At 40.7% G+C, this 288,358-nt stretch overlaps 2 long non-coding RNA genes and 1 pseudogene across 3 annotated transcripts; 1 reads left to right on the top strand and 2 right to left on the bottom strand.

The window, feature by feature from the left end:
• The first annotated feature begins 42,670 nt into the window (after nt 1-42,670).
• LOC141420662 (uncharacterized) lies at nt 42,671-52,863 on the top strand. Its single transcript, XR_012445180.1, has 4 exons — nt 42,671-42,758; nt 50,554-50,629; nt 50,990-51,075; nt 52,557-52,863. It is a non-coding gene; the product is annotated as an uncharacterized lncRNA (long non-coding RNA).
• A 52,199-nt stretch (nt 52,864-105,062) lies between these two features.
• Nucleotides 105,063-246,023, bottom strand: LOC141420661 (uncharacterized). Of its 2 annotated transcripts, none has more exons than XR_012445176.1 (5): nt 245,969-246,023; nt 245,720-245,863; nt 230,101-230,254; nt 199,217-199,290; nt 105,063-105,397 (listed from the first exon to the last, which is right to left on the bottom strand). It is a non-coding gene; the product is annotated as an uncharacterized lncRNA (long non-coding RNA). The 2 variants fall into 2 exon arrangements; XR_012445177.1 differs by lacking the exon at nt 105,063-105,397 and adding an exon at nt 115,709-115,800.
• On the bottom strand, nt 138,304-138,389 carry LOC141416747 (small Cajal body-specific RNA 3; annotated as a pseudogene).
• Nucleotides 246,024-288,358: the final 42,335 nt, after the last annotated feature.

The following is a 288,358-nucleotide window of genomic DNA, read 5'->3' as shown; positions in this document are numbered from 1 at the left end:
TGATTAAAATGTCAGCTCTCCCAACAATTAGCTGCAGATTCATCACAATGCAGGCAGGCTCTCCTTCATTTTAAAGACCTGAATGAACACTCGAAGAACCTAGAAGAGTAACAATATTTAAAAAAAAAGTGGAGAACTTGTGATTCCTGCTCTTACTCAGTAATTAAAATTCTATACTATTGGCATGAGGATAATCAAATAGAGTAGAGAATCAAGAACTAGGAGTACATTTAGATAATCAACTTTTAAATCAAGAGACCTAAGCAAGTCAGTGAGGGAAAAAAGTCATTTCAACAGATAGTGCTGCGACAATTATCACCCATATAGTAAAAAAGTTCATCGTCACCCCTTACCTTACATACCCAAAAACATATCCAAAATGGACTACAGACCTACATAAAAAAGTTAAAAATTTAAAGGTGCTGGAAAAAAAAATGCAAGAAAATATCTTACAACCTGAGTGTAGGCAAAGATCATGTAGACAGGACACACAAAAGCAATGATCATAAAGGCAAACAATTATACACTGGGTTTCATCAAATTAAAAACTTTTGATCATCAAAATATATCATTAAGAAAATAAAGCCAGGAGCCAGTAGCTCACACCTATAACCCTAGCTACTCAGGAAGCAGAGGTCAGTAGGATTGTGGTTCGAAGCCAGCCCGGGCAAATAGTTTATAAGACCCTATCTCAAAAAAGACTCTTCACAAAAAAGCGCTGGTGGAGTGGTTTGCAGTGTAGGACTTGAGTTCAAGCCTCAGTACTGCAAAAAAAAAAAAAAAAAAGGAAGAAAGAAAAGAAAATGAATAGGCAAGAATGATACAAAATATTTACATGATAAAAGGTCTGTATATACAAAATATGAAGAACTAAATAATAAAAAGAAAAAATTCAAAAATGAGCAAAAATTTAGACACATTACAAAGTGTTCAGGGGCATTAGTTATCAGAAAAATGCTAACTAAATCTCCTGCATCCCCACTGGGCTAGTGAGCATTAAGACCACTGGCAATCACACACCAGCAGGGATGGAGACATGGAACTTCTGCAGTGGTACAACTCACTGGCAGATCATGTGGCCGATTCTTGTTAAGTTAAACTTCTCCTCCCAATACCCTAGCAATTGCACCCCTACTCACTTACCCACACAAAATGAAAATATGCAGTCACAAAAAGACTGGAGAAGTCTGTTTACAGCCGTAAACAGGAAAACGGATCCACATGTGTGTTGTTCACACCATGGGATGTGCTCATAATAACAGGTACCTGACCTTGACAGACGTTACACTGAATGAAAGAAGACGGACCCAAATACTCCATACTTCACATTCCCACTGATTTAAAGGTCTGAAGAGGAAACATGACATAACACTAAAAAGAATCAGAATAGTTGTCTTGGGGAGACGTATGGACAGGAAGGGGTGAAGAGGAATGTTCTGGGTGATTGTCAGAACCCAGTAGGGGCAGCTCCAGGAGTCCTGTGGGCATGACCTCAGCCAGAAACAGAACAGGGGCCATCACAACTCAGAGGTTCTTTTTCAAAGTAAAGACTGATAAACTGGACCACAAAGGTAAAGGTTCTGCTTGTAAGAAGCAATCACTATGAATAAAATCGAGGAGAAATGACAAGCAGGGAAAGGAATGAATGAAACACACCCTAGACAATGGGGTGAGACCCAAAGACCTTCTAGAACTGATAAGAACCAAAATAAAGATCCCAACAGAAACAGAACACAATTTGCAAACAAAGAAACTCAAATAGATAAAAAGAAAGCTTTTAAATCTAGGAAAACATATTCTTACTCACAAAAAAGAAGAATGCAAAAAGAAGATACATGTGGTATATCCAAAATATGGTTGTAATGCAAGTAAGAAATCTAAGGGCAGGTATGGAAAGCTGTCTAGGCTGGGTTCGATGAGGGAAAAGTGGCAAAACACCACTGCAGGCTGACTCAGTTTTAGCAGCATATTTAATCCCAACAATACATATTAATACACTATAAATTTTATATAATTATTCATATAAATATGTCTTATATTCTAGTGTAGCATTTATACTGTTATAACATATTGATATTACCTCCATTTTAATATATTCTTATGTTTGTATACTTATGTAAGTGGAAAAGTATATTTCATTATATATTAAATAATATTCATATGATATAATAAATATTAGTTATTACTCATTTTTAGGATATATCTAGATATAATTTACATAAAGGTAATCAGAAAAATGCTACAATGGTTAGTTACCAGGGTAGCTGTGGTAGTTTGTGGAGGATGTTCACTTTCTAATTTATGTCTATATGTTGACACTGTGAGGGGCATTACCTAGAGAAACCAGGGTCAAAGTAATAAAGAGACACGGTGCTGCTAGCTCTTCTCAGCCTTTTCAGGCAATCCTGGCTGTGGGACGCAGACCTGTCAGAAGCCCCTCTGAGGTACAGCAGGGAGCAAAGGGCATTGAGGACAAGGCGAGTTCTCTGCACTGGTGATGGGGGTGAGGGTCCAATGGCAAAGGAGTTGGAAAGGAATCCAAAATGAGAAGAAGTAGGGAAGGCAAGAGGCAGAATTTCCACCGGAGTCAGAGGTGAAGGCTTCAGTTCTTTCACTTCCACTTCTCGATGCTCTTCCCAGACAGGAAAGCAGGGTGGCAGTGTGACTCCCACAGCACATGGTGGGGACAAGGGTGACAGGGTCAGCTCTAACTGCCTTAGTGTTTGGATTTTGTGTAATCCACCTTACTGGGTACTCAGGAATTTTAAGTTGACATTTCCTAAAGATTAACATGTATTTTGTCTAATCGCAATTTGCTCATCCTTTATTTCCAAAAATAGACAATAAATCTAGAAGTAAAGAGAAAAAATAATCTAAATGCACAATATAACTTACTTATTATCACTGCTTTGAAAGACAACCACAGATAAAATATACAATTCCTGGGCCAAAGTAAATAAAAGGAAGACATATTTCTTAATAGTTTCCCAAACGGATTCATGTTATATTTCATGGTATATATTATGTATGTTGTATATAATATAAATATATATTAAATGCAAATATATAATATAAATACATAAATATTTTTATATGTTATATATATTTACTTGGTTAAAATTTAAATAACCAATTAAAAATTTTTATCCTAGCCTTCACTACTCAATCAGCAATGTCCCAGGCCAGGTTGTGTGTGACAAAGCACGGTCCTTGCCTTCTGTTGGCCTGAGACTCTGCAGGGAAGTATCACAGTGCCCATGAATCCCACCAGTCATTGACTGTCCCTCCCATGCAGACTCTGCTGTGGCCACTGCGTGTCCTCGTTGCTACCTTGCCGTTTCTTTCCCACAGAGCAAAGGTTCATCCAATCTGTACCACTGCAAATGTGATGCGGATTTGGCCTTTAATTCTCTGAAGCCTAGCTTGATGAAGGTAAGAGATAAAGGCTCAGTAGGAGAATGAAATAGAGGTGAAAATGCTTTAACTAGTTCCTTTAATTTTATGGCTTCTAACGTCTTTTGGCTGTGCCCTTTGTGGACTCCCGTATGACCTTGTCTCTCTTCAGCCCCCTAAGATATGACAGGTTCCCTCTCCCCTGTCTCAAATGCTTGTGACCAGATGTGTTTTGGATTTGGGATTTTTTCAGCTTTGGGAGTATTTGCACATACATAATGAGCTATCTTGGGGAGGGAGCCCAAGTCTAGGCTCAAAACTCCCTCATGTTTCGTGTACACCCTATACACACAGCCTGAGGGACATTTTACCTAATCTTTTGAGCATGCCTGAGTTCTCACTCGGACCTGTCATGGGAGGCCAGGTGTGGAATTTTCCTCTTTGGCCTCATGTCAGCAGTGAAAAAGTTCCAACTTTTAGAGCATTTCAGATTGTGGATTTCTGGTTAAGGATACTCAGCCTGTACCACAGCCCAGTGAAGAGTTTACCTCCAACAAACAGGAAGATCCTCACTCCAGACCCAACTGCCCTTTCTTGTGCTCAGCCAAGAGAAATATTCCTTTATTTATTTTGGTGCTGAGGTTTTGAACTCAGAGCCTCACAGTTGCCACCCAGGCACTATATCACTTGAACCACACCTCCAACCCTTTGTGCTTTGTTTTTCAGCTAGGGTCTCACTGTTTGCCTGGGGCTGGCCTTGGACCTTGCTCCTCCTTCACTCCACATATCTGAGATTATAGGCATACTCCACCATGCCCAGCTTATTCTTTGAGATAAGATGTAGCTAACTTTTTGCCTGGGCCAGCCTCAAACTGCAATCCTCCTATCTTCACCTCCCACATAGCTGGGATTATAAGTGTGAGCTACCATGCCCATCCCCAAAGGGAAATAGTCTTACAAATATCTTTTACAGATATATTTTTCCCCAAATGAGACAAGTTTTATGATACATGCATATAACTTTATATATCAACCTATTGCATCTTCATTGTGATTATGGGGGTGTATTCAAGAACTCAGAGCTCCTTACCTGTCTTAGCCTAGAAGAGTGATCTAGGGAGAGCCTGTAGGACACAGACTCCAGCTGCCTCCAGGAAGGCAGACACTTAGTAAGTCTCACCAAACAGAAATTCTTTTCATGGCCCAGATATCATCCTAGCCACAGGAAAACATTTTGACAGTTTTATAGTAGTCATTTGTCATATGTAAAGAGATGAAAATACGGGCTCATTTTTGTTTGAAATCTCTTTGATGGCATTCAGTGATTTGTTCTTAATTTATCCTGCTCACCTCACCCTTGACTCTGTTATCCTTCTCATGTCTGCCCACACTTCCTGGACCTGTCCCCTGTGTACTTGATTCAGCTTCTTGCTACACGCAGCGTCGGACCATAAAACCAGAAAGCTAGAGCTACTAACTAAAGAGAGGGAGAATAGCAGGAGAGGGAGGGGCTGGTTCCACTCATCTGCTAGGGGAGGATGTGTGGACTGCTGTGTTTGCTGTGCTGGGTCATTGCAGGTGTTACCACTGACCAGACACAAATGGCAGAGCAAATGACCAGAGTCATTTGAACCCTGCAAGCAGACTCAGCTCAGAATGCTGGGCCAACTTGAGTCACACAGCTCTGCACTTGGCTTTGTGACAAGCTTTAGTATCTGGTTCCTGCAGCTTTCTCCAGAACCAAGCCCCACGACTTCTAAAATTCTAGAGAAAGTGTCCCTGAAAATTTTTATTTTCTTACATTCATTAATTATATTATATGAATATCATAATATTATATGAATACTGACTTATTTGTATGCTATTATGAATATATGAATATTAATAAATCCTGCAAGGTATATTAGTACAAACATACCAAGAACTCCACTGAGCACTAGGATTTTCACAGTGAACCACATCGACACCATCCAACACCATCCTAGAGTGAACAGAAACTTGAAACAAATGAATTTCAGAAGCAGAAGGTGCTATAAGCGCCCACAAGTATCCCACCTTAGTCTCTCACCTGGTGTTCCTGCTCCTTACTTCTCTGGGGCTGTAGTACCACATGGCTTCTCCAAAGCCTATTCTTGACCTCAAGACTGTACCCACCACCCACACTGCTCCTACCAGCCCCCCTACTGTACTACCCTCTATTAACAGGTGCCATGTTAGCACCTGCTAGAACATTCTCCTATCCAGACCCATCCTGAACCAGGGACACCTGAACACTGTTGCTTATTTCTAATCATTTTCTTCTACCTGAGTCTGTCCAAATCCAATAAAGGCCTAACTTGGAGAGAGAAAGTGACCAGATGGCAGGGGTCTATACATAAGGTTAGCAGAAGCTAAAAATCACTCAGAAAGGAACTGCTCCCAGCTTTCTAATGAATGATTTTGTTATTTTCCTCATCCTCACTACTCTGTTATTAAATTCACCCAAATAAACACATGGTCACATAACTTGTGAAGAAAGTTGATTACACTTTAACAAAACAATTTGTTTTTCTATCCCAAGAGCTGTCAAACAGAGAATTTTGTGTTGCATATGTCTGTGTATTGAGTCAAGTGTCTTAGGCAGACATCACCACACCAATTTCCAAAACATTTTCATTACTCCAAACAAAAACCCTGTCCCTAGTAAGTATTAAGTCTCCATTTCCTCAGCTTTGCCCTGAATCCCTGGTCACCAGTAATCCACTTTTTCACATCTATGAATTTGTCTAGTCTAGGTATTTTCATATAGTGGAATCATACAATATTCAATTATTCATGTCTATCTTACTTCACTTAGCATAATGTAAGGTTCATCCATGTTGGAGTGTGTGCTGGAATTTCTTCCCCTTTTAAGGCCCAATAATAGTCCACATTCTGTATAAGCCACATTTTTGTACCCATTATCTGTACATGGATGCTTGGGTTGTTTCCACCTTTGGGCCATCATGAATAATGCAATGATTATTTGTGCACAAGTGTGTTTTTGAGATGCTGTTTTCAATTCCTTGTAAACACCTAGAAAAGGAATTGCTTGATCCATGTCTAACATCAACTTAATTACTATGCATTTGCATCTTGTTCTTTCTGACTCCTCAAAATTCAGAAATGAATACTTTTATTGTTTGTTAGTGACAATATAGTGTTTGTGTTCATCTAATCAACAATTTCTATATTTCCCATCAGAATATAATTGAACAACTTAAATGCATAATCAAGGCCTATACATGGAGTGTCATATCTTAGGATAAATCTCACTTAGTGAGCTCTGAGAAGCCCACCACTAAGGATTAAAGCTTATGCTTCATAGGTGGAACCAAGGCTTGTGAAGTTCTCCCAGGAAACTGCTCTCAGGACTGTCTTATATATGGCTTGCAGGGTCCCAGCCTACGTGTAATAAGGCAGGTCATTTCCCGGCAGGCCAGAAGTCTTAGGAGATTTCAGGGCATTGCAGGAAGATGAAGTCATACAAATCTGTAGGTATTGCATGTAAAAGCTGATGGAGATAAATTCCCTGGGTTTGGTGACTTAGCCTCAGAATAGAACAAAGATAAGTAATGTTTTATTTAATCTCTGGAGAACACAGATTATTTAAAACCCAATCTTATATTTCTAACAGAGTCTTCAGTGATCTTTTTTTATTCTGGCCTGGATAACTGCTGAATGTTCTACGACTCTAGATGACCCTACTGTGGCTTACATATGTCAATTAATACTGAATGTTGTACCTATAAGGGTAGCCAAAACCCAGTGAGAACAACTTTTTTTGAACCAAGGATCATCTTTGGAGATAATTTATGAACACAGGAGAGGTTATGAAGAAAACAATCCTGAACTTGGAAATAGATGAAATGATGACTCATCTTTCTAAGACTTTGCTAGAACATCAACTAATAGGAGTGGGGGAAGATTATTCAATTCTCTAGGAGTCTGTAGCTTTAACTACTCACTAACAATAGGGGATTTTAGAGAGTTCTGAAGATAGACTCCAATCTGTACAAAGTATATCTGTGCAAATGACTTTTGTCCTCGGGCAATAACAATGAATTTTGGCCTGTGGGTAGACAAATGGTGTCTGTCGGTAGAGAAGATTTCATTTCAGAGGTGAGGGAGCTGTGTTGCCTGAAACCGTGACATTAACCAGCCCTGCGTAATAACAAGTTTTACTCATAATATAGCATTCTTTCCCACAGTGAGTATAAATACTTCTGCTGCTCCTATAATTGTTAGAGCCCCTCCCTCACATCCTGTTGGTTTCCTCATTCATGAGTTACATAAATCTTTGACATACTCACTTGGAATAAAAGAGAAAAGAAAAGTCATAAAAGAAAGGCAAGTTAGATTGTCTGCATCCTTTCATGAGCAAGAAAGTCCAAATTATACTGAAATATTTTTAAAGTGCTCCCAGATAATAACTACAAAACCTAAAAGTTTTATTTAGTTCATATATTATTCTCAGTCTAAGCAAAATAAAAACATTCTCAGATATACAAAGGTAAGAAGAAGTAATGGCCTCTTTAAAAGAATTATTAAAGGAAGAATTTTAATGAAAAGGAAAGTACACTAAGTAGAAAAGGATGCAAGTCTTTCTAATTTTCAAAAAAATGGTTAAGTTACAGTGATATAGACAGTAATAACATGGAAGTTGGTAAACTATAAGAGAAGTTAGTGCATAGGAAAGCCTTTTTTTTTTTCAGAGAATGAAAACATAATGAATAAGTATGGGCTTGTTTGTAAAGTTTGTAGTTACCTATGCATATTTAAAATTTAAAGTACTACAGATATAATTTATAACTTCCACAGCAGCATAAGGAAAAATAGATACAAAACAATCCAATAGAAGGGAGTAAGGAATACAGAAAGCTAGCATGCTAAGTTAGACGATAGAAATGAATACAGGGACATCAGTAATCTTAAACACTGTAAATAAATTAAACTCATCTATTAAGAAATAGGGATTATTGGGTGGATTTTAATTCACCTATATTGTAGTTTCAAATGATACTAAACTAAAACCTCACAGAGAGATTTAAAATAAAGTTAGAAAAAAATAAACTCCAGGCAAATATGAAAAGCAATAAAAAGACAATATGGCAAATTATTACTAGACAAAATAGAATTTAAGGCAAAATAATAGAAATAAAGAACTACACTGCATAATAACAAAGGGAAATTATCCAGAAATAAAGTATGAAAATCCTAAAATTGCATGCATGTACACACGTAGCTTCAAAATACATAAAGGCAAAAATTGACAAGATTACAATGCAAAACTGATACATTTCTATCACACAGAAGGACCTAGTCAGGAAAATATTGAGACTAAATATTTGAATGACAAAAATGAACAAGCTTAACCTAAGAACAAGTGTAAAACATTGCAGAAAACATTCTAACTACTAGACCACAAAGGATATTATGACAAATAACAAAGAACCGTTACTCTCAAGACTACATTCTCTCGCAACAATCAATTCAATTGAAATCAACAATGAAGAGAAAGCTAAGTACATACGACTGAATTAGTCTCTCTACCTCATAAGTTAAGAGCAATAGTCAGAATAAAGATAGCATATTTAGAACAAAACATCATTAAAACTACTAAAATGCCAAAGATGAAGCAGAGCTAAAATGTGACTCAGTGAGAAAATCCATGACCTGAGTATCAAACACAAGACAGGCACTCTATCACTTGAGCCTCACCTCAATCCCTCTTGCTCTAATTTGTTTCTCAGACAGTCTCACATCTTTGACCCATGGTTGGATCTGGACTGTGGTCCTCCCACCTCTACCTCCTGAGTAGCTGGCTTTGTAGGCAGGTGCCACCACACCCGTTCCCTGTATATATTTTTAAATGATTAATTTTTTGGCTATACTAGGGTTTGAACTCAGGGCTTCACTCTTGCTAGGCAGGAACCCGATTGCCTGAACCACACCTCCTGCCTTTTGTGCACTGCATATTTTGGAGATATACGCTCCTCCTACTTATGCTTCCAGAAATAGCCGTGATAACAGGCATGCACAACCACACCCAAGTTTTTTTTGTGTTGAGATGGGGGTCTCGCACATTTTTGCAGGCTGGTGTTGAACCTCAATCTTCCTAATATCAGCCTTCTAAGTAAATAGCTAGGATTACAGGCATGAGTCACTGGTATCTGAACATTTAAAATGAAATATTGAAAATAAACATACTAAGGATTCATTTATTAAACCTAGGGGAAAAGCAGTGAATTCAAAAATCAGACGGAAGGAAAAGTAGAGGTAAGAGCTAAAATTAAAAAAATATAAGGCAAGTATTTGTAAGAAAAGAATTTTCAATAAACTAATTACTTAGCACCAAAAGTTGGGCAACACTGGTGTGCCTCGAATGTGCCCTCCAAGTTCACGTGTTGGAAACTTGATCCCCACTGAGGTGGTTGGGGGAGACCTTTAAGAGTTATGTAAGCAATGTGGGCTCCACCCTCATGAAGGATGAATGTCACTATTACAGGAGAAGACTCCTTATAAAAGGTGGTCTGGCTCCCCCTTCTCTCTCTCCTGCCCTCTCTTTGCCTTTCTGCCCCAGGATAACAGCTGACATATTATGATGCAGCAAGAATGCCCCCACCAGATGCCAGCCCCTCAGTCTTGGACTTTTCAACCTCCAGAATGTAAGGAAATAAATTTCTGTTCTTCATAAATGATCGAGTCTCAGGTGTCTTGTTTCAGCAGACCAAATTAACTAAGAATGATGAAGGAGAAAAAGAATATAGAAATAACAAATTTAGGAAAAAAGAAAGGGATTTGCTATAAATGTATTTGAGATTTTTAAAGTCTAATAGAATATTGTCAACAAAGCTAATAAGTTTGAAAAGTCAAAATATGCAATTTTCTAGGAAAGTGCAAATCATGAAGTTATTCTATAACCAGAATTATAGCATAACTTCTCACTATTTTGACTAAATTTAAGTAGTATAAACCATTATATGAACTTATTTTTAGTCTCTTCTCCCAAGCACAGATATAAAACTCAGATCAATGAGCAAATAATTTTATATAATATATAAAACAATTTCAAACAATAGAAAAAGGTTGACATTTTTCAGATATCAAAACATGACAGAACAGTTCAAGAAAGGAAAATTATAGCTTAATATCATAAAAGTAGATGAAAATCATAAGTAAAACATCAGCAACCATAATCTATTAATGTAGGAAAAATGTTTTCAATCAATAAATCATTTTAAAAAGCAAACCAACATGACTAAGTGGAATTTATCTAAAAAATGCAATGATAATTTGCTATTGGAAAACATTTGCATAGTGATACGTTAAAGAAGAAAAACCACACAACCATCTCAATACATGAAAACTCAAATTTAATCAAGTTCAGTGGCTCATTGGTAATAAGCTCTCTTAGTATACTAAAAATAAAAGGTAACTTTTTAAAGTCTTAGTAAGGATTTCTATCAAAACTCTATAGCAAACCTTGTAGCGATTTATGACACCTTGAAGATGCTATTACCCCTTTTACTGTATGAGGCACTGTAAGCTTGTTATCACCAAAAACCACAACAAACACAAAAATAAATCAAATATATATGAACTAGAGAGGACAAACATAATTTTAATTCCTTCCTGATAACAAAATTATCTACATCAAAAAAATCCAAGAAAATTTGCAGAAACGTTAGAACCCAAGAAGAATTTCATCAAAATTGTTGGATTCAGGACCATCATACAAAAGTAGTAGGTTTTCTCTGCCATAGAATAAAATACTGTCTTCATGCAGTAATTAAAAATAAAACATTAAAATCTCCTTCGTCGCTAACTTGTTCTTTCTGCCAGGAGCCTATGGGCTTTTATTCTTTATCTTCTGTGTTGGTGAATTCTGCTAAGAAGTACTTGCATGTCTGTTTCCTCCTCCTCTATCTTCCTTGGAACTGTAAGCTTTTTTAATCTCAAGATTGCCTCTCCTTAGCTTATGGATATTTTCCTTTTGTATTTATTTAATTATATGGAATACTTAATATTTGCACATTAAATCTCCTGAATCTATTCCCTGTCTCTTTTCCCCTCATGATTTCTTTCTCTGTAGCTTCTTTTGAAGTTAGAATAATTAGGACAGGGTAATATTGAATGCAGTGATAGAATTATAAGTAATTGTAATAATAGGGAAGGGCAAAAAATAAACTGAAGTCGATTAGGGACTTCAGATATGACAGTGGGATCAATGCACCAATGGTTCATATTAAACATCCTGACATTTCTCTGTCAACTTTAGCTGAAAAAGGGAGAAATTAATCTTAACTAACGCAAACTGACATTGGCATCTTTATGTCTTTCTGTCAGCAAACAGGGCACCAACAGTGGGATATCACAACACAGATGACCTCCTCCACTGCCATGAAGAGTTCCTCAGTAAGTCTAAATTAAGTTTACAGGGCTAGCACTACACTACCGTACAGTCCCCAGTCATTTGAGGGAAGATCATTCCAGCAAGGACGATAAAGACACAATGCAGAGTGCTTTGATTGTCATCACTGTGATTCGCACTATTAAAATGAGACTTTTAAAATACAACGGAGTACTTACACAAAATTAAATAATAAATTGCAGAAAGGCAAACATCTGTTGTTCTACAGAGATTTATTGTCTAGCCGAGGTGAGTTACTTCAGCTAATTATCAAATTTGGGATGAGATACACCTTTGCTTTTCAGATGTAGATGAAAATCTGTTCTACGCAGCTTTGCTACTAAAAAAAATCCCAGAAGAAAAATTTGGAAATAGTTTATATTTACTCTGTCTCTTAAGAAGCAACTGAAAAACAAATCAACAAGTATAACACACAAAGCAGGAGATTTTAATTTTAATAAGGTCACAATCATCAATTCTCCTTTCATAAAAAAGTGAAGCAAGACAACTTTTTTAACAGTGGTTGAAAAAAGACACTGACTTTCAAAACTCAGTCTATGATTAAACACTTTGACAATAGATATTTGGGGATGTTTCTATCACTACGTAAATTTATTGTAATAACAAGACAAATTATATTTTCTAAAAAATTTACCTCACATATATATTTAAAACTGTAGAAGTGTAATTTTCTGCCCTGCTAACAATCAAACCCATGAAACAGTTCCATGGGTTTGATTGTGGAGGTCAGGCACCACAGAGCAGGTGAAGACGCACAGATGGACCACCACCTCAAGGTTTAGCAAGTGCTAAGTCAATAGGAAAGCTTGAAAGGAAGTGAAAGCTTCCTGGAAGGAGTCACGTCATAGCTGAAATCTGAAAGGCACATATAAAAAGCCACACTAAAGGGGGCCATGGAGGAAGTGCAATGGGGAACGTTCAAGTCCCCCAGATGAACTAAGGCATGGCAGGCCACCTGGTGTTAGAAGGAATATAGCTTTTCCTGTTTTGGCATCAAAGAACCTTACCCTGCATCTCATGTTGGGCTTTCAACTAGTAATGTCACTAAGGGTGACATGAGGAAAGAGAGTAGCTGCCATCAAACCCAGATGCAGCAGCATTCTGTCTAAGCTGTCCACTTCCCAACACCTCCAATCACCCTTCAACCATGAATCTCTCCCGGCTCCTTTGACCGGTTCTGCCAGTATCCAGACCTACCCAAGGCCAGCTGTAACACTATTTTTTCTGTCTCCTTACATGGGACTTACATCAAAAGTCATATCTAAGATTGGGATTTGGATATAGGAAGAAATATGGTGGCTTGTGTCTCTGTCCCCATGCTCAGATCCAGCTTACTAGAGAGCTCTCTTCATTGACGTTTTTGCCCTAACTCCTGCTGACAATGCAATGTGACTTTGAATTCCTTTGCCATTCCTTATGTATCTGTCTCCCCTAGGAATCTCTCTGGAATTACAAGTTCTCACCCTGGGAAGAATTACAGAGTCCTTAGCCCAGTAGTTCTCAAACTTTAGTGCACACACATGCCAACATGGGGGAGTCTTGTTAAATAAACATTCTGACTTTGTAGATCTCGAGTGAGACCACGATAGCACACTTCTAACAAACTTCAAGTTAGCAAGGCCTTCAGGTTATCTCATTGCCTTACGACTTCCTGAAATAACAAAGTATACAATCCCTTTAGCTTCAATCATGTATTTGATCCCAGAAGATATTTATACCACATGTTATGGGCTGAATTGTGTCTCTGCAGAATTCATATGTTGAGAGATAAAACCCCTACCTCAGACTGTGACTATATTTAGAGATAGGGCCTTTCCAGATGTGATTAAATTGAAATAAGACTGTTAGAGTGGGTCCTGATACAATATGAATGGTGTCCTTGCATGAAAAGAAGACGTGAACACTTGAAGAGACATAAGGTGTGTGTGCACGGAGGAAAAACCACATAAGGGCACAGCAAGAATGCAGCCATCTGCACACTAAGCAGCAAGACCTTAGAAGAAACCACATCTGCTGACACCATGACCATGGACTTCCAGCCTCCAGACTGTGGGAAATAAACTGCTGTTGCTTAAGTCACCCAGTCTCTGACATTTTGTTATGGCAGCTCAAGCAAAATCAATACTCCATGGTAGTGAAAGGATTGCACGTGTGATTCATTGAATGCCTATAATCTTTGAGAAGTAGTGAAAATAGTATAGACATCTGCAAGGTGAAAGTAGACATTGTCAATATAGTCCATCTGACTTTCAAAGATGGGAACATCATGAATTCCAAAAAATTATAGAGGGATACAGTTGAAATGAATTCCCCTGAAAAAATTTTGGTTAGAATTGTTAAACAGGTGGTTGGTGAGCTCTTGGGAGACACAGCTTCTCATGGAAAAGCGAGGTTCATCCAAGACTAAGTGGAGCTGACTAACTTCAAGGCCCCAGTGACACCATATCTAGACATCAATAGGATATTAAAGAAAAGGCTGTGTGATGTGATCCTCCAAGGAAAGAGGGAAATGTGGACTGAATGTGCTGTGGCATTAAGTGGATTTGTGGCTCAGTGAAATCCATGACCCTAGGGTGTTAATCAAGGATCACTATAAACATGAAGATTAAGACCCATGCTACAGTGAGTTAAAACTGTCACTAATGACACACATGCAGACACAGAAATCACACATGGCAAAAAATCACACATTGTCACTAACTGTTGTCACCTTCTTTCAGAAAGTATTTTGCTGAACAGACAATGTACAATTAAAAAAATCAAAAACCTTACCTTTCTCAGCCTTCTTTGAAGTCAGTATAACCACGTGACTAAGTTCTGTCTAACAGGATGAGGGTGGATGTGGTACATGCTGGGGATCAGGTCTTTAAAGTTAAGGGGTGGGCTGGGGTGTAGCTCAGTGGTAGGGCATATGCTTAGCATGAGTAGGGTCCTGGGGTTGATCCCTAGAATAAAAATTAAATCAGTTAAATTGAAAGGTGCCCCTTTCATCATTTGCTTCTTATTGAGGAGGATGTGAAGACGTTGGTGAAATAACTCAGCCTTAGGGATGGTGGAGAAATAAGTTAAAGGCACCTGGATTTCAGATCGGGTGGGGCCTCCCTGCTGTCCTAGACAGCTATGCCCAGATGGTTAAAAGAAATAAACTTCCACCTCCTTTAAGCCATGGCTATGCAGAGTCTCTGTCTGAGCACCTAAGCTTATGTCCTAAGTAACGGAGCATGTGCATCTGGTGGCAGAGAACCTTAAACTGGGAGGATCACCAACACAACCAGCACTAATGGGGGCCAAAGAGGTCTTAATAGGCCAGAAGAAAGAGTCTGAACTCCCACGACATGCTTTAACAGCCTTGCATTATGTCAAAATAATCAATGACATAATAAAGTATAGGATGTCACCGACATCAAAGCTCAATATGAGCAAGTCTTACACTGCAGTAAGGAAATATGGAATCCCACTGGTGACAGTAAGAGCCACACCCCCCCCCCGGCTCTGTTCTGATCAGACCACACAGGAAACCAGGCAAGGGGCAATGCAGTGGGAGATGACCACATGTGACCCTTTTATGGACTGGGCTGATCCCACAGGCACACAAAAGAAATGGGCTTATTTTCTATCACCTGGCCTTCCAACATACAACACTGGATCTCTCCCTTTGTCACCTGTGGCATCTCACACAAACTTCCTAACAATCATCTCATTTGAATTATTCAAAGCCATTCTCAGAATCAAATATTTCAGTCTTGATGAAGGACACTTGTGAGGAGACATTTCGTCACATGCATTTGGTTTTTGAGCCACATAAACGTATCATCTGATAACAAAACTGAGCATTTTATTTCCAGTATAAGTAAACATTTAATTTCCAGTATAAATCAGACATTTAATACAACAAATTCAGAGCTTCCCTTCCCCATTCAGCCCAGGTCCATGGCTCAAGCCAACAGAGGAGGACATCATATGTTCTAGCATTTTCTCTCCTGGCTCTTCCCATCCTGTCTTCTCACACCCTCTGCTTCTCCAGTCAGAGTGGGTCGGAAGAAAGGTGGAGAGAAACAGACACAAAAGTCCTTCCATTTATCTGGAACTGTGGGCGTTCGCTCTCTCAGCTCATGCCAGCTGGCCATCCCATCCTTCATGGCAGGAGTCCCAAGACTGGCCCACACACACAACTGATTTTGAAATTCGTCGGTGACCTCCCAGGAATCTCTAAGCTTCACATCTCTGTAACTTGGTCACACACACTCCTAAATTTTGATTAGCCTACATCACCCCACAGCTCCTGTGATACAGACAAAAGACCGTGGCTGCCACCTGGGCAGTCCTCACAGTGGCTTGTTCCAGTTCCCTTCTGTGGCCAGGCCCAGGACACAGCCTCACTGATTCAGACACTAGGAGCACAGGTTGCTTTCACTGTTATCTCTCCTCTGCTGTTTCCTTGGGAAGACTCCACCCACTCTGGACTTCCACCTCTTCCAAGTGGAAAACAAATGCCAGTTTCCATGTCCAGGCATCCTGGCAGACTCCAGGGTATCAAGGTCAAGCTCCCTCACTGCCATCTTCACTCCTCTCACTTGACTATGCCAGGCTCACCTTGCAGATAACCCAGTCTCTGTGAGCAACTGTCTTGGGGGACCTCTTCATTCTCCATGGGAAAGGAAAGAGAAAAGTCAGATATCTCATCACAAGTCTGAAGATCCCGGTGCTGATCCAATCAGTTATTGCTTAGGACTCTTTTCTGCCTCTACGGTCAGATTGCATGCTGGAGGGGAAGACTGCAGGATTTTTCACCTCTTGTTAAATCACTAGTGTATATCTTGCAGTTCTTCCATAAGCTGTGAAGGAAGAAGAGCCGACAATATGTTTTTCCCTTCTTTCACAAAGACTTAGCACATTGCTAGAAGCACAACTGTCCAACCAGTAACTTTATTTGCTACAATTCTCTGTGACTAAAGTTCTGGATTCAAATTTAGGTTTAACAATTAGATTCCTCTGCATGAGACTGGAAGCCAGAGCTAGGTACAGGTATTTGTCTGGCTGTTGCTGTTGGCAACAACAGCAGGCAAGATCATGGCATCATCTCTAGAGCATGTTTGCTCACCAGTTCCCTAGATGGTTCTTTGGTGTCATTACTTAGTTTCAGCATCATTTCCCACCTGGAGAGGTGGGAGATTTCTAAAACCATCAAGTACTTCCACCTTTCTGATTGTCTTTTCAATTCATTCTCTGCCTTCTCTCACCTTTTAGTATAAACAATAAGAAGAAGCCAGATGGCTCCAGTGTCTATTTCAAATCTCCTTCACTGTAGACCACCTGGCTCACAAGGCTCACTTTTTACTTTTGTGTTACTACAGACAACCTTGCCAAACTTCTCCCCACCACATAACAAGTGAAGTTTCTAGTCAGGTCTTCCTTACTGTCTTTGAAGTCCTCCCCATGGCTTCCTCAGAGGCCTTAACTTCTTCAAGTCTCTTCAAATTTTCAATAACTCTATCCTCAGTATTCTTTCAGCCTCTGCCCTCCTCTCCAGGCCCAAAGCCATGTCCACATTTTAGGTGCCGGTTATAGGAGCACTAGTTAGCCATTGCTGTGTAACAAATTCACCCCCAAAATGTAGTAGCTTAAAACACTGATTATCTCACAGTATCTTTGGGTCAGGAAATCAGGAACACGTCAATGGATAGTTTTGGCTCAGTCTCTCATGAGTATAGAGTCAGGATGTCAGCAGGGATGGAATCTGAAGCTTTCACCTGAAAGTTTGACAAATTCACCAACATGGCTATTGGCAGCAAGTCCCAGCTTCTCATACATGTACCTCTCTGGATTTTTAAGAATAAGACAAGGAAAGTCAAGACAATCTTGGAACATCTATTCGTTCCAGAAAGCAGGGAAATGCTCAAAAAATGTTTTGTTTTGTTCTGTTCTGTTTTGTTTCAAGATGAAGACATGTCAAAAGGACCCAAAAAACAATCTGAAAAGCTCCCAGTGGCCCAAACTAACATAATTTGAACAACATAATTGTCTTGTTGTACTCTGTGCTGCTATAACAGAATTCCACAGGCTGGGTAATTTACAAACAAAAGAGATTTATTTGGTTCTGGATGCTGAGAGCTCTAAGAGCACAGAGTCGATATCTAGCAAGAGCCTTCCCGCTCCACTGTAACATGGCAGAAAGGCAGAGGGGAAGTCAGGTCAAACCTACTTTTATAACAATTCGGGGTGGTGATAACTAACCCAGCCCTACAATAAAAGGATTAGTCCATTCATGAGGGCTTGATCACCTCTTTAAGGCCCCACTTCTTAATGCTATTGCAATGGCAATTAAATTTCAACTCGAGTGTTGAGGGGGACGTTCAAGCCATAAGAATACTAAATCACAATGTTATTGAATTACTATCCAATAGAAAAAAATCAATATCCATAAGCCCATACAGATTTAATTAAATAATTGAGTAAATAAACAAAAGAGAAAGGACCAATCTTTCTTACAGAAGAAGTCTAATTAGTAAATAAATGTGGAAGGAATAAGGAACAAGGAAATTACCATTAGAATAAAGTAACCATTTCTGCAAGCCAGACCCACTGATAATTGCTAAAATCAGAGAGTGAACTTTAAGAAGAAACAGTATACAGAAGCTCCTCAACTTACAATGTGATTATGTCCTGATAAACCCATTGAAATGGGTTCAGTGTACCTCTCCACTGAGCTTCATAGCTCAGCAGCACAGTCCACTGTAGAGTATCACTTATCTTCCTCATGTTCACATGACTCACTGGGAGCTTCAGTTGACTGCCACTGTCTACCATCAAAAGAGAGGTTTGGGCTGCATGTCTATCACTAGCCAGGAATGATCAAAATCCAAAATCTGAAGTATGGTTTCTAGTGTATATTGCATGTCTGCAGGGTTGAATAAATCATAAATCAAGTCATCATAAGTCAGGAACATCTGTAATTGTATTATATTTGTATCCTTCTCCAAATTTCCTAATTCCTGTTGTGTTTTTAAAACATGGCCACAAAACCATTCTCCCCTATGGACTGCATTTAGTGACCTGTTTCTGATGAATAGACTACAGATGGGAAAAATTCTGACTTTCTAGTGAGAAACCTAACAGATATCACTTTAACTAGATGACCAAGGTTCATGTCACCTGATACCATGTGATCATGATACTACGTGATCATACTAATATGATATCATGAGAAGAGTATATCACCTCTGTGACATTGTTCCCCAAAAACTACAGCCTCAGAGTACATTACAGTTTAGATATTAAATGTCCCCCCAATGGCCCATGTGTTGAAGGCTTTGTCACCAACTGGTGGTACTGTTAGGAGGTGGAGGAACCTTTAGTAGGTGGGGCCTAGTGGGAGGAAGTTAGGTAATTGGGGCATGACCTTGACATGGATCTTGGAACACTGGCCCCCCCCCTTTCTCTTTGTTTCCCAGCCACCATGAAGTAAGGCAGCTTTGCTTCCCCCATAGACTCCCACCACAATGTTCTGCCTCACCACAGACCCAAAGGCAACAGGGCCAAGTAACCTGAAACTTCTTAAACTTTGAATCAAAATAAGCTTGTCCTTCTTTAAGCTGATTTTGTCAGGCATTGTTGTCACAAAAATGAAAAAGTTAGCATAGCATATTTAGGAAAAATCACCAGATAAACCCAAATTGAAAGATGTTCTACCACTGTTTTTTAAAACATTTAAGGTCATGAAATACAAGGAAAGATAGATAAACTGTCACAGATTGGGGAAACTAAGGCAACATGAAGACCAAATGCATCATGGGATCTTAAATGGGATTCTGAAATAGAAAAAGTACATTAATATACAAGCTTAATATATCAAGTTCAGTTAGCAGGATTCTACCAACATTAGCCTCTTAATCTTAATAATCGTACTATATAAGGTGTTACTATCAGGGAAAGCTATATAGGAAGACTCTGAACTTAGTAACTATTTAGGAAACCTCAAATTATTTCAAATGAAAAAGTTAAAAAAAACAGGTAGAATCAGAAGGAATTTAGCGAGAGGTAAAGATGGAAAAGTCAAGTAATTTACTGAGAAAAATGAGAGTAGGGAAAGAGGCTACTGCAGGCCCTTAGTACTTCTTGTCAGAAAGACTACTCCGTATTTTAACAAACTATGCAAAGACTGAGCACAGGAGGAATGACTGTGCAATGTCTCTGTCTAACTGCTGCTCCCACGTTCTTTAGGTGTGCTACAGTAAGGTAAGGGGCCAGCATCCACCTCTCCAGAGAAAGGAGGTCTTTCCTGATTGGTGGTCGGAAGCAAGAATTACCTGCTTTCCTCTGGCCAACCCTAGATTCCAATGCTCTGCTTTGTGTGATACCAGCAGCCCATCTCTGGTCTCTGGAGCCCAGGAGCTTATGTTTACCCATGTGAGGTGTCTGTCATGCGAGCTGCAAGTCACTGATAGAGTTTAAAAGAAAATACACTGTTCACCCAAATTGCACTTCGTAATATTGTACGTGTGTACATTTCATACCCTCCCTAACATTTATTTGAAGCCCCCCCCAAGGTAAAGAACATTTAGCAGTAGCTTCCTGATGTATCTAGAACGGTGCCTTTGTTTTTCTTAAATGCTCATTTGTTACACCACCCAGATAGAAAATAGAACACAGACTGCAGGATATACACACACTAACCACAAAAACAACCATATTGTAACACCAAAATATATTTATAAAACTGGTCAAGGAAATTGAATTTAACATATGCTGTTATCATACAAGTATTTTTAATGAAATAACACTTTGTATTCATATAGCACCTTTCTTCTAAGGAGCAAAAATATGGCTCAGATATTCTTGCTCATTCTCACATCATCCATGACAGGTGGATAAGTAGCAACATTTATACCACGCTTTAATCGCTAGGAAGCCAAGACAAACATAACAGAAAAAAACAAACCATACACAGTAAGCCAGAAGCTTGGAACTTACCAAGTTAATGCCCACTGTGTTCTACCTACTCTTTTCTCTGAAATCTCAAAGACTAGTTTAAATACTGGTGAAAAGAATATAGAGGAACAGCAGAGAGATAAAGAAAAAAAAAAAAGGGTTTACATCATCCCACTCAGGAAGCTGATGGTAGAACTTAGACTAAAACCAACTCAAAGTTAAAAACAATGTCCAAGTCTTGGTCATCTACTTTACTAATCCACACATTAGTCCAGTACAAGTTAAAATACCTCTAAAATGTACCCAGTGTGGCTGTTAAGGTTTCCTGTAGTTATATCAGTTGAAGTAAAGACCCATTTCCCCATCAATCACCATATAATGTGATTGATTCACATTTCACAATCACAGAAAATCTATTAGTAACACAGGATAAATAAAATTCGAGTAGCGCAGGAATTCTCACATAGGTATAACTTCAATGGCATAGGAAATTTGGAATGATGCATTCATGAGACACTCTTTAAAAATTATGCAAAGGATGAATGTGGTGGATGTATTTTATATTCATAGATGAAAACAGAAGAATGAAATCTGTTGAAATTGTTCTAAGAAGGGGAGAGAGGGAGAATGATGAAGGAGGGAAATCTAACACAGATAATAAGCACCTACGTAAATATCACAATAGATCCCCCTATACAATTATTACATGCTAATAAAATTTTAAAAAATAAAAATTATGCAAAGGAATAAGAAAGCCTCTTTAAAGATAAATGCAAATTATAGACATAGTTGGAGCCTAAAAGTATGTCTTGAATAAGAAAATTACCAAAGGATGAATTTCATATGTGTATGGATGGTTTTTAAAGGTTTTAACATATTTCATCTGTAGTGAATTCAAAGATATCCAAAGTGTAGCCTCCACTTTTTTTGTCAGATAATATGCAGTGTTTGAGAACTTTTTACCAGGTCCATCCATGAACTCAACCAATACCAGCAACCGTAGACTGCAAAACTGTCCATAAGGATGACAGTGTTTAAGGATCAACACTTACTAAGCACACCTAGGATGGATTCCATGCCAGGCATGTTGCATAATTACCTCCTTCACCATCACAAACGCCTCTGAGATGTTCCCATTTCATAGACTTAAGGTTAAGACACTTGTCGGAGGTGGGACTTGGGTACAAGCAACTGTCTGAATCCACACCCCTTCACTGATGCTGCCTGGCTTTTCCCCTGGCTCTTTGCTTCCAGTTAGTGCAGAGAACAGAGTCTTACCTCCCATTTCTTCCCTTTCACTGAAGAAAAATCCAAAGTCCATCATTTTTTAATACTGAGAACTCAGAATAAAAAAATCCATTCAAATCTTATCTACAGAAACACTTCTCAAAGACACATAGCAAGAAATTCAGACAAAAGTTTCCACTTCTTTGAATTTCATGGGCTTGAACTATACAATTCCTATTTTGTTCATCTTTCCCTATTTGACTGTTTTTTTTAATATGTTGAACCAGAAACTGCAAACACTATCAAAGAATCAAAAAATCAACTTTCAAGCATCTAATTTATAGGGAATACAGTAAATCATAATGATATTTCTTTAATTAATTAATATAATTAGTTAGTTAATTAATTACTGCCCCTCAGGTAAAGTTTTTTAACCAGAGAGCTTCTTAGCCCACAAAGGAAAGGAAAAAGTAATGATCCTCCAGTAATCTCTGAACTTCAGGACAGTTGGAGGGAGACCTACCTTCTGAAGATCATGTCCTCTGTGAGGTCACAAAGCAAATTAGGCCTTGAAGAATGCTCAATGCAACCTGAATCCTGGCTGGCAATAAATTAATTAGGAGACAGATCCATTGTTACAAATAACCCAATCAGACTGTTCATCTCTGGCTTGCCTTTCTATTCTTACCCTAACACTGAACTGATCTATTTGTCATCTCACTAGTTTTTGAGGCCTGGGACCTTCCCTTCCCAAGACCCAAAGCAAGAAAATGAGGTAGAAAGAGGCCCATCTCCAAAGACCTCACCCTTGGAATAAGGGTCTTTTCCCTTCACCCCTTGACATTCCACTACTACTGGCTGTTTTAATTTTATTAACACACATGCCATCAGCTTGAAAGCCCTCAACAAGTTTTCTGCCACCTATGGAAACCTCAAGACAAAAGTTCACTAAGTGACAAAAACAATACCTCCCAAGCTGAATTAAATCAGGCTTTGTCTCCTGTTGGTTGGTTCATGCACTTGTGTTGAACACAAGGGCCTGGCTCGTGGTTCTCCACTCCACCATGTTGGATCCATGATGGAAGTTTTCTTTCTACCTGAACTACCCTTAAGCGGGCCTCTTCTTCCTTTAATCTTGAAGATTTTAATTCCTTTCTGCCAGAGTTACCTAAGTCTTTGCCTTACATTGAAGCCACCAATGAAGCTCTTCTGGGCACCATGAACGCACCGCTTCCCAGATTCTCTTTCTCCTAGCACATGGTCCAAAGTATTTTCCTTCCCTTTCTCTGACCTTCTTTTTAAGTTTGGACATTCTGACAATTGTTTACTTGTTCACACTTCCAACAAGTATTTAGTTAACTAATACCCACTATGGTATAGGCATTGAATTAAGTGCCAGGATACAAAGATAAATAGGACTCATCCCTTGCCAAAAAGGCTTGTGCTCTTAGGAGGGGACCAACCATCATATCATAGTGGAAAGGCAGGGTTAGAATTTAACCAAGGGCACACAAGGCTGCCACAATACAGCCATCTCACCTAACTGGAGACTTCTCTTGCTCCTAACTCTTCATATTCCATGTGTTTTCAGAATTTAGTTTCATAAACATGTTTCAAAAGTTCCTTTTTCTGTTTTTCTGTCAACCTCCTCCACAGAGCCATGAGGTAGACCTTTTCATCTCCCAACCGGAGTCACTGTTCACCTTCCTATCCACTCATCTACTTCCCCAGACCATTTGCATCAGAACACTTAACACCCTTAGAACCAAACCCACTTGAGTCCATATTTCAGTTTTCTTAATTCACCTTGGGTTTGGGGAAGGTGAATTTTCCATGTAGTATGTTTAAAATTACCTTGGCAATCAACCAGCATTCACTTGATCCTTTTGCCTCAATTTCTGATCTTCATAAAGATGGGAGAAATAAAAACCCCAATTTATTTTCATTCTCTTAGTCTCTAATATGGTATTCTGTATGTATCCTCAATGAACTGCCCTTTATTTTATTTATTCTGGTTTTGAATTACATTGGCTAGCTTCAGAAAAATCATCTTTGGCAAACTGGCCCTGAAAGTAATTGAGGCAGAGATGCCTGCAGTCCCTAGCAATTGTTTTAACTGTGCTGTCAGATTTGAAATAAACAGCCTAATAAGGGGTCAGATGCATGGGTTTTAAAAGCCTATTTATCATATATTCAAACCCTTTAATCATTTTATAAGCCTCCTACTAAAAGTCAGTTGTCATTCCTTCTCTTACCACGGTTCTTTAACTAACCAAAATACCATTGCATGATCCCTTTCCTAGAAACGAAAACAAATAAATAAACAAACTTGAACATGAAAGAAAGAATGCTAGAGAAAGACAGCCAGAAGCAGTGAGTATGGAACTAGAGAACCGGTTTCAGATCCTGCTCTACCACTCACTTGTGCTTTGATTTGCTCAAATTATTTAACTTTTCTGAGCTTCCCATTCTCTTCTCTGTGCCAGAGAGGTAATTACCATTCCTGCCTTGCTCCTATCTTTGCAAGGATGGGTGAGGGTGAGACAGTCCTCATCTGAGGCTAGCGGGCAGCACCTCAGCTGCCCAGACCCTCTGGCTGAAACTGCCTCTCCAAGCCTGTGCTGCCCTACAGACCTGAGGTTTTCTGCTGCCCTGGTCTCTTCCAACCCTCTGCTCCACATATGCTGGTCCTCTGATGTTTTAGTTCCAGAATCTTCTATTTCCATTTCATAGTCTCTCTCAAAAACATCTCACCCATGCTGACAGCTTCAGTTCTCAGATGCCTCCAATCTCTCATTTGAATTTCAGACCCAACAAGCAAGTTTAAATGAGACTTCTGTTTGAAGGTCTCTCAAACTCAACAGGTCTAAATGGAAATCAAATCCTCTCCTCAATCATGCAGTCCTCCCCAGGTTATCCATCTCAGCCAGTGGTGCCACCACTCACCCAGCTATGTAAGCCAGAAATCATGGAATTATCCTTGATCTCTCCCCCAATCCCCAACTCCAACCATCACCAGCCTTGTCTGTCTCCTAAACGACCATAAATAGGCCCTAGACCTATGGCTCCATTCTGCCACCCTGGTCTGAGCTAAAATTATGTCTCCTGACCCTTTCCAGCCTGCTTGCTCTAGGCTATAGACGTCCCTTCCCATATGCAGATGCCCTGGTGTCACTCTCCTACATATGCCTTTCACAGCTCTGCATGGCTCTTGGGATCAGAAACAACCCTGCATAGCCTGGTCCTGATTTCTCAACAGTCTTGCCTCCTATCCTTGCCCTGCTCTATCCCACCTTGCCTCCTTATTCCCCCAATCATCCTTTGAACTTCAGTTCAAGTTCACTTCTTCAGGATGGTATTCCATGATCCACAAAGCTACCTTAGACCCTTCTATTAGACATGACTGCCTCGTGGAAGGATTTTCTTTCATACACCCATCACATTTGCACTTGTATGATAATATGTTTGTCTTCCTCAATAGCAGTCTCTGTGTTAGAATGATCCAGGAAGACAGGAAATAATACCTGAGTATGTCTTGCTTATTCTTGAATTCCTAAGGGTAAGACCCAGTAGAACTTCAGTACACAGCTACTGGATTATTATGGAATTATTTATTAAATTGTGTCTTTGATTAAGATTGAGGTAGACTAGCAGAGAGGTTAAGAGCCCCTCCCCAGTAAACTCCTAGGATCCATTTCTGGCTCTATCGCTGACAAAGGTGTGTGACATTGGAGATGACCTGACACCATGTCCTGTCCCTAATACCCCCTCACCAAAATTGGGGAGCTTAAATAAGAAACTCAGGAAGCTAGCTTCATAGCAACTAGCTAAACAAAGCCCAATTTGTAGCCAAAACCAAGACAGGTATCTTAGTGAACATAAATTTACCAGAGGGTATTATTTGAAACGAAGAAAAGTCAAGTCATAGCCTATTGTGTTTTGCTAAGAAATAATCCTGTGTCATGAAGACACAGCCAGCTCCACCCACTTTCAGCACAGGTATCTCAAGGGACACTTGGTTTCTGCCTGTCCCTTTCCTCTGGTGCCCAAGCTTCCCCGCAGCTGATCAACCTACCCAGGCTGGCATCCGATGCGTCTCCTCTGGGGGAGACCCAGCCAGGGTCTGTGCATGCCCCGGGTGCATGTAGTGAGCAAGGCAGGCCGGCCTCTCCTGCAAGCAATCAGCACAGGCCCTCAAGCATGAGATGTAATTGCTTGTTCATTATTTTAGCTCACAGGGGCTACAAAGAGGCATGGCATTTCTGAGCCATCCAATGGAACCCTGGGAGTTGTCAGATTAAAAAATAAAACAGAAACAAGAAAGGAGGCTGTCTTCAGCCTAACAGCTCAGGGGCCTGGGACTGAATGGAAGGATCCCCCATCAAAACGCATGGCAGACCGGCACTGTTTGCTCTGCCCTTCTTAATTCTGTCTGAGCAGGGAGGGGAGTGCCACAAAGAGATGAGAATTTGAACTCGCAGCCCCTGAGTGCACCCATGTCCCTTTTCTGCCTGATTGTACACTTAAAGTGCCCATAAAGTCAATAACTTCCCAGGGCTTCACAGCAAAGCCAAAAGATTAAAAAAGAGACATTGTCCTTTTGAAGATGTGGAAAGTAATAAGTGACCAGGCTGAATCCTCGTTGGGTTTAAAAGCTGTGCAGTTCCGCTTTTCAGGTGTCAAAATTGCCTTAAATCTTTAGCTTTGTTATAACCTGCTGCTACACAGATATAATAGAAGCAGGCTGACTCTCTCCAACAATTTGGAGATCATTTTTTCTCTCTAAAAACTTGTTGAAATATATATATATATATATATTAACACAGATTTTTTTCTTAACATTTTCTATTAAAAATCATATTTTTTCAGATGTGTCTGAAGAGATCTGGTAGCCAAGCAGTAGGTCTCTTTAAAAAATAAAAAGTTTCACCATTTCTCCAGTTTTGAGCACAAAGGTTATAGCTCGCTCTCCTTCCCCATTTTATCCCCACCATCTGAGCAGTTTTGACCTCGTCTCTCTAAAGGCAGAAAACTTCAACAAAGGCAGGAGGACTATTTAAAGTGATGAAAAAGATTCTGAATGAAGGATTATGCCTTTGATGAAGCCTGAAAGGAATGCAGTGCTTAGGAAGTGGATAAAAGTCAATAGCACAATTCTTTGCTTTGGATGAAACCTTGAAGGTGCACTTTCACCCAATGATCTTAAAAATAAGAAATAAAAACAAACAAGCAGAGACCCATGGCTTTTGTGGTTCTGGTTCTTCTGTGTCTTCACAGGATGGAAACTTACTGATTTCCAAGGGCCCCTGGCAAAGCCCAGATTCTGTGAAAGGCACAATGCCCCATGGCTGTACCAAGAGAAAATGAGAGTAGCCAGGCACCAATGGGGAGGTGGAAAGCCACCCTCCTCATTCCAAAAGAGGAGAAAAAAACCTAGACAGACACAAGCAGCCTTGAAAATGTACTCTAAGGCATTCTGGTGCTTATGCATGGGGACTGAGTGTTCTCAGTAGTGACAGTCCCCTCGTTCTTCAGTAAGGTGAAAGGTCACATCGTACAGATCAGTTTTCTGACTCTCGCATTGCAGGGGCTGAGGCGTACACCAGGAAACGTGTAACCTGACATCTGTCCAGCTCCCAACAGGCTACAGGTGTTCTTAATAGTCTGTGCCTATGGTTGGTTTATTCTGGACTTCTGTTCAGTTGGTCCAACCTGGCTACACTAATTTTATGAGCAGAGTCAATCTCTCTGTCGGTGTCCACATTGTCTGTATTGCTTCAAAAGTCAGGCTCACCAGAGAGAGCAATTTCATAATGGAAAGAATGTGTTATCAGTTTAGGCCACAAGCCTGAATCTTTGAAACAGCATGACTCAGATAGCTCAGCACTCAGAGAATTAAGGTTTGGAGTCAACCGGTTCTGTGTGAGGTTTTCTTATTCTCTGGAGGATGAGCGAATTCAATTACTGGAGTCATCTCATTTGTCTTTTGCACAGTATTTGCCAGCACCTACTATGTGCAAGAGGTAGGGGGAAGTATAAAGATCCAATTAAAAAAAACCTTCTGCCTTCAAGAGAATTTATAGTTTATACATTTTAGAATCATAAGTTAGAAAAAATTTTGAAAACTTCTAATGATTTCTTTCACAGATGAGAAAATCAGGTCCTGAACTATTCCAGACTGCCTCCAATAAATGACAGCAGGAATTCTCAAAGTCAGGTCTTTTGACTGAAATAAGGTCTACTGCTTCCATTCCTTTGCAGTTAGGCTCCAGCGTCACCTGAACCCACAGGCCTTGTGACCTGAACAGCCAGTATTGGGTTGTCAGTCAAAAGCATTCAGCACCATAACATGCATCACCATGGCCAGTCCATACCTGGCAGTGCACACACACACTCACAAGACACTCTTTACAAGTGTTTGGAGTAAGAATTTGTATTTTCAGGATCTAAGTTTGGAAAGCTGGGTGCAGAGTAGTTTAGTGACCTGTCCAAGGTCAAATGGTCTAAATGGTAAATCCAGGCCTCAAACTCTCACTCCTTTCTCTGCCCATACTCATCTGCCTCACTTCCTACTTTCTCTAATTGTTCATTATTATGGACCGAGAATGTTTATGTCTCCCGAAAATACACATGTGGAAGTCCTAACCCCCAGGTGATGGAGTATGGTTGGGAAATAATTAGGCCACAAGGGTGGAGCCCTCATAGTACAATTAATGCCCTTATAAGATGAGACATAAGACAGATAAGTTTTTTTTCTCTGGACCTTGTGGGGCTACCTTGAAAAGACTACCATCCATAAACCATGAAGGGAGCCCTCACCAGACACCAGCTCTACTGGTGCCTTGACCTTAGACTTTCCAGTCTCTAGAACTATGAGAAATGAATGTTTGCTGTATAAACCACCCTGTCTATTACATCCTTTTACAGCAGCCCAAAGTGACCCATACATTACATTTGTTTCATCTCCATATATTTCTGGCACCATTATTTGTGTCAAATAATAATAATAAAATTTGGGAGACAGAAATGTTTTTAGACACCATCTAGTCCTGAACTCTTATTCCACAGGTGAGTAAACTGGTCCAGCAACTTGCCTGCGGTGACATGGCTTGAGCTGTGCAAGCTCAGGAGGGCACTCAGGAACAAGAGAGAAAGAAAGCAAGATCCTTCCACATGAAAATGGTAGCCTGTTTCTGATGTAAGACAATATGGGTGCCATCCTGGTTTATCCAAGCCTCAGTAACAAGGGTGTTCATAAGGTTACACTGTCAATAAAAACAAGTAAGAATAGATAGATAAGTAAATAAACAAATGGAGTGTAACACACACATCCATATTTGTCTGGTGGAGAATCTCTCAACCCTCTTGAAGTCTTCACCTACTTCTCCCAGAGTATCACTGGCTGTCTACTACCCCTTGTTTATGTCTACTACCCCAAATGTCACTCGACACTGTCAGCACTCTCTGACAGCATTGCTGCCCATGGGAAGACTCTCCCTTCTGACTCTACTTGTGTGAATCAGAGACTCAGGTCTTGAAGGGGCCATGGCTACATTGTGATGCATTTTTGGAATCTCTTATCCTTCAACCTCCAGGTACCACTTGTCTTTGGGCATCAGTCTTATTTGTACATTTGTGTATGGGACTCTCTGAAAACAGCTCCTTAACTCCAGCCTGGAAAATAAATTCACTGGGCTACAATAAGTTCCAATTGTAGAGACGAACATGTTCCTCCTTCTTCCTGACCCCAGTATTCCCAGCCAAGCAGCAGTGGGAATTCCCAACTGCAGAAAGTGGACTTCTAGTGGCAGCCCACCACTTGAGCCCATGTTAGGCTCAATCTGGAACTCCTACTTACAGATCACTCAGTCTAAAGCAAACTTGACATGAGTGTTCATAAATTACGCAACAGGATTAAAAGTGTAATTCAACAAAGCTTAAAAGAATGTCCTTGGCATTTTCTCTGTCCTGGAAGTTGTGGGTGAAAGACCATGTCACAGAGCAAGCAAAACTCAGACTAGTTTTCTTCAAGGGAAAAAAGTCCTTTAATTGCACAATAAGGAGCATATTGTGATCTGAAAATAACTCACTGTTTATTGCATGTGTCAATTTATGGGAGAAAGGTCAATGTACCAAAAACCTATGTTAAATGTAATTATTCAAGTTGAGAGTAAAATTGAGCTCTGGGTTTATTAGAAATCCCCAAAAAGTAAAACATGTGAGTTATACAGGCCTCCATCTAACAGAACAACACAGTGTCTCATCTAACATCCAAATGCTTACCATCAGATGAGGAATGGCTTAATTTCATGAATCTCTACATACAGGAAATCACCAAGAGACCAACATCTCCCTGGGCAGTGTCTGGGTAGACCCAAAGCATTTCCTACCGCAATTTTATGTCATAGGTAAACACCAATTTCCTCTGACTTCTTGTGCAAAGCACAAGAAAAAGCAACATTACCTTATGCATTGATCACTTTGAGGATGTACTTTGACAGAGATCCACTGCTCTAAGCACCACTGTTCATGCCTCTGATGGGCATGGGTTGACCATACAAATGGCACCAAGTATCACACAATCCATCAAGGGCTGAGCTACAGAGGATTCTTAGTTATTCATTCACCTCTTCATTTTCACCTAGGCCAGCAATCCTGCATCTCTAGACATAGAAGGAATCTTCTTAACCTTTGTCCCTCTCTAGCCCCCCAACTTCCCACCCTGCTCTCCCACAGCCAAAGAACCAAAAGCTGCTTGGAGCCTGGTCTGTACTAAAAAAAACAAAAAACAAAATTTGAGCACTTCTTGAGTCCAGGTCATTGTAGAGACACTATGGCCCACATAGGTCAACCCAAGACACCCAGGGTCAAGAGCAGGCTTCTATCACAAGATGTGTGAATGGGCCATCGAGGCAGAAGAGGATGGCTCCTGGACCTTGAGGAGCCTGCTGGGGGAGGAGAGACATGAAGAAACAACCAGAAAGAAGGAGATCCTGGAAGCTGAAGAGTAGAAGGTCCACGAAAGCAAGCCCTGGAGCTCCACCTGGATGTGAACCCCCACCCTCCTATTCCTTACCTGCTGGGTGACATAATGCAAGCTTGCTGACTTCTCTGTGCCTTAGTTTCTTCAACTGAAAAACAGCACATTTTAGTGGTTGCAAGAGTCTGCTGAGATACGGTTTGTAAAGAAGGTAGCTGAGGGCCAGAGAGGAGGTCAGCTTTTGGCAAATTTCAGCTGCTTCCTTATTGTTTTGTTGCCACCATTCCATGACTAAAGTAGGAGGAGACTTCACAGAAAGAGAGATCAGTGGATGCTGGAAATAGGGAAAACTCACAACTTCACAAGTTCTAGAGTCAGTGAGGCTAAATCTGAGTCTCTATTTGATTATCTAAATGAAGTTACACAAGAAACTCACTCCCAGGGAACATCAGCTTCTTCACCTGTAAAGTGGAAACAGTAATACTCCCCATGCATGCTATTATATTTTTCTAAAGAAAAGAAGCCATTTAATTGCACAATAAGAAGCATACTTTATTCTGTGGGCAGAAAACAACTGCTTATCTATCAATACATTGATTTTTTTCATGCACCTATCAAAAATAGAAGCACCAAAAATATATATACAACATATAGGTCAGCCTTATTGTAGTCTTTGCCTTGATTGGACACTGAGCAAAAAGAGCTAGTGCAAATTAAATGAAGCAACTAGATCCAAGCACAATCTCAAAGAACAAGCAGAACTAGGTTGGCAAATGAAGCAAAGTATATTTCAGGAGGAGGAGACAGCAGGAGAATCAACAAAGAATGAGGATTAAGCACATCAGATATGAGCGGAGTTCACTGCGAACAGGGAAAGGTAAGACTGAACAAAAAAATAACAGACTCAAACACCAATATGGCGACTGAGGCCTGAATAGAGGGCAGCCATTGTGAGCTCCACAACCAAGGAACTCGGTGAAATAAGTTATAAAGACCAGCCTCACTGTGATATGTAGAGCAGATGGTGCAAGGAGAAATATGAGGGGTGTGACCTGCAATACCTGGGGATAGGACATTAGTAAAATTCCTAACACTTCCGGTATGCACAGTTCAATTCTCCATTTCCAAACTAATTGGATTTCACGTGGAATTCCACTTTCCCCATTCTGCCCACCACTATTCTGCACAGGAAAGATTTCTTTTCCAAGACTCAAGGGATTTGTACATACGGATTCCATAAGGATTCCAGTCACTCACCTTCTACTGATTCTTAGCTTAAAACACAGTAGAAAATTATTGACATTATTTCCGTGAAAACCCTTCCCTGACTGTGCATGTCTGTGTCAATAATTGTCATGTTGGTGATTGGAAATGGGCCTTTGGCAGCTCGCCTAGGAATGTCAAATAGTCTCCATTAGGTTTGAAAGCTCTGAGTTTCAGTAATGGGTTGATACTCTACCTGATATGATTGTACAAAATTACATAATTGATTTCTGGGACACTGTGCCACACAAATTTTATAGGTTTCTTTTATTTTGTGCCTCAAAAGGCAAGTGTGCTTTCGTTCATTTTCCTCAGTAAGAGTATTTCAAGTCTTGCTTCTGGCTGGTCCCGATTAAACTCAGGTATTTCATAAGGTTTTTTTTCCCCCATCCTTTTTCTTAGTTATTACACACATCAAAGCCTGTGCTTTACCAAAGACTTCTAGGAGTTGGTAATTAAAAACGGGGCCTGAGAAAGTTCAGCCTCATTAACTATATGATACATAAAGGATATCGTTCCGAGAATAACATAAGAAATAAACACTTCCTAATTATTTCATGGTTTTTGATTGATTTTTGTTTTTGTTTACTAAGAAATAATTACTAGTGACAGGCATGGTTCTGTAGAATTCAAGCACTATGTAAGCCAGGTTGGCCTTAAATTTCTACCCCTATAACTGACTTGTGTTTCAATATTTTTGTGGGGTAGTTATTTTCAAGCTTATGATGATTGCAGTATAGCATTTATTACATATCTTTAGAGTAATTTGGTTAATCCAGGCATTCTCTTCTTTAAATAACCAGTTGTTTATAACCCCAACAAAGGCAATGGTCAAGGAACAATGACAAAGTAAGAAAGAGCTGATTTCTGTGCAATCTATCCTCTGTGTGATTAGATGTAAGGACATTCATTCAGGCATGACTGTACTGTCTGGGCCAAAGCAGAAAGGAAAAGTGAACCCAGTTACATTCAGTGACACTGGGCAATTGTCCCTGATACTTGAAGAGTGGCCATAAAAAAGTCCAACATTTATTAAAAGAAGTAATTAGGCAGAATAGGTGCTGAGGGAAACTGAGCAACAACTCATATGAAAGAGAGGGAGGAATATTATGAAATGAAAAAGGCATATAATAAGAATAGTATTCTTAAAAGATATTGAAAAGCAAGATGAATTGAAATCAAAAAGAAAACCTAAATGAAGTTTATTTAATTTGTTTAATTTGGACCCCAACCTGAATGTTAAATTAATCCTTTTTCAAGTATCCTGACTTTCAGACATGAGTTTCAAACAAAGCCATACAGAAAACTCTTTGCTTCTCCTTGAAAAATAACTTCTTTTAGATGCAGCTTTTAAAATAATTAATAGAATAGGTTTCCACCAATAGACAATCCCAAAAGTATCTGCAAGAAAAATGACAACCTGGTAGACAGGACCTAATAATATATCTTTACATAACATGCCCAGAGGCACACAGTCACCTGATTGATGACGTTCTCACCAAAGGTGTAATACAATCTTTATTCTGGCATCCAAGAGAACTCTGAGGGTATGGTCATTTCAACAACTCATAACAGGTATGCTTTTACTATTTTACACAGTGACATTACCAAAATTGTCACGTTATCTCTTAAATGAAAAATCTTGTGAAATTAATTTCCCCAACTTCCTTAGAAACCCTTGGGAGATCTACTGAAGTGTTGTGAAACCAATGCTTATTCATTTTTCATGTTCCTTCATTGTGCCATGCTTATTCCGGTCCATATGAATAGACTGACTATTCTGTACTTGGCAATATTGGGTAGGCAGCAAGACACAAAAATTACAAATTCAGAATAGGCCCCCCTTGACCTGTGTGGAGCAGAGAAACAATCAAATATCCTAAAACAAAACACCCACCCATTTGTTCTCTAAGTCAGGAAAGACCACTCCAAACATTTCCACAAATCTGTGCATATTTTTAGAGAAATTTTAGATAAAAGAAAACTCTAAAATAAAAAATTTAGAAGACTTCAGTTATTAGACAAGAACAAGCTATCAATGATTTCCATTTTCCTATTTTTATGAACTTTAGAATTTTTCAGAGGCTGACATCTGAGCCATTGCTCAGTGGAGCTTTCCAGCAGATTTTCTGCTGACATGTTTACCTGTGACAGTCGTGGTTCTGCGGAACTCATGCATCTTTTGACATTTGCGTCATGGCTGTAGCCCTTCCTAGTCCTCATCTGTATCCAGTTCTCTCATTCTGAGCACACAAGGACCTCACTTCCTTCCCCTGTGGGGAGTGGAGGAAGTGGCTATATGACTGGCTCAGGCCAAGGTGTGGTGACACCATCTTCTCTACGTTGGAGCCTTTGATTGCCCACATCAGGCCTGGGCAGCATTCTTTTTTCCAAAGCATGCCATTTTCCCATCAGTGACTGATCTTTCAGCCTGGCTCTTGGAGAGAGAACAGCCGAGAGCAGAGCAAGAACAAAAGAAAAAAGATTATGCTTGGCTGTAAAAAAATCCTTGAGATTATTTGTTACTGAAGCACAGCTGATTTGATCCTGATTTATGCTTTCATTTGTTTTCACTGCTGAAATGCTCTCGAGGTTTTCTATCTTTCTCTTTCTTTCCTTCCTTCTTTTTTAATTTTTAGGAATCATTAATAGTATAGGGAATTTCATTGTGACAATTTCATAGACGCCTACAGTATATGTTGAACAAAGTTCACGCCCTCTTTTATGTTCCCTTCACCTCTCTCCCTCCTCCTCCTTTCAAACAGTACTTAGAGGGCTTCATTTGCTAGCTTCATATAGATATGTAATATACTTCAAACCTCTTCACCCCGGTATCTTCTACTTTCCCCCTCCCACTGATTCCCCCACACAGCTCCCCTTTCGTTCTCATGATCCATTACTATCATCATTATTATAGACCGAGATTCCACCTATGAGTGGAAACATGTCATGTTTGGCTTTTTAAGTTTGGCTTATTTTGCTCAACATAATGATCTCTACTTCCATTCTTCTTCCGCAAATGACATAATTTCATTCTTTTCATGGCTGACTAATACTCCATTGCATATATTTCATATTTTCTTTATCTACTTGTTGATTCCACAGCTTGGCTATTGTGACAAGTACCGCAGTAAACATGCATTTTCAGGTGTCTCTTCTATGTTGATTGACACTCCTTCAGATATATGCCCAAGGGTGGTATAGCAGGGGAACTGAGAAAAAGAAAAATAAAATAAGAGTCCTTGACATGTCACCATTGGGCTTAAGGGGTTTTGAGAGGTATCTTCCCATAACCAGAGCATATGGAGCTATTACCATGGTTTTCCAGGTAAGAGAAAGACTTTTGTTTCTCATCTTTAGAGTGGTACAGTCTCTTCAACCCTCTATGTCCTTTCTAGGCAGATGGCTTCAGAGTGTTGAGGTTGGGTCAGGAGATATGGCTGGAAAGAGGACTAAACAGAAGCACTTATGGGGATCTGAGAATCCAATGCCTGGAGTCAGCTCCTGATAACTAACTTACAATAGCCATTGTTTTTCCTAACATTTTTGCATGGTTTGTAGTGCTGGACACAGGACCCCTTTTGGGGTAGGCAGTTCTCTGGTTTCCTTCCATCCTTCGCCCTCTGACTCACTGGAGACTTACACTGCACAGGGTCTCCTCAAACACCCCATTCTTCAAGCCCATGAACTCTCCTTTGCCATGTTGGGCAAAGATAGGTCTTTCCCTCCTCCACGACCACTTCCAAAACACCCCAGCAGTGCTCTGGGTGTGTAAGCAGGTTGAAAATCACTGCTTTACATATCTCTTTCCTCTAAGATCTCTGCAGAACGAAACAATTTTTAATTATAATAATTGTTAACATACATAAGCAATTTCTGAACATTAACTCATATAATTCTTGTGCCAATCCTGTAAACTTAATACCTACATTTTTTAATTTTATAAACCTATCCAACATCACATAGGAGTAAGTGAGAGGACAAGAACCAGCACTCAAGTCCACTAAGCCTGAAAGGGCTTCTTTAACAAAGCATAGTCTAAATCCCTTCTTTTAAGATAAATGTCTTTGCTCCCTGTTCAAACACAGCCATACCCAGCAGAGGTATCACACTATGGAAAATTGCCCAAGTCTCCTCAGTGGAGACTAGCTCAGCTCTACCAGTCTTGCATGTGTTCACAGTGCTGAATGAGTTCACAGGCTATCTTTGGGGAAGGCTAGGCCTCCACGACTTGATTCCACCAATGGAATATGGGTCTTTTCCAGAAAAGATCTGATCTCCCAGGCTGTCTATGCCAGCTGTGTTCCAGTACCAGAGCAAAGCTCTCAACTGTTATAAGAATGAAGAACAGCCCTTGATTTGCAAAGCCAGTAAATTCAGGGGTCAATCTCATATCAGCTGGTCTTCCTTATTCTGAAGAATACTCTCCTGTCATAATAAAATCCTTAGGAAGGACCTATAGTTCAACTGCTCAAATTCAAGACAAATATTCCAAATCTCATCATTGCCAAGAAGTTTTAAGTTCAGCCAGGTGCTGTGGCTCACACCTCAGCTACTCAGGAGGCAGAGATCCAGGAAGATTGTAATTCAAAGCCAGCCCAGGCAAAAAAATAGTTACCAAAACCCCTATCTTGAAAATACCCAACACAAAAAGGGCTGGCGAGTGGCTCAAGGTGAAGGCCCTAAGTTCAAGCCCCAATACCTTAAAAAAAAAAAAAGGAACTTTAAGTTCACAACCACTGAACCAAGACTCTTAGTTAACTAACCATAATCCATCTACAACTTCATCTGCAGCACCTCTGAGGATTCTCTCCCACCCACCCACTCCTAATAAACAACTTCTTCTGGAGCACTTCTAAGACAACCAGTTTATTCATGCCAACCTGTTGTACCCGACCATTGAGGGGTTTATCTTAGAAAATCATTTCAGAAATTTCCCCTTTTAAAAGTCTCTGGAAGCCAGGGCATGTGTGAGTGGGAAAAGCACACCAACTGTTGGGATTGCTCACAGGATATAGAGGTTGAAGATGTGGTTACAGTTAACCAATTACAACCCATAGGGAGCTGTTTTAATCAATGCTTCAAGATGCACCTGGAAGCAATTAACTCTTGTAGGTAACAATAGCAAGAGTATAGACAATGCTCCTAAATAGTTGCAAATAGCACCTTCACTTTGCATCATCTGAGCTGCTCAGGTGTGGCACAAGAACAAGGAGCAGTTGCTCACTATGAAGGAAATGATTGTTTTGGTCTTTCTATGTGAGTTATCACTGTGCAAAGCTGATTAGCCCAGCATTGTGGTCAGTGGGATTGAAATTCATACTGGAGGATGGTTTAGGATATTACATCTGCACACGGTCTAAATTGGTTAAAGAGGTGTCCTTCCATATCACACATTTTTAAAGAAAGTTTGGCAAAATGCAAGGCTGGGATGTGACAGTTCTGTGACAAATCTCTTAAATTAAAAAAAGGTAACAATGGAGACTATATTATTCATGGAACAAAAATTAGCAAAGGGCTGATCAATATGAAGACTCAGGGCTTAATGTTCTCATATTTTTAAGTTGTTAAGAAAATATTGAGATTCATGGTTTTTGTCTCATAATAGGTTATCCAGAGACAGAGAGGGAAAACTCTGCCAGTAAGAGTATCTGAAAATAAAGAATGACATTCCAACATGTGTATTATTGTACATGCAGTGACATTCTGGAAAAATAGGACAAAACTCTGTACACAACACTCTGATCCAATAATGCAAGATCTCAGAAACTTTTCTAAATAGCAGAATGTTTGCTCATATGTACAGTTTTCCTTACATAAAAGATGCTCCTTTGATTAAAAGCAGTATCTCTCAAACAGGGGTCCGAGATACCCTAAGAGATGGACACCTGGGATGTTAAATTAAAATCAGATGCCCAGCCCATCCCCAGTCTTAGACTCAGAATGTCTAGGGGGCATGGCACACAGGATTTGAACAATCACCACAGGGCTTTGAGAACCACTAATAGGTACAGACAAGTTGTGAGAGACCAACTAGAAGAAACGTAAATTACCAAAGACAGAATTTTTCTGCAGAAAACCACAGAGAAATTAAGCACTAATAGAAGTGATACATTTTTCAAAATTAAGATTTTAAAGATCAGCATAAATAACAAGTAATAGAATGTGTATATCTAAATAAAAGAGATAAAATGAAAGGGTCATATGAGAAAATCACTCTGCTTCCAACAGAGGTAAATTTGAGGTTTAACTTTTTATTCTACTAAATAGAAAAAGATCTGTAAAAATATATGGATAATAACTGGATAGACAGAACATAGATACAGCAGTCCCTACTGTAATTAGCCAACAACTGAAGGGATCACCTTTAATTCTTTGTTATATTTCTCCAACCATTGGCTTCCTTCTGTTCTTAACAATAAAGACTGCATAGTAGTCAAAGGAGAAAGGTTCTGAAGTAGTTATTAGAGAGACAGTTTTCCCCCTAAAACAGTCTGCACATATGAGAACTGCTCAGTGGGAGGTTAAATTCTGAAAGCTGTTTGGTCAGATTTCATATTACACCTTTCCATTTATAGTTGGCCTCTCAATCTCTCACTCAAGCTCTCACCTATCCAGTCCCTCCACCATCGCTGGGAGCCTAGTGCCTGATGCCCTGGGAATCAGTGTAACCTGAACACTAAAATCCATATTTTCAAAGGGAAAAGATGATATACCCCATATTTTTTAGGCCATAAAGAAGTTCCAGTACATTTGAACAAGAATGTAGTTATGAGCACTACAGAAATCCCCAAATGAAAATAGTGTAAGGAACTTGATTACCTGTACATGAAAGGGATCTATTTCAGCTACTCAACACAATTCATGGTGACACCTGTTTCCATGGCATTCTAAGGGGTACTTCGAGAGAAACATATAAAAGTACTAGTGCAGAAATGAGAATATGGTACTCCTATAAAGAAAGAGACCTCACTATCCAACATTGAGCACACAAGGCAGGCACATGAAATCCCCCAGTGCCTCCACACTCCCTGACTTGCAGCTATGCATGAAGACATGTAAATATGTTTATGTTGGAAAGAGAAAATTTGGAGATTCACTCTATACAAAAATATTGTAAGAACTAAATTGGTGCTCTTATTTTCACAATTGTAAGACTGAAAATTCTCATAGTAGCTCAGTCATATAGACACTCAGGGACCCAAACAGAAGTCACCTCCATCTCAGCCTCCCAAGACTCCTACCATCCCCACCTCCCCTTAAATGAGAACATTCTGTCAATTAGCTTTTATGATGTGATGTATTAAAAACTGTAGGTCTGCTCTAAAACATATAAAAAAATGAATACATGAAAGTTGTCAGCCACTCAGGTTTTCCCATTAGAGATAGTTTTCATAAATTCTTCCTTAAAGAAAGTCTTACGCAGGTTCTACAGAATCTCCATCCACGCTGAGACAAAGGACGCGACGTCGTCAGAGTTCCAGGCACGTTCCTTCTATTTCCCCCACACAGAGGCCTGCTTTTAATTTTTTTTCTGTTTCATTCAAAAAGCAATTCCACTACCAACCTGAGGTTAGCTACGTTAATCTAATGTCAACTCCATTATTGTTAATTATTTTATGGTGGCTATATTTTAACAGAAAGGCACAAAGAGCCCTCATGTCATTTGATAGCCCACCAAGAATTATATTGAAATAACTACATTGATTTCCAGATCTCAGCAAGCAACTAGGACATAATTAAACTTTTATCTCTGCAAATTTTGCTGTCTTTTTTTAAAAAACCTGGTTACCTATTGTTCAGCAGACTAATCTTATTTTGCTTCTCAGGTGGGCCTAAAAATTCAATGCTTAAGAAATAAATTAAAGCGAAAGACATGTAATATCTGGACATTTCTCAAATAAGAATTTCCACTGGCATATTTTCTCTGCGTTCATCTTTTTTTTCCCTATTTCTTATTTGACTTTAATAAAGCTATACTCTATTGAAGTTAAATAAAAGTGTTCCTCTGAGCACTTGGAGTTAAATTAAAATAGTGATAAATCTGAAGAAGCAGTCATTTAAAGATTCTGCTTGACCTAACTTCTAAGAGAAGAGATAACCTGTAGCTACAGAGAACATCGGCTCTGCTGGGACCACTCTGTAAAACCTGCTCCAGAATCCTGGGCTTCCCCCCCTCCCCACACATCTGTCATCTCTCCTTGCTCCCTCCTCACCCATGCTAGCTATAGACCTCAAACTTGATGAGAGGGGAAACTTTCTCTGAACTCCTGCAAATGTTTTCTTCCATCTTGAAAAAAAAAAAAAAAGCAAGTAAGATACAGAATGTTAGAAAGAAAAAAAGAAAAATGCAGCAGGCTGAAAAAAACTTCAATTCCTATTTCTATTTATTATCTGTGTCACAACAAGCAAATCCTTTGTGCTCTGTGCCTCACTTTCCTCATTCAAAATTTTAAGGAGTTAGGTTATATTCAGAGCCATTGCACATTCTTATGTGAAACTTATACTGGTGCCAGGCTGAGCATGGTAGTACACACCTGTAATCTCAGTTAGGCAGGAGGTACAGATGGAAGGGTCAAGGTTCAAAGACAACCCATGTCAAAAAAAACAAATAAGTGAGATCTTATTTCAACAAACAAGCTTGGTGTGATGGTAAGCATCTGTGAACCTACTATGAGGGAGGCAGAGGTAGGAAGATCACTGTTCAAAGACAACCAGAACAAAGCATGAGACTCTATCTGAAAAATAAACCGAAGTAAAAAGAGCTAGGGGCGTGGCTCAAGTGGTAGAGCACCAATCGTGAGACCCAGAGCTTCCCCAACTACTGCAAAAATAAATAAAAATGAATTATGCAGTTGCCAGAAAGTCAAAATCAATGTCAAAAATGTTATTTTTAGAAAAATATTAAAATTTTAAGCAAAGACAGTCTTGGGATTGTCATTTGGTCTCCACATGACTTTGTCACCGGCCTGACTCAGATCCCTCTCCCTCCAGCACCCTGTGACCAGCAGTCTAGTTACAATTGGTGGCCTCAGACAGACATCCTCCACCCCCCCCCCCCGCCCCCCAAACCCTAGAGAGTGAGGCGCAGCCCAGCCCAGACCATCGGAATATTTTCATGGGGACCTACGAAAGGGACTGGTGGGCAGTTCCCCCAGGGAGACGGTGACTTCCAAATGCTTCTTACCTGGAACTCTGCACACAATCAAGATTGAAATCTCATCCTCGTTTCACTAAGAGCTTTGGGCAGGCACAGATTTCCAGCAGGCTGCCCCAGGCCACCCTGTGCTCTGGCTTGCATTGACTTAATTAAGCTGCAGCCACCAACTGCAGCCTGCTGCGTAGGGGACACTTTCAAAGACTTTCTGAGGTCTCCTTTGCCCATCCATCAGGTCAGTGGGACACGCTGTACCCACTAGCTCAGGGAAGGGTGACAGGCATAGAGGGGGGATAACAGCAAAGACAAGCATAGACTTGTGAAGGCAAGGTTCCCAGTCCCCCAAGGGTAGGCCACCGCTCCTCCATTCATTCCTGGGGTTAAATACCAGGGTAGGGTCAACTGTGAAGTGACTCAAGCAAGGAAGGCCACCTCGGAGACTTCCTCCAAGCCCAGAGTGGTAGCAGGAAGTAGTAAGATCTTTAGAATGTGCTTGAGCTGGCAAGAGAAGTAGTGGAATGACCTCCATGGTAGGGGCCTCAGAACAGATGCATTGAGTTATTTGAAATGACAAAGAAAACTACATCTCCGCCACAACCAAGTTGGGGCTCACACTGTGTCTTCTTCGGGTTTTCTAAAACCTGTCTACACAGCACAGCATGAAGCAGGAGCCCAGAAGCAGCCATTTTGCACGTGTGTGAAGAAGTCTGATGAGGGAAGGGGCTAGAACATTCCATGGAGGAGGCCAAGGTCCTCTGGTTCCCCCCTCACATCCCGGTCAGTGCCTTTGCTGTTCTTCTATGGAGGCAACATTCATAAGCGTGACGATGTGACCTTTTCTTCAGAAGTTGAAGTCACTTATACAGCCTGATCTGCCCCCTCTGTTGTTCCAGCTTAGCTGTGATTTATAAGGACTTCAAGATTCTTCTTTCATATTTAAAAACCCTTATGCAAATCACGAGGCAGCCCAGCAAAGGGAAGGTTTTGCATTAATGCTGCGTATTACTCACATACGAAAATTCCATTTAAACCTCATTAAGCTTGTGACATAAATCCAAACAAACTAGAAAATGCCCCGTTAAGGTGGAAAAGTGACATATGTCTTCCAATCCCCCGGCAGAATAACAAGGGATTATATTAAAAACAAATGATGCTAGTACTCCCATTCGGGGTGATGCAGCAAAGGACATATATGTTATTTTTCTGCTTTTCACTGTTCTTGGTCTCCCTGCTTTTATCTCAATAGCATTTAAATGAAGCATTTGTCAGCAACTATTTCTGGCAGTGTGACGTGTGTGGTTCAGTGATGCTGAGAGCAAGTTTCTGGAAACAGCAGTATCCTGGGAAGATCATAAAAGGTCTGTCTGCTAACAGCATTTTTTTGATTTCCCTCTAGGCATTTCTTGGGGTTCGAGATATAATTTATCTGTCATGTAGTATTAACAATATACTTTTCAGGGACTTAAAGATTAGCAAGGTCCCTGAGCCGCCAAACACTGAATGTCCTTCATGTTGTCACGCCTCTTCTCTGATCCACTTTTTCCTTTAAAACAATTATCATACATCAGAGGGTTACATGGACTTCACAACAGTGCCCTACACTCTTTATGGCCATTGCTAATTGCCAATTAGTGTACATTCTAATTCTCTAGTGTATTTAGGGTAAAGAGTTAGGAGCCAGGGAGGAGCAGTTTTGCCTTTGCAATTGTAAATATGGGTCTCATCTTCTTTCTTGATGGGAGCAAGCACGAACTCAGACCTGGTGCTGTGAGTGACGGCGTTACAATATAATCACTTGTGTATTTTCCTAAATGAAAAAAATGGATTTCATCCTTGCTTTGAGCCGCTGCAGAGCTCCCTCAGAAGGCTGACTAAGATGATCCTGAGAAGGAAAACCCTGACTTACGAGTGAGCCACAGTGCTCCAGCTCCCTGCACACTCCCATGGGGAAGTTGGAGAGGCTACCATGAAAGGAGACATTTGTGTCCACGCCTGGGGCTCAGCTCTGCTCTGTGGTTGTCTAGTTACTGGCCGTGCATGGCCCCCATCTCCATCCATTTTACAGAAAGACATGAAAGATGCAGAGGGAGAAAAGATTGTCTGGTCAAAGACACAAGCCCAATGTGACCCTTGCGTGGCAGGCGCTCGTCCTCTTTCCCCTAATCCATCTTCCACCTAATCCCGGGGCACCCTTCCTACCCCTCTCCCCCACATGAGGTGTGGCCCTCAGGGGACTGCAATCACACAGTGTTCAATGTCACTGCACTGAGTGCCTCAGGTTGCCATGATGAAGGCGGAACAGAGGGATGACAGGGAACAGGAGCTCTGCAGTCACCCATGTTGGCAGTGTCACTTACTGAGTGACCCTGGGCAAAACATGCACCCTTCTGTGTCCCAGTTTCCTCATCAGCGAAATGAGTTGTGCATGTCAGACTCATCAGAAATGCCTCAGTAGGAGCTACATGTTATTATTATTCTCTGTATACAACAGTCTCTCTCCCTGATCAGACGGAAGGACAGTGAAGTCAGGGGCTCGTTTTGTTCATTTAGAACACAGCATGGCATCTGCTGAATAATTATTGATGGGTGAATATATACCAGTGACCAGAAAGCATTCTTATAATCATGGAAAATGCATGACTTCACATATATCAATACGATGCTTTTTTTAATTGCTAAATGTTACTGAGACAAAATTGACATAAAAACTCCCTCTGAAATTAGTATGAGACTGTTTGACAAAAATGTACATCGACCAGTCCATCACCACATCAAGATAGTGAACCTTTACCATTCCTCCTTCCACCATTCCCCACCCCACACAACCACTGATTGGCTCTTTGTCACTGTGGATTTTCTTGCAGCATCTAGTGTTTTATATAAATGCATTTGTGCAGTGTGCATTCATTTTTGCCTGATGTCTTTCTCTCTTATACCTCTTTTGAGATTCATTCCTGTCATCTTGTGCGGCAATACTGTGCCGAGTATTGTTGTAGTACGTGGGTACCATAGTTGGTTCTTTTACCTGTTGATAGACAACTGGGTTGTTTCAAGGATTTAACCATCACAAAAACTCTGCTGAGACATTTGTGATGAAACTTTCCATTCTTCTTCTACATAGTGGAATGGCAGAGGGATGGTTGACTCATACAAAGATGCAGGTTTACCTTTTGAACAGACTGCGTTCCAGAGTGGACTAGCATCTTGTTTGCATTCACTTCGGCAACGTATGAGGACTCCAGCTCCTCCAAAGCCTTGGTCACTCTTGCTATGGTCAGTCTATTTCATTTTCCATTCCAACAAATGTGAAGTAGAACCTCATTGTGACTCTGACTTGCGTTTCTCTAATGACTAATGACACTGGACATGTCATGTGTTTATTTGCCATCCATTTATCTTCTTTTATAAGTTGCCTGTTCACATTGTTACCAAACCCAGGTCCAGAAGCTCATCCCATGGAAAAACCAATGCCTGAGGGACAAGTGTTAGAGAGAAAGAAAGGCTGTATTCATGGCCAAAGAAGGAAGAAGAAGCAGCTTTGCTCATAAATCAGCTTCTCAACTCCAGAATCACTGAGAGGTTACAGAGATAGGATAGGAATAATGAGAAGTGAGAGAGGAAAATAAAGGGGAGGAATATTCATGTTCTTTCTGGGAATAGGCAGAGATCTTTCAGAAACTCAGGCACCACCTCTTTTCATTTCTTTCATGGTCTCGTGTTTCAAATCATGGCAGTTGGCAGGTGTATTTTAGCCTCGAAGAAGAAGAGAAAAACAAGGCAAGTCTAGATCACATTGATCTTCTGCTATACCTCTGGACGAAACACTTCTCAAATGATCAATATACATGCAGTGTTGAGTAGAATCTGATCCAAAGATTAAGGCAGCAAAAGGGACAGACACAATATAAAGACAAAGATGCTAAGCCTTTTTTAGGGTGATGGGTGATGTCCAGTCACCCACTGGACATCTTTGGGCCAAAGTAGGAGAGTCAGTTTTTTCAGCAGAAGTAGCCTTCAAGTCCATGAAAAGTAACATAGGCAACTATTATCATAACCAATGCATCAGAGGTGTTATCTTACAGAAAGCTAGTGGGAGACTAAGGATGTATGGCCCAGCTGCACATTCTCTAGAATTAGTGATCTTGAACTCAACCAAAAGCAAGTGAAGCCAGAGAGTTTATTTAAGTTTTCCTTGATAACAGTATCTTAGGCCTGTGTTGATTTTTGGGAGTTCTTTATGTCATCTGTTTGTAGGTTCTTTATCAGATATGTGTTTTATAAACATTTCCTCCCCCTCTTTTCATAATCTTATTAAAGAGCCAAAATCTCTTATTTTGATAAAATTTGGTTTATAAATCAGTTTTTTAAAGATTCTGCTTTTAGTGCTATATTTAAGAAGTCTTTGACTAACCCAAGATCACAATGATTTTTTTTTAAGTTTTTAAATTTTGGGTTTCATATTTAGGTTTATATTCTATTTTGAAGAATTTCTATGGGTGTGTCTTCAAGTTTACTAATCTTGATTTCTCACTGTCTCTTCCACATCAAGCTATTATTACACATGGTGAAAGTAAAATAGTTAATTGTTTTAGGACTATAAGATGCTATGGTTTGGAAACAGTTTGAGTGTGTCCCCAAAATGTTCAAAGCTTGGTCCCAAGCTTGGTAAAAAGTAACGGGACCTTTAAGAGGTGGGGCTCAGCAGAGGGTCATTACTTGGCAACTCTCCTGAATCACTCTCTTGCTTCCTGTCTCATGGTTGATTGCCACTTTTCATTTGTGTTCCCTCCATTGTGATGCCATCCACCATGAGGTGACTGACAAAGCCAGTGCCACACTGTATGAACTTTCAGCCTCCAAAACTGTGTTACATAAATCCTTTTTGCTTTGTGAAGTATCCAGCCTCAGGGATTTCGTTATAGTAATGGAAAACAGACTAGTATGTAAAGAATCAAAAATTTTATTTCCTATGCATTTGTGCTTAAGAGGCTATCAGAAGACATGGAGTCTTGCAGAGCATGGCAATAGAGGGGAGAAGCAATAGAAAGTTCTAGATTAAGCTTTGTTCAAAAGATGTATCTGACAAACAGGGGTTAGAGGAAGAGAAAAGGAGGTGTCTTGGAGAGAAGAAAAACAAAAGGGGAGTGGGGGAGTGCTAATTATCAGACAGGCTCAATTATTTGACAGATACTACAGTTATGCATTTGGAAAGTTTTGAGCCCATGAAAGAAAAATTTAAAGAGATAGATTAAAACAAGCAAATAAAAATTATATAATGATTAACTCCAGGAAAAACAGAAAGTTGCACAAGAAAGGAAATCTAATAATACTATCTACATGGTCTGCAAATGTAAAACATTTACTTGCACATAATAATGGAAGAATTGTCATATAATTAGCTAAAAATATAACTCAACTGGGAGAAGGAGTCAGTGAGACAGAATACAAGCTAACTCTTCAACTACCATTAGGGAACAGTAGGAGAAACTATCTAAAATTCTATTTAAAATCAACAATATAAATAAAAGCCACAGAAATATGGAGGTCATACCTGAAGTTAACAACAGAGGAATGTGGAGTGATGACTCTGGGGTGCAGGAGGGCAAGAAGTGGGTATCCAGGAGAGGATTAAGCAAGGGACACTCACCAAGTAGAGAAATGAATTAAATGGACAGAGTTTTGGTTTTTTTTTAAAATTATGTATATATACTATTTTTTTTAATTTATTTTTTTTAAAAATGGTTAATTCAAGTGTTTGCTCTTCAGCTTTTTAATCAGTGAGTTTCAGAAAGAGAGTTTGCCTGAAGAACTTCAGGAGGAAGATATGGCCCACTGGGGAGAGGGCCTTGATCACTCTACGGTTCCCATTTGCAGTGGGAACATCTCCACATTCCACTGCTCTCTGAGTCTCTGTGATCCTCCCCACCCTGGAACAGTCCCTGAGAGGTCACCATCTTCCAGAGTTGGGATAGATCTTTGCTTTCACAGGACAAGTGAGGTATCTGGCAGGATCAAGTACCAGAGGCCATGATGTAGAAATCACCACTATACTCAAAATGCAGTGGTCACCTAACCTGAGTGTCCCCAGCAGTGAGCGTGGCTGCTGCAGACAAATGCAGTCCTCTGAGAAGCGCACAGTGATATAGTGACATCGCCATGGTCCTCTCTGGCCACTGTATTCAGGGGAGGGGTGGCGCTGATAAAGAGAGCCAAGCTCAGACAATGCAGCAGCTGCCTTGGCTAAGAATAGCGTCCGTGTTTGATTTGGATTAGCCATTTGAAACAAGAGCAAAACAGCTCTGGAAGCGGCACCATCTGTCTTCCTTTAAGGCTGGGTCCTAAATAACAAGATGAAAATACATTTCCTGCTCTGGATTGGTGACCTGAGCTGCCTTCCACTATGTTGTCACTGACCGCTCTGCCATAATCACACGTGACAAGAATGGGGCAGCTGTTGACTGCGAGGCAGGCAGGATTTATGGTTAGTTTGGTTAGGTTTTGAAATGTCTAGCATCATGTCATGAGGAGCTCCTTCGTGTCATCCTTCACTTGTGAAACAAGCAAATGTAATGAATCGTTCCCAGGATACTTTTAAAAAGCAACTCACACATCAAATAGCCAAACAATGCAAAAACTGACCTAGCAATTCTTTGGTGCAGGTATTGTTCAGGTTGGGATGAAAGTGAATGAGTAAGAAAGAGACAGGGAGTTCATCCAGCATCTATTACTCACAGGCATAGACCTGCTAATCCCAATAATCAAAGAATGGGAGGGAGGGAGGGAGGGAAGGAGGAAGGGAGGGAGAGAGAGAGAGAGAGAGAGAGAGAGAGAGAGAGAGAGAGAAACCCCACAAAAGCAGCAATTGTTGGAGATCACCAGTCTGCCCTGTATCCTTTCTATCTGAGCATTGTAACAATCGTAAACTGTGATTAACCAGCTCTTTCCTCAGTTATCTTCTTACCTCTCATTCACACTGAAAACATTTTGGTTTTGTTCCTTTGATAACTCAATGAGAAAGACCACAAAGCCTGGTGGGCCACCTCTTTATATGACCAGCTTAATCACCTGCCAGTACAGTTCAGATGACAGCCATGTGAACATGGAATGCACCCTGAAAAGCTGTGGTTTGAGCCTGGTCTGCTAGGAAAAGGAAGCTACACCCAGCAGGGAGTGCCTCCACATGGTAATGTGTTCTTTAGACAGTGGCTTGGAAGCAAAAGACAGACCCAGAGCAATGCAAATGTTACAAGGCATATTCGTCACTCAGTGAAGGTGTTGCCTTAGAGATCTGGTACAAATGCTGGATCCCTGGAATTACTCTGGACACTTGGCAATGATGGAGCCTGAGCACAGGAAGACCACACCATTATCACTAGAGACCACGCTGTCATCATATCATATTTCTTTACATGTTCCAACTGTGTAGGGAAGAGCCTGTTCATCTCGTGCTGGATTTTCCTGTTTGCAGTCTCAGTCCACCCACACCTGGGAACATGTCAAATTAATCTTCCTTAAAAAAAAAAAAAGCCACCTCCCTTCATATCCCCTTTTCTGCACAATAGTCCTCTCTCACCAATTTGGCCCCAGTCTACCCCACACAACTGACTAACAACAAACCACACTCATGCCTCTGCTACAGCCAAGCCTCTGCTCATTATGCCCACTGGTGCTCCATCTCTATCCACTGCCTGAGTCCAGCCCACCCATCCTTCAAGGCAGGGCCTCACTTGCCTTTTCCTAGGAGTGCTCCACTACCCCAGCCAGGGTCGCTCATGAGGTAGTGAAGCAAACTGTTGAACATTTCTAGCCAGTACTGCCTAAAGGTATTTGACTCCAGGTCCCTGTTTACTCCTGGCACATGTTGTTCAGAACCAACTCAAGAAACACTAATTCAAACCTCATCTCATTCAGACAACCACTTCTAAACACTCCACCCCTTGCTCTTGCCCATCCAAGCTGAACATGTCATTATTGTTCATACCTCTATTTCAGTAGTCACATGGTTGGCTATCTTCTTATGTATGAATGTCAAAATAACATACATAATAGATGCCACTCAAATTCCAGGAACTTTGCAAATATGATCTCAGTGTATTTAATTCAACAACATCCCTGATGGATAGGTGGTATTATTTCCACTTTACCAATAAGGAAAAAACCCTAAGACACATCAAGGTTTAGGCAACACAACTAGAAAGTCATGAACTTGCAGTTCAATGCTGAGCCTGACTAGAATTCATAGGACAAGCTCTTTTTTAGTCTTTGACACATCCCACTAAGCCTATCTCTCCTTGAGAATCACAGACTCAATAGCTAGCATGTGGGAAGGCTCAGCATACATTTATAGACTGAATGGCTGCTCAAACTACTCTAAGACCAGCAAAGCAACAACAAACTGTACAGATTCATGAGCCTTGTACCAGGACACACTATTAATTTCTAGGCTCTTTTTAAATTTCTTTATAATTTTTATTACAGAAAATTCTCTCTCCTATTCTGGGACAAAGTTTTCAAAACATTGCTCAAAGATGTTTGAACCCATCAATTTATTGGCATAATTAATAAAGGGCAGATATCTTGAGTAAAAACAGCTTGGGAATGTCCCCATAGCCTTATCTCTGAGATGATAATCCAGGGGCTGTTCACTGTGTTCAATGTAGACCAGGAAGGAAACTGATCACCAATAGCCTTCCCTTCCCCTAACCCAACAAGCAGTAGATATATTAGTTCAGAGCCCCAGTTATGGAGCAGGGGTGCCAGGCAGTATGATGTAGTGACTGAAGCCAAATTCCAGTACTGGACTGCCTGGGTTGAAATCCCAGCTCTCTGATCCACAAACTGTGCGAGCTTACACGTTACCAAGCCCACCTTACTCACCTTCCCCATATGTCAAATGAGGATAATAATTAAGAATGCTACTTACCCATAGGGCTGGTATGTTTAGTAAATGAGGTAAACCACGTCAAGTACCTCCAAAATTTGTCTGATGTGAAGTAAACATTCAACAGTTGTTGGATATTTTTATTCTGTTCACAGGGCAAGTGAGGCTCTTGGTTGATCATTCCCATGACTGTTTTTATATAATAAGAATGATAAAAAGCTGAATAGTGTTGCATTTACTGTTAAGGCTTGAATACGAAATGTCCTCCACAGGCTCACGTGTTGGATCCTTGGACCTCTGTTGGTGGCACTGCCGTGGAAGATGGAGGAAACCTTAAGCCATCTAAAGGTGATCATGGAGGCATGTCTTTGAAGTTACACATGGTCTTTGGTCCCTTCCTTCTCTCTCTACTTCGTGTGCAACGAGAGGTCAACAGCTTCCTCTGCCACACGTGATACAACGATGTTCTGCCTAACCACAGGCCCAGAATCAACAGAGCCAAGGACTAGGACTAGGGACTGAAACCTCTGAAATCATGACCTAAAATAAATCCCTCAAGTTATTTATGTCAGGTATTTTGTACCAGTAATGAAAAGTCTGACTAATACATTTAGTATGCTCTAGATGCATTCTAAGTACTTTCTAGATATCTTGTTACTCAACCCTCTTCATCATTAGGTACTTACTGTCTGTGTTCTCACTTTACAGATGGGGAAACTGAAGGCCAAGTAGCTCAATGATTTTTACAAGGCCATTTCAATAAGTGACAGCTAAAGCCTGTGCCCACATCACTGGTACGTCTCTGCTCATGCACAAGGTTACCAACTGTGACAATGCTGTCGTGATCACACCTTTGCTCTTGCCATTCCTCTACCTGTTCAGCCTACCTTACACTGTCCCCACCCACCCAGACTCCTCTGTGAACTTGGTAATAAGCCACTTCACCAGGGTGTCTTACAAGATACCTGCCTCTCACCTCTGAACTGTGCTTAACACTCACAGCCCAAACCCACTGTTCAGCTCTTCACTGGTTTTGCACCTCTTCATCTGCATATTTTGTTTTTCTGTCATGTCACACTATCCTTAACAGGACAAATACTCATGCATTCAATTAGTGTACCATACCAGCTAGTGTAACATATTACACTTCAGTTTCCTGTTGGATTAAAGAGGTCACAAAATTTAGAAGAAACATTCTTCCTCATCTGTGTTCAAGAAGCCAATATAATCATTGCAAGTTAATAAAAAAGATGGTTATTTTTACCACGTACCCATAACAATTTCTATGCTAAATTTGTTCTGCCTGTGTTGTTAGTATAGTAAGGACCATGTATCCTCCATTTTCACCTTTAGTCTGGTTTGTAAACCAGGTTTTCTATCATTGGTAAAAGAAAAAGAACAAAGTTACATGCAATGGTTACTTTTTAAGATAAAAGAAAAATGAGGGTTAAGGAAGGACTTCAAAGTTAATTTACCAAAATCCAACTACATCCTTGACCTGTGCAGACCTCAATAAGGCATTAATTACAAAAGGATTAACTCTCTTCTCCATTCTAACAATGGAGTCCTCCATCAATGAAAGGTGATAACAATATTTGCATTTATCCATTAGCACAGGATTCACAGATTATGAGAAAGGTCTTAACATTCTTCCTAAATGAAGTTAAGCATCCCCAATTAAGGGACAGAGCTTCCTTCATGAACTAAAAAGAACTAAATAATTTTGAAACCAGAAACTTCTTGCTCAGCATTCCACCCAGAGCTGCTAAGGGTGCTGTGAATGTGTTGACTAGCAGAATTTATTCTACTGGCAAGTTAGTGGCCACACTGCATCAGCAAATGATTCTAATAATACTGAACAAAATGATTTTCTTATTCTTCTGCACTCTATACTCAGCCTTCTCCCTTTCTGCTGCCCACTCAGATGACTGTCAAGTTTCAGAGTGGATACAGGGCTCAGCGAGAGCCATAAATAAACACTTTCTTCAAATGATTCAAAATGTTGCACCCATGTTGGACTTGAGAAATCCATTAGCATGGTAAATTTTAGTTATAAACATTTTAGGGTTAGTTTTTCTTAACTAAATTCTGACACCAACTCTACTGTCTAGGTCTTGAAATAAGATTGTGTACTTTTTGTGGAATGGCATAACTCTATAAAAACTGTAGTAAATATATGGGTACTTAGGCCAGGGAAAGAAAAGAGGATTTATGAATAGTATACACACCCTCAGTGGAATTTTTCTTATGCTTTCAAGTTTGTCCTCCTATCTAGGTCAAGACAGTAAGGCTGCCAAATTCTTCACGGGCATAAGGAACTCTTTTCACTTGCTGATAACCTTGAAAGATGAATGGAAGACTCCCTAAGAACTTTCCTTAAAAGGCTCATTTTTCCTCCATGAAAAGGATATTTGATTGAAAATAAAACAGAGTTGTCCAAAGAGCTGGATTCTACCACATCACTATCACTATTTGAACTCGTCACCTTACCCTCACACATGTCTCCCATTGCTCTTAGGCAACAGGGGGGACATAGCAGTATCATCTTGTAGGCTCAGAGTGACATGCAGAGTGCTAACTGACTCCCATGATCTTCTGCTTGTGTTACACATGGTTGTGTTACACTGCATGGCAAAAGAGATCTCAAAGATGTCATTAAGGTTACTAATCGGTTGACCCAGAATTCATCAAGAGTGATGATCTGGACCAGCCCCAGTAAATCACATGAAAGCTTTTCAAGCAGAAGGTTTTCACTGCTGGGGCAGAAGAGAATGACAGAGAGATGCAAAATGAGCAAGGTCCACTGTGGTTGACATGGAGGGTGCCATGTGACCAAGAGCTGGTCAGTGGGTCTACATGGAGCAGAGCATGTTCCTTAGCCAACAGTGAGCAAGAAAACAAGAACTTCCATCCCATTTACAACTGCGGGGACCTGAACTCTGCCAACAATCTGAATAAGATGAAGTGAATTCTTTCCAGACCCTCTATTTCACCCAGCTGACCCCTTTAACTTCGGTCCTGTGAGACCTGAGGCACAGAACCCAGTTGCACCTACCCAGATGCTTGATATGGGGAACTATGACATGATGAATGAGTTTTGTTTTTAGCTGTTAGTTTTGTGGTGATTGTTCTCCAAACTTACCCCACTAATCTTCTGCTCAATTCACTGGTTCCTAAACATACCCAGTCTTCATACATGCTACTTCTGCCCTTCTGAAAGCCCCTTTTCTGCTTCAACTTCATCACTGGAAAGAGTCCTAATACAGCCTGCAATTCTCTCTCCATCACCTACCCTAATCATATACCTCCCTGTAGCACCTTTTCCTATGAAGTCTAAATCCTTATCTTATTACTACTTATTTCTTCTTAATTAGACTCTTGAAAGCAAAGGCTCCCAAATTGTTAGGCTCTACTCTACCTCACACACACCTTGCCCATCATAGGCACCCAGTATATATCTGCTCATCTGTTTTGCTCTAAAGTATTGCTGTTCAGTGCTAATGAGATTAAATGACACCAAAGCCCAAAGAAAACCTCATTAATCACACAGGCGGAGTCTCAGCCGTGACCTGCCCCACAGTCCACTTGGCCTTTAACCATCATGAACCCTCGACACACTTAAACTGTCAAAATTAAAAATGTAATGGCAAAAAAAGATAGTCACAGAAAATAATTTTTACCAATTGATTTCTGTGACTTTCAATGACATTCCCAGAACTGCCAACTTACATAGAAAGGGAGGTGTTTCCGATGAGTACACTATGCTCCTGAATGCGCAGAGGAAAAGAACAACAGAAAATATAAAGAGTTTTGGACTGAATGGCATTACTAATTAAGAATAACCCACCAAACAGGTAAGAAGCAGCAAAGCCGGAAGTTACCTGGTGGTGCGGCAGGCCAGGTAGATCTGGTGTAACCCCTTGAAATACAAATAAGGCTTAAAATTCCAGCTAAGACATGCACTAAGCTAGATGAAACTGTTTTAAAGTTTTAAGGGAAGGCAGCAAGAATGCAATTTGGAAAAATAATGAAAGTCAGCATGGCCACAGTTCAGTGCCTGCCCTCTGATGTTGCCATCCAAGCCATAGCTGAAAATTAAACTTGAACTTCAAGAATATTGGTCTCTCTTTTTTGTTTCTCAAAGGAAAATGTAAAATAAAAGTCAATTTCACAAGTATTTTGCATGCTTTCAAATACATATAGTGTCGTAGCACCTGAGGGTGGGATGAGACTCTGATGGGCTATTTTGTTTATTCTTATACATTAGGCAGGCCTATACTTAATCCTTCCCTGATAGGAAAATCTCCATAGTTTTTAAAGACTTTCAGAGAAAGAGATTTCTTAGACTCACTTGAACTCACTAAGGTACTTAATTATTATCTAACCTAAATCCTTTGCAGGACACTTAAGACTCATTTCTACCTCCCTGACATTCACTAGAGGTAGGAGGAAATGTATCCCTGTCTTTCATGTAAGAAATGCTCACACACTGATAATAATTATGGAACCAGCTTTGCAACTCCTATTGAAATATACCAAGGCTAGTGTGGTTCTCTGCTAAATTTTTCCAATTTCTGCTCTCCTTATGAAGCTCAAAAATGGTTGCCAGCCTTGGCTACAGATTAAATTCCCTGATACTGAAATCATTGGTAGTTGTACGTTACACCTTGGGTGTCAGTTCAGGGCCATATCTTAGGAATATAAGATGAAATAAATCATATTAGGCTTTTCTCACTCTTACACATAATTTTATAAAGATAATTTTGTTGAAATGAGAATTGAGGGCAGCTATGAAATGTGGAAAGAAGTTAGAGAAAGGTAGCCTATCTAGAAAAAAGACTGAAAGTAAATATATCACAGTGCTACAGAAGTTGTTTTGAATGATGTTAGGATTGTGTGTGTGTGTGCATTACTTAGTAATAAACATTAGGACCCAGCCAGGCATGGTGACTGATGCTGTAAACCCAGCTACCGGAAGGCAGAGATAGGAGGACTGCAGTTTGAGGCCAGGGGGAGGAAGTGTCAGTGAGACCCTGTCTCAACAAATACATCAAATATAGTGGTGTGCACCTGTGATCACAAACATGTGGGAAGCATAGGTAGGAGGATATCAATATGAGGCCAACTCTGAACTCCTGTGTTTTTACACAAGCCCCTATGTGAAAAATAAACTAAAGAAAAAAGTGCAGGAGGCACGGCTCAAGTGTAGAGAACCTGTAAGTACAAGGCCCTGGGTTCAAATCCCCAGCACAACCAAAAAATTAAAATGTTAGGGGGAGAGAAAGGCATTTATAATCGGTAAGTTTAGAGGCAGCAAGGTAAGTGTCCAAACAGTGTTATGCTGTGCAGGACTTTTCAGAGGCTAAAACACACTCACTGATACTGAGTTTCTGCACGAGAGAAATGGGGGGTATAGCATCCTCCAGACGTCTGAGGTTGCAGAAATCCCTCTGCACGAACACCTGTTGGCAGATCAGAGCTCACCAACCTCTCAAAAAGGCTACATGGGCATCGCTGACCCCAAGAAATGCCAATCAGGCACCCAACAGAACCCCAAACTCCATTACTTACAACAAGAGAGCAAAGCAGCCAATTTACCTAGACAGTAACCAAATAGGTCAAATACGAAACAGAGAGGAGCAATAAACGTCAGGAGTTATGTCAGTGCACTTTCTCACCTGTCCCGAGACACACGTTTCTTTTGCTGTTTTTATAACTCTGAAAACCAAAATCAGGATGTGGCTGAGATTTTTGGTGCCTGACAATCTCTGTCTGCCCCATGGTTATCACCACAGATTATTGTCATTCAGGCATGATCAACATCAGCAACTTGGGGAAAACTCCCAGAAAACTAGATCTGTGTTCTTCTAAGAACTCAGAATCAGACAGGTGTGGGGAGCAGAAGCCAGGCAGTGGCTAAGAAGTTCTGTACGCAGTTCCAGGGTGGTAAGCTCACCGGCACTAATGGCTTTCAGTTACCTCATGGAGACTTTTAAGAATGGATGCATCTCCAAGATGTGCTCAAAATCATGGACACCAATGGTGATCAGTGAAGGCTGAGAGAGAGCTGGACTGTAGATATGGAGAGGGGCCTAAGTTCAAAGCGCTCTCCAAACAAGCAGAAAATAAGTCCTAAGTGATAAGAAAACACTGGGTCATCATTTAATGGAAGTGACTTTTCCTTCTTAGCAAGGCATTTTTAACTCAGTTGTGACTTGGTACTAATCAAATGGGTAACTGGCTTTTAATAAATACATATTAACCAATCCTCTCTCTCTTTAAAACATTTTGTATTTTATTCTTAAATGGCTAATTCCCTCAGAAATTTGGTTCACTATCCTTCCAGGGAAATCTTGAGAACTGCCCTAGGGTACCCTCTACTTTAAGGTTTCAAAATTGTCAGCCTTCTCATGCTGGAAGCTACCAGCAGCTTCCTGAGCGGTAGCTCTGTGACAGGCTTCTCCAACAAGCCTTCCTTAAAAACAAGGCTTTGCACTTGACCAATTCTCTCGAGACAGCCTAGCCTCTTCATGTTTCTGTTTCCTTCTGCAATTTCCTTTTTATAGTTGAAGCCAGTATTGTGGTCGATTGGCCTCAGTGGATTTCAATTACACCCCTCTGTCTAAAACTGGGGTAGGAGGTGACCCAACCATGTCACCCTCCATCATTTCCCCTCTATAAATTGAGGGAATTAGATATGACCTCCTCCAGGTCTCTATGGCATTAACATTCTACATTTTATATTGACTTCTCAAAAAGACCAAATGTATTCTAGATATTTCATTTGTAATATATACAAAACAAGCATATTATTATCAAAATTAGCCATTTTGCTTTGGTAAGCAGATATAGTTCTTTTCAACTCCCTCAGAATACTACCAAACATTGAAACATTACAGACCAACATTTTTCAGAAAGTCACACAACAAATTAAATTGCTTGCCTTCATTTTTTTCAAAGTTATATATTTTCTCATCCTGAAAATAACTAGAAGTGCTGGATCTTAACAAGATTCCTAAATTGAGATGGGCAGTTTTGATGAAGTTAGCTGTTAATATTATCTATAGCCATCAGACTGCAAGACTGTGAGGTCAAGTTCATCTTCTCCTTGCTTGCTGTGGTGTCCCTAGCAGTCTAGTGCACAGTACATAACATGTGCTGAATGCCTGCTTACTGAATAAATAAACTGATGACTTATTGGCATTGAGGAACAGAAAAACAAGGGTGAAATGAGTTTTTAAATGCTTGTTACATGTGTACATTTATACCACTTACAAGTAAGTACAGATGATTTACCTAGATTAATCTTTCTTCCTCCAGGACACTGTCCTGAAACATAATAACAAAACTTGCATTGTTGTTGGCCCTGGGGCCATGGGTGATCGATACAGAAATTTATAGGATTATGTGTAATATACATGCATATGCATCTCCTCAGTCCTAATTATAAACCAGGCAGTTTCAATTATAGCAAAAGAGAGTGCTAATCTACATATCTGAATTTGCTTTTTTTTCTCAATTTTTAAAGACTCAGCCTCTTGAGAGAAACTCTGGAGAAAATATTGGATAGTGTGATGGGCCCCAAACCCCAAGATTAACATTCCCTAAAAAAAGAGAATTCCACTGACTCTCCCAACTGATGAGGCATGTGCTTTACTTCTGAGAAGGAAAAAACTGAAGTTCCTGAGGGTCCTATGACAAAGGAGAGGTAAGCTTCAGGTGTGGTGCTAGGAAGTGTGCCACAGAGCTTTCCACCAGCCTTTGGGAGTTTCTAAGGAGCAGAGTCAAAGGTGACTCCCTGACAGCTACTCCTGTGTGAGTAAGGGGAAGGAGCACAGCAAAAACATCAGCTGCCTAGAGCAGAGAGGGAGTGACAGGCACAATAGGAAAGTGTCAGGACTGCCAAGGGACCCAGTGAGGAAGGAATAAGGCAAGATTTTGAATCCCTGTCACTTCCCTGGTTTGGGACACTGAGAAAACAAAACAAAACAAACAAACAAAAAACTGGTATTTTCATCCAGGGACTTGTTTATTTCTAAGTTTGGTATGTCTTGGAGTGGGAGCAATAACAAAAAAAAAAATTTAACATTTGAGATATGTATTCAAATCCTATCTTCCCTGACCAATTTGCTGAAATTCCAGAAGTCTTATAGATGTTATCTCTCACCAGAGTTCATGAAATTCACCCACAGAACTAGTTTGGAAATCAGTCAGAACAAACTCCTTCTCATATGGCAGCATCTCTGTTCAAAAAAAGTACTGATGTACAGAAAAACAAAGAAAGTGAGTTGAGGGGTGATGAGCAGAGGAGAATGTAATTCTGATATTTTTCAAAGCAGAAGAAACAGTTGAATCAGAGAATGATTTCCACCACAACAATAGCAATGCACACCTGACATCTATAATTCTACATATTAACCCAAATAGTAGCTATTGCTAAGCACCACACTATACATATTTTGTCAGATCGGGTATTACTTGGTCCTGTGTAACTTAGTACTCTAGAATTGAGTGATAAATTGCAACCTGATGCTATTACTCAAATCATATCCATACATCAGAGAGCTGCTTATTGAATCTATGTATGTGCAGGATGCTACAACCAGTGGCACACATTTTAAAGTTATGGGGTTCTTTGGTGGGGTGAAAGTGAGGTAGAAATAAAGATTCATCTCATCCAACAATTCTCACGCTTGCTTATTCTAAAGGAAAAAGTACAACTGCTATAACTGTCATTATTTTGCAGGGGTTCAGAGTGTGTACATCCACCACGCTGTCTTTGGAGGAAAGTTGGGAGGTGCGTAGGGGGAGTAGGCAAGGGATGTGAACATATCCTCCTCCCCATGTGCATCATTTCTCTACCCTCCCTTGCTCTCTCCTGGACATGTGACCTAGACAAGTTGCACTTAGCTCTTGTTGAGGCCTGCAGGGAGAAGGCTTAACTGATGGCCTCAAACCAGGGCTACAGTCCTTTGTAAATTTTTCTCTGTGTCTTCCCACATGGGCCTGCACAGAAATCAGGATCATGGAACATGGCTAGTGGAGACAAAGCCTGGATCAGACATGTGTTGAATAGAAAGTAGGGGTGCTTGTCTGTTTTGCTCATCTCCATCATAAAAGGTGGGGGAGCTTTCCGGATTCCCCTCTGAGGAAAATACGATGAACTTCCACTCTGAGCTACCATAAATCAAACATGAAAAATTTGCCAGGTCTGAAAATCTTAGACATCTCATCAAGAAAAAAAAAAGTAGAAGTTCCTGTTCCCATGAAGCTCTAGTAATAGATAAATGGGTAGTCAAAAGCCCAGTAGTTCTTTAACACATTGGAATATGAGAAGTCAGAGGAAAAGTTAAGGTTATCTAGGGATGAAGAACATTTCCATGCAAAGACATTTGTTTCTCCTCTTCTTGAAGATCCCAGGAATATAGATTCCATACGATAGTTTAACAGTGCATTTTTACTTATTAAAGATCTCCCAGCATGTAGGTAAATTGGATCTCCAAAATGGACCCATTTGAGTTTTCCTGCCATGAAAAAATCCCCACTCAGAGTGAGAGATAGTCCCTCAATGGCCATTCCTAAACAACATTTCTTGAGTTAGCAAGAACCATTTTTGTGAAGAATTAAAAAAGAAGAAAAAGAAAGAAAAAAGGGATATAAATAAAAGTCAAAACTAGTGATATTTTTTCATATATAAACATGTATGTATACACACGTGTATCCTCCTAGATGCATGTGCTCTGACAATGAAGGTCTCTTTCTTTAAATGCAGATGGGGCCCCAAAACAGCAGAGGAATCACCTGGCATATGAATTTCATCCTTTTACCCCTGGTCAGTGTTTCTATGCAATTATATACTTTCAATTATGATTTGAGATGTTGCAGTTTATTTCCTGTTAAATATTACTACTAAGTGTTTTCATAACTGAAGGATTTTACACTAAAAGTTGTATTTCATTTTTAAACTATCTGAACATAATATGCAAAATGTTGGAGTATGTCAATGAAAATGAGCTATAGTTCCCAGTTCTAAAAAAAAAAATTAGGAAGGGAACTGTACAAGATGAAACAATTAATTTTTAGAGCAGCCTAATTCAAAAGAACTCAACTACTATAAAATGCAGAGTGATGTTTCTCTTCCATTTATTAAAGAAAAAGTTCTGTGAGATGAGAGACCTTTGAGTTATGAATGAGAAAAAGAGCTTGGGAGGCAGGCAAAGATGAACTGTGTCTACACCTCCTATAATGATCCAACATGACTTCTGAAAGTAGGTGACTATGTGACCCTAAAAATGATAGGCGTACAGTGTCCTCCTTTTTTAATAGAGGTATCTTTATATGCCACATATTAGAGTAGAAAAAATAAAATGAAATTGTTTTACTATTTCTAAATATGTTTGGCACTTAATAAAATATAAATAATTAAATTTACCTAATTTTTGTTCTGTTTTGATTAATTAAATTTGATTATTTCCTGTAGCAATTAATTTATCCACGGTACCTTTTTCTGCTATTTTAAGCCAAGCTCAAATTATATCAAGGAACTATGGAAAATTATAATTTTAAATCTACAATATATATTCAAAATAAAATGAGCCCAGCCTTGTCTTAAACACATAGCCAGAATAGCTGTGCATGAAAGTGAGTAAGAAGTCCACAGGATTTCTGATGGACAGGACAGCATGTGAGGAGCTTGTGTCTCTGCTAGAGAGACATGAGGAGGAGAAAAGGCACCATTTTGAAATATGACAGAGCACTTGGGTCTTCTTAATAGGCCCTATCCTCAAAAGAACCTATGTTAAGAGCCTAAATTATTAGGTTTTATCAGCACTTAACTACTCTATGGGAAAGAAAATACCCAACTTCAGCATGCCCTAGCTTTCCATGTTGGAAAAGGGAACTACCCATATCCATGCCATCTGCTACCTTCACCAGAGGCTCAAACTAATTAGGGTCACTCAATCTCAGACTAGAACCTTCAGAACCTTGAGCTAATAAAACAAATAGACAAACAAACAAAAGGTACACAGAAACTGCTTTTGCTAAAAGCACTGACTCCTCACTTGGCAACTCTGCCTCCATTTTGTAATTGTCTTTGCTCTGAGCTGTTCTCTCTCCAGCATCTTGGGTTCCAGGAAGGCCAGGACTGATTAATAATGATCAGCAGAGTATCACAGAACAGACCATCCCCCAACTGGGGACAATTACCTATATTGATGAGGCTGCACCCTGAAGCAGTAGCAATCTTCTCATGGGAAACAGTTCCCACCTGATGATAGTCAATAATGACTTCTCTCGAACCCCTCACAGAACCAGAACTGAGATAATGAAGAATGGTATACTTCTCACCACCATACCAATTCTTTATTTAAACCTAAATCTCATGTCTGCACCCCACAGATGAGCTTTGCCTCTTCCTGTGGCATGCCTGTACATGGTAATAAATTCCTTTCTCTGCCCTGCACCAGACATACGGGAGAGTCGTCAGACCTGACATACAGAACCCCTGTAACTTGGGCCTCTGGCCTAAAACTCCAGTTACGTTTTCTTTTATAGGTTAATTGCCTTGGGTCTTTCAGCCTGTCCCACTGCAGGGGGTGGGGGGCAGGGGTGAACTGAGAAGTACTTGCAAAGTTCATAATAAAAAGGCAAGACTCACTAAAAGCCTGAGACCTAATAAGACTTTAGAATGCCTCCCCCTCCCCCTCCCCTGCGACACCACATCACTGAAAGCCTATTTACCTCAGTTGCTTTTACCCACTACATGTCTGACTATCAAAAAATTATAAAGCATGCTAAAAAACCAAAACAAACAGACCAAAAAAAAAAAAAGGTCTGAAGGTACAAAGAAGTCATCAGAACCTAACTCAGACATGGCAGGGAAGGTGGAATTATCAGACTAGAGAATTAAAAAAAAACAACTGTGATTAACATTCTGCTATTGTTTACATTTTATGTCTGTCCCAAAATTCATATGTTGGAAACTTACACAAAAGCACAGTGTTGAGAGGTGGTGTCTAATGGAAGGTTTTAAGGTCAGGAGGACTCTGCTCTCATGAGTGAATTAATATAATTATAAAAGTGGGCTGTGGAAGTGAGTTTGTTCTCCTTTGCCACCTGAGGACACAGGCTCTCACCAGACCCCAGATTCCAATGCCTCAATGTTAGACTTCCAAGCCTCCAAGACAGTGAGGGATTGAATGTCTGTTCTTTATAAATGGTTCAGTCTCAAGTATTCTGTTATAGCAGTACAAAAAGGACTACATTAAGTGCTTTAATAGATAAGATAGGCAGCATACAAGAACAGATGGGCAATGTAAGCAGAGAGGTGGGAATTCTAATAATCAATCAAAGAAATGTGACAGATCAAATACTGTGGCAGAAATAGAGAATATCCCTGATGGATTCATCAGTAGATTGGACACAACTGAAAACAACAGAACTTCTGACCTTGAAGCTGTATCAATAGAAACTTCCAAAGTAGAAAATAAAAGAGAAAAAGGACTGGGAACAGAAATGAAAGAGAATACTTAAGATGTCTGGGACAACTACAAAATGTTTATATATATTATGTTTCTGGAAGGAAAAGAAAGAGAGAAAGGAATAGACAAAGTATTTGAAACATAATGACTGATGCTTTCCTCAAAGTTTTGAATGAGTATCCTCCAAAGGTCCATGTGTTGAAAGTTTGATTCCCAAGGTGGTGCTCTCAGAAGGTGGTGGAACCTTTATTTAGGAGGCAAGACCTAGTGAGGGGAAGGTCCTCAGGACATTCAGGGTGTGCCCTCAAAGAGCACTGTGCGGCTTGTCTCTAAGTCTCTCTGCTTCCTAGTTTATAATGTGAGTGTTTTGCTCTGACACACATTCCTTGCCATTGTCATTTGTTGCTCTAACCAGAAGTGCAAACTAATTGGTCCACTCAATCTTGGATCAGAACCTTCAGAACCATGAACTTGAAAGAAAGAAGGGAAGGAAGGAAGGAAAGAAAGAAGGAAGGGAGGCCCTTTTCTCTTTAAGTGCACTCAGGTGTATCATTGAAATAACTTAAAGCTGACTAATACAAGGACAATTTAAAAAAAACTAAATATAGGCATATAATATTCAAATAGCAGAAAATCAAAGATAAAGAAAAAAATCCCCAAAATGTGCCAGAAAACAAAACTAATATACAGAGCAGCAAAGATAAAAATTACAAACCAGTTTATTCTCAGAAATCATAAAAGCAAGAAGACAGTGGAGTGAAATTTTTCAAGTGTTGAGAAAATAAACCACACCAACCTAAAATTCTGTATCCTGAAAAATCATCCTTCAAAAGTGAAGGAGTTTTGTTTCCTAGACAAACAAAACTGAAGAATTTGCTGCCAGGAGTGCTATCTTCCAAGAAATGTTCAAAGAAATTCTTCAAAGAGAAAGAAAATAATGTAGATAAGAAACTCAAACTCACATGAAGAAAGGAAGAGAATCTAAGAAGAAATAAGTGAAGGTAATATTTAAAACTGATTTTTCTCATTCTTAATTGAAAGGTTTAATTCAAAAGACAGCAAAATGTATTTGAACAACACACACACACACACACACACACACACACACACTTTGTATACTTGCATATAATGAAATGAATAAAATAAATGGTACAAGGAACAAGAAGAAGGAATTAGGATTATTTTGTTATTTTAAGGTACCTGAGCTATCCATGAAGTAATATAGTGTTAGCTGAAAGTGAACTTGGATTAGTTGTAAATATATATTGCAAACTCTAGAGTAGCCACAAAAAAGGTTTTAAGAAAAGAATCAACTGATATATAGAAAGAGAGGGAATGGAAAGAAATCAAATAACTAAAACCACAAAGGAGAGATAATAAGTGGAAGATAAAAATGGGAACAAAGAACAAAGACAACAAATGGAAAACAGTAACAAAATATGACAAATATTCATCCAACTACAGTGGTAATCACTTTAAATGTCAGTGGTCCAAACACACTCACATTAAAAAGAGACTCAACTACACGTTATCTGTACAAAATGCACTTCAAATATAAAAACACATATAGATTAGCGGTAAAGGGGCAGAGTACCATGCCAGCACTACTTGAAAGAAAGCAAGAGCAGCTACATTAATTTCAGACAGAACAGACTTCGGAGCAAGGCAAATTATCATGGATAAAGAGGAACATTACATAATGATTAGGAGGTCAGTACTCCAAGAAGAAACTACAATCCTTAATGTTCATGCATCTAAACAACAGAGTATCAAATAGATAAGGCAAAAATGGATATATCCGTCAGGCAACAACTGAGTCCTCCATTACAATAGGGACATCAAGACACCTCTATCAGAAGGAGGCAGATACGGTGAGCAGAAAATGAGTAAAAACATAACTGAGCTCAACACCATCAGTCAGTTCATACAACTGATGCTAATTTACTGCTTTAGCCAATAACAGCAAAAACCACATTATACTCAAGATCACGTGGACCATTCACCAGGATAGGCCTGTAAATGTACTTTAACAAATAGAAAAGAAAGTAAGTCATACAATGTCTGCTCTCAGACCACAATGGAATTAACTGGAAATAGTAATTCAAAGATGTCCAGAAATTCCAAAATACTTGGAAATTTAACAGCACACTTAAGGGGGAAAAACACATTGAGTCAAAAATAAATCTCAAAAATTATCAGACATTTTGAACAAAATGAAAACAAAAATACATCTAATCTTATCGAAACCTATGGGAGAAGCTAATGCAGTGCCTAAGGGGAAATGTATAGCACTGGTTGCATTTATTAGAGAAAAGAAAGATTTAAATCAATAATATAAGTTTCCAACTTAAGATATTATTTTTAAAGAGCAAATGCAGCCTAATTATTTATCTGACAAAGCATTAATACTCAGAATATATCAGGTACTCCAAAAGCTTAACAACAAAAAAACAAGTAATCCAATTTAATGATGGGCATATCTGGATACAGAAGAAATGTAAAGGACCAACAAATATATGAAAAAATGCTCAATCTCATTAGCCAGACGAGAAATGTAAATCAAAGCTACAATGAGATACCACCTCACCCCAGGTCTGATGGCTGCTATCTCAAACACAAACGCACACACACACACACACACACACAAAAATGCTGGTGAGGATGTAGAGAAAAGGGAACTTTATACACAGAAGGTTGGAATGTAAATTAGTACAGCCATTCTGGAGAACAGTATGGAGGTTTCTCAAAAAACTAAAACCTAGCATATGATGAGCTATTCCATATCTAGGTATATATCTAGAAGAAATGAAACCAGCATATCAAAATGATACCTGGTCACCCACCCACATTTACTGTGGCACCATTTGCAACAGCTAAGATATAGAATTAGCCTATCCATCAACAGATGAATGGATAAAGAAAATGTGAGGTGTTTACATATGGAATGAATGAAACTGAAACACATTTTATTAACTTAAACAAGCCAGATACAGCAAGATAAGCACCAATTATTCACTCTCATATGTGGAAACTTAAAAATGTTGACTCAAACATACAATACTGATTACTAAAGGTTAGGAAGTAATGGGGAGGATGGATCGAAGGAAGTGGGATTTGACCAGTGACACTGTACAAATTATGGGAATATCATACTGATATGCATTCTTATGCACAATTGATACACAATTAATCAAAATTTTAAAATAAGAGATATTAAAGCAAATTAAATCCAAAGTAAACAGAAAATAAATAATAAAAATTAGAGAAATAAATGAAATCAAAAATAAAAAATAACAGAAAATCAGCAAAATAAAACTTGTTCTTTGTAATGGTTAACAAAATTAATAAGTCTCTAGCCAGGTTGTCTAAGAGAAAAAGGAAAAAAGACACAAATCACTAATAACAAACATGATAAGGGTGCATTACTACAGATCTCATGGATGCAAAGAAAGGATCATAAAGAAATAATATGAACAACTCTATTCCTACGAATTTGGTAACCTAAAAGAAATGGACCAATCTCTTTTGAAAGACACAATCTTCCAAAACCTTTACAAGAAGAAAAATTAACTTGAATGGGCCTGCTTATATTAAAGAAATGAAATCAATACTAAAAACCTTTCAAAACAGAACCATCAAACCCCCGATAGGTTAGATGATGAATTCTACCAAACATTTAAGAAAAAATTCTAACTCTGCATTCTTTCCCAGAAGATACTGGGAATACTTCACAACTCACACATGAGGGCAACATTACCTAAACACCAAATCTAAATGAAGATACTTTACAAAAGGAAACCCATACACCAGTATCTGTCTGAACATAAATGCAAAAATCTTCAATAAAATATTATGAAATTCAATCAAAATGTATAAATAGAATTATACACCATAACCAAGTAGGATTTATTCCAAATTTTTAAGGTTAGTTCAACATTCAGTAATTAACAAGAGGAAAAAGAAAAATCATGCAATCATATTAATATATGCAGAAAAATATTTTACAAAATCTTACATCCATGTACGATAAAATTCTCAGCAAACTATGAATAGAGAGGATCTTCCTCAACTTGATAAAGAACATCTACAAAATAATCATACTTTTTGGTGAAAAAGGATACACTTTCTTGATAAGATCAGAAATAAAGGAAGGATTTCCTCTCTCACCACTCTTTTCCACATCATATAGGAAATACTATACCTAACAGAATAAGACCAAGAAAAGGCATACACTTTTGGAAGAAAGAAAGAAAACTGTCTTTGTTCCCAGATGACATGACAGAAAAACCTGAAAAAATCAAAAACCCACACTAGGAACTACTAAGCAATTACGGCAAGGTTGCAGGATACAAGGCTAATACACAAACGTCAATTGCTTTCTTGTATATTAGCACTGAACAAGTGGAATTTGAACAAATGAAAATTATAATGCATTGATAAAAATGACAAGCTAAGGTGTATTTCTAAAAAAGTATGTGCAGATATGAGGAAAACTATAAAATTCCGATGAAAGAAATCAGAGAACTAAATAAAAGGAGAGGTATTCTATGTATTCTATGTTCATGAGTAGGAAAATTCAGCATTATCAAGATGCCAGTTCTTCCCAGTTTGGCCTATAGTTTCAAGGCAATTCCCGTCAAATTCCAGAAAGTTATCTTATAGATATTAACAAATTGATTCTAAAATTCATATTGTCAAAAGACCCAGAGTAGCCAATTCAATGCCTAAGTAGAAGAACAAAGTCAACGAACATTACCCAACATGATTCTAAAACTACTGTACCAAGACAGTGTAGATCAGTAAAGGAACTGAGAAATAAACAATGGACACAGCTAGAAAGCCCAGAAATAGAACCAAATAAATATACTCCACTAATCTTTGGCAAAGGAGCAAGAGAGTCTTTTTAAAAAATGACACTAGAACTGGACACTTACATGCAAAAAGAAAATGAATAGGGACACAGACCAAACATGCTTTACAAGTAACCCATGGATGATAGACCTAAATGTAAGATGTGAAGTATAAAACTCCTAGAAGTAGCAAAGAAAACTCTAGACATGGCAGTAACTTCAGGTACAACATCAAAGGCAGGATCTATGAAATAAATGATAAGCTGGACTTCATTAAAATTTAAAGCCTCTTCTCTGCAAAATACATTGTAAAAAGAATAAGACAAGACAGAGACTGAGAAAACATTTGCAAAAAAATATCAACTATACAAAGAATTTCTAAAACTCAACAAATGGGAAAGCAAATAACCCAGTTAAAAAATGAAGCAAATACTTAAAGGAACACTTCATCAAAGGCAATAAACAGATGGAAAGTGCTCACATGCAAAGATGGCATGTCAGTGGGGAAGTGCAAATTAAAATGACCGTGGGACACCACTGTAGATTATCAGGATGGATAAAAATCCTAAACAACCACAGTACCAAATGCTGGCAAGGATGTGCAGCACAGGAACTCTCACACATTGCTGGTGGAAATGCAAAATGGTACAGCTACTCTGAAGGATGGCTTGGCACCTTTTTCTTTCCAGTAATGAGTTTTGAACTAATCGTTGTACTTAGGCTAGCACTCTATCAACTTGAGCCACACCACCAGCCTTTTTGATTTTAGTTGTTTTTAGATAGGGTATCCTACTTTTTCTCAGACCAGCCTGTTTCCCAAACTGGGAAGATCTGGCATCTTGATAATACTGAATTTTCCTACTCATGAACATAGAATAAATACATAGAATTCCTCTCCTTTTATTTAGTTCTCTGCAATCTTCCTATCTTCTTATTTCTACTTCCTGAGTAGCTGTGATTACAAGTGTGTAACACTCTTCCCAGCTCCTGGGTCTTTTTTTCTTTTCTTTTCTCTCTTTTTTTTTTTTTTTGATAGAAACAACTTCTTTTTTTCTTTTTATGTTTTTATTATCATATTATTGTACTGGGCATACAGAAGGTACTACAATATATCATAGTTGAATTCACTCCCTCCATCATTCTCTTTTATCCCTCCCTGCTTCCATTTCAACAGGTCTCATTTTTCCATTTTCATGCATGAGTACGGACAGACTATTTCCACCACATTCACCCTCCTATACCCTTTCCTTATACCATCCCCTCTCCCAGACATGACCTGTTTGACCTATCTATTCTCTGTTTTTGAAAAAAGACATTTTTGTTTGTTTAAGATAGCTATTTATTACAGCAGTTCCATGTACACATGGATCAGCTCTCTATTTTTCTCCTTTCTACTTTTGCTATGTAGCCCAGACTGGCCCTGACCACTCATGATCCTCCTGCCTCAGCTCCACCAGTGCTGGGAAGTTGACAGATTTTTACAAAACTGAACTCACTCTTACTAAATGAACCATCAGTCACGATCCTTGTTATTTACCCAAATTGATTGGAAATCCATGGCCCCACAAAAACCTGCATACCAATGTCTATAGCAGTTCTGTTTTTCATTGCTGAAATATAAAAGCAAACAAAGTGTCCTTCAGCAGGAAAATAGATAATATATCCAGACAGTGGGATATTTTCCAGGGCTTAAAAGGAAAAGCTATGAAATGACATGGAGGAAACACTGTGACACTAAGTGAAAGAAGCCAGTCTGAAATCGTACAATTCCAACTCTGTGACATTCCAGAAAAGACAAAGCTATAGAGACAAAAGTTATCAGTGGTTTCCTGGGACAGGAAAGTGGGATGGAGAGGTGCAGCACAGAGAATTTTTAGGGCAATGAAAATGGTCTGAAACTCTAATGGTGAATACATACCATTGTATATTTATAAAAAAACTCTAGAGTGCACACTAATGTTAGCTGTAGGCTTTGGGTGACAATGATGTGTCAATGTGTGACTGCTGTAGTCAGGGTGTTGATAGTGAGGGTATTATGTCCATGTGTAAGCAGAAATCTCTGAAGATGCCACTCCATCTTACTATGAACCTAAAGCTGCTGCAAAAAGTAAAGTGCATTTTACAGAATTTTTTGCTTTAATAAATGTTTTTCTCTTTATTAAAACAAAAAGTCCACCGTGAGCGACTTCTCTTTCATCCCCAATTCAATAGACATGCATTAAGCACGTGGCTTTGTTTCATAGAGCTGCTGTAACAAGGTACCACAAACCACATGGCTTCACCCACAGAAGGGCACTTTCTCCCAACTCTGGAGGTGGGAATTCAAGATGAAGGTGGTATTGGGCTTGTTTTTTTCTGAGGACTGGGAGAATTTGCTCCGTGCCTCTCCCTAGTTTCTGACAGTTTAATGGTACTGGTCGACATTCCCACTGTCTTCTTTCATGGCTTCCCGGAGCATGTGTCACTGTCTCCCAATGTCTATGTTTTAGAAGGACACTACTCCCACTCATTAGGGGCCCACACTACTTAATTACAGTATGTCTACAACAATCTTATTTCCAAACTTCACAGACACATCCTAAGGTACTCAGTGTTAGCACCTCAGCATATGGATTTGGGGGAGGCAGGTCACAATACAACCCACAACACTTGTCTGTGTACATGACACTGTTGGGAATCTAAAATATTACACGGTACTCTGCTCTTGAGAACATAGCAAAATTGCACATAACCCTGGCGGTTGCACAGTTGTTATGATGGAAGAGTACAAGTATAAGCGCAAAATGAGAAGTTCAGATTCTGTGTTGTGACAGACCACTTACAGGTAGAGACAGACCACTTACAAGTCTATCTCACAGAAGCTGTAAGTATAGTGCAGAGATGGACATGAGGTCAGGGTGTGACACGAGGTGAGAAAAGTCCCACTGCCACACTGTACGTGAGCTTCCATTCTAGGACTTGTGTGTGTGAGCTGCCAGAGCCACAGAACAGAGACTTTCTAGGGGACCAGAGAACAGGTGACAAGCAGGAAAAATCAGAGACAAGACCAAATTACAATGAACCCCAAATAATATCTATGAGCTGTGGATGAGTGAAGCCTAGGAATTTTGGAACCAGCCAGTGACATCACAAAACATGTGAGAAAAGGTATCTTTCAAGGACATGTAGACATCACCAGAGAGGAAGTTCATTCATTCATTCATTTCTGCAACAACCATTTTCTCCAGCCCCAATCTCTCTGCTTGAGAGGAGCGAGCACACAACAGCGGTTCTTGCTAAATTAACAAACCACATGCAATTAAGTTACCCATTTACAGAAAGAGATAAGGTCGGAGCCATCTGAAATGCAACTAATCTCAGGAAAGTGACTACAGGCCTGCTTTCATCCATTTGAGTGCCACTTGCTAGGGCCTCCTTCACTACCCTTGAAACTTCAGTTCAAATTCCCTGCCCAGCAAACTGTACCTTCTCATGCTCAGTGGATCTCAAATGCAATGAAACAGATCCTAAATTTTCCTCCAAAGAAAGAGGGACAGAGTGCGGGGAGAAGAAACTGCCACTCTGTAAGCCTCAGAAGCATGCCTCACACCCAACGGAGGTGCAGGCTCTTGCCTGGGAAAACAAACTCAATTAAGAAAAACTGAATTGCTCAAATTTCCAGTTTTATAAATCAATTGTATTCTCCTTGATACTGTACTGTATACTGTATACCACATAAATTTATAGATTTTAGGATTGATTGAGCCAACTACCATCCGCGTTACATCAGCAGGTTCTATATCTCTTGGTGTCAGCAAAAAAAAAAAAAAAAAAAACAGTTACTTTTACATTCAAGATGAAATCACATTGTATTTTCAAAGCACAAGTCATCCCAAAAAATTATGCTTAGGCAGGACTTTTCATATAAATAATTTTCTACTGGGCAATCTATCAGAGGCTGTTTCTCTTTCTCCCTCTTCTTTTTATTTTTTTTAAGTTGACTTGATATCTCTCTTTTTTTAAATAAAAGAATAAACCTTAAATGTTCATATCTAAAAGATGGTGTGGTAAGAAAGAACACAAGCCTTTTCTGGAAAATAATAATCTTTAAAGATTAAAGTTCATCATCTAGGCTCTTGAATAAATAGATAGAAAATTTTAACCCTTGTCTTTCATTAACACATACTACCTATGGCATATTATATTTTAATGATACTGCAAAGAATCTGTTAGTTAATTGATTCTTGCATTTCCTCCTGATATTTTTACTTTTTTTATTTTTATAAAACCAGAGGATTTTAGCTTTGGATTTTTAAAGAGTTTCTTGATCAACTACCATTGGTCCAGACCTTAACTAATTAAAAAATAAAACTCATTACTTTTCTACTGCTTAGTGTAATTATCAAAAGCAAGATAAGAACTTTATAGAGAAGTTACAAAATAGAGAATATCCTATTGTTTTCTACCTTCAAATACAGCTAATACCATGAGTTTTAGAGTATATCTTCTTAGCATTTTCTCACTTGTAAATATTTTATCATAATTGTAGTAACTATAAAATTTGGCATTCCACTTTTTTAAGTTATAGGAAGCTTCTAGTTGCAATAATCTTTCTTCATATCGTGGACCTATTCCTGCTCAAAGACAACTCTAGAGCCCCAACACCTTTGCCTGTAAGTAGTAAACATGGGGGCTTTACTGAGTTTAGCATTAGCACCTATTTTGAGCAAAATATGCCTGCCCAGACCCAGAGAGCACAATGGGGAGTCCACAAAAATAACCCCAGAGAAGATGCCAGACCAGACTTGAGGTGGAAGGGTAGAAGGAGAAGTGGAGGAGTCCAGATTTATGAACCACATGAAGCCATCATTCCTGGCCTGGAATGTGGCCTTTGGAAAGGTGTGGCTTCAACTGAACAGGACTGGAGGGGACACAGAGAATGATACCAGTAGGAAGTGGTGATTTTTTGGTTTCTGGCTATAGGTATGGAAGTGGTGACAAGGGTGGAGAGCAGAATATGAGAAGCCTATGAGAACTTGACATAAGCACAGCTATGTCAAAGAATCTGCAGGCTGAGTTGGCACAGCCCCAGGCACAGAAGGGGGTGAGGGCAAAATGCAGCAGAGCTGCTTTTCCTAAGGTGTTTACATTCAGAGAGTAGCAATCGCAGGTTCCTCCTGTTCCCAATAACTACAATGTCATGTAGTTCTCACCCCCACCCCGAGAACTGTTGCTCCACCTCCTTGTTTGCCACTGTATATAATAACCTCACTGAAGGTGGACGAGGCTGTTGTGTGTCTCCTTCTGAGTGCCCAGCCCACCTGACCCCAGCTTTCTGCATGTTTGTCTTCTGTTTTCTGGCCTTTCTTAATCTCCCGTTGCTCCCAGTTAGGTTTCTAGGATGAGCTCATGCAGGTCACAAGAGAGGAGAGTATGACTTTGAGATGTGAAGATGTGGAATGATACAACTGCCTATGCGGAAGACTTCATTTAGTAGCTGAAGAACAAAATGATCCTAACATCAAGTTCTCTCTCTCCAACCCAAGAGGCCTCCTTCTAATACCCTCACCTCTGATCCCCTCTCCCCCAGAAAGGAGACTCCCCCTCCTTTCTACTCCACTTCTCTTTCAGATATTATCTGTGTCCAAATCCCTGCCTTGGGAATCCCAAAGGGCAGATAAGGGAGGACAGGAAAGGAATCAACAGGATTATTCTCCAGTAGTAATTCCCTCATAGCACCCAATACAAACATTAACACCTACCTGGTCTCCTTCCAGCCTCTCCATGCTGGCTCTGAGGCTCAATCTGACACCAGAGTGTCTAATTTAACCTTCAGAATGTTCCTCATTGCCCACCCATCCTTAAAGATAGAGTCAACATTGAAAATTAATAGTTCTCCCACCAAAATTTTGGATTTCCACCTCTTTTTAAAAGATTATGTCATCTGGCAACACACAGGTGGCAATATTTGGCTGGAATAAAACAGGGCTGTCCCTGGGACTGCCTTCTCTCAAAGGTCCCCTACTCTGGCATCTCCTGCTACCAAGACCAAGGACAGTTGACCCTTTCTCATGCTCCTAATGGTAGTTCTTACATGGTATCTGAGAGGTGGATATATATTTTCTACCTGTGTCTCTAGAAAAGGCAGAAACTTAAAAGATAGATTAAGGGAACCTGTATTTTAAGAAAATAAATGTATTCCTACATATTTAATATGAAAACTATCCCTTTCCCTGATTTATCTTTCTTCCTAATTGATAGGCAAGTAAGAAAAGTGATACCAAGTTTTAAAATGGTAAGATGGGGACTAGTGGAGTGGCTGAAGTGGTAAAAACACCTGCCTAGCAAGCATGAGGCCCTGAGTTCAAACCCCAGTGCCACCAATAAATAAATAAATAAAATGGTAAGATGGAAAAGTGACTTTGTGATTGAAATTAAAATAGTCTATTCATGTCTGTACAATATAACAACTCCAAAAAGTTTTGTCTACCTTATTGAGCCTCACTAATTCATTCAAGGCTTGCTACCCAAGTTGGTGTGTATATATATCATCTAAACATGGGAGGCAGGTTTCATTCCTCCCACTTTACACAGAGGCTGACTGAGAGCAAATCACTGCCACGTAGCCAATGGTGAAACAAACAGGGCCCACACTAGAATTTGAACACAGTCTACTTGGGCCCAAGCCCAACCTCTTCCCAGGCTTACACTGCTTCAGGCTTTAATGTACAAATCAGAACCTTGGGGGGGAAAGTATTGTAACTGCTATTTATGTTAAACAGATCAAAATCTCAGGTGTATTTTTGTTGTACAAAAAAATCAAGATGTGAGCCAAAACTTGCACAGTGTATACAACTAGGCTGATACGATTAGTTACCATGCTAGTTTTGTACACTAACCACCTGGCAAGTTTTTGACAGGAAGTCACCAATGCCCATGTTCAGTGGCTAGCCCAGGCATCTTCAAACTCTGTTCCTTGAAACTCTTAGAGTTCTGTGAGAGAGCTTTGCTTTACCCCCTTCCCTTCAGCCAGAACAGCTCACCATCATGGGCTCTATTTACTTATGCTTCCCAGTGAGTGTAAGAGAAGCGGTGACAGCAACAACAAGTTTGAAAACTACCCAGCCCATCCAGTCTTCTTACTTTGTAAGAGAAAAAGACCATGAAATTCTAGCAATCTGGATTGACTTCCACCAACTCCTACCCAGCTGCAGTGGCGGAGTTGTTACCCTGACACTCCATGAGGTGGTTGCTACGCTCAGGAAGATGCTGGGGACAGTGGACATGTGAAGTGCCATTGGTCCTGCCATTCTGCGTCGTGCCATGGCGTGCAGTTCCGCTGATTCAATGCTTTTTCCTCTAGTGTTAGGCTAGGTCAGCTGTGCAGAGGCTTGGGAAACTCAAAGACATCACTCGTTTTCTCCTATGAATGCCAAGGTTTCTTTAATGCTCTCAGTTGTTTATATGTTGACTTATCTCTGAATTCTAAATAATGCTTATTCCTTTCTAAATAAAAATTGATGAAAACTATGGGGACAGAGCCCTCTGCTAAAAATAGCATTCCACAAAAAATCAGGTAGTAAAAAGTGATATGGAATTTAAGCAGCTGCTAACCTATACATACAAGAATGAAAGACTGTTTTGGGATGGGAACCATGGGTGTGTATGAAAGGAGAGAGTGAATGGGGGGTGGATATGGTGAAAATACTTCATATGCACATATGAAAATAGAACAGTGAAACCTATTAAAATTGTTTTCAAAAGAGGAAGGGTGAGAAAGAGTAATAGACAGGGTGAATTTCATCAAAGTACATTATATGCATGTATGGAAATATCAGAATGAAACACCTTTGTCCAATTAATATATTCTGATAAAATAAATTATAAAAAAGAAAAGAAAATGAGGAGCTGATGTTCCCTGTTTCCTATGTCAATAAATTGTAAGGTTAAAAACAGTTGCAATCTATTCAGATTTTAACTAGAGAAGGTTATAAAATTCAAAATTGATCCTTGTGTAATCCCAGCACAAGGGAAGCTGAGGCAGGAAGATCCTGAGTTTAAAGCTAGCTAAGGGTTGCATAGTAAGATCCTGTCTCAAAAACAAAACATATTAAAATTATTAAGAACTCTTTCTGGATTATGGATGTTTCGCCATGCTTACTAGTTTTGTATATGTTTTGATAAATCAAGTGATGCTGGTATTACGCTGAATCATACAGAGTTGACACTATTCAGTTGCATTTAAAATAATTAATTAAAAGAAAGAGAAATTTAAAGAAACATTTGAAAAAGTATCAAATGTGACAGCTATTGTATTAAGACACCTCAAGTGTGTCAAGTTGCTCAAGTGTATTATTTACCATCATGATAACTGCTGTACAAAATGCAATGGTAATTTTGATCAAACTCAAACATATAATTTAGTAACGCTAAAAATGCATAGAGTTGTCTCTTTGTGTTGGCACAAAAATTTTTCCACAACTTTGAAATTGGCCCTAAACCATAGTATCATAAGGATTAATAACTTCTACTCTGATGACCCAGAGCCCCAAACACTCCTGACCCTACTAGAGACTGCTCTGGCAGTATAGTTTCCAGCATATTTAATTAGATTAAGTTTCTTATGTTACTGAAGCATTTTATTAAAATATTTTCCACTTTTTATGCTGTGGCCTATCAGATAAACAGATCATCCAACAAAACCCAATTTTATTACAAAAAGCCCACGACTCAGAATGTGCCCACTCCAAGCTACTAGTTGTCAGCCATTTTGCTAATAACACCATAATTCCTATCTCAACTACCAGCCAGTTTAGTTAAACCCCTAACTCCCTGGCCTGATGAAACAGTTGTTGAACTAGACTGATCAAATCATGATTCTAGCTTTAGTGGCTAAAATGTAACTCAAAAGCTGAAATTAAAATTCTACCCTTAAAGAACCTGTATCATTCCAATCACCTCTCTAAATCCCTTTGGTCCTTCTGGCACTTTCTCAATATCACCATTCAGCCCCAGAATATCCAAAGGGGCCTTCACCATTCCATCGTCTTCTAGACTTTTCCCTCCTCTCAACCCCTCTCACCAATTCTTGGTCCCATCAAACTCTTCTGACAGCAAGGAATAACTTAAAAGTTATCACTGTCTACTTTCTACTGTACATTTTGTTATCAACATGCTTTAGCATACCTGAGACTATAAGTCCTTGGGGAGAAATTCTTATTCCCGCATACCTCACACATGTTAATATTTGTTGAATGAATGAAGGAGTAAATTCTTTCATTTCCTGCACTCAAGCAAGAATGAAAATAACAACAGCTGAGAATCAAGCACTGTACATACACAATCATCCAATACTCTTTAATAACCCGGAAACATAAATGGTTACTATATCTCCCAGATGAAGAAATTCAGACTCACTGAGGCTTGAAGACTTGGCACACTTACTCTGTCTAGATGGCTTTCATGACATGTCTTCTCTAGGATGGATCCTTCTCATTATTCTATCTCAACACAAAGGTTGCCTTCTCTGCCGTATCTTTTTGGACCAAACAATCTGAAAGAGCCCTCTAGAACATAGCTCCACACCCTAGTTTATTTCTCATTTTTCATCTCACCATTTATCTTATCTGAAATTACTTTGCTCACTCATTTGTCTCCACAAGCTAGGTCCCATCAAGCAGGGACCTGTGGATCTTGGTCATTGCTGTATTCCCAGTGACAAGATCTGTTTTTAAGTAAATGAATTAGTGAGGAAGTAAGTAAGTGACAACAGGAAGGGACTCAAGCAGAAAGACCCAGGACAAAACTGAAAACAAGATCTGGATGATTCAAACCCTAGGCTTTTCCCATCTGGGCAGTGATTCTCCTCCCTACTAACCATAAGAAACTCTTGGGATATTTGCTTAGACATAGACTCCCAGGTACCTCCCTCAGAGGTTCTGATTCTATAGGACCTAAGTGCTGCATTTTATTAATATGAGTGCTTCTTGCTTTCAGACAAGTTTAGACAACTATATTATGTAATGCTGGGTTGTTTTTTGTTGTTGAATCAGGATAGCAAGGAGATTTGGGAGCAAGACATCATTCCTCAAAGTATGCCTTGTGTGTAAGACCACTAGCCCTGAGACATTCAATCCTCTTCCCCACTCATCGGTCATTTGTCGAAAATTTATTGAACTCCTATGATGAGCCAGGTATTAGGTGAAGAGCTAGAAACACATCAGTATGTAGAGGGGATAAGGACCCTGTCAATGATCAAGAGATTAGTGTTAGGTGGAGCTTTAGGTATCTGATGAGAAAGACCAGGGACAGTGCTTAGGATCAAGTGGGCACAGAAGATATCACCAAAGGAGCATTTGACCTGAAGACCAAAGGATGGAAATAAGCCATGCAGGGAAAGTCAGAGGGAGTGTAATACAGGCAAAGAGAACAGCATGTACAATATCCCCACGTGACAAAGAAGTTGGCATGCTTAAGGCAAAGAAGGTGGCATGTGGCAGAGACATAGTGAATGAGATAAAATGAAAAGAAATGAGCTCACCAAAAGATCATCAGTGACCAGATCCCAGTGGGCCTCATTAGCCAGGGTAAGCTAGAGAGATTGCACTTCACTTGGTGCAATGAGGGGCACTGAAGGTTGTTACCTAATGATGTCACATCACCAAGTCTAAGATCTTCCTGACTACAATAAGGAGAAACCACAGGACCATTCCAGTCACCTCTTGAAGTCTCTCTGGGCCTTCTGGAAACTTCTTTTCCTAAGGGGCCTTGGACATTGCCTTTCCAACCTCCCAGCACTGTCTCTTGGTCCCCTCAAACTCCTCTGACAACAGGAAGGTGGGAGACAGTGAGGAGGTTATTATAGTAAAAGAGCAGGGTGTATAGTTTCTGTTGCTTAACAAACCAGCTCCCAAAACTTAGAGACTTAACCCACAACCGTATATTTAATGTGTACTTCCATGGGCCAGAAGTTTTGGCCAGGTTCAGTCTAATAGCTCTTCTGCTGGTCTTGGCTGGGTTCACAGATGTATCTATCTATAGTCAACTGCCAGGCACCAAACTAAGGAAGCAAGGAAGACTAAGTCATGTCTCTCTCATTATCCAAGCCTGTTCATATCATAGTGGTCACAGTCAGAAAGAACAATCCCAAATCTGGTGATTATCAAGTCTCTCTCAAATCCTGTTGCTATTGTCCCATTGGTCAAAGCCCAGAGTCACATAGGAGGAAACTACTCAAGGGCAGGGTACAGGGAGGCATGAATGGGAGGCTATCACTGCAACTTTCCTCGTGTGACCTGGTCCATGGCAGTGGAAGTAGAGAAGGGATGGTGAGAAGAGGATGAATCTGTATGTTTTCTAGGAATGAAGCCAACAGGACTGGGCAATATGGAGTCGAGAGTGAGGGAAGGGGAAGAACAATGAGCAGGACTTGAGCAGCTAGACAGAAGTGGATGACACTTGCACACAGGTAGAGGCCAGGAAAAGCAATAATCCCTGTCCTTTCCAACCTGCCTCACAGCGGTGTAGAGCAATACTTCTCAAAAGTTTTGTTTTCCCATTTCAAACTCTTTAAAATTACTGAGAACCCCGAAGAGCTTTTGTTCACATGTATTAAAATTTAACATATTGGAAGTTTAAACTAATAAACGTTTAAATCTTTATTATCTCATTTTTCAAATTGCCATAAACCTATTAAATGCTGTCATAAATAATATAATTTGATTAAGAATAGCTATTTTCTTGCTGTCTCACATCCCAGTTAATGGGGAGCAGAGGGAAATTGGGGGGATCACATTCTGAGGCCAAACTGGGCAAAAAGTTAGCAAGACCCTTATCTCAACAAAAAAGCTGGGTGTGGTGGTACATGCCTGTCACCCCAACTATAAAGGGGCATAGATAAGAGGATCAGGGTCCATACTGGCCTGGGAATAAATATGAGACACTATCCGAAAGAAATAACTACAGTTAAAAAAAGGCTGGGGTGTGGCTTAAGTGGTAGAGTGCCTGCTTGGCAAGCATGAGGCCTTGAGTTCCAACCCCAGGACTGCCAAAAGAAAAAAAGAACAGTTATTCTCTACAGAAGAAAATAGTGACAAGAATGGCATTATCCAGCTTAATTGAACTAAGCTGAGTTCTTGTTATCTGTTTCTACATTTAATCTATTGAGATATTTACTATGGTTGATGCAGTCTGACACAGATGCGTAGTTGGAAAAGGGCCATCTCAGATAATTGTGAGTATTCTTCAACACTATACCAAAATTCTGCAAGTGCTAGCTAGCTTCTTATAGTTTAGGTTTTTAGTGGCATCTGAAACCATAGTCTTGAACATCCTCCTGTTGGATTATATTAAAATCCATTCACCTATCCTGTACTTTAAATGGATGTTTTGTTCTTGTATTGATTACTTGGAAAATATTGATTCATTGATTTATGCATATCTTCCAATTGATGACACACATTGCATAACAGCAAAAACATTACTCACGTGCATAAATATTATCACTGACTTCACCAAAGACATCTTGAAGCACTGGGAGGCTGTCACGCTCCTAGTGGTGGATACAAATTTTTTAAGTCTTATTTCTGCTTGAAGGCTCAAATTTTTAGCACTGGCAGGAAATGCTGTCAGTTGTTTTCTTAGGACTGACAGGCTCCCTTCATTCATTTTAAAAAAGCAAATGTCTGCCAAACATCTGAGTCTGAATAACCAGTTTGTCTGTCAGACATTTCCAAGTAAAAACTAGTGCTTCATGAAAAAAAAAGCAGCTAGCTCAGATGACAACTCAGTCACACAACTGCTTGTCCTCTGACAATGCCTGAAATGCACAATGGGGCAGAGTGACCATGTGCAGTTTCCACTCTTCCCCGTGTAAGATTAAAAGGAAGTGTACTTACTATCTAAGTTTTAATAATCCTAATTATTTTTCACTGCTGTGTCAGGAGCACTCTTCAGTGAATGGGCACTGAACTTCGTTTGTTTCTTTTTCAGACTTTGAGTGCCTAGCACTGAGGAATACCTCACATACTAGCATTTGAGGCCACTGCCTTGATTCCTGTTCAGGTTCCAGCAGCCATCAGTAGAAATAGCAGGTCAGTGACATAAAATGTTATTCTGAAAATACTTTTAACCTCACAATTTCTTCCCCATTTAAATGGTCTTAGCCTCCCCTCTCCCCCTACCCCAGGGTCTGTGGATTCCATTTTGAAAACTAATTCCTCAAGTGCAATTTTTTACAGATGAAATGTATCTATTTAGATATGAGAATTTATATCAACAGGTTTTGCTTTCCCTCCCCTTCCCACTCTCTGTACAGGAGGAAGTGTCAGTCTTGAGAACATGCCAGAAAGATAAGTCATTTATTTGACAAGTGTTGGACACATATCGATCTGAGCAATTTCTGTGGGTAAAAACCATCAAAAGCACAGTACAAGTGAAAAACTAAGTCAAGCCAGAAGAAAATCCCAGAGGTCAGTTATGAAGCAACATGAGACTGGGTGCAGGAGAAACCCCAGTGCTGTGCTGGACAGCAAAAGGACATGGAATGGGAGAATGATCAGAAGGGGTGTGTTAGATGAGGAAGCCAAACTCTAGAGGGAAAGGGGGACAAAGACTGAACAAAGAAAAGAAAACACCTTTTCTATGGTAATTTCTGTGTAAGCAAAGGCAGAGCCTGTCAGAGCAGGGAAAATGGGAAATGGCTGAAACATAGCTCTGGCACACCACTGACTTAAGCTTGAATTCTGAATTCTGGTTCTGCCACTTTTTGTTGGGTAGTCAGTCTTAGAATCTTTGGACTTTGAGTAATATTCTCTCTACATCTCAGTTTTCCAAGCTAGCCACAAAATGGGAATAACAGTAGTACATATTTCATAGAATGTTCTCAAGGATTAATGTGACAATGGCTATAAAATACTTTGAGAATATCTAACCCCATGGCATGTGCTTAAGAGATGTTCACTGGAAGCAGCAGGAGCAGAGACTGGAGGAAGAGGAAGGAAATTAAAGCAGGATTTGATAAGACATGGAGGATAGCAAAGGAAAGCAGCTGAGTAGGGATGAGAAGGGCTACAGTGTTGAGAGAGGATGCCGGGAAGGCAGACATGGAGGAGCCATTCAGGGAAACCTGGAAGGCCTGGCAGAGAGGTTGAAAAAAAAATATTTTAAGCAGGAAGGAGTCACTGAGAGACTCTGGTCAGGAGAGTGAAGTGGTTTTTCAAAAAATAATATTTGAGGAAAACTTACACTGACACAGGATATAATGGAGAGAAGTAATCAGGCCCAGACTCAGAAGCTCTTTGAGGAAGGCATATCAAAGACAGTAGGAGCTTTTAGGTGGAAACGGTTTTTAAAGAGTCAAACAAAAGAAATTTCACAAATGAGACTAATAGGAGAGATGAAATGGCCTTGGTGGCATGGTGTGGCATTGTCTATCTATGGGTACCTCCAGCTGCCCACTTCTGCTAATCATTTCCATCTAAATGGATAAAAACCTTCTACATAAAATCATGAAACATGACTAAAACTATTTCCTCATTTGCAGTTGAAGTTTAAGATGCATGTGCACACACACACACACACACACACACACATGCACATGCATGTACACACCACACACACAGGTCCAAGGTCTTCTACTGTGGTTAAAATAAACTCAGTCCTCAACAACTGTCCTGGCCCTGCCACTCTCCAGCCTCACAGCTGGAGAACCACGCCCGGCTTACAATGTACCCCTTTTTCAGGAGCCTGGAAACCAATTCCAACTAGCTCAAGAGAATAAGTTTTGGATGGGGTGTAGAAAGGAGAGAAGATGGAAGTGAACAAACTGGTGTGTGAATTAATAACCCAAAGCCTTCCCCTCTAACATGTCAAGTGAATTGTAGTTTCCAAACACAAACTTGGGGCTCTCTTTTACCTCTGGTAAGGCCAGAAGGTACACACACGTCCATCTGTCCCCTAAATCTCTTTCCTGCTCATCCTTCACGTTTTAGTTCTTAGCAGTTTGAAGAAATCATCTCTCAGTCTAGCCCTCACATGCTAAAGCACCTCCCTTTCCCTTCTCCAACAGATCCATGACCATCCTTCCTGGGACCTTGTTCTCAAAAAGTGGTCCCCAACATCACTATGAGCATATAAGGGATATGGAAGTTTGGGCCTTACTCTAGACCTATCCCAAATCTGCATTTTGATGAGACTTCAAGGCAATTCTTAAGCATGTTACAATTTGAGAAACGCTCCATGAAGAGTTTACAGAACTTTCATGTCACAATTACCTATTTACCTGTCAGTGTCCTGGAAGGCAGGCATTTCTTGTTTCTGGCTGTATTCCTGCCAGATGACCTGCTACAAAAGATAGGTGTTCACTAAGTGCTTGCTGGCTATATGAAAGAGTAATGAGTGAACATGTCGAATGTGATTTATGCTTACATAGCCAGGAATGATTTCCACAAGGATTCTAATAGTTACCCACTCAGAATGTGGGAGAAACATTTAAACACACAGATAATAAATTAATTTTAAGGTGTTTATTCTTAAATGCCTACTTATTTATACCAGCAACACCTGTCCCTTTCTTGAGACTGTCTCTTTAGTGTTACAAAGAAATTAAAGTATTCCAAGAGTTAGAAAATGTATATTCTTTAGGAATGAAACCATCAAAATTTATGTATCTGTTTTTAATTTGTCCTTAAATGTTGACCAATGAATCTTTATGACAATTATTGACTTTATAAAGTTCCCACTAGATTAATATGCAGTGAAATCTGGGCATTTAAATATTTTTTAATCAATGTTTTCATTTGACCCCCCCCCCACACTTTTTTTTTTATCTTTTGACAAACGGGCAGTGGTAAGAGTAGTTTGTCATTTTTAAGGCTCAAGGATTAGATTCTGACTAATTGGAAGATTTGCTCATTATTTAAATGAAACTTGTTTGCAGTTTCATCATCCGTGTGGATCTAGGCAAGCCATGGACTAGCCCATCAATTTGGTTAGGAAGGAATAAATGAATAAGAAGAATGGCAGCGCTCTCGTGGGAGGCTCTCTGTTGCTATATTAATACTCCTGTATTAATTATCCACATAAATCCACTCCCAAGGCTGGGCGATTACCTGCTCTGCTCTAAGCTCCCACATCAGATGGCCTCTGGCCTTGCTGTGCCTACATTTGATTCCTGATGTCAGCAAGGACTGTTTGCTGATGTGCTCTCTAACAAGTGCACACCAGGAAGTGGAGGCTCCAGGCAGTTAGGAGTTATTTGGGTTTCAGGCTGTCTCTAGGAAGGAGGTTAGCTCTCAGCCACTCTGTAGGAGGGACTCAACCCTGGCACCCCTTTCCCAATAGGATTTGAAAAATGCAGTCACCTTGCTGGGTGTGGCCACAAGAGGCACTGGGCAGGTTGGTGTCATTGGTAGGTCACTCAGGAACTTAGACAACCAAGGCCACAGGACGGAGGGAAAAGGAGAGAGGCAGCAGGAGAGCACTCCCATCTCCTTCTGTAAAAGGGTTCAAACTCAGCAGTAGAGTCCACTTCCCCTTCCATGTACCATTTTCATGTGAAGGAAGTGCAGAGTCAGATGACAATGACACTGGGGCTAGCTTTGACCTAGAGAAGAAACAGCTGCAAAGGCACAGAGACAAGCTGCAGAAGGAAGGTCACCAGAGACCTAGAAACATTCAGCTGAGGTACACAGCTGGAGGGTTTCCGTACTATGGATGTCCAAGCCTTTCAGTATGTCCATTCAGAGGCGTTACAGCTTAGGCCCTGTGTTGCCTCCCTGGTTCACTTTTTACCATTAGACAATGTTCTAAAACAGCTTGTTTGGGTTTAGCCCTAGACAAAAGGCATTCTCTGGGGTACTTTACATAGAACCCCTCTGGACAGATTGAGCATGGAGCACCATCCTGGGGGTACATCCCTGTCCACACCAGCAGCCAGCACACCCACAGCCTTGTCTCTTGGCTGGGTTCTACTCAGTTTTGAGACTCGGTCTATGGTATCCCAGGAGCTGACCTGCACCCCCAGGCTTCCACATCATGCTGGGACGTTTTCCACTCAAGCAGTTACCACCCCATCCTGTGAGGGCTGTCTGCGAGGTGGCTTGTTACTCTTGCACCACTGCAATGCAATACAAAGCACAGTGTCTGGCCCAACAGCCATTAAATAGTTTTATTTAACGAAGTAACCATGGTGACTTCCTGAAACTCAGCTATAATAATACCTAATACATGGATAAAAAGGTCAGATGACCAGATTTTCTGTTTAGTGTATTTATTGGGAGGGACAATAGAGTGGGACAAATAGAAAGCCCCAGTTCCAATCAGGTCCCCTTCTTTACCCTTTCCCTTTCCCCCCATGGGGAGAGGAATGTCCTTTCTTTGAAAGTGGACCCTCACTTACCTGGTGTCCTGCCCTGACCAGAAGAGGCTGTCTCATTTTCTCCTGCCTTCCTCAGGTGGTTTTGGTCTGCGAGGGACTCCAGCCACGAGAGGATGAGCTTCTGGAACCGCAGAGAGTGCTTCCGGAGGCCTGCTGTGCTTCCGGTGTCTACCGGGGGCCACAGCCAAACACTACCTCTACCTCTGTTCACATTTCAGCTTCTGTTTTTGCCACCTCTTCCTTTTTCATCTCTACATGAGTATGTTTTCTTGCCCAGTCTTTAATTTTCAGGATGTTCACCCAAAAAATGAAGCAGTATTTCTGGTACAGTTAGTTTGTTGGTATCTTGCTCATGATTTTTGGTGCCTGACTTGGATATGTTTCAGTCTTTTTCAATGTAACTACACCACATGGCACTACCAATGCAGCACTGTGCATTTTTAAATGAGTAAGACAGAAAGCTTTGTGGTATGTTTTAGAACATAATAAATTTTTAATTAAAATATTTTCAAAATTTTTTAAAGATTCTGCTTTTGGTTAGAACAATATTAGGTTCATACAAAATTAAGCAGAAGGTACAGAGATTTTTTACGTATCCTGTTCCACAAAGACACAGCTTTCTCCATGATCAACATTTCCTGTCACATTTGTTAGAACTGATGAACCTACATAAATACATCACTATCACTCGAAGTTCACACTGTGTATTAGGGTTTATTCTTGGTGTTGTACATTCTGTGGGTTTTATAAAACATGGATTCACCATCACAGTATCACACAGAGTAGCTGCCGTGCTCTGAACATTACTCAGCCTATCCACCCCTTGTTTCCTTCAACCCATGATAACCACTGAATTTTTTGCCATCTCCATAGTTTAGACATATACTTGGAATCCTACAGTATATGACCTTTTCATATTGACTTAGCAGTATACATTTAAATTTCCTCCAGGCTTTTCTTGACTTGATGCTGCATTTCCTTATAGCAATGAATAATACTCCATTGTCTGAATGCCCCTTGTCCACCTAGTGAAGTCTGTCTTAATTGTTTCCAAGTTGTGGTAAATATGAATAGAACTGTTATAGACATCTGTGTGACAGTTTTTGTGTGGACAGACATTTTTACTCCTTTGGGTAAATGCCAATTTGTACAATTGCTGGGTCACGTACTCAGCAATTCATGTATGTTTAGTTCCATGAGAAACTGCCAAACTGTCTTCCAAAATGGCTGTTTCATTTTGTAGTCTCACCAGCAATGGATGAGAATTCCTGGGGCTCAACATCTTCACCATCACTTAGTGCTGTCAGTGTTCTGGATTTTGGCCACTCTAATAAGTGTGTAGTGGTGTCTCATTGTCGCTATAATTTGCACTTCTCTAATGACATACGAGCTGGAGCATCTTTTCATGTGCTTTTTGCCATCTGTATATCTTCCTTGGTGAAGTGTCTATTTAGTTCCCATTTTTTTAATGGGATTTTTGTTTCCTTATGGTTCATTTTTAAGGGTTCTTTGCATATTTTAGATAATGGTCCCTTATCAAATATTTTCTCCCTGTCTCTAGTTTATCTTTTCTTTCTGTTGATCATGTATTTTTCAGAGCAGAAAATTTTCATTTCAATGAAGTTCAGCTTATCAACTCTTTCTTTCATGCATCATGCCTTTGATGTCTATTCTAAAGAGTCATTACCAAATCTAAACTCATCTAGATTTTTCTCCTACATCATTTTATTGGTATTTTATAGCTTTGCATTTACATTTAGGTCTATGGCCCATTTTGAGTTAATTTCTGTGAAGAGTGTAAAATCTGTGTTGTAAACTCATCTCTTATTTGTTCTAGCACCATTTTATGAAAAGATTTTCTTTGTGCCATTGTATTGCTGTTGCTTCTTTGTTAAAAATCTGTTGACTATATTTGTGCAAGTCTATTTCTGACCACTATATTCTATTCCAATGATCTATTTTGATCTATTTGTCAATTCTTTCACCAATATCACACTATCTTAATTATTGTAGCTTATGGTAAGTGTTGGTGCCACATAGTGTCACTTTTTGTTCTTCTACTTCAACATTGAACTACCTATTCTGGGATCTTTTGCCTCTTCATATAAACTTTAGACTAAGTTTGTCAATATCCATAAAGTAACTTTTCTGGGAGTATAATTAGGATTGCCTTGAATCTATAGATCAAATTGGGATGAACTTATATCTTGGTAATAATAAATTTTCCTATCTATGAACATGAAATATCTCCCCATTTATTTAGTTCTTTAATTTCATTCATCATGGATTGGTCATTTTCCTAATATGGATTTTGTACATATTTTGTTATGTTTATAACTAAATATTTCACTTTTTGGTGCTAACATTTGTGTTTTTAACTTCAAATTCCATTTGTTCCATGTTGATATAAGGAAAGTGAATGACTTTGTATATTAATCTTGTATCCTGCAAACTTGCTAAAATTACTTCTTAGTTCCAGTAGTTTTTTGCAGATTCTTTAATGTTTTTCATGTAGACAATCATGTCATCTGTGAAGACTGATTTATTTTTCCCAATTGTTATAATTATTTCCTTTTACTACAGTATTGCATAAGGTAGGAATTACAGTTGAAAATGAGTAGTGAGATCCTGTCTGGAGGTTGGTACAAGTGTTGGGGGGAAGATATATAGGGAAGGGGTAAAGGCGGGTGAATATGGGGAAATATGTACTAGTGTACAAAAATAAAGCCTACTGAAACTATTCTAAGAAGGGGGGAGGGGGATAAGGGAAAATGATGGAAGGGGTGAATTTAAGATATATTGTAAGCACTTTTGAAAATGTCAAAATGTACCCCCATACAATAATACAATAAAAGTTTTAAAATAATAATAATATAATAAAAGTTTTAAAAAAGAAAACAAGCAGTGAGAAAGGACAGTCTTGCCTTATTTTTGATCTTAGTGAAAATGTTTTGAGCTCTCTGTGTCCTCATCTCATATTTCTCTTTCTCTCTCTCTCTCTCTCACACACACACACAAAGTTGAGGTTTAAAAGAAAATTTTGTGGCCATAAATCTCATGGTTACCTTCCTAGTAACAGAGAGCAATTACTTTCGATGGACAACTTTTGAATTATCTCTACGTGTTGTGGGTTTAATTGTGCCCTCCCCCCAAAAAATGTGTTCTCAAGTTCTAATTCCTGCAACCTCAGAATGTGATATTATTTAGAAATAGGATCACTGTGGATATAGTTAGTAAAGAGGTCACAGTAGAGTGGGATGGGCTATTGGTCCAATATGACTGGTGTCCTTACAAGAAGAAATGTGACACAAAGATAGTCTCAGGGAAGAAAGTCAGGTGAAGATAGAAGCAGTGATTGGAATGATGCAACTATAAATCAAGAATTACCAAAAATTGCCACAAGTCAATAGAAGCTAGGAAGAGGCAAGAAAGGGTGTTACCCTGGAGCCTTTAACCAGACTGTGTCCCTGCTGACACCTTTGTTTCAGACTCCTAGATTCCAGAACTGTGAGGGAATAAATTTTTCTACTTTGTGGTATATATTATAGGAGCCTCAGGAAATGTATTTGACATGAATATAAATCCCCAGAATCTTTGAGAATTCTCTTCTGTGTTGTACAAAACCTAGCTTCTCTACTGCAAAATCATTTTTCTATAAGCACAAATGCAGTAGCTTTGTAGTGGAGTTTCTTCCTGTCTACCAAAGGGTCTAGCCTGCTGCCTAGGCTTCAATACATCACCTATATTCTCTCTTTTAATCAACACAGGCCTAGATCCTTTGGCTTTTCCATATCACCAAGTTCACTGAATCCCTGAATCATTTTCATTGCTTATGCTTTACTTTTTCCATTGCTACAATATCCTTTTATCCCAAAGTGATAAGAATTGAAAATGATATCCTAAATAAGACTCTGCTAGTCCTTTTATATAATGGTAGAATAATTCTCTTTGACTCAAATTCAATACCCTCTATTCACACCTCTCAAAGCTGTTGGTACATTTTCGTATTGCTTTATCACCGTGGTTTCAAGTACTAGCTATTGTCACACAGGAGCCACAGGCAGCTGAGAGGGTTAGTGGTTATAACCCATTTGCTTTCTGCCATTCATTTCATCATGTCACTACTGTTTGAAATTGAACACTAATAACATGTATTTAATATGCACTTTATTCAGCATTATAAACTGTCTGTAGTAATTAGGTCAGGTATATAAAATGGAAGCCCCTTTCACTCAAAGGTTAGCAAAGGAACCAAAACTGACACTTACTGAACACCAACTATGTCAGACACTTAGTACTTTGTACACATGATCTTCAAAACCCTATGAAGTAGGTATTGTTATATTTTTAATTTCCATACCATAGATTCAGACTCAGAAAAGGAAAATACTGTGACCCAAAGCCACAGTGAAGTACCAAACCATGGTCTGGAATCAGCATGACACCAAGGCCATACTCTCTGCTAGCCAGGAGAGGAAAAGGGACAGTCTTCTCTTCTGCCTGAGAAAAACTCAGACCCAAAAGAACATTAATAAGCCAAAGAAGTGGTATATTATGCAGAAAGAGCATTGTACTAGAGATAAGGAGCCCTGAGCTCCAGAATCTCTGTTCTCCGGAGATTCTATAGGCCAGGAGCTCATAAACTGAGTTTCATTTGCCCAGGGTTGAGCCCCTCCCTGTGTACCTTCACTTCATACATACTTTTGGTGCACCATGTTTATTCTACCTAGCTCAGAATACTTTTGAGTTCATATTCTTTTCTTTTCCTTTCTTCTTCTTAGATTTCTTGGTTTTTCCCAGAGCAAAGGACATACAGCAAAAGCAGGAGCAAGAAAGCTCACTTCTGCCTCGCAAATTCTCATGTGGATAGGGCCAGACTGCACTCACACCACGGTGTCAGCGACAGCAGGACCCTGGGGAAGAGCTGTTGGTCCAATTCCTGCAGCTCCGCTAGTCACCCTTGACCAAGCACGATCAAGCATGGCAGTTACCATGGCAACCATTGCACTGTGCTCCACAGGTCATCTCTGCAGATGCCACCAGCAACAGACACTGGCTCTACTCCCCTCCCCACATGCTCTGACTCAGCAGCCCCATTGATGCTCAGGCAACAGGTCACCAAAAGCAGTGAGTCAGGAGATCCAAGGAGGAACATCTGTCCCTACATCTGCATTATGCCCATAACAGGTATTTATGCACAGTAGAGACCTCCTTCTGAAGAGGGCAGAGAACCCATGGATACGCCTCAACATTCTATGCTATGTGCATCTTCCCAAAGAGAATGTTTTTAAATCCCTGTTTCCTAATGGAGCTATGAATTAAGAATCATCCTCCCTGCAAGTTGAAGATGTGGGCTCAGCTGTGCAGACCCTGCCAGTGCCTCAGTGTGTATACAAGTTCCTGGACATCTTCATAATGCAGCTTCTGGTTCTGAGAATGGGGTGGAGACTGGGAATCTGAACTCCTTCCAACTCCTAGGTGCCCCACCGTGGAGGCCTTGAGCAGCAAAATCTGAGGTCACACTAGCTCCTACTGTATGTAAAGCTGACCCTGCCCCATCCCTCCCATTTTTCATCTCAATATAATAAGGACCAGAATAAATATTAACTGGTTCAAAGCACACATTTCTACAGGGCAGAAACTACATCTGCCTGGGATAAAGATAATGGCTACAATTTATTGAGGGCTTGCTCATTGCCAGTGCATAGCACGCACACACATACACACACGTAAGACATAACACCTTGTACTTCATCAAAGTTTAAAGATGAGGGAACTATGGTTTAGGTTGTTATGTGACTTACCCAAAGTCACATTCTCAGTACATAGGTAAGCAGGATTGAAACCTGTCCAAGCCCACATGACATAGCCTTCCCATACTTCTCTGAGGTCTTAGTGCACACTGCTTCCCAAGAGCAATGATCTTCTCATGAGCTTCTGTGCCCCGCAACCCGCAACGGCCACTGCTTCAGGGGAGGACAACACAGAAAAACCCAAAGAGGAAAATACCTATATGCACGACTAGTCATCCCTATGGCTATTATTTCAGTGTTCCAGGTTTTTGTTCATTGAACAAGGATTTAGTGTTTCCCATGTACAAATCACATACAGATTGAAGAAGCAAAAAAAAATAGGCTCTGCTTCCTGTCTGATTTTTAATATCTACATATCTGAGCCTCAAGCGGGAACTTAGTGTCTGTCTTGTCTAGGCCAGTCTCTGCCATGGTAGACTTCTGTCACTTCTTGTCACAGGCTGGAGTTGAACTTCAAAGGTGTCACCAGTAGAGACAAATATTCTGGGGCTGGAGTGGTGGGATAATGAAGGTCTGTGGCAGACTAATCCTAGCTGGAAGAAGAAGTCTAGTCTCTAGCGTCAGACATCTGTCTCAAACTTTAGCACTTACTAGAAATGTGGCCATAGGAAAATTGCTTACCCTCTCCCAGCATCAGGGTTATTTTTCTGTTTTGCCTTAACATTGGTACTATTCACACCTTCTTCAAAGGTTTTATTCATAAGTATGCCAGGTGCATAATCCCAGGCCCATGATGGGCCCAGGGGAGGACACTCTTCCTTCCTTCTGCTGGTACCAGTGCATGGGTTGAAAATGAGAAATTAAAGGTGAATCAAGGAGAAGAAAAGGAAGTAGCAGCAAGACAGAGCTGATGCAGAAATTCCATTCCATGCCTCTTATAAGAGCAAGCAGACTAGACTGGGAACGGTCAGAGGAAGGGATATTGCAGGCACATGACAAAAGCACCCTTGGCAATCAAAGCAAAATAAGGCAACAAAGATGAAGCCAGTCTGATTCAACACAGGGATTCTTCCTGGAAGCAAATTGTGCTAGCAAGATTGTTGAAGCAGTCTTTCCCCATCCCTTTCTCCCTTCCTTGCTTCATTCCTTTTACCATTTACATCCATGATCTCCTTTAGAAGTTCCAATCTGGTATGGTTCCCTTGATTTTAGAAGGGTATACTGGGGAGTGGGCATATAGAATTGTTACTGGGTCTACAACTTCTCCCATTGGTCCTCAGATAAACTTCCTCACGTTCAGTCTTTACCCATCAATTGTAGGACATTGTAAAGCGTGCATTCCTCATACTTATACAGAGTACATGAGTAAAAATACATTTTTGTCTCAGAAAAATGAGTTTCACCTGAATGAACAGAAATGGGTGTGAGGGACTTTTTGTCATTTCCCAGATAAGTAATTCTGTACTGATTCCTCTTCTTATTCAATGACAGATTCTTCTAGATGGCCACCAAATATATTTCTTCTCAACTGTATTTCCCAGACACTCTTACAATTGGGTAGGGCCATGTCACCAAATTCCACATAAAGGGACATGGGTAGAAGTGATGCATGATAATTTATACCTGGCTTATCAAAGCTTCCCACACAATCCTCTATTCAGTTCTGAAAGAGGCCAGGGCAACCTGAAGCCATAAGATAACAGCCACACAAAGAAAGCACTGTAGGTCTCTGATTTGATACTTGGTATAGCCACCTAATCCACATTGAGGCTATGACATGAACAAGAAATATACTGACATTAGGTTATGCCTTAGGATGTAAAGGTGTTTGTTATAGCAACTAATATGACTTACTCTTACTTAAGAAAAGAAAATGTTCTTGACTAATCTTCACCATAGACTAGTCTGTTCCTGCTATCCCCAGCCCTACTTAGCTCCAAGCACTATGGATCATATATCTTCATGAAAGTTCATCCCAGAAGCCCCAGGTTAGCTATTTCAAACTAATAGAAACCTTTTCTACCTGGGTTTATTGCTCAGACACTGAGAAGTGACTCACAGCAAGGGTGACTCCCTTTTTCTCTATCCAACGAGTCCCAAGTTTCTCTGCTTAACAGAGTTCTATATCACAACAACCGACTTGGGTATTCCAGAAAGTATCTGCCTACTAATAGGACTATGGAAAATGGGAAGTAGAGAAAGGAAGGAGGAATCACACTGTATGGAATGACCTGTCTTTCTAGTGCCAAGTTTCATATTCATTATTTGAGTTTTTGGGACAATCTAGTATCTAAGACAAATTGCCACTCCCCCCTCTATCACATCCTTGTGATCATATTTGCCAATGTTTTTCAATATTATTCAAAAGCAGGAATTCTCAGACTTTAATGTGTATACAAATGTCATGGGAATATTTTTAATAAGAACATTTGGATTCAGTAGACCTAGTATAAGCCCAAGATTCTGCATTTCTAACAAGCTTTCTGGCAACATTCATGAAGTTGATCTAAAGTCTGCACAATAAGCAGCAAGGATGTGGGGGGGAAACTATGGATAAATTAGATATATTATACTCCTGAATTCTATCTCTTACATCTCTGCCTATGCCCTCAAATAAAGGGAATACCAGCAGATTGGGAATTATTGTCTTGCTCTGAGTCCTTTCTCCCCTTGACATGTCTATTTCTGTAGACATGTTACCCAAGCACATCACTTCACCCAAGCAGAAGTATACAAGAAGTTTCCTCTCCCACTGTTGATGCTGGTCATAAGAAGTTATAGGTGAGAAGAGAAGGGATGCCTTCCAGAATCCTGAAGAGGGCCTCTGTATTCTCTATTGGGAGCCTCCAAACCAATTCTCAGCTCAAGAATCCTTGAATTATGGTGGTGGGAAATGGGAGACCACCTTAGGAATTATCAGTACTGTAGTTTCCAAATGGTGTTTTGGGTACAGAATCCTTTCTCCCAATACAAGCATGCATTAAACTCAAAATGAAAGGAAATAAAAAGTAGCAAGTCTCACAGTAAAGGAAAATGAGGCTTTTATACTCAGAGTCCTTGTAACAGTGGTTGAAGGATTTACCCATGTCTTGCATCTTGTTAGTGGCAGTCGCAAGATGAGGATACAGATGCCTCTACCTTAGTTTCCACCATGCCAATATGTTTAGGGAGGTTTCCAGAGAAGTGGAGTAGTGTAGGGGAAGAGAGAGTACAGGCTTTATGGTTAAGTAGAAACAGATTTAAATCATGATTCTACCATGTATGGCCATGTGACCTTAGCTACTTTTCCCCTTTGCGTTTCCATTTGCTCATGAGCAAATTAGAGATACTTCCTACATGCTGGCTGTTGAAAAGATGAAACATGAACTTAAAATTACTATGCTACAATGTGAACAGAAGCCACCACCAAATTGGTGGGTTCAGTATGTTGTATGAGTATACGCAACTGTAAAAATTATCATCACCATTTTGGAGAAGTTTCACTCAACTACCTCAGATCCCATTCATGCTAAGGCAAACCCAACCACACCTCCACATAGAATATGCGGTGTGGACACTGTCTCACCACTTCCTGACTTTGCTCATTCCCCTGGGCCCATGGACTAGGATGATAAAGAAAGCAGCATTCTGTCTCCATGAGACACATATGGCATCTATAGAGGACACTTTAAGCTTGGTCTGAAGGGGCTAAGAGCAGGTACCAAAGATGGTGCCAGGCCACAATCTAAATTCTTTGGAGAGGGGATTGGACTTTGATCACATGGTAAAGCGAGATCACACAAGGGAGGTGTGAGGATAGGTAAGACACCCAAAAAACTAGATAGCATTTGTTGCCCTCAATGCAGAGAGACTAAAGCAGATACTTTAAAGCAACTGAGGCCAATAGGAGAAGGGAACCAGGAACTAGAGAAAAGGTTAGATCAAGAAGAACTAACGTAGAAGGTAACACCCACGCACAGGAAATCAATGTGAGTCAATGCCCTGTATAGCTATCCTTATCTCAACCAGCAAAAACCCTTGGTCCTTCCTATTATTGCTTATACTCTCTCTACAACAAAATTAGAGATAAGGGCAGAATAGTTTCTGCTGGATAGCGAGGGGGAAGAGGGGGAAGAGGGGAGCGGGGGGGGGGGGGTAGTAAGGGAGGGGGCGGAGGGAGGGGGGGAGAAATGACCCAAACATTGTATGCACATATGAATAAAATAAAAAATTTTTAAAAAATTCCTTGGAGGCCTACATATAAGAGGCCAATGAGTGAAAAATGGGGCCAGGGTAGGAACGTCCACCCAGGACAGGGAAGGGTTGTCTACAAATCATTTGCTGACTCTAGCCAGGAAACCCATATGGAAGAGAAATCTACATTGTGTCTGTGCTCTTTGTGCCTTATAAGAATGTTATTGAGATCTTTGCACAGTTTTTCCAAGCACATTTTAGGGGAGAGGCTCTAATGAGGAATTGTGGGTCTGGAGGCTAGTCCAATAATATACATGTCAAACATAGATGACTGCATGACAGCTGCAAAGGTCATAGATATGAACAAAAAATATGGATGTGAACCCTGATTCCTGTGCAAACAGCTGAATACTAAAGCTTTAATGGGAAGGAGATACAAGGGAAGAACAACAGGTCTTCACTTGGACAATCGACCACTTTTTCCAAAGGCCAGGACCCACAAGAAGTACAACCATTTTTCTGTGTGTGTGAGGTCTGGGAACTGAGACCATGGGGACTACTAGGAATGCCTACTAGAAGCTGCACACTTGCCTGCTACTCAGATCTACTGAGTCACCCATCTTGAGATGGGTGTCTAGGACCCTGTAGGTCATGTAAAGTCACCAGGAACTCATATACAATGCACACAGGTTTGAGAACTCCTGTGTAGAAGAGTCATATGCAGGGTAGTTTACAACCTCACCATTGCTCTGATTTAGGTACTTGTGTGTTTGGGAAGAGTCATAGCAAGGATCACCTGGGATGTTTAGGTAACCAGCGCTGTCCTGGCAAGGGGGGAAAAGTTAGGGCAGAAAAGAGGCAAATGATCACCACGAGAAATCTCCAGACCAGAGCCTCCAATGGCATCTCTCCCTCCACTGATGTGATCACTCCAGGGAAATCCCAACTGCCTGGGCTCCCTCTCCTGATACCCACTCTCACAGTCCCCATCTCTCATTCTCCCTGTGAATGTCAAGTGCCCTCTTAACTTTGTAAAAATCCCAACTCCACAACATGCAGACTAGGGAAGTCAATTCCATTCTTTGCCATTGGTTGGATGATGGGGATTTTTGTCACTCTAGGATAGTGCCAGTCTTCTTGGAGTCTTCACTGTCAGCACATGGTCAGCATATCTCCTTGTGGTATCACCAAATCTGGACGGTTCTCCTGCATAGACCCTCCTCATTCTATACCAGTGGTTCTTAGCCTTGACTGCAAACTCATCTATAGAGTTTTTTTTTAAATAATGATTCTTGGCTCCAAAATCCAGAGGTTCTGAATTAATTGGACAGAGGTATGCACTGGACACTGGAAATTTTCAAAGCTCAGCAAGTGATTCTAACATCATTCATCATGACCCAAGAACTGCTATGTTGCAAGGAAATTCATAGGCCCAACACTGACTTCAGACTGCCACTACCCACGACACTTTAAAAGTTACCAAACCCTGGGCTCCACCCTGGGCCAAATAAATCAGAATAGCTGGCTGTGACAATTCAGCTGTCAGTACTTTTATAAAGCTCCCAGGTGACTCTAACATACAGCCAGGATTAGAAACCACTAGCAGAGACCAAAGTCATGGCCAGGAATGATCGCTGGAAAAAGAGCAACTGAATGTTGCTCTGTGTGGAAAGCAAAGGAATAAGGGAAATATCGCCCACTTACAAGGCCACAACAATGAGGGTCTTTTGTTCAGACTTTGATTTGACTTCATCTATTTGCCTACCTTTTCCAACTGTTAGCTGGTTACCTGCCTGCACGGGCTCTGGGAGTTTACCTTCAATAAAATATCCCACCTGCAGACTTAAACAGGGCTATTATCTGGCCTGACGTTGGCGTGATTGCTTCTGTATTGCAAAATGATTTTATCTGCTGGGTTTTTGCTCTCCCAGTCTAAGGGAGAGAAGAGAGCCCAGAAAACTCAGGGCCAGATAACAAGCCTGCCTGCAGACATTTATTTTGGCTTTCTGAACATGCATTGCCCACTGTGATCTTTGCCTAACATTTGAGATCAGTACTGACAACATTTTTAAATATATGTGGGGTTTGTTTAACAGTGGATATTTAGGAATCCAGTTTTGAAATGTCTTAAACTACTTTATTATCTGTTTATTACATGAACTAAAGGGAAAAGCTAGTGAAACATTCTGTTTTCAAAAGGGAAGCATCCAACAGTAGAAACCAGAGTACATAAATTAAGAACTAAAGAATAGGGAGTGATAGGATTAGCCTAACTAAGGCAAAGCCAGAGTAATTAAAATGGACTACTGTGTTTTAATTCCTGGGTTCATCAGTTTCCAGTGTTCTCATATTAATTCTTGCTCATATTTCCTGACTAAAATACAAGCCATCTCATTCTTCATGTACTAAGACAATAGGATTTTGTTTACGCTCTCCCTGAGTCTCTCTTTATCTGTACTCTTCTTCTGGCCTCTGTCCACTTTACTGCCTAAACAGCTTCTTTTCCACAGGTCAGATGACAGGGAAGGAAAAGAAATTTCAGGAACTGTCAGTCCATTTCCCTCCCATGGTGTCACTATTCTAATGAGATCTTCATGTTGGGAGGAGTAGAAAGTACTAATTATATTAGTCTGGAGAACTATATTTAGAATTTGAAGATAATTAGTTCAAATTGTGGTAGTCTTACAGATGTTTCTGAGTGTCTCCTCAAATCAACTCCCCTTCCTGGCATCCTCTTCCAGCTTTGTTCAGTCATATGCAGAACTGCTGAGTTGGAACAAAGAATGGTACAAACCAGCCATTTTTGTAGGAAGCCATCTGTCACTGAGCTATGGGGAAGAAGTCAGACTAAACAGATTTGCAATTACCAATTCTGCTGAGAAATAAGCAGTAAAATAACTTTCTTTTACATACTATCCTATTGAATAAGAATTTCTAACATCTATAATTCTGGTCAGTCTGCTACAGAAACCTCTAGCAATAGGTGTGAGCAATAACAAAAAAGGATCATCATAGAAACTATACAAAAAATATTGCAACAGCAAATAAGAAAAGCAGGAAAAACTATGACAGAAAAATATCAGAAGAAAAAAATTGCCAAGAACAAAGATTTTATTTATTTTTACTTTAAAAAGATATTTTTAAAGTTTTGATCTAACTTTTTAAGTTTAAAATCTAAACAAACACTTTTTAATGTTCCAAAACCCACCAGCAGTAAATGAAAGGGATTTTCTTTCTTTCTTTTTTTTTTTTGGTGGTACTGGGGTTTGAACTCAGAACCTCTCACTCTATCACTTGATCCACAACTCTAGCACTTTTTGCTTTAGTTTTTCCTTTTGCTCAGATAGGGTCACAAACATTTTCCCTGGCCAGCCTCACACTGTGATCCTCCTACCTCAAACTCCTAAGTAGCTGGGGTAACAGGAGTAAGCCACCATGGCTGGATCATAAATGGAAAGTTTTAAGGCAACTATTCTAAGAAACTCTTCTGCTCACTGTCATATTCTGATATATTCCTACAAGGCACTAAGCTCTACTTGGTTCAAACTCAGATGAAGAAGAAAGCCATCAAATTACATTTCAGAATACCACCAGTGGAAATATCTTTTATAAAAAAAAAAGCATCTCTCTTCCTGCAGAGGGATTGGAAATTTATGCTTGCCATTAATCAGGAATTTTTATATTTATACAGTATCTTTTCCATTCTCTGAAAAGGGGGAGTTATGAGAGAATTAAAAGCCTATCGAGAATGGCATCTTCTAATGAGCCACCTATGACAGAGTTCAGCACTTAATTCCTTAAACTACTTGTGTCCACCTGACCTGCAATGCTAGAGCTGTGGTCAGACCTCAAATGCAACTGACTCCAAAGTAAGAAGGCGATTGGGAAGAGCCATGCTAAGAGTTTCTGATAGCCCACTCCTAAATTAAGTTGTGACTAATAACATTTACAAATCAAGGAGAAAGTGAATTGATCCTCAAGCTTGTTCCTTATAACCCTGCTCTCAATGTATCATTTTTAAACCTGATCCTTAAAAATATAACCACCTTCATTGAATTTTACTTCGACAAATAAGGTCTGGAAAATTCATGGGCAGGAGAGTGGTGAGGTTGAATAGATGCCTGAGACAGGAATCTTCACATCTCTAATTACAGGTTCTATTATTTAACCAGTGAATAAACCAATTCAACTCATTTCAACAAACATTTATCAAGATTATGCAACATGAAGAGATCTATGATTTTACAAAGCTAAACACACAAATGATGGTGAATATTGTTTTCTGTTAAGCTAGTTAAAAACAAGAGATTCTAATGAGCTCAAAAAACAGATTTTTCTTTTATTATTCATACGTGCATACAAGGCTTGGGTCATTTCTCCCCCTGCAGATTTTTCGAAGGAGAGAGAAGTATTGGGAATGATTGTAACAGTCAGTTTTGCTACAGCACAACATACAGGCTCCTCGCTGTACTATGCAAAGCGCACAGTTAAAAACCAGGGGACTTGCAGAGAAATTGGGCTTAGAGGGTACAGCACTCAAAAACTTTCTCTGTCACATGTTAAAAAAAATTTTTTAAATAGGAACCTTAGAAAAACAGCAGGACATATGTTAAATAGTTGAAAAGTTATACAGGCTGAAGTATGGCATTTTATCTGGAAAAGGCTGGAAGTTTGCTTGTGGACATGGGTGTGCTAATATTGCTGTTTTTTTTAATTAATTAATTTATTGTTTTATTATTCATATGTGCATACAATGCTTGGGTCATTTCTCCCCCCTGCCCCCACCCCCTCCCTACCACCCACTCCGCCCCCTCCCTCTCCCCCTACCCGCTCGCTACTCGGCAGAAACTATTTTGCCCTTATCTCTAATTTTGTTGTAGAGAGAGTATAAGCAATAATAGGAAGGAACAAGGGGTTTTGCTGGTTGAGATAAGGATAGCTATACAGGGCATTGACTCACATTGATTTCCTGTGCGTGGGTGTTACCTTCTAGGTTAATTCTTTTTGATCTAACCTTTTCTCTAGTTCCTGGTCCCCTTCTCCTATTGGCCTCAGTTGCTTTAAGGTATCTGCTTTAGTTTCTCTGCGTTGAGGGCTACTGCTGCTCTTGACTTCCTGTGACGTGGTGGAGGGAGGTTGTCTAAGGGTAATGGCGGTTGTTGCAGCATTCCCAGGTGCATGGATGCCCACGGCTGTACATCGTCTCACACCTGGTAAGCTGAGGCAGCTGGCAGCTACTTGAGGAGTATGTGTCTTGTGTTCCTACGAGACTGGTGCAGTTTTCTGGATTCACCTAGTATTTCTCACTGACGAAACTGCATGTTAGCCAACACAGAATTCACATTGTGTTCAAACTGTTTCCTGATGTATGGATCACCCTGGAAGCAATTTGCAGTTTCAAAATGAGCATTTTAGCAGAACTAACTTGAGATAGATATATAGATATATATATATATACACATATATATATATTTGAATTATAGATAGACATGATATATAGATAGGCATGGATATTTATATATGGAGATATATTTATATACCCATATTCTAGTCTTTTGCAAAACAATGTTCTTCCTCATTTGTCACAAAGCTTATCTGATTAGTACTTTTGTCTTAGCAGTTAAACAATTTCAAAGGAAAACCATTTATGATTTTAAAATAAGAACAGCGGTAACACTCATTGCTGCAAGCAGGTAATAATCCCACCCCAGCAATGGTCTTGCATGTACCTTCAAGCTATAAAGCCATATGGCTTAAAGCTGCCTGGGGACCCAGAAACCAGGCTCTGAACCCCTACCTCGGCAAGGTTTCCTTTTGCCTCTGACAATGCACGCTGCTCACTCCTGACTCCCTTGGGAGCTCTTCAACTTAAACAGCAGAGCTACCAGAGAAGGGGTATTGAACATAGATAACACCTGAGACTTATCTTCTGTTCCTCTTCTTGTCCCTTTTCTTCACACAGCCTTAGGCACACGTCATCATTGCCTACAAGCATCAGTTTGACACTGGCTTTCTCATACCCAATATGGTGGGCTTACTGGTACAGCAAATAGTCAAAGAAGACCCTTTAATATTTATGTAAGAAACCTAAGTTTCCCAATACTCCCTCAATTATTTACCCTGAGTAAGTACACATGAAGCCATGGGCTAATGAGTGGCATATGTCAAATGGACTCAAATCCCAATAAAGCATCACACCTGTCCGGTAATGGTGACTCCTTAGTGCACTATGAATGGGTCCATTCTCTCTAGTCAAGTTTTCCAAGGTTGTATGAGAAAGAACAATAGAAAGGGGTGCCCAAAGCTCCATGGCTACAAAATATTCCACATACATTTCTCTGGTAAGAACCACAGGGCACCCAAAACACCATTTTTACACTGAACCCAATGGCATTTGTCTTGAGATAATTCCACTACCTTCTCTTTATGTTTTGGCTTAGTTTGCTTGCCTACGCATAATTTATCCTATGGGGTTTAATTCCTACATGAGAATATAATCCAACCTTCTGCTATAAACACAGCTACTATTTCATCCCTGTGACAAGCAGCAGGGAGAGAAATCAAACAGTCGGCCCCTAGTGAATTAATCTATATGCCCAGTTTCCTAAGAGAAGTGTGCCTCAGACAATAGACTGGGGCTTAACTCTTCCTTGTCAAGACTTCATCAGCAGTAGTCAGATTGCATTCTTCTCCTCACTTCTCACCCCATTACTCATGAAGAATCTCTTTTCCCATGAAACCTGAGCTAACATACCCAGCAACCAATGCTGAAATAAGCAGTAAAAAGTGAAGTCTCACCATCAGAAGCACATTAGCATGCAAATATTTCTACAGGAAGAAGAAAAATTCCTGGGCTGCAGTTTTGTATACCCCACTGTCTTAAATGTTGCTATCCTCCATTGGAAAGCTCACCCACCTCTACTGAGAGACAACAGTGTTCAGATCATGGTTACTAAGTTTGGACAGCGACTGTTGGCCCTGGGTAGAAAGGGCACGCCAAAACTACACCTCCATTCCATTGCACAGGTATGGTGGGGGGAGGTCTTTTAGACAGAAGTCAAGATAAATAGAGAGAAACAGGTACTCACTATACATTTTATAAGAACTGCTAGTTTCATTAAACCTCACTTAGTGAAAAATAAAACCCCAAACTGACCCGTGCTGTGATGTTAGAAAGAAATCTGGGTAAAGGAACCCAACTTAGAGGGAATGGAGTGATTTCACACCATGGTGGATTTATCCTTCCCACCCAGCGGTCAGTTAGGCAGGCAAATGAACAGTTAAAAAGACTCCACTGAACCATAATCCTCAATCGTTACACTTAAATGGCTCCTCTCAATATAAAGGAGGCTCTTCAATAACCATAGATCTAATTTCTGTTAATTTTATGTAACTCTAACAGAGTCATTAACATTCGTAAAGCCCACCGCACAGGCAGCCTCTCCCCTCCCCACACTCCTCATTTCTCCTGCCAGCGTATCTCTTGAAAATTTAATTATTACCAGTGGAATTCCTGCACTAACTAAAGGCTTTTGCAATCAAATCAATAGTTGATGAAAGAGAGGTCCTAAAAAAGCCACGTTAAATGTGTTATCCTCTTCCATTTCTACACCATCCGGGTAGCTCCTTTCATGATGTTACAATTGGAGACCCTCAAAATAACATCCCTTTCAGGCAGTTAAAATGTCTAAGTGTTATTCAGAGATGGCTATTATATATTTATAAGGACTCCCTATATGCCTCTTCTGGATGTATTAAGTGCTCTGAAGAACTGTTTGGTTTATACCAACTCCTACACACTGATCTGAGGAATCCAGAAGGAAACACTCAAGGGCATAGCTGCGCACATAGGGAGGTGTCTGCAGGGACCGTGACTGCTACAAGCAGAGAGGTCCATTTTGTGTGTTACTTAGAAATTGAAGTAAGTCATCTCCCACTTCTTTCCTTCCTCTTCTACCCCCCAGCGTTCAGCTCTGATGGAAGAGCCCAGATGCTGGGCTGTGCCTTTGTGCTCTTGCATCTAGGAAGTCTCTAGCACAAAATAACACGTCTTTGGGAGAAAGAGATGCTTCTGCGGTCTGGTGTCCTTTGCAGCTATCAGTGGGATGGGCTTTGGTCCTGTAATTAGACAAAGAAGGTTCCATAAAGATAGCCTTTGATCCAGGCCCAGTGTGTTGCTGTAGTTGTACTCGTGGCACTCCGCCCACTCCCTACGTGACCGTGTTGTGAACATATGGCAGGGACATTTGTAAATGGCTACCTGGTTCTCCAACAGAGGGATCAAAGAGAACTGAAGCATCACTGTCACCATGCTGACCACACTGTGGATATTCCCCAGTGACCAGAGGCCAGGCTTTGGATAAACTCTCTGCATAAACACGAGTCCTCTCCTAGCTGGCTGACAGGCTGCATGGGTGAGTGAGAATCCTAGACCATGGGACCAGGTGTGTGACACAATTCCAATAGTCTAATCTTAGATGTGGGAAGCAGGCACACACTGCCTGGAAAATCCAGCCTGCTACTATTTTCCTGCTAAATTGTCCAGATAATTACTGTGCCCTTCCATGTCTCTTTGACTTAGAAACCCAGTCACCCAGGACGATGCTTGTCCACCAACAAGCAATTCCCAAGTGCCTTCACTGCCCTCAGGAAGTTTTATTCTAGTGAAAGTCAAAACGATGACTGGAGAAAGACCAGTGGACATGGACAACAACTCATGAAGAGTGGGACACAGTAGGAGAGGATGTCACATATGAGAACTGCAAACCACAGTCCTGCAAGTCTTCATGGAGAGAGGCTTGCTGTGGATCTTAGCAGGCACTGGACCATTTTAGTCTCACACATAGAGAGCAATGTGTGTGCACACATCGTGTGGCAAACGGAGGAGGCTTCGCACAGCTGGGCGTGGCCAGAGCCACCAGCCTGCACACATTAGACCTGGTCACCCCAAGAGCAGAGGATGCTGCTCCAGAAGCCCTGGTAGTCCTTCTGACACCCTCCACGTGGGGACTGTGTCCAAGTAGATATGGGCTAGAATTGAATGAAGCAGACAGAAAGATATGAGAACAGAGAACCATGAGTTGTTTCTTATGCATAATTTTTTGAAGAACAGTTGTAGCTCTGCAAAGAAAAATGTAACCAAGAAGCAAAGGAGAAAGCAATGTTGCTCAGTGGTTAGGTGCTCTGGCTTTAAAATCAGAAAGCTCTGTGTGTTAGATGGTGCCCACCACTAAAGAGCTGTGTGTCCTCAGGCAAATTATTGAACTTGTCCAGACTTCCTTGTTCTAGTCAGGAAATTGGGAATATTGTATTCCCTATCTATTAATGTCATCATTCCTATTAACATATGTTGGGAAGAATAAATGAGATTATATAAGCAAAGCACTTTGCACAGAGCCTAGTACACAGAATGTTCAATAAATGCCTCTATGACATTATCATATAATTGATGTTAATGTTGTAAAGCGATGTTTAAAGCTAAAAACTAGCAGCTTAGGAGGTAGACATAACGGATGAAAGTGTGACTTTTAGAAACTAGGTTGGGAGGCAGAAACTGCAAGGGACAGTAGTTCAAGGCCAGCCCAGGGAAAAAGTTAGTGAGGCCTCATCTTGACAAAACAAGCCAGCATGGTGTCTCATTCTGTAATCACAGTTACTTGGGAAGCAAAGACAGAAGGATAACAGTGCAAAGCCATTCCAGGCAAACAAGTTAGCAAGACCCTATGTCAAGAACAAACTGAACATGGTGGCACACACCTGTAATTTCAGCTATGCAGGAGGTGTAAATAAGAGGATTGCAGTTCAGGGTATCCTGGGCAAAAAGCACTAAACCCTATGTAAGCCAGGCACTGGTGGTTTACGCCTGTAATCCTAGCTACTCAGGAGGTGGAGATCACAAGGATCGCAGTTCGAAGCCAGCCCAGGGAAACAGTATGTGAGACCCTATCTCAAAACACCCTATCATAAAAAAATTGGGTTGGCAGAGTGGCTCAAGGAGAAGGCCCTGAGTTCAAACCCCAGTACCACCAAAAAAAAAAAAAAAAAAAAAACCCTATCTGAAAAATAACTAAACCGAAAAGGACTGAGGTGCTGTTCATTGTTGAAGTGGTGGAACACTTGCCCAGCAAGTGTGAGGCCCTGCGTTCAAAACTCCAGTACCAACAACAATTAAGAAAAGGCATATGCAGCTTGTTTATTTGCTAGTGAAGAAAAAAAATAAGAGAAAAAAGAATCATTTCAGAGGCTCTGGGCAAATCCAAGGAATAAGGAACGTTCTTGACATCTGTCACGGGCCAAGGAGGACTTGGGTTTCAGATGGCATCAACTCAAATGCACATCTGCACAGTAGCTTCCTTTCTATTCTCTCACCACAGAAGAGGGTCCGTTCACTTTTGCAGGTGCGTGGACAAGCAGATAAAAAGTTTAATGCCATTGCCAAAGGGACTTCTCGTCACTGTCACTCCAGCAGCCCGTGTGCGCGCGGGAATCTTCCAAGTGCCATCCTATTAGCGTGGAGAGGAGAGCGACAGATCATAAATATTTGAGCACTACCCTGCAAAAGTACAAGGAATTATCTATGATCCTCTGTGCAGGAAAACCTAATCAAAAGTCAGTTGTGGAATTTGAGATAAAGTTGAATTTCCCTGAAACAAGAGCACATAATTTGTAGCCTCGTCAGTTGTGATACAGAAATACACATAATCTCCAAAAGGAGAAAATAATTATAATTATCAACACCTCCCAGGGCACCAGGTACTAAGCAATCGATTGAATTGACACAGGAAAAACACTCTCTATTTGCAATATATGTTCATCAAAAATGCCTTACGAGAAAAAGCTTTGCAATTGCAAGCTTTTGGATGTTTTGTCTTTTTATTTAGAAACAGACATTTGAATGCCTAAAGAGAAATGTCCCCATAGAACACATTTATAATGCACTCATTTACAAGTTACTGGATGTCTAGTTGTCACTCTGAACCTCTCCATCACCCAAGGAAAACTGTGGGAACATTTTTAGTTCTATTTAACAAAGGAAGCAGCTGAATCTAAAAAACAAAATGGTGTTTGATTATAGATCATGTAATATGAAAAGCAGAGCACAAACACTTGAACCCAGGTCTTCCAACCCCTGCCTACCCCTCAGCCTCTGTCCACCTCACCACTTGTTTTCTGGTGTGGAAGCTGAATGTAAAGCTGGCAGCTAGGGATGTCTGTCCAAACCAAGAAAACACGGTAAAGCTGCAGGATCAAAAAGCCCAAGTGCAAAATGACAGTGTGGAGTGCACTGGACTGGCTCTGTCGGTGAGTGTGGAAGGTGAGTGTGGAAGTGCAGCACTGAGGAGCCTGGGACTTACCCCAGAGGCAACCAAAAGCCATCAGTGCTTTTTTAATGGGATGATGGAATCCAATATGTGCAAAGTTTGGTCAGGGCTGGAACCTAGACTTCAGAAAGTAGGAGAAATTGTTGCTCAGGCAGAAAGGCAAAGGCTTCTTGGGATGGCCGTCTACTACAGCAGTCAGCTTTGGTTTGTGTGGTTCTACGATGTAGACAACGCACACTCCTCCACTGGGTTCGGAATTCTTTGCAGAACTCGTGTTTTATTCATCCTTATGTTACCATGAATTACAAATTGCTAACACTGCCTGTAGGACTTCCTCACTCAGGTAGAACAACCCTCCTGGACCTCAGCAGGGTCCAAGCTGAGTGAACTGCTCTGCACCCAAGAACTACTCCTTTTCTTGATTTCTCTCTCCTGATAAACATGGCACTGTCCTCCCAAATCTGGCATGCACCCATAGACCTTTCCTCTCCCTCACCCCCCTTCACTCAACTCACCCCTGTGTAATGAATGCCCCGCCCCTTTAATCTCCCTCCTGTCTGTCTCCCCTTCACCTACTGTGGTTTGGTCAGAAGCTCCTGACCAAGTCCTCAACTGTAAACCTACCTTTTATGAATCTTTCCTCAACACACCTACCAGAGATATCATTGTAACATAAAGATATGTTATGACACCACCCTCATTTCATTCACCATTGCCTAGATTACACCCTTCCCCCTCCCTGAGCCCAACCTTTGCATCATCACACGCCTGTGAGGCCCTGGATGATGTAGCTCCACATCTCCAGCCAGTCCTCTCCTACCCAGGCTCCAATCAAAAGACTGCACATGGCTACAGACTTCCCACCACTCTGCACCAGACTCCCACCCAGGCCATTAGCAGCCTGAGATCTCTGATTCACCCCTAGTCTACTATCTCTTCTGAGAATGCTTCAATGTCACTCACCTGCCCCCAAAGCAGAGGTCATCACCCCCTCTTTTGTGACACCACTCTACACATCCTTTATCTCTGCAAGGGCTTTTGTCACTTCCTGTTGAAGGCAGTCATGCTAATTCAATTCTGTCATCAGCAACCAGTCCCTAGTACATAACAGTTACTCTTTAAACATTCAGATCATTACTGTATAGATATTTTAGAGATGAAAAGATTAAATTAAAAATAGGTGAGTGATGGGCAGATTTTCCCTTCTCTATCCTTAACTGCATGAATTCATGCAGTTCCTTCCCTATAGAATCTCACAGCAGACATTGGAGAGATCTATCCATAGACACATACCAACACATAGGTAGGTGTGTCCTCATGATTAATTAGTGACTAATAAGTCTATCACAATGACTTATAAAGTCTTTACTTTCCCACCAACCCACTTAAAGCTTCAAATTGGAAATTTTTGTGAGCTGCCTTGAGAGATTTCTAAATAAAATACAAATGTACAATCTTGACTGACACACAGAAGGCACATTTGATAAATATTTGTTACTGTCAAATAACCCCTCTATGCTTGATGATAGACTCCCTGAGAGCAGAAGTCTCACTAACAGTGCTGTCCATAGAATCAACAACTCTGCTCAATCTTGGTTGAGTACATGTGTGCTCATGGGCATTTGAAATTGAGCAAGACAAACAGTATTTGTGTTGGTTCCATTTCTTTAAAAATCAAGATCATTGGTCTCTGTAGGTACCAGTCATTATTAAATGGAACACTCTATTTGACTATGACAGACACAAATCAAGTACACACACACACGAATGCTAGCTTCCATCTGGCACCAGAGACTTAAATATGAAAGGCAAGGTATTGCCTAAGAAGTCAGCCCTAGAATCAAGAGACAGAGACCGTAATCCATAACTGTTGTTTCTCCATCTGCAACAGTGATAAGTCACAAATAAGTAAAGTGAAGAGTGGTTATCACTGTTAACTGTTTCAGATCACCATCTGTGCAAAGAACACAACAGAATGGAAATTGCTTTTATAAAGTATTCAATACAAGTTAAATATCTCATGATATGCAATGGTATTCTCCAAGATGTGCCAGATGCTATTAAATACAGCATGCTCTATGGGAAAATCATGCAAAACACTTTCACCAATTGAATTAGATTGCAGGGCATAAAGGGCCAAATGCATAATGAGCCCCCATTCCAATGGCCTGTGGGTAGCTTTCCTTATAACTGCCAGATATAGACCATGCAAAATAAGAATGAATGTGATGCCTTTAGTTTTGAATCAGCAATATGTTTCAAAGCATCCACAGGTACGGTACAAAATATATCACAGTGGGTACCCATTGCTCTTAAGAAGAATGAGATTTGCTCTTCACATTTATGATGTTTTTGCTTAACACTTTACCCTTGGGAATTGTTTACTGAGGGAACCACAATGGAAAAGATGCTTAATAGCTAAAAAGTAATTATAGACTCCCATGCATTCACTACTTTCAAATCAATAAATAATGATTGGATTCAGGAAATTGTTTTCATCTGAATGTAGCAATTAATATTTGTAAAAGTTTTATATCTCACATAGAATTTTCACTTTCTCATATTATCCCTTAAGAAAAGCTCTTACCTATGAGATTGTTAAGGCAAGTATTATTCAGTAGACAAATTGTAAACATGAGGAAACTAAGGTTCCCAAGGATTACATTTTGTACCCAAGGACACCAATAAGACCCTACAATGAAGAGCTCCAGCTTCCAGATGTACTCCTTCCCACATACCCCCAAGTACCTCTTCAGAAGCTGCCTGGTGTTGGGGGTGGTATGGAGAGACACTAGTCAGGATCCTCTAGGTCCCCAAGCTCTGAGGATTTCTTGGTTATAGATCATTCAGTTGAAAATAAGCTCATTTTTTTTAAAAGGGTAGTTTTAAGCTGAAAAACTTATGCACTAAAGCAAGTATAGTGTTAAGAACACAGAATGGAAATTCATGGGCTGAAATGGTAAAATAAGGCTGGGAGGTTAAATCAAAGTATCCTGAGCTGAACCAGGTATGAGAATAGGAGCATGAAGCATCTTAGCAAAATGAGGGTGCACAGCACTGTCCATCCAGAGGACCTACCCTGTGGTTCCACCAGTGGGCTCTACCTCGGCAAAGATCTAGTGTCCCAGCCTGGCACACGCTGGACCATCAACCCCACCTCATGTGAAAACGCTTCACCCTGCCTTCAGTGTGATGTATCAGAGGAACACACAGGACACTTGGTGATCATCTTATTGTGACCAGCAACCCCTAGCGTCATCAAAGCAGGAGGTAGAGTCAAAGGTTGCCAAGTGAGGCAAGGTTGATAGTCCACAGCACAGGGCTGGGTGCGGACACCTGGCCAGTTTGGTTAGGAGAATTGAGAAGCCAAGAGAAATCACAGGGCCCTGAAAAGCGAGGACAGCACCAGGCTGAAGATTGCATTAAGAACAAAAATTACAAAAACAGCATGTACATAGTGACTGATAAGGCTAGGAAGAACAGCTAGAAAAGGACCCCAGCACTTCAAACTGCAGAAGTACAGAAATTCCCTCTCAGATGCTGCCTTGACTTGGGATGAGCCTGGGAGGCGTTGCAGGGAGAGAAGTGCCTAGATGTCCTTGGCTAGCCTGGCATCCTCCCTCCTGTTTGTAGTTCTCAGAATAACTCTAGAGTGCTCCAGAATGCAACACCCAGGATAAGGAAGAACTGTCCCAAAGAGCACAGGCTCTGCTCCCATCCTCACTCTGAGGACAGGATGGCCTGAAATGCTGTTGTTCAGCAATCTAAGTGGCCCCAGGGTGGGAGGTTTTTGGGTCCTTTGGCTGCAGTGCAATTTGGAGCACGCACAGATGAGATTCTACCTGCCATGTGCGGCTTTCCTGAACCTTGGGGGACCAACTCAACATAAATCCCAGACTGTTGCCTATCTATGAGCAATGAAGTTTGTTTGCTTAAGTTGCTGTGACTGTTCTGTTCACCAGACTGATGCAGGTATTAAAAATGGCAGATTGGAGACAGATACCTGTGGCTCACACCTATAATCCTAGCTATTCAGGAGGCAGAGATCAGGAGGACAGTGCTTTGAAGCCAGCCTGGGCTGGTGGAATGGCTCAAGTAGTAGAGCATAAAGCCCTGAGTTCAAACACCAGTACCACAGGGAAAAAAAAATTGTACACTTGTACCTTGTATATAGTAGCCTACTTTACAGCAGCAGAAGCCAAGGAGCAGGTAAGGCCGTCCTGGTTCATTCAAGAGGAAAACCCTCTAACCTTTTCCCTGTTTAAGATTTCTCCCCTGCCCCCTTTAGTTCAGAAACCAAAAATTTAAAGTAAAGGCTAAGATCTTAGAAAACAATCTCTATGCTTTGTGCCTTCAGTGCTACTATTGTTGGGAACCCTCTGGTCATTCTGAAGGCATCCTTTGGGGAAAAGAGAGGCAGAGCCTGTCAAAGTGGAGCCACACCTTTTGGTTTTCAGAGTACAACTCATTAGTGGTGGCCAGGTTACTCCCACCAACAAAAATAGCTTTTGTCCAAGTCTTTCTAAAATAACAGAAGTCAAAACCTTATCTTCTGAGCTTGCCAAACTTCTGTGCTTTCATGACTTTGAAAATCCATGTTACTTTAGCCTGGAATTCTCTGCTACTCTTGTCTACTTATCCCTAAAGACTCACTAAAGAAGTAGTTTTGTAACCCTTCTGCAGAGTCCTCCAAATAGCAAATACCCCAGGGACAGTATTAAGGTTTTTAATGATGTTTGATATGGGCCCCTTACAAGTAAGCCTTGTTTCCTCCCTGCAACCATTCACCATCAACATCAGTCAATAAAGTTTAGCTCCCCTACCAATAAGGAAGCTATGACCAAAGACATGTCCTTTCCAGCAAGAAGAGGAAGTGGAAATCTGGACTTTTCCAGTCTGGAAGAGAAAAAAAGACCAGCTGAAGGCATGTGGGTAGCAGTCGGTGACATGGATATGTCATAGCTTCCCTTACAAGGTGGGTGGCAGACTTAGGTTGAAAAGAAAGCCAAAGATAAGGGTTTTGTGTTTCCCTATTTCTGTCTGGAATTCCAATGATTGCTGGGTTCAGAAGTAGCAGGCTATCCTGAGGGAGGCAGAGCATCAGTGTGCATCCTCTAGTATCCTCAATCTCTTATGGTGGAAGCACCCTCTCCCTCTCCCCTGACCCAAAGAGAAGAGGAAGAAGCAAATGGTGCATTCCAGTGAAAGGAGTAGACAAGGGATGGTAATGTAGAATGGAGACTGGAAAGTCACCACAGAGCCAATAGTCACCAGGCTCTGTGACTAGGAGCCCTGGTCTCCTAGCCTCATGGGGCACCTTCAGTGCCAAGGAGCTCTCAGGAGGAGCCCAGGCAGCTCCTAGAAGAGGACCATAGGCCCCAAGGGCAAAGGCCACATGTCCATCAGCATCTCAGTGAGCAGGGGAAACAGGACATTGTGTGCAGAGTCTGAGGGACATGAAAAGTAACGAAGGACCAGCAAGCATGCCTCCTCTCCACCTCCACAAGACCTTGAACAAGTCAGCCCGTTGCCACAATGTTCACATGGCACCTTGGAATGGGTCACAATGAGGGAGAAGAAAGCTAAAAGATAAAACACATCTGAAAGGAATCCAACTACCTGCAAGAAATAATTTATGCCAGAAGAGACTGAAATTAAATAACTAGCTAGTACAACTTATCTAGTGATAGATTCACTAGTCAGATTGGGATACCTAGCTAGTTAAAGTCTTGCATACACAGATACCCAGATGTACAGCACAGAGCAAGTTGGATAGGGACTGCAGAGAGACCATTACAGAACACAGAAGGCTAAATTTCTGCCCTTTCAATGTTTGTAAGTTTATGATCCCGCCATGCAAGGTCCTTAGTATATTGTAATTGTTTCTTGACATATCTATTTCCCATATTTTAGACAGAGCTATTGAGAGTCAAGACCCTATATTTTCATTTTTCAGTTCTAGCCTAATCTCTGACATGCAATAAGCCCCTGATAAATATTTGCAGAATCAGGGAATCAAAGACTCAGGCTTGGTAAAACAGCACAAGACCACAGCACATTCTTGCCATGCACAACAGCAGAACAGACCTGAGAACACACCCAAGGAAACCCACCACTGGCCCAGCTTTGGATGAGCTTTGCTTCTTATTTTCCTTAATGCCTGGTCTCCTTTATTTCTTTTTCTTTTGGTACCACCAAAGCATTAAGAAGAATGGAAAAGAGGAGAGTTGGCACGATGAGCTCTTTGAAATACTTCTGAGTAGCCCTTCCTGCTCTGGATATGTTTTAATGTTGCCACACAGGTGAGGAATGCTGAAAACAAGCAGATGAGCAGTACAGAAGAAGCCGAAGGAAAAACACAGGTGGCCACCCACATGCTCACACCAGGAGAGACTGAGGTACAACGAACAAACAAGCTCTCTCTGTTCATAGCAAAAGGTTAATATACATATACAGGCACATGCACCTATGCTGAAAAAGTATATAAGGCAGGTACAAGCAGGTCTACCTGCAACCAGTAAGTTATCTCACAAGACACTCTATCCAGCCTCACTCCAGAACAGGAAGCCATAAGAAACACTGCTAAGTGGCCTTTAAAGTTATTGTCTGCAGCAACTTACAGGACTGCCAGGGGGAATTCCAACCAGATTTTCTAAAAAGAACTATTGTAAAATAGGATCAGGAGGGTGAGAAGGGAGGGAGAGGAGAGGGAGGGAGAGAGGGAAGGGGTATTGAGAGGAGGAGGAAAGGAGGAAGGGGTAGGGAGGGACGGAGGAGCAGGGAAGGGAGGAAGACCTTAGCAGTACACATCACTCTAAGGTGGAACAGCAAGCACGTTTTAGGAAATGATACTGTGGAGTCACTTTTCTGTCCAACTCTGTGTCTTCTGTTCTAGAACTCAAGTTGGGCTCTGACAGCTAGAATAGCTTCTGTCTGTAGAAGAATGTTGTTAACAAGGAATGGGTGAAATCAAGTTTAGAAGTTGTTTATCTTTTTATATGTCATTGTGGTCATTTTGATGTGACACTGACATGGTTCCTGCTATGTTGTTTCCTTTTTATAACATAATTTGCATAATTTAGGGATAACTCTAAGATTTGAACTGAAGGCAATGTCAGAAAATGTCATCTCAAGGGTCTGATGACTTGCAATTGCCATCAACTCGTGTCATTTTGTTATGTCTTGTAAAGGCATGAGATGGAAAGTATAATCCACCCTCTGCAAAGCTATGTTCAGACACAGAGCAATAGGCTGACTGGCTGTTCCTTTATTGATGTCAACAAGGGTTGGCTGCCCCAAAGTTCAGCCATGCTCCCGATACAGAATCAAAAACTGCCTGGCCTTTTCTAGCTCCACCCTATTTAAATTAGCCATTTAAAGATCTAAAAGCTTTTAGTGCATTGTTTTTTTAATAAAATTATAGAAATTTTCATCTTCTGAAGCTCAGTACCCTTACAAAATGAAGTGGAAATAGTTTTAGATCAAGTAAGGTAACTAAATATAATTTCAAACAGCAAACAAATAATAAGAGCAGGGTTTGAGGAACAGTTGCCTACAAATTTGCATCAGTTCTCTACAACTATGAAACAGGTCCATCCTAACAACATGTTCCATAGACTAATAAGATCACTATTTATGACATTTCCAGCATCCTATGAGTAAGTTAAGAAACAGGTATAGAAAATTATATTAAATAAATAGAAATGTCAACAATAGTCCAGTCTCAGAGTTATAATAAGACTAGAATGCTCTTCTGTTAAAATAAAAGGTCAATAATTTATCTAAATATCAATAAAACATAGGAATTTTTCAGAATTAAAAGAGCACTGTTTAATTGTTCCTTGAGTGCAACAGCAACTCTTGCTATTAATAAATAACAAATCCCTACATTCCTTCCAAGATACTCACACAGGGAGGGTGTTTCTGCCACAGACAGACTCAGATGAGATGAGGCTGCCAGGGGCCAAGCACATAGAGCACTTCTCCCTTTATTCCTTACCATCATGAATTTCCCTGTGAGTCAAGAGCCTTGTGAAATAATATTCACCTTATTGTTATATATTAAAGTGGCCTGAATATGACAAAAAGAGTTGGTTGGATGCCACAAGGAGCAGCCAGATCTGAAGATAAATAAGCCAAGGGGCATGGAGGATCTAGCCTTAGTGGGTCAGAAGACTTTGGAATCTGAGGGTTCCTCTTTAAGACTACAAAATTGTAAATATAGACTTGTTGAAGTATATTTTATACATAATTGAAAAAAGAAATCTGAACAAAATACACAATTTATGCCAATGAATTTAACACAGAGCATAAAAATCTAACCAGACCACATTTTTATTAACTGAACTCTATATATAACTCTATACTACTTTCCTCCTCCTCTTCCTCCGCCTCCTCCATCTTCTCTACTTCCTCCTCCTCCTTTTGACTGAGTGTTCTTTGATCACCTCTTGAGACAAAACTATTTTAATATATTCTATACACAGAACAGAAAGGTATTCAGTCTCTTCTCTAGCACAACTGATAGATACCATCTTAACAAATGTATTCCTAACCAGGCATAGAGGTACATGCCTGTAATTCCAGTATTTGAGAAGCTGAGGCAAGATAGGAGGCTACTTGGAGGCCAGCCTGAGCTACAGAATGAGATCCTGTCTTAAAATAACAATAAAGAAATAAATAAAACAAATGAATAACTTGAAAAAAAAAAACAAATATATTCCTGACAAGAGAATTTGACTAGGTCTTGATAAAAACCAAATCTTCTCTTACAATGTCATACAGCTGATGAAATTTCCAGAAACTGACCTCTGGCTCTGTCTTAGTCTGGTTTCTGTTTCTAAAGCAGAATATCACGGACAACATAATTTAAAAGGAAAATAAGTTTATTTAACTCATGGCTCCTGATGCTTATAAGTTCAAGAGCATAGTAGTGATGCCTGCCAAGGCCTTTGTGCCTGTGTCTTAACATGGCAGGACAGCAAAAAGGCAAGTGAGTGCATGGGAAAGAGACAAAGCACAAAGGTCACACTTTGTTACAGACCTACCCTCTGTAACTAACCCACTCCTGGGATAAGGCCATTTATCTTAATGAGGGCGTCCCCACCACCACCACCATGACCCAAATTCATCCCATTAGGCCCCACCTTCCACCACTGCAGCATTGGGAATCCAGCTTCCAATATGTGAATTCTGGGGACAAGCACTCAAACTCTAGTAAACCCATACATTTTAAACCATGCTTCACCATCAGTACTTTTCTGAAAACACTGACTTAGAAAACCCTTGCAATGCACCTGTCACAGATTATACTTTAGGAAACGTGGTGAACAATCATAAATTCTAACTCTCAGACTTCAAATTAGAATGACTTCATTCTGTTAACAATGCCCAGAGCTCAGCTACAAGGATTTTGTAATTAGGACCATGGAGTATCATGGGAAAAGCACTACACTAAAAAGAGAACTTACCTAGTCCTCATGCTTTGGGGTCCTTGGCTTTATTATCCAGTGGGGTAGATTGGCTGATTTTTGTAGTATGTAGATCCAGAACAAATGGAAAGAAGTTCAGAGCAGTAGCAGATGCTAAGGACAGGTAAGGGAGGACTCAGTCAACACTGGTACCTTTAAAAATCAGTCATTTCCAGAGTCATAGAATTAAAAACACAAAAAGTCTTCCCTCTCTGATGCTTGTCCTCGGACATAGGGACAACCAGTAGGCAGACATCTTTGCAAAGGAATTCATCTATTTTAAAAAGATGGCTGAGACTTGGGCAAGAATAAAAGTAAATCAGAGAAGGAAGAGTAGATACTGGCAAGAAGGACAGTGGAGGACGGCCCAGGATGTCAAGCTCATTCCTGACAAATAAAGCAGACAAGAAATAAAACAGTTCTGGAAATCTGTTCCTATCTATGGGAAGCCCTTGAAAAATGAACGAAAATATCTCACCACTTCATTCATTCACTTACTCAGACCATAGACAGCAAAGGATCTATGTTAGTATGTTATTAAAAAGTCATTAACTTTAAAACTTCCTATCTCTTTTTTTGCCTGTCATTTATTTATCATTTCTACCCAGCTCACATCCTCAAGGAGGTGAGCTGTCTTACATTATTAAATCATATAGAAAAATCCAAGGTAAAAGACAGATCAAAACTAATTAAGAGGCAGGCATCTGGGTTTAATTAGTCACTGCCACCGAGCACTCCAGCAGGCTTGCTATTAGCTCACACTGGCTTCCTACGAAAAGGAAGCAATCAAGTTCATTGAAAAGAGGTTAATTTATTTTACAGGTATTCTATTCCAAGAAGACTATATTTCCAGCATATTTGTGTAAAAAGTAAAGGATAAGGAAAATTGTCACCTCGAGTCCTGGTCCCAGCCCACACCTTTCATCATCCTCTTAGCCCAGACTCTACAATGAGGCTTCTCATGGAGGTAGCCATGTCCAAGTTTTCACCTGTCCCATTTTGCAGAATTTCCAGAAAAAGAGTTACATATTACAGAAACTGACACCCTCCTTTGCCATCAATCTGGGGCATGAAACTGGGGGTTTTGACATCTCTTCTTTAGGAGGAGCTATGTGTGTTCATCAGCTTGGTGTTACCATAACAAAATACTGAGACAATCAACTTAATAAGGGAAAAGGTTTATTTAGGGCTCATGGTTTCACAAATATAGGTCCGTGGTTGTTGGCTCTGTTGCTTTTGAGCTTGTGGCAAGGCAGAACATCATGGTGGGAGCATGTGCAAACCGTTCACCTCACAGCAGGTGAGAAAAAACAAAAAAAGGAAGAAAGGCTTTCCTTCAAGGTTACATCCCCAGTAACCCACTAGGTCCCACTTCCTAAAGGTTCCACCACTTCCCAAAAGCACCACAGACTGTCAACAAAGTCTTTGACACATGGGCCTTTGGGGCCTTCTTTTCTAAGCCAAGATATGGGACAGGATTCTGAGCAAGGTGAGCACCTGGGGATGGGGAGGGAAAGAGCTGAAGCTTCCAGCTGGCACTATTGTAGGTTATGAAGGCAAGCGGGGCCTCTGGGCCACCCAGGGAGATTCTGGAAGAAAGGCCAGCAGTCTGGATTTAGGCCTGGTTTCTTCCTTGCGTCATCGTTGTTCTCAGGAACTTCCTGCCATTAGGATGCAGGATGTATACAGTTTTACAAAGGTCACAGAAATACTCTTAATATGAATGCTCCCTAGAAAACACCACAAATAAAGCTACAGGAAAATCCTTAAATTATCATCACCAAACATCAATGGTACTCTACTGTTTTCTTTCATTAACTCAGCCCTCCTCAGGAGCTTATCATCACATCGCCTCAATTTGGAAATATTTGGAAAACCAAGATATCAAAATACATACAATGCCGAGTAGTTACAGGTTTTTCTCTCAACATCTACACAGTACTGTGGAAGATTGTAGAGACACTGAAGAGAATGAAAGGGTGAAATTTCCCTTGGACTGCCCCTTCAAATCAAAAATTCAGATAACCTTTCGGCAAATTCATACTTGATCTTAGAGTTGACATCCCTGACCAGAGCCTCAGTAGCAAAAAGTCAGGGTCAATTAAAGAGGAAGTCTGAGTCTCCGATGGCAGATACAGAACTGAAGTTCTTCTGGTTCTTATCTTTATGGAATGCCAGCCCAGAATCACAACCCAGATGGTCCCAGAATGACCTGAAGGAGGATATCACCTTCAGCATCATTGACGTTTCAGGTCAGTTCATTCTGTGTGGGCTGGGGAAGAGGACACTTGTCTTGTGCCTAGGATATAGGATGCTTAGTACCCACTAGATGACCACTATGTGTCAGCAATACCTCTGCCCTATTGTGAAAAGCAAAAATGTCAAATGTCCCCTTGAGAGGAGGGAGAAGAGCAAGGTCAGTTGAGAATCACTTGTCTAGATTTGGGCCAAAGCATTTCCTAAGAACTGCTCAAGTGTATAGTCAGATTTTGGATTGTAGCCCCCAGATTTCTGGACCAAAGAAGGAAAGACAATATTTTGTTATGAAAGATGTTAAGATTAGGTCTTACTGGTTGACTGCCTTGTAATTTTAAAATCCTTATATGGCCCCTGGAGAATTTCAGATTTTAGATAGCTCTAAGTTCTGATGAGCCCACCAGGATGTTAGCCATCTTAGGTATCCCCAAAGAACCACAAAAATACTTTTGAAAATGACTAGAGCTTCACATTTTACCGAGGCTTTTACATTAAAATCTCATTTAAGTCTGAATGAATTGTTCATTTAGGACTGCAGTTAGAACAAAGCATAGCTCATCTCTGGGAAATCATGGCCAGCTCCAATCATTTTAGTTTTCTTATAGTTGATACTGTTTCTTTCTGATGATGGTGGGCCATGAGCTCATCAGAGACTTAAGGCCATTCCATGAGGAAATATAATGATTATGTCATTCACATGGAAGTGGGTGTGAGTCCCCTCATTTCTTTCACAATGACTTCTTGACAATGGTATTACAAGTTAGACTTTGAGAGACGTGACTACCTTAAGATATGTGATGAAGTTTGATAGGTTAGTCCCCCTCCCCCGCAAAAAAAGTAATTCCTGTCTACATACTAACCAATGAAATAGCAATGAGCCCAGAGAAACATTTTGTGTTGTTCATAATGATTTTTATCAGCGGCCTGAAAGAGTACAGCAGTGATTCAAACTAAACTAATTTTGCATAAAATTTAAACCATTTTAGGATTAGGTTAAGTGCATGGCTACAATTTACATAAATGTCCCACAGAGTGCTGACTCTGTAATTTGTGAGCAATTGAGATCCCCCATCCCAGCCAGAAAGAATAATACCTGAAGAGTTAATTTCGCAATGATTGAGGGCCATTCCTCAGGGGAGCCTCTGAACTCTGTGGGACAGAAAGAGCGAAGCTCCTGAGACACAGTTAAGGTGAAAAGAGAGCCTGAGCATGCAGTTGACTGGCCACATCACAGATAATAAGAGCCAGGGACACATAACACACAGCAGGACCGTGGAGAAGCCCAGTGTCATTAGTCATCTGAATGTCCACAAAGATTTGCATCTCTGTCACTACAAAATCCCTTGTGTGAGTGGCAATGTCCCCAGATCTACATTTGCTATTGTTTCTGACAAGCAGTCAATGACCCTCCTCCAAAATCTATTAAAACCTGATTTTTGGAAAGAATAGGTTGTTCATGAAACCATTTGAACTTAACACGCTTATACACGACTCATCCAAGTTCTGTTTGCAGCACTATCTCAATAACATGCCAGCCTGCATGCTTCCTGGCAAACCTGAGCCAACAAGGAGGTAGCCAGGCCCAGCCATTGCCCAGAAGTGGAAGTTTCTTGGTGAGCGGTTCTGAAAGTCAAACTCAGCACCTACAAGAAATGCACACTACATGACCTCCTAATGAGAATCCTTAGGAGAGAAAGGCCTAGAATGAAATTGTAACAAGCCTCCAATGGTGACTCCTGAGCACGCTACACTTGGACTCTAAAAGATGCTTTCTGAATTTGAGGAAAACTGGACCCGTCTTAACTTCCTCACATCCACAGCCTCAGCTTTTTGGTTGCATGTTTGGTCTGTCATGGTGACTACATATGGTACCAGATTTCTTGAAGACGGGTGGCTAAACCACAGATGTCCACAGCTCCATCCTATTTCCCTCTATCAGAAACACTCTCAGGTGAGGCTCTATTTTACATCAAGCCGGCGGGCACATGCACACACATGCTTTGACAATAAAAATGCCCATCTGGGATGGACCTGGACTGACCTACATGGAGAGGTTAGTCTGAACCTTTAAGTGCTGCATTTACTGCAGGAAAAACAGCTCTGCTTCTCTTTTGAATCCAACTGTGATAATTACTTCATCTTTAAAAGGAGCTCTCCTTTCTCCATGAAAAGATACCAAAAAAAAAAAAATACTCTGTGTTCTTGACATTAGCACTGCTCTTATGAATCACCTTATGCATTCTGATACATAAATACTACCTTCTCACTTCTTTATTGGCCACCTTACAAACTACAGTTATTATTACTAAGTTGTGAGATCCATAACAAAAAATAGAAACCTTTGTGAAAAGAAAATATGTGCATGAAATGGAAACAGCCTAACGCCTCCTTATTACTAAAGCTTTACATCATATCAACATAATATAGTGTCATTTGATCAAAGGAGGAAAACATTCCTTAAGGAAGAGAATCAGACTTTAGAAATGTCTATTTAAAGCCATCATTTTAAACTAGATCTTTTTAGAGAGAGAATATAATGAATGCATGTCTAAATCTTCCTCCAAATTTCAGCCAGTTAGCAAATTATTGTGTCTACTTGCCTTCGTAGAAATTAAATACTATGCTGATTGCCAAACTCAGATTGGGTTGTAGAATATGAGTTTCCCATCAGCTTTACAAGGTTAAAAACTAGGAGTCCATTATGTCAGTGAGCCTTCTGTCACTGTGACAAAATACCTAAGATAAACAACTTAAAAGGAGGAAAGGTTTAGCATGGCTCATAGTTTCAGAGGTTTTACTCCATGGCACGTTGGCCCAGTTGCCTCTTGTCTGAACTGAGGCAAAACGTCATGCCAGGAATGTGTGGTAGAGCAAAGTTACTCACCTCATGGTGGCCAGGAAGCAAAAGAGAGAGAGGAGGGGCTAGGATTTCAACAACCCCTTCAAGGGTGCTCTCCCCGTGACCAATCTCCTCCACTGAGCCCCACCAGCTCCCAACAGCACCTTCAGCTGGGAACCAAGCCTTCACCACAGGAGCCCTTGAGGGGCATCCATTGTTTCCCACAGCTCATCCGTACATGAGCACGGCTGTGAGTTGGAGCACAGCAGAGCTTTCTAGGAACCTGTGGATGTGGGCAGCACAGAGCCCACAGTGCAAATAAGTCCGTCTCTGGGGCTTCTGCCACACCCAGCACAACTGACAACTGCCAAGGAGTGCACGCTAGCCTCATGTTTTTATCCTCTTTGTAGGGGGGGTTTGTGCCATCAAATTCAATGGGAAAGCCCTAACAACTAGAGAGTCACAAAGCATATTGGAAAATTAAGGCTCTGGAAAACCAGAGAATTGCTGGAGACGTGACTGACATGCTAGAGCACCTGCCCAGCAAGTGCTATGCCCTGAGCTCAAACCCCAGTCCCACCCACTCCCCCAACCAAAAAAAAAAAAAAACTGAGAGTAAAGACAACTCTAATTTTGCTTAAAGCATCATTCCCTCAACTTATTTTACCACAGATTGTTTTCCTTAGCACATCATTCACACCCCCATAGACCCACAGATCTGCAGTGCACACTGCTAGGTGATTCACCCAGTTGTGTGCAAGGTCCCAGGATGCCTGCACAGAGTCCTCCCGAAGCTGACTCCAAGAAATCCATGGCTGCCTTAGTCAACAGGTGCTCTGAGTGCATATCCACACCACAGGGAGCCTGTGTTGGGTGGTATAGGGAGACCCAGAAATACAAGGCAGGCTTCCAACATCCTCCAGATCCAACAGGGTAGTAAAAGTAGGACAGGAAGTAAGGCAGGCATAAGTTGCAGTATAAAACAGAATATTGCATGAAATATAAAAACTCTGTGGACATACTGCTGATACAAATACAGGCAGATAAATTTGCAGTGAAACCAGTGTTCACAGAAAGCCACACAGAGTGGCTGGGGCCAGTCCTGAGCTGGACCAATGACATCAATGACAAAGTGCATTCTGGGATCAATCTATTAACTGGAATGCTTGTTAGGCTATAGGAAAAGGGAAGAGCAAGCTATATGCTGAGCTTTCAGACCCAGAAAGTAGGAGAAGAGTGGTCATCCCAACAAAATTGGCAAAACCAAAAGATGCAGGCAGAGCCTTAGTTGTGTTTTGATAGATCTGAGGAAAAGCAATGCATTTGTAATGAATATCTGCTGTTTTCCATCAGCATCCATTCACATAGCTTTTCATAAAGCAGTGCCCAGATTTTAAAGCCACAGTGGAACTGACTCATCTCAAAAGCCATCAGCAGAGGCTCTAACTTTCCCCTGAGTAGTATAGCGGGAAAAGAAGTAAGTTGCTAGCTGTCAGCCCATTTCCAAGGAAGGCAAACCAAACTGATGAGAAAACCTAGAACCTTGGTGAGATCATGGGAGCCCCTGCGTCAAACCATACCTGAAACTATGTATTCCAGATTCTTTAATTAATGAACTCCTTCATCATTTAAGACATTTAATCTGCATTTTTTAATCATTGCAACAAACACACACATAGATCTTAACTGACAAAATGTCCAGATGTTTTGTACTGATAAGCTGGGCTGACAATATGAATTTGGGAAACCAGCTCAAAAAGGTGACAGATGAAGCAATGTGACCAGAGAAAGAGAAATTGGGAGGGGGGTGGAATATTAATGACAGAGTCAGATCAGACAGGGTAGCTCACACCTACAATCCCAGCTGTGCAAGATGTGGCAATCAGGAGCATTGTAATTTGAGGCCAGCCCAGACAAAAAGCCCTCATCTTAAAAAAGCCAGGCAAGGTAGTACACACAGTCTGAGGCTAGTTCTGGGCAAAAACACAAGACCCATCTCAAAAATAACCAAAGCAAAAGGACTGGAGGCATGACTCAGGTAGTAGAGCACCTGCCTAGCAAGTGCAAGGCCCTGAGTCCAAACCCCTCTATCACCAAAAGGAGGAGAAGGAGGAGTTGGAGAAGGGAAAAGTTCCCTTAATAACAATTGTTATTGTAAATTGAGCACTTGTTCCATGCCGGACAGTGTTCTAGACATCATATACTTAATAAATCCTTCTAGTTCTCCTACATGACTATGAGGCAGGTAACATCAGCCTTTTACAGATGAGGAACTTAAAGGACAGAGAAGTGAATGAACTCATCCACAGTTTCACAGCTAGGAAATGTCAGAACAAGACTCCAACCCTGGCATTCCGTCTCTAGAGTTCACTCTCCTGGCCAATACACTCTTATTTATCAACCCTTGGCATCTTTCTGGAAGTGCTGCTTTTATGAGTAGGTCTAATGAGGCTGGCAAGGATTTATTTTGCCACAAATTTACCCCTCAGATTCATTCTCATTTGGATGTCTGAAGTACTTAGACCCTTGTATTATTCTCCTTTTATGAGGGTCTAGTAGAATGCAAATAGGCTGAGGACAAATAGATCATTCAGTCATTCACATCTTAGCATGAATTGGTTTGACGGAAAACTTTCTTATACCCTCAAAGCAATCTGGGGCCGTACAGATGTGCCAAATACATGAGATGCTATGGATGAAATAACTCAGTAGAGAGGGTTAGGAACAAACTTTCCCCTTTCACAGTTCGACTACAAATGGAGACATTTTTCCTCCTATCCAGCTTCTATCATCCAAAGCCTAACACCTCATTCTTCATGGAGTACAGGTTTTAAAATTTCATGGTAAAGGTCAGCCTTACTGTCCACGTCTTACACCCCCACAACTCACTTACAGAAGCACAATCAGTGATGCTTATTTTAAATACCATCTGTCTCGAGTGGGGTCAAGGGTTCCACTAATATCAAAACTTGAGAGTACAGGGCTGGTGGCATGGCTCAAGTGGTAGAGCACCTACCTACCAACCACAAGGCCCTGAGTTCAACCCCCAGTCCTCCAAAAGAGAAAATTAAGAGTAGAAACCTCACAGTGTATTCTTTTCAAGTAAAACACCCAAGGTGGAAAACAAGTACTTGTAGATTTTACTAATTTAAAAACCTTGAGATGTTCCATTCGTCCATTTTTTCATGACAGTATTCAACGTCTGAGGCTGGGTAACTTTGTAAAGACAAGAGTTTAGTGTGGATTACAGTTCTGGAGATCCAAGGTCGAGGGGCCACATCTGGTGACAGCCTTGTTGTTGGCAGAGTCCCAAGGCAGCCCAAGGCATTACATGGCAAGAGATGAGTGTGCATATGTCCCTTCTTACATGTGTCCCTCTTCTTACAAAGCCACCAGGATTCAGTGACAGGAACTCCACCTATTGACCTCTTCCAATCCCAATCTCCTCCCAAAGGCTCCTTTTCTAAGCACACTAAACAGATGGATTTTCCACCATCTGAATAAATTTCAATATGTGAAACTTTGGAGGATACACTCAAATCATATCCAAACTATAGCGGATGGCAACATAGACTATCAGCAAAATTTAACAATTAAATAAAAGTGAGGAACTAACTAGGAAAAAGTATATTCATCCTCCATTTATGAAACCCTGCCCCCATCTATAGTTAGCTAAGTCCTCTTTCTCCAACCATTCTTCAACCATCACCACCATGCGAAACTCTCAGAATGAAGTCCATCCAATAGCCCAGCTGGTCTAGAGTGCTCCCTGGTTGCGAACTTTCATCAATCCCTTCATACCCACTTTGCTCCCTGCACATTCTATCCACAGGGCAAGGGCGAGTGCAAGGACTGTCTTGTTCACCACCAGCACTTATCCAGAACTGAGGTGTGAAATTGGCTCTCAGAGATTAATACATGAAAGCAAAGAATTGCTACTCTAATGCAAAAATATCTCTAAAAATCACCAACACTGCAATAGAAAATGAGCAGACTGCATATGTTTATAAAAATAATTCAGAATAAAATGACACTGTTTTTGCCCATTTTCCCTTCCTCTTAAATTCAAAGAATAAAATGAAAACTAACATCAATCCCCCCTAGACATGGGGGACAGTTACTCTCCTAGACTGCTAAAACCTGTCCACAAGACACCTGGCTCTGTGTGGATCTGGACATCTCTAAAATGTTCACGCCTTTTGGCTCAGCCATTATGCTTTCAGGAATATTTCCTGAGGATACAGGCAAATAGACATTTATCTACAAAATGATCAGTGCATTGTGGTGGATGACAGCAAAGAGAAAGCTAAGTAAGCAATAAGAGATGATTGGTTAAATTACGCACATTAGTAAAATGAAATTCTGTGAAGCACTTTTAGTTAACACTTATTGGACTCTTTTATGAGCTGACACTGCACTAAGGATTCAACATGCAGTGTCTGAGTTAGCCCTCACAACATCTACAAAGTGGGCATTACTGTTATGACCATTCTCCATGGGAGGAAATTGTGATTAAGAGAAATTAAGTCACTCTTTAGAGGTCACACAGCTAGTAGGGGACAGCACCAGGGGCTCTCTTGGGCCTGACCCAAGAGCACTGAGTATCTGCCCTGTGTGAAAGGCATCAAATGTGCTCTCTGGCATGGAAGGATGGTCCTGGGCTCCAGACAACAAGCAATACCATTACCTTTCTATAAAATGCACAGCATATAAAATGTATGTGCTTTACACTCATGGCACACATGCATATCTGTGTGTTTCTCTTTGCTCAAGGGCTGGAGGAATTTACTTGTGAAAATTATCTGGGGGTAGCAGGGTCCTCAGATAATAGAGTTTTTTCTTTCTCTTGAAGAAAGAACACACTGTTGTGTGGTGTTCTTGGATGAGAACAGATCACTTGCACAATACGTGTTTTAAGGAGTGTTTCTTAAGTTGAGCTCGAAGTAGCCTAGAACTTCACTCAAACTCATCTTCTTCCAAGCAAGAAGCAAAGCTCAGGAAATCCAGTGATCACATGGCCATCTCGCAGTGAATCAGCAGTGTCACCACGACTGGGGTTATCTGCTCACCACCAGCCCCAAGCCCTTGGAGCTGCCCTTGTCCTCCCTTTGTGTAGTGGAAAATGACCACACCTAGCACTCGTTTTCCTGAGTACAAAACTGTCCACTGTCCCTCACTGTGACAAACATTCTATGGGCTACCTCCCCGGTGCCCTGCGAGACAAAAGCCCTGAAGGAAATACTCCAAACCTAGTTGTCAGATGACCTCTGAACACCTCTGAATCATTTTCCCACTGCCTATGCCATGGTTCTCAACAAAGGTGAGTATGGGCTCTCCTGGCATCTTCTCCCAGCTGTGAGAGCCCCTGGGAGACCCTGACTCAGTGGGTATAGAGAGGCCCAGGCCAGAACAATCAGAAGCACCTTTCCAGAATACTAGTGGACACCCAAGTAAGGACCAATGGCCTGTAGCCATCTCCAAGTGTTGGTGTCTTTGTGGAGAATGAGGCACATCCTAATTTATAATTGTTCTGATCCCCTGTTAGGAAGAACAGATGCATCGCTCTCTGCTAGAGTTGTGAAGTAGACCTGTGCTCATTTTCTGTGTCACTTCACACCCTAGAGAGATGCATGTGATGAGGGGCAAAGGAAGGCTGGCACCTCTACCACAGCTCAGGTAGAACTGGCCAACCCTGCATGAAGGACTTGGAGCCAAGGCTGGTCAAGGAGGGAACAGGCGCAGGGAGACCTGGAGGCTACTGGAGAATCCAGGCTGGGCTCCAGCGCATCATCCACCAGGGGGCCTGACCAGCTCTATACAAGCACCCCCCAGCCAAGAACAGATAGCAGGGCTCCAGAAAAGAGTGTTCAACTCATCCCCAGCATAGGCAAAAGGACAGTGAAATGATTCCAAGGGAAACTTACCCAGAAACAAGAGGAGGCTGGTTGCTCCTCTCTGGCTACTCTTTCAGAAATTGAACTTGAAGGAAGAACTGGGCCATTCTCCAGGTTTTTCTTTCTGCCTGCTACTTCCTGTCACAAAGGATTGATGGCAAAGGACCATTTTGCACTTTTGGTAAAATGGACAAGGTACATAAAGTACAGCCTAGCTGGTTCCACCAGCCAGGACTGCCAAATGGGGTGAGCTCTCACAGGCAAACCAACGTCCTTCTCACAAAAGGAGCAAGAATGAAAATATAGAAAAGATGGCCCCATAAAAAAGAAAGGTGGAGGATAAGAAAGAGTCATAGAGGGGGTGACTGTAATCAAATTACATTACGTGCATATATGGAAATATCACAAGAAACTCCCAAATGGGAAGCAGAACAGCTTTGAGAAGTTTCTGAATGGAAGATCACTTTTGCAAAGTACTTGACACTCAGAAAAAACTGAAAAAAATGCTCATACCATTTATGTTCCTTGGTAAGAATTAGTCTAAGCAAAAACTAGAATTTTTAGAGGATCCTGACTTAATTGTTCCTGTTTGAAAAGGGCCATACTACAATAACAGGCAGAATCCAAATGACTCGAAAGTATCTATGACCCATTATGGGTTAACTTTTGTCCTCCCAAAATAAGATATCATGCAAACCTAATCCCCAGTACCCCATAATGTGACCTTATTTGGGAATAGAGTTCTTGCAAATGTAATTCATTAAAATGAGGTCATACTGGAGAAAGGTGGGTCCTTAATTGAATAGACAAGTGTCCTTATAAGATGACAACTTGAAAAAAGAAAACACAGTGAGCGTTCCATGGGAAGATGGAGGAAGAGATTGGAATTGTGCCACACAAGCCAAGGAACACTAAGGATCTACAGCCACCACCAGTAGCTGAGAAGAAGCAAAGAAGTATTCTCTCCAATAGACTTGAAATACAGCATAGCCCGGCCAACACCTTGATTTGGGACTTCGAGCCTCCTAATAGGAGGAGAGGATAAATTTCTATTGCCTAAAGTCAAAAAATGTATAATTTAAAAAATAAAATATGCTAGATGCCTGTAATCCCAGCTCTTTGGAGGGTAGAGATTGGGAGGATCACAGTTCGAGGCCAGCCAGGGAAGAAAAAGTTAGCAAGACCCCCATCTCAACAGACAAGCCAGGTGTGGTGGTACACATCTGTCATCCCATCTATGCAGGAACATAAGTAGGAGGATCGCCATCCAAGGCTGGCCCTGGGCAGGGTGAGACCCTGTCTGAAAAATACCCTGAAGCAAAAATGGCTAGAGGAGTGGCTCAAGTGGTAGAGCATCTGCCTAGCAAGTGCAAGGCCCTGAGTTCAAAGACTAGTACTGCCAAAAAAAGAGAAAGACAGAAAACTTTCCCAGTGTAGTGGACTATAAAGGTGGAAAACAGAGGGAAATAAATACATGAAAAATTAAGATGCACTTATAAAAATTGTGACATCCATTACTCCATATCACCAGGAATCTTAGTTTCTGCTCACTTAGAAATGCTTTCTTCAAAAGAAAACTAAAACAGCTTTTTCTCTTAGTCAAATAATAATAAAGAACGTTTTAAATACTTGATTGCATTTCTTGCTTTTTTGGCATTGTTCATATTTGGTGTTTGTATATATTAATACACAAGTAGATTTTTAAATAAATCCTTACCTGGCAACCATTTTAAAAAATTTTTGATATACTTATCTTTAACTAGATTACTGAACTCTGAAAAACTGAGGAATAGATCATTATTGTAAAGAACCTCAGAACTAAAAGTAAAAATTAAAATAACAAGTGTTTTATTTAAGGTTATAGCCAATAACCAGACGTGGCAGTGCACACCTATAATACCAGTAGCTGAGAGGCTGAAGTAGGAGGATCACTAGTTTGAGGTCAGCCTGGGCTACTGAGCAAGTTTCAGGTTAGTAAGGCTACATAGTGAGACCTACCTCATTTTTTTAAAATTATATACAATTTCTTTAACACAGAAAGTGCTAATAATTCCTCAAAAAGAATGTGCATCCTTGCTCACAAACATACACAGTTTGGGGTCTTTTTACATGAGCGCCTTGACGAGGGATGCCTTAATGCAACGGAATGTAGTTCAAAGGTCGCAATCTCGAGTTCAAGTGTGGAGCTCAGGTACCTCCATGCAGTTACAGCCTCAAGGCTGCATTATCACATCCCCCTGAGCCACACGATCCTGCAAAACAACGTGCTCACGTCTCTTGAGGAGATATCTAAGCTTTCTCCTCCTCTTCTCTCTGACAAAAATCTCTCTGACGTCCAAGGAAGTTCAAAGCCAAACACCTCAGCTCAAGGCTTGTATTTCACAGCTAGAAAGCATTTGCCCCAGGAATGATAATAAGCCAGCAAAACCCACTGGAAAGAGCACTAGACAAAGGTGACAATAGCCTTTCCCCTGTGGACAAGGCAAGACCAGCTCTTCATCCTTCCTCAGGCCAGATGGAAAGCAGGTCTGTGTTCAAGCTTGGAACACCGCACAGGGCCCATGCATGCAGGTGACTGATGGGTAGGTGATGACACACATTGCCTCTGCATTGTACCCAGTCCCCTCTGGTCCCTAGCCTTGCTTGCCCTCCACAAATGCCTCTCTCCTTGCACAAATAAGCCATGCCATACCCTGCACAGCAAGCCAAGGGGCCTAAAGAAATTCTAGGAAGGCTCTTTCCTGATCACCCACCTGGAGGAATGACCAGCTGGCCTTGTTGTGCCAGAGACCCCATCTGCTGACCCCCAGCCAGTGAACACTGAGGTGTTTCCATCCACTGAACACTGAGGTGTTTCCATCCACCATCAGCCAGTTGTCATGCTCCTGCTTATGGATTGTTGTGCATTTAATCTTTGCCTTCTGCAGGAGGGCCTGGGTAAGTCAAAAATAAGGCTCTGCAGTAACAATGTTAAACAAATAGCACCAGGCCTGGTATTTTTAGATATGTGAAAATTCTCTCTAAGCACAGTGTGAGGGCCTGAAAACCCAGCCCATTTCCCATGGCTGGGCAAATACTGATAAGAGCATTATCCAATTTACAAGACACGAGAAGGAAAGAATCATGTGTGATGGAATTGTATAAATAATCCAGCTCCAAACAATTATGAAATATAATGTAATTACAGAATACTGTGCCTGGGTCCTGGTAGTACTGAGTTCTCTTTCGTGAATCAACAGTAATCTAGAATTTTAATGCTCATAGACCTTATGAGTAACCAAACACTGTAGGCAACTAAAAATCAAAACAAAACCAAGATACACAGGTGTGTCAGGATACATGCACTCTTCTTTCACATTTTGGCACCTGATTTCACAGTGCTCTGTGGATTCCCTATCAAGTAGGAAAAAACACTTCAACCTATGCCAGCACCCCCCCTCCAAAAAAAATCCAATTCTCTATATCAGGGAAAAATTCATATTCTATTCATGACTTCTTAGAGAGATGGAGAAGAAGCTTCATTGGCAAATCCAGATGAAAGAAGACTAAAATTCTTCAAAGGATTTTCTGTTCTCCACACATAAGCCTCCCCCCTCCACCCCTAACTTCACCCTTCTCCACTCTTCATCCAGTTTTGCCCAGAGCAAATCAGTTCTCCTCACCAGCAGAAGTCACACAGACAAGAACAAGACCCATTCCTCCTGTGATGCCTGATATGGGAGGAGGCACAGCTGCAGAGGAGGACCTCAGTGAGACATGAATGTGTACGGTGAATCCTTCATTTCACTGAGCTGGCACTGGGCCTGTGGTTTGGGAAAACAGAAGAATGATCAGTGGAGGATGAGAACAATGGGAAGGGATGGCAGAAGGGGTTAGGGAAGGTAAATTCCTATTGAGGCAGAGACTAGACTCACTTTGCCTCTTTCCCTAACTGTTGATCCTCACTGAAGGCAGTGAGCAGAGAGAAAAGCCAGGGTTCTGGGTATGACTTATAACCCTATGCCATCACCCTTCTGACACTTCTCCACTCCTGCTTCCCACCAATCACTCACAAGATTCAGGTATATACATGTCATCTGTTCTTGTTACTCCTCCAAGTAGGGCTGCCTCACTCCTTGATGTCATGGTGACTCTCAGGCCAGTCCTCAGAGGAGAAAGCAAGACACTTGGGGACATTGGCCAGTGTCCCTGGACTTGAACTGCTGGCTCCTTCTCAAAATAGTTCTTCATTCTCATCTGAGCTTCTTCCAAACAGCCTGCCCTATGATTGGGCATGCCATGCAGAAGTGCCACTGCAGGGATCTTATTTCATCTCATGTCCCTGAAAGGAGTGAAGAATAAGCTCCAACCAGACAGTAGCTCACCACCACTGCCTCCTTGGCCAGGTGCCTCAAGGCTAGACCATGAATCCTCTTAAGACGGCTTCGTAGGAGAGCTTGCTAAGGTTAGACCTCTTCATGATCTCAATCTCTCTCTCTCTCTCATACATACACACACACACACACACACACACACACACACACTTAAACTCTGCTTAAATGCCTTCAGAACAGAGCTTCCCTTTGCTTTTAGGGAAAAGATTGAATCTTTAAATGATTGCAAAGTCCTTCCTGATTTGGCTTCTTCCTTTGACACCCTTGCCACACTTCATCCCCATGGATCTTTAGGTTCCCTTACATCTGCTGCCCTCCTCCTCTTCTTCCTCCTCCTCCTCCTCCTCCCCCTAACTCCTTATGTTTCTTCTCTTCTTCCTTGTCTTCCTCCTCCTGCTCCTTCTCTCTACAAAAAGCCAGCTTCTCACCACCTTCATGATCACTCAATGCTGTCTCCCCAGAGAGGGGCCCCAACAATCTTTCTAAATCATGTTTTCCACATACAAGCTATGCAGTCATGATTCTTTGGCATGATCCGTGGCTTCAGGACACCTACCTGAAATTTGCAATCACCAATATCTTTGTACACTGCTGTTGTCACCTAAGAAGTTTTCTCCTCTTTCCAACATGGCAGAAGCTATGGCTCAGTTTCAACACTGTGCACATAATAGGTTCCTAAAATCAGGATCTTACACAACTTCCACTTCTCTTGTACCTTTCAGAAAGACCAAAGGGAGAATTATCATGCTGTATTTAGAGAGCAGGGAAGTGATGCCAGCCTAAATGGGGAGATTTATATTGTAAAGTCCTGGGAAGGATGTGGACAGGTGTGTAGACAGGCTCACAGGATAGCTTTAAAAGCCTACTGGATGAGTCTGGGCCTAATCTGGCTCCACACCTCCCAATGACACTGCTATAAACAAGGGTGTCCCAAGAGGCTGATACTCGTCTTGACTCTATGCATGAACCTGAACTAATGAAGAATAAGACAAGACAGGACAGTGTCTTCTGTCATAGAAGGATACACCAGATCCAAGTGAAAGCAGATGTTTGCTTGTTGTTCCTTTGGGTGAAATTGGGACCAAAGGTACAAGCTTTAAGGAACTGGATTTTGACTCAGTACAAAAAACAAACATGCTAATACCTTGGACTGTTCGCTAATAAAACCAATTAGTTCACAAGGCAGTGAAGTCCCCTTTGCTAGAGGTGATAAGTAGGGGATAGAAGCTTTGGGGACAGATAAGTCCTTACATCCAGCAGGAGACTGGATTTCTGTGAATCCCTTTCCATAGCAAGACTCAATGGAAAGCCATCAAAAGTTTTGAGTCAAAGGTAATGTGATTTATTTTTTATAAAGTGTTGTATTAGAAAGATCTGTGAAAGGTTTCATAAACTAAGAAGTTTTCAGCACCAAGTGAAAGAATTAGAGGCACCCTGAGATATCATAAGACTCAGATGGAAAATTATTACTCCAAATGAAATTTGATTTCACAAAAACAGCATAGGAAAATAGTGCTTGCAAGATTTGTAACAGCGATCAAAAATCTCAATGATAAGACCTTTCTTCATGACTCACATCCTAATGATAAGTAGATAAAGGCTTCTGCCTTAGAGCTTTTAGAACATATTTCACTAAGAATGACCCCTCACCTGGACATGCTATGTGGGATACTCAATTATGACAGTGCTAAGATCAAAAGCTTGTGTGATGTCTGATGTTTGCATAGACTCCCACCAGTAGTCAAAGAGATTTCTGTGCTGCAAGTAATTAAAGTAAGGCTGTCTTATTCCATATTGAGATTTCTAAAGGGCCCGGAGCGATCTGCGTCATATGTAACACTGTTGGAATGAGCCTTTCTTTAAAAGTATCATGATACCAGCTTCATTTTTGGCTCACCATCAGCAGATAGGTCCTTGCCTGTTCAGTCATGGAGGCAAAGGCAGTGTTTCCACAGTCTATAATGGCTAGTCCTCCAGGTTGTCCAGTCCTGGGCAATGCTCAGTGTATCTATCTTATCCACTATCCTTTTTCTTTCTGACTAGAAGAATGTGAAGACCTAGGGTGTGGCCCAACCACTGGCCAAACCATTCCAATGTTGCAAAAAGGAGGCTTTGCTGGGAGGACAGCTGTGGGTACAAGTTCAACTCAACAGGCACCCACCCATGTCAACCAGGGGCTCCTCCATGCATGGTGAAATTCGCACCTGTTGCTAACAGACTTAATGCTCTTTCATCGTTTAAAGGAAAAACAAACATGTTTTTCACCATTTGCTATTAGAGATGATTTGCTATCTTTGCAAGAAGGTGGTGGGGAGGAGGAGGTAGGGTGCCAACAAATACAGCTGGTCTTGGGACTTCCTTTGCTCTGGCCCTGACCAGGTCAATCAAATCTACAGGAAATGGTAAATTCAAGTTTATCATACCAACCAAGGCCATCATTTATAAAAACTGTAGCTTCACTAGCTGAATACTAAAATATGTATTGACACCTTTGCAAGAGTTGAAAAAAAATGGAAAATAAAAGGAAAGCCCAAGCTTTCGGCATTTCCTTTTTGTACTTCAGCCAGCTAAGAAATGTTTTGAAACTTAATAGAGGATGACACCAGATTTATTTAGTCTGGGGAAGGCCAGCCTTAAGTGCATGAGGTAATCCTGTCCAAATAACAGCACAGGTGCCTTGGTTGTTTGAGGCAACAGATTTTGGAAACATCAAGAGAGCCTTTGGTTAAATATCAGGAAATATTCTTATTCATGACATCATGGCCACAGAAACAAGGTTGAGCTAAGCCTTTGCAACAAAGCCTGTATGCAAATTGCAGCTGGTGATTCTGTTGAGAGCTGGGGTTTGGGAAGTTTCACAGCTGTGTCTCCAAAGTCCTACTTCAAACCACAATGTTTGGCAAGTCCATGGGGCTTCATGCTTTCATCTGAAACCCCAACCACCAAGTGCATCTCTTGATGCAATTCAGGATCTCAGGGTCTTCACTAAAGAACCAAAAGAAACCATGGAGCTCAATCTCAAAGCCTCATTCATACCCAGAGGAGCACAAGTTCCACTATCAGGTTCAATAAAAAGATTAGAGGTAGAGAAATGCTTGCTGGAACAACACATTAGACCCTGCATTAAGCCCGCACCACAGCATCCAAAAGGGATTGAGGTTTCAGAAGGAAGCCTGCATGCTATGAAATGTAGTAAATATTGGTCTATTAACATAGGCTGCTATTCACTGTCAAGTACTTTCTCTAAAGGGGGTAAGGAGACTTTTAACTGCCAAGGTAGGGTGCACTCTTCTCCAATAGAACAAAATGATCCCATCATACCTCAGATTCGAAGGCCTTCTGATGCACTTGAGGCAAAAACAGGCAAAACAAAAGACATGTCGTTGTCTCTCCCCTACCATTTCGAGTTTGGAGGTTAAAGGACAATTTCTTAAATCCTGAGATTAGTGAGGGACACCAATCCCTGGCCTGGGATTAGTGAAAGTCAGAGAAAGAAAATGTGGGAGAGGAAAAAATAATTTACAAAAAGATTTCCAGTGTAATGGCTTTCAGCCTCCAAGGCTGGAGAAAGGAGAGGTGGCTGTAATCCCCTGGTTCTGACCTTCTGGCTTGCTCACATGCAGCAGCAGGAAGAATGCAGGAAACGCCTGGACAGGGGCGCGCCTCACATCCCAGGTAAGCTCCTGATGATGCACACCACCACCCCCACGCGCCTGCACTGGCCCAGTTTTAGCTGCTTGCTCTGCCTACCCAGGTGCCTGTCATTAGCAGGTAATCCATCCCCCAGTGCGGCAGTTAGTTAAGCTTTAGGCCTTTTTTAGTGGCCTCAGGTGTGAGCTGCTAGAGTCCTGTGGAGCATCATGGGCCCTGCAGAGAGGACTAGGAACTACCTGGGGCCCAGGGCTGGTCCCAATGCAGAGGCCGGGTGCCCACAGTGTTAATTGGCCCCAGTCATCCCAACACAGACCCACTGGCAAGGAGGCTGGAAATAGGGCCCCTCCCAAGGAGCTTTCCCCTAGGAGAGAAGATGACTCAAGGGTGTGCAGGGAAAACAGCTTAAAAGGGGGCCAAGCCATCCCCCTGCAGTTAAGCAAAGACAAGACCTTGCTAGACAAATGGTTAACTCCTCCAATGCCCCACATCACAGCTGCGTCCTGGGAGGATCACAACTAAGGGGCATGGAGAGGCAGGGTGTTGAGAAGGAAGAATTTCTGCAGACCCTGGGGTTGGAAGATTGGGTTCTAACCAGGGAAGGTAATTCTGCAAAATTGGAGCACACAGGCACTGTGTCTGTAGGCAACTCTGACAAAGGGCACAATCTCGGAAATTGAATAGAGAGCTGTCCCCTGTCTCTCAGCCTACTGACCCACTTTCCTTGGACTACATCTCCCCCAGATCCAAGTCCCCCCCCAGTCTCCCAGTTAGCCAAGAGGGAGGAAAGATTAAGCCTCAGGATTATAATGTAGATGAAATAAGCAACATGGGCCTGCTTGACAGTTTTTAGAGAGAGAGTTCCCTCTCTTTCGTCCCCCCAAAATCCTCTCTGATTCACCCCTGACAACATGCCACCTCCCTATCACAGGACCAGAAATTCTGCATGTAGTTACTTATTTTATTTAAAACACTGAAAACATGTTAGAGTGCCGTTCTGCATGGCCTTGGGCAGACTGTCTGCCTTCTTGCCTGTCTCTCCTCATCTGTGATGAGTGAGGTGACATCGGACCACGCATGCAGAGCACTCAGCTCAGTGCCTGGCACGTGGCCCAGTACATGTGTAATAAAAGTGAATTATGATGATTTTGATTATTAACTGTTGAATGGTAGCCAATTTTCCTGCTTGAGCCTCAGTTTCATCTGTGACAAGGGAATGAACAAATCTGCTTTTACAGGAGAGTGTGTAAATTGGAGGAAATACAACATAAAGAAGCACTTGACAAATGACAGCAACATGGTGGTGATGATGATAATAAGGAGGAGGATTTTGACTTTCATGATGCTCAAGCCAAACCAGAAAATTCAGAGGCACAAGCCCTAACTCACCTGTTCCCAGAGAAGACTACCTGTGAGAGCCCATTTAGCCCCGCCCATCCCTTGGGGTTGGAATGTGCAGTAGTCTCATCTGATTTTCTCTCTTGCCACAGAGGTCAAGTAACCCAGTTTTAAACAACACAGCACAGAACCCAAGTTCAGAGACACTCAGAGAGCATACTGTTGCTTCCTGCTTTCCCTTTTCCCTGAGCTCTGACATGAGGTACCATCTAGGAGAAGGATGAATTTGCTGCATTTGTTCATTACAGTGGTTGCTAGGAAAGTGTTATGTAAATGACCCTGCTCCTTCATCTGAAGTGTGCTTTCTTCTCCTTATTGTGAGATGGAATTAAGTGCTATCCCTGAACAGAGTTTTTATTAGCGTGTCTTCCCTATTTTCTTCTCCCCCTTCCTCAGTAACTCTAGACACTAATCCTTTATATCTTAAGAACTTTAAAGAAGATGTAGAAATTCTTATGGCTGGGGCAGGGAGGGGCTGGATTTCAGATTGAATCTCTCCCTCTTCATTGTACCCATGTTAGTACCAGCTTCTTTAATTGTCAAAATTCAAATTAAAACATCATCATGCTCCTATAGGCTTCACTACCTCTAATAACCAAAGAACAAGTTTCAACTTGACATGTGGATAAGGTAGTATGGGGCCACATTCATTACCTCCCCTTCCACTGGATCAGGTAATCAAGTGTAATAAAGATGAAAGGCTTGCCAGATAAAAGGGAAAAAATAAACATGAATGCTGAAACAACAAATTAAGTAAGTGCCATAAAATCAATTTGGAAATACAGGACTCAATTGTTGTATTTATTTCTTTATTTTGCCACATTCCAAAAGGTATGTTACATGTCCCAAAGGGCAGAGTCAATGTAATTCTTACCCCCAACAGGCACACCAAACATGTATGAAGATTTCAAACTCAGTCCAGCAGGATTTCCAACAAATGGAAAGTGAAGTAATATATCTCATTTCAGATACCTGTTTCTAAATCATTGATTTTTGTAGAAATATCACACTGGACTGAAAAGAAGTCTTTCTCAATAAGCATACAGCCAACTTCCCAGAAAAATTCCAGTGTTTTTAGTTAAGATGGAAGCTTCAGAAAAAGCCCATGAAATTCAGCTCACTCTACCATCTATGCACACACACTATATCTGGCAACTTCAATTACACACCAGCCTCCATCCCTGCACTTCAGGGGGAGTTTTAAGCCTGAAACAAGCAGTGAATTGGCCCTGCCCCGCTGAAAACCTGTGGGAATAACAGTGGGAACCAACTACTTACTCTTTAGTTTCAATCCACTGAGGAAAACAGGTTAGACGCATTGCTTGAGGTAACAAGGCCAAAGCTGTAAGGGGTAAAAGGACTGTGGGTTTACACCTGTAGTTTTATTTTTCATGATGTTTTAACCTTCAGGCCAAATCTTCAAAGACTAGAACAGCTCTCTAAGAATAGAACACATGCTCAAATTCAGTATTCCCACCAAACTACATTCTTTTAATGTAATTTTCTGCCATTAAAAGAAGAGAGGAGAGCCGAGGTTTACTTTCAAATAGTTAAGCAAAATGGAAAAAAATGAATAGAGTAAATAAGAAAAGGAAACTAGATCATTGTTGAAGCTCAGGAAAGGGTATATGGGGATTCATTGCTGCTGTTTCTGCTATTAATACTTCAGTGTGTTTAAGAATTTTGCAATGAAATGTTTAATGGAGGTAATCTGACAATAAAAGGAGAGGGAATCACTAGAGCAAAAGATAGAATGGTGACTCCTACATTTATCTGATGGAAGAAGAAAGAAATGGCTCCACAACCAGTGCTTAAGTCACCCCAAGACTCTCAGGCATCAAAGACATTCACTGCTCTTTTGTTAAGAAGACCACCTCAAGCCAGATATGGTGGCATACATCTTTAATTTCATTCAGGCATGATGATCTAGCAATTCAAGGTCAAACAAAAAGTACAAACAAAATGGCTGGAAGCACAGTTCAAGTGGTAGAGTACTTGCCTAGTATGTGCAAAGTCCTAGTTCAATCCCTAGTACTGAAAAAAATAAAGGAAAGAAAAGGAAGGAAGGAAGGAAGGAAAGAAAAGGAAAGGAAGAAAAGAAGACCAGATCACTCAACATGCATACTGTCAGGTTTTTATCTCCTTCCTCCTTCCTCCTGAAAGCTAACCACAATGCTCAATGTTCTTTTACTTTTTCTTTTTTTTAAGTGTATGGAGGGCAACGATCTGACTTAGCAGCTATCCTAAGTCAGACAGAGGCCTCCATGTTTATGTAGGATTGCTGCTTTCTGTCAATGTTCTTATTGAGCATTTGTAGGAGAAAAAAATCGGAGTAGGCATGTTGGCTCAAACCTATAATCCTAGCTACTTGGGAAGCAGCAATTGGGAGGAAAAAATTTGAAGCAGCCCAGGCAAAAAAGTTACAAATTTACTCTATCAATAGCTGAGCACAGTGGCCTATACCTGTCATCCCAGCGGCATCAGGAAGCCTAAAATAGGACAATTGTGGTCTAGACAAAAAGCAAGACTCTATCTCCAAAATAACCAGAGCAAAAGGAGCTGGAGATGTGGCTCATGCTGTACAGTGTTGTCCTAAGTTCAACCCCAAGTACCTCCAAAAACATGGGGAGAAGACCACTAATTATGGCTAACTGTATGGTGACAGGTATAATAGTAAATGCCAGAAGTGCTGGAGGCACCACTTTCGAAGGAATAATTGGGTGCAGAGGAGGAAGGGCCCCTTCTAACTGGGGGTTCAGAAAGTGTTTTGTATAGGAAGTGACCCTTTGGTACCTTCCTATCTGCTGCAACCCCTGTTCACAATTCTTGCACCATTGTAGGCTGCCAATAAATACCGATGGGCTCTTAGTGAACATTCTTAACAGTCCTGCTTCAATGATCACCTTGGCTCAACTCTGAAAACAGAGAGTCTCATGGCCAGACTGTATCCTCATGTTCAACTTTCTCATCTTATCTCCCAGGATCCTGTCTGTGCCTCCAACCTCCTCCTAGCAAGCCTGTCTCTCCAAACTTCCCTCCACCAAGTCCAGGTTGCACCTGTGCCCAGCCCAGCACCTGCAAAAGGAAAAGAGACAGATGCAGTGTCTAAGCTGAGGAGGGGGGCATGGGTTCCAGCTCTAAAGGGAGTCAGGAGGAGGGCTGTGGCATCTTCTGGAGAACCTGGTAAAAAAGCAGACAAATCTGTCCACAGTTAAGGAAAACATTTTCTGTTATTAAGTCTCTTCACCCCCAACAAAGTCTTCCATATTCAGTTCCACAGAGGTTCCATTGCCCCACTTGGAGAAGAGTTTCCTGCAGTGCCTCTTAATTGGGACTTTTTTTTTTGTCAGTACTGGGTCTTGAACTCAGGGCCTACACCTTGAGCCACTCCACCAGCCCTTTTTTTGTGATGGGTATTTTCGAGATAGGGTCTCAAGTACTATTTGCCCAGGCTGGCTTCAAACTGAGACCCTCCTGATCTCTGCAGCCTGAGTAGCTAGGATTATAGGCGTGACTCACCAGCGCCTGGCTAATTGGGGCTTTCTAAGCTTTCACACATGGAGTATATTTTATGCCTAAAATACTGCCTTGATTTGTATCCCTTCGGGAGCAAATGCTACTGCAAGGATCTGAGAGCAACAGATAACGTGGGAGGCACCCATGGACTTGTAGCTGAGTGTGGAACAGGAGGCAGAGGTGAGAAGCCAATACAGGGTATTGTGAAGCAACTGTAAGCATCTAGACTTCACCCCCCCCGGGGGACTCAGAGACAGTCCATGGAACTACTCCTGAAAGGTCACTCCAGAGGGGTGATGTGATGGAGATATGTGCCACCAGCCCCTGTCAATAATTGGCTAAGAGTTTAGAGGAGGGGTGGGCTGTATTACTGTCCTCCTTCCCATGCATGGCCTAGCAGCTCTGGAAGCCAGAGAAAACCTTTTTTTTTTTGACCCATCATGCAAGGCTAAATTCAAACTCCAGAGGATTCCAAGATGGCGGCTAGAGGGAGGAAGCAGAAAGCGAGCCTCCTATAGTGAAATCTTGGAGAGATGCTGGAGACACACTTTGCAGGCATAATCACTGAGAAGAGGCATAACTTTGACTCCTCCACACCTCCAACCGGTGCAGAGAATCTCCACTTCATGTTAAATGGAGAAACCAGGAGGGCCCCCAGGCCACCAGTCACCAGCACCCAGATGGCTTGGGAAGACGCGGACCAGATGAGCTTTGCAATACCACGGTACTCCCACAGACAAGCCTGGGCCAGAGCAGCATAGCCCCCTGGACAGACTGACCTCCACCCGGGGAAAAAAGAGAAACTGAGTAATAAGCAATAAGAATGATAAAGACACCCAAGAAAGAGGGTGGGGCGCCCTGAGCACTGAAGATTGGGGGAAGGGAATCCTTCCTGGGACTGTAAATAAACAAGCCAGTCTGGCCGGAGAGCCTCTGGTGGGAGCAGGGGTGCACACCCAGCAACCAGGAGCAGGAAAGCTTGTGAGAGTGGCAGAGGGAGGAAAACTCCACAGGAGAAGAGGGAAGACCCACTTTCCACATGAGCTGTAAACAAACATGGCGGCTGGCAGGAGCAGCAGCACCACCCAGTAATCAGGAGCAGGAAAGCTTGTGAAAGCGGAGGTGGGAGGAGAACTGCATAGGAGAGGGGGGAAGACCCACCTCCCACATGAAATGTAAATAAACACGCAGGCCTGACAACATGGGTGCAGTGTGACCTTTCCCAGTGCTTCGAAAGGGGAAAGTTGGTACCACAGGCTCACGCACAGGAGAAATCTAAGCAAACAAAGCCAGCAGGGCCAGGTGAGTGCTAAGCTCACCCCAGAGATCTGCATAAACAATGCCTCCAGCAACAGCAGGCTGACAGCAGCAGGCAGGCAAGCCACAGTTGCAGATAGACATTCACAGAACTGTCTCCAGACTCTTTTTTTTTTTTCATTGTCTCCCTACCTTTGATGAGAGAACAACCGAATTACACCTGCAAGCTGAAAAACTTACTGAAACTGTATTGCACTTGAAATTGGGACACTTGGTGGGGTTTTTTTTGTGCGTGTGTGTGTAGTTTTATTCTACTTTATGTGTCCCCTTTGATGAGACAACTACAGAACAACATCTGAGGCACCATCTCCAGGATTGGAGACTGAGATGGACACCCAAATTATTAGAGTGAAACTTCATTGCATTTGAACTTGGAGGTTTTTGGTTTTTTGGTTTTTTTAAATTTTCAATTTGGACACCCAAATTATTAAGACTGAAACTTCATTGCATTTGAACTTGGAGGTTTTTTGGTTCTTTGGTTTTTTGGTTTTTTTAAATTTTCTATTTTTTCATTTTATTTTAATACATTTTTATATATAGATTTTACTTTCATTTGCTTATTTTTTATTTTTATTCTTATCCTTTTTTTTATTTTTGACTTTCAAAACTCTCTCTGTCTCTCTAATGTCTGTTCAGCTTACTGTCCGATCAGTACGCTAAAGCTCCCTGTTTATACCTTTGAAACCTTCTTGTCTGATACCTTCTTCTGTTTTCTCCCTGCAGTCTGTGTATTTGTTTTTCCCATTTCTTTAACTTCTTGCTTTCCATCTCCGCTCACCCTTCCATTCTAAATATTACCATTGTTATTATTACAAGCTAGAAAATACTTAATTGCACACAGTACAGGGACAGTAACAACACCAAAGACAATGATGGGAAGACAGAAAAAACAGGGAAACCAGTTTCCCCACAGCAAAAAATTAGTAACAGGAACCAGAGGGGAATGAAGAAAACAGGTACTCAGATCCAGACTCCAACAAAATGAAGATAAACTATGCCAAAGGACCCAATGAAGCCCACAAGAATAATTTAAAAGAAGACATATTACAGGTACTCAATGAGAATTTTATAGAGATGATACTGGATAGGGTCAACCAAAATGTACAGGAGACACTCAAGAAATTCCAAGACAACAAAAATAGAGAATTTGAAAAAGCAAAAGAAGAAAGAAAGGAAACCATAGAAGCACTGTATAAACACCAAAGTGAAAGGGAGAACATGATGAATAAACAGATAAATGAACTCAGGACAAAAACAAACAACATTAAGGAGGAAACCAGCCAGGATATGGAAAACCTCAGAAAAAAGAATGAAACAGAACTGCAAAACAAAACGGAAGGCCAGTCCAGCAGAATAGAACAAACAGAAGACAGAATCTCAGAACTTGAAGATGAAATGGTAATTAAAGGAAAAACCAAAGAACTATTAATTAAACAACTCAAGACCTGTGAAAAGAAAATGCAAGAACTCACCGACTCCATCAAAAGACCAAACCTGAGAATCATGGGCATCGAAGAAGGAGAAGAGGTGCAAACAAAGGGAATGCGTAATATATTCAAAAAAATAATAACGGAAAATTTCCCAAATCTAGAGAAAGATATACCCATACAGATGCAAGAGGCCTCCAGGACACCAAACAGACCAGATCAAAATAGAACTACCCCACGACATATCATCATTAAAACAACAAGTTCAGAAACTAAGGAAAGAATATTGAAGGCTGTAAGAGAGAAAAAACAAGTAACATACAAAGGTAAACCCATCAAAATCACAGCAGACTTCTCAACAGAAACATTAAAAGCAAGAGGAGCTTGGGGTGAGATCTTCCGGGCACTGAATGAAAATAACTTCAACCCCAGGATACTCTACCCAGCAAAACTATCATTCAAAATAGATGGAGCAATAAAAGTCTTCCATGATAAGCAGAAACTAAAACAATTTGTGACCACAAAGCCACCACTACAAAGGATTCTTCAAGGGATTCTGCACACAGAAAGTGAAACCCAACTTAACCATGAAAAGACAGGCAGCACCAAACCACAGGAAAAGAAAAAGCAAGACAGTAGAGAGTAACCTCAACTTAGGTACACATAACCAAACCTTCAAACAACTAAGACAACTAAATGACAGGAATCACCACATAACGATCAGTACTAACACTTAATGTTAACGGACTTAATTCACCCATCAAAAGGCACCGCTTGACGAAATGGATTAAAAAGGAAGATCCAACAATTTGTTGCTTACAGGAGACTCATCTCACTGACAGAAATAAGCATATGCTTAGGATGAAAGGCTGGAAGAAGATTTACCAAGCCAATGGCCCCCAAAAACAGGCAGGAGTAGCAATACTTATCTCTGACAAAGTAGACTTAAAACCTACATTGATCAAATGAGATAAAGAAGGACATTCCATACTAATAAAAGGGGAAATAGACCAAAAGGAAATAATAATTATCAACCTGTATGCACCCAATGTCAACACACCCAATTTCATCAAACATACCCTGAAAGACCTAAAAAGCATATATAAACGCCAACACAGTGGTTGTAGGAGACTTTAACACCCCATTATCATCAATAGATAGGTCATCCAAACAAAAAATCAATAAAGAAATCCAAGATCTAAAATATGCAATAGATCAAATGGACTTAGTTAATGTCTACAGAACATTTCATCCAACTTCTACACAATATACATTCTTCTCAGCAGCCCATGGAACCTTCTCCAAAATAGATCATATCCTAGGGCACAAAGCAAGTCTCAGCAAATATAAGAAAATAGAAATTATACCGTGCATACTATCTGATCACAGTGCAGTAAAAGTAGAACTCAACAACAAAAGTAAAAACAAAAAATATGCAAACACCTGGAAACTAAATAACTCATTACTTAATGAACTTTAATCATCGATGAAATAAAAGAGGAAATTAAAAAGTTCCTGGAAGTCAATGAAAATGAAAACACAACCTACTGGAACCTATGGGACACAGCTAAGGCAGTCCTGAGAGGAAAGTTTATAGCCAAGAGTGCATATATTAAAAAGACTGAAAGATCCCAAATCAATGACCTAATGATACATCTCAAACTCCTAGAAAAACAACAACAAGCAAATCCCAAAACAAATAAAAGGAGAGAAATAATAAAAATAAGAGCTGAAATCAATGAAATAGAAACCAAAAAAACCATACAAAGAATTAATGAAACAAAAAGTTGGTTCTTTGAAAAAATAAACAAGATTAATAGACCCATGGCAAACCTGACTAAAATGAGGAGAGAAAAAACCCAAATTAGTAGAATCAGGAATGCAAAAGGGGAGATAACAACAAACACCATGGAAGTACAGGAAATCATCAGAGATTACTTTGAGAAACTATATTCAAATAAATTTGAAAATCTTAAAGAAATGGACAGATTTCTAGATACATATGACCATCCAAAACTGACCCAAGAGGATATTAATCACCTGAATAGATCTATAACACAAAATGAAATTGAAGCAGCAATCAAGAGTCTCCCCAAAAAGAAAAGTCCAGGACCTGATGGATCCTCTGCTGAATTCTATCAGACCTTTAAAGAAGAACTGACACCAACCCTCCTTAAACTGTTCCACGAAATAGAAAGGGAAGGAAAACTGCCAAACACCTTTTATGAAGCCAGTATTACACTTATCCCCAAACCAGGCAAAGACACTTCCAAAAAGGAGAACTATAGGCCAATCTCCTTAATGAACATTGACACAAAAATCATCAACAAAATAATGGCAAACCAAATTCAACAACACATCAAAAAGATTATTCACCACGACCAAGTAGGCTTCATCCCAGGGATGCAGGGGTGGTTCAACAAATGAAAATCAATAAATGTAATAAATCACATTAACAGAAGCAAAGACAAAAACCACTTGATTATCTCAATAGATGCAGAAAAAGCCTTTGATAAGATCGAACACCATTTCATGATAAAAGCTCTAAGAAAACTAGGAATAGAAGGAAAGTACCTCAACATTATAAAAGCTATATATGACAAACCTACAGCCAGCATTATACTTTATGGAGAAAAACTGAAACCATTCCCTCTACAATCAGGAACCAGACAAGGATGCCCACTATCTCCACTCCTATTCAACAAAGTACTGGAATTCCTAGCCAGAGCAATTAGGCAAGAAGAAGGAATAAAAGGAATACAAATAGGTAAAGAAACTGTCAAAATATCCCTATTTGCAGACGACATGATCCTATACCTTAAAGACCCAAAAACTCTACTCAGAAGCTTCTAGACATCATCAATAGCCATAGCAAGGTGGCAGGATATAAAATCAACGTAGAAAAATCATTAGCATTTCTATACACTAACAATGAGCAAACTGAAAAAGAATGTATGAAAACAATTCCATTTACAATAGCCTCAAAAAAATCAAATACCTAGGTGTAAACCCAACAAAAGATGTGAACGACCTCTACAAGGAAAACTATAAACTTCTGAAGAAAGAGATTAAGGAAGACTATAGAAAGTGGAGAGATCTCCCATGCTCATGGATTGGTAGAATCAACATAGTAAAAATGTCTATACTCCCAAAAGTAATCTACATGTTTAATGCAATTCCCATCAAAATTCCAATGACATTCATTAAAGAGATCGAAAAATCTACCGTGAAATTTATATAGAAACACAGGAAGCCACGAATAGCCAAGGCAATACTCAGTCAAAAGAACAATGCAGTAGGTATCACAATACCTGACTTCAAACTATATTACAAAGCAATAACAATAAAAACAGCATGGTACTGGCACAAAAACAGACATGAAGACCAGTGGAAGAATAGAGGACCCAGATACGAAGCCACACAACTATAACCAACTTGTCTTTGACAAAGGAGCTAAAAATATACGATGGAGAAATAGCAGCCTCTTCAACAAAAACTGCTGGGAAAACTGGTTAGCAGTCTGCAAAAAACTGAAACTAGATCCATGTATATCACCCTATACCAAGATTAACTCAAAATGGATCAAGATCTTAATATCAGAACAAAACTCTAAAGTTGATACAAGAAAGAGCAGGAAATACTCTGGAGTTAGTAGGTATAGGTAAGAACTTTCTCAATGAAACCCCAACAGCACAGCAACTAAGAGATAGCATAGATAAATGGGACTTCATAAAACTGAAAATTTTCTGCTCAACAAAAGAAATGGTCTCTAAAGTGAAGAGACCACCCACAGGGTGGGAGAAAATATTCTCCAGCTACACATCAGACAAAAGACTGATAACCAGAATATATAGGGAACTTAAAAAACTAAATCCTCCCAAAACTAATGAACCAATAAAGAAATGGGCACGTGAACTAAACAGAACTTTCTCAAAAGAAGAAATTCAAATGGCCAAAAAGCACATGAAAAAATGCTCACCATCTCTAGCCATAAAGGAAATGCAAATTAAAACTACACTAAGATTCCACCTCACCCCTGTTAGAATAGCCATCATTAGCAACACTACCATCAATAGGTGTTGGCGAGGATGCAGGGAAAAAGGAACCCTCTTACACTGTTGGTAGGAATGTAAACTAGTACAACCACTCTGGAAAAAAATTTGGAGGCTACTTAAAAAGCTAGACATTGATCTACCATTTGATCCAGCAATACCACTCTTGGGGATATACCCAAAAGACTGTGACACAGGTTACTCCAGAGGCACCTGCACACCCATGTTTATCGTGGCACTATTCACAATAGCCAAGTTATGGAAACAGCCAAGATGCCCCACCACTGACGAATGTATTAAGAAAATGTGGTATCTATACACAATGGAATTTTATGCAGCCATGAAGAAGAATGAAATGTTATCATTCGCTGGTAAATGGATGGAATTGGAGAACATCATTCTGAGTGAGGTTAGCCTGGCCCAAAAGACCAAAAATCGTATGTTCTCCCTCATATCATGGGCAAGCACAACAAGGGGATTGGACTTTGAGCACATGATAAACGCGAGAGCACACAAGGGAGGAGTGAGGATAGGTAAGACACCTAAAAAATTAGTTAGCATTTGTTGCCCTTAATGCAGAGAAACTAAAGCAGATACCTTAAAAGCAACTGAGGCCAATAGGAAAAGGGGACCAGGAACTAGAGAAAAGGTGAGATCAAAAAGAATTAACCTAGAAGGTAACACACACGCACAGGAAATCAATGTGAGTCAATGCCCTGTATAGCTCTCCTTATCTCAACCAGCAAAAACCCTTGTTCCTTCCTATTATTGCTTATACTCTCTCTACAACAAAATTAGAAATAAGGGCAAAATAGTTTCTGCTGGGTATTGAGGGGGTTGGGGGGAGAGGGAGGGGGCGGAGAGGGTGGTAAGGGAGGGGGTGGGGGCAGGGGGGAGAATTGACCCAAGCCTTGTATGCACGTATGAATAATAAAAGAAAAAAAGAATGAAGAGGTGGGTGTGGTGCATGCCTTTGGTGCCAGATACTTAGGAAGTGGAAAAAGGAAGATCTCCATCTGAGGATAGCCCAGGGAAAAGCATGAGACCCTATCTGAAAAGGTGAACTGAAAGCAAAAGGATCAAAGTGGTAGAATGCTTACTTAGCAAACTTGAGGCCCTGAGTTCAATCCCCAACACTGTCAAAAGAAAAGTAAAGAGACTAAAAATTTAAAAAAATAAAAATGAAAAATAAATAAATAAATTCAAACTCCATCTCCTTGAACTTCCTCTGGTGAGCCCCTCCATCCCTAAATGGCCTCCTGACCTGTGGGTCCCTCCCACTACACCTGCTCCTCAACCCGTCTTCCACTCCACTTCTTTTAAGCACTCATGCTCATACCACTCCTTCAGATTTAGATGCCTAAGGTCTACACATCCCACAAATGCACATTTAACTGGAATGAATCCATTTGGAGTGTTGATCTCTGTGCTCACGGATCCAGCCCTGGTTGGGCTCCACAAAGGACTTAAGTGGTCAGCATCAGACAGACCCTCATAGGCCCTCTTGTTCCTTATCCAGGGTTTTGGATTACACATGAATTATAATCTGGCCATCTGTTTTCCTCTCAGTGCACATGCCACATCTAACACACAGGCATATTTGGAAGAGCAGCCAAAGGTTATGACATCAATTCATACAGCCTCCTATTGGCCAGGACCCCAAGACCTGGTGACCCTTCTCCGTGTGTCCCCAGAGTGCCACCTTGTCTGCACCTCTAAAGGTTCCCCTCCAGTTACTAACCCATTGCTCCAGAGATCAGACCTCCAAAGTGTCTCTCGGCTATGGCTCCATGACCTGTTATCTTTCTAAGCCACCTTCTTGCACCCTCTGCAGAGGTAAATTAAAGCTTTGGACATCACTAGCAAAAATAGCTTTTCATTATTTCTGTCTATTATAAGCCTGCACATTCTGATGGCACCTCTCAGTGAGGCTGCAGTAGCAAGCAATAAGAAAACATCTTTGCTGCCTGATAACTAGATGCAACTTACCTCTACCAAAATAAATGCCACAGACTTCAACACCCTGGGAAAGTGTGGGAGAGGGTGAAAAAGGAAAACAAACCTTACCTGACCAGTATCTTATTTACAGCCTTTATTTATGCCCTGCTTTACAAACATAGGCATTGCATACCCTGAATGCTAGCAAAATCAGCATTCAAAGAGATGAGGGAATTTGTTACCCGCTTAGCAAAAAATTAAGCCAAATGATACATAATGCCTCTGCTACAAATTTCTTCTTAGCCCTATCCTTTTTTGGCATATGGAAAGAATTGAAAGGATGAGGATTGTTTAATGTCCAACTCTTAATGGATTTTAAGGGATACCCCACACACACACACACACTGAAGAAAGGATATGGCTGGGCATATCTGTAATCCCAGCTACCTGGGAGGCAGAAATAGGAGAATCAAGGTTCAAGGTCAGCTGGAGAAAAAGGTAGCGCAATCCTATCTCAATCAACAAGCCAAGTGTGGTGGTGCAGTAATATAATCCTAGCAATGCAGGAAGATCACAGTCTGAGGCCACCCCAGACCCTACCTAAAAGCAAACTGAAGTAAAAAGGGCTGGGACATGGCTCAAGTGGTAGAGCGCTTGCCTAGTAATCATGAGGTCCTGAGTTCAAACTGATTAAAAAAAAAAAAAGGAAAGATTGGGCTTAACTTTTAAGATTTACAAAAATAGCTGCTTCATGTCAGAATTCCTACCTTGAAAAAGTTAACGGCAATTTTGTAAGATATATTCAAAGTAATGCTTGCATTCTATAGACTTCTTAAAGACACTTCACACTGTTGTTTCATGTCTTTAAAGTAGTTTGGCATGGTAGAATGTGATGGAGGAAAGAAGTTGTGAAGGTGATGAGCTTGACTATCAGGAGAAATGCCAAAGTCCACGTGGGTGACGATGCAGAAACATCTTCATTTTTCACAGAAGGACACAGAGCCTGAAAGTGTCACTGTCCCAAACTCATGATGCACGTGGAAAGCTCAGCAAAGCCCAGCCTCATGCAGACATCTGTGTGGGCAATGCACATTTCTCTTTATTATATTCTGCATGCATTAAATAATTTTATTAAAATTGATATAGCCAAGCACCTTAAGGTTATCACCAGATGGAATGGCCAAGTGACACTGGTGTAATTATACTGCTTTTCAACAGCCTTTGCCTAACACTTAGTGACAACTGGCCCAGGACTTCCTAAGGACAGCATCTAAGAACAATCAGAAGACAACGCAGTCTGAGGCTCCTTGCCTGGCTGTCTCTTAGTTCATGGTCATGCCTCACTGAAGACAAAGTCTGTGATCTTTTAAGGACTCACCAAAAACAGTGTTCAACCTGGACAAAAAGGTTTATAGAAAACATTGTAACCTCTGAAACCATCCCATCAAGAACACTAATATTTTAAGGCAAATGTATGGAGAAGTTGATCTATTACATGGGAAAATCACAACATGGCGGGGGGAGCGGGGTTCTTCCTCTCTCTTATCTGTGGGATTGAAACAAGGAAACTATCCTTGCAGTAAGGAGGATAGGCAAAACCAACGGTTACCAAATAGTAGCCCTGTGAAAATGATCCATTCAAACAATAATCTTGTAAAATGATATTTGACTATTCTATACTCAACATAGTTCATGTTGAATTTAATTTCCATCTGAATTTGAAATACAAGAGACATAAAAAACCATTATTTGATTTAGAGCTGAATAAAGTAAGTCATTTGAGAGTATAGTTTAATTTTTAAAAGTCACAGCATAACTCAGGGAGGTTAGTTGGTCTATTTCTACTTTGGAAATATACAAGAGCAGCCTGGGATGCTTAAGTGTAAAGTGCTATGTTATAAAAAGGAACAAAATTAAGTAGTTGGATGTATTTGCTACATTAAGGCAAAATGAACACTACTGTGATTAGAGCAGTTTGAGAAAAATGGATGTAAAATACTTTCCGTTAAACTGTAGCAACAGCTACAATTAAAAGAGCACTTAGCTACTCTGTGCTGGTTAGCAGGAAGACACTTTTTATATGCAGTGTGGTGCTGTGTGTGTATCTGTGTGTGGTACAGGAGTCGTACTGGGTCTCTCTAGTTCTGCTGAATGGTGTTCCTAAGAGCTAAGGTACCTTTGTCAAGCTCCCTGGACAGGTCACAGGGAAGAAGAGGCCCAGCAAATCTGACCATGCCTGTGCGGCTCAGGCTCCAGAACTAACACTTTGGTCCAAGCTCACAGAGGGACAGCCAAAGATGCTGTCTGTCATCAGATGTGAATGGCTATGCTGGCTACTTCAAGGTGGAGAAATTTTAACTCACTAATACTGAGAAAAGCAAATAAAATCTCTTTTTAAAAACAAATTCTCCTTGTTTTTAAGGAAGATAATACCTATTTTTGCAAAATATCAAAACCAATCAAGTCAATGCCCTGCAGAGCTGGTTGTACCCCACAGAGATGCCCGTGAATTTTTACACACACAAGAGCAAATCACACTAGACGTGCTCTCTGGCATGTCACACTCCTCGGTGCCCTCTCACTGCCCACAGCCTCCAAGACACACTTTATACCACCCAGAATTTTTAAGGAAGATTGAAGGCCATGAGCAAACACATGACTAGAAACAATGAGTCTGGCCCTTCCTCTGAGCTAGAAATCCTGTGCATTCTGGTGAAAAAGTGCCTTTGTCCCACTGATGCTGGGACTCACTGGAGGGCAGAAAATCAGGGAGGGACATTTATTTGATTCTAAAAGTAGGTCTATACAGTGGTCCCAAGTTTACCTGACAGTATAGATTTCCTGAGCAATTATTTAAAAGAGAAAAATCAGGGGCTCTCCTCTGGAAACTGACTTTGGACATCTTGAATGAGGCCATTTAATCCATATTTTTACCAAATGCTTCAAGAGGTTCCTTTAATCAGGTGGTTTGGTAAATTCTGTTTGATACAATAGGGAAAATTCAGGATTCACTAGAATGAAATAAAAAGGGAGGGTACAGACCATATAACTTAAAAGAAAAGAAACATGTCCTAAAGGAGTAGACAGGAGCTAAGAAATCTCCTGCCCCATTCTCTTCTGATTTCTGTGTAGATCAGGGGAAAAGGGGTGACCAGGACTCCAATTTTTTTTTATTCATATGTGCATACAAGGCTTGGGTCCTTTCTCCCCCCTGCCCCCACCCACTCCCTTACCACCCACTCCACCCCCTCCCTCTCCCCCCACCCCCTCAATACCAGGCAGAAACTATTTTGCCCTTGTCTTTAATTTTGTTGTAGAGAGAGTATAAGCAATAATAGGAAGGAACAAGGGTTTTTGCTGGTTGAGATAAGGATAGCTATACAGGGAGTTGACTCACATTAATTTCCTGTGCGTGTGTGTTACCTTCTAGGTTAATTCTTTTTGATCTCACCTTTTCTCTAGTTCCTGGTCCCCTTCTCCTATTGGCCTCAGTTGCTTTTAAGTTATCTGCTTTAGTTTCTCTGAGTTGAGGGCAACAAATGCTAGCTAGTTTTTTAGGTGTCTTACCTACCCTCACCCCTCCCTTGTGTGCTCTCGCTTTTATCATGTGCTCATAGTCCAATCCCCTTGTTGTGTTTGCCCTTGATCTAATGTCCGCATATGAGGGAGAACATACGATTTTTGGTCTTTTGGGCCAGGCTAACCTCACTCAGAATGATGTTCTCCAATTCCATCCATTTACCAGCGAATGATAACATTTCGTTCTTCTTCATGGCTGCATAAAATTCCATTGTGTATAGATACCACATTTTCTTGATCCATTCGTCAGTGGTGAGCATCTTGGCTGTTTCCATAACTTGGCTATTGTGAATAGTGCCGCAATAAACATGGGTGTGCAGGTGCCTCTGGAGTAACCTGTGTCACAGTCTTTTGGGTATATCCCCAAGAGTGGTATTGCTGGATCAAATGGTAGATCAATGTCTAGCTTTTTAAGTAGCCTCCAAATTTTTTTCCAGAGTCATTGTACTAGTTTACATTCCCACCAACAGTGTAAGAGGGTTCCTTTTTCCCCGCATCCTCACCAATACCTATTGTTCGTGGTGTTGCTAATGATGGCTATTCTAACAGGGGTGAGGTGGAATCATAGAGTGGTTTTAATTTGCATTTCCTTTATGGCTAGAGATGGTGAGCATTTTTTCATGTGTTTTTTGGCCATTTGAATTTCTTCTTTTGAGAAAATTCTGTTTAGTTCACATGCCCATTTCTTTATTGGTTCATTAGTTTTGGGAGAATTTAGTTTTTTAAGTTCCCTATATATTCTCCAATTTTTTAAGATTTCTTACAAGTTCTGATTGTCCTCTGATAGCCATGTTTCTCTCCATAGTTATTAGCAAAACAACTTTTAAATCCTCAAAAATGTACACTTTGAATAATTAAGAGCCTATCTTCTTTGAGGTTGTCCAGGTAATGAAGATAGTAGAGAGAATGGAAATGAAGGCAGAGGGTCACAAAGTGATTCTGCAAATTGTGTACTAATGAGAGATTCTGGAAATTTCTATGACAGTAGAAGCTTCACTCTGCTGATTATTATGATGGGGAAGAGATTTGAAGCCCCCAAAACCCTCAGCCTTCCTGACTCTCTGGCCTTGCGTGAGCCAACCATGACAAAATGGTCCTTTTGAGGGACTCAAGGCATCTCCATCCCAAAAGATACTGGGCATCTGTGGTTCCTATAATCATACCAGTGGTTCCCATATTTTCACCTCAACTTCTTATAAATGAAGGCCCCTCATTTGCCTGTTATTTATGTAGGAGACTCCACCACCCTCTTTCTAGCCTGAGGACATAGAACATAATTCATTTTATGATAAAAAGGAGTATCTGTTCATTTTAGCAGATGCTGTGGCAAAGAAATTTTTCAGATGCATTTATAGTGAATGTTCACAGTGAATGGCACAGTCAAATTGATATGGGAAGTTCCCAGAATAGGGAGCAATTAATACTGAATGTACAACAAACCAGTGGGCCCAGGCTGAAGATGGAGTGCTGCTTTCACACACTAAGAAATGAAATTGTGCACCAGATGTGGAAAAGAAATGTCCTAATGGGTCTCAGGTACAGCTGTGTCACTTGATAATGTACAACTGAGCACACCAGTGTTGCTGCCCAAAGACAGGACAGCCAGGCCCTGCTGTGCATCTGACAGCCAGAGTAAACCCACCTTTTCCTCTGTGCAGGGCAGTGTTGAGGAACAACCACTGGCCAATGCACATTTCCCAGAATGCTTGTTGTCATGGGACTCAACTTAGAGGAATGATGCCATGATTTTGCAGAAATCCTGTTGGAGGGCTCATTTACAGTTCACCTATCATGTGCTCATTGAATTTTTAAATAGGTCAGCTTTAAATAGAGTTCACTATCTATCCAGAAATTCTGCTTCCTTCAGTTTTAGCTACACCACTGTTCAATGAAGAAGAATAACAGCTACAGGAAAGTGGACTCTTTTATTTTAAATAATGATTGCTCAAAATAACAATTTGTAACTTGGAAGTTAATCACCAGTGGCTTATGACCTTAGGTCACATAATGGTGATTTAATAAATGTCCTAAAGGAAAAAACTACTTACCTTACAAAACCTAATTACTTCCATGAAGTAAACTACCTTTAAAGAATCTGCTTAGATACTTGTGGTTCACTGTAATGAATAATCAAAGAATCATCACCTTTCAATGACAGGACCTAATTATTGTGAATTCCAACACCAAAAACTAAAATTTACTAGACTAATAAGACACAGATACATCGTAAGGTATTTACAGTTGCACTATTTATATAAATTGTCATTTTGAAAAACTAATGGCTTTTCTGTATATGAAGTAGATTTATTTATAGAATATCAAGCATGTTAAAAGATGTTATAATAAATACGGATACACTACTTAATCACACTGCTTTTTTCTGTTTTCTATTATTAAGAAAACTTATCATTTTAACGTGTCTTTTCATTTTACCTTAACTAGAATATAATGTATAAAATGTTAAGAGGCACATTTTTAAAGTTACATAATATTTAAGACTATTATATTTTCTTTACCTATCATTTAAATGTTAATATATTTTAAGTTCTATTTAGTCTCTATAATTACAAATTAATACATGCTCATTGAAGAAATGTTAGAAAAAACAGAAAATAACAAAGAAAATAAGAATCGTCCAGCATCTTCACACAGAGATAACAATTATTCACATTTTGGTCCACGTGACTCCTAAGTTTGGATAGAAAAATACATATTTATATTCTTATCAAAATTGTGCATTTACTTTAACAACAAACCACTGTAGTATTAGCAAAAAAGAAATTTTCATGAAAATGGAGACTTAAAAAGATAGAACAAAATGGGATTTCTAAAGCTTAAAAATACTTTATATGAAATTTAAAAAACTCACTGGATAGTCTTAACAGCAGATTGTACAATAAAAAAAAAAGGTCAAACAGAAAGTGACAAACCACAGCCACACTAGCAATGCCTGTGATTGTGTCACCAATATAAATATGTTTCCATACCACATTACAGTTGCTGCGATAGTCTTAGCACATCACTTCTGTTCACCAATGTAATTTTGAAATTATATCATTAGGCCTGTCACTAAGTCATATATGCTAATATCTGTAGCTATATGGTGTATCATAAATGACACATGACATAATTAGCTTACTATCAGTTAACATGTACCTGATAGATGTGCTGTGTATTAGTCAGGGTTCTCCAGAGAAACCGAACTGATGATAGGAAATACTTACGTAATTATAATTATACATATATATGTGTGTGCATAATATATGTAAATTTTATTAGAAGTAATCAGCTCAAACAAGTATGGAGACTGAGGAGCTGTCTGCAGGCTAGAGTCTCAGGGAAGCCAGTCGTACTGTTCTAAGAACCCGAGGGTCAGTAGTGGAAGTCTCAGTCAAGGGCAGAGGAGTGATGTTCAGCTCACTCAAGTCAGCCAAACACAGTAAATTCCCCCCTCTGCTTTTTTCTTCTACTTAGGCCCCCAACAGATTGGATGTTGCCCTGGCACACTGGGGAGGGACATCTGCCTCTCTCAGTCCATGGATTCAAATGCTAACCTCATCTGCAAACACCCTCACAGACACATCCAGAAATAATGTTTAATCTGGATGCCCTGTGAACCAGAAAAGTTCACACTTAACTTTAACATCACTTTAAGCTACCAAGCAATGAAATACATGTTCTCACCCCTGGAATTTAACTCAAATAGCTTTGGTGAGACTTCCAGTTTGGACCATAATAGAGTAATGGGTATCAGACTATAAACAACTATTACACTTCACAGAATGTATGACCCAACTTTTTTCAGCCGTGAACCACAAACATCACAAGGCAGAATCCATGAGATAAGAGAACACATGAGGAAAGCATCACATCCATCCTGGTTTTCTACTGAAAGCGCAGAACATGGACGTGAAGCCAAACACAGACTAGTAGTCTCACTGGACAAAATAAACAATATTCTGTGTACAATGTGATTGAGGCAACTGGAATTTTTAAGTCAAGAAAAGTCAAACAAGGAAGGGTTCCCAGAAATATGCATGGAGTCATAATGAGTCTTTGAATAAACACTAAGCAGTGCAGGCTCAAGAAAAGAGTCAAAGAAACCAGCATAAGATACACTGGGGGTATTGACTATGAGGTTTCACTATGAGCAGGAGGAAGTACTGACCAGGCAAAGAGGTGTCATGAGTACCATCCTGGGCTTCAGTTAAGACCTACGATATCCACATTTTAATGGTAATGCTACTGTGGATTAAGGTGAGTCTCTTAAGTTAATTGCAAAAAATAACATTAATTAAAAGTAAAGAACATAACCCAAACTACCAACAGCTTAGCATCTAAAATGTCCAGCAGATAATTTTTAAATACACTAGACATATGAAAAGGGAACAAAATGTGACTAAAAAAATCAACATAAATGGTCCCACAGGCAACATTGCTACAAGAATTAGCAGATGAATCTTAAAAGCAACTTTTGTAAACATGTTCACAGATGTAAAGGAAAACACAAAGCAATGACAGAACAGATGGGGAATCTCAACTAAGAACTGGAAACCAGTTGAAAAGATCAAATGGAGGTTCTAGAATTGAAAAATAAAATGTCTGAAGTAATGTATGTGTTGTCTAAAAGTAGATTGGAGCCTTCAGAAAAGACTAGGGAACTTGAACACATTTAAAAGAAAGAAACTAGGGTAACTGAACTACAGAGAGAAAATAGACTGTTTAAAAAAGGAAAAAACAACCTCAATGAAATGTGGAACATCAAGTAGTTTAATACACGTAAATTGGAATTTAAGAATATAAAGACAACCTGGGCACCAGTGGCTCAGGCCTGTAACCCTAGCTACTCAGAAGGCAGAGATCAGAAGGATTACAATTCAAAGCCAATCCTGGGCAAATAATTCTCAAGAACCTATCTCAAGAAACCCATCACAAAAAGTGCTCACACAGTGAGGGCCCTGAGTTCAAAAAAAAGACTATGAAGACAGATCTATGCAGAAAAAAATTTAAAGAAATAATGGAAATTTTTTCCAAATTTCTTCCAAATGCAGAGAACCACACATATTTTAAAACCCACTCATATGTATATCACATTCAACTTGCTAAAAACCAAAAATAAAGGAAATGAAGCCCTTCAAACAACAAAATTTTACAGTAGTATCAAACAGTATCAAAGGAATTTCTTCAAGCTACAGGAAAAACTATGTGAAACAGAAAGTTTTACCTGAAAGAATGAACACCAGGGATTATAAATTTGTAATACATATTTATCAATTCCCTTAAAGAAGTTGACTATTTATGGAAGAATTAATAGTGTGTGTCTGAGAGTTTAAAAGATACATAAAAGTAAAATGCACGATGACCACAGTATAAAGGGTGAGAGGATATAAAGAGTTACACAGTTGTGAAATTCTAACATATGTAAAGAGGTTAAATATTAATTCAAGCTAGACCATGATAGATTATAGACGTATATTGTAATCCCTAGATCAATTACTAATATATAAAGGAAAGTGACTGTGTCAGGTAAAATAATGACCGCCCCCTCAGAGAAGTCAAGGTCCAAATCCTCAGAACCCATAAATGCTGCCTTACATGAAAAAGTGTAGTTTGTAGATGACATAAAATTAATGATCATGGGATCAGGAAGTCATGGTGGTTTACCTGTATAGGTAAATGAAAGAGAGGGGATAAGAAGACCAAAGAAGATGGGATGGTGGGATCAGAGGTCAAAGTAACATGATTACTGGTTTTGAAGATGAAGGGATGAACTCAGGAATAGGGAGCCTCAAGGAGCTGAAAGGGGAAAGGAAGAAGATTCTGTCAGAGCCTCAAATGGAATGCCAGCATCCTGCTGACACCAGCATTAGCCCATAAGACTCACTTCATACTTTGGACCTGTAGAACCATAAAATAATAAATTTGTGCATGATAAACTACTAATTTGTGGTGAATTATGGCAGCAATAGAAAATTATTAGCTACAAAGCTAATAGAAGAGATAAAATCAATGTGAATTAGACTAGATTTTAACTCTCAACAGGTAAGAAAGAGCAAAAGCAGAACAAGAAACAGATGGAAGAAACAAGTATTGATAAATCTGAAAGGACTGAAATCATACAGAGCATGTCATGTGACTGCAACACATTCAATTTGAAATCAATTTTCAAAATCTAGAAGTTCCCCCAAATACTTATAAATAGTCTACCATACTTCTATACTACTTATAAGTCAAGGATGAGATCATGAGGGAAATTTAAAATATTTCATGTTGAATGATAGTATAGATCTAACATATCAAAGTATAAAGCAGTGCTGAGAGCATAAATACAGCTTTAAACACATTTTTTTTTTTTTGGTGGAACTAGGGTTTGAACTCAGGGTCTCATGCTTGCTAAGCAGGTGCTCTACCACTGGAGCCACTCCACAACCCGTAAACTCATATTTTTAAAACAAAGAAAGTTTAAAGTTGGTGATACAGATTTTCACACTGAGAAACTAGGAACCTCCAGGCCAGTTACTCAGAAGGGGAAAGTCAGGAGGACCATGGTTCAAGTTCAGACCACACAAAAACTTATGACCTTACCTGAAAAACAGAATGGGCTGGGGCCATGAGTCAAGGGCATAGAGAATCTGCCCAACAAGTGCAAAGCCCTGGAGTTGACACCCCAGTTCACCAAAAAAAATAAAAAGGAGCGATGCAAGGAAGGAAGGAAGGAGCAAGCAAAGCAATGAGCACTTTAAATTCAAAATAAATAGAAGGAAAAGATTGTAAAGATCAAATCAGAAATAAATACAATGAAAAACAAACAGTGAAAATTAACAAAAGCCAGTTTTTTTGTTTTGGCAGCACTAGGGTTTGAATTCAGGGCTTTGCACTTCTAGGCTAGCACTCTTACCACTTGATCCACTCCACCAGTCCTCTTTGTAATGGGTTTTTCAAGATAGGGTCTCACAGACTACTTGCTGGATCTGTCTTTCAAATGTGATCCTCTTGATCTCTGCCTCCTGAGTAACTAGGATTACAGGCATGACCCACTGGCATCCAGCAGCCAAAAATTTTTTTCCCTTAAAATGATTGATAAAATTGATCAATCCTTTGCAAGACTGATAACAAAAACTAAATGGAAAAAAATCCAAACTACCAAACAGAGAAATTGTAATAAAGATAAACATAAATTTACCCTGGGCCTAGCAATTTCCATTCATAGATATTTACCCAAGTGAAATTAAAACATATTTTCACAAAAAGACTTATATAAGAAAGACAATACCAGCTTTATTCATAAAAGCCAAAAATAACCCAAAAGTCTATCAATAAGAAAGTAGATAAACAATTTGTTTCCAATGGAATACTACACGACAATAAAAAAGAATGGATGGCTGCTATACATAATAACTTGGATGGAGCACAAAAACAAACAAATGAAAGCCAGATGCCAAGGGTACATGCTATATGCTCCACTGCTACAAATGTCAAAGTAGGCACAAAAGTCACCTACAGTGACAGCAATCAGAAAGTGCCCCAGGGGAAGGGGACAGGATTGTACCTCGGCCAAAACTCATTGAACTGCACCTGAAGGCTGCGTTTTTCACTGTATAAAAATTATACCACAATTTTTTAAAATCTAAATAATGTGATAACAGATCAAAGATTTCGGGGAAAAAAAGGCTTGAAGAATTCTGGTAGTCCTTATAGGAGAGCTTACTGTCATCTTAGAAAGCAGGCTATGAAAGCAACTTATTCAAAAAATAAATCTTTGCAAATTTAGATTTTTACCACTTATAACAATAAAAAATAAATCAAAACTGATTGGCTATTCAACCTGAATGAGTTCTGCTGTGGTTGAGTTCTGCTGTGGTAAAGACCACCCATCATTTACCATTCTGAGTTGAGCTAAGCCACACAGCCTTTCCACTATTCTGTCATTAAAACTTCAGCTTTCATCTACCTGTATCTAGCACATTATCTCCTTATTCAGTGCTATAGGTTAAAACACATATGCAAGTAAATCAAAAGTTTGTCTTTTATATTTTTTGGTAAGTGCATTTGTATCAGTCCACTTGTGCAGCTGGGTAATTTACAAAGAAGAAAATTTTGTCAGAATGTGGAGCAGAGGACATCTAAGATCAAAGTGCTGGCAGGTTCAGTTGTCTGGTGAAGACTGCACCCTCCAGAGAGGAGAAACGTGTCCAGGCAAGGCTGAAGGGAAGAGCTGCGCTCTGCAGGAAGCCTTTCTTATAATCCCATTGGTGAGGGAGCAGCCCTCCTGGCCTAAATCACCTTTTAACACCCCGGCTCTTAATCCATCACACGGCAAAGCCTGAAGTTTAGAGGAGACACATTCAAACTGCGGTAGCATTTTAAAATAGTTGTTTTACCTTCTAATGCATTTGAAAATATTAATTTTAGAAGGAATACATAGATTCCATAAGATTTTGTGGCATAGCTGGGTGCTGTGGCTCACACCTGTAATCCTAGCCACTCAGGAGGCAGAGATCAGGAGGATCGCAGTTCGACGCCAGCCCAGGAAGACCCTATCTCAGAAAACCCTTCACAAAAATAGGGCTGGTGGAGTGGCTCACGGTAAAGGTCCTGAGTTCAAGCCCTAGTACCACAAAGGAAAAAAAAAGATTTTGTGGCATAAAATAGGCTCATGGAACTCATGGAAATAATTTTGAACTTTATATTTATCTACAAGTGGATCATTTTATACTATTTTACAACTTGCTGCTTTAATGTTTGCATAATAATATAAAACAAGATATTTCCACGTCATTAAACAGTGTTCTACAAGACTATTACTTTTAACTGCATTATTTGCTAATCATAGATGCTGCATAATTGTACCAGTTCCATGTCATCTCTGATGTCCATAAGGATTGGTCCCAGGACCACTCATGGGCACCAAACTCTGCAAATGTTCAAGTCCCTAGGAAAAATGGCGTAGTATTTGTGTATAGCCTGTGCACATCTTCCTGTATACTTCGAGTCTTCTCTGGATGGCTTAGAAGAATATCTAACCTCATGTAAACTGTTTACAAGTCTATACATATAATAGTGTACAATATGCAACTACTATACCATACACAATAGTATTGAAGTAAAAACAAAAAAGTCTGGGACTGGGTGGTGGCACACATCTGCCATTCCAGCTACCAGGAGGCAGAGATAAGAGAACTGCCACTTGTGGCGAGCCCTGGGCAAAACAGGTGATGCCCTATGTGAAAAAGAAACCAAACCAAAAAGATCCTGGGGGTGTGGCTCGAGTGTAAAGCCTTGAGTTCAAACTCCAGTACTACCACCAATAAAAATAGATGTCTGTAAATGATCAAAACAGACATAATATTTTCTGAATATTTTTGACCCATGGTTGGTTGAATCATGCATGCAGTACCCACAGATATAGATGGTCAACCATACTTGAATATCCAGACTATACTTAATTCTATAACTATTTTAAGAATTATACTTTTAATTAATCCCAGTATAATGTCTTCCTATCTTTACACTGTCAAAACCAACCTTCCTATGATCAATGAGAAATGTGATTCTCACTAAATAAAGGAACTACAAATCCCATGAGCCTCTGCAGAAGGATTCCTGGGATACTACACACTCCTGTTCACCATCTTCCTAGCGCCAAATGCATTTCACCAAATAATAGATTTTGTTTGTTCAATATTTAACAAGCATTTGGGTGCTTACTGTGTGCCATATAGGGAAAGAGTGGGAGGCTTGCATTTTTAAGTAAGATGAAGAGAATGATCAAAAATTATGTCACAGCAATAATTGCAGCCAGAGTGAGAAGGGCTTCATAGGCCACCAACAGGACTCTGGGTTTTACATTAAGTACAGTGGAAAGTGCTCCTTGACTCCCCCGGGAAGGGCTTAGCAGAATCACTCTGTGCCATGCAGAGAAAAGGCTATCAGAAGCAAGGGAGGCAGAAAGGAGCATAGCAATAATCCAGGTGGCATGCACCTGCTCCTTCTCTGGATTGTAGGCTTCTGTGGGATAAATATCATGCTTTGATATCTCCAGTAGATTTGAATCAAAATGAATTGGACATCTTAGAAGGATCTAGGGGGTACTCATCAGTCATTAGAGACAGGCCTAATCCAGTAATGATAGAGAAAAAACACACTTTGTAGTAAGACTCTACCTCAAGTCCATGCTACCCCTTATCAAGTTATTTAACCTTTCTGAGAGTCAGTTGCCTCATGTTTAAAGCAAGGATGATGTACCATTTTCATGGAGCTGTTGGAGGATTAATGAAACAATGTCAGCACAGGCTTGGTAATCATACTTTCTACATATCTATCAGTCTCCTCACCTGTGAAATACAAAAGTTTAAGATGGCTTCTGTAATCTGTTTCAGTTTTTTGAGTCCTTGCATCTGTAAGAACTGTCAATTTGTTTATCAATAAACATTGACTTTTGTACAAGAGACCAAAGATAAAAAGTGAGTTAAACATGTTTTCTTATGCTTAAGGAAATTATGGTCCAATGAAAGAACAGCAAAATAGTAAATTCTGAAATAGTCGTAGATAAAAGATAGTAAGTGCATTAAAACAATGGGAGACATGCTAGTATGTTCTTATGCCAATGACCCCTTTTTATGGATGAGTAAGAAACAAGTCAGGCACAGTACTTCACACCTATGATCTCATCTGTTTGGGAGGTGGAGGCAGGAGGATCAGGAACCTGAGGTCAACCCAGGCAAAGGTAATGAGACCCAGTCTCAGAAACAGAATCAAAAGGTCTGGGGCATAGCTCAAGTGGTGGAGTGCTTAATTAGCATATTCAAGACCTGTTTCAACCCCTAGTACCACAAAATAAAAGGAAAAGAGAAGAAAAAGAAGAAAAAACCCATAACCTGGCTAGACAGTGAGAAGGCAAGACTAGGATCCAGTTCTTGCAACTTCTGGCTCTAATGGGCCATGAGGTCTAATTAGACTTGATAACTCATGCATGCCCTGACATTTACTGCAAGAGGCCACACCTGCTTGCACCTGCAGAGGTAACCAGGTTTATACAAACCAATTATTGACCAAAATGATTTGCTCCACTTCATATGGATGGATGTACCAGACACAGCACTATCCATCAAAATACATTTACACAAAAGGAGAGGAAAGGTCATTACGGAAAAGATTAATGTTGATTTTCATGGTTTTACCTGGGTTTCAAATCAGAAGTTTAACTCTTCATTAACGCAGGTGATTAAGCTGATTACACCATTATAACTAGCAATCGGTCAGACTACTTAATTAGACTAATTCATGGTCGTTATTCAGACACGCATTTCTAGGAGGCGTTCTTCCATTCACACAGCATCAAAGATGAAGGAAAAGTGGTGCTTCTACATTCACAATCCCTCATCAGAAATTCTCTGTCAGAGGATTTGGAAATTCAGAAATTTGTAGATTTCAGGAAGGTAATTTTGTGCTTACACTTTTCTGTCCAGTATGTAACATATCTCACAGTGTCTGGAATGGCACCCAGTAACCTAACAACAAGACACGTCAATTGTCACATTAAGCAGGGTAAATGAAGATTCTAAGGAGCCTTATACCAACTCAGGCCAGGTTTTGCTGCCTGAGACCAGACCAGCTAAGAGGTTTTGCATCAAAAATAGAAACTCTGCGTTTTCAGAGCTTGGGGGGCTTTTGCATTGTGGGTAAGAGATTATAGACTGTATTCATTTATATAGTGAGCAACTGGCTGATTCTTATGTAAGACCATTAGATAAATCTAGTTGTGTACACTGACCAATAATAAGAATTATGATCAGAACTCTTTTCTTTGGATGCTGGGTGCTCACAGAGAAGATACCCCAGGCACCACTTCCAACCTTTGTCCCATAGCAGACAAAGCTAGTTGTCTCTGACCTTCACTGAGTCTGGAGCAAAGTTTGGCAAACTGTGCCATGGGCCAAATCCATCTGTGACCAGTTTTTGTAAAGTTTAATTGGAACACAGCCATACTTTTGGATTACATATTATCTTTATGCTACAATACGGCCCACGAGCCAATATTGTAGGCATGAATTATCTTGACAAACCATAGCTCAACGTCAGTGGTTAATAGCTGGCCTATTCGAGTTTGTGTCTACATGAAAGAGCTTTTTATCTTGTCTCTGTTTTTATTCAATGTAACACCACAGTGGGACCCTGTAGGGTTAATTACAACCTAATGAATGAATGGGTGTTCTTCACATAACCTAGAGCTGTTTCCAGACATAGCTCTCTCCAAGGCCACTCTATTGACTGGCCACTCACCAACCAACACAAATGCCAATAACTTGGAAAAATATTATGCCTTCGCTCAATGACTCTGCACACAGCATTCTCAGTCAATGCATCCAGAGCTCTGTGTTAGGCACTGTTTAGAGCTGCTGGAAGCATGACCTTTTCTTGTTTCCTTCTATAATCTTGTGATTTAATTGGGAAAGCAATGTACTCACTCATAAAAATTAAACAATTAGAAAGAGCTAAGTCATTCTAGGCACTTTGTGATCATTTGCCAAACTTCAGCCCAACTTCCAAACACTTCAGTATAAATCATATTGTACTAAAACTTCAAAACTGTCTGGAAAATCCTTCAACCAATATGATTAATGCATGATTCAAATGGTGATACTTCTATTTATTTTGGCAACTATTCCCAGTGTTGGAATATGGCAAACAAATACAAAAGGATAAATAGTCACTTGACAACCTAATTTTTTTGTTTTTTAGCTCATACTAATTATATAAAGGGGTTCATTATATTTTCACATATGCGAACAGTTTATTTTGATCAAATTCATCCCTTCTATTCCCTTTCTTCTCCCCCTTCCCCCTTTAAACATTTTAATAGGTTTCATTATCCTATTTATTTATGCACATGAAATACTTCAATCATTTCAGCCACCCATTACACTCTCACTTCATACTCCTCCCCAATAGCTTCCTCCCCCCTAAACAGTCCCCGTTTTACACTCTGGACCATCTTTTTTTAGATCTAAACTCCACATATGAACCAGAATATGTTGTTTTTCTCAGACTGACTTGTTTGACTTCACATGATGATCTCCAGTTCCGTTTTCCTGAAAAAAACATAATTTTATTCTTCTTTAGCTGAATAATACTCCATTGTGTATAAACCACATTTTCTTTATCCATTCACTGTTAGCTTGGCCCTTGGGATTCATTGTTATGCTGCAATAAACATGGGTGGGCCGAATAGCCAAGGCAATACTCAGTCAAAAGAACAATGCAGGAGGTATCACAATACCTGACTTCAAACTATATTACAAAGCAATAACAATAAAAACAGCATGGTACTGGCACAAAAACAGACATTAAGACCAGTGGAACAGAATAGAGGACCCAGATATGAAGCCACACAACTATAACCAACTTGTTTGACAAAGGAGCTAAAAATATACGATGGAGAAATAGCAGCCTCTTCAACAAAAACTGCTGGGAAAACTGGTTAGCAGTCTGCAAAAAACTGAAACTAGATCCACGTATATCACCCTATACCAAGATTAACTCAAAATGGATCAAGGATCTTAATATCAGACCACAAACTCTGAAGTTGATACAGGAAAGAGTAGGAAATACTCTGGAGTTAGTAGGTATAGGTAAGAACTTTCTCAACGAAACCCCAGCAGCACAGCAACGAAGAGATAGCATAGATAAATGGGACCTCATAAAACTAAAAAGCTTCTGTTCATCAAAAGAAATGGTCTCTAAACTGAAGAGAACACCCACAGAGTGGAAGAAAATATTTGCCAGCTATACATCAGACAAAGGACTGATAACCAGAATATATAGGGAACTTAAAAAACTAAATTCTCCCAAAACTAATGAACCAATAAAGAACTGGGCAAGTGAACTAAACAGAACTTTCTCAAAAGAAGAAATTCAAATTGCCAAAAAACACATGAAAAAATGCTCACCATCTCTAGCAATAAAGGAAATGCAAATTAAAACCATACTAAGATTCCACCTCACCCCTGTTAGAATAGCCATCATTAGCAACACCACGAACAATAGGTGTTGGCGAGGATGCAGGGAAAAAGGAACCCTCTTACACTGTTGGTGGGAATGTAAACTAGTACAACCACTCTGGAAAAAAATTTGGAGGCTACTTAAAAAGCTAAACATTGATCTACCATTTGATCCAGCAATACCACTCTTGGGGATATACCCAAAAGACTGTGACACAGGTTACTCCAGAGGCACCTGCACACCCATGTTTATTGTGGCACTATTCACAATAGCCAAGTTATGGAAACAGCCAAGATGCCCCACCACTGACGAATGGATTAAGAAAATGTGGTATCTATACACAATGGAATTTTATGCAGCCATGAAGAAGAACGAAATGTTATCATTCGCTGGTAAATGGATGGAATTGGAGAACATCATTCTGAGTGAGGTTAGCCTGGCCCAAAAGACCAAAAATTGTATGTTCTCCCTCATATGTGGACATTAGATGAAGGGCAAACACAACAAGGGGATTGGACTTTGAGCACATGATAAAAGCTTTAGCACACAAAGGAGGGGTGAGGATAGGTAAGACACCTAAAAAATTAGTTAGCATTTGTTGCCCTTAACGCAGAGAAACTAAAGCAGATACCTTAAAAGCAACTGAGGCCAATAGGAAAAGGGGACCAAGACCTAGAGAAAAGGTGAGATCAAAAAGAATTAACCTAGAAGGTAACACACACGCACAGGAAATTAATGTGAGTCAACTCCCTGTATAGCTATCCTTATCTCAACCAGCAAAAACCCTTGTTCCTTCCTATTATTGCTTATACTCTCTCTACAACAAAATTAGAAATAAGGGCAAAATAGTTTCTGCTGGGTATTGAGGGGGTAGGGGGGAGAGGGAGAGGGCGGGGTGGGTGGTAAGGGAGGGGGTGGGGGCAGGGGAGAGAAATGATCCAAACATTGTATGCACATATGAATAATAAAAAATAAATAAATAAATAAATAATGGGTGGGCAGGTATTTCTATTGTATGCTCACTAACATCCCTTCAGATATATGCCCAGGAGAGGATAGCTGGATCATATAGTACTTCTATTTTTAGTTTTTTGAGGAACCTCCATACTGATTTCCATAGTGGCTGTACTAATTTACTTTCCCATTTCTTTTTTCCCTCATCTCAGCCAGCATTTGTTGTTGTTTGGTTTTCTTGGTGATTGACATTCTGACTGGGGTGAGATGGAATCTCAGTGTAGTTTTGATAAGCATCTTCGCTGTGGCTAAAGAATCTTGAACATTCTTTCATGCATTTATCAGCCATTCATACTGCTTCTTTTGAGAACTGTCTGTTCAATTTGTCTATTTATTAACTGGATATTTGTTCTTTTGTTTAATTTTTTGACCTTTATATATTCTGGGTATTAATTCTTTATCTGATGAATAGCTGGCAAAGATCTTCTTCCGTTTCTGTACATTGTCTCTTGATTCTGGTAATTGTTTCCTTTGTTATGCAAAAGTTTTTTAATTTGATGAAATCCCATTTCAATGACCTAATTTTATAATACAGATCTGGGAAATATTTATGGGAAAATTATTATCCTATTTACTATCTATTCTTACAGTGAACCTTGGAATCCCCAAATAGTACAGTTTGAGAACAGGTTAAATATAGAAAATGTCACACCTTCATTTACAAAGGTGGAAATAAAGAACAAGAGAAATTTTTTTTTTACACTTTTCATTTTTTTTATTATTTTTTTTATATTCATATGTGCATATAAGGCTTGGGTCCTTTCTCCCCCCTGCCCCCACCCCCTCCCTTACCACCCACTCTGCCCCCTCCCTCTCCCCCCCACCCCCTCAATACCCAGCAGAAACTATTTTGCCCTTATTTCTAATTTTGTTGTAGAGAGAGTATAAGCAATAATAGGAAGGAACAAGGGGTTTTGCTGGTTGAGATAAGGATAGCTATACAGGGAGTTGACTCACATTAATTTCCTGTGCGTGTGTGTTACCTTCTAGGTTAATTCTTTTTGATCTCACCTTTTCTCTAGTTCCTGGTCCCCTTTTCCTATTGGCCTCAGTTGCTTTTAAGGTATCTGCTTTAGTTTCTCTGTGTTAAGGGCAACAAATGCTAGCTAGTTTTTTAGGTGTCTTTACCTATCCTCACCCCTCCCTTGTGTGCTCTCACTTTTATCTTGTGATCAAATTTCAATCCCCTTGTTGTGTTTGCCCTTGATCTAATGTCTGCATATGAGGGAGAACATAAGATTTTTGGTCTTTTGGGCCAGGCTAACCTCACTCAGAATGATGAAGAACAAGAGAATTGAAGTGACTTTCCAATGAGTTATGCTGACAGTGGCAAACTAGCCTGGATTACCAGTGTGATCAAGGAACTCCACAGCTCCAAGCCAGAGTTGGGGAGGAATGGGTTACAATGCCAAGGATTTATAAAATTGCAATGATCTGTCTTCCTTGTAGGGAAAGGCCCTAAGGTTGGTCCAGGAAAGTCTGGAGAAACACAAACAGGATTAGCTGTGAAGCCCGTCCAATATTCAAGACAACTGAAAGTGTTGTTGGGGTTCCAGATGGCAAGTCATCTCATATTGATCTAGAGACAGTGTCTGCAACTGATTCAATGAAGGAAGGGAGAATATTGTCTGGCAGGCTAGAAAGCAGAGTCTGTCCACGACTCTCTTTTCTGTAGACAGAACTAAAGAAAGGAACCATTTCCAAACAAGTATCATTGTTCAGGGTGATTGGCCATCCCAGCTTTCCCAGAACTCTCTGTTTGGTGATGACAGTCTCACATCCTGGAAAACCCATCAGTCCCAAGCAAACTAGGATGGTCAGTCCCCCTAGAAGTGATGTCACAGTGCAATCACCATGAGAATATTCACTGGATTTGGAACTTCGACTAGACAGACCTGCTAACTTCATAACTCTGTTACTCAGCTTTACATTCTGCGATGAAATATCTGAGATAATCAACTTAAAGAGGGAAAGGTTTATTTTGGCTCATGGTTCCAGAGGGTTCAGTGCATGGTCACTTGGCCCTGTTGCTTTGGGCCTGTGTCAACACAGTACATCACAGTGGGAGTGCATGGCAGAGGAGGTCTGTTCACCTCTTGGTGGCCAGGAAGCAAAGACAGAGGTAGAATTGGGTCAGGGTCCCAAGATCCCCTTCAAGGTCACTTTCCAAGTGAGCTAACTTCTCTCCATCAGGCCCCACCTCTTAAAGATTCCACTACCTCCTAATAGTGCCATAGGTTGGTGATCAAGTCTTTTTACCACATGGGCCTTTGGGAGACTCTTCCAAACCATAGCAATATCTTTTCCCTCTGATGCTTGGTGCATCCAGAAAAATCACCTCTACTCTACCTATTAAAAATTGATCACACCTCCCATTAAACTGTACAAACTAAGACTAGAAACCTTGCACAGAAAGTCCATATCTGGAGATTGTCCCAAACCAGGGGGCCAATACACATAAGAAAAACACTCTCTTTTGGAATAATCTTTGCATGACTCAATCTAGGATTTATTTTGGTACCAATTTAACATGGAAGAAGATACCTTTGTTTCTCTTTCTCCTGTTTCTTGCTTAAATGGCACCTTTGTCAAAATGTCTGTGATTATACAGCGACAAGCACAATGTAAGTCCTCATAGGTACTTTTTCCTTAATGTTTCTCGGTATGTTAGAAACTTTATTTTTATCAAGTGCTTTTACTAAGAGGTTTTTGAAATGGAAGTATCAAATGCACAGGTGAGAATAATTCAGCTGTATGCTCTGCAAGGCTGGCCTCTTTCCATAGCCGCTCCTTCCTGGGGCCAGTCCCATCTCTATCAGTCCACGCTGAAGAAAATCAAGCCAATACGGAAACTGGCCTAAACCCAACATGCCATGGAGGAAAGTCTTCTGTCCTGAAAATAAGACTCTCCATCAAAGCCCAATAGAAAGTGGTAGATGGTGTTCAGCTCATGCATCAGTTATGGTCACCCACTACAGGCTATTCTAGTTAAGAGTTCTGTCCCCATTATGACCATCTATGCGGTTAGGTTGATCTGCTTCAAGTTATGCCTTTGCAAAGCAAGATCTATGTACCAGAATGATCTATAACTTCTTTGAGGCCATGAAACCAATGGATGGTATGATTTGCATCTTTCCACTGACTCATATGATCAAGATTTTGGCTTATTCATGCAACAAATAGTGGAATGCTTCCTCTCTGATCAATAGTGTCTAGGCCCTGTACTAAGTGCTGTTTCCAGTGGTAAATAAATTGACTACCTGCCTACAGAGGTCACAGTCTTACAGGAGAAAGGCAAGAAGCAAGAGCACAAAGGAGGTATAAATATGAATTGTAATAAGTATAAATTAAAATGACCACACCAAACACAAGGAAGGAGGAATAGTATGGAGGTGAGGAAGCTCCCACATATCTGACAACTTTCTGTTTCTCTGGTGTAAACACCAGAGATCATCAACTTATAAGGAGAAAAAGGTTATTTTGGTTCAATTTTAGAGGTTTCAGTTTATTATCAGTTGGTCTCATTGCTTTTAAACCGATGAAGAGAGCAGGCATGGCAGGAGTGCATGGCTGAGCACTCATGTCATGCCCAGGAAGCAAAAAGAGAGAGGAGATCATGGGACTAAGGTCCCAATGACCTGAACACCTTCCACGAGGCTCCACTTCTTAAAGACTCTATCACCCTGCTGGGGGCAAGCCTTTACAACATGGACCTTTGGGGGCCATCCAAGATACAAATTAAGCACCCCATCTTCTGGTTTCTATCTTTGCAATGAGATGAGGTCACAATCTAAGGGAAGGGGATTGGAGAGGAGGACAATGGGGAGAAGATTTGGGAAGGGAGAGTAGTATAAAATAATTATCTCAGAACAGGGAAAGGAACTTACAGAGCAGTGGGATAAGAAAGTCAGGCAATATTGGAAACACTTCTGATGTCTGAGAGCAAAGATTTATAAGGAACCCAGACTACTGAGCTGTGGTTTCCTCCAAGGCTTCAGCAGCTCAGACACAAGCAGAACAAGGTGGACAGGCGAGTCATGGGCAGAGGTTCTCAATCTTGACTGGACATTAAAATCACCTAGGAGCTTTAGAAAAATGCTGGTGCCTGGGCTCTGAGCTCCTCCCCCAGAGACTCTGGCCATTTGACCTGCAATAAATACCAGTCATGGGCAGTGATCCTGTGGTGCAGTTAATGTGATTTTGGTTATAGGTTTTGTAAAAAAAAAAAAAGGTAGGATAGCCAAAAAGAATGATATGTCTGCCAGACAGTGACACTTACTGAGCAGGGAGCTTAAACTGGACAAAAAAAAAAAAATGCAGGAAGACTGAGAAGATAGGTAATTAATAGTGAGAAATGGGGAGAGAGGAGAGAGAGTCAATGGTCACAACACGGCCAATGAATGATTATACTAGGGATGCCTTGAATAGTTGAGCTGGAAGATTAAAAGCATTTGCCAGGAGCCTGAGCATCAGCATTTGCAATATTTAAGGGATTTTCAAAGGTTGTGGTGTAGAAAGCTAAGGTGTGGCCATGGGAGTGAGTGGCTGACCAACATGGGAAAAAAAGAAAATTGTGGTAAATAAGCAGGTCCAGGAACTGAGAGGCCAAAACGTGGTATGGACCATCCACCTGGATGTTAAGGGTGCCATGAACAGTCATAGGACATGGAGAAAAGGTTTTGCACCAGGAATGAGGTCTACAGTGAATGAGGTGATGAGCTAGTGCCCCAGAATCAGCAGAGATACTGGGGACCTGGGAAATCAGGATGGCACGAGGCCTCTAGGGGGCCAGCAGCTAAACAGGTGGATGATAGGCCTCAAACAAACAGGCTGAGGTTCAGGATGTGCGCTGAGAAAGCACTTAGGATTTGCCCCTCCCAACAGGGTGTCTCCATTGCATTCCATTCTCTCCCAAACACAGGCAGCTGAGCATCTGCACTGGATGTCCAATGATGACCTTGGCACAACAGGTCACTAACTGGTCTGGAGAAGCCCCTCTGAGCCTGCTCTTCCCAGAGCCTTCTTTGATGTTAGTAGTACTTTTATCCTTACCACCACTAAGGTCAGTTCCCATGGAGTCACCTTGACTCTTCTCTTTCTTTCACTCCTGGATCCGCTCTTCCCACCTCTACTGCAAACCAGTATTGCCTTTCTCTCAGAGAATTGCAGTAGACTCTGAACTGGTCCTCCACTTTGACCCTTCATTTCCTACAGTCTGTTCTCCACCCAGAAGCCAGAGTGGTACTTTTAAAAGCTAAATCAGATCACTCCTCCATTCAAAATCCTCCAACAACTTCCCATCTGGAGTAAAATGCAGAGTCTACACTGTCCTTCAAAGCCCTACACAATAGGGCACCCTGTCATTATTCACCTCACCTTCTATAATTCTCATCCTGCCCACTCAGCAATTTCCTTTTAAGCTAACACATCAGTGTGCACAGGTGTGCTTCCATCTTGGGACATTTACACTTGCTCTTTCTGAAACACTCTCCCCTAGAGAACCACATGCCATGCTCTACCACCTTCTCAATGAGGCCTTCCCAGAACACCCAATTAAAATGGCAGCCTTGTTCCTATTACTCCTTATCACTCTCCCCTTTCTCATAACTCTTGCTACCATCTAATTGTTGATACTAACATATTACTTATATTACATTTTATACATATAGATAACATTGATCATGTTGATAGTCTGTTCCAACCTTAGGAGGAGGAGAGGGACTTTATGCTTTGTTCACTGTATTTCCTGTGCTATATCAAATACATGGGAGATACTCAAAACATATTTGTTAAACCAATGAACAAATAAGCAAATGACTCTGGCCACTCAGAGAAATTAATAAGTATCTAAGGTTCAAATCAGTTGGGTCAGTTTTTACTGAGGATAATGAGACGTAGGTCAAAAAGCATGAGATAGAACCAAAGTCATGAGTAAAAATTTAAATCCTTGTCTAGAGAATGTGACTTCATTCTCACACCCACCAGTTGAGGGAGTGAAGAATATTGATGTGCACTTTCTGCCTCTATCTGTGAGGCTCACAAGTGATTGAAATTGTGGTGGGAGGTAAAACAAATAAGGCAGGAATTAACACATGACTCTACTCTAAGAAAAAATACTTACACACTTGCAGCCATAGTGTTGCATCGGGTACCTCAGCTGAGAGAGAGATGGTCCTGTGAGTGTTACGGTTTTCTGGATAAAATGTGGACTCAAAACATGAGTCAGAGTCCCCTAGAAAGTCTGGAATTTCTAATAATTAAGTTCTCTCAGTGCAATATAAAAACATAATCTCATCTTTCCCTACTAGCAGCTATGTGTTCCAGGCTAACAAAGCTCAAAATGTCCTTAAAAGGATTTTACTGGATGAGATGAAAGAAAACGAATGCTCACATACATCCCCTGCCTAATGGGTCTAAACTTTGAATGCTTTCCTCCATCTATGATTTGTCATTACTTAAGCTTTCAAAAACATTTTAAAAAATCAAAGAGAGTCCAGAAACTAAACACCCTGTGTGATTAAGATTTTTATTACAACTAAGATGATGTGGGTAACACCAGTTCATCTTCAGATTTCATGTCCCAGACAAATCTGTACCTCTAACTGGCTCTTGATTTATACTCTATAGGAACCGAAGTTCAACTACACAAAGAATCTTCAGGACAGCCAAAGCTCAAATAGGGAACTGAGACATCAAGGTGGTCCCTCTGCACAGAGCAGCAGTTTCAGGAAAGAAGAAAGCAGAAGTTCTGGGTTTAGGAATGTGTGCTTAATGTAAAGTTTAATTGGGCTAGTGTCCACTAAGAATCCATAGCTGTCATTTAAGCAATATCAATTCAAAAAGACAAAAAATAAACTCTGATATATAAACTTATGCATGTAAATGACACGCATACATATGTATATGTAAAAGATTTAAGAAGTTAATCTCCCTTGTTAGAAGTGAACTTATAACTATGGACAGGTAGGTAGTAAAAGAGCACGTCATGGTTAAATTTAGGAACTTTCAGAGGTCCTGGAAGTATAGGAAAAAATCTAAAGGAAGTAAAAATAAAAGAGCTGCAAAGAAACCAGCAGTAGAGGAAGGAAATGGGTTATTTCCTTCCAGAATTGAGTTGATCGGTAAGGGTTCTAAATTAAGGGAAGGACCCATAAATCTCCATGGGCAGCTCCTGGGACCAAATCCTAGGGGCTGTGAGGCACCACAGGCTCCTGGTAAATTACTGCTTTTTAAGCAACTAGATTATGGGGTGATTTGCTAATCCAGATTTGTGTTTCCAAATTCCTGACCAATGCCTAGCATGTATAAGGACCTGGGTTCTATCCTCAGAACAAGAAAAAAAATTGCAAACTCCTAAACAATACTAATCTTTGGGATTCAGGAATGGAACTTTGGTTCTCCCTGGTATTCCTGCAAATCCTAAAATTTCTTTTTTAAAATTAACTTCAATATTCTTCAGGATCTAACTCATCATTACAGATAGCTTTAAAAAGTTTTAATAAATAAGAAATATTTAACTTAATAATATTTTCAAAATGCCTGTAGAGAATATGCCAACACTGAAAAATGCCAGCAAGCATTCCTGAGTAAAAATGATGTAAATACTTAGACCTCTTAGCAAGCACCAACAGAACCATGTGTCTAAACAGCCAATTTAAGGGTTTATTTTGCTTCCAAAACTTGTTATTTCTTGGAGCACCACTCATAGGACTTATACACAGAAACTATGCATATAAAATTATTCATATTTATTTTATTTTCAGAAAGAGTCACCATTAGAAGCAGAAGGGGCCACACACACTAGTAGTGTAGCAACAGCTACAACAAGGATGACTGCTTAGACAGTGGTCACTCTCTCTTATCTTTTTCCCTTCCAGGGTCAGAAATGTTGGTCTTCATATCTGCCTGTGTTCTCAGCTCTTGTTTTTCACTTGGCAACAGTGGACTCCTTGGAACCCGTAACCATCTCTATGTTGTATTAATCATTACTTCTCAGAAAAGTCTTAATTTTTCAAATTTTCTCAATTTTATAACAGGTTATTCTTAACATAGAAATTTTCCAAAAAATACCAGGAAGACTTCCTACATGGAAATTCTAGCAGGAATAGGTAGCAGCGCCCATAATACCCTTAGTCTCTAAGTACCTGGCTAACATAATATAATAAAACAAACCTGGGGGCTTGGTAGATCACTTGATCATTTGTCTACCAAGCACAAGGTCCTGGGTTCAGTCCTCAGCACAAGACACACACACACCCACGCACACACAAAATGGTTCCTACAGTCTCCAAGCATGCAGCCCAGGAAGAAAAACAGATACTAAACAAATGTTTAGATACATAACTATGTGATCACAAACCACCACAGAGCACACACTGCTATGTCCTCAGGAAGATGGAAAGCTTCCAGAAGAGGACAGAAAGGGTAGCATATAAGCAGATAATTCTGAAGAGAAGCCCATATCTATATACCATCAGAGTAGAGACTACAAAGTTACCCAGGAGAAGCAAGAACAATGGACTCAAGTAAGAAGAGATTTTGATTTGGGAGCTATTTTTGAAATGAAGAACTTCAGTAGGGCTGCCATGCTAGGTCACCTGGAACCAGCATTTCTAGCCCACTTCAGCCTTCCTATATGAAAAATGGTCTACTCAACGCAGCAGAATGACTCTCTTATTTGCATTATTGCTATGTATATTTCCTCACAATTTACCCCTTTTTTTTCAGGGTCATTACATTTTCCTTATAGATACAATACACTGTCATAATTAATGCTTTATTCCCTATGAAGTGTAGTCATAGCTCATGAATCCTCAATAGGAATCTCTGTTTTGTTAATAATGAGTCTGAAAAGAAACAGAAAGTTTCTTCTTTAAGCTTCTAACAAGCACATAGCACCTTCCTTAGAGATGCCTGGTTCGCCAAGTTAGTCTCAGACATTTCATGCCACCGGTTGGATGCCTTCTGAGTTAATGACCCACCTGACAATAAAGATGGTCCTCCATAACCTGACCCCTAAGGACTTGAGGAGGTTTTATCATGTGAACCCTTCCTGGCATTTTCTGTGGGTTTAATTATAGCTGACTATAAAGTGTGATAAGAAAACGACCTGGTTAATTTAAGAGTTCCACTGGTTTATGCTTTCGTGCTACTTACAGAAATCTACTTACACCACCAAGTAATTTCCCATAGGCAGAGGACAGATTTAATAGTGACCATAGAAGGACTTAATGCTACGGAACAACTCAGTTCAACCATTTTAATCACTGCTATAGCTAAGCCTTGCTCTCCTCTTATAAAATATTCCATGACACCCATGAGCAGTCACCACTTAGAATTAATTTTGATCCCCAAGATGTGTAAGTTGGACTGATGTGAGGAGAATGGACAAGAGGAAAAGAAGAAAATGGACAAAGAGAATGATAGCAATGACTTTTTTTTCAACAAGAGCTAGGAAATTTGATTCCATTAACATTTTCAAGTTTTAAGAAGCTAACATGGTTCTATAAAATCCTCTCAAAGATTTGGCCCAGCTAATGAAAATGCCTTGGACTTATATAATGAAAGGATTTCCTAGACTATCATGCAATTCATAGTTGATCTTCATAATATCTCAATATGATAGAGGAAGAGGAGACAGAAATGAGTCAGTAACAAAGGAGTTTGCCCAAGGACCCATAGGTGATGTCAAGATTTTTGTAATTCTCTTAGGCCAAGAGCAATCCTCCCAACACACAGCTCAAAAAAGTGGCTCAGGATAACGAACTTGTTCACTCTTCTACTTAACTCAAAATAATCACAGATGAGTTCGGTCCCCAGCACCGGGAAAAAAAAATAATAATAATCACAGAACCTGGGGAGGAGGCTTGGGAAACTTCTTTACCTGCCTCTCCTGACCCTGCCTCAGGGCATTAACTGTGATCATAGGCTAACCTGAGAGTGAACTTGGGGGAGATTTCAGGGGAGTCCAGTTATTTTGGAATTTAACCAGATGCATTTCTATCTCAATTAGACATCTTGAAACAATGTAAATTTTATGGGGGTTATTTGATCCTCACACCTCATAAATTCAATGCAGTGAATTTTGATCTACTCAACTCCTCCGTGTAAGTCTGGTTACAGTGGGCAAAATAATTTCCTGTATATTTGGCATAAATGTCCCTCAAGGAAAGCCCTGCAGAGCCTGCAGTGCATGAAGGGGTGGAGTGGCAAGGCAGGTCAGTCCCCACAATATCGGTGATGGGACCAGAAGGAAAATGGTGTACTTAAGCCTATTCTCATCTCATTGATCCCTTGGGGCATCACAGGATAACTCAAGTTATGTTCAAATACATTAAAAGGCCAGGCTTTGCAACTCCTTGAAATTCCCTAGCACCATTGGATGGTCTGTCTTCTCTCAACTGACTTCTCTTTCCCATACTTCTTACACTTGTTCCTCAGTTCAACCCAGTAAATCAATTGTTATTCTAAACATTCCCCTCCCAGAAGCAACTAGAGAATTTGTGGGGCCCATTGCAGCATAAAAATGTGAATCCCCTTGTTTGAAACTTACTAGAAATTCAAGATGGCCACAATAGAGCAGTAAAGTAAGACTGGGATCCTTCTAAGTTCAGGCTCTGTGTGGCAGCAAGGGTCCCTTGCCCAAGAGGCCTACCCTGCTTCCTCCTTCCCTGCCACTAGAGGTAAGATGCACCCCTCTAGCAAGTTTTGTCAGATAAATCCAGCTCTCATTCGACCAAAGTGCATGGGTTATGTTGGGTTTTGTATTTGTATATTTTCTTACCATCAGAAATATAAAATCCTCTTTAAAAATAGCCATGCCTTTTTAGCTTTAATCCCTCAATAGCAACTAATGCAATGCTTTGTACATAGTAAGTATCAATGAAATGATTGTTCTCTAAATAAAGCACCAGAACAATGTAAAGCACACCCTGCCTCAGGAGGGTTTCTGTGCTTGGCTGCAACTTGAGTGGCACCCCAGGTTCTCTGTGGCAGTGTATCAAATGCCCTGAGGTTTATAGGAAGCACTAGGAAAGGCAAAGGCCATGAGAGGAGAGCGTGTTGTAAGGTACATCAGCACCTGAACTCCATTTATGAGGGATTGCAGAAAGGACAGTCCCTGCTAGGAAGCCAGACATTCAACCTTGTTTGAACTTAGACTCCCTAGCTGCAGCAGTGAGAACCAGGGATGGGGTCAGTTAAACTGACAGTGTGGCTTCTCAGAGGCTGGCCACAATGCACTAGGGGGTTATGTCCACAAAGCATTTCACTTTTAAAGCCCAAGTTTATTCTTGCTGTCACGTACTGGCACTTTCCCATTGAACTTCATGGTCAGCTCTCATCGGGGTGTCAGTATGCTGATGTCAATCGTTCCTCTTTTGTGTCCCTCACTAGCTTAGAGTGGAGGTAGTTCTTGCTCCCTGCTCTGTTGATGCTAGTTATTTTTATGATAGTTTTCTGTGTTTCTTTGATATTTACCAAGGTCTTAAATCTGCAGTTAGCATGGGGTTATCTAAGAATTAAAGTGCAGAGTTGGTGCAGTTAGAAGAATGTGGATGAGTGAGGATGGAATTTATTTCAAAGCAATCTGTCACCATCCATCAGGGAAGAAAAACAACAATGTTCTTGCATCCAACAGTATCCCTTGTAGGAAGATTGCCAAATGCTTTGCAAACACTGATTCATTCATCCTCCATCATGAGTATGATTTCTGTTTTAAATGTTGATGTCTCTGTTTGGCTTAAGAGAAACAGTTATGGGCACAACTCATTTTTCTGGAGGTCACCTCTCTGCCATCATCCAATATGCAAATGAGAGCTAGAAGGTCAAAATAGATCCTCAAAGCCCTTATACTTTGTTCCTAGAGGAAGGTGTCCCTTGGATCCTTCAAAGAGTACTTTTTTTTTAAAGTACTATTCTAACAAGTTGCACAGCCAACAAAAGGTGAAGGGCTATAAAAAGGCAGGAAGGAGAGGAGGGCACAGACAGGCAGAGTGACAGCAGAGGACATAACAAATTAGTCTTAGAGGCAGAGGAACATTTCAAGCATCATCTGCCAAAACCCCATGCACAACCATGCCTTCAGACAACCTAAGTCTTCTCCATTAAGGCAAGTGCTTACATATCCACCCACCTTTGCATGCACTAGAATTATAACTGGAATGCCCTTTCCTGGGGTCTCCACTCATCGGCCATGGATCAGTCAGCTTTTCATCACTATGACAAAATATCTGAAATAAACAACTTAAAAGGAACAGATATTTAGTTTTTGGCTCATGGTTTCAAAGGTTTCAGTTCATGGTCACTTGGCCCCATTGCCTTAGGGCCTATGGCAACACAGCACATCATGGTGGTGAGTATATGACAGAGAAAACTGTTCATCTTATAACAGTGGGGTAACAGAGAGAGAGAAAGGGCCAGAGTTCCCATATCCCTTTCAAGGGTGTGCCCCAATGGCCTAACTGCCTTCTATGAGGTCCTGCCTCCTAATGGTGCCACAGGCTGATGACCAAAATATTAACACATGAGCCTTTGGGGGACATTTAAGATCAAACCATAACAAAGCACCTATTCATACTTGTATTAATCAGTTTTGCATTACTACAATGAAGTAGGTGAAGTAATTAACTTACAAAGAGAAAATATTTTACAGCTTACAGCTCAGAAGTTTCCAGTCCAAGACTGGAGGGCTCTGTTCCTTTGGGCCTCTGCTAAGGGCACTGGAAAGCAATGGTGAGACACATGTCAGAGCAAACTGCTCCTATCACAAGCCAGGAAGCAGAGAGAGACTGGGGTCTCACAATCCCCTTGAGATCACACCCCCAATGACATAAAGACCTCCCACTAGACCCCACCTCTTAAATTTCCACAGCACCTCTATGGCCAACCTGGGAACCAAGTGTTTAACACATGGACCTTCGGGGAAACTATACATATTCAAACCACAGCAATATTTTAAAACCAACCCAAGTCCCCCGCCATGTGCAACCCTCCATTACATGTCTGTCCCACCTGCAACATTAAAGTAAATGTTAGTATTAGTATGTGTATCTGACTCACAGCCACACACAGCAGTGCCTGAGGACCAAGGTCATTTGGGGTATATCTTTGTGTCTACACTGCCTCAAACAAAGTAAGTCCTCAATAAATATTTGCTCAAAGAAAGAAAGAAAGAAAGAAAAAAAGGGAGAGGGAGATGGAAGGAGAAGGAGAGAGGGAGGGAAGAAGGGAGGAAGGAAGGAAGGAAGGAAGGGAAGGAAGGAAGGAAGGAATTACTTAAAACAAGCATTAGATAAAGTAACTTAAAGTATGGTCCCCAGAGTCCCTGAAGTTATCACCCTGAAACATACCCAATAGACTGAATGACAACCACAATGGTTGCAATAAATTATTTAGAAAAGGTTAAGATATGTTCCATATCCTTTGTTTTGAAAGGCAAGTACATGAGTAACACATTTTTAGAACAGAAAAGTCATTTATTTGAAATGCCTCATCTTAGTTAATATTTCAACACTATTCACTCAGCAGCGGAATGAAAAGGAGCTGGTGTTTCTAAGATGGGAATTCTGAGCTTAACTTCAGGCTCTGCTTCCTCTTGGCCTAGGAAGGATCTTGTCACCTCCTAGAGGTGGATGACAGATGCACCCTTTGTCCACATAATAGAAGTGAGGTGGGATCAGTAGAAGGTACCCAGCAGGCCAGGTGCAGTGGCAAATGTAAGAAAGTTCTCTGCTCTGAGGGTGGAAGGATTTTGCTCCTTTTTGAAATTTTGGCATGATTTTGTTTACTGTTCAGTCCTTTGAAAGTATATGGTGTTACTGAAATATTTATTAATAACCATAGTACTTGTCCAAACAAATAAGCTATTTATGTTCTGCTTTTCAAAAGGCAAATGGGGCGGAGGAGGAGGGGAGACATGACACATCTGCGACTTCACCCCTTCACATATAAACATGGAGGAAACATGTAAAATTCAACACCCTAATCATGCCAGGGCACGACAGCACATTCTAAAATAACAAATTCAGTGTCTTAGGGGAGGTTACAAAACCCAAGCTATGCTTTCTGGACATCTTCCATATGTCTGGCAGTACCATCCCATAAATTTGAGATCTTCATTTTTTTTTTCAATACTGGAGATTGAACTCAGGGCTTCATGCTTGCCAGGCAAGTGCTCTACCACTTAAGCCAAATCTCAAGTCATTTGCTTTTAGTGTGTTTTCAAATAAGGTCTGGTGCTTTTGCCTGAGCCAACCTTGGGCTCAGATAACCTTACTTCTGCCTCCCAAGTTGCTGGGATTATAGGTGTGACCACACCCGACCCAAGATCATTTTAATTCAGCAAAAAGCCTGTCTGTCCTTCAAAAGAAATGGCAAATATACCTGATGTCAATTTCATTTACATATCCTACATTTATAACAGCAGGAAGAAATTACCTTTCTATTGACCATATCACTTAAACTCACTTACCTCCAGTTCTACTCCTTTACCTCTCAACTATGATTTCCAAGGTCCAGAAACAGGTGACACAGTGAGAGCGGCGAGGAGATAGCCCAACAAGGCCCTGCAGGGCCAAGGAAGCTGAGCATTGGCAACTTTCTCTGCACCCTGTTACCATCCTCAATGGCTCTCAACATTAGAACATACTCCTTTTCAAAGTCACAGCCACGGGCAGAGTCATGGCAGCTCTGCAAAGCTCACTCCAGTTCCGAAAATCTGCCTGCTGCCACCACTTTAAAAGGATGAGCTGCTTTTATCTCCAGCTGATTGTCCTGCCAGGATGCTGCTGTAGCAAAGCCAACCTGGAGGCCGTGCTCATGAAACAGCACCTGGACACCCAGCTTCCAGCAAATAGTCAAATCTGGAGATGGAGACCAGGAGCCAGACCATGTTGAAGAATCAGAAGGAGGCGAGTCACTCCACAGATGCCTTGTGTGCACCACCCAGGTAACAAGGAAGGGCCCTGTGCTCAGGCACTAGGGACAACCATTACTGACAGTGCTGGGAAAAGGTACCTGTTGAAATTATTCCAGGAATGGGGGAGGGGAAGATAAGGGAGAATGATGGAGGGGGTGAAATCAACAATGATATGGCATAAGATCCTTTGTCAATATCACAATGTACTGCCAGTACAATATGACAATTAAAGAATAAGTAATAAGGAGGTGCACCATTTGTCCACCTTTCCCAAGCCCTCTAAATGTAAGCACAATGATATGTTAGTTAAAAATAAAAGACACAACCATCAAAGCCTTTCCATTCCAATTCATAACCAAGAAACCAGGAAGCAAGAAGAATGGAGAAAAGTCGTCTACAATCCCCACCTGTATAGCATAGCCTCCAAAATAATACACAAGGAGAATATTCTATCAAGTCTAGTTGTTCATGTAGTACCAGATGTTAAGTGAGGCATAACTGTCCCTAAAACAAAGGGGTAGAATTTGTAGATTTGCTTTCTAGATGTTCCGTGGTCTCTTTTTCTAGGAATGGATTGATATTTGCTAGCAGGTTATCTTAAAATGATTGAGTTGTAGGGGTTTTGTTTTTTATCAGACTTCATAAGACATTTTAGAGCTTGCCTGGTCCAAACACCCATTGTGCAGATTAGCTGGGAAGTGGCTCCCACAAGTCCCTCCAGCCTCTGCTCACTGCCCACAGAGCCCAGCTAACAGACTGGCAACTGGGTGTACCCAGTGGGAAGCACTGACCAAATCCTGGAAAGCAGAGGAGAAAGGCCAGGGTATTTGTTCTTCTGCCTTGGGGCAGACACACAAGTGCTTAAAATTCTTCCTTGTGTTGTGCCACAGTGGCACAAGGTAAGTGGACCTCCCACTTACCTTGAGTTTCCTGTAGCTGAGATTCCTGGAATAAGCACAAGCACTTTTTCAGTGCCAGAGCCTAAGGGTGTCCCCCTCATACAAAGGTAAGGTTGGAGTTGAGGTTGTAGGTTGGTTGGAAGGCCTACCTGAAATTTTGCCCCACCTGATTTTTTTTCTTATGGTTGAAACACTGACCCTTAGAAGCATCCACTTTGAAGAAATACCACATTCATGGGGAAATAGCACTCTCATTTAATAAAAGTTTTATAGGAATTTATACTATGTCTTTCCTTACAACTATAGGCTGGAGGCAGGACCCTTTGGAAATGGGGTCTTGACAAAATGAGGCTTATGAGAGCAATGATTTAGGAATCTGGGAGGATGGGGGATTAGTACCCTGGAAGGGTGGCCCAGACTGAGTGCTGAGTTGCCAAAGGGGAGCACAGTCCCTGGGCAGAGAGACACATCTGAGAAAGCAAAGGGGAAGGGCCCTGCATACCTTCATCTCTCCAGCCTCCCAGACTTTCCTCCTGCCCCTTCTCGCCCTTGCATTTGAGTAGATAGAATCCACAGTCACATGGGCCTTCACTCCAGCAAATAAAAGGAAGGAAAATGCCAATAAAATTATTATTTGCATTTGTATGTAAAGTTCCTGCAAGTTTTAGAATATTTCATCGGTAAGCACTGCAGGAAGTGAAAAATGTAACTCAAGGAGCGCTTGTATCCAGCTGCCCTCTTCCCAGAAAGTAAACAGATAATAAAATAAATCCAATCAGCATTCCTTTTCACTTAGCTGAAATTAAATTTTACTCATCATGTGTAAGTGGCTAATTACATGTTTAGTGTAAAGAAAATTCTAGGGACGTTATCTTATTTACTTTCTTCTGTGTCAATAGACGAGGGACATGGGCACTCAGATGGAGGTGGCAACAGCTGGCTGCCAATGCCAACTTACCTTCTATGGCCTGAATTCAGAGCTAGACAATGCAGACAGTGGAGACACTGGAATTAAATTGCTTCCAACCCCAAATCCAGGCAACCTGCCCATTGGTTTACAGTGACTAGAAATTCTGATGAAATTGCTTCTAAAATCAATTAATCCCTGGGGTCTAAGAGCTTTAAAAAAAAAAAAAGCCAAAGTTTCTTGAGTGCTGACTATGCACAAGGTAATTCTTATGTTATAGATTCTTCTTCACAATGCATGAAGTAGGTAGGTCACTTTTTATACATACTTCCAGTGGTAGAAACCAAAGCCTGCCTACAGGCTAAACAGAGCCCAAGGTCAATCAGCTGGTGAGAGACCCAAACGTGTCTGGCATCAAAGACCATCCTTTATCCTGTGACACTGCCTCTGTGAGAAAGGCAGAGAGAGGGGGCTCCTTTTGTGACAAACTACCACATTTTTACACTGAGTCCAAGAGTCTTGAGCCCCTATGTCAGTGATGAGAGGGTCCCTGGAAGAAAACTCAGAATGCTAAGCTTTGCTCATCTCTCACCTGTTCAGACTTCCTTCCTCCATGGGCCTTGTCCCAAGAAAATGTCTGGCTCCAAAGCCACCTTTTGGGTGACAGACCTCCCATATGGTCTCTGTTTCTCCATGCTGTATCACTCTGAAAAGCCTCCCAGTCTGGAAGTGGTTGTTGTATGCAATGCACTGGCAGAGGGAAAACTTTCTGCAAAGCGTTTAGGGAACCAAGCAGACTGTACAGTTCTCGGGATTGCTAATGAGAGCTGTATGTTTAATTCCCTATGCTCTGAGCAATTCCTGAGGGTATTCATTTTTAACTCAGGAAAAAAAATGCAAATAATCCCATCCAAATAGAACTGTCTTGAATTAGTAATGTTCAGATAAGTCTATACACAATTACTCCAACTCCTGATCATTACTAATCGAAGCTCGAGTTTATGTCATTATATTTTATTTATAACACACTTCAAACAAATGCACCCCAGTGTCTTTTGTAGCCTTCTTTTTCTTTTGTCCTTGATTTTTTTATATCCTATGTCGTTGTCAATATTCTACTAGGTTTTGAATTTTATCTGGAGACACCAGTAAGGAAGATCTGCTTGAACCTAAAGGCCTGGAATTTGCCACACGCAAGCGTTTAGGTATTAAATAAAAAGAAGAAAGTCAAATCATGCTGTCTTGGAGACAGCTATGAAAACAGAAGGCAAGTATTTTCCCTTGCCTTTGGTGATGAATTTCTCATCACCGCACAGATTACTCAGCAATGAATGTTCCCATCAAAATGCACCCAAGAAGTCTCTCCCAGGTTCACTGTTGAGGTCAGAAGATATGATGCTTTTATTTCAAGTGACCTGGGACACAGATGAGTTCAGGCAGGGCACAATGGAGACCATAACAAGGGTCACCACCTTCTGATGGTGCCAATCCCTCACTGGGGAATAGATAAATCCTTTCCTTGCTGTGTTCCTGGGGGCCAACCACAGACACAAGAGTAAATGGTGTCCCAAGCACTAAAATACAGACTCCAAAAAAACAGAAACTGGTCCAGTTGTGAGTCATATTCTTACCAATGGCTTTTCCCTGAGGGTAGAAGGTGAGTAGTGGGGGGGGGGGGTACTGTTTGGGGTAACCATCCAAATTGAGATCACACCACAGAAAGTTCACCAAAGTATGCTTTACAGCACATTGTCCTTGCCACAAAGTCTGGAACAGAAGCATAGGTCCAGGGGGAGGGAGGCATTCCACAGACCCTAACTTCTGTGTGAATTTCCAGTCTTACACTGCGTGGATTCCTTCCTGGTCCTTGAAGCACCAGTTCTTACCTGTAAATTACTATGCAAACTTTACTACCCCTTTCCAAGAGAGGGAAGGCAGCCTTTAAGATTCTTTTTGTACATTGGTCATTATTTAATATTTAGTGAGAACAGCAGTGGTCTGTCTTCCACTTTCCCACTCTTTCTGACTCATTGGCCATCTTCTATGCATGCCACTAGGCCTGATCTAGCTTTATTTGGCTTGCCACATCTTTCCCATGACCAGTACCTCCATTTTCTCCTCTCTCCCTCCTGGTTTTTTGCTTCTGCACAAAGAAAGTAAGTTGGTTTATTGCTTATTATTTCTTATAACACTTATACTCCTTTAAAAACATCCATGGTTGGTCAGGCATTTGGTTCACATCAGTTATCCCAACTACTAGGAGGCAGAAGTAGGAGGATCATGTTCCAAGGCCACCCCAGGCAAAAGCATGAAAAAAGCATGAAACCCTATCTGAAAAACAACCTGAAGAAAAAAAAAAAATACAATGGCTCAAATGGCAGAGATCTTGCCTAGAAAACACAGTGCCCTGACAAAAGAAATTCATTGCTTATAATTTGGAAATTTTTTAAGATAAATTTTGAAACCCAGGATTCCATTTCCAACATTGTTCCTCAATTTAGCCACATGCAGGACGGTCACTTTGTATCAGGAATGGACCCTCAACACAGGAAGTACAGGACCCACGTGAGCCGGCAAATCGAATCACAGTGTCTTCTCTTACAGCAATGATGTGTGTTGCGAAAGTCCTTCGTGGCATAGAGCTTTATGTAATAAAAGGAACAAAATACAGATACCACCAGTGCCTCAACCATATCCCCTCACCTTCACCTTCATTATTTTATCGCATTCAGGTCACACCTGCCCCTGGTTCCTTCAGCCATGGGTCTGTCTGGCCTCTGAAGACCTCCTTAACTGTCCAGAGGCCAGACACATTGGGGAATTAACACCTCCCAGGAGGACCTCTCACCAACATCTAACAGGAGGTAGAATATAACCCCTCCCAGTTGCCTTGTTCCTCAGGCAGGGCAACTCAGTAACCTTGACCTTCTCCAAAAGAAAAAGTTTCAATTGTCCAGAGAGGCTGTGCTAACACAGCCTTTCTTGGCTGCCTTCTCTTCCTCCCACTTTCCATCTGTATCTCCTTCATTTGTCTCAGGGTCTTCTTTTGGAAAATCCAAACTCAGTCACAGGCTGCAGGAAAATGGAGCTAAGTCAAACACTCCAAACCTTTTCTGGGATGGGTAAAGTGGTACACACCTTTAATCCCAGCACTGAGGAGACTGAGGCAGGAAGATCACAAGTTAGAGGCCCAGCTAGGCTACATAATAGGACCCTGTCTTTCTGTTTCTAAATGACATAGTAGGAAAATAGAAAAGAAAAGAAAAAGAATAAACTATTAAAATGCTACCACACTTTAAAACATAATAGTCAAAAAATAATTATTACATATGTAATTAATAATTACATAATAATTAAAAGTAATACTGCACATTTGTCATATTATCTTGACAAACAGCACAAAGTCCTCTCAGAGGAAGCAGGTGTATAAGATGTTAGGGCTCATTTTTAGGTAGGTGTGTTCGGACAGTAGGGATACACAGCCAAGGCTCACTGTCTTTTAACCCTTTCCTCTACATTGACTTCAAATAGAAATCCAGTCTTTATGGATTTTTTTTTTTTTGCCTGCTTCTTCTCCTCGTGACACAAAGTTCTAACCTAAGTCATCACCTTCAATCCACAGTGGGTGCTTTTAAAACCCACTTAAAGTGGATAGTAACTGCCATGCATGTTATTCTAAGTGGGAATTTAATATAGGGGATTGGTTGAATACATGAAAGTTAACCGAGAAGACCAAGGGGAAACACTCAGGCAACTTCTGGAACTTCCTAGTACTAGAAAAAAGAAAAAGGAATGAACTTGAGTCCAAAAGGAGAAGCATCACAGAGCTGTGACACAGACTGTGACCAACTGTCCTGGTTTTCCTGTTCAAACCAGAAGGGTGCATGATAAACCTGGAAGGTTGGTCATCCTGTGGGGGAAGGTGATGCCTTGCTGGTGGTGACACCTCAGGCTCTGACAGAAGGGGCCCAGGTTGCTGGACCTCAGCTCTCTCATCAGGAGAACCCACCAGTTGCTTCAGGTCCCACTGAGCTGGTAAGCTGGGTCAGGTTCCAGGAGTGCAGCCAAAGGCTGGGGACAGTCAACTGCTACTTCTCCAGGCTTCCTGTCCCTCCAACTTTCATTGACTGCCTCCCAAGGAGTGACTGACAAAGGGCAAAGTAGACATGTGGTTTCTGTCACACAGCAAAAGCTTAAGGAGAGGTCTGGACCTGAGGGTAACAGCTTCATACCCAACACAGTCGCCAGGACAGGTTGAGTCACTCAACATCAGTTTCCCTCACCCTCTTCTCTTTCTCTCTCTCTCTCTCCCTCTCCTAGCACTGTCTCTAATGAAGTCTTTCTTATACCTACCACCTACTCTTCATTCTCAGCTTTTTCATCTTCAGTTTCTCCTCAGTATTTAAAGGCTTCCTTTTTGCTCACCACTTGGATTTTTTTGTAATAAAATCTTTCTGATTTTGATTACTGTGTTCAATAATTTTACAACAGAAAATATACAAACTCAGGAGAACAACAAGGCCCATAGTCACAGGAAAATGTATGAGGGTGAGCTAGGACACAACAGAGAGGTGGAGGCGTGTGAGGTGGGTGTTGTGGTCCTCTGTGGATTAGTACGACCACCTGGGTAAGGTTTCTCACTTCTGCTGGCTGCTTCCTGGCATTGCAAAGCTTGGTTACTGGTAGGAAAAGAAAACCTGTTTGAGTGAAGACGATCTGCATGTTGGTGACTGTCCTCCTATGTATCTAACACTGAACAAATTCAAGCGTAGACACTGGCACTTTAACAGCAGAGATGGTGAGGACATAAAAGGACTCCTGGCCTCGCCCTGCCTGGAAGTTTCTCAGTGTGGTTCATATAGTTTTATATTCTCTCTTATCTCTCCCCTGTACCTGAACAACTAGGGAGCCAAAGTATCCCTCAGGATACACCTGAGACCTGTTTGGACAGTTCAGTGTTCTAACTCTGTTAGATGGGTAGGATTGGCACATAGACAAGTAAGATTCACACATTGTGACTGTTGGGTCCTTTTTCGCAGGAATTTTCAGAGTGCTTCAGCCACAGATGCAACCCAGTGAGGACAGTAAGAAAAGCCACAGATCTCACAACCTAAGTAACACTGCTTGGTTCTGATTCCCTACCCCTACCCACTTATGTCTCCACGTCTACACTAACGTCTGCCGTGTACCTACTACCCTGGGCAGCTGATGAGAGCGTGACTGATCAGACAAAAAAGCTAGACTCCCTGATTTGTTTTTTCAAACTACTTTAAACTCGCAATGTACTGCAAACCTTTATCAACTTTCATCTTCAAAGAATCACCAAATTCTGATATAATTTATTGGAAACGTCACGTTATTTCCGGATCGTTTCATGTTTTCACCCTCTCACTCCACTCAGCTTACTCGCAGTTCCTGAGAGGGCCTTGGATGTAAGCTTGGCATTACAAAATAGGTCACTGGCATGCTCCAGTCTGCAGCCCAAGCACATGTTTTACATTGAATGTAAGTAACCATAAACTCTGGGCTAAGTCAATTCCAGAAGCTTCTGCTGCTCGAAGAATGTACAGGTGCTGCTGCCCTGGGCACCAACATGTGTCACAGATGACTGGCCATCAAGACTGCCATGAGGGCTAGACATAAAGCATAGTCATCTCTCTACCTGTATTTAGCTTTGGAGTTAATGACTTAAGAATTGGCTGGGCACACACTGAGCAATGGAAACAGATATCTCATTGACTTGCACACCACCCAAAACCACATGAACAGCCTTCCCATGGCTACCAGGGAGGGAATATTTTTCCCCTTGTTCCCAGGGGGTCCCATCTGGCTTTGTGCTCTTTAACCTTCACCCATGGCAGCCAAAGCTCTACCTTGGTCTTAAGACTTTCAAGTCCAGACCACAATTAAGCTAAAATCCACCAAGGCCTAATATTCCTCCCTAGTCTAACCTGCTTGCCAATCTAAACTCCCGAAGTGCTGTGGGAAATGCAGGGAAAGACACCCTGCCTGCTTGCCACCTTGGCCTTTGCCCTGCCCCTGTGAGCCCTTGGCTGTAGCATACCCTCCACGCTCACCACCAGTCGTTACCCACTCCCCATACAAGCTCTGGTTACACCCAACTCTATAACCGCCCCCCTTACTCTCCACACCCCCTCAGTCGTTTAAGAAGAATGCGAAAGTTGTGAGTATACTAAGTGCAGTACCCCTAGTTATTTGGTTGCTTAGTTTTATTTTAACTCAGGTCAGTAAAATAGAACCTCCATGAGGTCAAGGACTCTGGCCATCCCACTGCCTGTCTAGCACCATGGCTGTCCAATAGTACAATTCAATAGTATTTGTTGACTGAATAATGTCAAATGGAAGAAGGAAAGGATATCATAAAAGACATGATTCTAAATGTGATTTGAGTTATTAACATTTAAAATTTATCTATGTTAAAATTCTTTTCCATATCAAAAGGCATCTGTTTTTAAACATGCATGAAAAATTGTTTCTTCTATTTTATTTAAAATGGTTTCTGAAAATTACTGGTCCTATTGCTATCTGCTTAATATGTCAAATTGTGATTCTCGTTCATAAAAAAATACATATATACACATATATATTCAACCACTACAACATAAAATGATATACAGTAATAATACAAAATCAAATAAGGTATGCATCTGTCTCAAATACATCAGTCAGATTGGGATTTTTTGTCTCCAGGCAGGCAAGGGTGATTTGCTCTTGTTTTTGTTTTTATTTAACTAAAGTCACCAGCATCTAACATATCACCTACCACAAAACAAGTGATCTGTGCACTGCCCGGGCAGTTGCTTCTGCTTGGAAGCCTTCCCCACTGTGAAAGTCTGGATCTTTTATTACTCAGGTTAAATCCCACTTCTTCCAAGAAGCTGCCCACTCAAAAATAATCTCACCTTTCCTGATCCTTTCTCTCTTTTCTTTCAGTCAGTTTTCGATATTTTTTTATTTTACAAAATAATGGTTTTCGTTATGACATTTTCATACAGGTATACTGTGTACTTCAATCATATTTACTCCCCATCACCCTCTGTGGTTCTCCTCCACCCGCCCACTGGTTTCCCTCCAATAGCAAAGAGTCCCCTTCCTATGTTCATGTCTTTTTGTTTGTCTGTTTTTATGTCTAGATTCTGTATATGAGAGAAAACAGGCAATATTTGTCTGTCTTAGTCTGGCTTACTTCACATTACATGATGATCTCCAGGTCCATCCATTTTTCCTGAAAATGACATAATTTCATTCTTCTTTATGGCTGAATAATATTCCATTGCATATATATATATGCAATATATATATATGCAATATATATATATATATATATCACATTTTCTTTTTCCATTCACCAGCTGAGAGACACCTAAGCTGATTCCATAGCTTAGCTATTGTGAATAGTACAGCAATAAACATGTGTGGGCAGGTACACACACGCTGAGTCTATTGCATGCTGAATTACATTCCTTTGGCCAAAGGAGTGGTATATTAAGGTCTTTGATCCATTTCGAATTGATTTTTGTACCAGGTGAGATATAGGATCTAGTTTCACTTTTTCACAAATGAATATCCAGCTTTCCCAACATTATTTGTTAGAGGCTGACTTTTCTCCAACATATATTTTGGCCCCTTTACTGAGAATCAGATGGCTGTGGCTAAGAAGTCTTATTTCTGGATCCTCTGTTCTGTTCTGGTCTTTGTTTCTGTCTTTGTGCCAGTACCATACCGTTTTTGTTACTCTGGCTCTTCAGGATAACTTGAAGTCAGGTATTGTGATTACTCCAGCATTGTTCTTTTTTGCTTCCTATTCTCTCTTAACACGTTTTGCTCCTCCCAATTAAATTATGAGTTCCTGACAACAATGATGGCCCCATTTTTTAATTTTAATTTACATCACAGTACATGGCACAGAGCCCTGCATAGAAACCACAGCTGACTTTTTAAAGGTCTTGCATTGTCTTAGCTTTACCCGGAAGAATTAATTTAATCCTCACAATCCTCACAATAACCCTCTGAGTTACTGTCAAGATTGCATTTGACAGATGAGGAAACGAAGGCCCAGAGATGCACAGATAACAAGTGGCCAGAAGAAAGCCAAAGACAAATAGAAGACAACAAAACCAGATAGACAGTCCTGGACCAGTGAGAGCAATTCCTATGCTCAGCAGCTATAATGAAGTAGACAAAGAGCTAAAGCAGTGATGAGATGCACAGCCTCTAACTTGCATGTAAGTGAGGAAAGTTACAGAGGATGTTTGAGGAGCACATTTTAAAAGATACGAAATATTTCTGTTAGGCATTTTCCTGTCCTCTCACCTCCTGACATGAAGTATACATCAAATGAGATTTTACTCACATTTCTGATTGCATAGTATAAACTTTTCAACAGCCAATTATTTTAATTGAATATAAAATGTCGCAAATAACTTAAGAAATAAGTAAATAAGAAATACGGCTGGATGCATTCTTTTTACAGACTTTGGAATTAATCATGCAGTTTTTCTTCTTTTCAAATACACTTTGCCATCTTCAAATAGAGGAAAATTGGATAGGGCATACATTTATTCCGAGCCTGAACTATAGCCTGAGAGATTGCAAATGAAGTGCTCCTGTGTCTCTCTTGTCCTCAAATTGCACTAAAAACGCAAGTGTGCTGCTTCTAAATCCCTTCATTTCAAAGATTCCAGAGATACATAATGGAATTTACCTATACTTCACAAAGATCCTAGAATATTCTGTTTAAGCCATGTATAGTATTTTCAATTACAAATAGAATCTTGGCAAGCCTGTGTTTAATGTTCACATTTTCATTTCTTTTTGACAGATCTCAAATACTGATAGCATACGATGATTTACATAGAAGAATAATGCCGCTTCATGGGATCATGTTCAAGATTTTAAAAGATCATGAGCCTCGGAAGCATTTTGCATGAATTGAAAGCACGTGACGAAGTCAACATGAGGACAGAGACAGAGAACAGTGAATGACTCTCATCTGCCCACCTGACCTTGGCTGGTGTTATCCTGGGATTTCAGTGTGTACACGTGTCTGTATGGATCCCTCACCAGTGACGAGAGCTTACTTTTATTCCAGTCTTTCACCATGCAATTTTGGGGGGAGCAATTTCTTAATATCCATGGAAGGTAAGCTGTAGATTCCCCTTCATAACCAAACAGATCCACTTTAGTTATGCTAGGATCCCCTCACACCTGTGCCCAAAGATTTCTGTACAGACTTGTTTGGAATGGCAGCCGAATGTCCAGTGACTAGGGATTGTTCTAGAGCCTCACTAAAACAAAGTGAAACAAAGCGCCAAGTGGTATATATACCACTAAGTATTACTAAGATAAGGAGAGGCAGCAAATAGAACTTGCACGGGCACAGGCTACTTCATAAAGGATTCCCAGCAATGTGGGGAGAGTGGCTGTCCAGGGAGGCAGAACTAGAGATTAACTTTTGTAGAAAGGAGATCTATTTGCATTCTATGTCTTTTTACACTGTTTGAATTGAACTATCACTTTCAATTTAAAAATTAGACCATTTTCTCCTACATGGTTAGGATCAATCCTCATCAATTCAACAGTCTAACTATGGCCAGTCCTTGACCTCCAGGCTTCCATCCAGATAGTGTGACGCTGAGCCCTAAGAGAAGGGCAGGGAGCCTGGTGTCAGGTAAGGCAATACATGTTCCAACCGCTTTATGCAAAACCTCTTCATCAGGCTGCTTGCTGACTTGAGTAGCTATGCATACTCTTGGGTAAAGTGTACCCACCTGGAGGGAAGCTAAAAGCAAGTGAGGCGGAAAGGTCACCTGAAAACAGTCTGGTGAATAATGTACAGTCTTGGGAGTTTGGAACTTTTATCAGCACTCAAAGCCCATCTCACAAACCCTGCCTACAGGGTGGGCTGGGCCAAATAACAAAAGATGTAGCAAGACATTAAAACTTAAACAATATGCATGTTATATTTTATCTCATAAAGACTGGCGTGAAACACGTAAGGAAAATGCCCACATTTTAAAAAATATGCATGTGGTATAACTTAAGTCTCTACACAAGAATGAATTATTAAGTGAAAAATGCAATTAGACATTTAAAATGAGATAGCTCACACTAACAAAACAAACTTTAGATTCCATTTTCAGGCATATGATTCAGGCATTAGTTTTATAGATTTAATGTCCTTGAGGAATATCAGATATCCTCAAGATTTGGAATTTGATTTAGCTGAAAGATGTAGGGGAAAAAAAACTTTATAGCCAGAAAATTCCCCATTGACTCCATATCTGAAGAGGATCAAAAGTATGAGCTATTCCAGCTAAAGTTAGCAATAATTTATGCTGAATAAATTATTTGCAGTTTAGCTTCTTTCAGCCAGGGGCACAAGAAGAAGTTATGCAGTGTGGAAAACCGTGTACACACTTGTAAGCATGTACCAGCACGCTGGGACCAACCCAGGCAGGGCCTGTGAGATCTGAGGTCAAGCTTAGTGTGCCATTAGCTTGGTACACAGCCAAGTCACAGGCTCGTGTGGGAGCAGAAGCACCTTCCCAAGCTCCACCCACTCACCTTGTTTAACCTACCACTCACCTTGCCAGGCTTGTACTTGTAAAAGGTAGAAAGCTTGTTTTAGAAATAAAATGGAACACTGATGCATCATTTAGAAATATAATCAACTATACAGAATTTGGGGATACAAGCCCAAAAAGATGCTGCAGGCACAGATGTCAAAATATAATTTCAAGTCTAAGATGTACCTACAAAAGTAGCGGCAGGGACCTGCCCCAAGAATCTCATTTTCAGGAGCTGATGTCTCACAAGGACTGAGGGAGGGTGGCTCAGGCATGAGCCCAGCCCATCTGCTCCCTTCCCTGATTGAGTCAAACACAGGGAAGACCCTATTAGGAGCACAGGACAAATGCATTAGTGTGTTCAGTCACCTTGCAAGCTAATGACTAGATACTTTAGAGCATAGGGAATCATTATTCCAGCATATCATCAGTGAACTTTCCAGAAGAGCTAATTAAAGGATCCATTAAAATGCTTACCAGAAAGTTAGGGTTTATCACACATTCTTATTCGCATTTGAAGAATTTGCAAGATTTTTGCTTTGCCGGCTCCTACCACCCTTTATTTCTTTCCTGTGATCTCTATAGATGAGCAAAATTAATTAGGGAGATTCTTATTTTCCTTTTATCATAATTTAAGTATCTCATTATTTTCCCCCTACTCTAATAATATTTGATACTGACCTGACATGGTAATGTAAAAGACTCAGAAGTGGACAAATACCACTCAGAGACTCCTCTGTCTAGATAGAATAGCAGTGTTCCCATTTTGCCTGAAAATTTCTTTAGAGCTCAAGCTCTATTTGCTTAGGTCTTCCAGTAGCTTAGGTCTCTAAAGCAGGATCCATATAAGCAAAGGACTATAAAAACATTCCATGACATTCTTGTGGCAAGAAAATATTACACTGTATGTTTCTTTCACCGCTTTTTGTTTCATCTTATGGGTAATTTATATTTTGTATATATTTTACACTAAATAAATTAAGACAACAATACCTATAATACCTCATTTGTAAAAGAAAAATAAATAACCCTAAGTCAGGAATGTGGATTTGAAAAGATGAGTATCAAATGGACCCCTTGTGATTCTAGCCTGAAAAGCTTTCTAAACCATCTTGCAGGACCTGCTGCATGTGCACTGAACCTCCTTAAGCCTCTTGAAGAATAGATTTCATGTCCAAATGGAAGGAAGGACTGTTGAACTCTTGTAAAGACTGAAAGTCATCTGTAGGCTAACCTCGTTTGTCTCATATTCACGAATCTAAAGGGATGAGCAAATGAAATGACTAACTAGGCCCAGAGTGGTTCTTTGTCCTCAACCAAGACAGAAAGCAAACAGAAAAAGTCAAACTAATCTGCAAGTCTGATGAATTGAACATGAAGATCAATGGCGTCATCCTCCTCCATCCCTAGGATTGAGGTCAAAATTAGCACCATCTCTTCCTTGTAATTGATCAACTTGAATTTTTTTGGTTAGAAATAATATGTGACTGTCACAGAGATCCAAAAAATAAAGATAAAAATAAAGAAAAAAAGTTGTCTGTGATGGCAATTTTTTAAATAAAAATTCCAGAGTCAAGAATTTATTGAAAAATCTTTATTATATTCATCATCACATAATTCACAATTATTATTCTGGTTTTGGAGGGAGTGAGTTTTTTAGGAACCTCCATACTGATTTCCACAGTGGCTGCACTAGTTTATGTTCCCACCAACAGTGTATGAGGGTTCTTTTTCCCCACATCCTCTCCATCATTTGCTGCTGTTTGTTTCCTTGCTGGTTGTCAATCTGACAGGGGTGAGATGGGATCTTAGTGTAGTTTTGATTTGCATTTCCTTTATGGTCAATATGCTGAACATTTCTTCATGTATTTATGAGTCATTTGTATTTTCTTCTTCTGAGAATTTTCTGTGCAATTTGTTTACCCATTTATTAATTGGGTTATTTGTTCTTTTGATTTACCTATGACCCTGCCATACCACTCTTAGGCATACACTTGGAGTGTAAATTAATAAACACACATTGATTGGGCTCAACTGTGAGTCAGGCCCCATGCCAGACACAAGGAACACATATATGAATTCACTTCTAGCCTCCTGAGAGAGACCAACAAAGATGGGGGCTAAAATACAGTGTGTGATAGTCAACAGACAGATCAAACTCTACAGGCTGGCAGAACCAGAGAGATGAGCACCTAACAGCCAGAGAAGACTTCCTGGAGGGGGTGATTCCCTAATTGGTCAAATAGACATGTTAACGGTTTCCTCCAGAAGGGTGAGGCAAAAAGTAGTCAAAAGTCCAGCAGTATCTGCAATGTATATTTCATTTAAAAGACAGAAATAAATTGATGCATTAGTGGGGATGGTTCAGTAGAAGTTTAATGTATTCCTTTTGTGCTGTTCTTAATTTCCATAGGGTGGGAGAATGGAGGGCAAGTGAGAGGTGGCCTGGCAAAAGGCAAGTGATCCTGGGGAAAGGCAGTGCAAGCAAAGACAGGGGCAAGAGAACGCAAGGGAAAAGGGAAGATATCACATGACATCACATGAGGCTTTGATGCAGATCAAGTAAAAGGAAATAGGAAATTTATTTTGCAAAGCATGCAGATCTGTGCTGCAAGATTTGTGAGATTGTGCTTACGATATTGTGAGATTTGTGGGGGGGGTTATGACTTAATATAAGATTACATGTTTATTTTTAATTTCATAATTAATATAAGATGATTATTATTTCTTACATAGGAGATATCAATGGCTATAGCTTGTCCTCATGAACCAGAGACTGGAGGGAAGGGCCACTGTCTGTCACACAGTGGTAAACTTTTAAGGACCAACAAGGCATCAGACATCATATCCTACATCAGTGAATAATCCCTGATGAGCATATTTCTAGGTCAGTCATGTCACAAAAGATCCTGGTGATTCACAACACTGACAAAATCTTTCTGAATAGTAAAATTAGCTCCTCTTCTCTTAATCTTTACATTGGCTACTCTAGCAACTATTAATGGAAAATTGATTTTGTCATTTCTGGTGCTCAGTCTATTTTATCTACAGAAAAGCCACAGGGAAATCCTATGGATACAGATGGAGGAAACCATCTTTACACATTTTTTGTATATGATTTTGAAAGCCTAAGAAAACAGAAAAATCATAAGAAAAGAAATTTGCTTCCTGCAGAGTAACACTTACTACCTGGAAATTTCACCACAGGAAGTTGAAATTGACAGATAGAAACTAGACCAGTTTCATAATATCACTTCACAAACTCACAGTGAAAAACTGTTCTGAAAGTCTAGCTTTTTCCCCTCAACAATATCATAAAAATGACAGAACTCAGGAGGAATTGAAAGGCTGTCTTCCCCAGCCTCCTGCCTCAGAGACAAGACAAATGATTGCCTGGAGTGTTCTGTTTTGTTTTCACCAACCATTAGAAATATTTAACTTCCCTTAATTACATGATCTGTACCCAAACAGTCATACAGTCAGAGAAATTTTAACAGGACCCAATTTTTGTCCAAATCTCAGGAAAGGATGAATTGAATTTTTGTATTGTAAGGTTATCATTCTATATGTATTTGAAATGAGTTGCTGCCTTCTATTTCTGGGAGTATGGTAAGCTAGAGACTCTAACCTTACTGGGAGCTATTAACAACTAAAATACCTAATGATATCTAAAATCTATTTTTACCTTCACAGATGAGCTAATTTTAAAAAGTAAGCAAACCAAAATCCAACTAAAAGCCAGACCAAATGATTAAGAGAGCCCCAAAGCCAGTTCTCACTTGAGGTCATTTGCCAGCAAGATGAACTTGGGCTTGGCCTTCAAAGTTCCCACAGTACAGGCAACATCAAACAAAGCCTAAAATGGAACATGGTACCAGAGATAAACAGACCACTCCCCAAGCGCTACACTCTCAACAAGGGTAAACAAAGCATGAACCTTCCAACCTCCCGGCGAACACAAGGAAGATCATGTCTTGTACTACAGAGCTGAAAAAAATCTTCCCTGAGAGTGTGTTGCTACAAAGAAGCAGCCCTTGCATGAACTTGTATTTCAAAATTATTATAAGTGACATTCTGGGAAACCAAGACATTTATTCTATAGGAATCTCATGTTGACCATGCCCTCAAGCAATTATGAAACATAATGTAAAATACTATTATCATATTTAACATTTTATTTAATATAATTAAAGCAAATATAAAACTTCTGTGAAGGAACACCAAACTCCACATAGATCTGATCAATTTCCCAAAGATATGGACCTAAGATAGATGAACCACAGAGAAGCCATGAAACATTCAAGGACTTAGGGCACTCTAATTTTAGGTTAAATTTCTATGAAAAGGAAAGAAATATCATCAGTTATTCAACATCTGTTGTCTGATAAAACACAGCATGACCGTTTTCCAGGAGAAACAAACCTACCTACCAGCAAATTGTAGAGATAATTTTACATACAGATTGAAAGATGAATGGAGCATGTTTGTTCATTTGTGTCTTTGGCCATGTCTTTATCAAGTTCTCCTGCTATCTATTCATATGCATTTTTATTGTAACAGTTTCATTAATATATAATTCAAATATATCACAAATTGAAAGTAAACAGTTTGATATTTTAATATGAATACATGCATAAAACCACCTCCAAAATCCAGATAATTATCACATCTCCTACTTCCAAACATTTCCCCGTGCCCCTTGCCATCTTTTGCTCTGGCCTTCTTTGTTCTGCATGTGACTCATCTTCCCTCTGCTAGCATTAACTAGCTGATACTTACAAGAACTTTATCTACATGGATTCATACAGAAAGTACTCTTTTGGTGTAAATTCTTTCATGTAGCATAATAATGCCAAAATCCGTCTCTGTTGCATTGTGTATCAATGGATCATTCCTTCTCATGCCTGATATAATACAATTATATTATTGATATAATACAATTATAGTTTGACAATTTACTCACCAGTTGTGTCCTTACCAATAGGTGAGGTGCCAGGTGACAGATGTGAACACAGGGTCATCTTCTTCCAAGAGCGCCTAATGGAGTGGGAGGAAGGCACACACCAGGAGTTAGTCATTTCCTTCTTTTCCATTTGTTTATTTTGCCAAGAGTGTATCTCACTTTTTTCTGCATTTCATTGAATCTCACCAAGAAATATCAATATTACTTACCTACCAAAAGCTCAAAATTATCCTTTAAATTATCATTTCTAATTTTTTCTCCTGACAACTTTCCACTCAAGGCCCTCTATCCTGTTACATGATATATTGTCTGGAAATGTAAATGTGTGGAAATGATAAGGAAAAGCAAAAAATTACTAAACCTAAAAGAACAGACCCAGTGGCCTTTAGGCTGGGAGTGGGGCGCTCATCTGTTATCCTAAGACTTCCTGTTCCCCACTTTCTTGTGTTTTAGTCCCTATACCTGGACCTGGGGACATCTTCTTTCTTGATTTCTCACTTTTCCCGAGAAGTCTCCTTAAAAAATGGTTTAATTAATTATATATATCATATATTTTAATTTAATATATAACATTTATATATAAAATACACTATATTTAATTTGAGAAATACATTTTTGAGTCCTTTCACATCACAAAATTCTTCTATTCTATCTTCACATACAGAAGTTAGTTTGTGGCTGGGTACAAAATGCTAATTGATAATTATTATTTCCCCTCAGAATCTTGAAGTTCTGCTCACATCCAGTGTTTCTGTTAAGGAATCCACTGCCATTCTGATCCTCAGGATGGGTTTTTACTCTGAAAACTTTTAGTATCTTCTCTTTCCCCTGTATTCTAGTATGTCAGAATGAAATGACTTAAATGGCTTTATTGTTTCATTGTGCTGGATGCTTAACAAGCCCTTTTAATCCAAAGGTTCATGTCCTATAGTTGCAGAAAATTTTCTTATTATAATGAGTTCCTTAATACTTTTCTCTACTATATATCTGTTTTCCCTTTCTAAGGCTTTTATTAGTTACATGTTAGACCTCCTGGAATAAGTCCTCCAATTGTTACCTGTTTTGTCTTATCTTCCATCTTAGTTTGGGGGTTTGTAAAGGTTTTTTGAGGATATTTCATCATGTTCTGTTTGGGTGAAACTTCCTCAACTTTCTCTTTCAATCTTTATGCTGGAATTTTATTTCAGCTACTAAATCCTTAGTTCCCAATAGCATCACATCCTTCCTAGCTGCTCCTTTTTCATACCATCCCAATCTTCTTTCATAGACACACTATTTTTCCCTTTCTCCTAATTAATTAAAATCAATCAATTTTCCTTTTCTTGACATTTTCTTCAGTTCCCTGCCTTGCCTCTATTTCTACTGAAGTTCCTTTTTTGCTCTATGTTCATTTTAGTCTCTCTCATTTCAGAGGGCATCCACAAATGGGTGATGGTTCCTGACTATCCACCTTTTTTAAAGATTGAATCCCTAAAAATCTAGATGGAAACTCTAGTTTTCTGGACTGGGCTTGCAGGGTAGTCCTTACTGTCATGGGGTGAGATAGTGGAGAACCTTTCGTTAGAACCCACGAAGCTTCTATGCTGGTCGGATGCATAGGGGAAGTGAAGGTGTGGCTAAGATAAAGTACCTCACTTCCACGCCTGACTTCCTGAGCTACATAATGGACCCACAGTGTTCAACTTGACCTTTCCTGGTTAAATACAGCTGAATGTTCACACATCTTAATCTTCTTTCCCTCCTAGAGGAGAGGAAGGGGACTGGAGGTCAGTTCCAGATATTCATCTTATCCCCTATATTTAATTCTCCACTCCATCCCTAGCCATAATGGTGCCTACTTATTACTAAGTCCTAATTTTCTCTGGTTGCATTTATACAAAAAATAAACATGTCTCTTACCAGTGGGTTTACCAACTGGATGTATGGATGGGACAGGGGACTCAAGGGGACCACTGACCAGACTTTCAGCCAATTTCCTGTTTTCAGTATGGGGTCTTAGCTCTCCCTTCCTTTGAGGGACTCCTGAAAATCCTCATGCTGCCCATTTCGACAACTGTGAGTAAAGTAAATTATAGAGTGATGTGAATTCTATCAGTCTCCTCTATAAAGGCTCCTGGCATTGCCCCTACTGTGCTCTTTCATTTGCTACCCCAGGCTTCTAGAAATATTCTATTTGCTGGTATCGCTAACCACATTCCCTTTCTGCCATTTCTATGCCTTTGCCACCATTTTACCTGGAGGAAAAGGAGATAAAAAATGTATGGACATTCTGCCATATTTAACCAAAAAAGATCAAGTTGACTTTGAATGGCCTCATAGTGTGCACCCGTGATATACCAAAAACATTATCTAAGACTTGCCTTAGCCCTGACTTTCCCATTTAAACACTTGGCTCCTCCTTGAAAAGGCAGATATTGTGATTTACCTGTGTTGCATTCCCAGGGACTAGAACAATAGATACTTTTGAATAAATTAAGCTTAGATGGTTTCCACCTTGATCTTCTACAACACAATCCTGCCTACCATTTATTTGTTAATGTATGTTTATGCCAAGGCTTGGTCTCAGCACATTACAGATGTTATTTTATTCAATCTCACCTTCGTAGTAGTCCCATGATGTATATACAATTAGCCATATTTAGAGATGACAGAACTGTGGCTTAGTCAGGTTCCATAATTTGGTGTCAGCTGCACTACCAGTTAAAGTATGATTCAATAACCCTATCTAAATCCCACTCAAGCCCAAGACCTTCCACTGTACCATTCTGCTCCCCACCAAAATCTGTATCAAGAGAATGGGCATAACACCTACCTATAGAAATGGCATCAAAGAGCTTAAATCCAGAAAGCACGTACCAGCCAAAAAATGGATTGTCTGGGCCAAGATCACTGTGGTTGAGTGCTTATTTGCATTTGGCAGTTCAGAGTTGAAGACTGCTCTTCAAACTTCATAATTAGTATGAGCTGCACATGGTGTTCTAAAAGTGCTTTCAAACATATTATCTTGTTTAAATAGCTAAACAAAACAATCCAAAGTCAACTAGATGCGAATAAGGTGCTTTTAAAGCCCTGAATGAAGACTTTTAGAGGCATATTTTATTATGAAAGTATAATATATTTCAGGAGCATATTTGAGTAACAAATACTCCTAAAAATAAAATCAAATGCATACTGATCAGCACAGTGATTTAAGTATCCCCAACTGTAAGTATAATTCAATATCATATTCTCCAGGAAAGTATCTGGACTTGGAATTATCCATTGAGCAACATATTTTCATCCAAAAACATATTGAAATATAAGCAGCTTTCACAACACTTGCTTTTAGAATCATCGAATTTTGGCTTTGTTGAACATACTTCTCCCATGGCTTCAATTTCTTCTACATACACAATTTCATACCCAAATTGTAAAACAAAAACAGAATTTTTCTCATGGCAAAAGATGCTATGCAATTAGATTCAACACATTTCGAAATCTGACTTCAGATGGAGGTCGGTGCTAAGCATTCTAGCAAATTTAAAGCCGAGTAAAGATATGTCTCCAAACATTGTTTCTCCTGCACTCTAAGCGAAGGAAATAAATACTTGCAGCTTAACACAAGGCAGACATGCACAGAATAACAGTGGGTATTGACAGAACATGCTGCGATAGTTTAAATGTATGTGTCTCTTCAAAATTTATCCTGAAACTTAAACCCCAAGGTGATGGTATTAAGAGGAAGGGCTTCAGGAGGTAATTAAGCCATGAGGACTTTGTCCCCATGAGTGGGATTCATGTCCTTATAAAAGGGCTTGACGGAGTGAGTTCATTCCTTTTTACCCTTTTGCCATCCATTCCTCTGCCAAGTGAGGTCACAACATTCGTCCTTTCCAGAAGACACAAAGAAAAGACACCATCTTAGAAACAGACAGCAGCACCTACCAGATACCAAATCTTCTGGTATCTTGGATTTTCTGGTTTCCAGAACTATGAGAAACAAGTTTCTGCTTTTTATAAGTTAACCAGCCTGAGGCATTTTGATGTAGCAGCATGAACAGACTAAGAACACATACTGTGGATCCCCAGAGGAAGGGAAGATTCTGAATTAAGCAGAGCTGAAAGTGCACACACTGGCCCTGGAAACATGGGTGGACCTCGGCGGGCAGAAGGGAGAGTAAGGGGCTTTCCTGTGGAGGGATCAGGTGGGCAGCCTTCTGAACAGGAGAGAGGGTATCTAAATTAAGAAACACCAGCATATCAAACTCAAGTGTCTGGGGCCATGTACTAGTTTTCGGAGGCTGCCATAACTAATTACTATAAACTGATAACCAAACACAACAGAAATTTATTCTCTCATAGTTCAGGGGGTCAGAAATCCCAAAGTGAGCTGTCCAAGGTTGGTTTCCTCTGGAGGCCCTGAGGGAGAATCCATTCCATGCCTCTCTCCCAACTTCTGGTGGCTGGTGGCAGCTGGCAGCTGCTAAGTTCCTTGAATTGAGGTTGCAAAACTCTGATTTCAGTCTCCATCTTCATATGTTCTCTCCTCTTCTTAGACTTACCACTGGATTTAGGAACCGCTGAAACCCTTACCTCTGAAGGGATCCTTGTTCCATAAGTCACATGCTGACATGCACAAGAGACATTTCTTTTGGGAGACACAATTTAATCCTCTACAAGGCATCTCTCACTTAAATGTATAATTTAAAATATAAATTCTCCTTGAACTGATATTTTGTTGAGTTGAATCAAAAAGGATCCAAGCAAACTTAAGAAAAACACTTGAAGATATTGGCCTAAGGAACACCTTTCTGAATAGGACACCAGGAGCTCAGGAAATAATAGCAAGAGTTGACAAATGGGATTGCATCACATTTAAAAAGGAACAATTACCAGAATGAAGAAACAGTCCACAGAATTAAAGGAAATCTTTGCCAGCTGTGAGTCTGACAGGGGATTAATAACTCAAATATATGAAGAATTCAAAATATTAAACACCAAAAGAACAAAGAACCCAATCAACAAATGGGCAAATGTATTGAACAGACAGTTCTCAAAAGAAAAGTACAAATGGCCAATAAATACATGAAAAAAAATGCTCAACATCTTTAGCTATCAGGGAAAAACAAATCAAAACTACAATGAGATTCCACCTCACCCCAGTCAGAATGGCTATCATCAAAATAACAATAACAAATGGCAGGGAGGATGGCGGGGAGGACACCTTACACAGTTATGGTGGGAATGTAAATTAGTCCAGCCAGTGTGGAAATTAGCATGGAGGTCCCCCAGATAACTAAAAATAGAAGTAGCATATGATCTTGCTATACCACTCCTGGATATATACACCCAAAGGAATCTAAGTCAGCATGCAATAGAGACACTTGCTCACCCATGCTTATAGCAGCACTATTTACAATAGCCAAGTTAGGATATCAGCCTAGGTGCTCAACAACTGATAAATGGGTAAAGAAAATATATGTATGTATGTTTGTATATATATATGTGTGTGTGTGTGTGTGTGTGTGTGTGTGTGTGTGTGTGTGTGTGTGTGTATGGATTATTATTCAGTCATAAAGAAGAACAAAACTATGTCATTCTCAGGAAAATGGATGGAAATGGAGATCATCATGTTAAGAAAAGTAAGCCTGACTCAGAAAGACAAATCTTACCTGTTTTCTCTTATATGCAGACTCTAGACTTTAAGAGGAAGGGAACCAGTGGGAAGGGAGGGGAGGAAAGAGAGGGTATAAGAAGGTGAATATGCTCAAAGTACATTATATACATGTATGAGAATGTCATGATGAAATCCATTCAAATATACCCAAAATAGTAAAAAAAAAAAAAAAAAAAAGTATCCAAAAAGGAATAAATTCTTAAACACAATTTGATTAATGTTTATTTCTTCTGAGTTTATTTTAAATTATCAGCAGCTTTTTGAGATCCGGGCCAGATTCAGGGGACCAATGTTCAGGTGGGCTTTCCCAAACCTCCCTCTACCACCTATGGAAGAGACTAGCTACTTGAACTACTGGACCCACAGCTGCCACAGAAATTGTCAGTGAGTAACTTGGCTCTGCAACCCCTCACTTTCTGTACCAAGAGAACAGATCTCCATATTTGAAAAATACTAGGGATGATGTGAATCAAAAGCATTGTAAAAATTAAAGAAGAAAATAAAATCCAATCTAAGTCCTGCTATATGCAGAGGAAGCATTTTGAAGCTGAACCTTAAGAATTTAGGAATTTTGTAGAACATTTCATAATTGCCTTAATTATGGAAAACACTTTTTATTGGATTAGAGGTGCAATTTGATGCTCTTTGGGTACTGGATAAAGAACTCAGTAATTGTATAAAATGATGGACAGGCTTTCAAGCCCCTGCTCTTGTTTTTTGACTTTGTGATTTAAGTGTGAAATTGATCTGAAGTCTACATGGGTCTCCTATCGAGTATGCTCAAATAAAAGCTATGCAGTTTCATTTGCGCTAATTCAGTACAAAATATCCTCTCAGTGTGTAAAACTCAGATGCTTCTCTTAGGATAGAGTCCAATTTATGTCATGCTATAATCATAGCAGTTCTAAACCAATTTAACACCCTGAAGAAGTTAATTAACATCATTAAAAAGTGCATCCAGTCAAGTATAACATGTGACCCAAATAAATAATTGAATGAACTTTCCTACTCCGGTGGTGATATGTTCCTAGGGCTGTCCTCTTTCATCAGACCTGGTCAACAATTGTTTGAAACATCTGAAACCCCGAGCGCATTAGATGATTTTCATGAAGGTGTAAACCTACATGGCAGCCTAATAAACAACTTAAGTTTCGTGGCTGACATTGATTTATATATCTTCTAAAGAGATGGTGCATGAAATGATCAAAATAGTCAATAATGCCGGCAAAACGTATGGGCTCGAGATAAGAGAGGAGAAAACAAAATCAATGCCTTCCAGCTATTAGCAGCATGCAGCAGAGTTCACAATAGATAGCATTAAACTTGAACAGGTTGCACCACTCAAATACCTGAGAGAAACTGTCACTCCAACAGTAATTGCAAGAAAAGCGCTCACATAAATAAGTATATATGGCTGTAGCTTGGTCACTGAAGGCATTTTGCCAACTAAAAGCTACTTAGATGAGTTGTTGAGGTGCATTCTTATTGCAAAAATTTTAAAGGTCACTAAGCATACTAATAAGGATCATTAGGTGCATAAAACTTAGATAATGAAGAAAGTCAATACATTGCTATAAACCTCACACACAAAACAGATGCACAAAGGGCAAAGCACTCAGCAGCACATGGATGACTTTTTTCCTTCAAAGGAATGAAATAGAATGGAATTAAATATTGCTATCTTGTAATCAACACAGTCATTTTTGAGACCTACTGGTCAGACAACCTTCCATCTCTGGAACATGAAAAGACATCCAGTAAAGCGCTCACTGTGGCTCTGTGGTTGGGGATCTCATCAACCTATGTTTGATTCACACCTTTAGCACTTATTAGCTTTTTCATTTAACCTCTGTGAGTCTCTGTTTATTCATCTGTAAAATGAGATTAATTGTAAGCACCATGGAGTGTTGTTATGGAAGTACAATGGCATAGGTTGGAGACCTTGGTGCATAGTAGTCCCTGACAAAATTATATTCAGTGTATGTATGCATATATATATATATACACACATACACACATATAGATGTATATGTATATAAATGCATAATGTATATACATATATGTATATATAAATGCATGTGTACATTTGTTTTTCCTCATACCAAATTTCTTAGATCCAAGTTAACAAAAGCATTTCAAATTAATGTCAATACTTAGTAATCTCTATTTAATATGAAAATTATAATGATCAGATCTAGAGCAATTAAGGAAATGGTCAACCTGCTCCCAACAATTTCAAGCCATTCTGAAGAATGACACACTCACCGAGAGTGATGCTTATATGCACAGATGAGCTCGCCACTTTATCTCACTTTATATGTTTTGCAGGTAAAGGAGTATTCATATAGTCCTAGCTCAGATCTTCCAGTAGTCTACAAGTGATTTCAAGTGTCTGAAGAGCCTTCCAGACATCGCTCCATTCCGGCCACTGTGGCTTTGCTCAGAAGCTCCTTCCATTTTCCATCAGCACTGTGGCAACTGCAAATATGGCTCCACCATTTTGAATTTCTACTGATTTTTTTCTTGTGTGCAACATTCCTTCATTAGAGCAGAACCAGATGACACCTTTCTAAAAGCAACTGGTAGTTTTTAATCATAAAACTGTATAAATTATCACCTTTTTTCCTCATTTGTAAGTGTCTTGAACAACCGTTGAACTCTGTAAACATTTTGTTGAAATGCCATAAATGAAAAAAATCATAATGCATGATATTAGAAATGCAAATGAAATACTGGTTATAAAAGAAAAGTGTCCATGGTCCTGGCCTTGTGCCATGATCCAATGATGGAAACAGAAGCACTGTTTTCTCATTAGCCAGAAGGTGATACTGCAGCAAGAAGAAGCATAAAACACAGCTGCAGCTGGGCCTAATGGTCCCCAGTACAGGAACTTCCAGGTGAGCCAAATGTCTTTGGCATTTGAGCATACAAAGAGCCACCAGTAGCTTTCTCACCTGACCTCTGCTTGGTAGCACAGAGCAAGAAGCCATGGAGGACCCACCCTTGAGAATAAATGCTGGTCTCCCACCCACTAGAGAAGAGCACATAATGATACTGATTATCTGTTCCATTTTCTGAGCACCTGTGGGTTGCAATGACGAACCTGCCCCAGTACATTTTGTGATTGGGAGATCTAGTAGTCAAGCTGGGAAATTAATGGTCACATCAATGCCCAAAATACAGAAAGCAGAATCATTGGCTTGATTATTTGCATTGAATCTTTAAATTATTGGTTTCAAAAGAGAGGGAGAGGGATGTTTAATAATCTCAGATCTATCTCCTAAAAAAATCATGTATAAAAGAAGAAGCAGGGCTGGAGATGTAGATCAGTGATAAAGTGCTTCCCTAGCATGTGCAAGGCCCTGGGTTCCATCCCCAGCACAGGAAGGAAGGAAGGAAGGAAGGAAGGAAAGAAGGAAGGAAGGAAGGAAGGAAGGAAGGAAGGAAGGAAGGAAGGAAGGAAGGAAGGAAGGAAGGAAGGAAGGGAGGGAGGGAGGAAGAGAGGGCAAAACAATCAGAACTCTTGGCACTCAGGGACAGAGAGAAGCAGCCCAGCCTGTGAGTGAGTTTACACACCTCTACTAATTATTCTTTACCTGCCCTGATAGTGAGGGTCCTCTGGGGACTCCTGTTGGGTTTTGCCCTCTAAGAATTTATAGTCCCATTGGAAAAGCAACACTATCAAATATTCAATGGCAAAAACATGGTGAGAGAAGAAATCATTTTACTTGTTAAAATGAATTCTGTAGGAATGGGTACTGGGAGAAGGGGGTTGCTGCTGAAATATAAACAGCTGGGGCCCACCTGGCGAAATAGCCACCCTTGTCAGACACAGGCCAGGCCATCCTTCTCATCCTGTGAACTTGTGTCATCCCCCATCCACACGTGCTCTGCTCTATTAAATAGGAAATTTCTCCTCCTAGTATAGCTGCTCCTGATAGATACTGCGTTCAGGTGCCAAGGACTGTCAACACCCCCATGCTTCCCTCAACCATCGTCCCAGGGCTCTAAATGTCTAAGAAAGCATTTAAACATAGTTGACATTGAGGAAAAGGGCAAACCCAGAACTGTCACAAACTTCTTGTAATAGTAAACAATGGTTTGCCCTCTTTTGTACAAAACCTTTAAACCATGCAATAGTCTTTATAATAACTTTAGTTAAATAAGTACATCGTAGATGCTGATAAGGCCTTAGCTACCAAAAATATTCATGGTAGCAAAGTCTACACAGTGAAATTTGAAACTATTCTAAATATCCAGTAGCAGGGATGCAAGTAATGGAGTATAATGCAGCCATCAAACATAGCATAATAAATGAGTATTTATGACCACAGAAAGGTGTTTACCATGTGTTAAGTTGGGAAAATCAGGATATTGCATAATAGGTACAATATGATCCTATAATTTTTATACATAATACACACAATGCATATATAAATATAGATACATAAATTATATGTAACTATATTCATTTTAATTTTTATATGTCCTATAGGCATAAAGGCTATCTACCACTGGGTGAGGTACATTCATGTTTTTACTTGTTTGCTTTCATATTTTTCTGATTTTTTTTTATAGAGAAAGCAACTCAAAAGATGTTTATAAGAACTCCTCCATCAAAACTAACACTTTCCTTTTTCTTATAAGGTATTTTTACATCTACCAGTAAGTTTATGGTGTAAATACCTAAGTACCTACCACCATCAAGCTTATACACTCTTTTTTGGGGCAATTTTGCCTTTAACTCAAGGGTATGCAAGATGAACAAAAGTAGGTCAGAACACTGAAATGCTATATCTATTTACCCTCTGGTAATGAGAGGTTTATTTCTGACCCTTCAACTCAGGTTTTAACTGCCCAGACTATCTCTCAAGAACACCCTTTCCCCCAGCCTCTGCACCAGTAATAGTAACATATAAAGCTGTACAAAGAACCATGATTTTTCCCTATTCAGAGAGCCGTTATCATCTGCAGTGGTATGCTAGCTGGTATGCTCACCTCCTGATTTACTTAAATCTTTTTGCTTCTGTCAACCACAGGGAATGGGGACACTTACAGGTAACAACTGACAATTTGAACAGAAAATATAGAGAAAAGCTGTGTAAAGCAAGTGCCTCAGATTATAGCTGTTGACTTCTAATATTATTTGATAGATGAGGCTGTTACAATTATCTACTGCTCATGGTTCCATTACTGGAACAAGAAGCACACAAAATAAGAGCAATTTCCCAAACAATGTATAGGACCACTTAACTTTGTCAAGAGCCATTTCTACAAATGAAGTCCTCCTTGTTAAAGACACAAAGACAATGCTGGCAACTTGACACCAGCATTTAGTTCATACCACATTAACTGCCTTTTGTTATTTCTGCCATGCTCTAGTTAAGACCAAATTGGATATTATTTTTAACTAAACGCTTGTTTTAAAATGCACTCATGGAATCTACCATTTTCCTCTAAAATCAAGTAAAAGGGAAAAAAGCTCTAAGAAAACTGTGAAATCCCCTAAACAAATAAGTGAAAAAGTTTCTGTCTTCATTTTTCATGAATCTTTCTTGCAACTAGCTACCCCCAAATTTTTAGAATGGTTTTCATTCTTAAGAAGAAAAGTATTCTGTGTTTTAACCTTATGTTACTATTTAAAGATCAAAAAGAAACTCAGTCTCTAGAGGAACAAAAAAGCAATCCTCTTTTGAAAGACAAAAATGTTAAATGCCTGATCAGTAAACTGAACTATTGTATCCATGCTGACTATTAACTCATTTTGCACTGTGATTCTGGATTGAGTGATTGGATAGAATGAGTTTGGGAAACATTCAAATTGCATCATAATTACACTTGTTCCCACCTCCTCTCCTTGCCTGCCTTGGTGAAAAGAGAGAGGAAAATCTGAGGGAAGTAAGAAAATCTCTAAGTCAGAAAAGCACACGGTCACTCCTATTGGGACCCTGCCTGATGAGTTCAGAATAGGGAGGGAGTGGTCACCAGGATGTCACCCAAAGGGCCTTAACTTTATCCCCTAAACAGTGTTCATATGTGTAAACTTAAACATCACCTATTTTTTTATTAAAATCTCCTGATTTTTTTCTCTTTTTATCCATGTTGCTTTCATGCATTCATAAGCCAAAATATGGGCAGGTCCAGATGGCACACAGGATATTGGACCCTTGTTCCTTTCTTTCCTTTTTATCCCTACGTTTCTATGGATAAGCAGTTGACCAAGCCTGACTACTTGGAGGACTGTGACTGTGCCTGCTCTTGACCAGATGCTCAGAATTCTCGCAGGCACTTATCAGAGAAATGCTCATATCCCCAAAAATCTAGGTCACTGTGAGCATCGCTGGTCCAAGAGCATGCTCCTCTTCAGTGATACTCAAGAGAGATGGTTAAGTCTGTACGGTTTAATTATAACATGCAGGACTTTTTTATTATTCTTTCTCAGCTCCTGAAATCTTTTAAGTCTCTTTTAAAAGGGCCTCTGCACAAAAGGTAACTTCATCCTGGAGAGAAAGAAACTCAGACTTGGCCATACCACTTCCACTTGGGCATTGATTAGATGTCTTTTTTTTTTTTTAACAAATTCAAAAAGAAAGGGGACACGATTTAAAACTAAAATAGAACCAGGCACATTGTACAAAGGATTATTTCAAGTAATTCTCCTTGAAACTATAACAAAGGAATGTTTCCTGGGGATTAAATGGACTGTCAGGTAATCAGAAAAGTTCTTTTAGGTTTGTCCTCAGGAAGAAAAAGAGCACTTTGGATGGATTTTGTTCCTGGCATTTTGTGACACTTTACAGCTTATTCCCTGGTGTCACACCGATTTATTTTATTATTCATGAGCTCCGTGAAGGAAGGCATGATCTCAGAGGTCCGCAGCTGGACCACACTAATAGATCCTTTTCCTTCCCTCCATCTACTGTTACTTTAATATGGATAAGATTGTTTTATTAATGAGAGCAAATGGGTTTCCTGAATACCAGTCTCTCCTTTGGTCACTCTGCAACCTGATATGCTTGATTAATTGATTCTCAACTTTTTGAGCACCCATACTATTTTTGACACTGTACTTTAAAAAAAATTAATTCGGACATGAAAGAACAAAAGCTGGACCTGCAGGAAGTTACATTCTAATGAAACAAGACTGACCTCCATGATTAATTGATGATGCCACAGTTGACTATCAATTATTCATGTGAAGATTATCCATGACACACTTTGAGAGCACCCATTGTGAATTTTGAACTCCCAGGCTCCCCTGCTTCTCAACTCCACAGACAGGGGCTACAAGCCAACTGCCCCCAGCCTCCTCTGCATCTCTGTCTTCCTCCAATAAGCAGGCATGGAGTACTTGGAATAAGGTCATATGCCAGGCACTACAGAACAGATGGGCAAAGTGTGTACAGGATCTGCCCAGGTCCCACAGACAATGGCCAGCTCTACTGGTGGAAAGAGGAGGAAAGGTTTCAATGGAAGATGATGCTTGACTTGAGTGTTGAAAACTGGGTGGGTGTTGAGGGGTGGATAGAATAAGAAGGCAAGCTAAGTAAAGTACCAGCAAAGGCACAGACCTGAGAGACACCAGGTGCACTGTCAGAATCCACATGCCATTCAGTGTGACTCTGTGGGCAGGTGGGAGGAAGCTCATGCATCTAGTAACAGGCAGAGCAGACGTGAACTCAGCCGGACTTCCTTTCTTTGGGATTGGAAGGGCAAGAAGGATTCCTTCCCCCTCCACAGTATGTAGGTAACCAAGTAGTTGGGTGCCATTAGTAAGGAAGGGAACCGTGGAGCAACATTTCAGGGAAAAAACAATGAATTCAGTTTGGGACAATTCTCTCACTATAGTGCTAGCAGTCATGAATAGGTTACGTCCCCTAATATCACTAACTGAGCTCCACATCTGACTGCTCTTGAGCTAACTACAGCTAACACCAATGCAATACCCTCTCATATGCCTCCATCACGTGTGATAGCTGTCAGGCCTGAGACCCCGAAAAGGCAGTGCATGGGGTTCAGGTCCCAGGCCCTACAGTTTTGTGCCTCAGGCAGGAACCTGCAGCAGAAGGTGTCTCTGCAGGCCAACCCCAACCAGCCACTGTTAGTGGCTGCCCACCAATATTCTTTGCTGCCTGTCCCCAACACTTCATTTAATTTTACCTGGGTCATTAAGCAACCACTGCTATGGGAACCACATGCCAACCTAGCTGCTGCCCTAGCAACTTCCTCCTGGTCACCACTGCTTCTTCTCTTTTTATTCTTCACATTCACCAGCTCAGCAAGGTGGGCAAGACCACTCCAGACAGGAGTCATTACTGGGACCCATGTTGCAACACCAGGGTCGCAGCACAGGAGGGTGTCTCCCAGCTACTCACAAAGTGAGTCGAGCAGCCTGCTTATATAGCCAGAAGGGGGAGGGGACAAGGATATCTGCACCAATTACAGCAGTCCCGTCCCCTTCTGTTTGCACCAATCATGATACAGTTCCTTATGCAAACGAAATCCTGTGTTTACACCAATCATGGATCTTCTGTTGGACCAAAGTGACCCTTCTCTCCCCACTGGCCTAGGTGGAAGTGGCAGTTATGGTAATAAAAGTCCAGTACAAAAGTGCCTTCCAGACTTGAAGTCATGTTTTGAGTGTTGGCATGAGGGTAGTCTGGCTTCCTTGTTAGAAGTCCTTTTTGCTCAGGGCAGCCAGGGCCCCAGTCTAACAGCTGTCAATTAGAGTGTTAAGTATTCCCAGCTGCCAATATCTCAGCACATTTAAAGGAAAAGTGAACTTTCAGTAGGTTTATCAGTAACAGTTCTTGAACAGTGTTTTAACAATGTTCTAACAATGCTTAACTTCTGTCCCAGTGCCCCTGGAAGAGGTGAGACCCTCACCTCTGTTTCATTCCCACCTCTGAGATTTCATCTTCCTTAATCTTAAGGAGTTATGAGTGAAGTTCTCTTTCTAATATAACCTCCTCTAGCTGAACAGGGGTTGTCACTAAGGTCCTCTGGAGGTATGAAAGTCTCTGACTAACTGTCCTAAAGTACTCTCCAGGCCCAACTCTTTCACAGGACTGGCCAAAAACCCCACATCATTATTAGGCTAGCATGAAATTGTTGAAGCTTGGAGGATTTAGACATTATCAATTGATTAATGACACAGTTTCCCAAACCAAAAGGAAAATAATGGTTACCAGGGGGCCAAACAGGAACACAAACCAAGTTATATTTAGGCCAAATGCAAAAGGGTATACCAATGCAGATTAGAAAAATCCAAAACCACGATTGGTTAGTTCTATGTTCTCATTTCATTTTCTTCTAATTTAGTATAAATGTTCACTCTTCTTTGCTTTGGGCATCTGTGAGACTTCTCAGTTCTGAAGGAAATAACATTGCAATTAGTTATGAAATTGGCCACAGAGGGAAATGTTGCTAAAAGTTCTAGCAAAGGTCACTGGGAAGGTAATATTCATTGGTTCTTTTGTTCATTGATTCACCAAAACACACTGAGGTCTCACTACATAGGCCAGGCCAGGAAGCACCATAGTGAACAAGGGAACCTGCTATGAAATTTGTAGGTGAACAGACAGCCAACAGCTGGGGTGCACTGCTGAGAAGAAAATGCATTGGGAAGAGTGGATTATGAGATGGCTATGAGACTTGACATAAGCACAGCTGTTCCCAATAATCAGCAGGCTGAATTTGGGATGGCCCCAGCCGCAGAAGAGTGCAAAATGCAGCACAGCTGCCTTTCCTAAGTTGTTTACATTCAGAGAAAGAAGTAGAACACAGGTTTCTCTTGTTACAATGTCACACCCCTCCCAAAGAACTGTTGCTCCACCTCCTTGTTTACCACTGGACATAAAAGACTCCGTGAAGGAGGATGCAAGGTTTTTTTTTATGGGGGATGGATTGATTGGTTGGCAGTTTGTGAGGGGACTGCCACAAAATGATGCTGGCTGCTGAGTTGTGCTAGAGATTAGAGGAAACATGGGACAGTGCAAGTCTGAGGGCCAAGACTTTAAGAGAGATTAAAGAAAACATGGGACAGAGCGAGTCTAAGGAAAGAGACTAAAGAATAGAAAAGAAGACTTTAGAAGTAAGGTTGTAAAGATATACAAAAGAAGCAGAGTAAAGAGAAGAGAAGTAAAAAGCAATGAGGCTGTTGTGCGTCTCCATCCAAGCACCCAGCACACCTGGCCCCAACTTTATCATTTGTCTTCTCTGCATCTCCAGTCACCCCCAGTTAGGTTCAGTAGGAACAGAGCTCAAGAAAGCTCACTCCAGAAGATGGTAAAGGGGCATAGCAGCTCTAGTTTGGGAGGAGGGTGGTCAGGGAAGGTGCACTGAGGAGATACCACTGGACTGAGAGAAGGAAGATGAGAAAAACCACGCAGGCCAAGATGAGAGGAGAACTTTCCAAAAAAGAAGGACAACAGAGGAACTAGGACTGGAAAGGCCATGTGCTTTCAAGAAACAACCAGAAGGGCCAGAGCAGAGTAAAAAAAATTTTTTTAATGTGCCTTTTCTAAGTGTCTAAGTGTGTGAAGGCCTCTTTCATGTAGCTCCTGACTCCTGGTGCTGACCTGCAATACCCCTCACTTTCAGGAGCCCCCGAGGACCAGGGGTCAACTGCTGGGACAGATTGGGCCATGTGATGGTGGAAATGTCTCCCTGTGAGCCAGGAGACCTTCAATTTACTATTTTATATAACCCCGGCATTTGTGAACTGAGGTCTTGCAAGTTAAAAATAAAACTGTAGCTAACTCTACAAGGTAAATGCTTTTTTAAATTAACAATTATTTTGAGATCCTTAGAGAAAGATACTTCAAGATGCAGTTCTTCTAATTGATCATCCCCTATACCCTGCTTCCTGAGGCTTGGGGAAATCAGCACAGAGAATCAAAACTATTCCTGAGTTGTCAACTTTCCTCCATGACAGACTCACCATTTCTGAGATCTTGTTCAAGAACCTCTGTCACCTCTCACTAATGCCTCCTCAGAAGCCCCTGGGAGGTCTGGCCCTGCCCTAGGCTCCTACCCCTCCACTACCAGCTTCTTCTCAGAGGATTTTCACACCCAACACTCTCATCTTCTCCTGCACCCAGGGAGCCTGGCTCAAAGCAGACCCCAAAACTATGAATCTCTAGGTTCTCTTGCCACTTGCATTTTGGCTGGGTATACATCCTGAAGAGGATAGGAAAAGCAACTCCAAGTGAGTTGACTTAAAAAAAATGGAGGTTGATATCTGTGTAATTTTTGCATGCAATTCTGTGAATACTCAAGACTTGGTCTTGCTTCAGCACTTAAGACTATTGTGAAATTATCTTCATCCATTTTCTGTTGCTTCAACTGGATACCACAGACCAGGTAATTTATAGTGAATAGGCTTATTTAGCTCATGGTTCTGGAGACTGGGAAGTTGAAGAGCAGAGTGCTCATATCTGGTGAGGGATTCTTGTTGGGTCCCAAGGCAGTAAGGGGCTTGAGTGAGCACCATGGCTCATGTCACTCTTCTTCTTATAAAGCCACAACCCCTTGGGACTAGGAGTCGATACTGATGGCTTCATTTAACCAAATACCATACATGGGTGAGGTTTTCACCCTCTAATGAGGGAATTCAATTTCAACATGAATTTTGGAGGGAACATTTAGCAGAGTTAGACCAGGTCAGTTGTTTATCATAAAATCTCATCAAAGACTATTTGTAGTGGGTTGAATGGGGTCCCCCAAAAAGATAGGTCCACACCCTAATCCCTAGAATCTGAATGTGACCTTATTTAGGAAGAGGATTTCTAGGGATACAATTGAGTCAAGGATCTTAAATTTAAAAGTTCATCTTGCATTGTCTGGGTGGGTCCTAAATCCAGTAATGATGTATGAGAGTGAGGCAGAGGAAGATCATACAGACACGGGAGACAAGGAGGCAGTACAACCCTGGAGGTAGAGATTAGGGAGATGCAGCCACAAGCAAAGGGATGCCCACAGCCACCAGAAGCAAGAGGAGGCAAAGAATAGATTCCTCCCTGGAGCCTCCAGGAGCATGTGGCCTTGCCCATGCCTTGATTCATTCTCCTGGCCTCCAGAATTATGAGAAATAAATTTCTGTTGTTGTAAGCCACAAAGTTTGTGGTAATTTGTTATGGCAGGCACAGACAACTAACACATGTTTAGAGGAACCATATAAGGTTTCTTATGGATGAGGCACTTTAGATAATGGCTCCTCTTGTCAGTGGATATCTCAACGTGGTCCTCAACACTGTAGACCTTGGTATCAAAACCCAATCATCATTCATGTTCTAGCAAAGGAATGATAGTGCAGAAAATATAAGGAAGAAATTGCTGTGAAACCCATTTGTTTTCAATCTCATCGTCAGAAGATTAAGAAATCAGTTATAAGGGAATGTGTGGATTAACTCACTAAATGCTTAAGTATTTTATTTTAGTATCATTCACAAAGATCTTTCTAAAATGCACCTTAAATTTTCCTGCCAATTAGAGATAACATAAAATATAATCAGACTTCTCTTAAGGAAAGAAAAATTGAATAAATTTAAAATAAAAATCCATTACTGTGATGTGGACATGAATATACAAGTATAGGCTTTATATGTGGTAAATGTCTCCTTTCATCTCCCCTCTCTCATTGCCCCAGGTTTCTAAACATTATTAATTGATACTGATACCTTAAGGGTTATTGAACTATAGCCTGTGCCTGTCTTTTTCCCTCCCCTTCCCTGCCTCTACCTTACAAACACACACACTCTCCTTTCCTTCTTTCTATGATCAATACTATAGTTCCCAGAAAACCACTAAGAAGGGAGTACACTGTGATATAATGCATTCTGATAGGTGAACTCCCAACTGTCAAATAGCATAAGCAAGGGTATGAGGCTGTTTTGGTACACCTAAGGACAGGCTAAAGAGCAGAACAGTCCTCTCTTGAGCAGAGCAGAGGTGCTATGTACATTAGTCTGCTGCCCACTAAGCATTAGCTGAGAATTCACAGCAAACCTTTTAGCTACATCCCTGAAAGAAGGACTCAAATATCCTGTATGAGGCCAGAGAGGGGACCAAGAACCATCCAGGCCATGGGGTCTCTGTTTAAGAATGAATAGATGGACTGGTGAGGTGGTTCAAGTGGTAGAGTACCTGCAGACATGTGTAAGGCCTTGAGTATGATCCCCAGCACTTAAAAAAAAAAAAAAAAAAAACAGGTATATAGAGAGGGAAACACTAACATATAGAACAAAGGAGAAGAAACCATGTCTAAGACATTTAGCAAAAGTGTGATACTTCAGTCAATTCAGGATCCTGAAAATGTTTAGGAAAATATATTTGCACCAGTCAAGATACAAATAGGATAGTCTTCTATGTACAGCAAAAAATAAGACCAATGAAAGGAATCTAAATTCTTAGAATATAAAGAAAGTAACAAAAGCTAAGTGATAAGAGGGGGAAAGTGTCTTCATTTAAAAGAGAGAAGAAAAGATGGTGTGTCACCACTGACTATGACACAGAGATAAGTCAGATAATATATATGAAAAACTTGAATGGAAACAGAAAACTAGCAGCTTATTTAAAAATATGAAAAATCAAAGAAAGCAGCAACAGAGCATAAAATAAAGAGAAAAACCAATGCATTGCATATAACAATAAATGTAAATGGATTACACTCTGAAGAGCTATGAACCGGAAGGTTAAAAAAAAAGAGAGACAGAGAGAGGAGGGACAAAAGTAAGTACATAAAGTAAAGTGTCTGCCAAAAAAATTCAGAGTGGGCTAATGGGTGTCAGGTAAAGCCAAAAAGAGTAAAGCAGGACCCATGATATTTCCATGTGAAATTATTCAAAGCAAAAAACAAAAAGACTAAAACTTTTGAAAGAACTATTATATTTCTAATAATACATTTCAAGTAAATTATTGTGTATACAGTCACAGAAAAAGCTCTAATAAAAGTCTTTATATAATAGAGAAAATTGCAAATAACCTTAACAATTAATTAAATACAATATTTCATATCCACAAAATAAGATACTCTATGGCTATTAAAAATATGTTTTATAAGCATATTTAGTGACATGAGAAAATGTCTGAGATGTTTTACACTATATTAAAACAGGTTACCTGTTGCCCTGCATATGTAATCTAATTTTCTTTTATCAAAACAATAGTCTATTCATAAATCACATGCATTCTTTGATACATCTTTCCTTGCTTCATTTTCTTCTTTTTGCTCTGTTCATTTACCTGTGCTTTTGTCAACACTTTTGTTTGATTATTCCAAAATACCTTTAAACTAAATGCTGTGTTTATTTGTTTATTAGAGGAAATATGTAAAACAGGACTATGAAAACCAATTTAACAGTGTTGTGAGGTGGGACCTTTAAGAGATGATTAGGTCATGAAGGCTGTGTAATTAATCACGGGAGTGCATTAGTTACAATAAGAGTGTTTGTTATAAATCAGGTTCAGCCCCCTCTTGCTCTCTCTCTCTCTGACCAGTGTGTTGTCTCACCTTTCTGGCTTCACTGTGGGATGACACAGCAAGGTTTAGTCAAATGCTAAACCTTGGACTTCTCAGACTCTGTGACTGGGAGAAATAAATTTCTTTGCATTATAAATTAACCAGTCTCATGTATTGTGTTATAGCAGCACACTAAAATAAGTCTAACTAGGTTCTTTCCCAATTATTCTGTTTAATAATCATTTTCATCACAATATTTATCACACTTTTGAATTATTGCTCTATTTATTTGGGAAATACTTGTTTCATCCTTCAACTATAGTTTTCTACAGACAAGGTCTTTTCTATTTTCAATGTATACTAGCCCTTAACACAGTGCCTAACATATAAAAAATCACAATAATAAAAAAATTCATATAGCACTTACTTCCCATGTACCAAGCAGGATTTAGATACTTCACACTTGTTAACTCATTTAACAACCTATTAACTCATCCTCACAACAACTCTGCAGTGTAAGTGCTATTACTGTCCCTTCTGTGAGAAAACTAAGGCACAACTTCCTTCAATAAGCCCTGTCACCCTAAGGAAATGCTGCCATTTCTGTCTCTCTCCATGCACATAGATGGATATAGATATGATGTGTGTAGTTTTCAAAATAGGGATGATATTTTATGTATGATCTTGACTTCCAGCATTTTTAATTAATACTACGTAAACATCAGGCTATTGGTTTTGGTGGTGTTGAGATTTGAACTCAGGGCCTTGAGTGTGCCAGGCAGCCACTCTACCACTCAAGCCACAGTCACAGTCCTTATAAGCATCAGGTTTTAATAATGATATACCATCCCACTGTATAAGTCTGTGTGAATTTATTTAATCATTCTCTGATTTTTCTGAGCATTTAGATTAGTTTCAATTTATTGCTAATTTATATAGTACCATAATGACATTCCTTTTCGTTTGTTTGGCAATACTGGGACTCAGGGCCTTGTACTAACTAGGCAGGCACTCTACCATTTCATCCATGCCTCCAGCCCTTTTAGTGTTGGTTACTTTGTGATAAGGTCTCACTTTATGCCCAGACTAACCTGGACCACAGTCCTCCTGCTTGCGCTTCCCTGTTTAGCTGGGGATGAGAGGCGCGGCCAATGCATCTCACTTTTATTGGTTGCAGTGGAGTCTTACAAACATCTTGCCTGGGCTAGCCTAGAACCTCAATCCTCCTGATCTCTGCCTCCCAAGTAACTAAGATGATAGGAGTGATCCCCCATACCTGGCTGCAATGACATTTTTCAACACAAATATTATAAGTGCCTTCTGATAAGTTCTAGGAAGAACTCAAAAAAAACATGAAGTTTAAGGATTTTGAGGTACATTGTTAAATTGTCTCCCCAAAAGGTTATTGCCATGCCAGGCCATAAGGGACTGTTCACCTAAAACAGCACCAGGGTCATGAGTGTTCCCCAAACTACCTGTGGGTAGATGGTGTTCACGCCATATTTGGCATAGTTCCAAATTTAGGTCCTGACTTGGACAACACTAAAAATAATTTATATTACATGATTAACTAACCAGTTTAAGGAACTGCAACATAAGCTTTAAATAGATAATAAAGACTGGCTATACCCCTGGCATTTGGATAGTACTTAGCTATTTAAAATTATAACTACTCCATGAGGAGAGAGATATTCACTTAGATTTAAGATAAAATTCAAGTTTAAAATTGTAATCTAAAATCTGATGTGTTATTCTTCCTTTTTCCATATTAAAAACCCAAACAAAATATACATTTTATCACCTGCTTCTAGCAATAATTCTAAAATTAAGCAGTAAAAAAAAAGCCTTTCTGCTATACTCAAATAGAGAAACAAACTCTGCATGTGGGCTAGCCAACAGCAATAACGCTAACAGAAAGTGTGACTGGAGTACACACAGAGTCTGCTTTCCCCGCTTTCTCCTGTATTTCCGTCTTTTTTCAAATGACATTTGGGATATTCCTTGATGACAGTTAAAAAACTGCATCTTTTTATTGTCTATGTTCCCAATGGACTGCAGTGAAATCTTGGAGCAGACATGACAGATAGCTCATGTCAGCATTAGAGCAAGTTCTAAGAAAGAGGCCTGAGCCCAGTTTATCCCACAGTAAGAGACACGAGACACCCGCAAACAGCAAATTGCAACTTATTCCATTATCAAGGAAGAAAAGAAGAATTAACCCAGAAAAGCCAAGAACTTAACTAGTTAAACATAAAATAAAATCATGGAAAATCACGAAAAATAAGTTTCATAGTGCTCTAAAGCACGTTATTGACTTAAATAGAAGTTAGTTGCACACATAAAACTTTATTGTTCAGAATTCTCAAGAACTACTCTTTAAACACCAACCCATTTGTATCATAAAGAAATAGGTTATTTATAATATACATAGATCTTATCCTGATATACTACCTAGGGTTTATGCCCCACAAAGTCTTAGAATTGAGACTGGTTTTGAGTTTTTAGAAGTAGAAATGTCTTCTTTGGGATGAGCACAAAGAAGGGAATGGCATGGCAACTTCTCATTCCACCGCTAGCCTAAATCACAGTGACCCACAATGGGCTCTGCAAACAACAGGTGCAGGTCAAGAGCCTTGTTCTTAATATGATAAACATTGCGTATGATAGCTGTTATGTCGAACACGATGACCGAGTTGAATTCCCTTTTTCAAAAGTCCATATGCACATATATATATATATATATAGCATATAATAGATAGTGTATTCAGTATTTTGCTGAAAGCAAAAACGTGGAACAGCTAGGGTCTGAGGCCTAGAGGAACTTCGATAAGTGATGACACAGGAGGAAAGGAGCAGAAGGAAAAACCACGCTCTCCCTGGGCTCATACTTGAGGCCTAAATTTCTGACCCTGTACATTTTTCTTAAGGGCAGAAGGTTAAATCCCTGGGGATGAACTTGTTGGAGAAGAAAGGGTCCTGAGAGGAGAAGGTGTCCTTTAAGTCATGTGAACATGGAAGGAGGAAAACAAACGATGTGACTGGGAGTCTAATAAACCGTAAGTCAAGTATAGAAACCTTCCACACTGACACAATGGGGAGCACCTGAAATGCTAGAAACCTTGACACAGTAATTGCTTCATAATGCTTGAAAACTCTGCAGGTGAAATAACATTAAAATCTGGAGTTTAACTTTGACTAAGGCAAGCAGTAATTGACAGACCATAAGATTAGGGAGTGGTCATGCTTGTATAAAAACTGTCATAGAGACAGAAAGCCTCCAGGTTTTGTAGTTTATTGACTTGGTCATTTCAACTACCAGAACACTTTCTTCAGAAGAACTCTCATGCAGAAGTCCATGATAGGCCACTAACAAAAAAGAAAAGTCCAGGAGAGAATAGAGGTCCCAGAATTCATCCACTTGGCCACAAAACAGTAAACAATTCCCAAATTTACTCCATAAAGTATAGCTTGAAAACAACTAACCTTGTCCAGTACTGTCATTTTATCAGTAAAGACAATGAAAGAGAAAGAGAAAGGAAGGAAGGAAGGAAGGAGAGGGAGGAAGAGAAGGAAAAAGGGAGGGAGGGGAGAAAGTCAGACAGGCATAGTGACTACACATGTAATCCCAGCACTCGGGAGGCTGAAGCAAAAGGATGGAGAGTTTGGGGCCAACCTGGGTTACATAGTGAGACCCTATTAGGCGGGGGGGGGGGGGGGGGGCGGGACGATGGAGGGAAGAAATAAAAAGAAAGAAATCAAAATAACTTTCTCCAAAAGTAGACCACAGATACCATAGCATAGTATCACCAACCTGCTGAGGGAAAAGTAGCTGACCACCAGGAGATTGACACTTATTGGCTACAGTTTGAAAGTGTCCCCTTCAAGATTCAGGTGTTGCCAATGTGACAGCATATGATGAGGGACCCTGAACATGATTAGACCCTGAGGCCTCTTCCCTCCCATGAGATAAGAGGCTTCATGCAACCTGGTCAGCTGTCATCGGTTATGTGAGCACACAGCACAGCTCCCTTCCTGAGGATGCAGCCCTCACCAGACAAACAAGCCTGCCCACGCCTTGACCTTGGACTCCCCAGCCTCCACAACTGCAAGAGGTTCATTTCTGTTCTTTATGCATTACTCAGTCTGTTATATTCTGTTACAACTGTACAAATGGACCAAGAAATTATCAAAATTATCATTTAAGAGTAATGACAGCATAAAGACATTTTAAGGTATATGAAGACCAGAGGCTTATACTATATCTTGTGATTTTTAAAATAAGGTTTTGACAAGGAAAAAATGCTGAAAATGTAGAATTCATGACAAACACAAAACTTTGCTGAAAGTTAATAATTCAATTTTTCAGTGGTGACTATAAAAATAACAACTAATAACCATGAGATAACCCAATATTGTGACTGGAAGAAGGAAATACTGAATAATGACATGCTGTGTTTTGTTTTAAGTGCAGTGAAGTAAAACCTTTACAATTAAGAGAAAACACAAACACTAGACATGCACTTGCTGCTTCTGTATCACCTGGGAGAATGAAATATAAAAAACTCTGTCAATACAACAAGATATAGGGAAAGGAGAGGGGAGGCAAAGAAAAAGGTTAACAAACAGGAAACATAACATAAGATGGTAGAAATAGGTTCAAATACACAAGTAATCACAGTGGTCACAAATGAATGGAGTACATCAGTTAAAGAGGTATCCTATTGATTTTTTTAATCCAGTCATATACTGCTTGCAAGAGACATACCCAGAACAAAATCATACAGAAGGATTGAAAATCAGGGATCAGAAATATATATCCCTCAAATTAATGTCCACAAAATAAATACCACATTAATATCAAATTGACTTCAAGTTAAAAAATCATTAATACAAATAAATAAGGACAGTACATAATAATAAAAATCACAATTTCACATGATGATAACAAACAGGAAATTAGTAAGCTTGTCACAGCTTTAAAATATGTAAAATAAGCTGGGTGCCTGTGGCTCACACCTGTAAATCTAGCTACTCGGGAGGCAGCGATTAGGAGGATCTCGCAGTTCGAGGTCAACCCAGGCAAATAGTTTGCAGGACCCTGTTTCAAAAATACTCAACACAAAAATGGACTGGTGGAGTGGCTCAAGTGTTAGAGCACCTGCCTAACAAGCGTCAGACTCTGACTTCAAACCACAGTACTGAAATTTTTTTAAACTATATGGAGCTAAATTAATATTTAGACAAAAACTTATAGCATTAAATTAATTTACTAGAAACAGAAAATTTAAAATAAATATTCAATTCGAGTTCAGAAAAATATCTGAAAAGTTAAAGAAAGTGAATACAAGGAAAAAAAATAAGATTGTGACACTAAGAAGGGACACCTTTACGGACTGTCGGTGGGAATGAAAATTAGTACAACCACTACAGAAAGCAATATGGCGATTCCCCAAAATACTGAAAAAGAAGAACTACCCATATGATCCAGGGAAACCACTCCTGGACACATAACCAAAGAAATATAAGCAGGGACACAATAGAGCCACTTGCACACCCACAATATCCAAGCCATGGAAACACCCAGATGCCCTAAAACTGTGATTAAGAAAATGTGAGGTACACACACACACACCAATGGAATATTATTGAGCCATAAAGAAGAATAAAACTATGTCATTTGCAGGTAAATGGAAGAAACTGAAGGTCATTGTGTCAAGCAAAGTAAGCCAGGTTCAGAAAGACAAAGGTCACATGTTTTCTCTCATATGTAGAAAACAGATCCAAAAGATAAATATATACCCAAATACAAACATGATCATATATATGTATATAGAGAATATATTTGCAATAGTAGGACTGTTTGAGGGTACTAGGGGGAGGAAGGAGAGGAAAAGAGAATGCTAGGGAGTGAACAATATTGAAATACACTGCGTCTGTACAGGTAGAAGATATAAGAAATGTATTGAAAGCTGTTGAACAATAGGGAGTGGGGGAAAGGCAAAGGAAGAGAGATAAAGGGGATTAGACTAAAGTATAATACATTCACAGCAGAAATACCATGGCAAAAACCTTTGAAAAATGAATGTACATTTAAACAGTGAAGGGCAGGAGTACAAGTCCTGTTTAGTGGGGTAGATACCAGGGGGAGGGGGAGGAGGAACAGGGAGGCAAAAGGAAGGTGAGCATGGCTAATGTACTTTATGTACTTGTATGAAAATAGGACAATGAAACCTGCCAAAATTATTTTAAATAGTGAGGAGGGGGATGAGGGAAAATGAGGGCGGGAATGAACCTGACGAAGGTACATTGTAAGCATACATGGAAATGTCACAATGAAACCCCCATACAACTAATATATGCTAAGAAAAATGTTTTAAAGCGGGGGACTCTTGGAGGTGAGGAAGTCCCAATAGTGGAGCTCACAGATGGAACTGGGGTCCTAAAAAAAGGGCTTGAGGGATTTCCACTCTCTTCTGCTCCTTCTTCAAGTGAAGCACTGCATGTGGCAGCCATCGTGAAAGCAGAGGTGATGCCCTCACCAGATACCAAACCTGCCAACACCTTGGTTTTTTATTTCTCAATCATCACAACCGTGAGTAAATAAATTTATGTAATTTACAAATTTCTCCGTCTAATTTGTTTTGTGACAGTACCGCAGACAATCGCTAGTTACCCATTCATTCATCCATTAGTATAATTCAGCAATAGTTTCCTCTGTCCATGTTATTTTGAGTAAGAAAGGCACTCCATGACAAAGCCACTAGTTTACCTGTAACCTGAACTACTCTGCTGGCATGTACAGAAAGTTTTAATACACCCACTGTGCCACTGCGCCACACAGAATTTTTTTAAAGACATGTAGTTAAGAGTTGAGAATTACTAAAGTAATCATTTTAGTGCTTGCCTGTGATGTTGGTTAAGGGTAAAATGACTACCAGTATAATACAGTTGGCCCCATTGCTTTGATCCTGGCTCAGCTGCTATAGTGTCTGTCCAATCATTGCTCTTCGTCAGGGCAATGCAAAAGGCAAATGATATCTCAGTCTTGTTATGAAAATGATCCCAACCTCAGGGATCAGGGGCAACAAGGATCCTAGGGGCTCTGTGGATGGTACTTTGAGAATCACGCGCTAGGGAAACTCAGGCACCTGCACAAGCAGGCATTACTCATATAACAAAAAAATTGCAAGCAACTCGAATGTCACTCAACAGCAGAATGGATAGATAAAATAGTGCACACTCACTCAGTAGAACGGCAGACTCGCTGACTGCACTAAGGCCATATTCATCCACGTGAATAACTCTCAACCAAAACCAGTTGGCAGAAAAGGAAGTACAGTTTAATGGCCTAAAAAGGGATTAAATTTTTGAAAAAAATAACTATCTACTATCATATCATATATTTTATAATTACACCACAGTAAAAGTACAAAAACATGACTTGGAATGATAAACACTGAATTCATGACAATAGTTTGGAGAAGGAACAAAGTAAGGCCAGAGAGAGGTTTTTAAGGGCATACGATTACATCATGATATTTTAGATCACCAAAAGTCTAAAACACACACGGCATCTATCATGTCAAGACTTCATAAAGATGTGCAGCAAGTATGTATGTGCTGTTTACATGTGAATATTTAAAGTTTCATAATTCCAAAAATAATTTTTAAAAAATAAATTAGCTCTAGATTTATGATTTTTAAATCTTCTCTGCATTTTAAAAATCACCAGTAAGCATAAACTACAATAAAACTTATGTTCCTTAAATTTAGATGTGGGAAAAAAAATTTTTGAAATAGGTTATATTGGCAAAAGACTATTTTCAGAAAAATGCCCCAGTATGAGGACTAGCACTATGCACTGTTCTTTACTGATCCCACCCACAGCCTACTTGTTCACTTGTGAAATTCACTGCAATTAACTCACACTGATGGTGGGGAGGGGGAGTGAGAAAGAGAGAGAAGCACGTGGGGGAAGTAGGGTGGTACCAGAAGAAGAGGAAGGTATCCTGAGTTGAGGGAGGGCTAACAGCCTAGAATGAAGTTGCCATGTTATGTTTAAACCCTGAAAACTTCTGCAAAAATATTAATAAGAATAAATCTCCTTTCTTACTATAATCTAAATTTAGTGAATTGTAATCTCAAGTGTGAAGTCTAAACTTTTTCCTAATTGAGAAGCATTTGCATATATTGATTTGCTACACATATTTCTAATTTTTTATGAGAGAGACAGTATTATATTCTTCAAATATTACTAATGACCCTTGATTAATCAAGGGAATAAGCAACATTTTTTATTCCTTCCTTATCTTTTTATCTATCTACCATTTCATTTTTTATAGGATGGTTCCCAGAATGTGGGCAGAAACAGGGAAAGGAAATTAAACATAATTACAGGAATATTACTAAGGAGTCTGACATGACTAGAAATTAAAACTATTAAATATTTTAATTTTATGATAGCATATTGATTTTATGTATTCATTATTTTTGTTCTAGTTCAGCAATTACCTTATAGTTGATTTTGGTATTAAATACCCCCATCATATTTACAACTGCCTTGAATAATATTTATTCTTTACAAACTCCCTTATACCAAAGGTTTCCATCTATGTTGGAAGTAGTTCAATTGTCAATGGCTTTATCATCCAGTCAATCCACAGCCCCCCTCATAATAATCCATGCTTTTCTCCTTTTGGTTAAACTTGGTCCCGGCAGGAGGCTCATCACCATCTCAACCTAAGACTCAGAGGGCCAACGAGATGAAGGGAGGCTTGATCTTGGTCCGCTGCAGCCTTAAATAAGTAACTGTCAAAGTGGCAGAACATTTACAGTGACATTTTCCTAGGACTCAAAGATAAAATCAAAGGTGAGTCACGTACCTGCACATGCAGGGCTGAACTGAACTAGATAAGACTTCAGGGCTTGTTAAGAATCAACCATCCTAGTTGAAAAAAAAAAAGTCTAATGAAAGACACTGAGAGCAGATGGAATCCACCTGGATGGGTGAACACCAGGGTTTTCCCCCCAGAAGTAAAGGGGGCTCCAAAAGAATGTCTCCTAGATGCTGATTTGTCTTCAAAGAGGGGAAGCAGGCATCCCCAGGCCCTGGGGTGATATCTACCTGGCACAGGACTGGAGATGAGGGACTAAAAAATAACAGCCAGGCAGGAGGTAGGGTCCACACCAAGGAGCAATCTGGTCACCATCTGGCAAAGCAAGGATATGTCACACTTGCTTACATGACACCAAAGAAGGGACTACACCTGAGCCATGTTGCAGGTGTGACCTACAAGGGACTGACCTAGTCACCTGGAAACTGTCATGCTTCACAAGCTGCTGTGGGATGCTCCACAGACACAAGAACAGACAGAGGGTCCTAAGGGGTCAAGGAGCAATTGACCTCCTTCTAGAAAAATGTGCAGTGGGGACAGAGCCCTCCAAAGAATTCACACTCCTGCAGGGAGTCCACAGAGATTTTTTTTTTTCAAGTGTGGACTAGTATGAAGCCAGCATTCACCCAGAGAGGAGCTACAGCTGGGCTAGAAACCCAGGAGGACCTTTGACTGCTCTCCTGTCCCTTGTTCCCATCCCCTACTCAGTAGAGCTGGGACAGGGAGAAGGATGGAGGAATGAAAGGGGAGGGACTTCCACCCACTCACTCTGAAAGCTCTGGCCCTGAGCTGAAGGGGGGTGAGGGAATAGCGATCATGCTTCCAAACAAATTGATGCAGATTTTTAATAACTGAAAAGGATCAGAGAAACCTGGGATGTAATTAAGAAATAGCTGAGAGAGTTTTTAAAAAATTGATTACTCAGTAATTAAAAGAAATAAACTAAACAAAACAAAATAAGAGCAAGTCTTGTTCATATACATATCAAGTGCAGATTACGCAATGAACAACTTGCACAGATCGGCTAAGAGTTGGGAAAGAAGCAGAGTGAGGAGGATTTCTCCAGGTAAACTAGAGGACGGTTGAAGCCAGGAGGGAAGGAGAAACTGCAGCACAGAAATGTGGCCAAAATGACTGGTCCCATTAATCCAATCAGAAAAAAAACTCATTAAACAGATAAATCAAGTGTTTTTTCTGGGGTTTTGCTTGTTTTGTTTGTATGTTTGTTTCTAAATTCCTTAAACACTACCTTCAACCTTAAATATTCCATGACAACTTTCAGAACACAGCTGACTTGGAGCAAATGTAGTGTAATGATGAAGACCAATGCTAAGTTCAACTCCTGGTTCTTCCACTTCGTAACTGGGTGCTTCAGTTTCCTCACCTATGAAATGGGATCCCATGATAGTTGAAAGGAGAAATAATGCCTGCCATTTAGCACAAGTGCAATAAATGCCATTAGATGATTGACTGACTCCTACACAATGAAGCCCTTTAAAAACTTTAATTGCGGTATCTGTGGTAATTATAGTGCTTGCATTTTGACTCTGTTTAATACGTGAAAAAATGCTCTGGTGGAAGTCAGCTTCCTGATGGAAAACATGAAGCATTTTTGTACAAATGCTACAAAAAACTCACATAGCAAAGAGAACTCACTGGAGAAAACTTCCCATTTACTTGACAAGAAATTTATTCTCTCATGATTTTTTGAAATATTTCCATATATAAGGCAAAATCAAACATAGAAACATATATGTAAGAGCAATAACCCATGAATGCACTCTGAATAACTATACATAATGAATATAATCCACAAGTGGACTTTCATTTTAACATTTAATGAAATCACTATTGAAGAACTGATCTGAGTTACCTGAGCACACAGTAGTTGGTCAGCAAACCTTTGCTGAGGATGGCGATGGATTCTTCCTCCACGAATGAATGACTTCTTTCTAAGTGGTGCCTGAGAATGTTTATACAAACCCCATTTTACTACAGGCCCACACTGAATTACTGTCACGAGCAACCTAAAGACAAAAATCAGAATCACAGTTTTTTTCTGCATCTTGTTAAAAATCAAACTTCACCATAAATTTGAACAAATCTAATGCATAAATGCATATTTTGGGTTATTGCATGCCAGCGTATCTAATTCAAATGCCACCATATTTTAAAATCCAATTGATGGCCATCATTCACCTGTTCTTCAACATCTGAGTTGTTTCACATTTTTTTCTAGTTTTCCATAAACAGTAGAAACTGAAACCTAATCAACAGCAATACTTTCCTCCACCCATCCTCAAGGAAAATACTCCAAGCCTGTGGCCCAAGAATCCAATGTTGCCGTAACTCTATGTTCTCTGTTGCCTGCTTTGGGAACCCAACCTCGGTGGCTTGGAAGGAATTGGTCCTTTGAAGCCCTCCTCAAACAACTGGAAGCAGCACATGCTTCAAGAGCCCAAGAGGACATCCGCAATCCATCTCCTGCACACACATATAATTTATTGTCATTTTAAGACGTGAAGTATGACACTTTGTAGAAATGATATGGCCCCAGTCTAGATAAAGCTGGAGGGAGGGACCTAAAATAAGAAGAGAACCTCAAAGTGACATCAGGTTGCTCCACAAGATTAGATTAGATTAGATTTGATAGAAAGATAAATAGATAGATAGATAGATAGATAGATAGATAGATAGATGATAGATAGATGGATAGAACCAATTTTAGATAGAATTAACAAAAGGGCCACAAGGCTAAATGATCAAAAAGCTCAATTATATTATAGGGCAACTCAAAACTACTGATTGAATTCTTAGGTCACCAGAATGTGCCAGGTAATTTAATAACATGCCCGTTCAATCGAGTTGACTCTGCTAAGCACCCAGGCGAGCACCTGCCTGGGTCTTCATGTGGGTGAACTCCCTGGATCTTTAGAACCTTTTCCTCAGCCACAGACACAAAGCAGCTCAGAGGGAAGGAAGACATTCAGAGGTGTGAGCTGACACAGCCTAGTAAAGATTTCCTTTCCCTTATCTTCCCTTATTTTCCCTTCTCTTCCCTTCCCTACCAAGAGTTTGTAGCCATTAGAAAAAAATAGGAAGCTGACGAATTAACTAGAAAAGAATCTATGCAATTGGTTTTTCTACTGTAATCAAAACTATTGGGAGTAGAGCACTTGCCTAGCAAGCACAAGTTCAATCTCTAGTACCACCAAAAGAAATTAGTAATAGATTGGGGTATGGCTCAAGCGGCAGAGCACCTGTCTAGCCCTGAGTTCACACCCCAGCACTGAAAGAGTTGGTCCGTGGGGAGATTGGGGTTAACTGAATGGCTGCTGGGGTCATCTCTGTGGATGTGCAGCCAACCGTTGGCATCATCCACTGAGCACATTTCCAGAGCACATGAAACTAGGGACGGGAGGAAAACTTAAGTGGGGCACACATACTGGAACAATGGTGGTGGCAGTTCTATATGGAGTCACAGGAGGAAGGCACAGAAGTTAAAGCTTTCCCAGCCTGCAGCCCTTATGCCAGACATATTCTAGGATGTCTTTACTGAAACCTCGCCTCTCTTTTCCTCCTGCACAGCAAAATCTGCTGCTTATGGATCCCTGCTGAATTCTATTCCAGATAGAATGTCAGAGAAGGGAGAGAGAAGGACCTGCATGTGCAAGAGTGCAGGAACTCAGTGCTAGGCTGTGGACTGACACAGGTCCTGCCACTTTTTCCCACTTTATAACATTATTTTGCTCTACTTTTAATATTATCACAAGCACAAATTCATGATTTTTTTTTTGAGAAACAAAAATTATATATACTTAATAGGTACACTTTGATCATTTAAATTCAGGATTTTTTTGATCAGTTATATGCTGCCTGCCAGGATTCTGTATACCTTATGCACTGATAAATATACAAATCCCTTAATTGCTTCCTTTTACTGTTGTATAGAAAATGCTTCTGTCAACCCATAAAAAGAATACTTAGAAACAAGTCTTCGTGTGTAGAAGACTTTCACACTAAATGAAGAATTTGTGTTTAACAGTCATCAAGACATTATAGTAGTTTTATTACTATTCTTCATGATTTTCCAATTCTTCAGAACCTCACAAAGTGATAGCTACATAAAAATCCTAAAACTTCCACAAAATCATAGTTGTATATATAAAATTATTTAAATATCATAACCTATCATTTACCTGATTATTAGTTCAGTGTGAGTATAATTAAGATATTCATTTCCATTTGTACTTTCTTGAGAGCCTGATGTACTTTCTGTGCCTATCTGATTCAAGTTCAAATAGCTTATAGTTTAATTCAATAGTTTAATTTGGTAGTTTTCAAACAAGGTTGCATAAGAAAAAGTAGAGTCCAGGGTCCCTCCCACCAAAGGTTTTGATTTAGCATGCCTGAGGTGGGTTCAGAAATCAGCACTGAGAAGGAGGACTTGGGGTCCATAATAGGATTCCTATAAATTCCAATGGATGAGCTAGAGAGAGTTCACTGAAAAGCTTTCACCCAGATGCACCATTGTCAGTGCCTTGAGCTCTTCCCCGAGATTCCTCAAAACAAAGTAACACTGGGTCACAGACACTACCAGTAAGAAGAACAACCTACCCAATCATGAAGCCAGTCATAGTAGGATCCACTCATACCAAAGCGCCAGTTAAGCAATTTGGTCTAGCTTAAGTTATGCAGACTTTAAATCCTTTTGGCTTAAACCCATTCCATTTCCTATTCCCCTTTGGTGGACACCAAGAGGAGCTGCTAAACAATGCCTTTAACCTCATACCTTCATATTCTGAAAGACCAGTATTAATTGACTATTTAACATTCGTTTTTTCTGGCTTTAACATCTCCCAAAGTTTATTTCCTACACTAATCATTTCTACTGCTTTTCTCTGGATCTGGACGACATGACTTAAATCTTAAGATAACTGGCAAACAGAGCTTCCATTAGCCCATACATCAACGTTATGTGAATAAGAAAAATGGCGCCCTTTTCTCAAACCATCTTCCTTCTACCTCGTGGAGAATTCTCACCAGTACTGACTTTGTTAGGACAAGGTACTGTCCCCCCACCCCATCAAAAGTTGTCCTAATCAATATACAACTATATGGTGACTCTATTTTGCCAGGTTCCCTCTGCATACCACATATGATGGCCCTGGCAGATAAGCTTTGGGGACATTTGCATTGTTTGTTGAAAATATTCTACTCTAGATCCAAATACTGATATCTACCATCGTGGAATGGATCTTTTGAGGATAATTATGACTTACATGTTCAGGCAGAATTCTGTTTTTCCCTAACTTGCTGCCTTGTGGGTGGAATGTTTGGAATAAATTGGATTACTGGGAAATTAGTCTTTTTATAGGATTCCTATTTATGGAAGAAAAAAGAATAGTGTCAGTTCAAGTTCTCACCATTTAACTAGAGAAAATCGTAGGGTGGGTAAAATCTGCATATACACAATGGCAAAGAAATATTTTGTCAAGAAGTAAACTGCAGCACACAGGAATGAGTAATAATGTCTATAGAGGTGCTTTAATCTGCAAAATGAAGTGGAGAATTAATGCAATCAAGCTTTCTTTTTTTACTCCCTCCCCTTTTCACCCAATCTCCTCACTTGCAAAGAAAAGTACTATATGAATAATTGAGGCAAGAGGAATTTTTTTCCTTGAATAATTTAGGAAATTGCCTCAATTTTCCTCTTCACTTTTTACTATATCTACTTGTGTAGACTTAGACCACGTCTGCATAATGACACTCTCTTGCTATCACACAATCGACAAGGTATTTTCTCTTTTGCCTTAACTTCTTGACTATATGACATTTCACTGTATCAATCGTATATTGATATAATTTCTTAAGGAAAAGAGAAAAAGACTAGACTAACCATTCTGGTCTTCCCCAACTTTCCCACCTTCCCTTGACTCTAGATGCAGAGTAACTAGTACCTTTTATTAGTATGTAATTAATAAGATTGACATGTTCATTCATAAACTAGTGGGATCTTCATTTAATTTGGGAGAAACTGGACAGGAAATGATGTAAGCCTGCTCACAAACTTCTTTTGAAAGGCAATAGAACATATGGTAGCAAATGCCTATAATCCCATAGCTCATTGTCTCATAGAGAGGCAGAGACAACAGAATTGAAGTTCAAGTTCAGTCTGGGTTATACAATAAGACCCTGCCCCCCCACCCAAAAAAAATAGAAAGAGGTAGAAAATAGACTGGCATGAGACCCGTTATGGATTCTGCATGGGAAATTTGGTTTTGAATTCAGAAACCGAATTTGAGTTACCACCAGGTGCCTGCCTCAATTTAGTGAGCTTAGCTTATATGGGTATATCAGCAATTTTTTTGAAGCCAGATCACACAAACACATTGATTCCTGTTTATATCTCTTTAGATGCTGTCTCGTTATTTCAGAGTGCTTCAAAATGTTCGATGTGGTTAAATATATTTCAACATATCGTTTCAGTCTTGTTGCTATACACTCATGGAAACCTTCCCATTTTATTGTTTGTGGGCAATTCTTCCTCACTAATTAAGCAGACGACGTCAGCACAAACGCTGCTGGGTCCAGTGCTTCCTCTCGACAACAAACACAGCCGTAGCTCTCCACCAAAAGGAAGCACTTCCTCCCAGTGCCAAGCCCTTTTACCCAGATACAGGCCCTGGCTCAGTGTCCCTTCCCTTCCCTTCCTCTGTTACACATGGCTGAGTCCCTGGGTGGAAATCAAGTCTGGCTCAGCAGAGGGCTGTGCGATCAAATACAGCCACTATTCATAGCTGCACAGTATTTGTGAGTTCACCCAGGGACAAGTGATTCACTGTCCTCGAGTTTGAACCCCTTGTTGCTTCTCTCTTATTGCTTACTGCTCCCTCTTGCCTCGTTTCCTTTTTAATTCAATTTCTCTTTCTTTTCTGCCATTCTCCCTTTTAACTTTTCATTTTTCCCTTTAACTCCTTACATCTTCATTCACTACCTTAGGTACACTATTTTTCCTTTAATTTTCTTGTTGTAAAAATAGTTTTTGGCTATAGACCCTATCCTGGCATGCACAGGAAAGTTCCTGAGCCTCTCATTCTCCCTCTCATCCCAAAGGCTTTGCCTCTATTTGGAAATGTTCCCCCTCTAACCCATACAATTCCCCCTCCTCTGGCCCTCACTTTAGCTCTCAGAGGAGAACAGACCCATGTACTCCTAGTACCTCTGGTCATCATGCCTGACCACTGAGGGATAGACTTCAGGCTCAGATTAACCTGCATTGGATTGGAATTGTCAGCAAATGCCATAAACCCTCAGTGCCTTGTTTTCCTCCTCTATAAAATGAGAACAATCCTAATTGTTGATGCTGAGATCAAATGAAGCAATGAATGGGAGGCACTTAGCATGGTCCTGACATAACAGCTAAAGTTTGGTAAGCACTTTCCTGTGCCAAGCAGTGAGCCAAGTCAAATGTCACCCCACAGCAACACTGGGGGGAGGGGGCATTTCGTTATCCACTCCTCTAAATGAGATTGGTAAATTCTTCACTGCTCCAGTGAAGAACTTAATGACGTCACCACCACAGTCACTGAGCCTGAAGCAACATCTCTGGGCCAGGCACAGTCATGGCAGACATGACAGTGAGCTAGCTACCACTTCTGCATCTCAGGGACAGTGGCTGTCCCATACAGCTCCTGGCAGCCTCCTCTCTCTGCTTCAGCCTTATGGAATTATACTTGGGGTACAGTGGATTGGGGAATAGCAGCCTCACATTTGTCAACAGAAATGTGTCACCACATTAGGAACCAGGGGAGGACATCAAAAGTCTACACAGCAAAGAGATTCTGAGTGTAACATGGTTCCAACCAGGCAGTGCTGCTTGCCTGGACTGTCCTATCTTAGTACCCAAATTTTGACTGGGAGTACCTCTATTGGATCCCCCAATGATGCAGCAAGACTTAGTTTACAGACTTTAGCTACAGGCAAATGCAGACGTTTTCAACATCACTTTCAGTTGATTGTCTTTGAAAGTTTAACCTCTGGTCCACTATGGCCTAGCATAAGTGGGTAATCAGAGCTGCAGGTATTAATTAAACTTATGGTTCTATTTATTGTAGGACTCTGAGGATTCAGCAGACAGCAAATAGCAATAAGTACTTCTGAATGTTCTCTCTGGTTTAATTACTGTTCCATAGTTAGTCCATCAAATTGATATACAATCAACAGGGCTGTACTTACTCTACACTGATCATTTAGATTGGGAATGCCCACTACCCGCCAAAAGCTTTCTCTCATATTGTCTGAGCCCACTGGAGACTCTGGACAGGACAGACCTGAGGCAGTCTTTAACCCACACATGTCAGTTTGGCAGAAGTGCATGTCTTCCCCAGTGGCATCTTCCCCTTTAGACATCACCCTGATTGGCACTAACCATGACATCAGACCCAGCCTAAGTAGGACTAAGAGAAGGGCAGCCTTGAAAAGTATCCCATGATTTCCAAGTCTTCATGTATGGCTAGCACAGATAAATAAAAGTATAGATTCCTGAACTCTAAAGGGACTTTTGAGGTTATCTAATTTAAGGGCCTCATTTTACACAAGATGAAACTGAGACCAGAGAAGCCAAGTGGCTTGACTAAGGTCATACCATGTCTAAGGAAGGGAACTTTGGGTTGAAATAAAGAGAGACCCACTCAAGCTAGCTTAATTAAGAAGGAAGATTTATTATAAGAGTGCAGGGAACACCATTGGGACCCAGTTGGGGCCTTCTAGGAAGTGAAAAGTCACTGACCTCCCCTCTCTGCTTCTTTTGCATATCTGCCTCCTCCTTGTATCTGGAAACTCATAACTTCAGTTTGCATGTGGTTCTGAGTTTCATGATACCAAAATCTGATCCTATCTGTATGTGACCTTCTAGCTTCAATGCCCAACACCTTCTGACACAGGTTCCATTTCTTCTCAGATTCTTCAAATTATGAACTTGACTGGCTCATCTTGAATGTAGAGTTTAAGCATGGTGATATAATCAATCATGGCAGGAGCCACCTAAGCTTACTTTCCCACATTGATTTGGTATGGAAGAGTTCCAATGAAGGGATAAGATAGACAGATGCCCAAAACAGTACCAGAACCAACACCAATATCCATATTTTCCAGTTCTGTATCCACGATCCTTCTTATCTACCACCTTTCAATTTCAGCAACAGAATTACCTTTCAATTGCAGAGTAACAGAGTTTGTGGTTAGAATTACTTAGAAAATGGTGATTATATAAACATGGCCTCAGAGTGGCATATGTAAACAGAAAGAAACCATTGCAGCAGTTCCCTCCATATTGAATCCTTGTCTATAAATACCACGAGACAGAGAATATCAAGGACAAATAAGAATAATCAAGGGATTGAGGACATGGCTCAAGTGGTGAGGCCCTGAGTCCAAACCCCAGTACTGCCCCCAAAAAAGACTAATCAAAGCCCAAATGCTGGACGTCCTTCTATACACTCTTGTGAACACAGCATGGTGTTAGGAGGTCCATTACTATGGTAGAGCAATCCAAGGGATTAAATGCCATAAAACCATTTTCCTCTTCTAGAAGAATCCAATACTGATATAGCCACATTTCATCCTCTAGGACCTGAACTACTTCAACGAGAGGCTACTGTTTAGGAAGGAACAAATGTCTTAAACTCAGATGCGCAGTGTCTATCTCCCCCTTAATGTTCAACTAAGTTTCTTTCTACTTAGTGAATGAGGCCAGGTAAAACAAACCCATTCATATTTCTCTTTTCCTGCCTCTTTTCTTCTGCTCCCTATTTTAAGAGAGAGAGAGCTTAATTGAATTCAGGAAAGTAATGCACACACACATACTCAGAACTTTAATTGTTGTTTTTCAAAGGAAAGTCTTATCAGTGGAAAAAGTACTGAGCTGGTGCTGGGTGTGGGACAAACCAGCTGTGTGACAAGATGGAGAGTCACTCTGGTCCTAAGTGTGCAGTACACAATAGGTGTTCTCTTCACCTCTTTCCAGGAAAGCTCACCCATGCACTCACAAACCCAGATCACTCCAGAAGTTCCTGTGCATCCCTCAGGACATACTACAAGTAGTTACTGCTACATGGCTAAGGGAGCCTGGACCAGAAAGCAAATACTCATTCAGCTCCTGCCTCAAAACCATCTGGCTTCTGTGAGCCACCCACCTTCTGCCCCTTATTCTTCACTGGGAAACAAGAAATGTGACCCACAATGGTCGATCTTGACCTTCCCCAATTTTAGGTTCTCTCGAAAAATCTGGTGCATGCTTATGGAGACTCTGCCAAGGACTGTACAAATGATTTAAGTGTTGGGTACACATTTAAGGAATTCCTTTAAGTACTTAAAGCCTGTCCTTGAACCTGGCTCCAAGTTATAAACCCCAAGTTAATATCTCTTGCACTGGACAACCTCTAAGGCATTTGCATCACTAGGAGTCTGTGAATACCAATTATCCCCAATCTATCAATAAATGTATGTCAGCTCATTCTGGGATGCTAGAAAGCCACTCCACTTCTTTTACAGATGAAGAAACTGAGGACTGACTGGCTGTGATCACAGAGTCCACAGGGCTGGGACTAGAATCTGAGTCCTCTGGCTTAGGTGACATGGTGCTATGATGGGTGAGCACTGTGAGCCCTGCACTCACCAAGCACCTGTTGCTATGATTGCCTACTTTCAAGGACTGATAGGACATTGTTCTGGAGATCCCTGCACTCCAGTGACAGAGACTACATGCCACATTGTGTTCTATTCATGTGATACCAGCCAGCATGGAGAGTCAATGAGCAATGCTTAGAACTAGTGTGTAGCTAGCAAAAAAGACTGTTCCATACTGAATGCACTTTCATCTCAAAGGGCAGATGAATGTGCTTCTTCCTATGGTTCCTAATGGTACCATCAGAATTCCACTGATGCCAGCCAATCCAGGAAAAGGAAATATGCCTCCCCTCTGATAAGCGAGATCTCTAGCTAGAGAAAATAAAAAAGGGTTCATTGATGCCCTGCTCACCTGACGCCTCAGGCTTTTTGATAGCAACACTGTGGAGTTGTGTCACATTCTATAAATCACACACTTGGAAGAAGGCTTGAAGCATTTTCTCAAGTTTGTATGAAATCCAGATTTTCTTTCTTTGCCAGTCTGGTTGAGCAGTGGGTGTCTGGGTGGGTGGATTGAGTGACACGCTAGTGAAAAAGTTTCCTCCCCTTTAGAGTTCCTCAAAAAGAGAAGTCAGAGAGATGGCATTTGAGAAAGTGACAAGAGGATCGTGTAATGAGGCTGCTGATGAAAAAAGGTTGAAATCTGCCAGAATCCTGAATTCAGAACAGCACTGGTACAGAGAGTAGAGTGAACTGAACTTCACAAACCTCTGTCAGGGCTCTTTTCATTTCAGGCAAATCCCCAAAGGAACATCTCAGTCACTCCCTCCTTTCTTTCCAACATCCTGCAGCCAAAAGGAGGGCCCCAGCAGGGCCCACTGCGACATGACATCCTTCACCTCCCACTTGTCCTCTAGAAAATGCCCCCCTTCCTCCCTGCACTGGCTGTGACGACCTTCCAATTATCTCCTCTACCTGCCACAGTAGAAGGTAAAGTAGACATGTTACCAAAAATTCAGAGTTTGAGGACATGCCACAATGGCACAGTCATGACATGAGAACAGATGGAAAACTTCTCAGGAACAAAACATGCACACATGCACAAAAAATGGATTCTGGCTTTGAAGGGGATATTCACGGTAGAGCTTTCAAATCTGAAAAGCCCAAACTCAAACCTGACCTACTTAGGCAGTGTCTTATTTATGTCTCAGATGAAGGAACTGTATATTTAGCAAATGAAAACAGTGTATCCCCAGTCCCACTTCCTCACATTCAGAGAGTCGAGCAATTTTTGCTTTGTAATTCGTCCCAATCATCTCCATCAAAGTGGATATGTAAGTTAAACGCCATTAAAACACCATGCACTCCAGGAATGCTGCATAAATGCATCCAGGTTCTCATTGAGTGCGTGGGCAAATGTGGTTTAAAAGGCAAAGGATGAGCCTGTGGTTGATCCATGTGTGTTCGTCTCCTCTTAGTTGGCAAACCAGCTGCCTCACCTGTCTGTTGTTAAAGCCACACTGGAGATTTATGGATGCTCCCACTGCAAGCAATGTAAATTTTGGCTAGGAGAGTCAGCGAAGTACAGAATTGAAGCTATTATCTAGCTGACTCAAGCCAAGCTAGACATTAGTTTCAATTATCTGGGTTTTCAGGAGGAAGCCTTTTTAACCCTCATTATCAGGATAATTACTTCGACTTTCGCCCTTTGTCCATGCAATCAAAACCATAAAGTTTTAATCCCTTGTAACAAGCAGCCACCTCAAATCTTTTTTTGGAAGTGGAGGGTATGGAAATAAGTTAGTGTACACACTGAAAGAGCACACCCTCAGAAGGCCATGTGCAAAGGAGTCCTCCAAGAGAAATTGTTCCTTAGCCAAGTAGTTGACACAAGATGTCACATCAATAGCAGTGGGATTCCAATCCCTTGAATTTGGTTGGAAAGAGAAAAGGTCAACTGTAAGGAATCCAGGACCCACTGTTTTTATGTTTTGTACACAAATTTTCTTCTTGATAAATTTTCTCATCCTGTCCCTTCTGCTTGACTAGGGAAGAGTTGAATTAATAGCATATGAGCAGAAAACAAATGACACAGGGGTCTATGCATGTCGTATACTTTCTCAAGACAAGTTTCTGCTCAGTGTTAACAGTATGGTTCCTTCCCCCGCTCTAGCTCTCATCTTTTCAATTAGGTTAAGAGTGTGGGGATCCTAGGGTGTGCTAATGGCTGTGTCTCCCCTGGCTCCAGGAGCCAGAGCATCTGTACACAGCAATATGGCACCATCACTATCAAGTTCATTGCCACCATCACCAGCACTACACCACAAGGACCCTCAGGAATTATCTCACTTCAAAGTGTGACTTCGGTGTAGGCCCTCCTCTGCCCCTCACTCCTTGTCCCTTCTTGTGACCACATAAAGGCCCACTCCTTCTCTTGGAAAAAGCAGAGCTTCAAAACCAGGTAGGACCTTCAAACCCGTGCCTGCTAAATGGGTGTCCTCCACTGAGCCTACATAGCTCAACACAGGTAGGCAAATGTGTACATATGTACCTGAGGTGTTCTCCTGCCGCTAGCTGGCTCCAGGCCATGCTGTCACAGCCAGCACACTGATCCTTGACTTTCCAGACTGAAAGAAATAACATTTCACTCAATCTATGGTATTTTGTCACGGCAGCCCAAGCAGACTATAGCACAAACCTACTCCCTTTTTCCATCCCCCTTACCCCTCCTCAATCCCACATTTTTTCCAGTTATTAGCAACTCCCACACACCAAATCCCATATCTGAGCTCTCCTCCTTCCTGGATCAATCTGATTATTGGCAGTGGACCCAAAGACCAAACAGGAACCTACTGTGTGCTGAGGTCATTCTGAGACCCAGTGCCCTCTAGTTAAACGACTGCTATGGGCATCCCTAGGAGGCCTTGGGTCCTGCTAACGCCAGCTGTGATGCTGGGTTTCCAGAACAAAGTAAATGAAATACAGCTATGTTGGCTTCTGTTCCATTAGGAAAGGGAAAAATCAATGTTTGCCAAATGTAGAAGGACAAAATCAATAGCGAAAGAAATTTTATTTTCAACCTTCTCAGGGAGTATTACAAAGAAGAGAGAGTGAAAATTATTATTATTTATTGATGTATATAGCACCTTCTGAAAGCCTCAAAGTGTTTTCTAGAATTACAAACTGCCCTCATCCTTTTTTGTGCACAGATTGCTTTGTTCTGCTCATACACAGCCCTCCCTAGAAGAGGTAAGCATACAAAGTACCCAGGGCAATGGGACACCGCAGCTGTAGGGTATTATTTAAGCCTGGCATCTTAGTTACTTATTTTAAAAAACAGAGCAAGGTGGTTAGCAGTGTGGCAGGGATAGTGTGCTCCATTTCATCGTGTGGAAAGTTCCAGTGAAGAAGCCTCCTCTCTAGATGTGACAAGACATCATGATATAGGTTGTTTGGCAGAGAGAGGACCACCCTCTCTCCACCCTTCTCCAGTAGCCCTTCCTTCGTTGGAACAAGCAGCTCATTTGGGGAGAATCAAGCCAACTCTGCCAACATCTTAATGCAGTTCCTGGCAGAGGAGTTTTGATAGATGGCTTCAAAGCCACGAGTGTAAACTGCTGAACAAAACTTTCCAGAGGATGAAACGTCAAAGGAGCGAGGCAGAAGCACGCAGGGCCTCAGGAATTAGCAGCTGTCTGAGAAATCCACAAAGGGAGTCGTCAAAATGAAATCCTACAAGGGCAGAGCGGTTTAAACTTTTCAGCCTCCTCTCACCTGTCTTCTCCTTCGAACTTTGTAACAACCCTTTGAGAAAGAAGGGGTGGGAATTATTCACCCCAATTTTCAGAGACATATGACCAACCAAAAACTCAGCTATTTAGTAGAAAAGCTAAGAATGGATCCTGGTCTCCAGGATTGTTAGAACCAAAAGGAAGGTGAGGGATTATGTAGCTCAACTTTCTATCACAAACAGGAACCCCTTCCACAGCACCCACTGAGAACCAGGCAAACATAGGAGAGACAAATTCATCACTTTGGAGGAATTGCACCTACCGTTTAAATTATTATTCCACCTCTTAACTATTAAAATACAAAGCTCTACCTCTGATTCCTCCACATTTCGCCACTTAGAACTTATCTACTTGTCTCATTCTTATGTGAGGACCCTGGAAGTTAAGAAATCCATAAGGTAGGCACCACTGTATACTCTTCGACAAACATCTCCAGTCCCCTGGGGAATGACTTGCTCTTGCACAGTGGTTTCCAGATATTTCCTTCTCTACCCTGGACAGTTCCAATTTGCCTCTATTGCATAATTAAAGTATTCTGCTAAGAACTCAACAAAAATTCCAAATATCTGGCATCATGAGACACTTAGCCTAGTTCCTCCATTTTATGGGTACTCTGAGACCTGCTCCGAGGGGAATCTTCATTTACACTGTTGGCATCAAGTGACCTACTCAAAATCCATGGTCCTTTCATAAGGACTGCCAGGTCTTACACCACCAACCCTTCCAAACCCTTGCACTTAGTATCTAAGCCTCAACAACGACTTCACATTTAGAAGTTTTAAGCTCTCAGCTCTGACTCACACCCATTGGTTCAGCCTATTGAGTTTTGGTGAGTCCTGATTCTTAGGATTATTTATCCTAGAGCCATGCATAGCTCACTGTTTATCCTGCATAGATATGTAGGCCAAACCATCTACAGCTTCATTCAAATCATTAATCAATCCATTCAATGAAATGGAGCCTAAAATAGAATTTGCTGGAGATGAACTTACATAGCTAGCATTCCATCAATTACCTCTTGTCAGGCATTGCTGTAGGGTCAGCTACAGGCAATACTTTAAGAATAAGTAAGGCTGGGTGCAGTGGCTCCCACCTGTAATCCCAGATACTCAGGAGGTAGAGATGTGTAGGACAGCTTACAGTTTGAGGCCAGCCCAGGAAAAAAAGTCAGTGAGACTGCATCTCAATCTATAAACCAGGTGTGATGATGCACGTCTGTCATCCCAGCTACACGGGAGGTTGAGGTAGGAGAATCGTGGTCAGCCCTGTGCAAAAATGTGAGAACCCACGTGAAAAATTACTAAGGCAAAGGGGGCTGGAGACATGGCTGCCTAGCAAGCACAAGGCTCTGAGTTCAAACTCCAGTACCACAGAAAGAAGAAGATGATGAAGGAGAAGAAAGAAGAAGGGGAAAGAGGAGAAGCAAGAAGAAACAGGAAGCAGAGGAAGAGGAGAAAGGGGAGGGGAAGAGGAGGAGAAGTAAGTATGCAAATTTTCCCTGGACCCACTGTCTTGCTGTCCCTTTTTGTTCATGGCCCCACAGACTGAGGTCCCCTTAATGGGACTGCTATAGTTTGGATCTGAAGTGTCCCTCAAAGACCCACATGTTAAAAGTTTGATCTTCAGATTGGTGCTACTAGAATGTGGGGAAACCTTTAATAGGTGGAGCCTGGTGGGAGGTCTTCAGGTCATTGGGGGTATGGCCTTGAAGGGGATCATGGTACCCCCTCCACGTGTCTTCCTCATACTCTTTCACTTCCCAGCCATGAGCTCCCATCATGATGTGCTGCCTCACCACAGGCCCAAAACCAATAGGACCAACCCATCATGGTCTGGAACCTCCAAAACCATGAGTCAAAAAAACCTTTCCTCTTTTCAAGTTGATTATCTCAGGCATTGTGTTACAGTGAGGAAAAGCTGACTGACACAAGACCCATTTGCCACTTCAGCTTCCCCAAAGCCTGATTTCCCCTGTTGTGTTCTGATAGTCAGCCTCCCTTTCTCTGAGCTTTGATGATCCTGGTTTGCCATCCCAGTGAGCCAGTGCAGACTTCATGAAATCTCTCCTCCAAATTAGCTGGCTTTGTTCCACTTACTACCTTTGCCTCTCATGATGTCTCCTTGTCCCTGAAGCTAGTCCCTCACCTCATATAATTTCATTTTGGGCACACAGAAATTATAAGAAATGTTGCCAAAATGTTTGATAAAATCCAAATATACTATAAAATAGCATTCTACTATCTTTAAGTTTTAGTTACTTTATCAGAGAGAAATATGTTCATCTCTCTATGAATTGTTGATTACAGCTGGTATGTGTGGAGTAACCCACAGGTGGGCTTTGCTGCCTTCTTTTGGAAATCAACCCTCCTCTTCACATCCTCTACATGGTTTTCACGGAGGACCAAGGCTCCCACACCCAGCCTCAGCTGATTGGTCCAGGTGGCCAACTTCCCCAAGCTGAGCCAATCACATTTCTCCCATAGGAACTAACGCTGGAACTGCAGCAGAGAAGCTAATTGCTCATGATGACTGAACCCAAGGTGTGGTGCTTAGAAACTGTCCCACTACCATGGTTACCATCATCTGGGCAGGAAGCAGCCCCCTACCAGGGAAGGGAGGGAAGACAGAATGGAAGGATGGAGCTACATGGAGGTCACAAGCCATGCAAACCCTGAAAGCTCAGGAGCCTGTTCCTGCTTTGCCTCACAGGGGCCGTGTTCTTCTTGGGTCCCAAGAGTTACGCACAATCTTTAAAACAAATTCCCCCTTTTAACTCCAGCTAGTTGAATTGGTTTTCTATCCTTTGTCACCTAAGTGTCCTAAATAACATAACGACAAGCACTCCCAGAACCATGGAGTTGTCCAAGCCTCTCAGGACCTGTACCAGAGGAGCTGTGCAAACACATGGGGTCCCACCACAAATTCTGGGCCTGAAAAAGGACAAGGTAAGTAAGTATACCTCACCCCCATCCTCTCTGCGGTGACTCAGGAAAGTCCCTGCCAGGCCACAGTCCAAATCATGGATTGTTCCAGACCATGGGGAAGGAAAAGCAGTCAAGAGTGTTTGCTTACTTTGGTTGCTTCAAGTTGAGCAGTGAAGGGAATTTCCAGCTGAATGACATCCCTGAGCATGGCATAAACATGTATGTCCTCCATTCACAGCCGGGCAGTTTCCCTGGTAAACATCAGACCATCACTTGCACATTACACTTCCTCCTGGTCAAATCAAAACAAAAAGGGAGGGAGGGGGAAAATATTGAATGAACTCTCCTTAGTCCTAAATCAGTCAAATTCACAAACACAGAGAGCTGGTAAATATACCAAGACGCCCTTCCTCCAAAGTCAGCAGCAGAGTGTGTCCAGAGTCGGTTCCCACATGGGATTTTATGTCACGTGGGAGTCACTGGCCTCTGGTTCAGAAGAAGGAGACCTTCCCTCCCTCCTGATGGACTTGGCATTGCTAGGCAACGTCACACAATGACCACTGGGCTCAGGAACTGCAGAAATGTCCTCTGTGATTTTCTTGAGGATATGCCAGGAGTAAGAGCCACAGAGCTTAGATTTCGAGTCACTAGAACAGCTGTGTATTGTAAATTCTCCAGGGGTACGAACCCTGTTTAGTTTATTATTTTCCCCTCTAGTCTCTCCTATAATCAGGACCAGCTAAATAACCTGCAGAGCCCCCTGCAGAACGAAAATGTAGGACCCACTTAAAAATGATTAAGACTCAAAAAAATGGCAGCCAAGTATTAAACCAAGCACAAGGTCCTGTATGGCTGCACACAAAGCCAGCCTATCCTTAATACCTCATCCATGAGTTGTGTAGAATAAATGCTTGTAAATTAAGCAATGAATTAAATTAACCAGGACCAGAATCAGAAGGGAATCAAAGGGAGAGGGGAGACCCCTGCTTCAAGGAAGCAACCCGTTTTTCTCTCTTTTGTGATCTTGGTTGGCCTGTTTTAAGAAGGGTTTCCACTATTGCCAGGTGCAGTGGCTCAAACCTGTAATCCTTCTACCTCAGAGGCTGATATCCAGAGGATCCCAGGTTGAGGCCAGCCCAGGCAAAAAGTTTGTGAGACCCCATCTCAACCAATAGTTGGGCATGGCATGCGTCTGTCATCCCAGCTACTGTGCGAAGTATAAAATGAACGGATCATGGCCCAGGCCAGCCCAGGCAAAATGTAAGACCCTGTCTCAAAATAAACAACCAGAGCAAAAACAGTTGGCGGTATGGCTCAAGTGGTAGAGCGCCTGCGCTTGGTAAGCACAAGGCACAAAGCCATAAATTCAAATCCCAGTATTGCCAAAATAGTCGAAGGGTTTTACCATTTCACCATTTAAATTTGGAAAACATTGCTTTATGCAAGCAGTCTTGCAGAATTTAGAACTCAGTGTCACTCATAACTAGGTTCTTACTAAATCAATTCAGGTACGGATTAAACAGACGAAGCCATCAAGATGGAGCATCCTAGGAAAACGCTCTCTCAGAGCGTGCCATTCGCTATAAATAATCTGTGAGGTCACGGGCTGCCCTGCCTGTGCCCCTGTACTCAGCTACCTCTCATCAGCATGGTGTCATGCCATTTCCCCAATTTGTTCCTTTAAATTTTCATTATCTACTCACAGCCTGGGTCCCTATTAGCACCTCAAATCAAAGTCCCTGTGTGAAGGAGAATCAGGAGAAAACGTCCAGTCCTTAAAGACACGGTCACACACTTGTTGGATGCTCACGTAACCTTGACCTGCTCTTTAAAAGCAAAGGATAGGGTGCTTACCATGCATTTTCTGAGAAATGAGTGTAAATTGCAAGAAACAGTGTATAAATTAAAGAAACTGCCTAACCTAATTAGCCACACAGGAAATACACTAGGTCTGGAAAACAAAAGTGTAATTTATGAGGAAATATCAATTTGAAAAATGTAAATAATGAGTTTTTCACTGTGGCTTCTAGTTCCGTAGGAACTAAGGTCGTCGTTAGGCAAGGAAGTGCTTATCAAAATCTAGAAAGATTCTCTGAAGATATTGCTTTAGAATGTCATATCCCCTTCGGGAAAGCTCCTTAATTAATTGTGATTTTTTTGTAAGACACATATGGATTCAGCTGACTTTCTCCCACTCCTCCCATTATACCAACTACACCTGTAAAATATGGCCAAGCTCCTGACCAGGAATTTCAGGGCAGAGCTCTCTGTGCTGGGCTCTCACTGGAAGGTGAATTGCTCATCCGCTTTTGGCTCACACTTCCTACCACTTCCCTTGGAAGGGGGCAGAAGCTGGCAGCACTGACTTTAATATCATTTATGTGAATGAAAATTATTATTGGTGTTCTTGTATGCCTCTCCACAAACTGACTCAGCCAGCTTTCTTTCCAGCTTCACCTTTCTATGTCTTGAAGCAGTTAGCCGCTCAACATGCAAACAAAATGCATATAGATTTAATAAACCCAGGGGTTCCTTACAAAAATGGAAACATTAGCACAACCTTCTGAGTAGTGATTAACCACAAAGCTCTAACTGAAGCTCATGCTCAGATGAAGACCTCTTTTATTCATTATTATTAGTTTAATCGCACATCTTTATGGAATACAGTGTGATATTCAACATTCAATGCATGTCTTCAGTGTATGATGATCAAATCGGGGCAGGCAGCATTTCCAATGCCTTGAAAGTTTTGGGGGAGAGGGAGGAAGAGTATAGAGAGAAAGATTGGATAACAGGTGCCAGAGCTTTTTTAATTTAAGAAAAACACCTTTGTTTTGGGGGGCGGGTTTTGGTGTGCATTGTTGACTACAAATATGCCTAGTGTTTACTTACCACGATTCCCTGAACTCTACCCTAGTGCATAGCAAACAGGTGGACTAGGGTAACCCAGAAAAACCACTGCACCCTCAATGTCATACCTCCTAACTTCTCGAGGCCAGATTCCTACCAAGACAGCAAGTTAAGCAAAACAAATGGACAGAAAACAGCATGAACAACAGGAATGCTCTGCATCTCTGCTTCTGTTCTGCCCTGGTCCCTGGGATCAGGCACCCTGCTAGCCCTACCCACTACCGCTCCCTCAACTCCAGCCTCCTCTTCTCTGACTCAAATTTCCCAACACACCCAGGGCTGCCCCTTTGCCCACCCTGGGAAAAGGGGCTGCAGAAGCTCTGCTTCCTGCTGCTCATGCTCCCACTTTCAAGTCTAAACACCTCAAACAAGCCCTTCTTCATATTTGGACACCTATAGGTAAGAGTGTGTGAAAGTATATTCCAGAATCTTATTCTTCAGTCAACAAATGGTCAATGGTTGGAAATTCAGCTTACCCAACCTGTGTGATCTTATCTGTGCATCTTTTATGACTGATAACAAGGGGGGCGGCTTCTTGGTATTAGCAGTGTTTTAAAGGCAGGAGCAGTGACTTTTATTTCTATTCAAAAAAAGAACAAAATGGCCTCTCCCTTATTCTTATTTCTGGCCAGCACAACTATCCTTCTTTATAATTACTTGGGTTATTGCTATTAAGGTCATCATTTTCACTATTTACTATTGTGGGTATTTAGAGGCTCATAAAAATGTGAGCTTCCTCAATGCTTAAACAGTGCGAGAGATAAATCAGAGTATTGGCTGACGGGATGAAACCTGACTGGAAACAGCTGGATTGCTCTCTTGACTAAATATTTACAAAAGTCATGATTATATCACTGAGTGACACCGTGTGAATATAAATCAATCATCTTGTTTAGCACTGATCCCCACAGGAGGGGCAGCCTTCTAACTTAATAAGAATCCACTATATGCAGATTAATTTACTTATTTTCACTTCAGGTTATTTGAGACATGTTCACCCTGTGGTTTTTAACAGTACATTTTACACAGAGTCCAAACAAACGTTTTACAAGCAAAAAAGGGGTTGGGGGAGCAAGGCTAAGTATCAACCTTGGCTCATACTTGATCCTCTGTGACCAGAGACAGAAAGAGCAGATGTGTTAAGGCACATCCTGGGGATGTAGCTTCAGATGATGCACTAATTCTGGAGAAATTCTGAGAAAAAGAGAAAGGCAGAGGCCAACAGCTTCTGGAATTTGAACATAAAAATGATATGCGGTTGTGATGTACCACACAAGTAGCCACTGTGATGTGGGCCCATCAAGGCATGACTCCTGTCCTCCAAGGGCTCTCACTCCTGGGAAAAGCCAGAGGCACCCAGATGACTTCAACAACATCGATGTAAAGCTCTACAAAGCCAGCTGCAACATGGATTCTAGGAAAATAGCTGTGGGGTCAACAGCATTTTGCACCTTCCAGAAACTTCCCATAAAACAGAGTATGTAGGTAGTAAAACCAAGACACAGGGACCACACCTTTCACAAAACTGATCTCTAGAGATCCCAAAATGCAAGTGGGAGTGTTAAAAGTCCTCACTTCCCAATACCTGTGCATTGTGGGCATCTGAGAGGGAAGAAGCAGAGAGAAGGAGCCAGCAGTCTGGCAGCAGGAGAACCCCACAAAACCAAAGGGTGTTCACAGAACAAGGCTGGTGGTGGATCCAAGAGGAGCCACTGGGTTATGGAAGGGTTTTCATTCCACAGTGGTAAGGGATGAGGGGCCTATGGTGACAAGGTCTGCAGGGGCTCAGGCCACCCACTCCTCTAAACCTTTGGACTGGGAGGTAGGGTCTTCCCTTCCAGGAAGGCCCCCCATATGGAGAAACAGAGTCAGGAAAGCAAGTTACTTCTTGTTTTTTTAACTCTCTACCAAAACAACATGGTGGGGTTGGGGGCTGGGAATACCATAAATCTAGCAACATTCTGTGAATTCATCCTCCTTCCAGAAATTTTGGAAATACATTTAAATGAGCAATTAATTGAAAAGCATACAGTTCAATTCAAAATGACTGTAAGAAAAAAGTAAGTATCAGAATGACATCTGTAAAGAAATTAAAGTATGCTAGAAAAAAATAAAAAATCAAATTTGTGATGTTCTCTAAAACATTCAGAAAGTGATGAGAGATGCAAGAACAGCATAAGTCAAAATTAGAAAACTCAGAAATGGAGGAATAAAATGTAAGAAAAAATCATTTAGAAATCAAAATGAATTAATTAGGAATGCAGAGAGAAAACAAACACAATTAATAGTGACTTCTGAAGGTAAAAAGGAGACTTTTTTATTAAAAAGTTATAAACAGATGCCAAAGATTCCAGAGAAGATGGTAAACATTGGTGATAACTAAAAACAAAATCTAACATGCAGATGTTACAGTCCCTGAAAAAGAAAACCAAAGCAAGGGAGTGGAAAGAATAGCAAGACTACAACTCAAAAAAGTTTACTCAATTAAAAGGAAAAAAGTGTGCAATCATTCTATGAGAACTCTCTTATACAGGAGGCTATCAACCCAGAATGATCAATACCAAGACATATGCCAATAAATTTGCTGGGCGGTAAAGAAAAAAAATCACTTGGGCATTAGAGAAAAAGAGAATGCCATTTATAAAAGAATGAAATTAGATTTCCATCAGACTAGTAAATATCGACTCCTTTACCAAAAGTATATAAAGGGATGTATTTAAGATACTCAAATAAAGAAAACATAAACCAAAGATTTTATACCCAACAAGTCTGGCATTCCAGTAAAAAGGGCTCAAAATGTTTACAAGCAAAACTAAGAAAGTCCTGTTTGACAAGGCTAAAGAACCCATTAGAACAGAAGATAAATGACTAGAGGGACACCAACAGAAAGACTTGTGATAAGCATTATATATGTAATTACTTGTAGAACTAAGACTAAATGAAGATTTTAAAGGAACAACTATGGGCTAGAAATGGTGGCTTACACCTGTAATCCCAGCTACATAGAAGATGAGAGGATCACAATTCCAGACAAGCCCAGGATAAAGGTAGCAAGACCCTATAGGAGAAACAAGCCTGGCATAGTGGCTCACGCCTATGATCCCAGCCATTCGGGAGGCAGAGGTAGGGGGATCCTGGCTTGGGGCCAGCCCAGGGAAAGTTGGAGTGAGAGCCTATCTGAAAAACAAACGAAAAGCAAAAGGACAGGGGTATGCCTCAAGTGGTAGAGCAACTGCCTAACAAGCACAAGATCCTGGCTTCAATCCCTAGTGCCACCAAAAGAAACTTTTAGAAAGGAATAATTGTACATGTGGTAGCTAAATGGTCTGGCAGGATAGATGTGGTCCGTCCATTCTGTGAGTTGAAGAATAAGGCTTGCCCATCTCCTGAAAAGTAGCCGGAATTCACAAGCCTCTAGACTCAAAGACTTGATCAGATGCAGATTTGATCCCCTTGGTTAGACTATAGGTACTGTAAATCTCTATTATTAGTAGGAGCACAATATCTGGTCTTCATTTTTCAGTAAAAATTTTATTTAACTACTTTTGGTAATTTTATTAAACTGTTTTCAGGAATCAAAATTGGTGGTGGTACTTTGAGTACTGCTACTCCTCGTTTTTCTATGGGTATTAGGGGAGAGAGCAAGTGAGTAATGGGATTTACCAATCCTGTCATCTCCTGTGTCCCTCAGCATGGGAAGAAAAAACACACAGATGAAATGTACAAGACTTTAAGTAAACATCCTTCAGTCCTGAGTTTAAATGAGAAGTGTCAGTACAAACCTAGGAGATTGCTTATTGTTTAAATATAAGCACCCTCATGCTAGCTTATTGCCTACCTCTGTCCACTGGAAAAACCTAGAAAGCAAGTTCAATGTGTGTGAAGGCCATTGGCGACTGTAAAGTAGTAAATGGTGACTGATCCTGAGCTTCCATGAACCAAGAGGGAGTGGCCAGGGGGTAGCAGACTTCCAAATCCAGGTCTGAGCATGGTTTTTAAGTCTGTTAACTCCAGAACACAGGTTCTAGGAGTTCCCCCATTAGCCCTTCAAATGCTCCATGGAAAAATAATATATTCCCACACTAGAAATGGGTGAGGCCCCCCAGGATCACTCTGAACAGTGCAGCCTTCTTCACAGAGCACTGACACATTAAGAAGTCTTAGATCACGCACCTGACTCACCACCACTTAGATGGAACATTCGTGTACAAAGATCTGGTCCCCAGACTACACAATAGTGATGTTCACTGGAAAATAAACACAGGTCCATGCGGTAACATTTATTCATATTTAGATGTGCTACAAGTTTAAATGAATGTTCATCCTCACTGGATTTTCTCTTTTGAAATTTCTTTTTAATATAACACCCTTCCAGACAATTCCTGTATCTTAAAAATAACCAACTATTCAGCTTGATACATGTAGTAAGAACAAAGGAACTGGAACTGAAAATTGGCCATTTTTTGTTTGTAGGGTTGGGGGGTCAAACCCAGGGCCTCACACATACTAGGCAAGTGCTCTGCACTCCAGCCCTGAAAGTTGGCCTGTTAAAGAGAAAAAACAATGACCACAGCAAAGAGGCAACGAGGTTAAGCCAAGCCTGTTGAGGTAATTCAATTGCATGTAATAGCAGCACTTCACTCTGTTAGTTGTTTCCTTGTTGTGGGTACTGTGTTAAGTACCCATTGCATTTATTCTTTAATCCTCACCATCAACTCTTTGAGGTACAAACTGTCGTGGCCCCATTTCACTGTAAGGGAACTGAATTCAGTTGGGCAAATGACTTAACCGCTCTGGTTCTATTTTCTCATGTGCAAACTAGAAGTCCAAAGTATCCCACCCTATGGAGAGTTGTTCAATGGGTATAAAGTTACAATTACACCAAGGGAGTAAGTGCCACAGATTATCTCAGCAATGGATCTCTAGTTAACAATGAGTTATTAGGTACTTAAAAGTTTGTTGAGGGTAAATTTTATGTTGTGCGGCTACCATAAACAAAAAAAGGGAGACACAAGGACACTTTTGGACATGACACATACATTTATTACCTACATTGTAGAGATAAGTAACATGAATTACATACACAAATACAAATTCTCCAAATTGTATTTATTAATTATGTGCAGGATTTTTGTATACCTCAATAAAACTGTGGGCAATAAGTAAATGAAAAATAAAATAAAATATCCTGTGCCACAATGGTTGTTATTAAAAAGATGAAATCAGATAATGAGTACACATGACAATGCTCAAAGGTTACAACCCTCCTCAATGTCCCACACCACTACAAGCTTCAACCTTATGTACACAGCACAAACATCCCTGACCGGGGTTGTCTTAGTGTGAGGCCACTCTTGTATTTTGCTTGGTTTTGCTCCTTTTAAAGCATCCACATAACCCCAAGTTCAGCATATCTGAGAGTGTTTATCCCTACAGCATTTCAAAACTGGTCCAAAAATCTCCATCAGAATCTGTCCTGGAAAATAGTTTCAATCCCCCAAATAAGTCATGGTCATAAGAAGACAAAGAATGTTATAGACAGACTTCTCCAAATACTGTCTGGCAATTGTCCCTTTGAACAAGAAAACTGAGCTAATTCAAAGAGTACCCTGCCTGCTCCAGTGGAAGGTAAAGAGAGAGACAGCAGCCACTCAGACGTTTCCCTTGGCTTCTTTTCTGTCTCAGCTGGCAGAAAGAGGGATTCAGGAGAGCAAAGCGTTCCTTTGTTCTGCGCAGGGCACCCAGCTGAAGAGAGGAGCAGGTGGGGCTGCAAAAGGTGCCTCCCACCCCTCCCTGCCAGGGTGCCTGGCTGGTTCACATCCCCTGGTGATGGGCTGATAGACACCTGTCTCCCCGAGACCCAGGGTCCTCACATTTCAGCATCCTGGGGAAATGAGAGCTGGTGTTAAATGCTGTTTAAGGTGTCTCTGCTTTACCAAAAGTCTTTGTAGGCAGTTATTAACTTCAAAGGAAAACTAAAGTTATCCTTACTTCTTTGCCTTTGAGCCCAGAGAAAGCCTGTGTTGGAACTGTCTGTGTTGTCCAGGGCCCTGGGAAGGTGGCCAGGGCCTGGGCCTCACCCCTTGGTGCCAATGACCCAAACCCACTGTGGAAAAAGAAAGGGGTCTTTACCCGCAGAGGCAAAAGGGTTCACTAGGTAAAAATACAACTTTTGAGGGGATGCCTTTTAGGTAAATAATTGAAATAAAAGAAACACAGCTGAACAAACTACACTGCAAATATTTTAGCTTCTCAGGTCTTCATACTACCACACTTTATCTTACTGAGAAAATCCTGAACCCAGACAAAATACCCTTCTTCCTGAGAGGACGTACTTATTGGCAAGAAAGTGTGTTTTAAAACATTCAGATGATAGCACCTAATTCCTATACAGATTTAACTGAGAAAAGAATATTTCCCCGCCCTTCCATTGTGTGTAAATTTAAATGATGTTTGTCTTTAAATTATATTTTTTCTATCAGGGTTTTGGCTTGGAGTCTGTTTTATCTTTAAAGGGATATGTGCCCATCTAGATTTCTAGAAGTCACCGGAAAAATTTGAACCAGTGTCTTCTCTCTCTCTCATCTTTATCCTATTTTCTTTTTTTTTTATTTTTTTTTATTATTTATATGTGCATACAATGCTTGGGTCATTTCTCCCCCTGCCCCCACCCCCTCCCTTACCACCCACTCCGCCCCCTCCCTCTCCCCCCCACCCTCTCGATACCCAGCAGAAACTATTTTGCCCTTATCTCTAATTTTGTTGAAGAGAGAGTATAAACAATAATAGGAAGGAACAAGGGTTTTTGCTAGTTGACAAAAACTAGCAAAGGATAGCTATACAGGGAGTTGATTCACATTGATTTCCTGTGCGTGTGTGTTACCTTCTAGGTTAAATCTTTTTGATCTAACCTTTTCTCTAGTTCCTGGTCCCCTTCTCCTATTGGCCTCAGTTGCTTTTAAGGTATCTGCTTTAGTTTCTCTGCATTGAGGGCAACAAATGCTAGCTAATTTTTTAGGTGTCTTACCTATGAAGCCACACAACTATAACCAACTTGTCTTTGACAAAGGCACTAAAAATATATGATGGAGAAAAAAACAGCCTCTTCAACAAAAACTGCTGGGAAAACTGGTTAGCAGTCTGCAAAAACCTGGAACTAAATCCATGTATATCACCCTATACCAATATTAACTCAAAATGGATCAAGGATCTTATTATCAGACCACAAACTCTAAAGTTGATACAAGAAAGAGTAGGAAATACTCTGGAGTTAGTAGGTATAGGTAAGAACTTTCTCAATGAAACCCCAGCAGCACAGCAACTAAGAGATAGCATAGATAAATGGGACTTCATAAAGCTAAAAAGCTTCTGCTCAACAAAAGAAATGGTCTCTAAGCTGAAGAGAACACCCACAGAGTGGGAGAAAATATTTGCCAGCTACACATCAGACAAAGGACTGATAACCAGAATATACAGGGAACTTAAAAAACTCAATTCTCCCAAAACTAATGAACCAATAAAGAAATGGGCAAGTGAACTAAACAGAACTTTCTCAAAAGAAGAAATTCAAATGGCCAAAAAACACATGAAAAAATGCTCACCATCTCTAGCAATAAAGGAAATGCAAATTAAAACCACGCTAAGATTCCACCTCACCCCTGTTAGAATAGCCATCATCAGCAACACCACCAACAACAGGTGTTGGCGAGGATGCAGGGAAAAAGGAACCCTCTTACACTGTTGGTGGGAATGTAAACTAGTACAACCACTCTGGAAAAATATTTATCCTATTTTCAATTCTTCCACAGTGGTTCTTGGACTTACCTGTTTCTCATGGATGTCACCTCAAAATAGCCTTGGCTGCATTGCTGTCTCTGCTGTGCAACCCCCCTACCAGGCTGGGGACCCATCCCTCTGTCCAAGATGGCTACTGAATGTTATTAGTCTCAGTGCTCTCCTGGTCTTCCAGAAAGCAAAGGGGCCTACTCCACAGACCTCCTGTTCTTATAGGCCTATCCTGAAGAATTCCAATTGTGGAGGGTGGTGAGGGGCTCATGTTGCACCCCACGAAGAATTCCCTCAAGGAACTGGTGGAAAGATAAATCCAGGAGAAGTGCCACGAAGGACGCTCCTTGTGTAGTCCACCCGCAGTGACCCTGGAGGCATGTGAGCCCTCGACCCGGAGGGATGCTGGGATATGAAGATCATTAGATCTTTCCAGGTCCCAGGACCTAAGTGTGTGAGCATAGGTAAGTTTGGTGGACACTCCTGAGTCCCTGCTCACAGTAGGGTCTGAATGTGTGAGTCTTCTTTCCTATCCTCCAGGGAGCAGGCAGGGTGTGTTCAATTGTTGGTCCTTTGCCGCCTCTGCAATTCTCTAGCCTGCATAAGCTCTCTTGTGACTTTTTTTATCTGTTGCCATTGACAGTGTTTTTCCAGTTACGTCATAGAGAGAGGGCATTTTGAATCCCGCCTGATTGGAACAGTCATCTCTGGCCGATGGTCCCAGCCAACTGTCCTGGGAAGCCAGGATGTGTCCCAGCTCAGCTGTTAGACACCCTGACAGCTCTGCCTCTGCTATTTAGTCCCTGTATGTAATAAACATGGATATTGCTTGGAAATAGTCTCCAAAACAAGCCAACAAGATACTGAATTACAGCACCCCTCTCTGCTCTTGACATGGCTATCTACACTATATATTAATGAGATGCGTCCAACTGAAAATTCAAAACCAAGTATATTCCTTAGCAATCTAAAAATAGATGCTTCCCTAAAAGATTTTAAAGCCTGTAGGCTCTTCTTGCAATGTTGATTGTCTTGGTTTTGCTATAACAAAAGCAAGAAAAATAATCTTTTAAGGTTAATAGCTTTGAACAATTAGTATAAATAATTGCACACTTTGATGTTTTCTGCAATATTAATTTCAGAACTGAGCATACCATTTTGCTGAGCCAGTGTACTGAGCTGAATGGGAATTATATTTTATTCTCATTCCAATCGTGGAAGTGAGTCTGTAATATTAATTGTGTCATTTGCCATCTTAGACCCATGGCTGTACAGCCCTCTTGTCTCTGTTGCTCCTGACTTCCTCAAAGATCATGTGTAGAGGAAGCTAAGGAGCCCAGCCAGGCTTCCCCATCTTACCAAAACATAGCCCTCCCCTCCTTTCTGTGCAGAAATGAGGTCATTATGGCAGAGACACCTTCACTCCCATGTTTATTGCAGCACTAGTCACAATAGCCAAAACATGGAATGAACCAAGGTGTCCATCAACAGAAGAATGGGTAAAGAAAATATGGTGCATATACACAATGGAGTATTGTTCAGCCATAGCAAAAAATGAAATTCTGTCTTTTGTGCCCACATGGATGGAAGTGAAGGACATCATGTTATGTGAAATAAGCCAGGCACAGGAAGACAAATATTGCACTCATCATAAGCTAAAAAAGATGATTCCTTAGAAGTCAAAAGTAGAATAGAGACCTGGGAGAAAGGAAGATAAGTGTTAGAAAATAGGTACCAAGCAGAGCGTGGTATTACCACCTGTAATCCCTGCTGCTCAAGAGGCAGAGGCAAGAAGATAAGGAGTTTTAAGCCAGCCTGAACTGGCAAAGGTCTCAAGACCCTGTCTTAAAACAAAATAACTGGGTGTGGTGGCCCATGCCTATAATCTCAGCTACTTAGGAAGCAGAGATGGTGAGGATCCTGGTCTGAGACCAGCCTAGGCAAAAGTTAGCAAGACCCTCTCTCAATAGACAAGCCAGGCAGTAGCAGTATGTGCCTGTAATCCTAACCGTGCATGGGGATGTAGGTAGAAGAATTGCAGTCCAAGGCTGGCCCAGGCAAAAATACAAGACTGTATTCAAAAACTAACTCAAAGCAAACAGGCTGGACAGGACTCAAGGGCGTGCTTGCTCTAGAGTCAGGATGAGGCAAATGGACTCAGGCAGTGGTCTAAAACCCCAGACTGAGGGCAGAAGCCCGTGCTTTGAAGCCAGGGAAGTCATTTTCATGGTATAAGACTTGGGCAGTAGACACACACCCTCGTGCCTAAGAAGATGCCTGAGGTTGACAAGCATTAGAGGGACATTTCCCAACTCGTAGCCACCAAGGAGACATTGAGAACCTTCCATACCCTTAACAACACTTTGGGGACTGATCAAGGATTACAGAGACCGCCTACCCCAAAAGCCAATCTACTAGTAACTGTCCCAATTCTGCACTGTCCCACAAAAGTTCACGAGCTGCAGCTGAGGTCATAACTAATTTTTTTAAATCAAAAGAAATTTCAAAAACAAAAATTTTAAATTCCTGAGAGCCCAGTACACAGCTAAGTTCTTGATCCATCCAGCGTTGAGTTATTGTCAGTTGTGTGTAAATCATAAATCATTGTGTGATCTACTGTTTCCCTGTCCTTCATTTTGTGAAAATCTATCTCCTCCAAAAAGCAACTGGTGCCCAAAAAGCAAAGTAAAAGCACTTAATTGAAGTGACAGTTGAAGATTGTCTCTAGGGGAAGTTGGCCAGTGTTATGGGAAAATATGGATGAGGCATCCTTAGTGGAGCACTGAACTCTGTGACCTGAGCACATGAAGTTTTCCTCCATGGTGGGCTCCTTGGGCCACATCCCCAGGGACGCCAAAGCCTACTGCAGAGTGACACGACACGCCCGTGCATGAGAATCCCAGGCAGTGTGGAGACACCAGCTCTCCTGAGCCGGTTTTACCTCTATCAGAATCAAAACAAAGATGCTGATGGGGTGCGGGGAATGAAAGGGAGGGAGACTTGAAAAAATTACTCAGAACTGTATCTGGAATAATAAAGCATGTAAATGACTGGATCATTTAGAATAAAAGTAATGAGAATTTTGAAAATATACTATAAATGCAATTACAACAGGAGGATCTTAGTATCATGTTCACTCTGCAGATTGATAGAGAAAAATGGGGAGCCCAGAAAGAGACCCTAGGATATACCTAAAATTAACACCTGATAAAGAAATCACCTTGAAAACTCAAGTTTGAGCTGTAGTTCAACTGTGCACCAACCTAAGATTCAGATACATGAAAGAGTTGAATGCTAAAGAGAGAGATGGGGGAAAAGGAAAGAAGGAAGGGAGAGACAACAAAAGTAAAAGGAAGCAAGAAAAGAAAAATCACAATTTATTTAAACTTAAGATACATTGGACTTTCTAAGCATAACAGCAATGGAAGAAAAAAATTTAAAAATGGACATGTTTGACCCCAGAAGATTTTTCACATAATATTTTCAGCATATTTTAAATTTTAAAAAATGTCAACCAACAAACAGGAAAATATTTGCCACGAATCTGACAGGCAAGTTATAACCTCTTAAAAATCAGCAGGAAAATTCCAATAGCCCACCTTTTGCACGTGAGTGGGGGGGTGTGTGGTCCTAGAGTTTGAACCCAGGACCTTGTGCTTGCTACTCATGCACCCTACCATTTGAGCCACACACCCCACCCTGTATGCTTTAGTTTATTTTCAGATAGGACCTCGCTTTTGCCTGCGGCTGGTTTCAGACCCTAGTCTTCTTACCTCTGTTTCCCATGTAGCTAGGATTGCAAGCATGCAGCACCACACCCAACTTGTTTTTGAAAAATGGTCTCACTAACTTTTTTCCCCAGGCTGGGCTTGGATGGTGATCCACCCATCCCTGTCTCCCTTGTAGCTGGGATTACAGGAATACACCACCACGCCATCCCCTAATACTTCACTTGTAAAAATTCAAAGAAAATGAACAGCAATTCATAGAATGAAAATTCAATTCTCCAAAAACTATACTCTTTACTAATAAATGAGAATTCAAAAGTTTTCAAGTGATGTGCCACTTCACCCCATTAATTTGGCAAATTTTAATTTTCAAATAAACAACTTGAAACACTGACAAATGTGCATACCATAAAATGGGCATTCTTACACACTGTTGGAAATAATGCAAGAATGCAAACGTTCAGATAGCAACATGGAATATGTGTGAAAAGCTTTTTACCTCAGTAATCACACTTTCACAAGTTTATTCTAAGATACAGACAAAGCTTTATGTGCAGTACTGTTAATTATACATGATTTATAGTGAAGAAAATAAGACCCAATCTAAAAGGAGAAAAAGGTTAAATTTATTATGGCTTATATTCATGATATCTGGAATTTACGTGATATAATAGAGCCATGAAAAACCATGTTTTATATGACTATATAACTGGTTGCTCAGAATAAATTACACCATGCAGGGCCCAAAATTTGAATAAAGACCAAATACACAGACACAGACATAAAAACAGATAAATTGGAAGAGAAAAACACACCAAAGGTGTACTTGTTGCTATTAGCGAATAGCATTAGTGGTTGTTTCTGAGTAGGTGAATTCAGTTTTTTCCCAATCTTTTCCTTATTTTCTAAATTTCCTCAAAGAAGTATACAGAAGTTGCTCCTTACTATGGTTTTGTTTTCTGCAATTCCAGTAACCCATGGTCAGCAACATTTCAATAATATTGAATGGAAAGTTCCAGAAATAAAAAGTTTATGAATTTTAAATTGCACACTGTTCTGAGTAGCATGGACGCTGTTCCACCTGGGGAGTGAACCATTCCTTTATCCATCATATCCATGCTGCATATGCTACTTGCCCAGTTGTTACTCACTAGCATCTGGATTGCCAGGTCACCTGCATTTGTGGTCAAGTTACCTTTATTTTACAGAATAATGGCCACAAGGCACAAGAGTGGTGACGCTGAAGAAAAGTCACAAAGGTCTTCCTTTGAGTGAAAAGGTGAAAGGTATCAAGGCAGGAAAAGAAAAAAAAATCGTACCCTATGGTTACTAAAATCTTTCTGTAGTAAAAGTTAATCTTCCATCTGAGAAACTATGAAAAAGGTAAAAGATGTGTGCTCATTTTGCTGTCACATTCAACATGCAGAAATTAAAAGCCACAGTGCAGTGCATGGTAAGTTGTTAGTTTAAAAGGAAAAGGCATTGAATGATTGGATCCAGTATATCTGAGATTTGGGGGCTCCCCTGACGGTCTTAGAACACATCCCTGTGGATGAAGGGAAACACTGATGTTACATTCACAACTATTTGAGTGCTTACTCCATTCAAAGTAGCCAGTGATTCTTTGATAAATCTATGAGTTAGTGAATCATCATTAGGATTATTCACATTTTACAAAATTAAGAAACCCAAGCTCACAGAAGGTAAGTAACTTGTCCAGAGTGTTTCAAAGGTATATCGTACAGGATTCAAACAGAGCCCATGATTGCAAAATCTCCACATTTAGGTGTTACTTTACACCAGAGATTCTCAACCATTCCAGAATGCAATCCCTTTAATATCTTAAATATTACTCAGTCCTCCCGAAGAGCTTTTATTTGTACAAGCTATCTCTGTTGACGGGTCTGTTGATATTTATCGTACTGTAAGAGATGCTCAAACTGCTTTTGCTGATAAGCTCTGGCTACTTCTTGCGCCCATGGATTAACTAGTAACAGGAGAAAAGCAAGGCATCTGTCCTCCATTTTGCATCTGCCTTTGCTCTGAGCCATGCTCTTTGCAGTCACTTTGCAGTCACCTTGGATTCCAGGAAAGACAGATGATGACATCTTCATGGCAAGAGCAGAAACTACATCCATGGTAGACCTCCCTCAGGATGGACCACCTGCCAGTTGACAATAAGTGCAGATAACAACTCCAGAACCTTTCCCAGAATAGTGACTGAGATAACAACCAACCAGACCACACCTGTGACCAGGACTGATTAACTATGCATACTTTTGTCCCCTGCCCCCAGTTCTTTTGTTACTTAAACCTGTAGCTCATGTCTGTACCCCAAAGATGGCCAAAGATGAGTTTACTCTGCCTCTTCCCATGGCATGTCCCAAGCCATGTAGTAAACCTCCTTTCTCTGCCTTCACCAGGCCTCTTTATTTGGCATTTAGGATCGGGTGGCCAGACCTGACATATGGAATCTCAGGAGTTCAGGCCTTGGGTCCAAAACTCTGGTCTCAATATCTGAATTTTTTTTAAAACTGAGCAATGTTTAGTTTATTTTAAAATAACTGAGATGACCTCATTGGATGTTAACATAAATAATACATTTTTAATTTTTAAAAAAACCTCCATTTCAAAACAAAAACATTATATTGAAAAGAGTGGTATTATCTTATTATTTTGCAAGTCTCTTTTCTGGCTTCACAGAAGAAAGCTGGATACTCCCATCTGCTTCTACACTATATTTATTACAATGTTACATGGCATGTAGCCTCTGGGAAACTCCCCTGTAAACTCATGACAGAGTGAGAGTGAAAAAGACAGAGGACATCTCTGTATTGCCATGATAATGGTTGGGACTCTATGCGCCTCTTGGAAGAGCCATGGAGGCCTCCATGGATCCTAGAACCACACCAGGACTCACTGGCACAACCTTGTGCTCTCACCAGTCCCCCCAGAGAAAACCATCTTCTCCCACACTGGTCACCTCCAATGCACTGACTGAGCTCCAGCCAAAATGTGGCCGGGGTCTCTGTTAGCCTTGGATGCCACATAACATGAGAGATAGGGATGGGAGACTGCAGCTGCCCAGCACAGAGAATCAGCTTGTGGGAACAGACCCTGCTCTCCACAGTCAGAAGAAACCCATGTAAAGACTCTCATATAAGTCGTATCAGTCATCAGTTCATTCATTCATTCAGCCAACATTTACTGACCAACAACTAGCTGGAGGCATACTGCTATTTGTTGATCCTACAGAGGGGAAAGGAAAAACAATCTTTTCTCACTGCTTGATTCCTAGTACAAAACACAATGGCTCCCACATCATAGGTGCTCACTAAATACTGGATGAACGGTGGCTGGGTGGGTGGATGGATGGATGGAGAAGTGATATATGAACTGATGCCCTCGAGTGCATGCATGAAGAAAACATGCATGCAACCACAGAGCCACAATGCCTTGTAGCCAGTGCTTGAAGTGAGGTGTGCACACCAGTGTTTAACAAAATGTGATTTTTATCAATTACACATGCACACCCTCACCTGGAAAACAGAGAAGGCAAATGGTGGGAGTCAAAGTAGGAGTCACTTCTAGGGGAAAAAGAGGAGCTGGTAGCTGGTACACGCCTGAGTGCTGGCACGACATTCGGGCACATGGTACATGGCAAGGGTCCCATCCTGGGTCTGGCATTATGGCTTGTTTCTAGAACTTGAGCAGAGGTGTAGTTACTAGAATTATACTAGATAATGAGAAAAACTCCAACCTGATCTGATGGTGTGTTATCTGAATGCCAGGGTCAGAGTCCTGACAGCTACTTGGCATATGTTACTCAGCTCAGGCTTCTATAACAAAATACCATAATCCAGGTGTCTTATAAACAACAGAAACTTATTTCTCATGGTTCTAGAGGCTGGAAGTCTGAGATCAGGGTGCGGGCACGACTGGATCAGGATGGCCACCTTCTCGTTAGCAGAGGGCAGAGAAAGGAAGCACACTCCCTTTAGCTGTTCTTGCAAGGGCACTAATCCATCAAGAGGGCCCCACCTTCATGACCCAATCACCTTCCAAGGGTCCATCATCCAATACCACTGCCTTGGGGGTAGGGTTTCAACATCTGAATTTGGGAGGATACAAACATGCAGCCCACAGCAGCATGGTTTACAAGGTCAAGGACAGAGCCTGGCCTGCAGGTGACAGCCAAGTCTGGCCACAGTGGAGGAAGACAAAGGTGAAGGAGCAGGGACCAGGCTGATTCTTTTCTTTTGCCCAAGTCTCTGCCACCTAACTGCCTCTAGGCAGCTCTTGAGAGTTAAGTGCTCTTTGCACTTATCCACTGTAAAGTAATAACAACATAAATGAAATAGCTGTCACATGCACAGTCTAGAGCAGGTACAGAGCTGGTACTCTACATCAAATCCAATCATCCATTCCCATGATGACATTTTCTTGATACTATAGACACACACTAAAGATGTGTACTTCAAATTTCAACTACCACAAAGGCTGTAAGTGTTCTTGGAGTTGAGATACAAATAGCATAAGGAAAACTATGGGGCTATGTAGGAAGAAGCAATATATCATTCTCAGCCTAAAAATAGTTGGATTTGTCATGGCATTGTTATTTTATTTGTTTAATAAAAAGCAAAATCCGTCCCTTCCATTTCTAGGTATGGGGAAGGATCTACAAACCAGAAGTATAATCCACTGAGCCTTAATGCTCACCCGCACACCAACCTTCCCAAGATGCCTCATCCAGAAACCAGATCTGTGCAAGTGTTTCAGAATGTGGCATGTTAAATAAACATATCTCAGGCTAGAATCCAACCCAGGAACCTCCCAGCCCACTGAGGCAAGAGAGGAAAAGAGCTCACAGCCACCGGAACTCTATAAACAACCCTTCTGTTTTGCTACCATATGCTTGGCTCAACCGTTCTGACTTGGTCTGACATGAGAAAACACAAAATATATACTATGAAAATTGAAAAAGAAAGGAGTTTCCAGAGAGTGAGAGCAAGTCTATGGAGCTCAAAACATACCCTCCCTCAAGTGACAGAGTCATGGGCAAGTGTGCTGAATCCATGCACGAGCTCAACTTCATTAAAAAGGTCAGCTGGGTACCAGTGACTCATGCCTATAATCCTAGCTACTTGAGAGGCTGAGATTGGGAAGACTGAGGTTCAAGAACAGCCCAGGAAAATAGTTCATGAGACCCCCATCTCCAGAATAACCAGAACAAAATGAACCGGACGTGTGACTCAAGTAGTAGAGCACTTGCTTTGAAAGAATGATGCTCTGAGTTCAAACCCCAGTCCCAATTTTAAAAAGTCAATAAGCTACATATTGGCAAGAACTGCCACAAACTACACAGTCTCTCCTCTTCCATTACACCCTTCAGGTGTACCATAGTCCCTAAATCAGCCTATTAAAACCTTAAAAGAAGCCTGGCAAGGCAGTATACACCTATAACCCCATCTAAGCAGGAAGCAGAGATAGGAGGATCACAATCCAAGACCTGCACAAGCAAAAGCAAAAGACTCTATTCTGAAAAATAAACTAAAGCAAAAAGGGCTGGAGGCATGACTCAAGTGATAGAGCACTTGCCCAGCAAATGCAGGCCCCAAGTTCAAACCCCAGTACTGCCAAAAATAAAATAAAATAAAAAGCTTAAGAAAAAAAAAAAAAAGGACCTAGGGTCACGGGCAAGAAAGGACAGACGTGGAAAGAGAAAGAAAGAAAGAGGACATTCTTTCTTGTACAAAACCTGGAAGTCAAAGAGATTTTCCCGCTTTTGGGTGACATTTGTCATTTCTCTTTCCCAAGGTAAATTTCATCTCTGCTAACCTCATAGACTAACATTAAAATTAAATATGGGATATGGCTTCATCTAACACTTCTGCCTGTGTGGCAATCCTCAAGACTGTATATTTACTTAAGGAACTCCCAGTGGACTAAGTCAGACCAGATCTCACAGAACAATAAAACAGGATTCCTGCTATTTACTTGTGACTTTGTCCCACTTGCAGACTGGCTATTCTGTAAGCAGGACTCAATTTTGGCAGATGGGTATGGAATAAGCTGTCTACACCAGGACCTATTTGAGAAGCTTCCACTTAGCTCAAGCAGCAGCCCAGTAAGGAAGACCTTAGGGACTCTTGTAATCTTCCCCAGGGCATAGTCAGGCAGCAGAAACACTTGGCTCAAAATGGTTAAAGGAGTATAAAATAGGATTGCAAAATCTGGCTACTTCTGATCTGCTCCCAACTTCAACATGCTTTATTAGATCTAATTGAAATTGTGGGTAGAACCTCGAGGAAAAGTTTCCTGAAGGACATAGGAAACCACATTTGATTAGAAAAGATTTAAGTATTTCCTTTTATGTAGTATTCTTTGGCTTATGTACAAAGTTGGAAATACTGAGACCAACCCTTGGAGCATACATTTTGGAATGGAGGAAAAGTAAGCTAAACTGACGTATAGGATGAGCAAGAATAATCTAGAAGGGGAAAGAAGGAAATGAAAAAGGGAGGGTAGAGGCAAATCTATATAGCCAGTTACAAGATCAGTGTGGCCTGGAATTCAGGGGAGGGCGGAACTCAGGGAAACTGACCAGAAAGACTCTAACAATGTATCTGTGACATTACACAGTTTTCAAAAACCATAGGATCCCACAGCACACAAAGGAAGCCCCCAATTAAACCATTCACTTTAGATAATAAAAATGTATCAATACTGGCTCCCCAATTGTTACAAATGTATTCACTAAGGCAAGATGTTACTACTCCATTTTTTTATAAACTAAAAAATACTTCCCCAAAATAATGAAGTGTATTGATTTTTTTTTGTAGGGGTTGGGGGCAAGGGGAGAAGAAAGGAAAACAAAGTCAAGTTAAGCTGGAAGACCAGTCTTGGGTCCAGGTAGGAAAGAGAAAAATGTTGCAGATCACTATTGGTTGCAGCAAAATGCAAGGTGTGTGAATTAGCAGCTTGGGTGCCCTGGGCCAGTATTAAGTGTCTTCAAGCTTGTGCACTACCTCAGGGACAAGTGTGCTGTGAATCAAAAATGCTGTCTTTGCTGTGCACCCTTAACAGGTTAATAATAATAACCAATGAACACACTTCAGAATAAAGAAAGAAAACTATGTCTCTCAAAGATATTGGGAATGTCTACCTTTCTTTCACCTGAACATTGATATCTACATTAAGAAAAAAAAAATAAGGAAAATTAAAGACTAGTAATTTAAATAGCTGACAATTTCCTACTGATTTTATGATTTCCTTAAAAGTCACAATAAGCTAGTGTCATTATCGACAGATACCTGAGCCTAAATTTCCAAATTACTTGGGCATTTTTAGAAATCTAAATTAATTATACAGCATGAGCCAGTGTTGACCTAATTTTTCTCTTAATTCCAGTGTGAAATTTATTGTTATACCTAGACAGTCAGTTTCTTCTATTTATTAGCAATGAGAGCTGACATTTACTGAGACCTTGGTTCAAAACCCAAGGTCTTCCCTAAACAGGACAGACTAGTAACCAGGTAACTTTCTAGATGAGTAGTGCCTGTTTTATTCTCATTTCATGAGGAATCTCGAATGAGATGGGTATTGTTCCCTTCCTCTTACCTGACCTGGGGTGGGGGAAGGGGGTAGTGAAAGGACTCCGATATTCCTTCAATTGGAGAAAGAGGAGTGGGTGTCAGACATCTAGACAATGAACTTTCCCAGCTTTGCCTGACAAGTCAGCCTAAAAGGAGAAGGAACACTGCTGGAGACAGAGGCAGCTCTACCAGGGAGAGGGACACTCCAGAGAAGGGCAAGTGGAGGTGGTTGAGAAGCCATACCTGACTGCAATGCTAGACAGAGGTCCTGCAAGAACTGATGCTTGAGGAACTGGGTGAGATCTCCGTGACCCTCTAAAAGGAACATGAAGAAACGGATAGCTGGTGTAGTCCTATTACATCACCATCTCATGAAAACTCATGGGTCTCACAAGAACTGCCTTTCAAGCATGTGACCCCAACCACCCAGGACCTCCCAGTAGGCTTCACACCCCAAAAGTTCCACTGCCTCCCCAAAGATTCCACCATACTACCCTGGGGACCAAGCCTTTAATCAAGCAGACCCTTGAGGGGTCAGCCAAACCCACAACCAAAACAGCAGTAACCATTTCACCATCTATATGCATATTAAACTTAAAGGAAATACAAATCAAAACCACATTAAGATTCCACTTCACTCCTGTTAGAATGGCTACCATCAAGAACACAAACAACAACAAATGTTGGTGAAGATGCAAGGGGAAAAGAAACCCTCATACATTGCTGGTGGGAATCTAAATAAGTACAACCACTATGGAAAACAGAATGGAGGCTCCTCAAAAAACTACAAATAGAATTTCCATATGATTCAGCCATACCACTCCTAGGGATATACCCAAAGGAATGTGAGTCAGGTTACAAAAAGGCACCTGCACACCCATGTTTATTGGAGCATTTTTACAATAGCTAAGCTATAAAAACAGCCAAAATGCCACACTACTGATGAGCGAATTAAGAAAATGTGGTATTTATTCACAATGGAATTATATTCATCCATAAAGAAGAATGAAATTTTGTCATTTGTCAATTTTGGAGAACATAATCTTAAGCAAAGATAGCCAGGCTCAGAAAGCCAAAGGCCACATGTTTTCTCTCATATTTCTCTCATATGTGGACTATAGGTCCAATACAAATCCAAGCAATATCATGAAAACAGGTCATGCTAAAGGGAGGTCACATAGGAGAGAGGGAGGGTAATAGAAGAAAGTTAAAAAGATGAATATGGTTGATGTACTTCCTATACAAGAATAGAATTTTTAAACCTGTTGAAATCATAAGAAGGGGACTAATGTAGAAAGGAGAAAAATAGAGGAGATGAACCAATTCAGCTTATAGTACATATATACATGGAAATGTCACAAGGGAATTCCCTGTATAACTATCTTAAACAAACAAAAATGTCATTTTTTTCCTTATAAAATCAGAAAACAGGAGGGCAGAACAGGTACTGTCTGGGGTTTGGTACCAGTGGTAGGGGGAGGAAGTGGAAAAAGGGTGTAGGAAGGTAAATATGGTACAAATACTGTGTACACATGTATGTAAATGGAAAAATGAGGCCTGTTGAAAGTGTTCCAGGAATGAGAGGAGGGGGAGAATGATGGAGGGGACAAATTCAACAACGATATATTTGATATATTGTAAGAACTTTTGTAAATGACACAATGTACCCACAACAATAAAAAAATTTTTTAAATACATGAAGTCACATGACTAACATGGAGTCCTGTGCCTACCATGATGTGAGGAGCAGGATATATAGACCAAGAGTATATATGTGTTTGTATGTATGTTTATTTATATCATTGTGTTATACATGTCATCTGGTTATAAATATATAAATTATTTCACAAAGTAAAAAGATAGGAGTAAGTTCATTGTTATTGTACAGTAGCATGACTTTAAATAGTGATTACATATATATTTTAAAAGTTAGAAGAAGTTTTAATGTTTTCACCATAAAGAAATGACAAATGTTTAGGGAAACAGATATGTTTAAACTAATTTAATTATACAGTGTATTTGTGTGTCAAAATATTACATGATACTCCAGTAATCTGTTCATTTTTATGTGTCAGTTAAAAGTAAATTAATACAAATAAGATAAATTTTGAAAGAAATTTATCTGAAAAAAAAGTGTGTTTTATCTGTGGCCTGTAGTTGTGCTTAAACAGCACAAAAAATTAAAGAGACATAATAATCAAAACTACTATCAATTCAGTGACAATGACATTCACATCTAGTGATGTTACAGACTAATGAAGTTCTGAAATATATCTTTGTTATTTCGCTTTCATAGGACTCATTAACGTAAATGAAAATGTCACCCAACATCTGGACCACAACTCCCCTCAGAGGGACGGTCGCTCCACATTTGATAACAGGTGCATCACTGAATCCAGCTGATCTGATCGTGCTATTGAATTGCTCACCACTTTAGTGCTTTTTCAGCTGAATCTGTTTGGCTTTTTCAAAAAGGAACCTCACACATTTCTTGCAAATGTCGTGGGACATACTCCTAACCTGCCATGTGATGATTACAGTATTACAAATCCCACTCTGCACGTAAAGGAATAGAGATGGAGTGATTAAGAAACCTCACCCAATGTTGACGCTAGGATTCAACCCTAGATTCATTGAAATCTGAGTGCATTCACTTGGCAAATAGAGTTTTAGCAGCTACTGTTTGAGAAAATACACTATAATTTCTTTTAAAAGCTCAAGTGAACTCAGTTATACTTTAAAGTAAATCTAGATTTTATTCATTGGAATATCAGTATACGTTTGAAAAAGTTAGGGTAAAAGAAACATTGTTCACTCCATGGGCATGTAAATAATTCAGCAGCAACCTCAGAATTCCACAGCCAAAGACTAGAAACTCCGGGGACAATTCTCAAGGCTCATCTGTTAGGAACCCTCTTGCTGAGAGACCAGAGTCCCCACAGTGTACCCGAACCCAGATGTCGTTCCCTCCCACATGACCCCTTGTTCACAGTCTTTCTGGAACACGAGTTGGTTTCTTCAGATCCCTGCAGCCTGACTGCAAGATCTGGCACCCATGAGATGTCCTTCCATGCCCTGGGGACTTCCCAGGGTGGCAGTGGTGGAGTAGGGATTCTTGCAAAGTCTCAGTGGGGAGAGAGAGTGGGCACACAGACTCTGGGTGCCACAGTAGGTTGATGTGGGTGGAGAGAAAAACTTCAGAGGGGAGAAGTTAAAAGTTTCCTACAAACAGAATTAAACTGGGAAATTACACAGCCTGGCTGTGTGTTTTTAAGATGGTGTCACAATATCTACATCAGACTGAATCCACCATTCTAACCTACTCTCACCCAGAGAAAAAGAGGCAGAGCCCAGATCACACTGTGTCTTTCCCTGGGCCAAGACCACACCTGGAGCTCTCAAAGTCAGACTACACCATAAGGCAGGACAGCAGAGTGACTGAAAGTTTAGCTTGAAGCTAAACTTTAGACAGAGGCTACTTTAGATGGTCACAGACCAAGGAAGGCCTGGCAGATGTGCGACCATGAATCCAAGAGCCAGGGATAGCAGAGCAAGTGTAGCTGAGGGAAGAGAACAAACCCAGAGGGCAGGGCATGGCTAGCAGAGTTTGGCATGACCAGCAGGGCACTGTCAAGAACGGGCCGCGTGGACCTAGCAGGAGGCTGAATGGAAAGTTACCATACGCTGTGCCAGAATGTGAAGATAGTTCTTCTCTTTTGTTTCTTGGACCATTAATACTGTGGTTTTGATAACAATGGACTAAAAAAAAAAATTCATGTGGTGCTTTAAAGTTAATCCATTATTTAATTCAAGAAGCAGCTTTGATGAGAAGAATCTTCTTGGGGTTTTTGCCCTTGAAACAAACATCCCATCAGAAAGAAACCTGTGCCAGCTGCTACACCCCTCTCAGCCTCGCTCTGCCTAGCAAAGGCCTTCACAGCCGTTGCTGGCCACACACGCTCCTGTCACTACACAGTAACACTGAAAACAGTTGCCAGGGATCACTCAATGCCAACCCCCCTGGCTCCTTTTAAGCTCCTGTTCTCCTTAGTTGCCACAACACTAGACTGCCTCTCCTTGCAACAGGCCTTTGTCCAAAGAAAAAGCCAAAATGATTTGATGCCGACTAGATGGAGATTGAGGCAGAGGCATAGGGCCAAGACAACATTAGTAATTCATGTGTGTCTAGAACGTGTTGCCAAAACAGAGCCTGGGAAGTTGGGAGGAAGCATGGGTGGGGAGAGGTTCAGATCTGTTCATCAGGCACTTGGAGAGCTGGAAATCCAAATCCGTGTAGGTGTCTATCTATGTAGAAAGAGCTGCTGGTTCTGGACCCAGAGGCAGCCATGGAGACAGAAAACTCAGGTCACTGGGCATTGAGCTTCCCTCCTTGCAGTCCAGTCTGTGCTACTGACCAATGTTTCCTAACTGACTCACTTCCTCCAGCTCACAATTGGCCCCTTGTGGATTCAATTCTAAAGCCCTCTGCCTGGTCTTCAAGGCCCTGTGTTAATACACACTGCTCAGTCAGCTCACCCCTCTGGTGCCTCAGCCCAGACAAGTTCCCGCCATTTTCCTTATCTTGAATGGCCTCTCCCTCCTGGCCTTCCCCTCACTCTCCAGCCTGCATCCTTCTGCCTACCTGAGGAGCAGATAGCCTGTTGCTTAGACACAATTTTATACTTCCCTCCCTTCATCTCACTGCACCCTTCTTCACCAACTAAATTGATGGTGCCTTTGAGAGTTTCTGAAATATTCAGAATAGAGCAAGTGTGGACCTATGACAGATAGGAGGAAAATCCTGAGTTCAAACCCCAGTACCACCAAAATAAAAATATGCAGAACATAAAAGTTACCACTTAAACCATTTTTAAGTGTATATATTCTGTAACATAGGTACAGCATCACTACTGTCCATCTCCAGAACTTTCCTCATCCCATAACAAAACTCTGATCCCATAAAACATCACTTCTCTTTCCCTTTCCCAGGTTTGTTCAACTCTTCCTTCATGACTCTCACTGCTCCCTGGCACAAGTACAGTCACACAGTGTGCATCCTTTTGTGATGGGTGTATTTCACTTAGCAAGATGAGCTCAAAGTGATTACATATTCATTTAACTAGTTCCCTACTAGACTTATGATTCATTGATTTCTAAAAATTTGACAATGGGTATGACTGTGCATTGACCACAAAAAAAAAAAAAAAAAGACATGAGTCTGATTAGAACAGGTGCGAGTGACAAATGGCCCAGTCCTCAGCCCTGACTTCCCCAAGCTGGACCTCTTGTGTAGTTTCTCAACACCATGTCTGTTGGGAAGGGGAAAGGAAAAGGTACTGAGGGTAAAGAGGCTCGAAATACTCTACATATATACTTATGCAGACAGTGTAATGAAACCCACCAAACACTGATTGAAAAAGGAGGGAGGAAAGAGGGGAATGGAAATACAAGGGGGTGAACTTGTTCAAGGTGCACTGTATGCATGTATGAAATTATCACAATGAAATCCCCTCATATTATTAATATATGATAGTTCAAAAATAAAATGTTTAAAAAGTAAAAAATTCTAAAGGAAAAAAACAAACATCTGACTTAGAATACAAAAGCACTGCATCTTCAAACCACATAGCAGGGAAGCAGCTACACACCTGATCTTGTGCATCACCCTCCTCATGTCATTGAATCATCACAACTAGGCAACTCAGAACTGCATTTTCCCACTTCAGAGACAGGAAAGCAAAGCTTAATGAGGCCAGGTCATGTGCCCCAGATCACAGCCAGGAAACAAATTTGCTGAAACTCAGGTCTACTTGAACCCATTGCCACATGCAGAGGAAAGCAAAGAAACCAGGCAGCAGGCCCCAAGAGTTGGACCTGAGCAAAAAGCTTTGCAGGATTTAAGAAAAGAATCCTGAGAAGGTGACTTTAGGACAGGCCAGGTGTCTAAGTGTCATCAGACTGTTAAAGTTTCTTTAACGACCAGAGAACAAGTGGGCTTCCCAGGAAGCAGGAGGAATGTCACTATTGGACAGGTTGCCCTCAGTTGTGACAGCTCCTTCCTCAGAGCCTGCAGGAGGGTGTCAGAGGGCTGAAATGTGGCTCTATGCAGCCCTCCCAGAGCCACAGCACAAGCTGGGTGCTCTCGGGTACCTTCCAGCATGCAGTCCTGGAGGTAACATTTGTGAAGCCCTCAAGTTTCTATAGGAAAGGCTCTGGAAATATGAGGTGAGTGTCATAAATATGCATGTGTTCCCCTCCCCCTGCCCATTAACATTAAAGTCCTACTGGGTGGGGCACATGTCTGACACTCAAAATTGAAGGGGCAGTGTCCCTTTTGATGGCAGAGCACTCTTCAGTGAACGATCTTTCAAACTAACTCCCATGTGCACGCAAGCAGCAATTTGCATTTGAGGCCACACAGAAAGTTGGCCTTGAAGTGAGAATCTTGCCAGGCAGGATGCTCACGTTTCATTTCCATGCCTTTCTAGCTGCTTCTCTGCACCTTGCCTCAAAGGCTGAGTTTGTAGAGATGTGTAAATGGCAATGCCCCAAGTGTTTTCTGGGGCAGGCTTGCTGTAGTGAAATGACACCCAAGCCACCTCCTTTCAGGATTTCTCTAGTGGAAAATGAACACAAAAGCACATGTACTCTGGGTGATAGAAGGCATCCAAACATTGTGGACACTCTTAGTGGTAAATCTATGCCCAGATCTGGGACTTTTCTCTAGCAGATAGATCACCCTGGTCTTACACTCACTTGGCCAAGTCTACCCACCTTTATTGTCCTCCTCAATTCTCACTCATCTTGTATTGATTTTGGCCATGCTGGGGTTTGAACTCAGTGTGCTTGCTAGGCAGGTGCTCCACCATTTGAGCCACTCGCCTAACCTCTTTCTGCTCTAGTTACTTTTCTAATAGGGTCTTGCTCTATGCCCAGGCCGCCCTGAACCACGATCCTCCTATTTATGCTTCCTGCTGTAGCTGGGATGATAGGCAGGTACCACCACACCCAGGTTTTATTGGTCGAGATGGGTTCTTACAGACTTTTTACCCAGGCTGGCTTCAAACGGTGATTCACCCATTCTCCGCCTTCTGAGTAACTAAGATTACAGGTGTGAGCCATTGTGCCCAGTTTTATCTTGTGGTTTTAAAGAGATTCCAGGCAAGGTCCACATCCTTCTACCAAGCATTTGACCTATTAGGGCTTGTCACCACCACATTGTACCCACCTTTGCCTCCGGGTTTTCTGCTGCTGGTCCAGCATTGTGTTATCTTCAGCATGGCACAGTGTTTCAAAGCTGCTCCTGGGGTGATTTGGTCTGACGGATTATCCATTATCTAAAAGTGTTATTTCACAGGTGTAGTTATCAAGACCTCTGGATAGATTCATGCTGCAATTTGTTAATCTTTACATGAAATGGAATTAGCACCAAAGCATTGGTGCTTGTGAGGGAAGTGGAAACTAATGGTGTTACTTCTGTGAAAATCAAAATGCGGAAGCTTTATCTGCTAAAAATACAACTGTCCCTAATTCCCAAGATGAACTCCTTTCCAGTATTTCCAGCATGGCTAATGCCTGGAACAGCATTTTATCACAGACTATAGCCTTCTTTAGTCTGCATTCAATGTATTGTGGAAACTACAGGAGGCTCTGATCTGTAGGCATTTTTGCACTAAAAGCATGGCCACCAAAACCCACCTTCGTTCAGGCAATGCAGTTAGTTCAGCTGCCTTTTCAGACCGTGAGTTTGAGGACAGAACCATGGGAAATTCCTAGTGGTGTAGTAAAACTCATCAACCATGAAGATGGATGAAAGGTCAGGAGAACTGAGTCACTTCTGCCCCAGAGACAGCTCCTGTGACTCCCTGAGAAGATGTCAACTCATGTACCTTCTCACAACCTAGGCCACTAGATGGCTGTTGCTAAGGTGGCTGGATTAAATGAGTGAGGATCATCTCCCAGAAATCCACCCTAAACCCACCCCAAACCCACCCCACAGCCAAACTTAAAGCCCACAGTGCCATTTACCCAGTGCACTGTGCTGGTGGGGCTGAGACCTCCAAAGTTGCTTCCATCTGCTCTAGGACAGCATGGGGAAGGGGTGTGCAGAGACCATTGCTAGACAGCAGAAGATAAAAGGGACAAAAGTGAAACACACAAGCTTGGAGACAGCATTGCCTCTTGCAGCTTGACTATGAAATTGTCCAAAGCCCCCTGAGATTAGAGGAAGACACATGAGCCTGGACAGGAGGAATGTAATTTGGATGACTAGGTTAAATACCTAAAGAAAGACTTAATACAATGGGGGGGAGGAGAAACACAGAGCAAGGAGGGCCTCCCTCCTGACTGGGGGGAAGGGCTGCCCCAACAGCCAGCCCCAGAGGCAGGTCATTTCTCTGAAGAAGGCACCTGGAGTTGATTCTCAGCGCCTGATGTCAGTAGGCATTCAAATCCTCTCACCAACCCCTTGTTAGAAGTTCATGCTCACCCATGCCCTTGTCACTACAATACACCTTCCCAGCCACCACACACATTTCAAAACAACAAATTGGCACTCTGGTCTATACATCAGCCTTTTTGAGTTTGGTTGCAGTGAGACAGAGCCAGTAAAAACTTCCTTCCCTCATTTCCAGTTTTCCCCTTGTTTTTCAAGCAATGAACAAGTATTACCTATAAAAGTACATAACAATGTAATAATATATTTTCAATTACAATGTATGAAACACAGTGATAGCAACCCAAGGACTACAATAAATATATAACAAATTTATTCCACTTGGGGGAGAAATGTTCATTAAATTCTTTATTTTGTTGACTGGCTCATAGGCAGTCTAAGACTGAGTCTCTGTCTTTTATGTAACTATGCTTTATGTGTATTTTGTTCCCCACAATGCCTGGCCCAGTTCTGAGTAGACAAGCATGCAAATATTTGTTAGTTCATCAGAGCAGCTGAATAACACATTGAGGCCAAGGGCAACTTTTTGACATAAACCAAGCCAAATGCCAAAGGTCAAAGCCACAAACACCAATGGGACTAAGGGGGATAGCCTTACTCTCCAACAAGACGTGGACCATGCTGTCCCCAAAGAGCCAGCAACCACGTCCCTGCTGGTTTTCTCTCAACCCCACTGTCTTTAGCTCCCCAGGGTAGTGCGTGAAGGAGAAGGTTATCCTACTCCATCAAGGGTCTGCCTGTGAGCTCATAAGGTGCTCATCCCTGACTTCTTCTGAGGTCACCGCTGTACTGGGCTGGCCCTTGTCTAGACATTATTGCAGCCACAGCAACAGTGACAAGCCTCCGTCAGCGCTCTCTCCCTGCTCACTGGATGAGAAAAGATTTTTCATTTCATACATCATTTACAACTTGCTGCTGTGATTCTAAAAAACCAGTGGGCTTTATCGAGTTAATGAGCAAGAAAAACATATTTGGTAGCGTGTTAATTTTTTGAAAGTTCTACAAAACCCAGGACATTAGGCAACATGCATAGGGTGGCTGGGCACCCCAGGGAGCCCCCTCCCCCAATCCATTCCACCCAGCTACAGGGCACCTGGCTATTTACTAATAAGTCAGCAAATGTGTCTTAATGTGAAACTGAACATCAAATGTGTCACTCACTTTGCATTCTCTGTATTGTTTCTTTACAAGGATATTTGGGACCTTGGGCCAAAGTCACTGTGGACTTGAGTTTCTCCTCCTCATACCAATCTTTACCACAAGCAAGAAAAGTATGTAGGAGCAGCCACAAGGACAGTTCAAGTCACAAAGGGGAAAATGGCATGCTGAATGCTAGTGTTCAGAATTTCCAAAATGATCTAAGACCATCTAGCTAAAGACTAATGTGGTAATGAAGGTGACAGGGTAGACAGAGGACCAAAATAAGGTACTGGAATAGGCCTTCACTTATTAAAGATCCTTTCAGAGTGCTTATTGTTATCTATCAAAATCTCCAGTACTTCAAGCTGGTTAAATTCATCACCAAACCATTGCGCTAGGAAAGTCATATTCTTTAGGCAGGTTCTGTCTCTGAGTTTCACCTTAAATTACACATGTGAGATTGGTCCTCGGCAAGTTCACAGTGCTAGCAGAACTCACACCCACAACTGGCAGGGTGTGTGTGAGTTTCCCATCTCTTTCCCACATACAGCAGAGGTGTGGATTATTGTCTGATTAGAGGTGGGGAAATGTTTGCTGGACTATTAAATTACAAATGTGAATTGAATTGAATTTTAAATTGAAACACGAAAGGATAGCTACTACTTCCAAACAGTTCCCTCTCTCTACAAAATTGACAACGGATGGAGACAACTTTTTAATATGTTATAAAATTCATTTAGGATCAATTTCTGGACTCCTACCTTTCACACATGCCCCCACCCCCCACAAACAATTCAGAACTCCTATAGAGCTGAAACAGAGTTGATTACTTACATTAAGTAAATGGCAGAAGAATCTGAACACTTTTTGCTGAAAACTGTTGTGCTAACCTGTTGTTTTTAAGATAAGACAAAATGCAAAACAATCTATTTCAGAACAGATACAAAAGAAGTATCACTATTTTGGGGAGGAACATAATTATGTTTTGTTGATGAATATAAATCCAGGAAACACATCTGTATTCTGATGTTTGCTGGTGTTTTAGCCTCCTTACTGTGGTGATAATAAGCATCTCCTTCGTAAAGAGGCACAGTTTTCAGAAACTGAGCCCAGTTCACTCCACGTGTGAAGAGGTGAGCTGTCTCTGGGCCTGCTGACTGCTTAGGAACACCAGGAAGAAAATGGTTTACAAATGAGTTTTGGAGAAATGGGGAGAAAAGAGTCGAAACATGTACCCACCATGAGAAACTGAATATAGTGAACCACCAGTACAGCCTTCCATTTTGGTTTTAAACGTCTGCCTTGGGTGTCCTCTTGAGGAAGGACCATATCACCCCTTTGCATCTTTTTAGCATCCCATTTCTACCTCTTCAGTTGCTTATTCACCAATTGGCCCTGCTCTCGTGGGGCAAGATGGTAGCCAGCAACCCTGGTTCCTATACTCCTTTCACTCCAAAAGTGAAAACACAAGTCCAGCCCGACTTTCACCAGCTCACTTGGGTTGTAACACTCCTCCTGAACAATCAGTATGGAGAGAAGACCAGGATTAGCTGGTCTTGGATAAGGTGTATGCCTGTTGGTGGAGCATGAGGGCAGACTGGCCTACCCACTGCATGTGGACTGAGTCCAGGAGGGGAGCTTTCCCTGAAGAAAAGTTAGTGAGCCATGCCACAACAGAAGCAGACTTTGCACAGTGAAACCAACAGCTCTCTACTTTCAGAGACACTTTAGCTATCAGCTATGACTCCAAAGTATGTTGGGCAATTTTTAAATACCTAATCAATTTTCCAAGGGAAAAAAAGCTATCATACCACAAAGACCCATACGTGGTATTGGACTAGAGCATGGGCTGGGTGGTCCCTTCCATCTGTAGTCTACAATTCTGTAATTGAAGCCTAGTTGAAACACATGTGCAGTCTCCCAATATGAGCATCTTTGAAATTATTTTGGAAAGGAAGAACATTTGCCTATTTGAACAACAGTCTGATCTCTTCCTACTGGCACCTCAAGAGTCATCGCTTTACCTGCTCAAGGTCTAAATGGTCACCTGTCCCCCTGTTCATTGCTGCAAGCGCTCAGCCATGGACTCCCCTGAAAGCCATGATGCACAAGGTGCCCTTCTCTGCTCCCCAAACTTGGCCTTTCAAAAGCAAATTTCTTCAAACAAAGCAGTTAGATGTCCTTTGTCAGCTGAAGTTTAAAAACAAAGGCACTTTTGAGTTCTCCAAACACACACTAAAAGAAAAGCTTATTTTTCAACTTTCAATAAATAAATAAATAAATAAATACAGATTAATTCTTTTGGTGTTCAAATGCAGCCAAACAGAATTTAGCTAAAACCTTCCCCTGAGTACTATTTTGCAACAGAGAGCAGGCATCGAATTTTTTTCATCTAAAAGGATTTTTTTTTTTTTCATTCTTTGGAAAAAGATAAAGACATAGTTGGAAGAAAATGAATAAAGAAACTAAATAGGAAAGGCCTGCCAGCCATCTATGAGCTTAATATTAAGATATCTCCAGATGAACTGCTCATTCCTTCTCATTAGATGTTACTTTTGGATCCAGATGATAACTTTAGCAGAAATCACTCGAGCTTCCTTGAGGTAGAACAGTCACTAAATCTTTAGCCCATATCACAGACGTGTTGTACTGTTCTCTTATTTTTAGCTCCCTGCTTTTTTTTTTTTTTTTTTTTGCTTCATGGGGGAGGGGTAAGCTTAATCTCCCTGTGAGCGTGCCGTATGCATCATTTTCTAGTACCTGTGTGTAATTATCAGTGTTATTTTAATAATCAATTTCAGTGGAACAGCAGGATTGGCTTCAGTTGCATTTAAATCATAATAAAGCTCAATAAAAAGGAAATGAGAAAGAAAGAGAAAATACCATTCAGAGGATTACCGAAACACTCCAACAAAAGGGACCTTTTTAATTTTCATGACTTGATAAAGTGATAGCCTTTTGAATAGACAATTAGGCCTGATACATCAAGGGCTTAATTCACAAACACACATTGCCACTAATACATTTGCAGAAGAACTGCATGCTTAACAGGATTAGAACACAGCAAATCATTCATTATGAATGGGACTCTACACTGCCTAGGTCTTCATCCCTAGACAGACCAGTATTTAAATCAAATAATTTAGCACAATTTCGGGAGCTTAATTCTGTACATAGATTGCTCATGGGTAGTTCTGTGTTTCCTCGAATGGAACAGAGAATCTCTACTGGGGGTTTTGTAAACCTGCCTCAGCTCCTGTCACAAGAAGGATTTGGATTCTAGAAGCTCAGCACTTGCTCTGTCTGCCCAACAAATGAGGAGTCAGCTGGCCACCTGATCCAGAGTCTGCTTCCACAGGAGGCCGTGAACCCCACCACATTCCATGCTCACCATTTGCACTTCAGCTCTGGTTACTGGTTTTGAAAATGGAGTACATGGGTCACCAGACTTCAACAAAACCTGGTCTAGATCAGAGGTGGAATTTACAGAGCTGTGTTTCCAAATGACTCAATGCTATCATCAGCCCACAGAAAGGACACAGAAGTCTCCCTTGTTCTGCCCTCAGAAAAGCTGCCTTGTCAGGTAGGCAGTCCAATACAACAGGATTGGAGGGAAGGCAACTGGGGGAGGTTATTCATCTCTCCATGGTACCTCTAATTTGTACCGAGCACAGAGTGACCGACTGTTCCCTGGGACTACAGGATTTCCAGGGCCCAGGACTTTTAGATTTGAAACCAGAAAATTCCCAGGCAAACCATGTGAGTTCCTCACCTTAGAAAGACAATGTGCTTACCATTATTTCATGGGTTCTGCAACCTTATGAAAGAGATACCGTCATTTTTAGATGTTAAAACTGAGCCTCAAAGAAACTAAGTAATTTGCTGCAAGTCACGGCTGGCAGAGCTGGGATACAATCCCAGACCTCTTCAGCTTCTCTGCCTGCCCATTACCTCTAGTCTGCCCTGGCAGCTGAACACCCAACTCACCTGACGCACCTGCCCTTGCCATCACCAGGGCATACGCTCCTCCCACCTGGGAAACCAGGGCTCAGGCTTAGCTGAGAGCTGCAGATCAGCTGGGCACCAGCCAGACCTATGAACACAACCAAACTCAAGACCAAGTTCATGAGGCTCACCTCTCCAGCACAAAGGTCCTGCAGAGGTCACAGTGACCCTCCACATACTCAGGGATACAGTTCAAGCTGCCCAGGGGATGCCTCCTGAGACCTCAGACAGTACTGAACTTTGTACTTTAATGCACTTAACTAAGCACTTATCTCTCTCTCTCTCTCTCTCTCTCTCTCTCTCTCTCTCTCTCTCTCTCTGGTATAACTTTAGCAGTCTGAAGTGCACAGTGAAGTAAGCACACATTTATTTTTCCTTCTTCACAATTTCACAGACAGTTTCGTTCTTACCATAGATCTTAGCAACCTCAGCAGACAACTTTTTTCTCTCCTTATTAAGTCAAGAACTTTCTCCTTTTCAGTTAAAGGAACACTTTCTAGCTTCCCTTTGACATATCTGAATTCCCAACACCATTACTCTAGCACTTTGGGGCCATTATTCATAAAATAAGGGTTGCTTAAACGCAACCACTGTGACACTTTGATGGTCCATCTGATAACCAGGCCCCAGGTGGGACAGAGAGGGACAGCAGTACAAGATATCATCAAGCTGTTCAGAAGAGTGGGCGATCTAAAATTTAGGATTGAAAAAACTTTGGGTTTTTTATTTGTTTATTCCTTTGCCTTTTTCAGTGGTGGGTATGGAACCCAGGGTCTCACACATGCTAACCAAGTGCACTACCACTGCACTTGGTACCACTGAGACATGTTGCCAGCCCGCGAATTCTTTCTCTCTGGCATTTTCCACTTAACAGTTTATTCACAGTTGATCACAGGTAACTGAAACCATGGAAAGTGAAACTATGGATAAGAGGGGACTGCTGAACTATCAGTTGAAAGAGGGGCATATGTCAAAATTACCCAGGGGTATTTCCGAAATAAAAATCTCCCCACCTCTCCTGGGAGATGTTGATTCAGCAGGCTAGTGGAGTGCCTGGTACATTCGTGGTGTTTTCAGATAAAGATCTCAAAGTCCCCCAGATGGGCCACATAGCCTGGACACACATTCCATTCTCCTACACTGGCTACATAAAAACTCTGGCTTTATCCCACAACCTGATCAGCCACTGAGCCTCATAAACATAACTGAGTGGGCCCAGGGAAGCTTCCAGCAGTGGCAGATAAACTATATTGAAAGCAAAGTTTAGGGAAGAAAAAAATAAATCCCAGCTCTGCTGTGCAACTTGGATGAATTCCTTAATCTCCTGTGTTGCCATGCTCTCGTCCATAGTGTGGGTCTGGTGCTGACATCTGCTCCAGAAGAGCACATGTGAGGGACTGAGCACATGGGCAAACTGCCAGCTCCCTTACCTCTGTCTTGGCGCTCTACTCAACCACAACCAAAACCTCTGTTTTAAAAAAGATTCCATCCAGGAGGCAGACATCATGGAAACTTTCCCCTGTGTCCTGGCCTGTTTTTAACTGTCCATTTTTATTTCACTGTGTACCACAATTTTCAACTCCTTTGGAATGTTAATACTATGTTAATAATAATGTTAATAATGTCATATTTTTAATATTATAATATATTATTGATATTATCTTCCAGAAGCCAGTCCAGTGAGAGAGGGAGGCACTGGTGGGTGTCACTGATAGATGAAATTGCAAACTCAGAATATGTGTTAAGTGTTGATTCTTCTCATTAGAAAAGGAATGTTTACTTTACAATAGAATTAATGAAAATTCTTGAATAGTAACAGTCTGAATCCCCTTAATCATTCATTATGAGTAATAGTAAGTACTAATACAAATACAATCTCTGAAATCTGGAATTCTTAAGACCTGGCAAGTCTCAGATATGAAGCCTTCTAGAATGTAGACAACAAGTTTCAATGTTTGTCCTTCCCTTTCCCATTCAGTCTCCTTTGCAAGTTCCTTGACGCCCCTTGCCCCATCCTCAACATTCACTCCCTAGGGGACCTCCTCCACTTTCATTCTGAACCTACACTCAGACCTCCTCTCTGAACTTCAACCATTGGCCTTGACTCAAAAGTCCATATGCGTATCAAAGATGGCATAGGTTGAACGAGTTCCCCTAGAAGACTTGTTGAAGTTCTAACCACAGTATCTCTGAGGGTGAGCTTATTTGGAAATAGAGTCATGGCATTTAAAATTGGTGAAGATGAGGTCATCCTGGAGAGAGCTGGCTCCTAATCCAATTCATAGATACCAATCTATGAAGAGACAACCACTGAAGAGAAAGACACAGAAAGAACACCAATGAAGATGGAAGCAGACACTGGAGTGACACTACTGCACCTTGATTCAGATTTCTAGATCCCCAAAATGGTGAAAGAATGTGTTTCCCTTTCTGAGCCCCAGGTGTGTGGTACCCTCTTATAACAGACCTAGGAAATGCATGCGCTGCCCAACCCTGTACTCTGTGTCCCCTTAGTAAATGGGACCTTCTGTACTCAGCTGTAGGTGGCAGAAACCTGGCGATGTCTTCACACCTCCCTCATCCTCACCCTGCATGTCTAGCCTGACCAACATGCTTCCAATCCTGCTCCTCCCATCTGGTGACAGCCGGAGCCTCCCAGCTGGTTCCTGTGTCTCCTTTGCTGCTCCTGTCTGTCCTCTGCACCACACCCATAATGACCTTCTACACACAGGACGTGTCACCACCCACTTCTGTGGCAGATAAAATGCAAACCTCCTGAGGACCTGTGGAATGCTGCACGATGTAGCCTCTCCTGTGCCTTCTAACTTCACCGGTGGCCACGCTAGCCTGTGGTCCTGCCTTCACAAGCCTGTTCTTTTTCCAGAATCCTCCAAGTCCCATCCACACTTAGGCCTCAGCCAAGAGCCACTTCCTCCCAGAATCGCTCCCTGTTTCCAGCCCTCCTGTTACAATCTCGCTTCACACTTGCCGTTTTCCCTCACGGCATTTGTCACAGCTCTGAGTCACATATTTATTAGTGTGGGGGTTATTTGCTGCTGCTGTTGCTTTTTTATGTCTTTCTCTCCCTCACTACAGCCCCCATCTGAGCAGGAACAATATCTATTTGTTCTCCGGGTGCTGGCAGAAAACAGAACAATGCCCAGCTCCTAGGAGGTGCTCTATAAATATTTGTGGAATGGGCCAACCTAAATGCTTCTCTTTGTGGCATGAAGTATAGAGATGTGTTGGCTCTAAAATAAACACTATTAGCACTGGCTCTAACTCTCCTCACACCAGGAGGGCTGAGCGCAGAGCTGCTAGGGAAAGCCATGTCACCGACTGCCACCTATGGAGACATGCTGGTTAACTGAGTCCTGATTTTCTGATTTTCTACAGCTTACAGGGTGTGCCCAGCACCAATTCCTGATTTAGAATATGGCATGATGGCTCATGATGCTCTGTAAAGCAATTCCTCGTGTTTGATCTTACTGAGCCAACAGTAATCCGAAAGGGAAGACCAAGTAGGCATCACCATGCCCATTTCACAGATAGGACAGGGGGTTCCCACAGTTCACTGGGCCTGTGGGAGGCCCCAGAACACAATAGGAAAAGTGCCGCACATAGTGCGTGACTTTGGGATAAGGCAGGGAATTGATCCCATCTGCCAGTCAGGATTCTCACCTGGATTCTAGGAGTGCTACTTCTGCAGTCGTGGAATTATTTTTCACATTTTTATGAGAAGAAGCAGGTATACACAGCCCTTGAGACAAAAGAGGAGCATCATTCTGGTGTCATCAAGGCAATTTCAGGGGGCACAGAGTGGTTCAAGTGGTAGAGCACCTGTCTAGCAAGCATGGGGCCCTGAGTTCAAACCTTAGTACCTACTGCTGAAAAATGGGCAATTTTGGTTACTCATCAAAAATTAGACAAAACATTCATTTTGTTATTCACCAAATCCATAAAAATATAAGGAATTTTCATTCTACTGCTCCCAGTGAACAAGAATACAGCAACAGTCAGGACTGGAGTGACCTCTGTGGCACCAACAAACTCAACCTGTCTCTCCTCTGCTTTGCTAGGCAGTGGATCCAAACTAAAGCAAAGCCAAAACAGAAAAGGGTTGATGGGCCAGACTTGTTCATCTGTCAAGTGCCCTAGAAAGATAACAAGAACTCAAGCTTCATCCAAAAACTGCTAGAAGTCATGATGCGGGGAACCCCAGTGACCAGCCTCAGCATGGTGGGATGGTGCTGTGCAAACCCTAGCATCAGCATCACACTACCTTTTCCTGAAGATACCTGGCATCAGTACTGCTGGACAGGTCCCCTGCTATGGAAACCCTGGCTTCAGTAATTGTCTCTTGGTCACTTGACACTCTTCTCCAGTCCCTCTCTTCCTGTCAGTGCCTCAATTCTAACCACATTCATGCCTCTCCTGGACTGCCACCAAGACCCCAGCTGGGTCCCCATCTCCTCATCCCTCATCAAGCCAAATCCAACCCTGTGGTCCCCAACAGAACTGTAACTAGACTCCTGGACCTGTGAGGTCATAGGGCTGCACAGATTTTAAGTTGTTGAAGGAAAAAGCATCTTCCAGACACCATCCAACCTGCCAGCTCAATCAGTCTCTACTCTCCTCCTTGGAGAAATGTCACTTGATGTCATATATCTGAAAAACTGCGCTTCCCAGATTTGGAGTAGATAAGTACTTTCTTATATACCCAAAAAAGTGAATACAGAAACTCAAACATATGTAGTGTACCAGTGTAGCCACATGACTCACTACAGCCAAATAGTGGAAACAACCCAAGAGTCTACTGGTAGATGGAGTGGATACACAAAACGTGCTATGTCCATACAATGGAATATTATTCAGCCTTAAAAAGTGATGAAGTACTATCACATACTACAATATGGCCTAACCTTGAAAACATCATTCTAAATGGAAAAGGCTACACATACACACACAAAGGACAAATGTATCATTCCACTTACATGAGGTAGCTAGAGAAGTCAAATTCTTAGAGACCGAAAGGAGAACAGGGATCTCCAGGGCCTTGGGGTAGAAAATGGGAAACGTAGGTTATTCAGCACAGAGGTTTTCTTTGGAATGATGAAAAGGATCTGGAGATGGCTGGGGTGATGGTAAGCCTGTGTAAATATGCTTAATGCCACTAAATTGTACCCTCAAAAACCATGGTGAATTTCATGCTATATTTTACCACTGTTTACAAAAATAAAAGCAAGGAGTATGCAAAACTCAAGATGAAAGAGGAATGAAGGCAGTGGAATCCAAACTAATTTCAAAGTTTGAGAAGCTGGCCACTGCCCAGTTAGTTCTTGTGATCATTTAAGAATGCAATGAAAATATTTTTTCATTTAATTTATGTACATTAGTTCACAAATGGTCACTAAGTTGCTAGAATGCAAATACTAATTAGACTGTTTCAATGTAACTACTTAATCAATTGAGTGCTGGGTTTTGTTTAGCCTAAAAATATCTTGGAAAATTTCCTGATGCTAGAGCATTGTGAACCAAGAGGTTCACTGTCAAGTTTGCTTCCCCTCACCCACAATAAAAAAACCAAGCCTGAATCTCATCCACCAATGTCCAGTAATTACAGGGAACAGAGGAACATGGAACACAGCAGCAAATTTAACCTGCCAGGAGCAATACAGGACAAAGAAGCCCTGCCCAAAAGATATCCTGCAGAGAGACAGAAATAAAGAGCCATGACACCTGTCAGCCAACTGCACTGTATGGGCCGCATTGGATCCTGATTCAAACAAAGTTTTTAAAAAGTTATGAGAGCATCAGGAAAAATGCAAGAACTGAGTATAGGATGTTATTTAGGAATTGTTCATTTTTGGATATGACAATGATATTGTAGTTTGGTTTTTTAACCAGGTCTTCTCTTTCAGAGACTCACTTTCAAATGCTCACTGAAGCCAGGCACAGTGGCTCAAGCCTGTTATTTTAGCTACTTGGGAGGCGAGAACAGAAGGATCATGGTTTAAGTCCAGGACAAGAAAAAAGTTCACAAGACCCCATCTTAATCCATGGCTGGGCATGTTGGTGTGCACCTGTCATCCCAGCTACACAGGGAAGCATAAATAGGAGGATTGCAGTCCAGTCAGCCCAGGCTCAAAGCAAGACCCTATCTCAAAAAATAACCAAAGCCAAAAAGGGCTGGTGGCATGGCTCAAGTGGTAAAGTACCTGCCTAGCAAGCACAGGGCCCTGAGTTCAACCCCACTACTGCCCAAAAAAAACCCCAAAGTTTACAGAAGAAATGATGCCAGGGATTTGCCTCAAAGCACAAATGGCCCTCACTTCGGATGGTCAAATGTGCAACCTCTCAGTTTTGTGACAGTGCCAAGGCACACCTGCACAGTCATTGTTTTACTCTCAGTATAATATTTCCTAAATTCCATGAGATAACTCAACAATCCACTATAAAGCAGCCTCTGCTTTGGGTGATTTTGCCCAAGCACAGGCTGACATAAGTGTCGTGAGCATCTTTAATGTACACTAGACTAATTGCGATGTCCACTGGGTAAGGGGCATCAATTCATTTTTGACTTAATATCCTCAACTTATGATGGGTTTATCAGGACATAGCCTCACCATAGATCAAGGGGCACCTGCAATCTACGTGAGGAAAAAGGAGGGGGTGAGAGGAGATGGTAAACAAAGTTGGCCATGAACTGGTCAGTATGGTTGCTGGGTGATAGGTGCATGAAGGTTCTGTTCATCACTCAGCCTAACTCCTTGGATGTTCCTAGGTAGGGAGGCATCTGTAAGACCCAACATGACTTTTCCCAGAAAAGCCACACCCTGACCAAGGCATAGCAGGGCTAAAAGGGCAGCCGAGCTGGCTAGAGGAAATCTAGTCCTACCTTGCAGGCTCTCACCTGACCCTGTGAGCCACTCCTGGGGCCTCTGTTTCCTTGTCTGTCTCTGGAAAGACTCAATCACTCCTAACATCTAGCTTTTGAGAGATATCCAGCACCCTTCATTTCCTCAGGACACAGAAATTAGTCATTGGTCACTAGCCCTAGACTGAGTACCAGGTAGCGTGGTGAATTCAGACATGAACTTGGCAGAGAAAGAAGAGTCAGGTAGAGCAATAACTACACTGTAGCACAGACCATGCTTGCCAAAGAGGAG

The sequence above is a fragment of the Castor canadensis genome, chromosome 1 (genome assembly GCF_047511655.1).
Source record: "Castor canadensis chromosome 1, mCasCan1.hap1v2, whole genome shotgun sequence".
Lineage (NCBI taxonomy): Eukaryota > Metazoa > Chordata > Mammalia > Rodentia > Castoridae > Castor > Castor canadensis.
This window is presented reverse-complemented; position numbering and strand designations above follow the sequence as displayed.